Source organism: Falco biarmicus, chromosome 4 (genome assembly GCF_023638135.1).
Source record: "Falco biarmicus isolate bFalBia1 chromosome 4, bFalBia1.pri, whole genome shotgun sequence".
Taxonomy (NCBI): domain Eukaryota; kingdom Metazoa; phylum Chordata; class Aves; order Falconiformes; family Falconidae; genus Falco; species Falco biarmicus.
Window position 1 is genome coordinate 17,602,456 of NC_079291.1, and position 251,760 is coordinate 17,854,215.

Here is a 251,760-nt window from a genome sequence, read left to right on the forward strand (position 1 = left end):
GAGAGTCCCAGAAAATGCCTAGGGGAGACTGCAGCAGATAAGCAAGGTCTTAGCTACCCCTTTTGAGCCTGGAATTTTCCCTTGGCCACACTTGCCAGTTCAGGTCTCCCATTTGTGACCTTTTCCTCCCTTCCCCACACCCCCATGGTGGACAGCCCCAACCTGAGGAACATGGGTTCACAGCTGGGCTGCAGGGATTGCAAAGGAGGGAGCTGAGCACACCAGTTCCACACTCGTTGCACAAAGTCTGGTGGATCTGTTCAGTAAAGAAGTCTTCTGACCTGAGCTCACCACTGTACCTGGCTGGCTAGGAAAGGTGAGTAATACTTGTATCTGTTCACTGTATCCATCATACACATAACACTTATAATATGCTTGACTATATGTGATTATAACTAAAAATTGCCACTTTTTGTTTGATCTCCAACTGCCCTTGAAGGCATGCATCTCAGGCAGAAGATACTCCACCTTTTGATTACCATCAACTGGCATTTTAGATACTAACCACTACTCAACACCACGGTAAGAAATGTTTACGTTAGAATCATAGAATAGTTTGGGTTGGAAGGGACATGAAAGATCATTTAGTTCCAACGTGTCAGCCTCAAGCAGGTTGCACGCTGGCCTCCTGCAAGACGTGGAGGGAAGCTGCGATTCTCTAGCAAGACAAAAGTCCAGATGAGAGAGTCTGAACCCATCTGAGCCCTTGCACAGAGCAGCCTCCCTCAGCCCCTTGCTGCTTGTCTTGCCACTGCTACTACACCTTGCTGCTACTAGGGATTTTCTCTCTGCATTTCTCTTGTTGAAAACAAACCCAGTTATGATGACTGACTTTTTAACTCCAGTTAATTCAAGCCTCTCCCAGGATACTTTGTAGCACTGACAAAGCAGCTCCTGCCTCCCTGGCGCCTTTCAAGCCCGCCACCGAGAGCTGCCATTGCCTCTCCCTGACGGAGGGTTTCCTCTTGCACCCTTCCACTGCACAGCTCCCCTCCCCAGGCTAACCTTTTTTAAACCGAATTTACTTGGGGGAATCTACCCAATTAGACATTTAAGTCAATTAGGCTGATTGACAGCAGGATTATGTCTAGCATTTTCTGAATTGCGAATGCAAACACTCAGCTGGAGTAAATACCTGCCTCATAAGGACATGCTGAGGCTTAATTAGTTAATGTTTGTGAAGAGCTTTGAACACATGAAGTGCAGCACAAGCACGAAGTGCTATTCTCACCGCTCCTAGTAGCAGAGGCTTCAAAGTTGGATCTGGCAAAGACGAGGTAGAAGCATTTCAAGGACATAAGGTGACCCTGACCCGAGGCCGCCAGGGACCACAGCTGCAGGAGTGAGAGGACAGGCGGATGGCAGGCAGGGCTTTGCTCTAACTAAACGTTGCTGCTGTTCTGTGCTCACAAAGCCCCTCTAGTTCCTCAGCAGGATGGCAGCAGCCTCCGACCTCCAAACCTCCACACCAGCCCCTTTCGACACACCAGAGCCAGCCCAGGATCAGCTCGGCTGGCAGGGCAGGAGTGAATTTCTCCAGCATTCCTCCCAGGAAGACATTCAGGTTGCTGTGCTTTTATAGAAGGCCTATTGCAAAGCCATTCACTGAGGCATCAAGGCACTAATGCCTAACAAATAAACAAGAGCTAAAGTCCATTAAGGCCTCTGAAGATCCCCAGAAGCACCACTGTTATTATTACTAGCCAACAGATGTAAGAAAGCTTCACATTAATAAAAACCATCTATGTACCTCAGTCATACAAAAGATTTCTTTCCAAAGCAGCACATATAAAGCAAGCATCACCTTGAAACCCTAAATATCTGTGGTTATATGGGGTTAAATATAGACCCTCCTGCTTTGCAAGATGTATTTTTCAGCAAAAAAATCACACCTGAAAACCAGTAAAATAACTATAATAGCTAATTTACCAATGAAAATAAAGAATGCTTTTTCAGCCCACACGGAACTATCTTATTCAAAACTGCCAATGTGTATGCATACGTGCACTGAAAAGCTTCTGATTTGGGACTCACAAACATAGTTTGGTCTGGCATAAAAAAAAATAATAAATAATCCTCAGAATGCAAACCACTGTAGCCTGCCAATAAGGAGGCTTCCACTTAAAAAACAAAGCTGTCCCATCCTTACCCTTCTTCTGTCAGTCCATTTGACACTGAAAACAGATTGAACAACAGCAAATCCAGATTCCTGGTGATTTACTTTGCCAGAATGAAACTGCTGAATTCTTTGTCTATTCTCTTCCAGAATCCCTCATACAGGATCTGTCCAAGAGTTCATCCGAAGCATCCTCCTGGTAATGGCTGTTTAGTGGTTGGTACAATCCATAGCACTCCCAGCACCAATTCATTAAAACAACAATCTGATTACGCTATTTTTGAAAGCACGTTTTGAATAACATATTATTTTTTTCTGCTACCTGGAAAAGTAGTAACACTGGCAGGTGGTTCCAAGAACTAACAGCAAAGAAAAACCAGCACAGAACACAGCATTTATATCATTAAAAACACGGGCACCCCTCAGGGAAGCTGCTAACCTGGAAAGGCTCGAGCAAGAGTTATGTGCAACTAGGGGGCAAAAATCTCCATCAGCACACGCCCATTCAAATCCATAGAAACACCTGGGAATGCCCTCAGAAACACCAGTAGATCTTTTAATTTCAAAATATACATTCTGGGAGACAATCATGAAGGAACCTTTGTTGATGGCAAGTACACAGGAACCAAGTGACCAAGTGCAGTGTCATAGAAATCTTTCTGTTTTCCTTAAAACTGGATTAACAACCAGCAGAAAATATTTTAAATGGAGGGTGCGATTTTCAAAGCTACTTACTGCAAAAGCATAAATTGTGCCATTATTTTAAAGAAAGTGTTAATCTAAAATGTAACGTATTTTGTGGCTTTTAAGATCCCACCCTTGAAGCTTAAAATAAAGAAATTTTAAAATTTTTGAAAATAAAAACAATAATAAAAAATAAGCTTTAAAAAAAGTAAAATAAGTGAAAGAATTTCATGAGAAAAGAAACAAACAATCATTTTTTCAGTGACCATCACATTCAGTGGTCTGTTTTGGCAGTTAGAGAACTGATTCATTTTCCTGGTCATTAAGGGTCTTACTTGTATATCTTTGTTCAAGTTTTCCCCATATTTCCTGCAGCCTTTCTCCAGGTGAACTGTGTACATAAACACGGGGTTTGTAATATTCTGACTGTACAGCCTTCCCAGTCATTTGCCATTATTTCATCTGAGGCTTCATCTGTCAGGAGGGGTTTATTGCTGTCACATTCCAGCATCCAGTTCTGCCTATTTGTCACTTGAACATTAACTACCTGAGTTAAGAAAGCATTTAAAAATAAACTTCCATAAAACCCTGCATGGCTGAATAATTGCTGTTATTTACATGGTAGAGCAGTTTTGCTTTTGTTTCTTTTAAAGGGATTCTCCTCCTGTCCTGTTGTTAGGGAATTATGATCCAGGTGGGATAATGCCAGCAGTTGCTATAGTATCTGCTTGGAATCCGTTATCCCCAGACACACAGAAGTAACTGGGGAACCATCACGGGAATGTTACACACCAGTAAGGGAAAAGACATTTTATTTCACTCCTAAAGCTTTGTTACATTTGTCCACAGCATTGATTTGCTTTAAAAAATAAAACATTTGGGGAAGAGTTCAGTTTTTTTCAGCTTTTTCTCTTCTTGGTTTTTTCCCCCACTTTCTTCTTTCATATTGTTTCTTTCAAATGCTAAGGGGCTACTTCACATAGTCTCATTCTCTCTCTCTCTGTTTAAAGTACATAGAAATAATACCCTATCAGGACACATGCTGGCCTTCAGCCAAACAGCCAACACACTCGCATTTTTAAGGGCACAACATTACATTGCACTTGAAATACGAGTCAATAAATACAGTCACCATGTGAGCGTTATGTTGGCTGGTATGAATAAAATGTATTCAACCCATTCAGTTCCATCCTCACACTAGGCACACAGGGTTTTTTTCTGAGCCTGTTAAATAACAAGGTTATACGCTGAAGCATTACCATGTCATTAAAACTGTCAACATGGCAAGCTAGGTAGTTGCAAATGCTTGGGACCACAAAAACGCACTCTTTTTGAAAATCCAGCAATAAGGTTTGCTTGTCACCATAGCAGTGAATGATCATACACTTCCATTTTCTAGAAAAATTGTCTTCATTTCTGAAATCCTTGACATTAAACATAATCTAAAACGTTTCACGCTGAAATTCTTCATGAGAAATGCCTTCTTACAATACAGTGGTTGTCACTGAAATTTAGTGACTAACACTAAATTAACATGGCAACGACAATGCAGGAATAATCTGTTTTTAATGATACATTGCATTTTTCCCAATGACTAGTAGGAGCACCCCTTATTCAGTTCTGCACCCCTTATCCCATACAGCAATCTCCAACACTTTTGGAAGTTGATTGTTGCAGCAGTTACTTATCCCTAGCAATGTACTGCATGGCTTGGCTTTCTCACCAAGTCAAATATTCTTATTGCTTGAACTGCTGAAACACTTACTACAGGAATAATACTGCATTTCTCTAAATTTGTAGATGGTTCCAGCTCTTTGTTCAGCTTCTGAATTCAGAAAATAAAATATATTTCCAGTGATAGTTTATTAGCTTTACTTTTTCTGTTTTTCCAATTGCTACATTATCAAGGCAACTCTAATTTCAAAAGATAACATTCTGCAGGAATACATCATCTGTTTATAACTCAAGGCAACAGAACGAAACAGCAAATTGAATGATACAAGGAATCATCTTTTCCAAAGAAACAGCATCTACCAGTGACAACTTTAACGGACTATTTTTTTAAATAATACTGCTGGACCCTGATTTCAACTATTAGTGACATGGGAAACACAGCTGAATCCCACTCCGAAGAGCAAAGCATTAAATCAGATTTAATTAGCTGCCTATACATACCATTAAAATGCAGTGCAATCAATTTGTGTGATTATCATAAAAGTCTGCAATTCCTAACAGCCTATGGTGATTCTAAGAGTAATGAGGTGGCTGTGCTCTCTTCAAGTACCAATATGTGATAAATGAGATCCCGTACTGGTTCTCACTGGCAGCCACTGTATCACACGTGCTCACATCCAGGGAAGGCAGCTTCTACAAAAACACCATCAATATAGCATTTTTATTTCCACTGCTTCCGCTGATACTGCAGGCCTGCGGGAAAATACCATTTTTAATAACAGAACTGAAATATACAGGCTACTAAGAAACTGTGTCCTTTGAAAAAGCCACTTTTGCAATCAACTCAATTTCAACTAGAATGCCTGTTTCCACAAAGCAAATCTTTTTCTAAACAAACTTGAATTTTACAGACTGAGAACTAATGATGGGGGAATTCAGTTCTGTGTGCATTAAGCGTCAGTGAAGCTCTCCCTGCTTGTCATGATTGCTTTAACATCACAGCAGGCACGATTTATGCAGTACAGAGACAAAAACAGGTGTTAGAATGAATCTCAGCCCCAGTTTTGCAAAGAATTATATTGGTTTTAATGGATTACACGCAGCAGCAAAGAAGAACACATCTGTAAGTATTCAAAGGACTGCAGTACTAGAAGGAGTCCTTTAAGTGTAAATGAAGGTACACACAATACTTTTGTAATTGCAAACCTTTTAAAACAAGCATTTCCCAAATAAATTGTCAGAAGGAAAAAAAAAAAAAAGTGAAAATACTTGGCCACATGATTGTTTCCCAATTTACTGGAAAGAACATTGAAATGTAACATCCACTATGTGGTCTGCCTTCATCAGGGGGAGGGAACAACCACTATTCTGCTGAAGTCTACAATGTATTTTAATTTAGAAAATGACAACTTTAGCCTAGTTGCAAATAAAGCATACTGTAGAACAGTGCTAATATACACTGTCAGCTCAGTTAAAGTGCCCATATTCCTTTCAGGAGCAAGAATGTCAACAGTAAAGTATTTTACTGGTGGACTCAGAGAGGACAGAAAAACGCATGCCCAGCCACATAAAAAGCATTTTCTGTATGTTGTTTAATTTAAGAGAAATCTAGGCAAGAGAAGAAATGGTAGGAGAAAGGTTTCAGACTGATATTTACTTGTCTTTGGAAAGATCAGTTTATAAGAACAGCAAATTTATTACATTCTCAAGCAGACTTAACATTGCCCCAAATCTGGAGGAAAAGCAATCAGCCAACTCCAGAAATGTCACTTTCACAGTAGGACCATAACCCAAAAGCCCCAAGCTCTGAATAACATCCCGCTATTCCATTCACCCTACAGCTAAACACTGCAGTGACAGAGATATGGGAAACCCACTGATAATGCCAGTCAGAACAGAGATGGCAAAGTTAATCAATCTTAGATGAAGAAAAGAGGTCCCTGAATAAAAGAAGTTAAAGTGTCTGTGTCTCAGAGGAAAGAGTCTCTGCTGTACTGCCAAGTTTCAATGACAGGTCTCTTGGGCGCACTTTTTTAAATATTAGGTGACTACAGATACAAGCAAGGACCAAATTCCCATTGTTCATTTTAAGGCAGTTATGCACTATGCAGTATGAAATGCTAATACCTTTTGTACATTTTCAGATGCCTAAATACTTGCAAAAATTTTTGCTCATTTCCTGCACTGCCCCTATTCCTATGTCCTATTTCTAAGGCCAGAATTTCCTGCAGAAAAACATATTAAGAGTTGAAGATTTCACCATCTTTCAGTAATGGGAGTCACCTGAGGGGAGAAGCGAGGCAGAGGACAATAGGCAGATGATACGTGATAGAAAATAGGTGAGGTAGGTCTAGCACCAACAAAATGTAATAGACTAATAGCATATGTGAAAGTGAAGACATTGACCTTGGTGGACAAATAGCAAAGGACATCCAGGGACCACGTTATCTTTAGACAGTGGAAAATGTATCACTGGAGAGTTACAACTTAGTTTGTCAGTCACAAGCAGTCACTAAAAGCCTGGACTTTATGATCAGAAACTCCTAACACAGTCAAGGAAAGTTTATGATGCACAAAGCTAGCAACATTGGCTTTCAAGGATGCTCAAAACACTTTGTAGGACCCTTCAGCTGATGTCTGGAAGTAGCACATCCTTACATAGACCCCAGCTATCCTGCAGTGACCACTTTGGTCACTACTGTAATTGACACTTTTGACTGAGATTTTAAGTGCTGACCCAGTAATGAATAAAAAAAGAAAAAAAAAAAAAAAAAGCAAAAGCAACTCTGACTGTGAGGTATGTGTGTCACTAGGAAATGAAATATTGATGACCCAGTTCTATATGATTGGGTCTTTGTGCCTCAAAAGTCTGAGAAGTCTTAGAGTCAGGGCATGAAAATAGAAGCGTGTGCTTAAAAACTGCAACCAACTACAGAATAGCCAAGTCTATGCTTAAAGATAACGGAGAGTCGCAGTCTCTGGTTTCTGAAGAGAGAAAAAATTTGTAATAGTCTATACCAGGTAGTAAGGAAAAAACCCTGGGATAACCAGAACTTGGTCAGGATCTCTGGTTGTGAGATAGGAATCAACCAACACCTTTAAAGAGGCACGAAAGGATTCATACAGAGCTGATTCACAAAAGCTTGCAGGAAACAGACAGGTTCTTCCCTTCTGTTGCCTTAGACCTAGCAAATCCTCTCTAAGTGGAACTGTTCTATTGAGGTCTGCAATATGTATTCATACTTTGCACTTAGCTTTCTGGGGGTCTTCTTTGTTTTTCTTGGTGGTATATTCTGACTTTCTTCATTGTTAGTATCTAATGAGCTAGGGACGCAGTAACTTTGTTTTACTTCTAGTGGAATATAAGGCCATATGAGAGTCTAAATCACAAAGATTTAATGAAGGGCAAGGAGGGATATTTCTTCTTCCTAATGAATCAGCAAAAACTGACTCTCTGTGAGACTTCAATCTTCCCCAGCTTTGAGCTCCCACAGACTTCCTGTAGACAAAGGAACCAAACAAGAAATGCAAGCATAAGGGGAAGATGACTCCAGAGTCCAAGGAGACAGCAATCATAAGAAAAATCTCAGGAAAGGAAGTAAAAACAGCAGAAATCCTCTCCCCAAGAGTGGGAAATTGGCTCATGTATTATAACCTGTCTTAAAGAGAGTAAAGATCAGGTCTGTGCTGAAATGTCATACAGTGGGAAGAGAAAAGCTTGAGAAAAGGCAGTAGGAGACGCGGGGACACTGGAGATCTTTGAGACCAATAAGGGATTTTCACCTTTTTTGTCCGAGTCCTCTCTAATCTTATTAACTTCCAACGTCAGCAAGCAATGCTTGAGGCTGAGCTCTCCAAAACCCTACAGGTGTTCTCATTGCTTCAAGCCACTTAAACCATGATGACTGGGGACCTGGACTCCTTAAAGCAGCACAGATGCAGAGCCAGAATGCTGGAAACAACGGGAGAAAAAAGGAAAATCTACGTAGGAGAGAGAAAGATAGAGGCAAAAACCCTGAGAAGCAGCACCTGGAAGCTTTTTCAGCCTCCAACCTGAAGAAGGAGGGCTTAATGCCATGTCTACTAGCAACAGCAACAAACCAGTCCCGCAGCACTGCCTGTACTTAAAGATGCAATGCAGTGACAGTACTCAGCACAGCCCGTGTTTAGTCTGCCTGGGACCCAGAGAACTTGAGAGAAAAACAAAATATTTGAAAAAATAATTACTTTTATATTCATTACAAGCAAATTCTCTGTCTTCGGCGCTATGAATAAGGCTGTAGACAAGTTCTTAGAGGTGAAAAAGGCAACTTGTAACACAATCTCCGAACTGTCAGATTCACTACTGATAAAATATTATTTTTGTCACTTCAAACTTTATTCCTAAGTAACTATATTAAAAATATGATAATTACAAAATATAATATTGCAAGTCAGAAGCTATTTTACCACAGTTTCCTATCCAAAATAGACTTAAATTAACAGAGGAGAAGTTATTACTGGTACTCAAAGACCACATAACACTTTTAGAATACTAGGTTACACATAGTCTTAACTCAGGAAAGCACTTAAATCCATTCTTATTTTCAGGAAGAGGGGAAGTCTTCCTGACTTAGGGCCTCTAAATCAAAGGCATGACATACCGCATAGATACTACTTGGGCATACAGTAAAGATTTGACTGGTTCGTTTCACAGATGCTTGAACTCCATAGCAAGTCTTATTCCAATATCTATTAAAAACAAGCCAGTTCGACTGAAAGTGCAATTCTCCTTTAAAAGCCAAGTTGTCCCTAGTTTCATATATCATTCTTGCAGCAAAACAGTTACAAGTTGAAACAGAAACATGATGACAGTACCCCACACTTTTTGGTAATTCAGAAAGTCCACACAAAATATTAGCACTCACCAAAAATAATATTCTGGTTCATATAATTCTGAAAATGTTCTACTGATTCTGAAATGTTTCTGACATTTCTCATTATGAAATACATAGGCAGAGCAGCAGCTCTGCAATTTTAAAATACCCTCACTCATTTCTACAAGCTATGAATTCAATGCTAATACCACTGATATTTTAACGTCAATATTATTTGCTAGCACATGGAACTCATGGATAAAGAATTATAAAACAGAAAACTCAAGTGCTTTTTGGATTTGACTAGTTAACCAAAAATTCTGAGATTTAAAAGCTGTTCTAGGTCACGGCCTTTCTCAGGACTGTATTTCCCTCCCCCAGGATCTCTTTAATTTGCATCCAATCAAATTATAAAAAACACAGGCAATAAAGCATCTGACACTTCCCTTGGGAGACCCTTCCATAGCCAACAAGTTGTTGTTTTTCCCCAAGTTGAATTTTAATGTAATTTCAACCCATTGCCCATTCTCATGGAAGCAATGAGAAAGAGTCCCTAGGGAAGGCAACGGGGCGGGGGGGGCACGGGGAGGATCAAACAATTGCTAAACTACACTGAAAAAGTGTATAGAGGCAGTTCAGCTGTGAAGTGTGTTGATGAAAGGGGAACCATGAAGGCAAGGATAACTTAAGTCACAAAAACAGCTTCCCAGCTATCTCTTCTCCATCAGCATAGAAGAATCACAGATGCACGTGGATGGCCTCTAAGAAAAAAAATCAGCACGAAAAAAAAGCTTATCTTTTCATAAATACACCTTTGGGAAAAGAACCAAAGGTCCCTTAGAACTGCTTAACTTCCTGCTTCCCAGAGTAGGAAGAAAAGCTCTTTGAAAGTTATTGCAGTCTTGAAAAGATATCAGCCATGGTGTCTTCCCAGCTCTTCTCACAAACGAAACTGCCATATTACTTGGCACCACCATCATTTAACAGAAACATTGTACCACCTATTACCAGATGGCCCAGAGAACATCCCAAGAAAGATGTTGCCACATGAGATATCATAAAACAGCTGATTTAGTCTATAAGGATTTTTCTTCTTTCACAATTTAATAAATAGTATCTTGCTGCTTATTTAACGAACCCTACAGCTAAATAATATATTTACTTTTTTTTATTCTTTCACCTTCTCCATTGCTAGCAGGATATGGTGAAAAGACAGTTTAGTGAATTAGTTTAGGATGTGTATGCAGACAGCTATTTTGAAAACATTATAAACACAAAACATTATAAACACAAAACTCCTGGAAGATATCATATAAAAAAAGACAAGAGAAGAGTCCTCACTAGGGCCAGCCATAGAAGCAAACATTTCTCATCTAAAATAGATATACATTTCGTAATGTAACAGCCCAAGTCAATATTTAAAGAAAAATAATAGGGACCTTCCAGGAAATATCTATGCTGTCAACAGAGAGACTCCCAAGTAACATCAGAGGGAGGTGGATGCAAATTTAATCTCTGTCTTTCTTCAGAATCTCAGAACCAAACAACAACAACAAAAAAAGGTATGGCAATAGCCAGTAACAGCTATACACTAAAGGCCCAATTCATTTAGAAAAGAAAACATAAATAATTTGTTAATCAATAGATGATGACAAAACGAGCTTGAAGAGATTTCATGTGTCCTCATCAGCAACTTCCTTTCGGCGCTGGGCCCGGAAATGACGTTCAATATTTATTGTCACTTCCCGCTGTAAATTTCGGCTGTTATTTTTTCCAGCTGTTCTGATCCAAGGGTGCTGAAGTACTTGGCGTGCTGTGTAGCGCTTCTGGGGATCCACTATCAACAGCCTGGTTATGAGGTCTTTTGCTGCTATTGTGAAAGAAAGAAAAGGAGAAGAGGGAAAGGAACAGTGATGTGATGATGCTGACAGTTATACATACACAAAATGTCCTTCTTATTTTTTATTAGTTTTACCCTAGAGACTTTTGTGACTATACCCAGAAGATATTCTAACAACTGGATTTAGAACTAGTGACAAGAGATGTTAAATCTCCAGCATATCTTTTCCTGATATCATTCTCCCCTTCCTAAAGGGAGGAAAAAGTGAAAGGAATTTAATCTTGAAAGCATGCTAAAAGCATAAGGCTAAGTGTTCAGATTCATAGGAAATAGCATTGGCTATCTCACCCTACAAGGAGCATAAAAGTCGTAGATCACTGTTAAGCATGTTCTTTAAAAGAATGTATACGGAGAGAGGGTTTTTAGGGTTTCTGATTTTGAAGAGTTCACAAAAGACACTGTACTAGCCCGTGAGAAGGAAAAAAACCTACCACCCTATTGATCTCAATAGAAAATCCACACTGTGTTCTGCAGAGCAAGGGTTTCATTCTCAGTTTTGGACGTCTGTGTAGCATACTTCTTTACAATCTACCATAACCCTGGAGATTGTTTTGGTACCTTTTTCTACAGGGACAATTCACATAAGCAAGGTGAGGAAAACCCTTGCTCTTGCTTCAGAACGGGAGCAATCCACTAAATCAGTCAGACCCAATATGCTGACTCGCAGCCTTCGATACCACCAGAGGACTAAATTCACATTTAAAGCAAACACAGAATCGCCCAAAAGAGACCTGTGAGACACTCTCAACTTCATTGAGCTCACTGTCCTGAACAAAAGGGAGTTCTTCCCACCCTAAGGAAGAAGTCCGTCACTTCTCAGATCTGCTATATATGCTGAACCTTACCTGCAGAAATATTGTCCCAGTATGGGGAAAGGAACTCGTAGTGACCCAGCTGTATGATCTGAAACAGTTCTTCTTGATCACGGTCCTGACTGCGAAAAGGGGGAAATCCGCAGAGCAGAATGTAAAGGATCACACCAGCTGCCCACATATCTACTTCGAGCCCGTAGCCTAAGGAAGAAAAGACAAACCAAAAGTCCTCTTTCAGAAAGACAACTTACAACTGGTAGGGAGCTGTTTCCTTTTCATTCTGTTTTCCAAGGAACACAGCTCTGCTCAGTTTCTCAGAGAGAAGAGGTCAGCAGAAGAATAAGTGGCTGGTACACCACACTTACAAGCTGAACTGCTCTGCCTGGTAATAACCACAGCTCTCACAAGTGCCTCTCTTCAACATGTTTCACAAACACTGTCTCACAAGGCCAGTGTCAATTGCAGCCTAATCAAGAAAACACAGCGTGTTTTTCTAAAATAGTCCTCCTCAGATTCCCTTCAAAAAAGCACTAAGAAATTGCCAAGTTTCCATTGAAATTGGATATAACTGGAGACGTGCAACCCAGCTCCACAGAACCCAGAAATAGTTATACTTGAGTCATCAACAAAACTGACTCCTTTCCAGGTCTGAATCTTTTTGGCTACGAAATCTCCAAAATTTCTTCTCAGGCAAAACACGTTTTGGCCTGTTACTTCAGTTTAACATATATGTTCACAATGTTTCTGCATCATTAGGGGCCTTGGAAAGCCATTTGGGTTATGGTCATCAAATGGGGCTGACCACCCTCAGGTTGCAACATGAACTCTTGCTCATTTCCCCACACCAGCCATGACTATCTATGATATTTTTGGTTTGGCTGCTTGGAAATCATTGTTATATTACCATAGACATTAATAATGCAAACATGACTGATGTCATGCTTCTGTTTGTCAAAAGCTAAAAGGTTTCATTTCCTCTCACAGATTACGCTGCTAGCCAACCTCCTACCCTGCAAAGACGTATCAGGAGGTTGAAATGTTCTGGAATATTTCCATGATCAGAAAGTTCAGAGTAATTGTATGATTCACAACAAATTATGAATATATATGCTCACCTTTCTCAGCAAGTATTTCAGGGGCAACATACGTTGGTGTCCCACACACAGTAAATATGGGTTTCGTAACCTGCTTTGCAAGGCCAAAATCTGCTAGTTTCAGTGTAGTAGATTTATCTGCATTATGCTGAACCTACATGCAATGAAAAATACATATATTTAGTCCAGGTGCATTTTAAGACAGCAAAAGATAAAGGAAGTAGTTAATAATAAACAGTAAGACATTCTAATAATAGCACCTTCAAGTGAAGCAACATCAAATGGAAACAGTATTTTGATAAACAGTATTCAGAAAGTGGTTTTCCCCCCCCATATATTAAGAGGGTACATATAATTAAGAGGACAAGCAATAATGGGAAAAGAAACCTTTGCTTTACAAACTCTGGCACACTGTAATTTCCAAGAAATTAAAAGGAGGAAGACAAAAAATAACCAAGAGTCAATTAAATGCTATTATTTCCTCTTGGGAAAGTAAACTTTTCCTTCCCCCTGGGAAAGCAAAGAAGAATGCTGTGGGTATCTGTCCGCTTAAATGCGGTATTCCCAAGCAAGCTACTGACTTTACAGCGTCACTTGAAAAATATCTCCATCATACTGGTCTAACACAAAAAAAAACCCAAAACACAAAAACCCCCCCAACAAACCAAGGCTTTACTTTCTTTGCAAATTGCTCTGTTACCCTATCTGCTGCCACGCAAATAATAAATGAGTCACAGTCATCACACAGTAAGAGTTGGAGAAATGGAACCCTGCAGAACATCCTTCTAAATGGGTCTTTTCAGCAGTTCCCATCTCCTGCATCCACCTGGAAAGTAATCAAAACACTTCTCCCCATTCTAATTTTGTATGCATGAGTCTTTAGCATTAATTTCTAATGCAGTTAATGAAACATTATTTTAAGAAACAAAATATGTCAGTGACATAGTTGGATAGAGTACATCCTCAGCAAGTTTGCAGACAACACCAAGCTGGGGGGTGCAGCTGACATGCCTGAAGGACGAGATGCCATTCAGAGGGACCTGGACAAGCTCGAGAAGCAGGCCTGTGTGAACCTCATGAGGACAAGTGCAAGGTCCTCCACCTGGGTCAGGGCAACCCCCAGCATCAATACAGGTTGGGGGATGAAGGGATTGAGAGCAGCCCTGTGCAGAGGGACTCGGGGATACTGCTGGATGAAACAGTGGACATGACCTGGCAATGTGCACTTGCAGCCCAGAAAGCCAACCTTATCCTGGGCTGCATCAAGGGAGGTGTGGCCAGCAGGTCAGGGGAGGTGATGCTGCCCCTCTGCTCCGCTCTGGTGAGACCCCACCTGCAGCACTGAGTCTGGTGGTGGAGTCCTCAGAACAGGAAAGAGAGACATGGACCTGTTGGAGCGAGTCCAGAGGAGAGCCACAAAGATGATCAGAGGGATGGGACACCTCTCCTATGAGGAAAGGCTGAGAGACTTGGGATCGTTTAGCCTGGAGAAGGCTCCAGGGAAACCATACCATGGCCTTTCAGCACTTGAAGGGGGCTTATAAGAAAGATGGGGACAGCCTTTTAGTAGGGCCTGTTGTGACAGGACAAGATGTAATGGCTTTAAATTAAAGGAGGGTGGATTCAGACTAGATATAAGGCAGAATTTTTTTACGATAACGGTGGTGAAACACCAGAACAGGTTGCCCAGAGATGTGGTAGATCCCCCGTCCTTGGAAACATTCAAGGTCAGGTTGGACAGGGCTCTGAGCAACCTGATCTAGTTGAAGATGCTCACTGCAGGGGGCTTGGACTAGATGACCTTTAAAGGTCTCTTCCAACCCAAACCATTCTATGATTCTGTATTAAAAGGCCAAGTCATGAAGAATGTAGCAATATAATTAAACACATGAGTATTCATAACACTGGTGACTGATATTCAAATATCCTTTAAGAGATAAAAAGCGTTATGAATTTGCTTTAAATGAAAAATGGTCTGTCTCTGGGACTACGAGGAACAGATCAGCAGCTAAAATGTCTACAAGAAAGCCAAGGAAATCTTCACCCTGCTTTTGAATGGACAAAGTGGAGTATAATGCAACAGGTATATGCCGTGCATACTCATACGTTGCTATCCGACAGTGCTTTAGAAAGCCAAAAATTCAAGCTAGTCTCTATTACAAGACAACTAAGGGCACAGATGGGACAAAATTTCCTCCTATATTACAGGTGACTAATCCCCGTTTATCATCTTTCTAGTAACTGTAAGCACTCATGCAGTTTCCATTAAGCAAAAAGTCCGGGGTTTTGTCTCTCTTTTCTTTTTTTTTTAAAGAAAAAAGTATTACTTTATAATACATTACAGCCTGCTAATCCATTTTTATCTTCTTTATAGAAAATATAAGCACTCTTCTAGTTGTGATGAACCAAAACATTTTAGGTCTTTCTCTGGTTTTCTAAGAAAAAAATATTTTTCCTTATGAAACTTAGTTTACTACAATCATGTAGTCAAAACTTCTGCAGGAGAAAGCTAAAATGGCACAGCCATTTTCTCTGTTACACTAGTCGGCTTCATGATGGTGGGTTTTTTTGCCACAATGCACTGTGGACACAACAAGCTAACAAAAATGAAAAATAAATTACAAAGGTAACAGTTACTTCCTAGAGCAGCATGTATCCACAGGATTTATAATCTAACAATAGGGGTCAGTGGTAGAAAGCTACAAAGCCTCACACTTGAAATGCTCAATTTTATATGCACTATGAAAATATAAACCTGAATTTATTTTCCTATCGTATAAATAAAACTTTTAAGATGATATAAGAAAATGGAATTTCAACTAATACCCTGCATGCTACTGTATTCAGATAAATAACACTTAAACGTTTATATACATTTTTAGAAACCAGCAGTGGGGGTGGGGAGGGTGGAGAACACACTGCTCTTACTCCCAATCCTAAAATCAGCAGGAAATGTCTTGCTTTGTAAAAACACAGTGTTACACTTTTTCTTTTATCAGGACGCCAGACTCCTTATCTCTCACCACAGCACAAGGTGGCAACACTGCATCATCTGTTCTTCCAGGACAAACCCACTGAGCTTTCATTTTATTTAACAACTGAACAGGTAGGAACAGCATGCACCGTAGATATATTTTCACAGCTTTGTGACAATCATTTCAAAGACAGCATGTAACCTGTCAGCCCGCCTGAAAACCTCAACCCAGAACTCCTCAGCATCTTCACTAACACTCTGCTCAAAATAACTCAAAGTCAGCTCAGGCAGAGTAAGCATTCCCTTCATCCCCAACTTTGTACTCTCCAGTCTACCTTTCCATCACCTGGCATCACACTGAGCATGCAAATAAGCTTCACAGTAGAAACAAAAGCTTCTCAGGTTGCTTTTATTCCTTCCTGAGGCCACGGCTACTTACTCACAGCAGCATCACAGAAATGAACAACCTGCTCAAGAAAAATCTAGCCTCTGACATCTGCAGTATGCGCTCTGTAAAATGGTGAGAATAAAGCACATACGGTAACATTAAATGAACGTACTAGCCTTACAGTGACGCCTAAAAGACAGCTATTACTCTTTCTGCATTCAACACTACAAAGAATGGTTCCAAAAGTCCATTTAAGAGTGTTGCCTTGTCTTACATGCCTGTAGAGTTAATGAGATAAGAAAGACCTGTATTCAGTACACTTTCTATAGACGGTCAGTTTAGGTCATACAACTGCACTTACGTACTTCAACTGCAAGGGAAGCCAGTATCTGGTACTCTTGGACTAATGCAGACAGAATTGCTCGCTACCCTCTCAAATACAGATGCCAGAGCAGGATATTAGAATACTATCTGAGGATTTCTAGCTATCCCAGCCATACATCCAGAAAATTATAATACACTAATACAAAGCCAAGTTCACCGTCAAAGAAGGGATAAATTGATATCGTCCTTTTTGCCTGTCTGTTGATGACTCCCGCTACTTCATGCACTTGTTTCTTTTCATATCTACCTTGTGAAATCTATCAGGGTGTTTAAGATTATGATTTATAGATTAATATCTCTGTATGCACATATATGTGGTAGCACAGGTTCTTCTTCTAGACATCATGAAAGCAAGCTACCCCATGTCATGTTTTGTATATTTGAAACAGATAGAGCTGAAGAAAAAGCACTGCTTACGTGTTTTAAGTTTCAGACATCCCTGCTAGCTAGAAGATTCTCTATGAAAAACCTTACAGAAAATTCCCTATGTAGGATTATCATACTGAAAGCTCTTGACAGGTAACTGGTTAAACAGGATTTTAATTCAAATACACTCAGAAATCTCAGACAGTGCTTTGTGTACATGTAAATAGTATCACAAAAGCAAAGTTAAAGGACAGAAAGGCACTCAAAGTGCTCATGAAAACTTGACCGAAAGAGAAGAGAAAAAAGGAAAAGAGCTCAAATGAATAAAAAGCTATAACACTTATTTAGGAAGCTGAGTGTTGAACAATAACCACATTAGTAGGTTTGGGAAGCATAAAAAAAGATAAGCATACCATCACAAATACAATCCTTCCTCCTAAGGGGGACAAGGAGGTGACCTTGTGTCTTCCACAGCTATAGCCTGGAAGAACACCACATTTTGAAATTAATTTCTCATGCACAGGTCAAGAAAAGCCAGCAACTGCAGAATTAAACAGCCCCTTAGCTAAAGCCCTTGGCCATAAAATTCTGCTCCTTCAGCATTAAAAAACTGACTAGCTTCCTTTGTAGGACCAAACACACCACATTGCTCATCCTTGGTAGCAAAGGTTTTCCTGCTGAACACCTAGCCCTAAATGAGGTGATTCTGTTAGCAGATGGGAGGGAGTCAGAGCAGCTGTCTTCATACCAGCTGTCAAACAGATTTTGTTTTTGTAGCGCAAGTCACCACCCTTCTGCCTCACAGTTACGCTGCAAAGAGTCTCATCCTTGTGAGCAGACACAGTAGTGAAAGAGAGAGAGGGAAAACCAAAAAACAATGATGGTGGACTGTTACAGAAGTTTATAAGTAGGGAACAGTGCCATAAGAGGAACAGTAGTGCAGTGAACTAATAATTAAATCAAGTTTCCAACTCCCTCCTGTGTCAATAATTTTGCAATTCACTAGACATCAAAGTGTACTTCCACCTTTTCCTCTGTAGGGACAGAAAGGGGTTTCCTTCTTTCTCCAGCTGCTTGTTTTCGTGAAGATTATGGAAATATTTTCTTCCCCGCTTTGCTGCTGCTCTGTCAACTCCAATGAAACTTAGCCAGTATGTTCAGAAGTCATTAGGAACAGGACAAAGCAGGTTTACAGGAGACAAATGCATTTCCTTAGTAAAATAGACCAAAGATCTTTTCCCTTCCATTTCCCATTTGCTCTAAAGGGTTACAGAAAAACTGTTGACAAGAAAAAGGACAAGATCCACCTAACTAAAAGAAGACCCCAAAGTAGGACAAACAAGTCGACAACCTAAAAGCAGATATCTGTTTCTGTCCTCTGTGTACCAAGAAAGTCTAGGGAGAATAATTCAGACTTAAACATCCGTAGTCTAGGAATGTGAAGCGAGAGGTATACCACAATCAAGGACATCCCTGCAGGATCTTGCAGCACCGCGCTTCCTCTACAGAAGGCTGCCTCCAGCCCCTGAGCCACCAACAGCAGGTGAACCCATGAAATTTGATTCAATACCGTTTGTTACTGTTCAGTACTGGCTGACATCAAGACTAGTGGCAGTCTTCTTCGTGCTCTGCTGCTACTGCTCCAGTCCCTGAGGAGTCAGAGGCAGCATGTTAAAAAGTAAGAAAAGCCAGAATCTTGCTCAAATGGCCTGTATTTATAGGGATGCTTATACGATAGTATGTGGGCTATCCAACTACCCAACATGTCAACATATCAAGAGCTTACAAACTCATTTGGCTTGTTGACCAGACTAACTTTTCAAAAGGATGCCTCATGTAAATGATACCTAATATAGGTGTTCACAGCCAAGGAGCAGCAAAGTGAAACTGGAACAGGTACAAGTTTCTTTCCCACAGTGTTTGAGTAACACTTGTTCTTGTATGAGAAAATACCTACAGGCTGGGGGCCAGTCTGTCCCTGGAAAGTATTTTCTGACTGTCAGAATGGGCAATGTGATTATTTCAGTGCTACGTAACTTCGCCACTGCCCAGCAATCTGTTTTGCAGTGCTGTGAGCTAAATGTGAAAACAACCATAACAGACCTGTATCTTGCCTCTCTTGGTTTATCTTCATCACTGTGATGATTACATATTATAGAGGGAAATGGAGCATCTGGTCTCAGGTGTTCCACATGCACTGGTTTGTTTTTAGCAAACAGGAAAGACAGAGCTTGGTTCATAATGGAAAATTAGCTTCTGGGAAAAGCCCTGCAGTTTTAAGTGAAGTTTTTTTCTAATGGCAGAATGAGTCATGAAGGCTGGGCCTACAAGCCTACTTATTCCTGCAAACCAGGCACTTGCACTCGCCATCTTTTATTTACACACAGACCACATACCAAGGATTGTCATCAGACTAAGCAGGATGCATAGCAAGACCTAGTATAGATGATAGTGGTTAGTCAAAAAGTTTGGGAGCAAACCACTCAGGGCCAGCTTTGTTCAACCTCTGCATGTCCTACAGGCTACACTGCTGCTTTTCTCCAGAAATTCACACTGATGTCTTCCCAAAAGTAATTCCCTTAAAGAACTGAATGGCACATAGGACTAAATCATTCATTATATTTTTTTCTGGCTAACTATGATCTTTCACCAGCAGATCAAATCAGATTTCTTAGAGACTGGCAAATATTTGGTTTCTATCTATCAGGAAACTTGGAACACTAGTACAAGAGTGTGATACACGATTAGCAAGGGAGAATTGCCTACTGTTAGTGTTCTACAATGGGTGTCTTGTCAAGTATCAATACTGCAGACGTTTCTATGAATATCACACATGTGAGTAAGTCTATTGACTTCAGCACTGGATGCAAAGAATGTAGCCTCAGAAATGTGATGGAAAAAAGAACCTTCCTCTTTGGCATGAAGTTAGTATTTGAGCTGACTTTAGTGCTGTATTTCACCAAAACACTCAGATTTTACTGTCAGATTATTTCAATCAACTGCATCATACTTCTGCTCCCAAGAAAATAAATTGTCACAAGATAGAAATCGCTACAGTAGAGGACTAGCACAGCATTCTGCAAGATGTGTGACTGCAGTGGACAAAAATTCCACCAAATAAATAAGCTAAATTAGCAATTTTAATAAATTTTGGTCTGCAAGGAAGACGCCTTACGATTCAGTGCATGCCTCATACAAAAAAAATCATCTTTGCATACCTAAAAGTCAGATATTAAGTAACAGGCCTGATTTTCAAAAAAAATACAAATGTTCACTACCGGTGAAAGCCAGGTCATTTTTATCTGAATTTCTATCTGCAAGCACTGCTATCTGCAATGCACAGCAGTTCTACATGAAGTAAACTGATGGTAATTTCACTTCAAAATTGTATCCATTTTTCCAAGCAGTCCTGCCACAGCACATTATCTCTGCATAGTATTTGCTTAAAAATATTCAAAGATCCATAGCTAAAAGGAAAATAAATTCAGCTCCTGCAAACATGTAATTTGTTTGTCAATACTTACCAAAAGATTCTCTGGTTTGAGGTCCCTGTGGACAATGTTCTTACTGTGAATATAAACCAGTGCTTCACACAGGTCAGTGATCATGACAGCAGCATCATGCTCTGTGAACTTCACACTTTCTATGATTGCATCAAATAAGTCTCCTCCCGGGACATACTCTAGGATTAGGTAGATCTCAGCTTCTGTCTCATAGACTTCAATTAAGCTTACTATATTAGGATGAGAGAGACTCCTAATAATCAGAATTTCACTTTCCATCATGTCCTCTTTCCCCTTCAGCTTGGATTTATCAACAATTTTCATGGCATAGATCTGATTGGAGTCACAGTGGCGACATTCTTTCACCACTGCAAAGTTCCCATCCCCAATAGTTCTGCCGATCTCATAGTGTTTTTCCACATCAGTTCTGGTTTTAATGGCATGCCTCCGGCTTGTGTTTTCCAATCCCTGAGCCTTGTTTTCTTCTTTATTCAGTCTGCGGTCCCCTGTTTTTTCTCGCCGTGTCATGTCACTCTCTCTACGTATGATATTTCCCTCTCTTCTGGCACCCTCCTCTTTAGCTCTTTGTCCCTCTCTGCCATCCCTATGTGTTTTAGATGGTTTCTCAGCATCCCTCGGAGTATCTTTCTTTAGCCAACCACTTTGGCTCATTACACAGCTACTTCCATTCTCTTCCTTCACTTCACAAGTTAGCTGCAGCCCTTCTACAGCATTCTTCTTGATTTTTACTACTTCCTTCCCGTGGTTTTCATGTTTCTCCACACCCCTTTCCTTCTCAAGGCTCCTTTTTTGCTTCTCTAGCCCTTCGTTAACATTCCTATGTAGGGGCTTCCATGTCCTCCTACAGCCATTATCTTTCCAAACAACTTCCTCACCTTCCAGACAAGTTTCTGAAGATTTTCGGCAATTCCTGATTTTTGCATTTCTTTCTACGTGGTACCTCTGACATGCACCTGCATTCAGGTCTCTGTTTTCAAATGAGGCCTCAGCCCGCCTTTCCCTTTGTAACCTTTGTCTGGCCTGCCTTTCCTGTTCACACTTCTCACACCTCACCACCTCTTCTGAACTGTCTTCTAATCCCTCCTCAGGGCTCCTCTCGCGGTCAAGGTACCTTTCGCTTTCTCGGGCTTTTCTAGAAGGCTTCACTCCTTGCTCACCACCCCAGCTCTCTCTAGTCCACTTTTTTTTTATTCTCATTTTTTCCTCTTGCTTTGTCTTGGCTTGACTTTTTCCTTCACGCCCAGCTACCAGTTTGGGCGACATAGCATCGCTGCAGTTCTTGGTAATTTCTGTCTCATCAAAGCCACTGTCCACTTTCGAAGCCTTGTCATATAGCCTGCTCTTCAGTTTTTGGGACTGCTCCTCGTTCTGCTGAATGGCAGCACTGGCAGCATAAGGATTATCAGGATAAAGTTCTTGTAATACTACTTCCAGGTTCTTCAAAGTCAGGGGCTCCCTACCCATAGCTATGAATGCATCACCTTCCCTGAAGAAGTCCGAAACACTTCGGATTTCTCTACCTCTCAAATTGTAAAGCTTTCTCACACGGTCATTCTTCCAGCGTGGAAATCCCAGAGCTTCTGAAATGTCAGCCATCAGCTGTTCAAAGGTCTGGACTGATCTCCTGTTGAGAAGCAAGGTTATTCTTCTCAGTGTGTGTCCACCAGGTTTCACCACCGTAATAATCCTTGGCTTCACGGGACTGTGCTCTGAATGTATCGTGTGAAAACCATTATGGGGATTAAAAAATGGGGACCTATGACTGCTTTCACTCAAACACGGTTTTCCATAGTTTCCATGACCAACAGGAGGGCAAGACCCTTGAAGTTTCCTCTCTTTTACTTTTGAGCTTGCATTGTGGGACGAATGGCCAAAGAAGCCTCGGCGTCCTAAAGCAAATAAAGAGCAGGCATATTATTCAGTTTGCATCATCAGATCTTTCGAGTAATAGTTTTCTACATATCTGTGTTTGTGACCTCAAGAGTAAGAGTAGGAGCACTCAATGCTTATAAAGGACTTTAACTGCCAGTAAGGAGTAACTACATATATGTGCAACTACAAAAGTTTTCAAGTTTGTGAGAAAATGTAAATGCACTCGGTGCTATTAAAAAAACCAGTAATATTGGAAACAAATAGATCCTTCTCCTAAATCCTCCTATGTTCCAGAAATCCTCAAAAAAGCGGGGTTACTTGCACCAGGATTGCATCCAGATTGTTTAGCATTCTCTTATGACTCTGCCTACCATGAACTCACTTGATTCCCTTCTGAACCCAATTACAATTTTGGCCTCTGTAAACCCTGTGGCAACAAGTTCCACAATTACATTGCACGAAGTAAAAGAAACTAATTACTTCTGTCTTAAAATTGCTACCAGACAGCTATGTGTGTGCAACTTTATATTCTTATTAATCTCCTCTTCACTTTCCCTGGACCGTTCATTCTAGATTTCTACAACAAAATAACTAAATGATATTATTCCTAAAAAGCATTACTTCTGCTATAATTTTACCGCAAATTTTAATTACATTTAATAGTAATGTGATTTATTTTTTCCCTCAAAGAAAAGCCATCTTATTTTGTTTGATAATTGGAGTCCTGGTTTTCCAATATTTTGGTTTGACGTTTTTATTCTAAAAACTATGTCAAATCACACTGAGTCCTGACTGTCTTCTAGGGACATTAACAATTTTCCCTCTCATATTTCACCTTCGAACATCAACCAAAAAGAATACCACCATTCTTTACATGTAATTCTGAAAAGGAAGAACTGAAAAGAGAACACATGGCTATGGGCAAACCAAGTGATAATATAATTCACTGTCTATGAACACAACAATAAGCTAAGAATAAAAACACCTCCTTAAACTTCTCTGATTTCTTGTACTTAGTAAGATTAAAACTTCATTACAATGCAATTCTTTTCAGCCCCAAGTAATAAGCTTTCAGAATGAGATCAGATCACAGAGTGCTTCCAACTCCATTTAATAGTCCTGCAGTTCAGCTGAGAACAAACATTAGTATGTATAAACTAACAGGACCAAGCCAAAAGAAAGCACTCAGAATGCTTAGTGAACCATTACAAGGAAATTCCCATACACAAATGACTTATCTTCCAGAGAATCCCACCCATTTTCATACATTACTGTGATTACAGTGTCACAGTGCAGTGGGCAAATCCACAAAAGACAATGTGCGTGCATGAGCGTTCCTCTTGGTGCTAGGGTTATCTACATTTTGGTTTTCAACAGCTGAAAAGGCATTTTCAGTATTTCAAGCTATGTATTTTTATGTGTCCTTTTCATCAAGGCACAACAGAGTGGAGAGGAAATACGCCTCCTCACCTAGAACAACAAACAAAAGAAAAAACTACAAGTGCTGCCGCACTCGCTCTGCCTCAAAACCAGCATCTCTGAAAGGCCAGGAGTTGAGTCAGGAAAGCACATGAGACACTGCTGCTGACCTCCGCTCTGCTGGTGACTTTGATGTACAATGATGGACACTTCTCAGTTGCAATACTTCCACCAGCTAAGCGCTGCGTGCCCCCCAGCACGTCCCTTAACTCTTGGCTCCATTTTCTTCCTCTGCCAAATGAGACACATACTACTTCTCCAAATATATATTACAAAGAAGCGCAGCCGCCCCCCCAGCACATCCCTTAACTCTTGGCTCCATTTTCTTCCTCTGCCAAATGAGACAGATACTTCTTCTCCAAATAAATATTACAAAGAAGCACAGCCGCCAGCACACTGATTGAAGATGTAAGCATTATATAAGAGCTACGTGTGACTAATGCTTGGTGGTTGTACAAGTTATTTCTGTATTCATTCTGCTTTTTGAGGATGATCTCTTGTTATCAAAAGATGACTACATATGTGTTAGTGATTTTTCAGCAATCAGGTATTTACATTCCACCTAGAACAAAGCCTACTCTGAATGGGGGAGAATAAAAAAAAATCAAAAAAAATCTGATGTAATAATAATTCTCTGAAATCTAAATCAACTCCAGAACATGTTGGTTACCAGGAACTGCTGAAGCTCTGCATTTAATCAACATTTCCAGATTCTTGCGTACCCACTGTCATCAAAGCATTATCTTGCTTATGGGAACAGTGTGTGACATTGTTACTGCTTATAATCTTGGTACAATATAAAAACAATGTGGCACTAATAACAACTTTTCTCGCAGATTATGTTTCTCTCAGCTATGCTGCCATTATCACACCTTTCTATAAACCATTCATTTTAAGTGCCTTGGCTGCACTGGTGATTGTTTCAATTACCCAAATATCAATTATGTTTCCTTTCTTCACTAAATCGGCTGGCTTTAAACAGAAATAACAAGTTTATTTTTTAATTCTATAACTAACAGAATAAGAGCATTTTATGTAATTGCTAAGAACAACCCAGGAATGGGGTTTTGTGCTTTTTAAACTGGCTGAATCGCTAGCCAAAAACAGTTTGACACAAGCCACATGTAAGAATTTAATACTTTTAGGAACAAGAATAATGCTGCATGATTTTCTAAGATGAAAAAGGAAGTCACATGAATGCTTAAATCAATGCATAAAGGAATTAATTTCCCAATGTTTTCTGAGAAAAGGGAAATTGTCAAATTTTGTCAAAGGGCTGGTCACAATGACTATATATTACATAAAATAAAAAATTAAATTAAATTGGCTGTTACAGCTATTTCAGTCATAATTCCTGTTATTTTCCAGTTATGCTATATTTATTTGAACTGATACACATGAAGCTAGTCTCAATCTGTCACGAAAGTGCACACAAAGCAGTAACAAGCATTTCTAGAAAGCCTTCAAAGGTCACACACATATACAAATCCTACAGCTACAATTTATATTGCTTCCAAATCTTGTTTCCATATTTATATACAAGTGGGAGAGGAATGAAGAGGGAGGTGGTATCAGAAACACACTTCAGTGTGTCTGAGCACTGGCAAATTATACATCAGAGAATAAAATGCATCTTTTTCTTTTACTGTCTTACTGAGAGCTAATCGTTATCAAAAACACATATTTCTTCTAAATGTTAATATGGATGGATGCATGCATCTGTCTTTTTTTATCCATATACACATCTATCTATATATGCTCATGTATCACCAAGTATCAATATACAGGATGATGCAAAAGATTAAGGAAGCAGAAAATTGTAGAGGTGGCAGAATTGTACTCCAATCAATCCATCTATATCTTAATCCAATTAATCAATCTATATCTTAAGGAATTGCTTGGCCACACCCCTTACAACGGCAGAGTAACAGGGTTTGCCAGAGGTCAACCTATTCTTGCAATTAAAAATGTGCTGCTGCCATTTGTCCTTCAAAACTTATCCCTTCCTTTAACCAGTCTATAAGGTTTTGTTCATTAATTAAAATATTGCCATTCATCTTGCATCCTCTCTTGGCTCTCCTCCTTGAGCTCAGAGTTTCAGTAATTAACTGAATAGTTTACCCAGCAGCTAATTCTGCTATCAAGTCACAGGTTGCAGTGAAATTAAATTTTTACAAGGAGTATTACAACACAATTTAAAACAGAAGGCAACACTGAAATAGGATCTAGTTATGGCATTTCTTCCTGTGAATAAGATGGTGTTATTTAAGCCCTGCAATTTCTTCAGAGGGCCTTGGATCAATAGGAAAGCCTCCACTTACAAAAGCAACGGTGAAAATTCACTGAAACATTAGCAGCATTCTTCATGCAAGCGAAGTTGCACATGACAGAAACTATGTATCTGGTAGTCTTTTTGATATATTGGTCCCAACACAGGATAAACAAAACACTGTTTCAAATAGGAAGAGAAAGAACTGCACTAAAAATGTCCAGTTTTTCCCTTACCCCCTAGCAATGCCTGCTGAGGGCATGCAAAACAAAGACCATAGGGGAAAAAAATTAAGCTTAATTGGAACCCAAACCATTTAATTCATGTCAAAGTATCAAGTATCTTAAGAGTACTTGAGGGTGAACAATGCCTCTGGCCTCTAACTCGGAGCTGCCAAGCATGTAGTTCACACGGGTTACTGGTGTGCATCAGCAGCTGGCTCGGGGATGGAGCTGAGCCCTCCGGAGGCAGGCCATCTTGATCTCCTCTGCTTGTAAATGATTAAATTTTGCAACTTTCATGGCTAGCGCACACCATTAGTGCCCAAGACTGAGGTAGCTGCACGACAAGTCTCAATGTACTAAATTAGTTACACGGAAACAAAATATGATCACGGGCATCCTTTTACACCAAGTAAATTTTACATGAGCATTATTTACAGCCCTGCTGTTGGAAACACTGCTGGTGACTTTTTCTCTCAAGAGCCACAGCTGTAGCACCCTCTCTTTCCTTCCCTCCCGCTCATCCTTGCCTCCTTGCCACGCTTTACAGGATTTCAGTGCAGAGATTTTGAGTCAGGACTGGTGATGATTTCAGCAACAACAAAAAGGTAGTCACACTCTGTCAGTTTTGTCCAGATAAAATCCTCAGTAGAAAAAGAAACTCACATTTCACAAGGAATGGATTGAGACAGTGTCAAACGTGGCAGGACAGTCCCTGCTAGTTCCAGCCTGAGCAAGCTCCAAAGGCTCACACAGCTCAGAGGTGAACCCTGAGGACCCCAGTGTGATTCAAGCCAAGTCTGAAAAATGTTTTTTTCCCCCATAACAGCTATGTTAGAAACTGCTAGAGGAGACTCAAGCACCAGAACTGAGAAGACAGCTTGTCTCTCTGTCCTCTTGGCAATCCCACGGTGCTCCTCTGTGTAGGAGCTGTTTGATTCGGCCAAGAGCAGACAGAGCAGGTCACAAAGGAAAGGAACCTCTGGAAACGGGGCATTCAGAGGTATTGTACAAGCTATTTTGGTGGGAGGTCAGTGTCTGGTTGCTTTCAAAAACCCCATCAGCTATCAGGCCAAGACAGTAATGTTACTATGAAAAGTGGAAGCTGAGCAGTTGAATCAAAAGTTTGGGACTGTAGTAAAGGTGGCTGGGCTTCTCACACGGAGATGGAGAGTCAATAAGGAAAACCCAGAAGACCGGAAATGGCCTGTCAGAAGGGAGACTGGAAGAAAACATGGAGCATGGGGACTTTGGCACCAAAGAAAACTAAGACTATAGACAAACATGTACAGAGACAGACAAACAGGACTAGGGAGAAGGGGTCACTGTCCTCCCATGCGTTCTGGAAGACAACTGGCCCAGAAAAGAGACAGGACTAGACGTTTCTTCTAAAACAGGGTACGGCAAAAGGATTAAAAACAGTAGTTGGTTGGGGAAACGCCAAGGAGACACAATGCAGTATGAGCTGGGAGGGGGAGCTGGAACTTGCAGGGAGAGAAGATGAAGGGTGGGAGTAGGAGAGGGAACTGAAAGGGTCATTGCTTTTCTGGTATCACTGTCCAGAAGCCAGCCAGCATGTAGCAGGGCCAGACACTGAAACTGAAAAAGGAAACCTAGTGAAGAACTGGACTGGAAGGATATGAGAAACAAAGTTATAAAAGGAACTGTGACAGACTGCAGGGAATGGAGCAAATAGGGCCACAGTTAGAGTCAGTTCCTATGAACTCTGATATTGGCTGATAGCAATTTCTATGAACTTTGCTGACACAGTGGAAGCTGACAGAGACTGTAATAAGAAGCAGTAAAACGTGAAGGTGAGAATAAGTAAGAGTGGGTCAGGAAGTCAGGCTGGATGCTGAACTTCAGCAAAAGGACAGGATTGGGAGCCAACAACAGAACTGTCCTCACATGATCTGCTCCTTTCAGCTCTTCATAAAGAACATCTACCTGCTTTTGTTGTCACTTACCATATTAGTTCACCTTGACTTTTCTTTTTTAAAAACCAGGAAAACCTACATGCACACAAACAGGTGACTACATGAAGAGAGCATTAGCAAGGTCATCATTAAGACAGGACAAAATCAAGACTTCAGTATAACTTGAATTCACTTCCTCCTTGCAAACAAAATAGTTTAGAAGTGCCTCCAGTTTTTCCTATGTCTACTCCAGGGTACAGTGGACCCTTTTTTACAGATAAACTGGAATCAGGACTGTGCCATGTGAATAGTGAAAGAATACAGGAAGAATCGTTTCTCTGCGTAAGGCAGTGAGTGCACAACCCCAAAGAACTGAATTTTCTCTCAGCCAATTCCATAGAGTTTAAAGGCAATCAACTTAATCTAGATTTCTCGGAGGGGATTACGTTCTGGTGGCCAAAACAATATCCTGAGACCTGATCTGCAAACCTGCTCAGTGCTCAAGCTGCAAGAAAATATAGTGGAAAAGGTACTTCAGACACAAGGCAAGATAACACAACACATAGATAACACTAAATTGTCCCAAAATTTAGGACCTGGGCATCTCAAGCTGCATTCTTCCCCAAAGTAAAGTACTTTTGACTGGTTTTTGCACCTTGACTCCCACTGAATGCAGTCCATGCCATCTCTTTACAGGCATCACAGCGATGCTAATCTATGTTTGTTGCTGTAGCAATAACCATGACAGAGAAGCCCACAAGTTAATAAGCCTGTATTAACAGCAGGGTTCAAAAAGCATGCAGTGAAAGGCACAAACAGCCAGGGTAAACAGTAAGTAGATGCTCATTAAGTAAGCTTTGTCCATCATATGGACTGATGGAGCCAGAGACCCTGGGGGGGGGAAGCAGCATCTGATAGTGTAATTAATGTTTATATCTTAATGCACAGGAACATGGGTTGGGGGGATAGCACTGCTAATCAATAGTCATAAAGGCTTGACTTTGTAACCTGAAAAATGTTACATTATAAGTACCTGGCCTTGTAGAAGTTGTGGTTTTTTTAATACATTGAACAAATCTTACATGTTCAGAATATATTTGATGGTAAGGCAGTTATAAAAGACACTATGCAATAAAATATTACTGTAAATAATAAGGTATTAGAACCACGGTTTACTAAACCAAATAAAATATGCACAATCTAAGTGTTTTTAGAAGACTGAAGTGTACTTTATCCAATTACATAAAAAAAATAACTCATCATGATATTTGCACAAATTCTTATCTTCATTAGCCACTGGTGCATAAGGAAAACAAAACCATGTTCAATATTACAAATACCATTTATTACCTGGAATCTTTCAGGAACAGTTTTTTAAAAAAGGGAATCAGTTTGATTTCTGTGTTATTTCTGCTACCCTAATGGACATCTTCAGTCATACTCAGGTCAGGACATCCATGTCTGATTTGCACTAGTGTAATGGAGATCAGTTGCTGACCCAGTCTAACCCAATTTGCAGAAAATTAAAAATCACTCAGCAGCTCAGGCAGCACCCTTAAATTCACCAAAGATAAACTAATTCAGGCTCATTGACAAAAAAAAAAGAAAAAAACCCCAACAACAGAATAGCATCTGTATCTCACAAATATAAAGTTTTAGCCCTGAAAGATCGTATAAAATTAGTATGTTGGGATTCCAAGTTCATTATCTTTCACAATTTCACATGAAGCACGCTTAAATTCACATGTAATATTATTTTTCCTTTAACTGCCAGCCCTGCAAACTCAGCTATGTGTCAAGTTGGGTTCCTTCTGTTCCACACGTCACTAACAGAACTACAGTTTCTCCTCGCCAGATATGTCTGGTCCCATTAAATGAGTGCCAAAGTGTCAGCTGTGAGGAAAGAAAATGTCCTTAATGGCTCCTCTGAGAGTGCAAGAGTATGGGAGATGCACACCTTTGGACCTACTCCCTGCCCTCATAAGGGCAGGCAAGATGACTTCAAAACTTTGCATCATACACCATATCTTCAACATATCTGCTTTTTCTTTTAAGAATAAAAACTTTTTCTTTTAAGAATAAGCATCCATTATGTCATACAAACTGGAAAGTAGAGATCTCCAAATCTTTCAGTCCCATAAACACCATTCTTACGGAGGAAGGGACTCTACTCCCGTCTCCCTGCCCCTTTCTCTCACTCCCTTTTCACTGCCAGTTTTGGAACATAGACCTCTGAGTTTTTGGGAAATGCTAGACGGTAAAGACTACCAGAGCAGCCAAAAAGCATGAAAATGCTGCAGCAAAGGAGTTCCTAAGATGGGAAGGGCTGTCTGGAGGGACACCCTTGGTGGAAAACCTTGCAGCTGGCTGGACTTCAGCAGGGAGCGGGAGACTGAGCAATGGCAACATTGGATCTCTCACTATGGCTAGACAGGCTCTAGATTTTTCCATTCTGAAAATTGATGGTGCCTCTGTGTCTCCCCCAGCCCCACTGCGCGTGCCACCCCGCAGTGAAATGCATGTAGGAGGCTCAGCATGCAGCAACACGTGACCGTATTTACTGTTTGAGAACCATGAGAGATAGATGACATTTAGCAGCCACCTTTCCTTCTTTCTCCTCAAAGAAGATAAACTCAAGGGGTTCCTTGCCTTATTTGTTTTTTTCTCCTCCTTCCCCTTTCTCCTTTGCTAATGTTGAGCGCTCTTTTGCAGCTTTCCCTGGCCCTTCCCAGCCCAGCTCCCTGCAGGATGGAGCAGCAAGGTCCAGGACAGCCTGGCTTGCTCTCTCAGTGTTACACTCCCTTTCCAACCTGGCAACAGTGGTTGCCCAAAAATTACCTTCCCAGGTGTTCACTTCCTTCTCCTGCAGGCTCACAGTCACCCCACCGTACAGTTTAAGATTTTCTAAATCAAGCCATTTGTAATTAAAAAATAAAATATTTACAGCAAACACAGATGGCTATTGCCATGTGTTAGTGTTAAACTGCACTGAATCACCCCAGAGCAGCAGATGAAAGTAAAAGATTTCATGTAGTCTGTTAATGAGTCACAAGTACCATGATTTTTACTTTTTTTTTTTTTTTTTTTTTAGAGCAGAACCCCACTTTTATTATCTTCTTTCTGACATTTTAAGGGTAGCAAATCAAAAAGCAAGCATAAAGCCCTTTAAAGAAGTATACAGATGCATACTCTGTAAAGACTAAGTGAAACGTAAGACTGCACGTGAAATGAATCAGTGCCTTTGGAGGTGTGAGGATCAGTTTAAGTTGTTATCCTGCATAAAACCAAAAAAAGAATATTATGAAACTACTCATTTACTTCATTTCTTTCAAAGATGACAGGCAGTGTGTTTTACTGGGAACAGCCATGGCTGCTTTCTGCAGTTTGACAGCTTTAGGGTCTGCCCCAGTAACCAAAAGAAGTGAGGTCTGCAGTGCGAGGACCTTCCATCAAGAATGTTTCAGGAGAGGGACAGAACCGACAGAGGGAAACAAAAACATCTTACACAACTGTGATATTTGCCAGGATCCATCTGGCAAAGCCCTTCATGTGTTTCTCAAGGCTCACTGTACAGGGAGTTTCACTTTCATGTTGACGCTTCTGACTCCTGAACTACCATATATTTCAAATTAATTATTCAGTTTCACCACAAAGTAAGCTTTCACTGCTTTTTAATCCTACTAGCCAACGTTGCCTCAGTCAAAGGAGCAGGATTTTGTTTCTTCTTGTGGGAGATTTTATTTGCATAGCTTCCTAAATCTCAACTTGATGACTAATCAGTTGCAACTGAGCAAACCCAATGAAAATAAAGAGAGTTTGCAGAGGTGTCACTGTGGGTTTGATTAGGCTTCCAGATACTTTATTACCAATAATCTTATTGTATAACTAAAGGAAAGACCCAGCCAGAGCCTGATTCTCTATCTGGTTTGCAAAAGGGTTGATTACCTCAAAGTTTTCTTTGGAACTTAGTATGTTTAAGAGAGGTTAACTTGCATATCAATGTAGAATTTCCAACCCCGTTATCACAGAACCACTTTTCAGCAGAGGCTCATCTATTACAAAGTCATCAATGCAAAATAAAATGGGCTTCTCAGGGAAAACTCTAAGCAAACTAGACCTAAGAGCATGATGACAAGCAGAAAGATCAGGATTTTCACACCACCAGACATTTGTCAGCATTTCCATTAGCTACATTACTTGGGATGACAAGAAAACTAAAAAGTTGGAGTACATACACAGGCTAGCAATACTGATTGAGTGGGAGGTGGTGTTTTCAGAACGATTACTGAGTGCTTCTTCTAAGAATATGACATAAATAATTGTTTTGCATTCCTACAATAATTAGACTGAGTAAACTATACTAGCAACAGAGGGAAGATGGTAGATGTGCCAGACTTTCATTTGCAGTGAAGGCAAACTACTGCTAGGCAAGATAAACAATTTGCAAGCATTACCAAAACTCCAATTTATATTAGAACCTATCGAAGTAGTAGCTCCACCTTCTTTTTTCATTGTTTCCAATATGTGGTGAATATTCCAAAGGGACAGACCCCATACCCTGAAAATGAGAAAAACTTAGAAAATAGTATATGGTTAAGAAGTGTTACATTCACCTCATTAAACTACTACATTTTCAGCTCTGATCCAAGTTGCACCGAAGCCAATTAAAAGATTCACATTATCTTCAGTGAGATCTGGATCAGATCTGAGTCTGCTAAAGTCACCATAATGTTTTCGTGCTAATTATAAGAAAGTCTATATAATGCTGATTTCAAATATCGTTGAATGTTCAGAAATCACCAGGTCAAAGGAAAAGACAAAAAGCAGTGACAGGAACCAACTCAATTAGCCCTAGAGCTGTTGGAAGAGACAGGAGGACCATCGGCTTCCCCAATTTCTACGAAACTATAGATGTTTCTGCAGAAAACAAACTAAGCTAAGTAATCTTAGAAATGGGGAAATGAATCCCACACAACTTCCCTTAGTCACCACATGCTGAAAGTCCTGTAGATGCCAAAATTGTGAAGCTCCGCAGAACAAGACTAGAAAAAGCAGCAGTGCAGACAGATACAAAGCATATAGTGACACCACCAGATAAAGATACATTCCAAACTCAAGTTACCATGCCCAAGGTAATTAACTTGAGTATTAAAAAAAACAACAATAAAGACAAGGTAACTTTAGCACAGCTCAAATTCAGAGGCTTGAACAGCTGCCAATATCTTGAATTAAAACCAAGTTATCTTTGCTGACAGTTTAAGTCCAATTAACTAATTCAGGTTAATGAATCACAGATGGAGATTTACCAAGAAGCTAGCTCTTAGCTGATGTGTTCCCACAAAAATTTTCATGGAAAGAGTCATGCCATTTCAGGGAGATCCATGCCCATTACACTATAAGAAAGAAACTCTGCAGGATCAGTTTTATCCAGACAGCCACAGGATGGCTTCCTGAAATATAAAATGCAGCCACCTCTTGAGAAAACCACGACAGAGTTGCTGTAATAACAGCACTTCTACTACATAAAGTTGCAGTAATAGGTTTTGTAAGCTTGGTTCACTTGCTGACTGTTTTGGGACTCTGCCGGTTTTCAACATTTCTAAGAGTCACAACTGCCTTCAGACCGTACAAAAAATACAAGAAGCATCAAAAGGAAAAAGGGAGGGGGGGCTAAAGCAAAAGGAGACAAGGGGGTGGGAAGGCAGATTTGCATGCAAACATGCGTATAACATACATTTTCATTTCTACGTAAAGCTAGTAGCAAAACCATGCAGGATGAACAATCAGGTTTGGTGCTGAACTCTTAGATTATCCCCCTCCCTAAACACAGGCTGCAATCTAAACACTCAGAGGAAGAAGCCAGAATATTACTAGGGGTTGGTCGGTTTGTTTGTTTAAAAGGAAACCTATTCAGTGCAGCAAAAGTTTCAGTTTATGAGGTTCTGTCCGAAACGTGAAAATTGTTCCATTAGCTCATATCAGTGTCCCATCCAGTCCTGCTAACATTGTGTACTGAATGTTCCCTGAGGAAGGCAGAAGATAACGCTGCACAGTGAAAAGTGATGGAACAGTTTTCCTATAAATATCTGTTCTGTAATTCAATAGGAGAAAACTTAACCAATATAACTACAGAAGTCAGGGGATACGAGGGCACAACCGGCATTCTTCCCCAGAGGTTTGGCTACCGCATGTCAGAGCATCCCCACCTGACACAAACAGCCCTTGCCACCCTTTGTGCCTGCACCTGTAATCCACTTAGCTCCACCTGCAGGGAAAATTCACCACCCTTAACTACGCTTTAACACACAGCTGTGCAACAGCTTAAAATCTTTCCATGGCCCCCTGAGCAGCCCACGAGCGCTCACTCCACACAAACCGGGCTCACACCGTCTATGGAGAGTGCAAGTTACTTGTAATCTTCAATCTTTTTATTGCAGTATAGCCGACACTGTGCGTGCCTTTCAAAGCAGTAACACAGTGACTTCGCGCTCAGGGCTTCGAGGCTTGCCGCTGTACCTCGGCCGGCTGCTGGGGTGGTCTCCCGGCCTGGGAAGGAAGCGCAGACCGCCCGGCCCCCCGGCCCCCTGCGGGAAGCCACAGGGACTGGCTCTCCACCTGGTAGCAGCCTTTCGCTCCGCTACCCAAGGGCTGGGCCACTTCGTTAGTTTCCGCTACGAGGGAAGGGGATGGGGAAGGGGAGCTTCGCTTTAGTCGAAATTACAAGTAACTGAAGGAGCACGGTGGAATGACCACTCCAAATTCACACCTTCGGAGACCTCCTTTTTTTTAAAAGCCTTCCCTCCTTCCCAAAGCCCTCGCCTCAACCCCACCGCCGAGCGGGAATCGCCCCTTCCCCCTCGAGCCCCCGCTTCAAGCCCCAACGCCACCGAAAGCTCCCCCAGCTCGCCGCGACCCCACAGGCGCGCAAGGACCCGCGGAGGAAGTTTGGCCGCCGCCTCACGCCCCCCGCAGCCCGCCCCGATCCTCCCAGCGTGACCCGCCGCAAGGCGCGCTGCCGGGCCGGGGGCCGGCGATGTGCCCCGGGAGGGCCGAGGGAAGGGGGCACTCACCCGCGCAGTGGCCGTAGGGGCAGCAGGAGCCCGCCGCGGGCTGGAGCGGGGGCGGCGCGGCGGCCGGCATGGCTCAGCTCGGCAGGGCGGCTCGGCTGGGCCGGAGCTGGGGCCGGAGCTGGGGCCGGGGGCTGCGCGCACCGCACCGTGCCCCGCCGCACGCCCGGTCCCTCCGCGCCGCCTCCCGGCTGCCGGGGCAGTGAGAGGGAGGGGAGCCGGCGGGGAGGCGGCGCCGCGTAACGGTCACACCAGCGGTCACACCTCCGCACCCCTCCCCGGCGCAGGCGGGAGCGGAGCGGGGAGCGGTCCGCCCTCCGGGCACCCCCGCGGGACGGCGCCGAGCCGCCGCCATCCCCTCGGGCGGGCCCGCCCGCTCTCCTCCCGCTCTCCTCCCGCTCTCCTCCCGCTCTCCTCCCGCTTCCCGCCTTTCCCCGGGCCTCCGCGCCGCCAGCTGTCGGCTGAGGCGTCGTGTGCTCGGCCCCTGCCACCCAGACGTCCCCGTGTTCCCCTCAGCCGGACACCCACCCGCCCCGCACGGGGGGCTGCACCGTGGTGGGGCTCCACGCACCCCCGTGCCATGCCCGGGCTGGTGGGACACGAGGCGCAGCCGTGCGGGCACCCACACTTGTGTCACAGCCCTTGAGTGCCATGTAGGCTGGGCTTGGGTTAAAAAGGCCAAGCGCTAAGGGACCTAAATGGAGCGGATGTTGGATGTGTGGACAACTGGCTGCCCGACGTCTTTACCATAAAGTGTGAGAAGGAGCGAGGAGTTAATTTCATCTGCCCGTGGGGATGCTGGCTACACATCTGGCACACAGGGTCACAGGGGCACGTTCAAAAGATATGCGGGAGTGCAGTGACGAGGCACAAAACTGATACAAGGATTGTATAAAAAGAAGTTGGACCACTTACCGTACTGAGAGGGAGACGCAATTGGTAACAGCACATTCATACCTTTGCAGGGGCAAATACCAGGAATTAAAAGGCCCTTTAATCTTGTAGAGGAAAAGACCAGTCAACACCTGGAAGCTGAAGTCGGACAAGTTCAAATTAGAAATGTTATCAAGGGGAGCGAGTAATCATTGGCACAAGTTACGGAGGGAAGCTGTGGTTTATTCTCTGGAAATCTCCAAATAAAACAAGACGACTGTGTGGGAAACATACTGTATCCAAAGAGAAGCAGTTAGACTTGGCGCAGTTATAACTGTGGTCCAGGGATATCTAGTAGGTCAGGCTAAATGACTTAGTGTTCCATCATTCTGCCCTTAAACGGTATGAACAGGGCAAAGCAGAAGATGCTAAACATATCCCCTATACTCTGATTTCTGTCACGTACTGGAAGTCTTATCCAGCTGCCCTGTTTAACTTGTCCTCCTGATTTTACTTCCAGAGTATTTAATCATTTTTGAGTCAACACAGACTAAACCAAACACTTTGAAAAAGTAGATCTTGATCAATATTTATCCTGAAATGTAACTCACTGTGCTCTTTGAATGTAAAGACATGGATAGAAAGCTCAAATATCTTTGACACAGAGCATTTCTATTTTGCTAGACTATCTGGTGAATGAAACCATCTAAAATAAAAGCATAGACAAAAGCTGTCACGTAAACTAGTCAAACCCCAGGTTGTCAAAACCTGCAACACATTATAATACCAAGTTAGCAAGTTGCTGTCTAAAAATTTAGCATCATTTCACTTTCATTTGAAATCTCCCAGCTTGTTTAAAATCTCAAAAACTCTCCAAGTCTTTTTAATTTTTTTTTTTAATTTTGCCCTTTGTCTAGAGATTGTTAATCCTACAGTCATCATTATTTGTTTGCCACAAGTATCAAGGTTATTTTCAAATAATATGCCTGGAGGAGCATAATTAGAGTGTTGTTTTTCAGTCATTTTTCACACATGCAGCTTGTGTGGTGTAACAGGTTATCTCTTCTACCCCACTCAGTGCCCATGTGAAATCCTGGCTTCACTAGAGTCAATGGGAGGTGTCTTCTGCTATTCCCCATCTTTCACATGGTTCTTTAAACAATACTACAACTAATTTCTGCAGTTCTTGTCATCGCAATGGCTTAAGAACGTCTTAAGAATTCAGGGACTGTATTTGGCTCTGAAACTCCTCTGTCAGGTTTTTCCACATTGCCGTGGATGACCTTTTCTAGCTGTAAAACGGGGATAATGACAGCAGTTGAAGGGATTTGCTGTCTATAGATGCAAAATCCTTAGAAGAGCTAAGTATCAGTCCTAATTATCTGGTATTACTCCCTGCCATTTGTTTCTGAAATAAGAATGTAACATGATATAGAAGTCAACACTAAATTGGTAGTACTCGCATCTCTCATCATAGAATGAAAAACAGATGAAGACTGAATACTGACTTCTGAAGACATGTCGTTCTAACTTGCCTCTGGAAATTTGTCACCCTTCTTCAATAGTCAGTGCAGCTGATTTCCCTTTAATCCATCATTTAACCAGCCGTTGATTTCAATCATCCCATTTCTCTACTAAACCATCTGCAACTTCCTTAGTGTTTATTAGTAAGCACAAACAAGAACCACAAGATTTGCTTCTCAATAACAGCCTTTTAACCTGTAAGGGTGCTTAATTTCACAGACTGAAATTGCAGGCTAATGACTAATTAGCTGGAAGTTGTCAAATATACATCTCTCTGTGTGTTGCACACCCAGGCCATAGATAGTACCTACGTATGCCTATGGCTGACCACAGGCATGTTGGTACACCCTTGGAAATGGATGTTCAGTCTCTTTTAGGAAGAAATCCTGCTTTATTTTGACCTTGTCCTAAACTCAATGATTTCATTCTGCCTTAAAAATCACCTGTTCTTTCTCTCCCTTTTCCCCTCCCTTGAGACCCAGGATTCTGCTGCACCTGTTCTGGTTCAAGGGCTGTACTTAAATTAAAGGGAACCTGTAAAACAGAAGATCTTACCGATTCCCTTGAAGAATTATTTTCTCTAGATGATCATGCTCAGAGATTGCATTTTGCATGTTTCTCACCACATTCCTAAGAAAATACCATTAAAATAAAATCCACACTTTTTCATGGTGGAACTATAAATTTGTACCTCAGATATGATCATCCCTTCCAATATCACAATGTATTGTTTTGAAAATGACAAATCACCTGTACACACTTACCACATCAGGTGAGGAAAAAGCAGCAAGAGCAGAGGAAAACTAAATATATTTCTTTGCCTCTGTTTTACGTAAATTGAAAGACATTAAAATTGCCTGTTGACAAGAAAAAAGCAGCTACTTTAAGCTTAATCAGTTTATTCACCAAGTCTGATGAGAGCTGTCTTCTTGAATGTCTAGAAATCTAATCTAGAATATTGAAGAAATCAACATAAAAGTAGCAGTTTCATGGTGTGGTTTCAACAACAAAAATGTTATCTTGTCATTGGTATCTGAAAGTCATTCATATGCAGTGGTTTTCCATCTTCCTAGTAATCCTTGAGGAGGCAAACTAGGTTTGACGTCTCAAAGCATAGCGCTATAATGTAATCTGTCCTTAGTCTGTAAAGAAAAGTGTGCATATCCTTTTCAGATGAACCTGAATACCCCTCATCGCTGGGATATTCCAAACACCCAGGAGCTGATGGTTGCTTTGGGCATATTAAACTTTGTCACATCATGTGGTGTGGAGTAGCTCTCGCCGACACAGAGCTTGAAATACAGACATGTGTGATAGGCGTCCTGACACTGCTGCTACTGGCAGAACTAACAGGGATGATTTCATATTTTCAAAAATATCTACATTGTAAGTAAGACAGCAGTTAATATGGCTCCCTTTAAAAAAAGAAACCCAATCCATTTAATGTAAAAATAAAGACAAAAAGCCTGACCTTTACAGAGGACTAAAAATAAGACTGAATTCTCTCCGAATCATGTTTCTATCTCATGTTCTATGGCTTGAGTATATGAAATACAAGGGGCAAAAGATGAAGGAATTAATCTGAATAAAGGTGATAGTAGCTAACAGTCAGCTGCAGTTAGAAATCCAGAAGCAAAATTTTCAGACCTTCTCAATAAGAAATCAAAAGCCATCAGTAAAATAACAAAAGAGGCAGGCATTATTCAAACTGCAAAAAACAAATGCTGAACTACATGTGAGCAATACAGGTTTTACCCTCCACCTTCAAAAATACGTTAAATAAAAAAATAATCCAAGAAATTACATCCATGCTAGTCATTAAGATGTATGCTAAACGTAATGAAGAAAATAGCTCCCAATAGAAACTAAGTCCTAATATCTGAGTGGAACCTGGACAATGTATCTATCATTTTGCCAGAACAGTGATATTAGAGTCATTTACACAGCAGCACTGAACAAATTCACAAGATCAGGAAAAAAGATTGGGATCCAAAACCTCCTCAGCCTCAGCCAGCAGATCAGCAGGTAGTCAAAGCAAAAACCAGACTTTGGCAACTATTACCAAACCAAGAATAGTGATATAAACATAATTCTGTACTTCTTTCCAGAAGTAACTTTTTGTTTAAAGGGTACATTTAGAAAAAAAGCACTGCAGTTTCACCAAAGTAAGTTGTGTTATCTTCCTGTAACATCCGGCCTTATTTCAGTTTCTAAGTCATGAATATACTTAATCAGTGTCAAATTCAGATAATTAGAAGCTACAATGGAAAAGGGCATTGATAATAGGTGTATTATAAATGGCAATGCTTTGACCGTGTAGGATAATTGTCAATGACTTGCTTTAGAAACTGCTAATGTGTGATTTTAAGAAAGACTCATTGGTATCAAATAAGTAGAAACTGTGACCATCTGACATCCCCTGACACCCGAGATTTGTGCTTTACCCGTATGCTAAAGTAATTCATACAGGATTACGACTCTTGCCTTCTGGGAAGACTCACAGAATGGCATGTTCCTCGTTAACACACTTCTCAAAGGAGACATTTTATATACTGATAATGTCTTTCATTCGAGCATCTCAAAGCTCATCAACATTCAGTGAAATCTCGCAAAATGATGTAAGGCACATAAGAACTTCATTAATACGTGACCTGATCAAAACCTAGAGCTGGAGAAAAACAGTTACGGTACATAAACTTTATTGTGTTATCTCAAATGAATATTACAAGTGAGGAGATCGAGGCACAAAGAGATTCAATGAGGGTCACATAACAAGTCACAGAAATAGAACTAGAAACAGAACCCAAACTGCCTGACTTTGCCTCAATATTTACCGTTATTATTACAATAATTGATGCTGGATGCATTTCTTGAAAATACCCTGGGTACTTAGACACCTACATGCACACATAAGCTCCTTGTGGATTTTTAAGAAGCCAAATTCCCTGGTTGACAGCATAGCTTTAAAAATACCCGCCATTCTTTGCTTAGAAGTTTTGAACGTTCTCCCTGCTGTGAACACCTCTAGCTGCTATGTATCAGCTTATTTCATGCCTCATGTAAAGTGAACAGGAACTTTAGCTTATGGGAGACACTGATTTTCATTGCTGCTAATTGCTTCAGCAGAGAATTTAGTTGCAAACAGTGTGAGACAGTGTTTGTACAGATACATTTTTAAATTACACGATTCATGTTTGGAAGCAGACAGTTCATTCTTACTAATCATATCTGTAGTCTTACTGTAGAAATGGAATACTACCAGGAAAATAAAAATGGATGAGGAAAACAGATCAGTAAACCAGAAATAACAGTGCCAGTCTGACACAGTCTTTTACCTCAAGGTCATTTAATTTAACACAGGTCAGTACTGATGAACATCTGACTTCTGAGTGCCACCAGAGCAAGGCAGCCGCTACTGACAAGGCAAGAGAGGCATCGCTGATTTTCTGGGTACCTCTTCAGGTAACTTGATGGGCTGTATGTTTCTCTCTCCATGTTCAGCAGCTGGGCTTGATGAGTAAGTGCAATTCCTCACTTCCGTATTGAATGAAAAGGCTGGAACAAGGGAAGTACTTCTGTTTCCAGGAGCGGGTGAACAGGACTCAAATTGCCAGACCTCTGCTGCATCTTTCGAAAATATGGCCACAGCCTGTCACGTACAGACATGCACAAGGGAGGGGGTCACTGAGGTGCCGCAGTCAGTCTTCTGTGTAACACAGCTGTAGATATTTCTTAAATTAATTCTCACTTAAAGTTCATCTTTTGAAATAAGGACTTGTCACACAAACAATGCCTTGGCCTATGGTTGGTGAGAAAAACAATAATTTGAAAACTGCAGATTTGATCTGGGGATCCTCTCAAATAATACAAAATTGGGCTTTAGCATAATCATAAGAAACATCCCAACTTCTGTGCCTTCATTAAGAACACTCAAAAACTGTCTTTTGCTCAAGATCCAGTCTAACTAATAACATTAATGATTCTTAGGAAAGACGGGTAAGGAATCCCTATTTTTCTTATCACTCTTGAATACACTTCACTGCAGTTAAAATTCGGACGGCAAACGGGGAACTATCACTGTTGCTTCCTGCTTGCTTTCAGTTTCACTTTTCCATTTCTTCCCCAGGACAGAACTTGTTGCTTCCCCATCCTTTTGCAGTGCTGACCACAGCAGAGTTCCTGGTGGCCTTCTCAGCCTTTCCATAAGAACCATGCGTGACATGGGGGGAGTTCAGGCACACAGGGATTCAGCATTGCACCACCTCTCCCCAAGGAGAGCTCATGGGGTAAGCCTGCACAGGTGGTGACCTCATGGACACAGACCTCAGTGGGACTTCTCAGCAATCACATCAGGCAGGTCATGAGAGCTGAAAAGAGTCAAACTTCTTTCTGTACAGAAATGTCAAGCCCCCACAGCAGGAGGTGATCTGTTGCTTTGTACCCAACAGGGAGAATTCAGAGCATGTAACTTACCTTCACTTGTACTACCCTAACCCCCAAAAGATTGCCTTGCAATCCCAGTTATTCAATCCATCATCATCATAGTACAGCAATACTGAGAGGCGATGATGTGAAGTGGCATGTCTTTTTGCACCTGGAATTATATGAATGTGGTGCGACATACAGGTCTAACAGTCTGATGAGCTGGGTCCAAAATTACACTTTAGTTAATCGTGGTTTGCCAGTTATAATAGGAAAAAAGAACAAGGTTAAACCACATAGAATAAGAATGTTTCTAATGGATTACAACCCACACAAGGAGAAGTTAACATTTTTGTTTGTATGACTCATAACCCCTTTCATATCCAGAAGAACTTGCATTTAGCTATTTAGTTCAGAAGAATAGGGAAATAAAGACCATTTGTGATCGAAGACAGTAACAAAGAAAGAAAAGTCCTACAAGAGAGAAAAGTATATTAAAGAAAATAATGTGGTGGGGGGAAAAATTGTATCGCTTTGACAAGGCTGAGAGACAAGACAAGCCTGCGCATGGTAAATGCATCGAGTGTTCACGCATTTATGCTAATGTGAACACAAATATACTTAACAGGAATATAATTCTCATGAGAGGTCACAGCAGCATGACGATTCATGAGTGTCTGAAAAGCATGTGATGAAGCAGAATCCTTGAAACCAAATTACTTTTTCCCCCTTTTTTCCCTTTGTCTCAATATTTTCACAACTTTGCATAAAAATGAAGTAATACTGCTCAGCCATATCCCAAGACACAGTGTGTTTCAAGTGTTTTGCAGTTTTCTATATTTATGAAGTATTTGTAATGTTTCCTTAAAACCTTGAGTTTTGTAACACCATATTAAAAATGCAACATTTTATTTGGGATCTTGCAATGCAGCAGGGGTGTCCAGGGAAGAGGTTCCAATGGGAAGGCAGGAGACTGAGCTCTATTCTCAGCACAGACAGCACTGATCTGCTCTGGAGCCACGCACAAGTCTCCTCATTTTGTGGTGCCTCTCTTTCCTGTTCCACTCTTTGCCTAATTAGCTATGATATTTTTGTGGAAAGGGATAGAGGGGAACTGAGGACAGGATTATCTCCTACAGCATGTAGATTAAAAAAAAATAGTACCTTCAGGCTCCACTTTCAGCTAGAACTTCTTAGTATTACTGAAGTATAAATAACAATATTGCATTGCAAAGCACCCCTCTAATATTTAGAGGAAGATGGTGTACAAAAACAGTCACCAGCTGTTCCTTTTCTGCATGCTTAGGATGACTGGTGCCACCCTGTAACTTTTGGGAGCCCTGGCTAGAATTAGCTACTTATACTGGACTTTGATGGACAAGACACTGAATAAGCAAGAGAACCAAAACAGGAGAAATTGTTCTGGCAAGTTTTTTAATTTATTTATTTAAATTAATCTCACAATATAACAATGATTTTTTGAAGACTCAGCTAGTTCTATGAGAATGTGTATTACCATAAAGAAATGCTCAGCCTCCTGATTGAGAAAGAGTATCTTAGAAAATAACAACCTTGGAGGCAGAAGAAGGAGCAGACAAATATGCATTAACTGTTTCAAGCCTGAATTCCCAAGGAAGAAAGACTTTTGAGGCTGTGATTTTCTCTCCAGTTTATTTGTCACTTTCCTTGCCCAATGATTTTGAAACCACTGACTAATTTCTACCACAATTGACAAGAGGATAGACATCTGAAATATAACGTACTATATACATTTTGTGAAAACTTAAAAGCTGACTAGCACACAACAATCCAAATTATTTTCCCTCAAAGCAACTAGGATGTAGCTGCTCTTCCCATATGCAGCTGCTGACAACCAACGGGCAGTTGAACAGGGGTAATCATCCATGGGTAGCCCTGGCCATGTTTTTCAGGGCTATTATCGACAGCTGCTGCATCAACAGCACATGGTGTCGAGCTGACACTATTCAAACTGGAGGAAAGCATGAGGGAGATGAAAGACTGGAGGCAAAGGACAATTCACAAGAAACTTGCTCCCAGAACAACTTGCTTAAATCTCACTGATTCTAAGACAGGGTCCACAGCACAGACACTCTGTCAGTTTTAGGAGAACACAGCAGAATGAGCACATAGCATTAATGTTGACCCCCCAGAAAAGCACTTAAAAAGACTTGCCACTTTGTTTGATATCACTTTCCTTTGTTTCTGTGTGAATATGCAGTATTGCATTATTTGCAAGCTTTTGAGCTCTTTATGCATTAGTTTCATTGTTTTCCTGACTTAACCCTGCAAGAGTGCAGGAGATGCACGTAACTGGACAAGGTAAAAAATCATGAGAAAGTGTGTGGTTTTCCACTGGCCCTGATGAACTTTGCTCAACCCCAGAGAACACAGGGGAAGCTGAGATACTGAAAGCGCTTCTATATAGCTGCCAATCTACCCATACCCAAGTAAAGGAGAAAGATGTAAAAGGCAAGAGCAGACAGTTAAGTGCTTTATTAGGATTTTGATGGAGAAGGCGTGTTAGCCCACAGCCACATGGCAGCAAGCCATTTGTTTTCTGGTTTTGCCCTTCTTCTTGTGGTGCAGTGAAATAAAGTGGAGAAGTTGTTGAGAGACCTCCCAAACTATGGCTACTCAGCCAAGAGGACTGCACTTAGTATAGCTTTTTCTCTGCCATGTGTCCTTCAGACACAGTAGTAAGCTCCTTTAGAGGGAAAGGGAAACAGTCTACTTTCCCTGTTTCTACCCATATACGTTGCACATCAAATGGTATGGGCACAATCCTCCATCCCCTGTCCCAGCTCAGTCACATCAGAGCTGCCCCATTTCAGAGACATCTTGTTGGAACAGAACTTGGCATAAAATACTCTGGTTAAGAAGTTTTCTGTCCTTCCTTCCCCAGCACAGATTTGTGGTCCCAGCTTATTCTCTAGTGCTCTATCCAATGCTATTTGTAAAGTCTTATTTTCACAGGAGGTTCAAACTGAAACAGTTACTGTAGGTGCATCATAGCAGATATGGTGAAGAACACCCTTCTACCAGACTTCCCCTCGAATTTCATTCCTAAACAGCTATACTAAGGCCTTAAGCTGCTTTGAACTGAGACCTAAGACTAGCCCGATTTTCATCCTGCTAAAAATGATGAAATTTTTCTGTACATGTTGAATAATGAGGAATAGTGCATTGACGTTAATGCTTTTTCAGTCTCCTAAGGCAGAAGACATGGATGAAGTGTTAAGTTTACACTTACATTACAGAAAAATGCTATTTATTCTTATGGCTACAGATGGCTACAACCTTTTATTTATACTTTTCTCATTTGCCAGTGTTCCTCTCAGTCTCTGTCTAAACTAAGGAAATCTAGACTTGATATTTCAGTGGTGAAAAGGTGAGAAAAGAAAAATGGGTGGAAATTTCCTTCCCTATGAGAAAATTCAGTCTCTTCAAAGCCATTTTAAATCCATTGCAGATCACTTCACAAATCCCATGTGGCACCTCACTTCACACAAAGGCACCACAAAGAAGCGAGGGCCAGCTTGCCTGCGTCACCTCATCTAGTCAAGCAGTAGTTTGCCTACAAAACATACAGTCACCCAAATATTTAAGTTCACTTCAAAAATGTCCCCTGCAAATACCACATTTCCCTCCTTTAAATGATCCATAAACTCTTCTCAAGCAAGGAAGCAGGAGCAAAACAGTTCAAAGTAAGCAAATGGTTTCTAATCCCTCTATACTTGTTAGGAATGGGTCTGCGGTGGAGTATTTGCTCACAGCCTGGGAGCCTGGGGACCATATTTTGCTACCCAGGCAACTTATTCACATCATCAGTAAAGCCCTGTGGATAGTATCTGCAAACTAATGCGCATGAAAAATCCTGCATCTCACCAGCTATGTCTTTAATTTACTTAACAAGATACAAATACAGCATCTGCCTGATGTTTTTTGTAAAGAAAGGAGTGGTTCCCAATGAAGACTTCATCAGAGTTGTTAGACAATGCTTTATCCTCCCGTGCCTGTGCTGAAGATCACCATAAGACTATCAAACATACTCCAAGGATGCATTTCCTTTATATGAAGCTGGTGCTCAAATGTGGCACAGTTTAGACCTCCGTGTGAAACTGAAGATGTGATTCAAAACACCATCTTTGTATCAGAGAGTAATTAGAATTATCTGATGAGTTTTGCCATCAAAGATGATAAAAGAGCGAGAGTCAGCCTTAACTAAAGATGCAAAAACTCCTAGCCTGTTCGCTGAAACCAAGCAGATGTGATGCTTTTATGGATTACTTTGCTCATTTTAGGGACAAAAGTAGAGATTCTCCCCTTTAAAGAGCAAACAGATGTTCTCTGTTTAAATCTTACCTACTTCAAGTAATTGATTGTGGCTATCTAGAGTTTCAGGTATTTTTAAATTCTGAATGTATTAAACACATAGGTTATCCATGGGCCAATGCACATGTTGGTCATACGCCAACATTGTCCAATGTGTGACAAATTCCCAAGCATCAGAGCTGAGGAAATTATTTCAGTCTGTGCAGAACTGTCTTTGACCTGTTTTGAAAAGAGTGCAGGCTAGCTGCTGCCCTGCCCTTTCCACGGGAAGATTTAAGGAGGCTACACCCATTATTTCACTCAGTGCTTCAGGCCCTGTGGTGAGTGTGAACTGCACTTGAAAATCAAGGCTGTAACAAAAAATAGCCTCTCCAGCAAGTTGATACGGGAAAGAAGAGCACCATGTGAACAAATTCTTGCTTTATGTTTTTAACTACTTTTTTCAAGGCAGGAATGTAAATTCATTTATTTTAGACATTTGCAAAAAATAAATGTTTAAGTCCAATTTCTGTGTTACAGTAATACCTGCACTTACATTGCAAGGGCATAGAAAATATCTGGAGGCAAGATTACCAGCTTATCAGTTTCAAACACTCAGTGAGCGCTCCAAAGGAGGACAATTTGGAGAGAATCATGCTGTGGTAAATACTGAAAGTTTTCAATAAGAATTCTTTCAGAACAGAGGCTATCTGAGCATGAGTTTTTTAATGACCACATTTCCAGATGAGAATTTAAAGGAAAGATGAATGTCTCTGTTAGAAAGTCAACGAGTGGGTGCTGTTAATAACTCCAGTAGGTTGGGGATGATTGCACATGACTTACAGCTTTGTTTACTCACTGCATTATTTTTTTTATAAATGACATGGCATAAATCCAAAGGGAAATAATTAGTATCTATGTGCTGAGAAACAAAGCAGTGCTGGCTCTTTTACTCCTAAACTCTCAGAGGAGTAACCAAGAACCAGATTTAAGAAAGAGCTGAAAGTCACAGAAGTGAGACCTAAGTTCACCAAACCAAACCCATATTTTTTAGCATCTCCCCTTGCCCTTAGCCGGTTTCATTGTGGAGCCAGGCACCAAGTATTTGAGTGCCTTACACATTCACTGGACACATAGGCTTTAATGTGCTTTCACTAAGTAGAAAAAAGAGAGAGAAAGATGTACACTTGAGGTTACCACATCATTTGAGGTCGTCTATTAATTGTTCATTACTCAACTGATAACAGCAAGAAAACCTAAAAAAAATTAAATTCACAAACGCAGCTATCATCAAATGCACACAGAGCCTACAAGAGCTCAAAAAGAAAGGTAACATATGGGTAAGGCTGAAAAAGCTAATTTTAACATGATTTAGTTCAGCAAAGAACACATCCTGATTCAAAATGTGGCTTTATTCTTAACTCAGATTTGTTATACTTAGTTATTTTTCTGAAGATTGATTCTCACTTTTAGCAATTATTAAGACATGCTGTTTTGCAAGTAAGTGAGGTCGTTTTACTAAATCTGGTACTTTTTCTTTGGTAACTAGAAGAATGTATAATTAGGCAACTTAATTTTTAGACTGTATTCTATTAGAAAAAGGCAGATAATGCTTCCTATTTCTAAGGGGATTCCTTTTTATTCATGATTTGAGTTAAGCTAATTTGGATGGAAATTTCAATTACATATAAAAGGAAAAACTTTATATGCTTTAATCAATTAAATATAATTACATGGAGTACTATGGATAATAACAAAACATTTATTGAATTATATTTTGAAGTTAAAGCTCTTTGAGTAAGGAATTCTTTGTGGCTATCTGTCCTTCAAGATATCTAGAAGCAGAGGAGGTTAACTTCTCCTCTTCAAGGTTTTGTCATTAGGTTGTAAATTTTCTTCACAGAGGTCTCAACTCCCAACCAATTTGTCAAGTTCTAATGGTCCTTGTACTGAATTTAGTTTTTCATGCAGCAATATAATTTATTACTTCAGCAAATGTTACACACAAACACTAGAGGTGATTTCACCTATTTCATTGACTGGAGTTTTGTGACTGACAAAATAATACTGATTTTTTTCCTGAGTGTAATTTACAAGGATTTAATAAATAAATCTAATCCACGATACACATTTTCATAGCAATATTCAGGTCATAAGTGGTAAACATATTTTAGTAGAAAATCTTCATCACAGTGGGCCCAGTTGCATGTCTTTTTTTGAAGCCACCATTGTTTTATTCTGTCTTTTCACACCAAGACAAAAAAACAAACCACCAAACTAACATGTTAGTTTCTTTGTTAATCTACTCCTAAGTTAGTTTGGAAATGGGTCAGTTAATGCTCTGTCATTCTGCTTAAGATATTTTTCTTATAAATGAAGCAAAAGAATTCTTTATCTTTGTTTATAAACTGTTTTTCCTCAAGGCTTTTTATCTCTTCATATCAATCAGCCAAGACTAATATATGTGACAGAAAGTAGGACAGAGATCCCTAAAGAGGGACAAAAAAATGAAATGACAAATAAGCTGGAAAAGATGCAGGGTCATTTCCCTTTCAGCTTCAGTGAAATACCTTGCTTCATGAATCAGCATTGAAGACACAAATAGTTCGCAATTATAAAAAAAGTAAGATGATGAATGCCAGACATTTGCAGAATGTGTTTTGCTACCCTGGTTTAGCAAGGCAGGAACAAACGGGAGTGATTAGTCTGAGATACCATAGTTAAAAAGCATAAACCCAGGAGATGAATCTATGTTTTGTATATCTAATCAAGCAGCCGGAACGCCAGCCCTTGTGCGACACAGGCAGAACCATCTCACAGACAAAAATGGGCAAGAAGTCCAACACTTCAGAAGCTTAGCTGAGGAAATCCCCAAACGCACAGATACACACCCTCCTAGCCACAGAAATAAACACTCCCTAGAACCTGAGAAAGCAAGCAGGAGGTTCACTACCCTGTAACGTTCATCAGCAGTTCAATACCATTGACATCCAGTTGAACTGCCACGAGAACATCTCTTTTTGGTTTCTGGCTGGCTGAACAGGTCAGAGTAGTTCAGGAGGTCCACCTCAGCTTGCACATTGAGAGCTGACTGCCCTGCAGCAAGGCTTGAACAATCTGACTGGTTTTGCTTGTTTCCCTTTTATACCAATGAAATTAATCCAGTTTTTACCAGATTTACTCCACTTTTGCCTAAGTATAAATAAGATTAAAATGTGTCTGGAAGTGTTTATGCTGGGTGCAAATATACTCACATAGTTACTTCCAGTGCATGGACAGCAGAGCTTACCGATCTCTCTGAGCTCATGTTTAAACATTTCACCCAAATACATATCTTCATGCAACCACGATTTTTTTAAAAAAGCAGCCCTTTTCTGAGGAAATGTGGAAAGGTAATTAATTTCTATTGCAACAAAACATCAGAGATGCTTTTTTTCCCCATTTAAAACAAATGTTGAGGAGGAATAAGTAAAATTTTGCAGATGGAAACAGTACAGATGCTCTCACTTTGTGTTTCTCTCCCTGCCATTCTCAGATGAGAAAATTTATTTTCCAGGAGAGCTTTAAAGTCATCAGTTCTAATCAAAGTGACAGGTAAATTAAGCCTGATCAAGGAAAGTAAATGACAGTGTATTCCAGGGGAAGGCTGGGTCAGGCACGTACAGAACTACCCATGTTAATGCCAGGCAGCTACTCTAAGTCTGAACAACACATACAGGGAGTGAGGTCCTGTACTGGGACCAGAAGATGCTCGTAGCACGAGGTCCAGCCCTACAAATCAATATTCTTTTGCACGTAAATCTTGTCATATACTCTCCATTCCTGAATTTCTCCATCTCTAAATAGGAATGATCGATACATGTCCACTGCGATATCATACAGCTCAGCTGCCTAATGTTTGTAAAGCATTTTGACAGGCCCAGATGGAAGCTGCTCCATGGAGAGTTGCCTCTACCTCCTTGGTGCTGCTGCACTTTTTAATCCACCCTTTTATCGGCTGGTATTTCATGCGCCCTCCCTTGCAGCTGAAGCAGTGAGCGAACAGAAATGACAAAGTGCGCTTCCAAACTTCCCTCCCACTCACCTCTCCTCCATCTGTTGGAGAGAGAGATTTTATTTGCTGCAGAAGTGCTGTCTGGCTAAAAATGTGAGCACTTTTTACAGCATGATCCCACTCTCTCCTCCACACACACCCACTGCCCAAGTGCTTCATTTTGAAATATGACATTGCTTCTTAGCTAACACCCTATGTACGAAGAGGCTTCTACTGTAGGTTTTATTAGGTGCTGACTAAAAAGCTGCTACAAAATCCTACATGGTGTTCACTGCTGATCATCTCCGCCCTGCCTCTTAGGAACAGAAAGGAACAGAGGATATCTGACAATAAAGACTATTTTCCTTTCGCTTTTCCCTGTCACAAACGATCCAATTCAGTCATATGCCTCACTGTTTCCAAATGTTGAGGTTTAATCCTGAGTCTCATGACCAATGGTATTTCCCTTTAATACCTGGCTCCTGGAAGGAAGTACTCACTTCAGATTTTCTGTTTCTTTAAAGCAAGCAGTAAGTCAAGCACTCCTGGCTGGGGTGGAAAATTAGTTTTGGCTGAAGACACTTTAAAAGAATCAGGAAATAAAGGTCTAAGAAAGCATCTAACCACACAACGCAATCCTTTACACAGTGCAACGCTTCTACATCTGTGGAACTGGTACTACGAGGAGTGGGGAGAGCTTGTGGTCATGAATACAAGATTGTCCACCATGTGTAACTAAAAGGCATATAAAACCTGTGTTCAGAGAGTATTCCAGTCCAGATCTCAAGGTCTGGCCTTGAGATAGTTTAAAGAGGAAAGCACAAAAGCAATTTGGTGAAAAAGGGAGATGTTGCCTCATTTATCATTCAGTTAAAACCTCCCAACTTCAAAAAACTCCCAGCTTCATTCTTATTCTGAATATTGCAGCTTTCATAAAGAGAAAGGTTTGCACATTTTGGGACTTCTTTGAGTCTGAAAGGCCAAAGGAAGTGTCTTTCCCAAGTGTGTGTAATGCTTTATCTATCAATTGAACTAAGTAGATCATGTTACTCCACATTTTCAGCTAATTTTTTAGTAATCTTTGCAGAATGAGTACAAAACGGGGATGGTTGGAAGATGAGTATTGGACAAGAAGTGGTATTTTCTCTTCTCACCCCAATTTTGGTTAGCAGGTATATGGGGATGGAGGTCCACACTACAGCTTTGAACTGGGAAAGATTGTGTCCTTTGTTCCATAAGGATGCAACTTCTTCAGATTGTGCTCTAACAATTCCTACCAAAAGACTTCAACCAGAAAAGCGGTTGCATCACTGGTGCCAATTAAAGGCCCAGGCTATGTTATCAGGTGATTACAGTTCAGATTAAAAGCTCATAACTCCTAGAAGGAAATATTTTCCAGCTGGGGAATGGTGACCTGTCCCAAGTGGTCAAGTGACAAGCTTCAGTCAACGCTGACAGCTGCTCAGGAGAGTTACAGCTCCTCCTAGCCAAAGGCGGTTGTCTAACTTAGGTCCCCAAAAGACTACTTACTGAGGATTCAGCATCTTTATCTTCATGATTCACAAGCCACAATAGCTTCAAATGATCCTCCAGCAAAACCAGCAATTTCTGAACTAGACAACACAAAGTGGGCAAGGTGAGGGGATGAAGGACTTACATCCTTAGGGCTGGTGGCAGAAATAGGCACCCATATTCACGGTTCAGTAGCAGATCTAATTTTAATTCCCAACACAAAACACATTCCACACAACCACCAAAGTCTTTTCTTCCCCCCCTACAACAAGACTGCCACAGAGCATCGAGCTATACACACTCCAGCTCACAGGTACGGTTCTTTGTACTACAAGTTTATTCCTTTTTTAAACATCAGCCTCCTCCAGCCCGAGTAAAGAGTGGTGAGAAACTGTGAATGTAACATTGGGAAATTCCTTCCCATGAGCTGGTGTCTGACCTTTTCTGAACAGCATCGGATTGAACAGCAGACACATTTGAAGCAACAGGGTCAGGAAGAAGGGAGAGTTGGCCAGGCACGTTATTTACAGAGAGAAGTAGAGCAACTTGGAAGCTGACAGTTATTTCATTACTTACTCACTCCAGCTTGATCCCTCTGTTCTTTATGCAGGTCTTCAGCCAAGAGTTCCGTGTCAACAGCTCCAGCTGCATGTTTAAGGAAACATGACCAGGTTTTATCTAGGAACTGTGAAAAATGTGGGTCTGCATGATTTGTTAAAGCATTTAAATACTTTATATCTGCCTGATAATAATGGTTCAAATAAGTACAGCAAGACCGTTAACTTACTCCAGCACTTTTCAGTGAAAAATGAGCGTATATAGGTTGTAAAGTGCCAGTGGTCCCCAAATCTCCCAACTCTAAAATTTGATGGAGTTATGTAAGCAATATTAATATCTGTATTTAATAGACCCAAGGGCAGAAGTAGCCTCATCAGTGTGGGGATGGGCTGTGAAACAGCATTCCTTGCCTTGAAGGTAATGTCACTTTGAACTTGACCCTGTAAAGGGGCACACCAACTGGGGGAAGGGAAAGGGCTTCAGAAGAAAATGGGTGGGATTGGCAACTGGCCAGTGCCAAACCCCAGGTATCGATCAGGCTGCACCACCCTTGGTCTGATCCAGTACCTCTATTATACGCTCAGAGCTGCTGTATTTTGGCAAAGCTGAACAGCTCAGTGTGTTACCTACCTGTAAGTCCAACCAGGATCCAGAAAATAGGCAGCTCTTTCTCATCTGCTACCTCAGTCCAGGTTCTTGCACACCACGAGCATCCCTGTAGAACATGGAATGGTCACTACTGACTACCCTCTGCATCACAGCGTTCTCCCAGGGAACAGGAGATCCAGGTTCAACCCCACCTCACCTGTAGCTTAGCAGAGGATGAGCCTGGCTACCCAGCTGCTGGCATTTCTACCTCTCCTGCTGAAGCTGTTTCACTGTGCAATGAGCCCAGCAGTCACTTACCAGAGCAAGGGGGCTCAACCCTGCCCTGGCAACTAAGCACCGCTAACACTGCAGCTATAGGTCCCCTTCCGAAGGCTGTTTTCGACAAGTAGGACTACAGCGTTGACACCTGCAGCTGCAATGCATGTCTTCCCTTCCTGAATGGGTCCCTCTCCCACCCTCTCTCTGGCCCAGAAAAGCCCTGAATTAAGTCACCTTCAGCAGCAGCTGCAGTGAATGCTCCTCTAGACAAACCAGCACATGTCTCAAGAGCATCCTCCTGGGAGGGCCGAGTTTGAAACCTGGCCGACTCAGCAGCCTAGAGGAGCACTCCAGCCACTCAGCTGTTACGTCAGTACTCATCATCACATCCTCTTCCAAGTAAACTTTCTTCTGGCTGTCTCCTGGTGAAAACAAAGAACTCCAATCTGTTCTTTTGACAGAGAGACTACTGAAGGTTCCCATGCTGCACACTTCAGACATGTTCCTACTCCCAGGCTCCCCCAGGTGAAGCTCTGAAAATCACCTGTATTCAGTGTTTTCCTTTCTGCATGTCTTCTAACACCTGGAACACCGTTTCAGATCACCGGTGCCTCTCAGCTCAGTGCTCTTTTGCTCCGCATCCCATACCGAGGTACCCAACTTTCTCCAGAGGAAATCGGGCACCTCACCTACCTCTTCTTCAGAGTCCTCTTAAGCAACATTTCGTTCAAGGTTTGGGAACCCTGCCCAAAACTACTAGAAATGTAAAGTTCCTAAGAGAAAGGCTCTATAATGCATGTAGAGTGCTCCAAACTACATCGATACCGACTTTGACTGGGACATGACTAATACTGGAGTAACTCAAAGCTCAGCATATGTAAGCTGACAAGGCGAGTCAGCAGCAGATTTCCTTGTAGTGTTTTGCTCTAACTTATTTCTAGAGAAGCAGCCAACTTTCAAACAGCTCAAATGTTCTGTCCCTGATTGTTTGAAGGTAAAATCCTCATCCCATGATTTCATAAAGTATGTCTAGCACAAGACAAGCAAATGTTACAATTAATAGTTTGCAGAGGGGCATACAGCACTGAACTGGTGTAATGGAGCTCCACTAAAGACCTAGTCACTCCTTCACAAAAGGGAATTACAAGGATTTACTTCTATAGTATTTAAAGAAAACTACTTTCTGGCATCACTACTACTTATTTGCCTACAGAATGTCTTACAGGTGACCTAATTCTGTCAGTTTTTTGCTAAAATTTCAGCACTGGCTTATAAAGGACAATTTAGAAACCAGTGGATCGGAAGCCAAATTAAAGTAACTTATAAATGCCTGGAGCATCGCTATTATTTAAATCACTAGCAACTGCATATCTAAACCATAAAACCTTGTGTGCAGACTAAAGGGAAGATGGGCTGTAGGTAGGTGAAAGTCTTCTACCATTTTCTTTCCAAACACTATCACCACAGATCAAGCAGCACGGAATTGTAACACTTCAGAGAGACTGCACCCATCCTCTTGCAACACAGCAGGATCGACACAGCAGAGATGACAATATGAATACACACCACTCATGCACATACACGTACCGGGCTCAGATCACAGGCCGAAAACAGTATCAGAAGTCCACATCAGAAAACGGAAATAAAAGCTCTAATTCTCACAGAGTATTTAATGGCTATTAATTGGAAAAATCCACTGCTTTGGTGTTTAAGTACCCGACTCTTAAGTGTTTCACATTGACTTTGAGCGTATGTGTAGTCAGAAATCTTGGCATATGAATGTAGTCATGAAAACTACAAAATAAACCACGAAAACTCTTCCACCCCCTGCCACACCAGCTCTTATAAAAGGGCATTAGGGAAGACACTCAAAACTTCTGACAACTACTACACCAAGATAAACGAGTAAAGAGTACGAGTGTTGCCTGGTACTTTGCTAATAGATTTCTGAGTTACATGCTCACTGAAAGCCTGAATGGCAGATCTGTCATCAATCTAATACTGAAGCCTCTCCGGGTCTTGCTGTGTAAGTGCAGGTGTGAAGGTTTTCATGCAAACTGAATGCTCCAACTAAGATAGAAGCGGAGCAGCAGTGGCTGTGGTCCCCCTTCATACAAGGAAGGGTGCTTCATAATTGGTTTTCAGCAAATAATGTCACAGGGATTGCTGGCAGGAAAATATTTTATATTACATATACTGAGGTAAGACAGTTTCTTCCCTCCTACATTTTCAGTGAGCATAAAGGCAAAAGGTTTCCCTTTAGGAATGAAAGTAAATAAAAACCAGCGAGCGCTTAAATGTTTTGCTAAGTCAGAGTCTGTAACAGCTAATTGTTAGGAAAGTGTTTTAGAATAAAACTGTGGGCAGTATTACAAAACAATGCTTTTAAGAGGAACTGAGGAAAAAGGTGTAAAGTACCCATCACTTACCACACGGTCCTTTGTATTAGTATGAGGTTCAAGCAAGCAAGAATTATTTTTCTTGAGAAGTCTGGAATCTGGAGAACTGTTACCTTTCAGACCACACCTCTGTCTTCCAAGTACAGTAAATAGTTTGTTCTTTTTTGTTCATTTTTGTATCACCAGGAAAAGAGATTTTTAAGTCACCAGTTTCTCTGCATTTGAAGCCTTTTCTAAATTCTTTTCAACTCAACATGGCTTAGGCAGAAGTGGGTGGACTAGCTTGACAGCCTGCATCCACTACTCTGTTCCAAGGTTTCAGTGCAATATGCATCTCACACGTACCAAGGCACCTGTCGTGGCTCTTAAGCCCTTTGAGTCAAAGGCATTAGCTGGTGCCAGAAACCGTGGGCTTCCACCACGGGTGAGAAAGATTTTTAAATAAACAAAGAAAAACCCCAAGGGTCTATCTGGAGAGCCCCTTTTTTCCAATTAAACATTCAAACAGGATTAATGCAAACAGGTCATTATTATCTGAAGAGAATGCTATGGAAAAGCAAGGTTTATCTTTATTTATGTATACCATTATAAGGGAAAAAACCCCTTCAGGTACTGATATCAGACTGGAGAACCAACCAGATTTTCCATCTCTGCTTAAACATTACTGAAATCTTGGCGTAATAGAGCTCTGAAACCACGAGCCCCGAAATTTGCATTGCCATTGATTTTGGCTAGTGATCAGTCCTTTGCATGCTATTTGAAACAAGTTCCATCTGGGAGCACTGATTCAGTCACAGAATGACCACTGGTTTGTACAGAACCATAGCAAGGACCATAGGTCTCTGCACCAAGGAGATGTACCTGAGGTGAAGTTCCTGATGTAATATAACTTCTGTTCTTACTCCTTTGTTTTGTCCTTCTCTTTGCTTGGTGTTTTGCAATAATGTTTTCAAAGCTTCTTTTTCTCCCATAAAGAGAAAGAAAAAGCATGATCCCTAGATCTTTAAACTGTGGCCAGCAAGGATTTTTAAATGGTAACTGTTCTTATAAAGTTTAGGCAGTATTCACTGCCACAAATGTAGACACTCAAGCTGAGAAAGTAATGAGGAAAGTTACTCGGAGTAACCTCAAATGCAAAAAACATCACTATAAAAAACAAGGCCAAAGTAGTTACATTAAGGATCCAACTTTCTGAATTCTAGATTTCTATGTGAGTGACCAGTCTTACATTTCATCAATAGATGTTTTTAAACTATCTTCTAGACACTTGCTTAAGCCACAAGGCTTCTTTAAGAAGCACTTTGTAAAGTCTTCTGGCAGACAACAGCAACTACAATGCAATAGGTAACTATTACTGCTGCCCACGCTGCTCCATTCTACACTAACATTTCATTTTCACCCATGTAAAATGTCCCACTTCCATGGCATTGAGCATAATAGCCAGTTACTAAGATTTTGGCAAAAGGTAATTATTGAAACAATTTGTTACATATACAAAGTAGCTCCCTTTTCAAGGCAAAGTATTTCAACAACTAATATTCTAATTACGTTAACATTTAAAATGCTGCTAAAGGAGATTACAGTATGTTGGAGACATTGAAATCCCAGAAGTAAAACACTACCAGTATGAACCCATTTTGGACCCAACTTGTAAATGTCACTCATGCAGTCAGTCACACATGGCTTTCAGAAAGTATTCAAAAAATAAGACAAAATCAAGTGATTTTAAAAATCTTACAGGTTTTATAAAAATGTTATTATACATTACAATAATCCCTGTATCAATTAAAAATTACAAAACACTTAAAATGTGTAATACTCTTTTACAAGATTATCTATATTTCAATATTTACAGGTAAGTTTATATCAAAACTTGATTCAATAGAAGACAATCCATAACTTCTATACCTGTCTAATTAGAGGTACAGTTAAAAACGAATGTGTTTAGAAATTACTGTCCTTGTCATAAAAATAGAAAAGAGAGATACTGTAAGTATCGCACCTGAAGACTCAAGAATTTCCATATATAAGACTCAGAATACAGCAGGTTTACAATGGTAACCTAAAAACAATTAAAACCTCTTAAAATCAGAGAAAGTATCCTTACATTTTTCTGAGTATTCTAGCTCAGAAGAATGATGATGTAAAGTAACAGGGAAAAAGAAAAAGACGACTGAGTGGAAAAATACCCCTGAGATAAGGCAGAAACATTATTGGTTTTTACTACTTGTTTGGGTCTCTGTCTCTCTTTTTGTTATTTTCAAGCTACCACATAGGTTTGAAAGGAAATGTGCCCTATCGTAGGTTTTAACAATTACATTGTCACCACACAGGCAATTATTCTGACACAAGTGATACAAAACCCAATAGCATAAATAATTATTTTTCTTCAGAATCTTCCTATTTCTGACCCCATCCCTCTATTTTTCTTTTTAACAACATTTTTTTGTTCTAAAATTAGATTAAAAGCATAGAATAGCCACCTGCGTATTTTTTCTAATTAACATTTCCCGTATCTTCCTTTTTTTCTTGAAGGTTTTTTATAGGCAAGTTCTTCAAAAGCCATGCTTTCATCTTCTACTTCATTTTCCAAGTCTTTATCATGCACAAAGCCTGTATTTAAAAAAAAAATAATTAACACAGAATGGAAAACCCCAACACCTTTTACTCTTATCACAAGCTATGTCATTGCTATTTTATGTCAGCAATATACCTTTGTATGTATATAATCACGTTTAAGAAGTACTGAGCTTAACATGACAATACACTTCAGAGTTCTGCTAGAGACTGCTAAGCCACTTGCTGCACTAGTAATTAATTTTTACACTGAAGATCTCTGCTCCTATTGTTACTGCTTTTGACTTTTTGTAAGATGTATGACTCCTCTCTCAAGGTTCAGTTTCAGCAGACAATACAATTGCTTACTGACTTCATAAAACAGACTACAATGTTCCTTGTGAGACTATGGGAGCCCTCCCATGTAGTTTTATTAAGTATATCTTTCTCAGAATGGGAAAGTGTTACACAAGGCTTTATCGCAATCAGATTTTCTAAACCAGAACTACTTTAATACTTTACATATAGTGCAATTTGTAAGCCTGATCACTGCTGTCTTTTTGTGCAATTGTTGCAATCTCACCACCTAAATATTTGCTTAAACCTGGACATACAGGTAGGCACAATGTAGTCTTAAACTTGTCCTCAGAGGTCTGTGAAGCAATAGACTGCATCAATGTATGTTACTTCTGGTGTGAAACCAAGTGAAATGGAAGTGAAAGCAAAAGAAAGCCAACTGCATATATAATGTTTTTCCACAGAACTCTTAAAAGCTAGCTAAGGATCAGTTTTGTTAGGAAGCTGCTTTCCAAGAACTTGGATCCCCACTGCTCATAAACACACTGCTGCAGCAGAGTTAAGAAACAGCGCTATCTTACTGATGAAGGTGAAGATAGCTTGTCTTCTGTTCCCCCCACCCAAGTTTCTGTCCTGAAGGCTGCATCTGAGCCACAGTTATGTGTGCATCTGCGTGTGCCTGTGTGCACACACACACACGTACGTTACGCAGGCTGGAATCCACTGAGTGCTGGGGAGGAGGCCTGCTCCATCCTGGCTACTCCGTAACCAGCTGCGAGGCTCATGCTCTTTTAAAGAGCCATTGAGGAAAGACTGGTACGCCAATTTCTTGTTGCCTCGAGGGTAAGTGAATATCCACAACACGGGTGACTTGGAGACTAAATTGATGCTAAGAGACCATTACTGAACAGTGCCCTCTAGAGGGCACAGAAACCCGTGCAATTTGAAAACGTACCTTCTTTCATCCTAGGAGAATCCGTTTTCTTCAGCCACTTACGAGCCTCATCAACGGTGGCAACCAATTTGTTGGCATGTTTGGTTATTATTTCTTCAGCTGAAAAGAAGCACAATTAACATTCTGTAAGAACACTAGCTGAAAGATGGACAGCAGCTAAAAGCCAAGCACCAAACAAAGTTACACTGAGCTGCCAAGCAAGAAGTCTCAGTCACCAGTGATTTCACGTGCAGGTAAATTCACTACTGAGGTTGAAGATGCTGCATGTATTACTCCCCATTCCAATCAACATTACTAGCACTGTCAGAGAAGCAGCTCTCCATCCTTGTGCTGTCCTTTTTAAGGTGCACTTGAAACTTCTGAAAACGTTCCGGTTTATCTATTTTGGGGTATTAAAGTTCCTGGCTTTCATTATCCCTCTGAAATTATACAGGTCAAAGTAAAACATGGACCCGAGATGTTGCAGCCTTTGCTTAACTGCACCACTAAGGACTTGAAAAATGCTTGTTATAAAGTGAGGGAAAAGTAATTTCAAAGGCAAATAATTTCGGAAAATATATTTTTACTGAGTGGAAGAACAAGGTAACAGTCATCAAGCAACTGTCATAACAAAATCAACTATTACCTAATTGAGCCTACTACATCTATCATATTGATCACTATCATGGTTCATTGAGCAGACAGCCAAATAAATAACAAGCAAAACTTCATGGATTTCATCCATAAGTAAACGCTTTCCACTAAGAGTAAAGATAAAGCTTACAAATGAAGACCACTACCTAACATTTAGTTAAGAGATTTAACGAATTTCACTGATCAGAGCTGATGAACATATCAAATATTACAGTTTTTCACTACTGTCAAGACATCCCAAGCAAAGTGACAGCTTGACAGGGTTGGTGGATTCCTACAACTAAAGCCAGTTAACAATGTTTTGACTTAAGATGTCACTTTCCCACAGCAAGTAGCCCAAACAATTTTGCTCCTAGGACAACTCATTCAGTGGTTCAATTTTGCTTGCAAAAATCAACACAGTATAATGCTTTAAACATATGGGGGGGGGGGAGGACAAATATCAAAATACATATGCCTTAAGTACATAATTTACTGGACTTTATAATAGCAGGGTTGCCTTTGAGTGTCTGATACCCCAGAGATTTGTAGTTAAGTATCCACTTTTGTTCATCCCTAGGAAAACTACAAGTTCAAGGGCAGACTAGTCAGAGGTATCCTTAACCAAGACTCCAAGTACTCCTAACACTCTACTCCTGCGAATCCCAATTACTATGGCTAGCAGAACTAAGTAAGTAGGAAACAGCAGAAATATTAGCGAAGTTTACCTGGTCTAATGTAACAGGCTGCTGTAAGACTATAAATTCAGCACTTGATCGTGCAGTTAAAATTCACTTTACCTGTACTATTTGATGTCTTATTTTGTGTTTGGAAGAGGTGAAAATATGTTTTTTAATATTTTCAGCTGTCTCTGTTCTTCTTTTCCTCAGCTACCTGAAATACCCGGAAATATCTTTCTCTTGACCGCACTGAGATTTTCAAATGGAGCTTTGTCAGGTCTAGAAGTTTGGCCACAAATGACATATTGTTTAAAAGAAAACTGGAAAGGTCCTACCTTTAGCCCAGGCTTTTCTCTCGTAGATTTCCTCTACTGCATCTGAAATCTTCTTAATATTCTCTTTGATTTTTCTCTGGCTTAAGTTGGAACCTTCTTTATATGCTAAATGGTCTTGGGTATAAGTCTTCTGTGTAATGGCGTCCACTACCTCCAGTCCATCCTGTATTACTGGATCTACCTTTCTTCTGAAAAAGTCGACATAGGATGTGTAGACAGCATTATTCTTTCTGTGTTCATCTGTGTTTTGGTGCTCTATGTAAGCCTCGCTGGCCACAGAAATTGCATTTCCTTCCCCACTGATCTCTGTTGGTGTCACAGTTTCAGAAGTGTCGGCCTCCATGTTTTCTGCTCGGCTGAAATAGTTCTCAGAGCTCTGGATAAATCTGACTCCACAGAGGTCACACTGTGTTTGGTCAATATCTGCTTTTTTGAAGATCTCTGATACAAATTCCTCTCCTTCCATCGCAACAGACTCAGCTTTGGAGCAGGCCTTCCTTTTCCATTTCATGCACAGAGAAACAAAATGAAAGACACGACGCAGGTGGCGTTGGGCAGATGCTTTCTGCTCTTGCCTCTGTTGCTTGCTGAGTGCAATGACTTCCAGGGGATCTTTTTGGTCCTCTAAGCAATGAACCCTTTCAAGTTCCTTTTCTAGCTCATCAGCATATTCTGTCTTATCCAAAGAGGTCGTAAACCTGTCAAGGTTTATGGGTTCGTACAGGATGCCCCGTATGGGTGGGTGCCCCTGAGTGTAGGCAGAGTCCCACTTCCACCGGCAGTCAACCAAGTGCTCTGCATCTCGCTCTGTCAGCAGCTCCTGCAGGCCTGCAGCAATCTCTCTTACACGTGTAGCATCACTCACTTGTTCCACAACCCTTAGCAATCTTGCAGGCACTTTAGAGGGAGAGTCTTTCTGCATTGATTTCAGCATTGTCTTGATTTCAGGAAAGTGGTGGCATAAGTGGGATCGATATTTAGAATTCTGCACCTGGTCAGCATTCAGTAACATCACTAGGCACAGCACTACAGTCCGCTCAGCCTCCCCTGAAGTTATGCAGTCAGGATCCCCAAAAGCATCCAGAATGACATTGAACCTTCCATGAATACCACACAAAACTTCAGCCAGATAACAGAGATGAGATCTGAAATTCTGTACAGCTACGTATGCGTCCTTTGGTCTATACTCTTGTATAATAGAAAATGAGTCTCTAGGTTCTTTGTTATGGCCCTTGCTTCTGAACAAAAACTCCCAGTAATGAATGAGAGCAATGTAACTTTTTGGAAAGCAGAGTGTGATGTTCTTGGAGAGACGCATCAAGACAGCACAACAGAGAATATACTGGAATTCCAACAACATCACCGTATTTCCTATGCTTGGAATCAGGTATCTCGTGCATTTCTTAACCAGGACATTCATAAAACGGAAAAAAAACCTTTTACAGTTTTCTGGGTTTTTATGAACATAGAATTGCTCAAGTGAATTTTGAAGGAGTCTAATGAAGCACAAGTGTGTTCTTCCTGCGTTTTCAGTATTTTTGTCAGGTAGCAACATACCATGTCTGCCCTCTATTCCTTTGGCCTTTCCTCCCTGGCCTTTAGTCTTTGGTAAGTTTTTTGCCTTTAACAAGGCAAAGTTAAGCTCTTTGTTATAATCATCCTCCTCCTTAAAAAGAAGTTTCTCAAATTCTTCAGGATATCCCGAAGATAAGATGAAAACTTGCATGGCACTTAGCCACAAGTCAGTTGATTCTCTTCTGGCTGCAGTGTCCTCCTTTTTAAACTTGAATGTGATATACTCCTTCAACGCCGCCCTACAGGGTTTGGAAATAACGTCACTGAATTCCAGTATTTCTTTGCATGCCTTTGGGTTCTCAGACAGTATTCTCAAATGAAAATGATTAGGAAAAAACATCTCTAGGAGGGCTTTACATGATGCATATCTGTGAGCACTCAAAATATCATCAAAGCTTTTGCACTGATTCAGCAGCTCTTTAGGGAAAATGCACCTGGCTTCCAACAGCAGTCCACTTACTGCCACCAAATGCATTTTACACTGAAATATTGTCTTTGCTTCATGGCGCAACAAGGGCTTATGGTAACCCTCACAGGTTTTGTCTTCACAGTTCAAGCCAGCAATGAACTTCATACAAGTATCAGGGTAATGCTTGTTCAGTAATTCATGGGTGATAGAGCACAACCTGCTTAACAAGTGCTGCTTCAAAGCCGATTTTACCTCCTCTGTGCTTACTGAGAAATCACCTTTTGTCTTCCTCTCTTTCAGGCTTGGCTTGTCTGACAAAAACTTGAGAATAGGTTCAGCTTCATTTTGAGACACCTGGCAACTGTCACCTGTTGGGACAATCCCAAAATAGGCAAAACATGACTTCACCATATCTTTCTCTGCATTGGTGGCTGCTTTCTTCAAACCCCTAACCAGACTCAGAAGAGCCATTAAGCCACGCATTGCCATAAAGAGGATATTCTGGTTAGGAGTGCTGCAGCGAGATAATGCAAAGAGAGCTTCAACTGCACCAGCAGAATGATTCAGAGAGAGGAACTGACTGTATGCACTGCTCAGCTTTGTGCAGTCTCCTGTCAGAGCTCCCTGCAAAAACACAGCCTCAGCAATGCCAGACTTCTGCTCGGTTTGTTCACAAAGTTCAAGGGCTTCCTTTAGGATGACTTCCATGTTCACCAGGTCTGATTCTGAGCAGCAAGTCACACCAGCACGTGCTGCAGCAAGCAAACACAATGCACGGAACTCTTTTATAGCTGTGAGGTTGGCGGCTTCCAGAGCAAACCCATGTTGTTTCATTAACTTTGCAGCTTCTTCCTCTCGACCTTCCCTTTTCAGTAAGTCTGCTGTTTGGTGCAAGCATCCACGAGACTTCAGAAACTCAAGCTGATCTTCTATATCAAGTTTTGAAAGGACTCGCATCATTTCCTCAGTTCTGTTCATACTCAGGTACTTTGCAGCTGCTTCCAAATACAACTGATTTGCTGTACACGAGAGTTTGGAAACCATCTGTCCTTTTGTATTTAACATCTCTTCGTATCTGAAATAACAGATCAACTTACTACCACAGATGACTAACCTAGACAAAAAACCACTGCGTTTCTAAAAAGCCCCTAAGACATTAAACAAATAGCTGCCCCCAGAAGCCTTCAAAAAGGCCAACTACTGCAAGTTATATGTCCGTCACGCAAAAAAACCCCAACAATCACGTGATTTTAAAAGATCTACAGAAAGAACTTAGTTACAACATAAGGTTGTCTGAAGCAAGACCATTAAAACTTCTGCTACCAATTAAGATCATGAGGTTTACAGCATTAGTGGATCTTTCCCCATGCTGTCAAATCACTGTACAGATTATTTTTATCATGTTTTGTCAGCGATAATCTTCTGTTTATTAAAGTAAACCTCAATACAAAATGGTTGTTAACATGAACAGAAGCCAGAATGAAATAAACACGAATTTCAGTGAATTCTCCACAAGTCAATATAGATAATATTCTGAAAAATTTACATAAACTGGTCAGTTTAGACAACTCTTTCAATTCTGTTGTATGTACTTCTATATACTTTGCTCCTTATTAAGTGCCTAAGCACCTTAACTTAGTTGGCAAGATGACTTGAATGCTTGAACTTTTGATCAAACTATCTCTATGTATTAAACAAGCTTAAAAACCCCAACTGTCATTATTAAGGTACATCACAAAGGATTTCAGTGAAGGTGTGTAACTGTAGGCTTGCTAGAATTTTAACTGCTGTACACCTTCTTCAAAAGTAATCAATTAATTTAGGTGTAATGAAAAGTGTGGCCAATAAATGAACTGTTTACGCAGTACAAGAATGTGCAAATGAGGTCACAGGGGTGGTGCCAGAGGCAAAGTTTTGTCAAAAAGATACTAATAAGATCAGTTTATGAAGCACAGTCTGAAGCAGTTCTTAACTGCTCTGAGCCAGCACAGCAGAGACGGTGTGGAAAAGTTAATCTCAGAGACTGGGACCAAGAATCTGTCAGAGAGGCAGTGCAAGCTGCTCATTTAAATAACTATTCTTTGCTCTTAAGTTAGAGATTTTGAAGAGGCAAATAGTTTATTTGCCACAACAACTGCTGCATTACATATACATCTAATGGTATAACTCCTACAGAAGTCAGTGACTAAGCGGCTAAATCCATTACTATTTAAGTCTTAAAAGAGAAGTATTTAATACTTCTATTAAATATTTTTGTCATATTTACTGGCTGAAGGAGAATTACATGACTAGTAATAAAGACTGGGAAAAATTCCCAGGAAAATGAAGCTAAGTCACTGCTCCAGCTGTGAATGCAGTAGGATGCTTTCACCATGTTATCATTACCAAAGTGAGAATTCTGACAAAGTTAATTTAACTTGATATAAAACAAAGCCACCATCCAAAACTCGTGAAAATTTGATGGCAAACCAGCAGTATTATTGTGAATTTGGAAATGGAAAGGAGAATTATATTCCAATACCATCTTGGAAGACATACCTTTCAACTGCCTTTGCTGCTTCTTCATAGAGTTCTTCTTGACAATACATTTTAATTGCCAGATCAAACTCCTCAATTTGTTCATAACATTCAGATGCTTCTTTGTAGCACTGGCTTTTCTGATAGTAAACTGCAGCATCTCTCATCTGCAATGCAGAAATCAGTAATGAAACTGAAGTGCTCTAAACAGTCAAAACTACATAAATAGAATTCAGTAACTCCATCAGGTAGGCATCTCACAGATAAGCACATTTTAATAAATGTATCTGAATGTAATCAAATACATACTGAAGTAATCATCATTAAAATCGAAAAAATTTTAAAAAATCCTTAAAAACGTGTGTCCAAAAAACTGGAATGCAAAATTAAAGGTATTATACAGGATTTCCAAAGCACTTTTTATTCACCCAGCTCTGCCTGTTAAAAAACACCATACACACTTCTGTTGACTTGCAAATTTCTCAGAATCAACAGAATTAGATTAAAATAGTTATGGATGCAGAATGGGAACCCTAACCTTGTATCCTAAACTTTAAATATTTGGGAACAACACCTTTACCTTCTTTCTAGGATGGAAATTAACTCTATCCCAGCCGAAACCAGGACACAGTGGAAACACTGCAAACAAAAAATGTTCAATATCCTCATACACTTAGAAAATTATTGTTGGCACATTACTTAACCCTTACAAGTTTCAAGGTTCCACTTAGATGGTGTAATCAGTGACATTTCAGTATCATCAGAGTATCGAATGAAATAACAGCTTAAGTTTCATTAAACTGGTCATTAATTAACTTCCGACTGCAAAGCAGAAATAAGTTTCATTAAACTGGTCATTAATTAACTTTCGACTGCAAAGCATAAATGACTGATGGTGACATTCGAGGAAAGCCAAAGAAATAAACCTAGACTGCATAACTGCATCACTGTCCTCTTCATTTCCCTTCTGGCTATTCTGTGACAAATGCTTCCTCTTGAATGGCCCAGCTTAAAGAGCTGTTTCAGTTCAGTTACTAATATGTCACAGAAGAATACTATCACCTTATGAGTAATATGAGGGGAAAAAAGCTGTAGGAAAAGGAAAGTGATAAGGAGAGGATAGTTTAGAGGATTTAATACCTTTCCTAACTTTTTACACAGTTCTGCACAGAGCCGGAACTCCTTTGATTGAAACAGACATTTTAATGATAGTTTTGGTTCTCCACATTCCAAATAAGTTTTAGCCAATGTCATGTATTCCATCTGTTTCTCCCTGTAGAAAGTAAGAGAAAATTACCGCCTACATACAAATTCAATTTAGGATCATGTGATCTGCCACTGAATCCAACCAACACTGATATCATGTGTTCTTTTTCATATATAACCTGATAAGGTATTACCTTACAATTAGTTATATGTTGGGGTGACACATTTCTGTCCAGAAGTCTATTCCAGAATCTCACTGCTCTGGCAGCAAGAAGCTTTTTTTTTTCTTTTTTTTAAAAATAAAATTCTCAAACTAAAGTGTACTAGTGTGGTTTTGTGCTGCTCCTCCTTTCTAGCTTAACTTGCTCCTCCCTTCCTTTCTGCTGTTTAGCCCCAATGCCATTAAAGACAACAGTCAAATTTGTTCTCAGCCTTTGCTCTGTATAACCAAACAAGCCCAGCCTTTCTGGTTTCCTTGCAGCATGTCTTATTTTCTTCCCAGATCTAGTCTGAGTTCATCATTCTTGAACCTGGAGGATCAGAAGCATACAGAGCATTCCCTATTATATAGCACACAGTATCTTATTTATGCTTTGTACACTACCATTAATACCGCTACTAAAAAAAAAAAATAAAATGCCACTTTCACAGCTTCATTATTGCACGTTTTGTCAACTTAATATGTCCTAATATACCCAATTTCTTCTCAGGCTTTACGCAGTTGACAAGCACCACAGCTCACAACCAACTGAAAAAACATTTTTTCAGTCCCATCAACAAATTCTCTATGATTACAAAATGTTATGAGTATCTTTATACTTCTAGCCAGGGCCACTAATATAAAACAGGTGATTTTAAAAGGTAAAATCTTGACTAACTCCAGCAATAACATTTCTCTAGACCTTCCCCCTCCTCCCTTCAGTGCTAGCCTCCTCTGTTCTAGTCATTCCTTACCCACTCTGCTATGACTAGTAGTTTTCAGCCTCCCCAGAACGAGCAGGAATTAATTCACTGAGGTCTAGAATCCTCCTCATGAAGTTTTTCCTGTCTTATTTAAGACAAGTCCCAAGCAGTTTTTCAACCACTTCATGAAACTGCAAACTTTCCTCCCTGTCAAACCCTTGAGCTGTTTTGCCCAGCTGACGGCACGAACTAAATGATTTATCTCAAAATCTGTCCCTTTAAAAACACCCTTTGGTTGACATCTACTTCTGCTTGTTTAGATTGACTCTAATTTCACCCCAAAGCTCACTTTTTGTTAGCAGCTTTTCTTTCCCAATATGTACCACCATTCCGTCTTCTTTGTTAGGTGAACCTGCAGTGGGATTAACTGGAGTTGAGCACTGCTGATGGTGTATGTTCTGTCTACATCTAAGAACATAAAGCCTTTTGAGGTAATGCAAATCCTGTTGCTTTTCTCTCACATAACCAGTAAGCCCCTTCAATGGCCACATTTGGTCTGGACAGCCTACAGCATACAAGTGCTCCCTCTGCTCCCCAAAGTGCCCAGATCCTGTTGGAGCTGTGCTAGACTTTCCAATTTTTTAAATCTCTTTTACCACCCACAGACAAAGAAAGATGTGCAGACACCTAACCTAGCCTGCATGGTTCTCTGGTGCCTCCAGTCCAGTCCCACAACTGTGACAGGAATGTCCCCCTGCACACACCCTGTGAGGTCCGGCACTGCAGAATGACACCTGCCCATCTGTGTTCACACTTACTTGGGGCTGCTTTTCTTTGAGTGCACTTTGAGAACAGCATCGTGTGCCAGGGCCAGTTTTGACTTCTCAGCTGCTCCTCCCTTTTGGTAACATTTGGCTGCAACCTGGGGTGAAATCATACACAGCATTCACACACGTGCATGGCTTAGCACATAAAAGCAATACTTAATTTTACAGTCACTGTAATGGAAAACAGAAAGACTGGCAGGGTGCCTGGGAGAAGGAAAAGGCAAAACATTGCAGTATATTTTTAGGGCAAAAAGAAAAGCTTTAAAGTCGGTCTACAAGTGACTATCACAGTTAGAATTTTAATAACAAAGTTTTACATGGAAGTAGTGAAAGCAACATTTCTGGTAGGCCAATAGAACAAACAGCACACACAATCTGAATGATGGTCTAAACCATTAATGGACCAGTCACCAGGCATCTACCACAAATTCCATTAATAAAAGTTAGGAAAAACAATGTGGGTAAAGTTAAATCAAAAAGCATGGAGCTTTTATTAATGGTTTTACCATACCAGGTCCTTTCTGTGATAAGCTAAAGAGCAACAGCATGAGTTACCATGCTCCTAGCAATGTTTGCTTCATTACCACCTTGCTCATTCTGCAACACCATTATTTCTTTATTCTATCCATTAATTTAGTATTTTCTTCTGTTTAGAAATTGCACGTTGCAAGCTACTCTTAGAACTGCCAAATTCACCAGATAATTTCTTCTTAATGTGGCAATGATAAACAAAGAACAGGATTATAAAGAAAGAAGCAGATAATATAGCTAATACATTTCAGATTTCAAGATGAATTTTTTTCAGCTGTGTATTTTTTATCTAAACAATTTTCTGACCATTTAGGAAATTGCCCTTTGTTTTCAAGGGTAGATAAAGACTGTCTGTACAGTGGCAGCCGATTGTTTTGATTTTTGCCTTGTTATAGATATCTATTTTCCATATAAAAATTGTACGTTACTATCAGCAAAAAATGGCAGCTTTCCTTCTGCCATGATAAAAAAAAAACCCACAATTTTATTTCATAGAATCATAGAATATTTGAAGTTGGAAGGGACTCGTCAGGATCATTGAGTCCAACTTCTGCTCCTTGCAGGACTACCTAAAACTAAACCACACGACTAAGAGCATTGTCGATGCTCCTTGAATTCTGACAGGCTTGGTGCCGTGACCACTTTCCTGCGGAGCCTCTCCCAGTGACCAACCACCCTCTTTTTGAAGAACCTTTTCCTCACATCATCTGAGCTTCCCCTGATGCAGCTTCCTTCCATTTCCTTGTGTCCTATTGCTGGTCACCAGAGAGAGGAGACCAGCACCTCCCCCTCCATTGCCTCTCTGGAGGAAGTTGTAGACTGCGATGCGGTCACCCCTCAGCCTTCTCTTCTCCAAGCAGAACAAGCCAAGTGACTTCAGTTGACCCTCGTAACTCCTGCCTTTGAGACCGTTCACCATCTTGGTAGCCTTCCTCTGGACCCACTCTAACAGTTTGATGCCCTTCTTGTATTGAGGCACCCAAAACTGCACACGGTACTTGAGGTGGGGCTGCAACAGTGCAGCATAAAGTGGGACCGCCACTTCCCTTGACTGGCTAGCTATGCTGCTGTTGATGCACCCCAGGACACAGCTGGCCCTTTTTGCTGTCAAAGCACACTGTTGACTCATATTCAACTTGCCATCAACCCAGACCCTCAGATCTCTTTCCACAGAGCTGCTCTCCAGCCTCTTATCCCCTAATTTGTGTGTATAACCAGGATTACCCCATCCCAGATACAGAATCCAGCACTTGCTCTTGTTAAATTTGACACAGTTGGTAATTGCGCAGCTCTCTATCCAGATCCCTCTGTAAGGTCTTTCTATCCTCCAGAGAGTTCACAGCTCCTCCTGATTTAGAATCATTGGCAAACTTACTTCATATACATTCACTTCCTGCATCCAGTTCATTTATAAAATCATTAAAGAGCACTGGGCCTAACACTGAGCCCTGGTGTCTGGCCACCAGCCTGTTACAACCCCATTCGCTAGAACTCTTTGAGTCCAGTCAGTTGCTCACCCAACGTGTTATGGGCTTGTCTAGCTGTGCTGGACATCTTGCCCAGAAGGACAGTGTGAGAAACAGTGTCAAAAGCTTTGCTAAAATCCAAACCCACCACATCTACTCACTTCCCTTGGCCAACTCGATGGGTGATGCTGTCATAAAAGGAAATTAAGTTGGTTAAGTAGGAGTTTCCCCTTGTGAACATGTGCTGGCTACGACCAATGACTGCATTGTCTCTCAAGTGTTTTTCAGGAACAGCCAGAATAACCTTCTCCATTATCTTACCAGGCACTGCAGTGAGACAGAAAGGCCTAAAATTACCAGGGTCTTCCTTCTTACCCTTCTTGAAAATTGGGACATTTGCCAGCTTCCAGTCAACTGGGACCTCTCCAGACTCCCAAGACCAATGAAAAATAATGGAGAGAGGTCTCGCAGTAAAATCCATCAGCTCTTTCAGTACCCTGTAATGAATCCCTTTGGGCCCCACAGACTTATGTGCATCCACCTGGAGCAGCAAGTCTCAAACAAGTTCAGAGTTGGCTGGGAGTTTATCATCCCCCCAGCCATGGCCTTCCAACACTGGGCTCTGGGGGTCCCAAGGTCCATAATCAGTTTTAAAGAGAGGCACAGAAGGCATTAACTGTCTCTGCTTTGTCTATGTCCCTATCTGTGAGGGGACTGACTTCATCAAGTAATGGACCAGTGCTGTCTCTGATCCTCCTTTTGCTGTTGATGTATTTAAAAAAGGCCTTTTTGCTGTCCTTCGCAGTGCTGGCCAGCTTGAACTCTGATCAAGCTTCGGCTACACGAATTTTCTCCCTACGGTGTCAAACGGCATCCCTATAGTCCTCTCACGTCACCTGTCCTTGCTTCCGATGTCCACAGACTTTCCTTTTTCGCCTAAGTTCTAGAAGATCCCTGCTCATCCAAGTCAGCCTTTTGCCCCACTTGCTTGACTTCTGACACTTTGGAATTGCCTGCTCCTGCACTTTTAAGATGTTCTTAAAAAGTGACCTTCATTCATGGACCCCAAGATCTTCAAAAGCAGATTCCCAAGGGACCTTTCTAACTAGCTCCCTCAGCAGCCCAAAGCCTGCTCTCCCCATATCCAGGGTCAAAGTTTTGCTGGCAGTTTTTCTCCTGCCACCAACGATTTGAAACTGAACTACTTCGTGGTCACTGTGATCAAGACAGCCGCCAATCAACAATTTGCCCATTAGTCCCTCTGTTTACAAACAATAAATCTAGCAGCACATCTTTCCTAGTCGGCTCCCTTTGTACCTGCACCAAGAAGTTATCTTCAACATGCTCCAGAAATTTCCTGGACCTGTTTGTGTCTGCTGTATGATATTCCCAGTTGATGTCTAGAAAGTTAAAATTGCCTGTAAAGGCAAGGGCAGTTGATCTAGAGATATCTCTGAATTCCTTGTAAAATAATTCATTGGTGTTGTCATCCTGGCTGGGTTTTTCTTCCATTCCATTAACTGTCATCTCATATCTGAATTGTATTAACTATCAGCTTAGGAAATAAAAGGTTGTAAAATCTCCATGTTCTTTAAATAGCAAGGGAATGAAAGCATCATTTTGCTACTCTTTCTGCAGTTCTCTTAGTGCTCCCTTCATTCTTACGTGCCGTGCCTCAACACATGTTTTGTATCTGTATCCTGCCCCAAAAAACATAAAAGGGCTCAGAGATCATCACCCAAATCAATATACTTCCAAGAAATGTTTTCATTTTCCTACAGTAATGTGTAATTATATTGTCAAGCATGTGGTTTAGATTCACAGATTCCAGTCAATTCCAGTTGTTGCTAGTAATTGTTTTTTCCAACGATCTTTTGTTTGTGCACATTAAAATGTATTTCCCTCACTGGACTGCAAATTTCATAGTATTGCATTTGAGATTACAGACAATAGGCTTGCTCTCCCTGCTTACTTCTTGCAAGATGTTTACAAGTACACTGTAGACACCTACGCAACTACAAACCACAAACTCAAATACACAGCTACAGAGCAACTGAAGGTTTATAGATAATTTTATAGATGTAAATAAAAAAAAATGGTTCCAAAATAGACAAGAATCCTTATTTCAGTTAAACACATGCTCCTACCGCCCAGAACTGATGTTTAGCATAATAGTCTCCCTGTGCAATCCATTCTTCTGGAGTTGATGTTTTAGCAAACATGCTGTCATCTAAATCTAGAAGGTCAGAGGTAAACATTTCATGTTAGAATGGATAAACCACAGAAACCACTTATCATGTACCAAAACTAAGCATTAACATCTCATAATGTTCCAAATTCTTTATGATCTGTGCTCACATCAGTAACGGTAACTACGAATTAAATACATTTTATCCCTCTCAATCAGCGCTGAAAAATCAACAAGTTGGGTTTGGTTTTGAAAGACCTTTAAAAATCATACTTGTTTTTTGGACAAAACTTTGAGTAAATCCACTGTCTTTATAGAAACCAAATTTTCTCCTTTGATAAATTGCTTTTAGCTGGGATGGTCTTCCATGAACATCCTTCATTACTGTGCAGGTGTGACGGATGCAGCCCTTCTGTTTGAACTAACTGATCCTTGGTCCAGGCAGATGCTCAGCAAGTAGACCTAACCAAAGTTAATACTATTGTGTGAGTCTACCAGCGAGAACACAGCACCAAAACCAAAAAAATCCAGTCTGGCTGGAGATTGGGCTGGTAAGCAGCTGAAACCATATAAACACAGCAGAAAATCTGAGTACAAATCAACTGCTTTACACCATAAATATCTGCAGCCATCAGGGTGCATTGAGTTCTCCAGCCATAGCAGCTGACTGAGCGGTGGTGATCTGGTGATCTCCCCTTCAGTAGGGACGCCTCTCAAGGTTACCCCTTGAGGCTGAGAGATCCCTTATCTGACACCAGATATCAATGGGTTGGTGACATTTCTGCATGCGTATAACAGTTACGATATGTATAGTAAGCTTACATGATAATCTTTGTATCCCATTCGATCTTTAAATGTAGTATTGACCACCAATCCATCCGTACTTACTAAATATTTTACATATCTACGTTTACTGGTTAGAATTCAATAAACTAACTACTAGATCAGATCTGAGTGATCTCTGACTTCTGCAACAGCAAACTTAACACTAATAAATTAGCAGTGAAATTATGTATTAACATACACATCTGATCTTTAGAGCCAAAAGAAATAAGACCTACTGAAAACAGTGGGAATTTGCAAGGGCATTTATCAAGGCATACTGTTAAGAGTGACCAAGAGTGACTTCTTTATTACACAGCCTAAAAGCAACAAAGCATGAGTAGGCTGTCCTGTTTGACAGTCTTTTAAGAAAGCTTTAGGATAACTTTACCTTTCTTTTCATCTGTTTTGACAACCCGAACAAATTCTCTTTTGATGAAATACTTAAAAGCTGGAGCTCGTTTATCACTGTCTTCATCAAAGATCCAAAGATTTACTCTGGCTCTTGTAATGGCAGTATATAATTGCTTTAGTTCTCCATTCAGCATCTGAAGTGGAAGCAAAAAAACCCCACACAAAAACAACACAATAAAATAAAATAAATGAAATGAGCTAAGTTGTTAGAAACAGCCTAACACAATTCGTGGTTATAAGAAAACAGTGAATATATACAGAATGAATAACAAAGTATCTTTAAGTAAGCAAGTCAAAATATTAAACATATGATTTGTCAATTACATAAGCCATTTCCCAGCTAATTTGCATGCAACTACTGCTACCGCAAATCTAGCTGCTCCAGCTGTGACAGTCCATTTTCCTTCTAATCACTTGCACATATAATCATTCATTTTTTACCATACAATCCTGAAAATAACCCACTCACTAGATTCTAAGAAGTTTCCTTAATTTTAAGGTAGTGACACTGACCTGAAACCAGACCAAAGCAATAATATTTACATGCTCATTTGCTATTTGCTTTAACTGCAGCTATTCTGTAAATATACCTAAAAGTCTATTACATGTAGTTTTTTGTTCTCTTATCAAATTACATACACAAAGAACCTCTTATCTTTCAAAATCAAGATTACACTATACAAATGCGATCAACTACTAAAAAGATAAAGCAACCTCAACAAGCATGGAACTACAGGATGAAAGGATTTCTTGACAAAATTCCCCTACTTCTAAGATTTAAGAATTTAATTTAGCCTTCCTATTCCTAATGTTACAAAAAACTCACCTTGTACATTTCCACATTAAAGGAAGTTCTTTTCTGCATACCAGTAGCATCCTCTAAAGGCATTTCGATTAGCAATTTGCTTCCTACTTGCACGTCTGAATCAGGAGTATAAGAAGTAATTATCTTCCATTCTTTGCTAGCCTAAAATGTCAAAAGAATGAGGTTTACTTGTATGCAGCAATCACTACTGTCCACATATGCAAAAGATAAGGTCATATGTTGTGATTGACCAAAGCACTCTCACAACTGAAGAAGGCTCAGAGGAGACGAGTAGAAAAAAAAAAAAAATCTCAGGGAAGAATGTAAAGAATAATGAGCAATTTTCATCAAGAAAGCTGAACTTCATCACAACGCACGTGGGGTTGAAGGGTAACCTTTGTTTGAGATACATGTCTGTACCAGGTGGCCATCAAGTCGAATACAAATCTTTCCCTAAAACAGTAATCTCCTATTGTGCCACCCAGACCAACATGGGGGAAAGTGAGTATGTGGCTCAGTCCAACAGAGCGGGTAAAAACTGAGCAACAAACAAAACAACCCTGGAAGAATGCAACTGGCTTGAGCTGGCTTCAAGGTACATATTACTTTAATTACTTTTTTAGAGGACTGGGGATGCTGAGCATCATGATGGTGGAGCATATAAGCATCACTAATGGGAATCACGTTTGTGTTGTGATTCCACTGTGTATTGATTGCCATTGTTATATTATGCTTGCTTTGTGATTTCAGGATACTGCTGTATCTTCAGGATACTTCTAAATCCAAACCATATGCACTGCCTAATATATCAAATAAGTACATTTGATATTAAACATTAAAACCTCCTTGGGTGAACTATAAATTTTCAGCTAAACTTGAAGGTACACCCCTACAATGGATGGCCCATCCATGGGGGAAAGGAAGAAATCAGGTTACCCTCATCATGGATGAGGCTCAAGGTTTATTCCTAGGGCCAGGGACTCTGCAACAAATCCCAATACTGCAAATCACTGAGGCAGACTCACAGTGGGGGTGTGCTGACTACTGGGCCAGACTCCCTGCCAGCTTGGGGCAGGATGAAAGGTAAACAGTGGTGGGATAATGCTCCTGAGTTACAATCCATCATGCTAAAATCTGCTAAGACATGTTGGATCAATCTCAGCCTGTAGGTGAGGATGGGCAGCTGTCTCTGGTCAGAGAATATTTAACTCTGACACAGCGACAAGTGAGAAATCCTACAAATCTGCAGAGACACAAATGTATGTTAAGTGTGGCAGCAGATTGGTGTGGCGCACTCTCTTGCCATGTAACAAATACCAGCTCCTGATTACACTGTTCTGCAGGTTCCTGATCCCACACAAAACTAACAACCCATAAAATCGTAAGCATATTTTAAGTTATGTTCATTTCCCACCCTTTTTGGTATTTAATTGAAAACTGATTACATACTGCCAAATTTCTGGCACAAAAAAAATACACTTAGTAAGGATGAAACAGCATTTTTTTATATATATACGGTTTGGAGCTTTAAGCAACCTGATACAGGTGAACTGTCTTCCTAAGGGAAAAAAATGCAGAAAGTTTCTCTTGCAAAATGTATTTTGAATTTAATCATCAATCAAAACATTCCTAAACCCATCACGGATTACAAAATGACAACCAGCTAACGGTATCAGTTTGGTCAACAGCTGCTGGTTTTGGGGGGTTTGGTTTTTTTTCCTTTTAGATTCTTCATTCAAATCTGCTTCTTGAAACAAGACATCTCAAATACCATTTTCAAGCCCAATAAAAAGAAGACCCAACACATTACAAACAGCACGCAGCCACATTTGCTGTGTTTACAAACAGTTCACAGAATCAGCTTTACAAAACTAGAAAACCTCAGAGTGAGCTGCTTCCTTGCCTGCTTGTTTAGCTGCTCAAATCAACTCAATTACTCATGACTCGCAGGAAAACGAAAGAATTGTATGAAAACAGCTCTCCAGGCCTGACATATGCTAGCCTAAGTTAAAATGCTCTACACAACTCAACTCTGTTAAACTTATCCTGCTATATTCTGATGAATGGTTCATTGTTTTTCTGAGCACAACTTGCATCACCAAAACCAAATCATCTTTGAAAAATCTACCATGGCAGCCAGCGCTGTACTGTCCCCGAATCTCAGTAAGCCAGACACAAGGTCATTTACCTCAGGCTCCTTTCTTCTGCCCTCACATGTCTACTAACCTCTATGATGAGCCACCAGTAAGCTGCCCTCAGTTTTCCTGTGGCTTTCCTGTGCTGAAAACCACATCTGAGAGACCCTGTTTTGAAGGCTGGAGGCAGAGGGCATCTGCAACAGAGATGTTCACACTGAATGTTTAATTGCAGAGAAACTCAGCCGTGGGCATTCTCAAGTCTCTGCAGGCATGTTCAATAAGGATGCTGCCTACTGCTTGGCTGGAGGCAGGCTGAGGGAGGGCTTGGCGATGCTCCAGCAACAACAGCGAGGCTGCTGCGGGTTCACAGCTTTTCGCAAGGAGCCTTGAGGACTGCACCCCTGCCAGGTCTGGAGCTACAGGAAACCCTGGAGAGACAGGGTCTGAGCTCCCCAGACCACTAGAAAGGGAGAAAAGGCAGTACCTAAGAAATAAGAAATACAAAACACAAAACACCTCCAGGAAAGAACGTCTTTATCAAAGGCCATTCTGTGGCCGATGGTCTCCACTATAGACTGTGAGACCTTCCCAAGTTTCCTGACAGCTCCTGAGCTAGACTAGAATGAGTTTTCTGGAGCTAAGCTGTGGATGGCTACCCCACCCCACCTCCCCCAAACACATACACATACTATTTGATTCTAAACATAATTGGTTTACTAAGCTTCTAATTTTAAAAAATCATTCTGTTTCATTTTGCCTGGGGCTGAGAAATGATTTCAAGTCCAGCACAACCTTTTTGGTGTGCTAGCTCATGAACCAGAATGAGTTTTCTGGAGCTAAGCTGTGGAGGGCTACAGAACACGCTCCTCACTGCCACCCCACAAAACACATACACACACGATTTGATTCTAAACATAATTGTTTTACGATTTTGTGGTGATGCAAAGCAGGGGGTCTAAGGTGCTTTTCTGGGACCTGGAACTCCAGTGTAAGATAAAGAGTATGAGAGGGTGATGGATTGTCCCTCCACCAGTTGCTCTGACCTGAACCAAGCTAGCAGAGTAGTCTTGATATGCAGCAGCAGAGTGTGTGTGTGCATGCACGCATGCATGCACTGTTGTGTGAACCCCAAGGCTCTCCCTTATATTGAAGGAAAACACAGCACAAATGGAAGATGGTCTCACGACATAGAACTATGAGCCCTGTTTTCTATTGTGATGAAATCACCCATCTTCAGAGGAAACGGGGAATCCTTCTCCAGCTGGAAAGCCAGTTAGACTACATATAAAATTAAGACTTAGGGAAAAATGCAGAAAATGGGTGAAAATTAAATACCTCTGAGTCTGTGAAAAAGTTGTAAAGGAGTACATCATCAAATTCCAAGCCTTTTGCTTCATAAACTGTCAGTACAAGTGCTAAACTAAGTTCCTCCGGTATCTTCTCCTTTGCAGTTTCATTTGCCACTAATACCACCTGTCATAAAATACATTAATAAAAAAGAACATATTAGGGGTGGTGAGGGAGGTAACGGCTACATGGAGAAAGCATACCAACATGTCACGATAATGCAATAGCCTTTGCAAAACCAGACAACACTTAACACAGACATTCCACAACTCTCTGCAAAAGTCACAAAGCTGCCACTAGAAGACTGACAAATGCACAGTTGATCTGCAGTTGCAGACCTGGTCTAAGAAAATTTGGAGTTATAAAGGAATGGGACAGGCAACACCTGATGTAAAAGAACAGAAAGAGCCAGACACGTATTAAGAAAATAGAGAAACCAACACAATAAAGGTTTCTAAGTTTAAAAAGCATAAATTACCAGTAAGATACAAGGGCTTAAAAAAGAAAGTTGTGGGCAGTCCACACAAAATGATTTAGCAACAGAGCTGGAAGAATCTGCAGAAAGCCGTATACCTAAGAAAAGCAAACCTGATGTGCTCCAAATTCAATGGGTTGTGTTTTCCTTTTGTTGCCCCTCAGCAGAATTGCTAGGTCACTAACACTGCAGGACTCCAAGACCGTAGGTTTTGGTCCATCAAAAAGACCACAGTCCTTAGGAAGCCGATCAAAAGATTCTGGGAAATAATGCTGAAGCAAATCAACCACTCCAGATGCTAAACGGAGAATACCTGTAATAAGAAAAATACAGATTTTAAACTTCAGTCTTACTGTCCCATACTCTCTTGCAAACACACTTATAAAAGTTTTTGTCAGAATTTTGAAATCAAGAAACATCATGACAAAAACACTAGGCAGAGAAGAGAGAACTTGTAAGGTCTGTTTCATGTTTCTGCCATTTTGAGTGGACCTCATTCTTGGGCCTGTAAAGATCAGCAAGCATGCTACAAAGGGTTAGCAGCATTCTCACAAAATGAAGGTGAGAAACATGTAAGAAAAGCAGAAGCCGCACACCAATGCTGCAAAGTCTAGTGACTTGGGATGGGACAACAGAAATAGATGTGATTATTTGTTAAAATTTTCCTTCAAACAAATACAGTCAAAACATGCAATAAGCACGAGTGTTCAAAAAAAATGATAATTTTTAAAAACATTCATTCTTGGTTTTCCTGTTGACAAAATACAGAATTTGCATGTCAGAAAAAGCTGGCCATCTGATCTCTTAAAAGGACAGGTCACTTAAAGATGCTTCAAATTGACCAGTAGAAAACTTAGACCATTAGTAACATCTGAAGAGCACAGGCTCATATCATAAATAGATTTGTTACTCTACCTGAATGGGACCTGTAGTTCTGGTACAGCTGATATATTCTTCTTGGTTTTCTAACACGCTGCTTCTTGTTCATGGAGTTCTTGCTCGCGTAATGAAACAGTGACCTCAGATCACTGAAACGAAAAGCAACTCCTTTCATTATGCTCTGGGCAGTGTCACCAGTTAGAAACATGGCATTCGGGTCATTGATGCATTTCATTAACAGTGCTAGCTCAGCTTGGGTGAAATCCTGTATCTCATCACCATAGAACTCATGGATGGACCATGGCAGCTCCCTGAGCTTTGAGAGTCTTTGAGATAAGTTATAGAGCAAATCTTCTTCATCAAAGTAACCTCTCTGTGACCGTATCTGCTGATAAAGACAAAAGAGGTGATAGATTTCACTCCTGTCTTCTGTGAAGTTTGGTGATCTCTTTCGGCCTAACTTTTTGTACTGCTCCTCAGTAAGTTTACCTCCAAAGCAACTCAGTGCCTCAAAAGAGCCTTTTAGAAACGATTTTATTTCTTTCCAAACCAGTGCTGGATTGTACAAGCTTTTACCTTTTATCATTTTTGGCCATATTTCATTTGCAAATACATCGTAAGTCACAAAAGTCCGAGGATCACTTTCCCTAGAGTATGCATCTGCATCTCCTTCATCATCACTATGTTCTGCTTCAGTGTTACCTTCTTCATCCTCATCTTGCCAATTTGGTACAACTATGTCCTCTTGAGGACTCCAGCCCACAATGATTCTTTTAAGGCTTCCATCTTCATTTCTTGGAAAAAATGGGTCAGGTATGGATGCATCCAGTAACAGCAACAACTGCTTGGAGGTGACAAACAATGGAAAATTTTCATCTTTAATATCTTGTAGCTTGTGGACATTTGGCTCCAGAGGCTTGAAGTGACTGGTCACCTTGGAAGATTTGCTAAGTTCAATGAAATTCTTCTGAACTTCTTGGCACAAGACAGGATTTTTTGTCACAAAGATCTGGTGCAGGTGCTCCAACCTGTTTGATGCTTCTGCGCTACACATTTGGTCTTCTTCACAGTCATCACATGAATTCATTTCCGCACCAGCTGTGCCCACAGGAACCTTTTCATCCTCGCTGTCCTGGTCTTGCTCGTCACTCACCTGCTCCTCGCTCGAATCATCACTGTCTTGTTTCAGTTCACTCTCTTCATTCCCTAACCTAGCTTTTTCAGCCTCACTGCACTGTCTTTGCTGCCACGTTTGCCTCTCCAGCAGAGGACCATTTGCTGAGGTAGATTTTTCCCAGTACGAATAGAATTTCTTCCAAAGCCTATACAAGCAGCAAGTTGTCTTTCCTGTCCCACTTCGCCCAATTAAAATGATTGGTTCCATGGGCTTTGGATTGAGATCAATTACTGCGTACTCCAATTCCCCAACTCGGAAAGGGTATTCAACAGAAGAATGTACATCATTTATAATGTTAAGCGCCATGTTAGTACTGAAGCTGTGAAATTTCATTATATTGAATTCCAATTCTGCTGCACTGGCTGGGGGGAAATACTCAGGTATGGTAGTTTTTTTTGATTTTTCTGCCTCTGGGTCTTCAACATAACAACGTGGAACACGCTTCTGGTTGTGGTTCTGATGACCTTCGTTTATGCCCTTGAGCTTTTTCCTCAAGATGCAGGATAAACCACGATTGTAGGAAATACATATATTATCCAAGACACGGTTCAGCTTGCAGTGATCGAGAACAATGGCCCAAATTCTGATTATTTCCGTGTAAACTCTACCTGATTTTTCTGGAAGACTTTCTGTCTGTTCTGTCTCCATGATCTTTTCCGCACTCTCGCTGCAACGAGGAGAAAAGTCAATTGCAAGTTCCCATAGCATTCTTGCACCTTTGTCCAATTTGGCTTCATACAGCTGGATATCAGCTTTCAAGTGTTTCAGTGGCTTCCAAAGGCCCCTAGTCCATTCCCCATTGCCAAGCTGCTTAATTGTCATTATAGTTTTAGTTTTGAGATAATGAGGTACAGCTTTGCTGCTCAACGTCTTCAGCATTTCAGGAGTGCACTCTATTTCCCAGGTCATGTTATCAAACTCCTGCACATATGCCTCAATATCCAGAATCTTGCCTTTCTCTTCCTCTGGTTCTTCCTTCTCTCTATTAGGCAGGGCCATATTAAATTCCCCTTCTCCCTTCGTTTTCTCCCAGTTATCCCCTTCTCCTTCAGGATAAGCTACGCTTCCACAAGGTTGTGAGGACTCGCTTTTTCCCACTTCCAAATTAGTCTGGGCCGAAGATGGCTTTTGTACCAGAGGATGATCCTTTCTCAGGGTGTCACTCAATTTCAATTGCTGAATTAAAGCTGTGATTGCCTGCAGTAGACTCTCCTGCAGTGTTAAGGGGCTATTTGTTCTTTCTGTCTCCTGCTTTGCCAACTGATCTTTTTTTGTCTTTACAGAACGTGGGGTTTTTAAATCATTATGCGCTGCGTTGCCAGATGGTGCCTTTAATGAGGACCCAGATGAAGAACGCCCTGTGCTCTTTGGCTGTGAAATCTCAGAGGCTGGAATGGGCTTAGATGTTTTAACTGACTGCCCTGCGGTATCCTGCCGGTACTTCTTTTTCTCCAGTGCAGCATTATTCCAGGCAAGCAGCAGTGGGTCATTTTTTTTAATTCTATGTCTCACATCTCTTCCTAATTTGTTTTTTATATTAAAATTAACATCAAATTTTGCCAATGACTCCATTACTCTCTTAGCCTGTTTTGAAAATCCTCTCTGAAAAACAACATGCATCACTGTATTTCCGTTCTCATCTTGTATGTTTGGATTAAGATACGGAAAGTCAGAAGGTCTTGAAGCAAAGAGATCAAGTAGATAGTTCAAGATGTCTAAACCGGTGCCATCTGAAAGCAAGAAAACAAACAAAATTTAACTTGCTTTACAAGGCTGCTTTGTAGGCCAAAAATTTTTAATACTTTTTTTTCTGCAGCTATTAAATGAAATTTGCTTTCAAAAGAAAAAAATAATCTACATTTCATGTTTTACAAACATGCTTATTTGAAATGGCTTAAAACTGAGCTTTTCTAATATTCAAGGAAAATAACACAACAGCAGCAAAGCTTTAGAAATCTCTAGTGCTGCAATTGTTCCTGTAGTGTCAGTCAATTCCTTTGTTTTTTTAACCTCTGGATACAGACAGATTAGTTCATCTTCCAACATCAGTCCTGACTGCTACACAAGGGAGGGTCATGACTGGTCATCTGGGCAAGCATCAGCTTCTGGGTACTGCTCTGGGGTCATTTGGTTCGCTTTACTATGCCACCGAGAAGTAATGTGCTGAAGATAACTTTGGTTTACTAAAATAACCTGTGGCAAATCCTCATTATTTTCTGACATCTGAAGTCCCTATAGCAACTTCCTACAAATTAATATCAGTCCAATACCTCCCTGGGGTAAAAAAAAAAAAAAGAAAAGAGATATTCTACAGTTTTCTGGATTTAATCCACATCATATATGTGGATTTAAATCACATAATATATGTGAAACATTTCCTTCCTAACTGTAAAATAGTGACACATCAAAATAATCGTAAAGAAATTCCACCTCAAAAAATTTACACAGCGAAAAATACTTAAGAGAAGATATTGTCATTAGACTTCTTAATCTTTTGATTAAAAAATTACAACTGGTAGTATCTATGTTGTTAATCTCTCTAAAGCTATCAAGTGAAATGTTTGTGCTTTAAAAATTAATAAATTCATTATTTATCCTTCAACTCAAAAATGCATTCTTTCTTAGTTTAAAATCAAACCTTACTGTGGGGTTTAACTTGATAGTTTATCTTTATTTCTTACATTTTTATGTAAGGCCTACAGTCCTCTCACTCACTCCTCCTCTGAACAAAACTTTGCTCGATTTATGACTGAACAAAAACTGGGAAACAGATTTCAGATGTAGGATTTCCTTCAAAGTCCGCTGCTGTTGCTCTGCCTTTACCTTTGTTTCTTCCTAGATCCTTCCCATTTACTTTATTCCCACCTAGTACACATATTACAGGGCTTCAGAGAGGAGCCTTCCTTTCTGAATCAGCTTGATTAAATAAGAATATATTCACAAAACAGTAACTGACGGAGACACTACAGGTACTTGATTCCTCCTGGTCACCTGAGCTACCATTAACCTTCCTTATAGTCCCAGCCGCTGCAACCAGAGAGCAGAACACATCAACTCAAAGACTGGAAGACTGGGGTATATGCTCTGGCTTGCAGACTTTAGAGGCTGAGACACAGTCAGACATCCTGACCTGCTGCCTCTGCTATCGCATCAGTGAACAGCAGCAGAAGGGGTAGTGGGCTGCACAGGTAAGAAACAGGGATGTTTTCAACAGCTGCTGTGAAAACAAATGGTGGACATCTGACAGAGCTGTGTCCCCTAGCCCCGGGCACACACAAGCCTTACCTCTATTATTTAAACAGATGGAAACAGCAGCATGCAAGGGAGTATCTCCTTGTGCAATGGAAACATTCCGAGGATCTGCACCTTTGCTCAGCAGCAAATACACTAGTTCAAAATAACTCTTTTTGAGGCATATTTGCAGTGGTATCTCAGAGTTGGTTCCAATCCCATCTGGCAGAGCTGGTGTAAAGGACACAAAAATATCAAGGGTTAAACCAGATATGCCAGATCTGCAAACTACAGAAAGTTCTAAACAGATGAAGGTAGATGCTGATTGCTGTGCAGGGGACTTTTTTTTTTTTTTTTTTGACCGCTTTTTACATGTATCCATTAAAAGAGTTTCTAAGACAATCTTCAGAATCTCCTCTTACCTCCCATTAAGCTAAGCAACCAGTCTTCCCGTTGCGATAGGAAGACAGAAAAGCCAGGTCTATCTTCTTCAAGTCAGTCAGTCACTGACCAAAAGAAGCCTCCTTGCATTCACAAGGCTGCAACAGGACTGTGTGCCCATAATTCATAGCTAACAGCAAGTTATAAGATGAAATGAAAAATGCCAGAGTAATTCTAGGAATAAACCTCATGCTAAAGAAAAGAAATTACGTCTACACTAGCTAAAAAGAGACAGACATCTGGTCATGCCTTTGAAACCACTGAAGTTGTCAATTACTTGTAACACAACAACAGACTGAACCCAAAGACCGTGGCTTATAGTTTCTGTCAGGATAATACTGTGGCTGCAGACAGAGAAATTAAAAACCAAAGAAACTACAAGCAAAGGAGCAACAATAATCTTTGGCCTTTGACCTTTTACCAACCTGACAGCCAGATTTCATTTGAAAAACATCTTCCATCCCATGTAGCCTTACTAGCTTCCCCATGTCGCACACAGCAGATGCAGCCAATGGACTGCATTCCAACAAGCTCCTGCACTTATACAGAGCCACAAAAAACAAGCACTGGTATTTCTGAAACTATGTTGCTCCAACCATGCCAAGTAAAATACTGGATCTTTTATAACACATGAATATTGCAGAATTTTTCACCTCCTCGTTCAATCAAGCATCTTATGAGGTGCACTTGCTCATCCGATCTGTCACACCGTTGGATAATGTTGCAAATGTCAACATCTGAAAGACTGCAGTTTTTGAAGAGTCCTCCACCTGATGGCTCTTCCCCACTGGCCTTCCCTGTTAGCAGCAGCAAAACTTTATGCCACATTTGCTTCTCCAGCAACTGTTTTATGAAGCTGTTAGCACAGGCATGGGAGATGTTGCAAACCACCCCTTCAGGGATTTCTGCAAGACAGTCAAGACAACGTAACTCACTCAAAGTCACATAATAAAATCCATCTCACTGTGAACTGATTTCAGAATAATGAACTCATTAAATTCAAAGTACAGAACAGCAAAATGCAACACTTGCATCTTCCCATCCTTATACTGACAGCCAAGTAAGTTTGAACCGTTTGATTCATCATACTGAATTTTTGTGCAGATTCTGGCAGTTCTAAGTGCAAAACACAACAGTAAAAATAAGTATGTTGTTCCAGTAATATACATTGCAGAAACAAGGAAGAGAAGGAAGGATAAAAGAGCAAGAACTGTATGTTAGCATCAAACACATTTTTCACAGCAATTAGGTTTTGTGAAGGGGAGAAATAAGAACTCGCTGTACCTTTCAGAGAAGACAGCTGTTTCAGAAATCGCTTAACTGCATCTTCCTTCAATACATTTTTATGATGTGCTCCATTTTCAAACCTGTAGAACTGGACAAACTGTTCAAGAACATCCAGGAGAGAATCCGTACCAGCTACAGCTCTGCTTTCATTCCTCCCTGCAAAACATTACAGAAGCTGAAAATCCCGATCCTTGCTGTCATGTTTTCAGGGCAGGACTGTAGGCTGTAATATGTTACATTTCAGGACTCTTAAGAAATGTGTAGTGGCAGGTTAAAATCAGATGGCTGAAACTTACTGCAAAAGCCAGTCCTGTGATGGATTTCGTATCCCAAAGGGTATTTGACACACTCATCAAACACACTTTACCATAATACACTAGGTTGAAACCTGTAGTAGTTCACAAATTGGTCTGCATGCAGGCAGGACACTGCTGCCTCACAGTGGTATCATTGTTTAGAATTTTTAGAGATGACTAAAAGCAGTCATGTTTCTTTTCAGTATACAGTTTTAATCAGACGTGCTGAGCTTGTCTGCTTCCTCAGTGTCGTTTAAGAAATACAGCCATGAAATAATATGTCCTTTTAAAAGGAAGAAACAAAACAAACAAAAAAACCCCTACCACACCAAAACGATACCTACAAGTTTAACAGATACTTAGGTAATGGGCAATGAGAGATTTTAAATTGTGACCCAATAAATGCCCTTAAATAAAAACTGAAAGACTTGGCCTGACTTTCCTAAAAGCTTTGAGGAATTCGGGTACATCAAAGACCAAACAAAACAGCAGCTTTACCTCTTAGGACAAAGAGACAGACAAGGTTGGTCATCTTTTTAGCAGCAAGGACTAACCTCAGACTGTTACCTGTAAAGCAGTGGCTTATTCTACAACCCTTCACTTTGCACGAAGCCTAAAAAAGTCTTGTGGCCTGTGCATTGCCAATAAATAAAGACCACAAAAGACAGGCTGAGCTACCTGGAACACCAACCAAAGCAATTACCACCACAGGGGTACTGGTGATAACCTCATAACTGAGAGCCACTGGGCTAAGACCTTCACCAGAGCAGAGATCCCTACAGTAAAGAAAAAGAAACTGGGAATCTGCTTGCCAGGAGCCGTAAGATGCAAATGCAATGAAACCAAGTGCTTTCTGGTAAACTTCTATGCAATACACACACGCAAATAGAGATGTAGCCTAAAAACTTTGGGTTTTGCCAAATTTGATCTGCCTGTGCAACCTTTTGCTCCATCTGTGCTTTGAGATTTGCATGACATAAGCAAGTTCTGGTTTGAAAAGGTATGCTTTGGGTTAATACAGTAATACTCCTGATCGAGGTGTTACCTTAAAAGTCCTGCCTGGTTAGTGCCAACGAAAACAAGCAGATTAGGCACCAAGCCATCTCAGAAAGACTGTACTGAAGAAACGCTTTCAAGATGAACAATGTCCATGCTCGGGACCTATTTTTAAACAGCAGTCTAAACCACGGCTTGAAAAGATCAGCTGCAGGATATACCTCCTCAGTTTCTGAACCTCAAAGTCCTGCAGAAGCGTCTTGCCTCCCAGCCAATCTGTCAGTTCTCAAGTGGATACTCACAAGAGCTTCTCTGAATGGCCTCCTACGACTGGATCCTCTGCTGGACATGTCTTGTGGCCCACTACAGTCTCTTTAAAAACTGGGATTTAAGTAACAACCAAGCTGTAGTGCCAATGCTGCCTATAAGGTGCATCCTGCAGGGACCCTCTAGTCCTGAGGGTATACAGCTTCCCACCTCGTGCCCCAGCTAGCATCTCTCTGACCATACTACAGTACAGGCAGCTCAGGCATGCTCCATTTGTTAGGGCAGACAGGAAACTATGTAAGGGTTAGCCAGACTCAATACTGTCACACTGGGGTGGTATTGTAAAATTTGTATTGTTTTCTCATTCTCTTTTATTGGTGTGGAAGAGGAAATTCCCATTATGTGGGCAATTGCACCTGATACGTTAATTTCCAGAGCAGAAAATTATAAAAAACCATACATGTCAGAATCCTTTTCAGAACTGACAGACTATTATAAAAAAGCAGACTGGCAACAGTTTATTATCCCTGTTCATGAAATTTCATGTTAACACAGGTCCTTTGCAAACTGCCTAGAAATATCATTAATAATTTTTAAAATGCACTTCAAAGTTTCCCCATACTTCAAATTTGTAATTAAATTTTAACTCCCCTGTTTTGGTTATAAGAGACTCTTGTAGTTTTAGTTTGACAGTCTGCTCTGCTACTCTCTTCCTTTACCGTGTGCAGAAGTTAAAATTTTCCAAGTAATACAGGAGTTTTAGCTGCGTATCACTGACATAGCCCAACAAAGATGGCTAAAACTTTGTGAACAAAGAGCTCTTACTAAAATGTTATTTTGTTTTTTAAAAATACTGGCAACTTTTCACTTACATTTTCATCATTTCAGAATTTCTCTTTTTTTGCCAGTATTTTTTGTTATTAAAAGCATTTTAAATATGCCACCAATATTTCAACAAAATGTTTCATTTTCCCAAAAATAAAGTGAAGGTAAAAGATCAAAACTGAAGAAGCACCAAAAAGAAGCAGTTTCTATTGCAAGGGGAGTCTCAAGTTAAGGATGAGGGGGGGAAAAACAGTGGCTTACAGTAACAGAACAACTTGTAGTTACTTATTGCATGATATACTAAGAACATCTGTTGCACAGCAGTCACCTTCAGGCAAGAACAAAACATTCATCACTGACTGACAGGAGATCAGGGTGACAACTCATAGGAAAAGTTACCTAAAAGCCACCTACTACTACCAATTACAAATAAAACAGTTTTGTACCTAAAGGATATAATTCTAAAACAGGAAAAACACACAGTCCACGTAGTACCTGTCTCTTTCTCAGAAGAAGTATGTCTCTCAATGTGATCACTGACTGCTTTTACAGCATCAAAGTTTTTGTTCTTTTTCAACATATCTATGACATATCTTGACCGTCCATCTGGAACAGTGGGATCAACCCCAAAATTCAGGAGCATGATCACATCTTCTGTTTGGCCTAAAACATTACAGTAATAAACATTAGAGGAAAAATATGAGAAAAAAATCTCATTTTTCAGGGGTTTTGCCTGGCCCAATTTCTAGCATAATTTTGTAAAAACCCCCAAAAATCTATGTTTTCCCAATGTCATAAGAATGAGGCATTGTTAGGCATCTTTCCCCAAAAGAAACCCCTTAAAAAAAATTAAAACTCCGTCTTCTGTCTTCATTACTAGTAATTGGGAAACAGCAGCACAGAAACACAAAGTGACTGGATGCCTCATGAGCATCTCACTGGCCAGAGGCAGCATGTAGAATTCACCTCCTCCCTTATGCCCCAACCCTGTTCTCCAGGCTCTAGGCAAACTACTCTGTACATAAAGAAAAAGCAAAACAATGGATTTTGCTACTGTTTGGAAGGTGACCCAATAAACCAGAATATATCACATACTCATGCATGAATATACACAGCTGGGCACTGAGTTTCTTCTTTCTATGTAGCATAAAACACATCATTGTCTTGGTAATAAGCCTTATAACAAAGATGTCTAATTTGACCAACAGTACCACTAATTTCAACAGATACTACGATCCTCTATAGCATTTCACAAGTATTACAGATTACACATAAACACAAAAAATATAATGGTGATTTAAAGCCTTGACACAGTATCTAATATTCTGGAAGATGACATGCTCATTTCTTAGTGTGTCACACGGCACTACCAGGGGAAACTTCACAGCCCTGCAAGCAGCTGCCTGTACTCCTCGTGCCTCAAAGAGACATATTTGCTATAAGCCATGCTCTTGGAACAGCTGGAAGGGCGCAGGAGCACCAAATCACCAAGTCACACAGGAGAAGACCGAGTGACTGTGAGCAAGTAAGTGTTAGACCACCACACGTCCCCTAGGCACACCACCACAGCACACAGCCTCTGTTACTGCACGTCCCAAAGGCAAAGCCTAGATGAGGAAAAAATGATGCAGGCTAACACAAATGTCTTGCTTTGTTTGTCTAAGCCTTACTGTTCAAGCTATTTTAGGGATTATTTTTTGTTAACAGATAGGTGGTAGGGTTTATTTTTATATTTATAAATATATTCTCTAGATAATATACACTATATAAATATAAAGAATTAAACTGTAATAAAGATATACAACTATATGCTCGCTCTATAATATGTAATATACAAATAATCTTTAGTAAGTACATATTAAAATATATACTTTATATAATATATATACCCTATATAAATGTAATTATAAATAAATAAATATATATACGGTATCTTCTGGAAATCCAGACGTCATTTAGCAACAGATGGAACTGCTGCAAGAGACATGTTACACCTTCCCATAAACTGAAATTATTTAGTATAGGTTGCGCACATGTCATTCATGCTAATAAGGAGAACCGCCAGAATATCATCACATTTCACGGCCTAGAAGTCTGGTGTTACCTCGGCATAGATGCTTATTTCCTGTTGCCACCTGGTGGGCAGAGGAAAAAATACAAGAAAAAAAAGCCAGGCTACATTAACATAAAAGGATTCCCACGGAAAATGTGAAGGAAAGCATTTCATTTGTCTCCTCTGACAAGATAAACTGCTACAGAGGTTTCAAATCTTCATCTATTGAAAAGAAAAGGATAGGTCCCCAGGTGGTCTAATACGATCTTAAGGGCACATCAGACTTCAAAATGAAACTTCTAGGATTCAAAAAACTGCAGCACACTTGTGGGAAAATCATAATCAGTCAAACCAAAGAGCAAATCAAATGGTCACAAATCAGGTATAAAATTTTAAAAGGGAATTGTTGGAAAGTTTAAATATTAGTTACCATTACAAAGTCTACATTTAGATAAAAGGACTTTCTCATTTTCTTCCTTAGAACGAAATAGTAAACACCGGGCTCTGAAATGTTCTTCCATTATTCATTTTTCCATATGAAAACAAAACACCACACACAAAATAACTATATTTACTGCGTTTCTGGGAATATTCAGTGGAAGATGCCACAATATGCAGGAGGTTGCATCCATCTCTGTCTTGCTGGTTGATCTTATCCTTCAAGTCTGGCCTCTGAGTCAGTAACCACCTGAAGAGATGGTTCTTTCCTGAAATGATTAAGAAAACCCACTTGTTATAAATGGTAAAGAGAGATACAACAGAAACAGATCCTGGTTTTTCCCCTATAGATTGCCAAGATGCAACTATATGAAACCTTTTCTCAAAGACAGGGAGTATGCTAGGGAAGAAATACGTGAACGAAATGATGGTAAGAGCCAGCTGCATTGTGGGAGACATGATGCTACATTCTTGCTGACTTGCATAAAGTGTGAACCTCACGGCTCTTTAGCACATACAGAAACTGTTGCTCCACACCAAGGTGGCAGGAAGAAATACTGTATTTTTGTCAAAGCTAATATATTCACATTATCAAAGACCCATACCAATCACCCTTCTGCTTCAAACCACAGAAGAGAACCGCCATATCATGCTTGTACTACTATCAGGCACAGAGAATGCTTAGAACATTTTCAAAAATAGTGCCTTATTGGCACATGCCAGGTTATATACACCTAGATGATCTGATCTCATTAGCTTTTTAAATAAAAAATTTAAAAGCTCTAGCTGTCAGTTCTCTGATGAAGGCCACCATTGTTTTATTTTAGCTACAGATGTCACTCACTCGCTTTGATACACAGCCTGATAACAGCATGAAGCAGATACACTCCAATGGTTTCAGCTTTCGCCCCGATGGAAATTAGCCACTTGACTAACTCTGCTACTTCTTGCATCTTCTCACCGCACCCATACAACTCAGAAGTCTGATAACAAAGAGAACAATTACAACATGTTACTTTTTACATACACAAAAGGCTTTTTAAAATCTGGTTTCCCTGGGGTTTTATTATAAGAATCAGTGAAACAGTAACAATCAAGCCATAGCCACTGTAAAATGAAACCTCTATTATATATGTAACAACTCTAGTAGAAGCTACTACAAGATGTTAATCTTAAAGGAATCTTGTCCTGCTCTGAAGAGCACTGAACCTAAAGTCTATTTTATAATACGTATTTCTGTATTTCTTCTCTGTAATTGACTGCAACTTTTGGCCTTACACTTGTCTATTCAATGTTACGGACTCTCAGTGCACGTACTGCTGTAACTGGATATTGTGCCTTTTAAGCTTGGATGAGGCAGCTTCTGCAGGCAGCTACCCCAAAGCAAGAATAGGCTGGAGAAACACTTGTAACTGGGAAAAGGGAGTTAGAGACTGCAGGAAGGAGGTTTAGGGAACTCAAGCAACCAGTCCTTTTACAGCTCAGGAACCCCATGGATGGAGAGCAGGGCAAAGCCCTACTCTCATCCACTTCAGGAAGCATCTGGTGTTACTAAGACAACAATGATAACATGACTGCTCATACAAAGAAAAAATGTTAAGCCTTAGGAGACGTTTTTGGCCAGATAAATTCCTAGAAAGTGATCTGATAAAAGCATGGAATTTACAGGGAAGGTTACAGACCAAGATTGAAAGCACACAGCCTGAACAGAAGGCAGCTGAACTGAAAAAGGATGTTCTAGCAGCTACTTAATGAACGTGAAGCACAGTCTACAAGGGGTACAGCAACAGGGGGAACTCTGGAGGTGGGCAGAGGAAGCTCAGATGGAAATTAAGACACTATGCCAGAAGGATCAGGACATGAGGGGGTGGTCGGAAACAGTGTTCAGACATAATTTCTCCATTTGTGCCAGTCATCTTTTTAAATAGCAGTCTTCACACATGCTTCCAACATCCACAAATAAATCTTTTTTTCTAACACCTCATGCCAAATTTTGACTGGCGAGAATTACTGTTTGCGCACAGTTACAAAATCAAAATACCACAAATTACAGGGATAATGTAGTGGCAGCAGGGGAAGCTCGAGTTGTCAGAAAGCCACGTTTTCTAATTTTTGCAAAAGAGAAGCAGTGCTTAGGGAATTTTTCATCTTGATTCTTTCAGTCTTCCACATGCACCACAAACCCCTAGAATAGCTAAGACTGGCGAAGCCAATTCAGCAATGAAGGACACAGTATTTTGCAAAGGCAACCGATTTTTACCTTCCTCTCTCAAGGAGGCATTTCGATTTGCTTGCCCAGGAAGGAAGGTTCTTTGCTAAGACACTACATGTGTCCTCTACTGCAACGCCATGCCTTACTGTCAGTGTGAGGAGCTCATTCACCCCTTGTAGGACTGTTCTGCTGCAATGTCCCAGGTCACAGCACTGCTAAGAGCTGCAAACCAACGCAGTGGCAGTGGGCATCTCCACTTCGAAGCTGCTTTAAGCTGAGGCTCTCATGCCTTTGTCCTCACCACAACTATGCTGCTCTAGCACCACAGCCCTGCTCTGCTGGTCAGCCATGGACCTGGCTGATTCAGGACTGGACCTCAACTCACCCTCCCTTCCCACAAAAAATGAGTAAACATGAGGGATGATGGTGGGTAGCATGAAGTCCCATATCTGCTGGCACTAATCCAGCATACCTGCCTAATGATAGCTAACCAAGGCATGCTTGGTTATATATATATTCATCCACTAACTCTTCTGCTATGAACAGATGTCGATTTATTCCCTTTGCATTACCCTTCTTTTCCAGAATTGCTCCCACTTACTCTGTCAAGGAACCTACCTGATATACATTGATGGAAAAAGCACCAACTTGCAATTTTTATGACAAAAGTACCATAAGCACTGTAACAGCCAAGTGGCAAATTCTGGCATATTCCATAAACATACCCTAAACTGTTAATTTGCCAGCCAGTAAATGCCAAGCAAATGTACTGTGTCGTGTACAGTTAACATCTTCTACAGCTTCTGTCAGGAAAACCTCTGTGCTGTAAGAAATCTAGTATACTTCAGCATAAAGCCTAATGGAAGATCTCAATGAACCTGTAACCATATCTTTTTAAAGTAGGTTACATAGAGCAGAACTATAGTTAATTAATTTATACACACAAAGAAATGGAAGAATAATACAAAAAAATGCATACCAACAATATTTTTTTTTAATGGTACATATGAAATGCTTTACTTAACTGCAGTTGAAACAGCCTGGGCATCCCCTGTGTGGTAACAGACACATACACTGTGAGATGCCTTTAGAGAGTTGGTATGTTACTGCTACGGACACTGGCTGCTCCTGAGTTGCAGGGCTGGTGAACTGCCTCCATAGCCCTGAGCTGGGCTGGAAGCAATGGCTGCACACACCTTCATGCATTCAAAGCGTTTTGGCAGCATACCCATGTACAAAGGCAGGTGCAAGCAGCAGCAAGCCCTACAAGGCCACCTAGCTCACACAGCGACGAGGGCAGAGCCTCCGGGGTGTACCAGTGTGCATGGCACGGCACATGCACCAGGTAAGCACAACCAACAGCAGCAAAGGATGTGTAAGCATGGCAGTTTCTGACAGCTGGAAAATGTTATTTTCTCCTGCCAGCATAGAAAGCTTTGGAGGTTCCCAAGCGCTGCATAACATGAGGAACCACAAAATAAAGAAAAGAGCAAGTTTCAGATGAGCAACATAAAGATTAAATTCTGCTGCCTGCAGACGCCATCACCTCAGTGAAAGGCATGAGGAATTGTGGCTACTTTGTCTACAACTACATGTTTCCATCTTGCCAAAATCCTCTAAGTTATATGCAAACTGTCAGAGTCTTCAGGGAAAAAGTTTAGCAGGTGCTGCCTAGGTATAAAGCAACCTACTAAAATTTGGGGCGTTGAGGGAAGGGAAAATTCCAATACTGCACCCAGCTCAACTCTCTGTAATCATACTCAGCACCATGAAGCAGTTCAGAGACAGGCTAGCAAAGTAAAAAAAAAAAAATACCCTATCTCATGGATATCATAAGTTCTCATAGTTGGAAAACATATCCAACTTAACTGATGTCTGACATTTTTCAGCATTAAATTGTCAGGTTACAAGCCTGACATGAATGGCTTGCTGTACTTGAGAGGAAGATGTCTTCTTTTGATCAAATAAAATATTAAATTACACACAGAAATTATGCAAAATAAAGATTTTTTAATTTTCAAGTGAAAAGGGGCAAAATAGATCATTTAACATAAATACAAAGTCCATGTATTATTTTCCATCTTATTTTTCTTTGATGTTTTAACCTTGCACACAAGGTGGAAAATCTCTCACTAAAGTCAACAGGAAAAAAAGAAATAGACATAAGAAAAAAAAAATGTTTAGTTTACCTCAAAGAGATTCTTCAGTGATAACTGGTTTACTCTGAGATTGGGGGGCAACTCTTTCTTATCGGACAACAACAACAAACAAGACTGTTAAAAAAAAAAAAAAAGACAAAACATTGGTGATCTAATAAGCACAGTTCGAAACTTTGTTTTTCACTGCCTCATCAGATCTTGTAGGAAGGCAAACAAGGGCTAACAACAATTCAGATTTTTTTTTAAGATTGCAGTACATTACTGAATCTCTGTTTTTCAACTGAATTAATGTAATACACAGTGGACTGTGGTAAGTTATGACTGATTAAAGTTTCCTCAGAAATTAAAACCATGTAAGAAAGGTCAAGCCCTAAAAATCTCTCCAATATGCCTTGGAAGTGGCCCCTCACTTTAGGAGCAGACCTTTACATTCATGGGGATGAGACTCCCCAGCCACAACAACATTCTCAGCAGAAAGCAAGAAGTGTTTACTGTATCTTTTTCCTTTTTCTCAGTTTCCCTAAAAACTTCACCTTGCTCCTTGAAAACCCATCTACTTTCACCAGAGGGCAATGGAAGAACTATGTCATCTACCTGGACTTCTGTAAGGCCTTTGATATAGTCCCCCACAACATTCGTAGCTCTAAACTGTAGAGGTACGGATTTGATGGATAGACTGTTGGATGGGTAAGGAATTGGCCAGATGGCTGCATCCAAGGAGTTACAGTCAATGGCTCAGGGTCCAAGTGGAAACCAGTAACAAGCTGTGTCCCTGAAGGGTCCGTACTGGGACCACTACTATTTAGTATCTTCATCAATGACACAGTGGGACTGCGTGGTGCAATACTCACTCAGCAAGTTTGCAGGTGGCACCAAGCTCAGTGATGCAGTTGATACACTTGAGAGCAGGGATGCCATTCAGAGGCACCTTGACAGGCTCAAGGAGCAAGCCCGTGTGAACCTCATGAAGTTCAACAAGGCCAAGGTCCTCCACCTGCGTCAGGGCAATCCCTAGTATAAATACAGGCTGGGGGATGAATGGATTAAGAGGATTCCTGCAGAGGAGGACCTGGAGGTATTGGTACATGAGAAATTGCATATGAGCCATCAATGTGTGCTTCTAGCCCAGAAAGCCAACTGTATTCTGGTCTGCATCAAAAGAATCACTGCCAGCAGGTCGAGGGAGATGACTCTCCTCTCCTCTCCTCTGGTGAGACCCCACCTGCAGCCCTGCATTCAGCTCTGGGATCTCCAGCACAGGAAAAACATAGACCTGTTGGAGCAGGTCCAGAGGAGGGCCGCAAAAATGATCAGAGGGTTGGAACACCTCTCCTATGAGGAAAAGCTGAGAGAGCTGGGGTTCTTCAGCCTGGAGAAGAGAAGGTTCTGGGGAGACCATGTTACAGCCTTTCTATATATAAAGGGGGCTTATAAGAAAGGCTTTTTAACAAGGTCTGTAAGTGAAAGTGTTGCCTAAACTCCTGAATTATCAAACTATGATTTAGTGTTTGACTACAAGTTGAAGAAATATGGGCACAAAGTTTAGGCCAAGCTGACCCACCCTCTAAAGTTGTGTGAAAGGACTTGTAATCAAGGGAGTCAGCCTTGGGAAACCAAGAACAGATGGGGAAAAGAACACCATTATCTAAGTTATGTGGAAGGAAGCCTCCAAGTGAGAAAGTTCTGGCCACAAGAGGAGGCAAGCTGTTAAGGTGCTGCAATCCACAGAAAATTAGTTGAAAGTAGGACAAAAGTAGTTGTGGTAATGAGAGATTGTGACCTCCTACTCAAACAGCTCCCCCGAAAGACAGCAAACCCCCACTTGGGGAGCACACATCATTTGTGAAAAACTTCAGTAGTGCTATCTGAGGATGCGCACTAATTTGCATTAGAAGTGAGAAACTTGCAACCAGTCCTGTGCGTGAATGAAAATGGATACGTAATGTACTATGAATGTGCAGGTACCCTATCATATGTAACGTGTGCCCTCGAGTAACCTGGCGTGCACATCAGAAGGAAAAAAAAAACCCATGCACCCAGCGCTGCAATAAACCAGTGACAAGTTTCTGAACTACCATTTGGTTTGGAGAGTTTTCTTGGTTATGGTTTTTGGAAACAAAAGGGACAAGGGGCAACAGTTTTAACCTCAAAGGGGGTAGGTTTAAAATTGGACGTAAGGAAGAATTTTTTTATGGTACACTGGAAGAGGTTGCCCAGAGAAGATGTGGATGACCCACCACTGGAAGTGTTCAAGGTGAGGTTGGACAGGGCTTTCAGCAACCTGACCCGATTGATGTCCCTGCCCACAGCGGGGGGGTTGAATGGGCAATGTGGGGCTGCAGTCAGTGCATAGCAGTCCCTCTCTGTCACTCCCACCTCCTTAAGCTTCTCCCATGCTCCAGCACCATGGCTCCCGCCGAGAGCCTGCTCCTGCATGGCCTCTGCACAGGCTGCAAGGGAACCCCTGCTCCAGCCACAGCACCTCCCCACCTCCTTCCTCTCATCCTCCCACCCGCTGCTGCTCTTTCCTCCCCCCTCACTCTGCCAGGCAGGGTTCACCCTTTTTGAAACACCTTCCCATTAGCAGCCCACCTTGGCTGGGGGGCTCAGCTGTGCCCTGCGGCAGGGCTGCTGGAACCAGCCATGATGGCCCAGGGCAGCCCTGGCCTCTCCTCACAGGGGCCCGGCAGCCCCATGCCAGCACCTCGCCGCCCATGTTCAACACAGGCATATTCATGACAATGATCAATTTTTTTTTTTTTTTTTTTTACACAGCTACTATAGAAAAGAAGGTTAGAATAATTTCAGGTGATTCACCTTCGGATTTTTCTAAATGATCTCATTTTAACAACCACATATTTACTCTGAGCTCCTTTATTTGTGGGTCTTTCATAGACCGCTGTGAAAGTCCAGCTTGTCATACACCAAGTAAAAGGGACCACAAATAAACATGTATTTTTTCCCCCCTCATATTTCTTTCAAGAATAGCAACTCTAGATGGCACCGAAGTTATAAGAAACAACAGCAAGAGCAAAGCGGCATTTACAGTTCATCGTATGCCTTCAAGAAATGAGTTTCACAGGTTACCCCTAAAAGTATTTTTCAGTCTTAAAAATTCGAACCAGGGAACAATAAATATTCACTGGGATTTTAAGGGTGACGGGGCACAACAGCAGGTCAGGCAGTGACAGACTTACCCGCCACTTCCCCTTCTGGGCCAGCTTCTCTATCACCGCTTGCCAAATCAGCGCATCAAACCTCATGCTGAAAATATAATCATACGCAGGGGGAAAAGTCAATGGAGAGACCCGTTCGTCTGCAAGAACAAGCCATCGAGAAAACTGTTTAGTGTCGTGGCGCTGCATCTTACACCCTCCCTTCTGTTCCTCAGGAACCCCCTGAGCCCTCGTCCCCTGTGCAGTGAGCTGGGTGGTTAAGTGCCTCCCTTGACTGTGCCAGCAACTCTTGCATGGCTGAGGTGGGGAACGATGCTGACCACACCAGAAACATTCCTTATCTGAATCCTAACCTCCCTTGACAGCCTTGGAGCATTCCTTATCTGAATCCTAACCTCCCTTGACAGCCTTGGAACATTCCTTATCTGAATATGAGTGATAAGGTAACGCCTTCACTGGAATTGTGAAAAGTCCAGTAATTACCAACTTGGATTGTGGACAGAACAGCAATTTATTGCTGACTAAAGCCAATCATCTCCAAACCTAAAAACAGCAGTCTTAAGCAAGGTCCCTTTGAGCTCTCCTAGAACACAGCAGTCTGTGACAAGCACCTCCCTCTGGGCAGGACACTTCTCAGAGCTCGCTAGCTCCCAAGTTCACAAAGTTAGTACCACCATCACCAAAAGCTGATGATGGACCCTGGGCTCCCCACTCCTAGAGGCTCAACCTTTCACCCACTGAAAAATGCAAAGGCATTTAACATTAATATTTCAGCAAGGGGAAGTTTTAACAGTTATACCTTTGTACATTTTTAAAATATATATATATATATATACACAATAAATTTACTCCTTTGTGTCTGCGTGCATGCATGTGTGAATTCATTGAAGTACCTGATAACAAGTATAGAATGAATGTTACTGTCACGGATCCATAATTAAGTTACTGTTGTGATTGTAGTAAAACATTGATCCACTTTGTAAATGATAAATTAGTCAATGATTAAGTGCTGCTAAAATCTTGTGATCAACCTTAAACTGCAGATAAACCTTAGACATCCATTAGATATAAACCACTATCCAAGATGAGACTAAGATTGGATCTAGCCACACCAAAGCTCTATGAAGAGTTTAGAAAGCAAGGGGGTCGGGTCCACTCTGAACCTTGTGACTCAACTGATCTTCCTTACTCCTTATATTCCTTTAAATACAAACTGTTGCCCAAGTCTGAGACTAGGATTGGATCTAGCTGCACCTAAACTCTTATCAAGAGCTGAGAAAGCAAGAGGGTCCACTCTGAACCTCATAACTCAAGGAGACTCTCCCTTACTCTTCTACATCTTTAGTCTCTCTGTAAATCATTTCATTCCAGCTTATTTTTAATTTGATTCTTCTTTGTGTGATTTATCTATGCAATAAGTAATAGAATGAACCTTGCCATCGAACTTGGTGAAGTTGCACTCCCACAAATTCATATTAAAACTATTTTGCCAATACCTTTGATGGTGATTCTTTAAGCAACCTAAGCCACTCACTTGCAGCAAGTATACACAGTGCTTTTGAAGTTGGGGTCTCTAACTAAATTACTTCATTGCACAGGGACAATTTTAGCACCGATTAACACACAGGAGAATGCCAAATGGGGGCTTCAACATCCCTGGCCACCCAACTGATGAGGCACCTTGAATCAGCAGCCAATCTTCATCAAACAAGGAGGGGGAAAAAATTAATCCCTGTCCTCAAGAAACACTTCTAAGCCCCAAGACACTGCGAACCTCATGGCAGTTCTTCTGCTTGTGGGTGAGCCCAGCTACAGACAGTGCTAAAGCTAATCAAGGTCCTTAACATGGGGCTACAAGTTCAGGAAAATGCAGCAGGGGCACACCTGAAATCACCTGGCATGCCTGCAAGCCCCATCAGACAGAGCCTGTGAACCAGACAAAAAAGCAAGTAGAGGAAGAGAGACTGAGGAGAGGGCAGGAAGGCCCAGGGTAGACATTGCTCAAAAAACCCCCATGCAACGCCACAAAAAAGTCAAAATCCCTCTTTTCATCGCTGCCCATTACTAGCTGAATGTCCCCCACACTGGAGTACACTGCACTGTAAACTCAAGTTTAAGCTATCTTCTAATTATTTTCAAATCTACCTAGCTAAAAGAAAAGCAGAGCGGTTTGGACTAAAAACACTAAAGCCTCAGGGGTCTGGAGCTCCAAATCTCCATCTTTGCCTCCCTGACTCTGAATTCTGTCCTCTTCTAACTGGTCCAAAATTGATGCGTTCTTGTGAGACAACATCCTCCCCTGCACAGTGTTTTGGGATTGTTGGTATCTGCCATTTACAAACTAGACCAGGTTCACCACATCCTTTTGATAAGGCCACTCAACACATTCAAGATCCTCAAACAGACCTGAGCCACTAAGGACCAAATGAATGACCTCACAAAGGATGCCCTACCAAGGACTTGCGTTGTCATCACTACTGAAAGGCTCTTAGAAGAATTAAGTTCTTAATTTGAGTTTACCATTGACACTTATGAAGATTCCTGCTACAAAATCAGCAACTTGAGTTTGATCTGCAGAAGCATTCAGGAGAACCAAACCTTTATGAAACATTGAAATCGCCTCGTAAGAGTTTGATAACTTGATCAATGAGTGGCCAGCTCTATAATACGCCTGGGGGGGGGGGGGGGGGGGAAGGAAAAAAAAAAAGAGAACAAAAAAGACCATTGTTGGGAAAATATTCAGATCTTTACTACAAAACATTAACATTTTTTCCTAAATTCTCTGATTATGCTACAAAAATTACATGTAGTACTATTTTTACAGCTTCTTACACACAGATCAAAAAAGAACAGCGAAAAAACATCCCTTGAAATTCACAATATGCTACTGATGACATCACAGATCATAAAAGTGATAAATCCTGCACTGCAAAACTTGGAAAATAACTACAAGATGGAAGACATACTGTTAGCAGCTATATTTTAACATCCTCTGCACAGGATTTTTTTTTTTTGTCATAAGGTCCAGAATATATGTTTATGTCCCCATGCCACTGCATGCAGCAGTATTTACCACAATGCATATATCCTTCAGCCAAAGACACCTGAACATGTTTATGTTCACCACCAAACTAAGTTATATTGGTTCAGAGTCACAGTGAAATCAATTTATTCAAACCAGATAACTGACATGCTGTGATACAGCATAAATTAAACTGGTATTTGCATGCATGCAATTTTACCATACCCAAATCAGATACCTTCTACTAAAGTCTCTGGGAGTCTGCAGTGGTTACTCCAGAAGACCATTTATTGTACATAAAAGCCAATCCAAGTGTATGCCTCCACATCATAAATACTGTACAACTGCAACTTAACAGATGAGTACTTGCATCAATGTGTACTTAATCACTGTACTTAATCACACAAGCGTATGCGTAGCGTATTGTTCTGTCCACTGGAAACACAATATGACCTTGATCACCATGTACTGTTCCCAGGAACTTATTAACATGTAAAGAATATTAGGGCACACTGCCCAAGGGAACTTTCAAAGCTAAGTCCCCATCCCAGACCTGACAGTGGCTGATGAATCTGTACCACGAGCCAGGCTCTGTAAGACCGTAAGTGAACACTGAGCTGGTGAACCTCACCACAGATGGGATCCGGACAGTGTGCCATGACCTGACCAGAGACCTGGCCGGTGCTGTGTCATCCTCAGGTCTCCAACATCTTAAAGGCATGTAAGATTTTGTTACTTGCTGTTGCCTTGTCCAGGATATTAATAAAATAGTTATCTTTCTTGAAAGCATTGGTGCCTCTCTTGTTGGGACCCAGAAAGAACCAGCATCTTCTGGTGCAAAAGAGAGCTCCTTCATTTTAATAAAAGTACTGTTACAGTAGTCATTCTGATGCTCATGTAAGTGTCAGACACATTCCTAGAATTTTATGCTGTATTTGTTTATCACACCTCAAAACCAAAAGACAATAAAAAGCAGATATTGACATTTTTTTTAGTAAGTAAGGCATGCAAAAAACAGCCAGCTTAAACATCTGAATACCTTAACATACTCCGGATCCCACTGTAAACTCTGGTAGGCTGAAAACACTGCTTCTTTCCATTTACCAAGATGGTACAAGGCAGTTGACTTGTTACAGTGTAACACAGCTATGTCCTTCGAACACCTAAAAATAGGGGTTTAGCATATATTCACTTGAAAAAGGATGCATCATATTTCATGGTTAGCAACAAGAAAAAAAGAAGAGTCTATGTATCACCCATCTAACAAAATTACATGTAAAAATGGAGTTGCAGGAAATAAAGATCGCTTGAACATCTGCTATAAAATCTTTTAGTGACATCCTGAATGATACCTTAGTGATATCCTGGTCTCTCCTGAAGCAGAAAGCCAACCCACTGGAATAACGAAGTATGAGGATTTAGAAAGTTTAGACCACCTCAGCACACCTAGGTATGGCTCAGTAAAGCCAGAGGCCAAGAATGGGAAAAAACAGACCCACAAATAGAAGCTGCAAGATGGAAAGAATGCTAATAAAATGCTATATTTTGGTCACCAAAAAAACACCAAAACACATTTTACTGTATTACCATTTGAAGAAGTCAATAGAATTATCCACATTTACACTAGCTAAGAAATAGACATGTATTTTAGAGTACAGAATATACTAAAGTATATATACTTCATATATATATATATATACACACACGCTATATATATATATATATATATATTAAAAAAAATAACATGAGGATATAAAAGTATCCAAGAGTATACAAAAATCCAAGAGAGTTTCTGGAAAGAGCTGCACAAAATTTACAGGACTACAGCCCACCTATCTTGCCTGTGCTCAAACAAACAGTACACGCCACACAGCTGCATCCTTCATCTTATTCCTATCTGCTAACTTACACTCAAGAAAGTTGTTTCAACTACACTGAATGTGTTCAGACCACACTGTTGCCTGCAAGCAAATCCTGACAATGCAACCTATGGCAAGGGGAAAGGAGACACTCGGGATCAGGTCCCTACTTTGCTCTATCCTTGCTCAGTCCTAGTCCTTCCCTATGGTCCAAATTTATTTTACTACTTAATCTAAATGGCTAATAGTCAAAATAAATGAATGGCTGGTGTTAAATAAGGTAAACAGCGGTGTTAATACATGGCAGTAATGAATATTTAATAGTCAACATATTAGTTATTTAGTCATCAGTAACAGTAGCAACCGATGTTAACTGACAAAAACAAGCACAAGAAATACCCAAAGAACATTTCCACTGATTTCTTTTTAACAAATCTGAGAAAACTAAGAAACACCAAATAACAAGAACAAAGTAACTTAGATAAATCATTTTAAAGATAATCAGACGACCCATGTAACAAGCCATAGACATGACCAGTACATGGCAGAATAACAGCAAGATTAACCCACAGCACATCAGCTAAGTAACAGAAGTAGTTTAACAGAAACCAATACATTTTATGGAAAATTAATTTGAGCTTTAATTACACTTATTTACAACTGATGCTTATATGAAAACATTCAGATTACAGTCACTAACTAGTCTCCCACATATATGTCAGGAACAGTAATTCCTCTCTAATTATGACACTAGTACACTAAGATACACAAAGATACAAGAAAATCAGGTGTCAGGGCAAGAAATACAGTTCTGAGTTAACTGTAGTACTGTACAAATTTCAGACTTGTCTTATGATTTATATCTTGTAATTCAAGAATACTTACGGGACCCATTGCATTAAACAAGCAAGCGTATGCAGAGCTTGATCATACTTTCTGATGGCCAAAGAGTAATTTCCATTTTTAAAATCCTGGTTCCCAGTTTGTTTCATTAACTGTGCATATTCCATAGCATCCATGCTAATTAAAAGCACAAAAAAAAAAGAAAAAAACTTCAGTCAAAGAAAAGCTTTGATTTATAAAACACTTCTTTCCCAAAAATCCACTTAATTTTTCACCTTAGTTTTTGCGTATTTGAAAAGTACAAAAGACCACTTTTTTCTTCTTTACTGCAGTTGCAATAGTAAAATATAACTCATGTGATAGCATTGTCTTTGCTGCTGATGCCTCAACTTCCATCTATTTCTTAATCAACCTCAGCTAACCAAATCTACCATTGGTATGCATTTTTTTCCAGATTTTCTCCTCAAATCTTAAACTGTGTTTTTTAAATTAAGATTCCGAATTTTTTAAATGTGTGCACACACACTCAACACAGGAGGAAACATACACGAGAAAAAACAGAGTTCATATGCTTAAGAAATACATGAAACTATACTTCTCAATTAGTTAAACACAAAACTAATTTACTTGCTTTTTATTTATTTTTATGCCTTTTTTTTTTGTCCAGCCTTTATGGATAGATACTGTACACAAAACTGCATTGAAATTTGATTACTACTTGGAAATACTGTAATGTAAGTAGATTCATACTACATAAGGACCTTGAATCAGATTTAAAAGTTATTAAAATGTATGTAGCAAACACTAAAAGAAAACAAAGCTTAAAACAGGCATCAACTGCAACTGATTGGTAAAATATTTTATTATTAAAATTGTAAAATCAGGTTCAGAGAGGTCAACCCAGAGGGGTGTGAATTGGAAAGGAATGTAAAACTCAAGGGTTAAGATAAGAACCGTTTAATTACTGAAATAAAACCAAAACAAAAGAAAAATAATAATAACAACAACGTTATAATGAAAAGGAGGGAGAAGGGGAGAGGAATGAAATCCAAGGGGAAAGGAGAAAAGAAAACAAGTGATGCACAGTACAGCTGCTCACCACCCGCTGACCGATGCCCAGCCAGCCCCTGAGCAACGGTCCCCCCACCCTGGCCAACATCCCCCCTCCACACCATATACCGAGCATGACATCCCATGGTATGGAATACCCCTTTGGCTAGTTCGGGCCAGCTGACCCGGCTGTGTCCCCTCCGGCCCTCCCGCCAGCAAGGCCTGAGAAACCAAAAAGTCCCCAACCCGGTACAAACACCAACCCAGCAACAACCAAAAACAGCAGCGTGCCATCAACACTGGTTTTACACCAAGTCCCAAACACAGCGCTGCACCAGCTGCTAAGAAGAAAATTAAGTCTATCCTAGCCAAAACCAGGATATAATCACATGGTCAAGCAGCTAGATGAACAAAACAAACACAAGAGGGAAAACAGGTACGTGTCTGCTGAGAAACCGCACATCAGAATCACAGACAAAAGAAAAATCCAGTGCTAAAGTCTTCCATAGAATCATTCTTCACAATGGATTTTATGAATAAAAGCCATTTCCATCACCTGCAAAAACCTGTATGAATCTTACAAATATCAGCACTCTTAAATAAGATTAATTCACCAAAAAGGAATGCAGAGATTTATGTTATTATCCAGGTATTAGCAGGCCTGGAACAAAACCAGTAACAACCTGTAAACCTCACAACCTGCTATCATAATATTGTGGTTTAAACTGGCAGGCAGCTAAACACTACCCAGCCACATGCTCACTCCACCCCCTGACAATGGGATGGGAGAGAGGATCTGAAAAAAAACAAAAGTAGAATTTGTGAGTTGAGATAAAGACAGTTTAATAGGACAGAAAAGTAAGGGAAATAATAATAATAGTATTAATAATAACAGTAAAAAAATTAGAATAGACAAAACAAATGATGCACAAAGCAACTGCTCACCACCCACCAACCAATGCCCAGCCAGCCTTCCCTCTAATTTATATACCAGGCGCGATGTCATATGGTATGGAAAAACCCTCTGGCCAGCTGGGGTCAGCTGTCCAGGCTGTGTCCCATCCCAGCTTCTTGTGCTCCCCCCAGCCTCCTCACTGGCAGGGCAGAATGAGAAGCTGGATGGTCCTTGATGTAAATGTAAACACTGCTTAGCAACCATCAAAGTGTTATCAACATTATTCTCATCCTAAATCTAAACCACAACACTGTACCAGGTACTTGGAAGAAAACTAATTATATCCCAGCTAAAACCAGAACATTCACCCCTTATTCCATACCATTTACATTATGCCCAGGTCCCCACACTTTCCAATACATCAAAAAATGCTTTGAAGTACGTGGCAGTGCCTTAACCATATGCGTGAGGCCACCAGGGTCTGTTCCATCCTCATCAAGGAGAGCACTAACCTCTTCCATCACCATTAATCACCAGCATCTTTCCTGTCTTTGATATATACACACAGGTATCATACTCATTTTAGTCCGTGCCTTCGGGCTCCGTCTGTCATAGCAGTCCTTCAGGAAAGGAGAGATGGTGTGTGGTGTTGGATTGCTGCAGGCTGAAGCCGGTTCTGGTTCCACCACCACAGCACTTGCCTAGTTCTATCACCTTGGCCAGCTATTAGTTTGCCCATTTTTATCAAAATTCATTCTTCACCAATCTAGATTATTTTTACTGTAATACTGTTGATACAGCATATAGCAACCATAGTAATGATGACACAGTATTATACAGCAATTAACATCATACAATTCAAATCACTGGCTATTCTCACCTAGGATCAAATCACCCCAAGGCACACATCAGACCTCCCCACCCTTCTGCACTATCCACCAAGTGCACCCTGTTCCTTGAGCAAAACCAGTCCCACAAATGGGTTTGCCATTGCCTGAGGCAGGAATAACCCAGACTGTCTTCCCCAGCATATTTATGTGTGCTACAGGGATTTTATCCCCTTCTCTAGCGTATAGAACTTTTGACTGCGCAGGGCCAGCTCAACTGGCAGATCTCCTAGCGTTGACTAACCAGATGGCTTTTGCTAAATGCGTATTCCAGTGTTTGAATGTCCCAGCACCCATTGCTTGCAGTGTAGTCTGTGACTGTCCATTGTACTGTACAGTTTTCCCAGAGGCTAGTGCGTGATGGGGGATGCGATATACCCACTCAATGCCATGGCCTTTGGCCTGGGTGTCTATGAGGTTGTTTTGGAAATTAGACTATTTTGTGTTGACCCGGCTCTTTCTGGGGCACCATGCCACCATAAGACTTGTTTTTCAAGGCCCAGGATAGTATTCCAGGTGGTGGCATGGGGCACAGGACATATTTCTAACCACCCAGTGGTTGCTTCCACCACTGTAAGCACACAGCACTTGCTTTGGTGGGTTTGTGAAAGTGTCATATAATCAATCTGCCAGGCCTCCCCATATTTATATTTCAGCCATTGTCCTCCATACCAGAGAGGCTTTAACCACATGACTCGCTTCATTGCAGCACATTTCACATTCATGGGTAACCTGTGCAATAGTGTCCATGGTCAAGCGCACCCCTTGATCCCGAGCCCATCTATATGTTGCATCTCTTTCTTGATGGCCTGAGGTGTTGTGGGCCCATCATGCTCTAACTCACTCATCCTTAAGCTGCCAGTCCAGATCTGCCTGAGTCACTTCAGTCTTAACAGCCTGTTCCACCTGCTGGTTGTTTTAACATTCTTCAGTGGCCTAACTCTTGGGTACCTACATGACATACTTTTACAACCAGGATCTCTACCCCAGCAGCAGTATCTTGCCCTAGTTCAGCAGGCCAGATGGGTTTACCCGTGCACTGCCAGTTGCTCTGCCTCCATTGCTGTACTCACCCCCACAAAGCATTTGCCACCATCCATGAGTTAATACAAAATACTGGCCATTTTTCTCATTCAGCAATATCTAAACCCAGCTGGATGGCTTTCACCTTGATACACCTTGCCTTTCAACAGTTTCTGCAACTTGTGTAGGATTCCACATAGCAGCTTTCCACCTTCCATGTTTTCCTACAGTACAACAGGACCAGGTAAGGCCATTCTCCCTGGCTGAGATGTAGAGTACATTTTTTACATCTTGTTCAGCCCAGACTGGTCCAAGGGCTGCTGCATGAACTACCTCCTGTTTAATTTGTTCAAAGGCTTGTTGCTCAGGGCCCCATTTGAAATTGTTCTTCTTCTGGGCCACTTGATAGAGAAGGCTTACAATCAGACAGTCAGTTGGAACGTGCATTCTCCAAAACCCACAAAGCCTAAGAAAGCTTGTGTTGCCTTTTTGCTAGTTGATAGAGACATAGCTGTTACTTTGTTGACCACATGCATTGGGATCTAACAATGTCCATCTTGCCTTTCACTTCTAAAAAGTGGATCTTCTACGCAGGTCCCTTGACCTTACTTTGTTTTGTAACAGAACTGGCTTTCTGAAGGATTTGGACTATTTTCTTCCCTTTCTCAAAAACTTCCTTCTGCTGTACAGCTCCACACGATGATGTCATTGATGTACTGCAGGTGTTCTGGAGCATCACCCTGTTTCAGTGCTGCCTGGATCAGTCCATGGGTAGAGCTGTGCTTCCACCCCTGGGGCAGTCGATTCCAGGTGTGCTCGATGCCCCTCTACATGAAAGTGAACCACAGCCTGCATTCTGCTGCCAGAGAGACTGAGAAAAATGCGTTAGCAGGATCACTGGTGGCATACCACTTGGCTGCCTTTGACTCCAGTTCACACTGAAGTTCTAGCATGTCTGGCATGGCAGCACTCAATGGCATGACTTCATTCTGGCCACAACAGTTTACTGTTAGTCTCCACTCTCCATTAGGCTTTTGCACTGGCCATATGAGGCTATTAAAGGGTGAGTGGGTCCTGCTGATCACTCCTTTGCTCTCCAGTTGACAAATCACTTTATGGATGGGAACTGGGGAGTCTCAGTTGCTGCAATACTGCCTCCGGTGTGCCATGGTGGCAGTGATCAGCACCTGTTGCTCTTCAACCCTCAGCAACCCCACAACAGAAGGGTCCTCGAAGAAACTGGGCAAGGTAGACAGCTGTGTAATTTCTTCTATTTCCAAGTCAGCTATACCTAAAGACTACCAGTACCCTTTTGGGTCCTTGAAATACCCTCTCCCGAGACAGTCTATACAAAGAACGCATGGAGCCTCTGCACGGGTCACAACGGGGTGCTTTTGCCACTCATTCTCATTTAGGTGTAGCCTCCAAGACAGTGAGCAGTGGGGATCCCCCTGTCACTCCAGAAATCCAGATGGGTTCTGCCCCCTTATAGCTTGACAGTATTAGGGTACACTGTGCACTGATGTCCACTAGAGCATTACACTCCCGTGGGTCTGATGTGCCAGGCCATCGAACCCCCACAGTCCAGTAAACCTGGTTGTCCCTTTCCTCTACCTGGCTGGAGGCAGGGCCCTCCTACTTGTGGTCATAGTATTCATTACTCATTTCTTGTAAATACAAATCAGAAGTCCCTTGATTATAATCAGAAGTAAGATCAGCCCTTCTACTTTGTCTAGGAACCTGTCCATTGGAAACTGGAGCAGCAATTCCCCTGAAAGAACCCGCTTTTGTGATTATTTTTTCTTGTAACTCACATACCTGTGCCTCTAGGGTCAAGGTAGATTTTCCATCCCACTTCCTCATGACCTCTTCGTGGTCATACAGATGAAGCCAGAGTAGCCCGTGGTGTGTACCCACCAAATCCTCTGTTGAGCAGAGGAACACTTACTCCTAACAGCTGAGATACTGGTCCACACAGGTGGGGAGTAGGACCCATCTTCCTTGAATTGTTAGAACTCCCAGGACAGTGTTTTGGACAGTGTCTTGGATTCAGCTGGGATAGAGTTAATTTTCTTCTTAGTTGCTGCAGTGCTATGTTTTGGGTTTGGTGTGAAAACAATGTTGATACCACACGGATGTTTTTAGTTGTTGCTAGGTAATGTTCATACAAAGCCAAGGACTTTTCAGTTTCTCAGGCCCTGCCAGTGAGAAGGTTGGAGGGGTGTTGATGCAGAAAGCTCGGACACAACTTATACAATCAATGTGATCAAGTTAGTGCCACTTTATTAAAAGACTTACAGCAATTTATAGTCTCAGCAAAAGATAAACATGCTATGTAGGCTTTGTTATGTAAAAAGTGATAGGTTAAAACTACTCACTCCACACTTCCACCTCCCTTATGATTGGTCCCAGTGTGGTGCCCACACGCTGCTCCCCCCCTTGTGCAGGCATCCTGTTTTTTCTCATCTTTCCATCCAACTCCCCCATCTCTCCACAAACACACAGCCTCCCTATCTCCCCTGGCCTTGTACATGTCCTTCACAACACCTGCAGCTTGTTAGGGCTGCGGCCTGTTATTACAACCAAGTTATTCAGTCTGGATTGCTCATAATACGTCCGTTGTCTTCCAGCCACTCCACAGAGGTGCACAAGAAATTGGAGGGGGCACAGCCAGGACAGCTGACCCAAACTAGCCAAAGGGATATTCAACACCACAGAACATCATGCTAAATGTACAAACCGGGAAGAGCTGGCCAGGGCTGGCCAACTGCTCCTCAGGAACTGGCTGGGCATCAGTCAGCAGGTGGTATGTAATTTTATTGTGCATCACTTGTTTTTTCCCTTCCCTTTGGATTTTACGCCTCTCCCCTGTTCATCATTATTATTTTATTTCAATTATTAAATTGTTCTTATCTCAACCTTCAGGTTTTACCTTCTTCCCAATTCTCCTCCCCATCCCACTAGTAAAGCATGGTACTTAGTTGTCAGCTGGGGTTAAACCACGACAGTTTCTCCACAGCTGAGATGCAAGCCCATAAGGAAGAAGAGAGACTTTGTATTGCCAGAGTTGGCTAGCCAATTCATCCACCATTTGTCTCTCTCCATCTTTCCAGGTCATTACTGCCATTGAGTTGGCATATGGCAACGGTGCACCCCATACAAACTTCTACCACATGGGTCAGTGCACTCTACTTCATCTGGGTCTTTAGATAACTGATCATTGTTCAGGTCATCACAAATCACCTCCTGCACAGCTAATTCCCTCAGGTACTGCATACCCTTCTCACAGTGGTCCACTTGCCTGGGTGACACTTAAGGAAATCCTTGATATCTGACAGGAGTCACCTCCAGAGGCTCAGCACTTGTGCCCCTTTCCATTTGTCAATGTCCCCTTCCCTAGAAAGGGATCACAGCTGCTTGGCTTCTCTACCCTGTAATTCCAGGGTACTGGCCCCATTACCCCACCATCGGAGCAGCCAAGTGACAGTGTGCTCACCCAGATGACAGCTGAAATCTTTTCACATATCTCTCAGCTCATTCAGGGATAGGGATCAGGTGGTTACTGTCTCGTTCATGAGCTCAGTCTCTGCCTCTTCCTCCTCCTGCTCTCATGATGGCCCTGCTTTGCAGTAGTCTGCCTCATCCCCTTCTTCACTTAGTAAGGGAAGAGTTTCTTCCTTTACTAGATGAGCTGACTTTTGCTTCCATTATTTCTTCTTGTGCACAGGGGCAACTGATACCAGCACAGGCTGGTTCTCTGGTCCATCTGCAGAGGGCTGGAGCAGCTGCAGTGCCCACCACTTTGTTGTCACATCTAGAGACCTTCTCTTCCCCTTGAGGATACTGAATAGGTTGAACAGGGCTCAGTAGGCATGGGCCAGGTCCCACCATATTGCAGTGATTTATGTCACTCTGGAATGGCCAGGGTGACAGCATACTTTTTCCAAATAGTTTATTTGTTTTTCAGAATTCTGCACTTGTTCAGGGGTGAAGTTCCACAACATTGGAGGTGCCCAACTGCCCTAGGTACTTGCCCATACTATCCCACACACCCTGACACTCATAACTATCCAGCCTCAGGGCAGATCTCTGGGTGGTATTCTTAAATAGCTGTTGAACTTTAAACAAGACCTGAAACCCATTCAGGAGTAGAAGATACATCAATAGGAACGTGCCAGTTTGAACACTCCAATGACATTCAAAATTCTCAAGAGCTATTGTAATTAGCCTGGAGGAGAAGAGAAGGTGAAGGAGATGGGGAAAATGTCCCCCCTTGCCTCCCCCATAGGTCAGCTCTCCAAGGAGAAAAGGTAAAAAATGTAATGATTAATAGCTTCCGAGAGATGGCCCCTGAAGTACAGAGATAATGGCAATGCTGAGCACAAATACCAGGTCAGTCTCATGACCAGCATCACATCATAATTTGTATTACAGAGTACAATATCATAACCTTAACCCAGCCCCCAGGGGTGATAAACAGCACAACATATACAGCAAGTAATGCACAGAATGCAACTCTGAGAACAAGAGTTCTGGAAGCAAAGAAATCAACATTGTGACTATGACTATTAAATTTGTTTTAAGCATTCATTGTATTAATTTGTTTTAACATTCTCTGGTCATATCTGTTGTTATCTCAACCCTCTGAGCCCCACACTGGGTGCCAGAAAGGACTGTTGTAGTTTAACCCAGCAGGCAGCTAAACACCGCACAGACACTTATTTACTCCCCTCCCCTCCTACCCCCAGCAGGATGGGGGAGAGAATGGGATTAAAAAAAAGTAAAACTGTGGGTTGAGATAAAGACAGTTTAACAGGACAAAAAAGAAGGGGAAATAATAATTAGAATATGCAAAACAAGTGATGCACAATGCAACTGCTCACCACCCACTGACCAATGCCCAGCCAGTTCCTGAGCAGCAGCCTCTGGCCAGCCTTCCCTCTAATTTATATACTGAGCATGATGTTGTATGGTATGGAATATCCCTCTGGCCAGCTGGGGTCAGCTGTCCCAGCTGTGTCCCATCCCAGCTTCCTGTGCTTCCCCCAGCCCCCACCCCCAGCCTCCTTGCTGGTAGGACAGCACGAGAAGCTGAAAAGTCCTTGATTTAGTGTAAACACTGCTTAGCAACATCTAAAACATATGTGTGTTATCAACATTATTCTAGTCTGAAATCCTAAATGCAGCACTTATTACTAGGAAGAAAATTAACTCTTTCCCAGCCAAAACCAGTCCACCATTTGCAAGATCTCTTCACATCCAAGCAAGCTAGGCATTGTTAAGTATATGGACCTACAGACCAACCAAGAAATACTACCAACATATTTTCTCTATAGTACTCCTCATTATGAACCTGAAATGTTCAGAATTAGTACCGTATTGTGAACACAGAGGCATGAAGAGGCACACTATGGATGACACTGTGCCTCCCTCATTTATCCGAGTGCAAGAGGTGTTTGGTAGGTTGACACCTGCAGCCCACACCTCTGAAGAGCCAACAGCAGAAGAACCAGGTGCAACCGCAAAGCTCAGATCCAGACTGCTTCAGGCTGGCTGGGAAAAGGCCTGTCAATAGTTTTGTCTTAATTAAGCAAATAAACACTCTGTGATGATGTCTGCAATCCAAACATCACCTTCCTAATTCCAGCAAAGCACCAAGAACAGATAATTTCTGGCTATAAACTAAACTAACAAAAAATAGGTCCCATCTCCATGAGGGAGGTACAATGACCAGTCATGTTAGAGGAGTAATGATGATAGCTACCCTCAGCAAATTCATTCATCACTTCATTAAGCAACATGCACACAGTAAACAATTTAAAAATATGTTGTGGTTTAACCCCAGCCTGTAATTAAGTACCATGCAGCCATTCACTCACTCCCCCCACACCCAGAGGAATGGGGAATAGAATTGGAAAGGAATGTAAAACTCAAGGGTTAAGATAAGAACCGTTTAATTATGAAATAAAACCAAAACAAAAGAAAAATAATAATAACAACAACGTTATAATGAAAAGGAGGGAGAAGGGGAGAGGAATGAAATCCAAGGGGAAAGGAGAAAAGAAAACAAGTGATGCACAGTGCAGCTGCTCACCACCCGCTGACCGATGCCCAGCCAGCCCCTGAGCAACGGTCCCCCCACCCTGGCCAACATCCCCCCTCCACACCATATACCGAGCATGACATCCCATGGTATGGAATACCCCTTTGGCTAGTTCGGGCCAGCTGACCCGGCTGTGTCCCCTCCGGCCCTCCCGCCAGCAAGGCCTGAGAAACCAAAAAGTCCCCAACCCGGTACAAACACCAACCCAGCAACAACCAAAAACAGCAGCGTGCCATCAACACTGGTTTTACACCAAGTCCCAAACACAGCGCTGCACCAGATACTAACAAAATTAACTCTATCCCAGCTGAAACTTGGACAAAACACTACTTATGAGTTACACTTGTTCACTGTCTGGATAGCAGAAGCAGGACTTTTTTTTTTTTTTTTTTACACTGCACAGTACGAGCACTACCAAGGTGAAGAAAAGGAGAACAGAACAGTGCAAAGAATAAAAAGCTAGTGCTAAAAGATGGTTCTACCTCATTTTTGCAATTCAACTTTTTAGCATCAGAAGGTTAGATAAATTAGTATCACCAAGAATAATACCAAAACAGCTCAGCTATACAGGAGCTTATTCACGTAGGAACACACATGAACCTGTGGTTTTCTAAATCATAGCTGAATTTCAATAGATTTTTTTTTTTTTTAAAGGCAGCTATATTTCTACTTAGGATGAAATTTTTACCCAGACTTATATTTACATTACTTTTCCTTGGAATGCACTTAAAGCACAATTACAAATAAAAGGTATTTACAAGGCTTTTAAAGGACTGTTCTTCCCACAATACAGCAAGAGATCATCAATTGAAACAAACATTTTAAAAGGACTTTCAAATGTGTCCCATGCTGAGAAATTCTGGAACTGGGCTCCCTGCTTCAGATCTGAAGGTGGTAGCCCCTCCCCACTCCAGGCAGCAGGATTTCCAACAGAACACAAATTCCCATTCTTTCCCAGCACTGAAGCTTCCCAGCCAAAACTTCAAACCGTAGGTCATTTGAATAACTGGGATATCTGCTGCAGGCTTTAGCAACTACATCCAAGTTTGCAGCCCCAAGAGATACACAGGCATGCAAATCTGACATCCAAATTAATGATCCAAAAGAATCGCTGTGCTGGCTAGCACAGCATGGCTTGCTATTGCCCAACATCTTCCTGAAGCATAAATAATTTTAACTCAAAATCAGTTGACCTATTATATAAAGTCTACCAAGCGTGGCAAGCAATAAACAAAAATGTTGCTTGTTACTCTGACTTAACTGTCACAGGTAAAGGTCACAGCTGCATCTGAATATGTATCTAAAGAAAGATTTTTGTCATGCCAAGGGTTAACCGCAGCTGGCTGCCAAGCACTCGCTTCCCCCCCTCACCCTCAGTGGGATGGGGAAAGATTAAAAGACAGGTAAAAGCAAGAAAACTGATGGGTCAAGATAAAAATTGTTTAATAAGCAAAAGTGGAAGAAGAGAGAAAGAAAACAAGTGACACAAAGGCAGTCATTCACCACCTCCCACATACAGACCAATGCCCAGCCAGTTCCCGAGCTAAGGACAGCTGATCTCCCTAAGCCCCCTCCTCTCCCTTCTTATTGCTCAGCATGATGTTTCATGGCATGGATTATCCCTTCAGTCAGTTTGGGTCATCTGCCCAGTTATGTCCCCTCCCAACCTCTTGTGCACCCCCAATCTATTTGCTGGGGGGGCAGCGTGAGAAATTGAGGAGACCCCAATGCTATGCAATCACTGCTCAGCAACAGCTAGAAGATTACTGTGTCATCAGTGTTGTTTTGGTCACAAATTTAAGACACAGCACCATATCAAGCTACTATGAAGACAATTCCTCCATTCCTGCCAGCCACAGTAGAGTAAGCCAGGTTCCCCTTGTAAAGCAGGTATTTCTCCTAAGCTATAGAGTCCATGAAATACATAAATGTGCAGGGACACCCTAAAGTCTGGGAGACCCCTCACAGTGCATTGCTGAGACCTTGTCTTTCAAAGAAAAATACAAACAAAAAAAGACCAGACAAGATGGTGTGTTCTGTTCAGGTTTTTTATGGCTCCTGAGGCCACCAGCATGGCTGTGACAGCAAAATGAAACTGATTTTTACTCAAAGTAGTAAAACAAAAGATTACACAGTTAAGTCAGAAACTATCAGCTCCAACCCCTACTGCTGCCAGTGGGCAAAATTCCCATTTACTTCACGTTGCCAAGTCTTACGTTACTGTGATGGTCAGTGTCCCACTGAACTGCTGCAGTCAGGCTTATCCTCAGAAGCAGGGCAGCTCTGGGGGTTTACAAGGCCGAGTTTTGACTCCTCTCACTTCAGCAGATAAGCTTGAAAGCACAGAGACTGCCCAGAAAACCCATTTGTCATTCTTGAAAAAGGCTGCATTCCTTACACCAGCTATCAGTCTCAAGACGCCAGCTTGTGCTTTCTAAACATCCGAAGTTGGCAATACTATAAACTTTATAAATCTCAGCGCAAACCCAAGCGGTATGTTCTGTCTGCATCTGGTTTACATGGTTTAAAAGAGAAACTGTGTGACACTGCTTATTCACAGAGAAAAAGTGGAAGGTCAACACAGCCGTGCTTTTAATTATTGTTGATACTGAAAGTTAAGCTTTGAAGTTCTGTCCCTATAGCATTACTCAGTGGTAGAGTAACATTTTTATTCTGGAGGCACAGTAGCTTTCTATGATGCAAGCAACAAGTGAAGTATAGCAAACTGGGTAGCTCTGCATCTGAATTAAAATAGTGGTGAAAAATTAGCATCTCCTTATTTCCAGGAAATATGACTTCTAAAGACCATACATTCTTCATTCCTGTTAATCAGAGGAATAAATCTTTTTTTCTTTCTTCCCCCTTAACCTAATAGGCAGACATTACCAACTGGCACCAACAGGTAGGGAGAGAAAAAGCCCAACACCCCATCTAAACTGTAGTCAAGTGACAACTAAATACTTTGCATCAGCATTTGATTAATTCATGTTTTCTCATCAGGAAACCTCCAGGCTCTCAATAGCTCTTGCCCAACAAAAGTATGCTGGCTCCAAGTGCCAGCCAAAAGGAACTGCCGTGTCACCCTGACCTGCTACATCAAGAGTGACCCCTCCAGCCCCGTGCCCACCACTGGTACCGTCCATCCAGGCAGTCCTTGCAGGGCTATGTATGCAAGGACACTGCATATAGTTCTTCCAAATGCCATGTTCAGTATGTCCTGGTACAGATGTACGTGAATGTCAGGGCAGGCCCAAGAAGAGAGGGGAAAATAGAGGATGAGACAGCTCTAGCAGGTTTGAAGAGGCAATGCTCTGCCTGCTAGCTAGTTTTATATGCTTTCCCAGCAACAGCACCTAACAAAGAACAAAACACAGCAGCCTCCTTTGAATGCGTTGTCCTGGTTTCAGCTGGGATAGAGTTAATTTTCTTTTTAGTAGCTGGTACAGTGCTGCATTTTGGATTTAGGATGAGAATAATGTTGCTAACACACTGATGGTTTAGTTGTTACAAAGTAGCTCTTACCCTAAGCCAAGGACTGTTCAGTATCCCATGCTCTGCCAGTGTGCAGGTGGGCGAGACCACCGGAGGGAGCAGAGCCAGGACAGCTGACCTGAACTAGCCAAAGGGATATTCCACACCACAGAACATGATGCTCAGTATATGAAGTGGGGGGGAGTTTGGCTGGGACCTGCCAATCATTGCTGGGGGACTGGCTGGGCATCGGTCAGCAGGAGGTAAGCAACTGTACTGTGCATCACTTGTTTTTCTTGAGTTTTATTCCTCCCTCTTTCTGCTATCTCCCTTTTCATTACAATTATTATGTTTTACTTCAGTTATTAAGCTCTTCTTATCCCAGCTCACTGGTTTTACCTTTTTCCAAGTCTCTTCCTCCCCATCCCACCAGCCGGAGGTAGGGGGGAGTGGAGAGCAGCTGCATAGTACTTAGTTGCCAGTTGGAGTTAAACCACAACATTGCATATAAACATAACCATGACAGTGAAAAGCAGAAAAAAAACGTACTTTTTTCAGGAGCTTTGTTTTTCCAATGAATGCTGAAATGGTGCGCAAAAAAACCCCCAACAACCCACACCTGTATTTTCAGAGGTGGCCTTGGAGAAATAGCAGAGACAAAAATACAAGTTTTGCAATCAGGATGAACAGGTTTTAACTGAACAGGCCATAATAAGATACATTAGAAAATCTCACACAGAAAAGGGGAAAGAAGCTGGGATTTAGACATGGCCACCCTCATGGATCTGTTCAGTCTGGGAAGAGTTGCTGTGGTATTTGTGATTATCTGAAAATTTTAATTGAATGTCCAGCCAGTATCTCATGAAAAGCACGTTCAGCCCTTGTAAAATACGTCAGCTCATCTTGGAGAAGCTGGTCAACTCAAATGAAAAGTATACCACTTAGAAAGCTTCTTATTAGACATCCCTGTCGTTAGGGATATATTCAGATAGCTAGGGATAGACTATCATTACATAAGATTCTCACTCTGCCTTATGAAACAAAAGAAACATTTCTTTCACAAGTCACCTTGCCAGATTTCTATAAGAGCTTGGAAATGCCAGAGGACCCCTTGCTCCCAGTAAAAGCCAGCACCACTTTGAAAACAAAGAATGAGATTCCAGAGTAAATCTGAAACATCAGGGCAATCAGAGCAGCATAGCGATAGCTTCTGATCAGGGCACATCGCCCTGACCTTAGCACAAATTGGACCAAATGGAGTATCTTTGCTGTTCCTGGGCCCTATGGGCAGCCACCATCCTACGCACTGCAGTACTCCTGAGGTGAAGACCACCGTCTCTGTAGCTGCGTTTGCCTCCAAAAGGACAAAGAAAACAATTGCCTAGGTAAACAAATAGAGAAAAAACTATCAGGTTGTTTCAGTCTGAACTGGAGACCTGAACACGATCCCCCGTAACAGAAAACAAACAACCCTAAATACCACTTAGAGAGTTTTGCTTCTGCAGACACCCTTCCCTCCTAAGTGTTCAGCCAGTACTCGGGGAACTCAGCTGACCTTTCTGTAGCTCCACCAGTGCAGTAGCACCCTGAAGCAGTGCATCTTGCCAGGACAAAGCACATCTCACTCTTGAGACAGGATCTGTACCTGCATTGGATCTAGCGTGCAAGTGCTACATCTGTATTTTGAAAGTCAGCTGTGAGACTTCTCAGTTCAGGCTGTGCTTTCAAAAGAAATTAAATGGCTGCTGGCACACCAAGTGAGACAGAACACCCCAGGCTGCTCTTCATTTCACTCCAAGCTTTCCCCTGGAAACACACTCTGTAGTAAATTAACGATGGTACAGCACAGACATTGTCAGAAACAAGACATACATCCTTATCAATATTTGGCAAATTCACCCCAGGATATCATTAGCACAGACATCTCAAAGGCCTGCTAATACCTAAAATGCTACATACAGACCAGATAAGGAAGAGATGTGTGCAAGGTCTGCATGAAATAAGCAGGGCAAGTGGAACAGAAACACAAGAAAACTCAAGCTCTGGCCTAGGACCCTATTCTGGACAGGGCTGGCCTGAATGACCTCCCAGGGTCCTCCTCCTCCACTGTACATTGGTTTCCATTTAAGCAAACTGTTATAAAGCAGTTATTACTGTTACTGAAATCTCAGAATAAAGAACTTATCAACACCAATGTGATGCAGATAAGCAGACACTTCTTTATTAATAACCAGGTGCGTGAGTCAGTCCTCTCACGATCAACGCACACCAAGTTTCAAAATCACACACCTTATATAGAACTTATTCATACATATTCATTAAGTATTCATGTATAAACATAATATTTCCCAAAATTCATTAACATACTCTCCTCCCATATCCGATTCTGCGCAGTAAAGGTTAAAAAGGTCTGGAAGTGGGTCTGGGGTATTATTCGGGTAGGTGGTACATGAGTCTGTGGTCACGCTACCCCCTGCCAGAATTACCTTTTACCTACATTTACTTGTTTCTTGGCAGGTAACTACAAGCTGTTCCAGTCGACTCTCCCCAGTTCCCATTAATTCTACATTTTGACATCTCAATGCTTTCTCCTAGTCTACACATAAATACTGTATCCAATCATCTTTAATCTTAAGTCTGTTATCTAAGTTCTAATAACTCCTACTAGGTGATTCTGACCTGTTCTTTCAGCCTTGGTACGGGGCTGTACAAAGGATTTCATAGTAGCTGTCTGTTGCTATGCAAACACAAACTCCACTAAAATATTTCTTATAACTATATTCCTAATCAAATGTGGTTAATTAATTCTAACTAATAGCAGATATGTAACATTAATAACTAAGCCCAGCTGCCCAACATCTCCAGCCAGCCACATAACACACTTGTATAGCTGACACCGGTTAGCAGCTCTGTTCCTCTGCAGACACATAACAAGCAAACAAGACCACAGAAACAGGACCCAAAGACCACCAGAAGTACTGGGCCAGCCCTGCCGTCTCACAGCAATCCAAGCAAAACCTCAATACAAGGACGCTACTGAAATGTTACAAGTAAGTCCTCTAGAATAGGGATGTGTGGTTGACTTGCACACAGGAAAGGTTCTAGGGCTAGGAAACAACATAGCAAGGAAATGCAAATCAAAAGCACATCACCAAGAACAAGACAATACTTTCCACAAAACAAGATGGGTGCATACAACCATGACACCAGCTCTGTACCTGCTTTACACCATGAGTGCTCCCTGTAGAATGAATGAAACCCATGAAGAGGGAAACAAACTTGACAGACTGGCACTTACAGACTACCTGGCATGTCCTGAGCCCATCCATAAGGTATCTTCATGTCACTAAAATTACACGACATTTTGAAAGCCCCCTAGAGAAATTACAAGGAAAAATAACACCACTGAAAGACAACAACAAAAAAAAAATAAAATCACAGGTCTTCCAATTTATAGGCAAGACCTCAACATGCTGCTGATTAATTTGGCAACAAAGGTCCTCCCACAAAGGCATGACACATTATCCTGGATTTTAGGTGGTGTTGTGATTTAACCCAGCAGGCAGTTAAATACCACACAGCCACTCACCCACACCCCCCTGCCCTGCAGCAGGATGAGGGAGAGAAATTAATTTTAAGAAGTAGTAAAATTTGTGGGTTGAGATAAAGACAGTTTAGTAGAACAGAAAAGGAAACGAAAATAGTCATCATCACAGAATTAGAATTCGCAAAACAAGTGATGCACAATGCAACTGCTCATCACCCACTGACCAATACCCAGCCAGTTCCTGAGCAGTAGCCTCAGGCCACCTTTCCCCTTAATTTATATACCAAGCATGACACATTGTATGGTATGGAATATCCCTCTGGCCAGTTGGGGTCAACTGTCCCGGCTGTGTCTCCTTCCAGCCTCCTCACTGGCAGGGCAGAAGAAGAAGCTGAGAAGTCCTTGACTTCGCGTAAACACCTCTTTGCCATAACTAAAACATCAGTGTGTTAGCAACATTAGTCTCATCCTAAATCCAAAACAGCACTGTACCAGCAGCTAGGAAGAAAATTAACTCTTTCCCAGCCAAAACCAGGACAGGTGACATCTCTGAACATCCTCCCTCTGTTCCTCCTAAGCTGAACTCACACCAAGCACATATGGACTAGCTTTCGCTGAAGGCTGCTTTGCGGTTTGCACCAGTGACAGGTCTGGCCTTCTTCCCCAGCACATCCTGTTTTGTAAAGTCAAACAAAACAGGGCTTTTTTGCTTTCAGTTTCAAATGATCTTCCCCTCTTTGTAACTCAACCAGTAACAAGTTATACCAAAGAAACCATACGGTTAAAGCAAGTGTGGAGTTGTGTTTTCAAGAAAAAAAAACAACTGTGTGTACATACTTATGACTTCCAGTAAACGAAGAAAGGACTTGAATCTTCCACTTTACATACGGAAAAACCAATGCCAAAGCACGTTCAGTATTCTGTCTACACAGCGGCATCACTTTTGTACAACACAAAAACACCCAAAACCTCACAAAACAGTGGAAAAAGTTAACCCTGCTTCTATCCTCCGAAACAACAACAGTCTTGAAATCCCTGATCTAGCTCAGCCATACAAGACCTAACTCAGTCCAGGAGGGAGGCGTTGACCCTGCTGCAGTTGTTTGCTCAGCCTAGCAATGTTCCTGTCATCAAACAGAGCTGATCGGGTCAGAAAGCAACAGCAACAAACAGCCTCAGTATTTCCTTTGTATACATTAGCTCAAGATGGTGTTGCATCTGGAATGAAAAACAAACAAAACCAACAAACAAACCCCAAACAGGAAGATTCCCCTAACAGCGAGGTTTTCCATTCACAGCCAACGCCTGAGAAGTTTAACTGCGTGTTGGTAAAAACACTGGCAGGAAACACTCCCTCCTGCGTGTTTTCATGGGAAAGCAAAGCCTCTTCCCATTTGCAGCAAAGTCACTCTATCAACATCATGCTATTCTTCTGTAAATTGTGTAAAAAAACCCACAGAGAATGATGAGAGATCTTTTGGGGTTTGGTGGTTGGGTTTGGGGTGGTGTTTTTTTTGAAGCGTGCGCTGTGCCCAAACTCCTTTCCAAATGCAAAAGCCTGTTCTGTCCGGTGACCGCTCCACGACCTCGTACACGACTTTTGCTTTTCAGGGAATGGCTCCAAGCCCATCGAAGGCAATGCCCAGCTCAGGGCTGTGCCGAACGGGCTCCCTCTTTTCTCTCCAGGCACGGCCACTCCACCACACCTCCCCCCAGCTCCTCGGTGCAAGCCGTACCTGGCTAACACCCCCCACACACAGATGCCCTGCAGCAGCAGGAACGCGCGCTTCCCTCCTTCAAGCTCCCCACACATTCCCTGGCGGGGCTCCCAGCCGGCACAGCCCCCCCGCGCCCGGGAAGCACGGCCCCGCTCCCGGGCTGCGAGCACCCCCGCTCCGCGGCAGCGCGGGTTCCGCCGGCCCCGCCGAGCTGGGGCGCCGGCCCGAGGGGCCACGGCTCCCGCAGCGCCGCCCACGGGCCCCGCGGTGCGCGAAGAACCGCGCGGTGCGGAGGGGCGCGGGGGGGGCAGCCCGGCGGCGGCGCTCCATCACACGCACCCCCCAAAACCCCGCACGCTGCGGCCGCAGACACGCGGCGGCGTCGCCGTGCTGGCGGGAGCGGGGCAGCCGCTGCGCCCCCCGCGCACAAACCCCGGGAGGGGGGAGGACCGAGGACGGGGGTCGCAGCGCACGGACGCACGTACCTGCCGGCCGCCGCGTGCCGAGAGCCCCGGGCCGCGGGTACCGGCCACCGCCTCTAAACACGGGCGCCCCCGCGCCCCGCCCCCGCCCCGCCCTCGCCCCGCCCCCGCCGCTCGCGCCGCGCCGCGCGGGGAATCGAAACCGCGAAGGCGCCGCCCCGCGGGGCGGGGGTCACGGGCGCGGGGCGGCACCGCGCCGCCATCTCAGGGTGCTTCTGTAAAAAGTGACGTAGCGGCGCCTCGGGCACACGCGGAAAGCGGGGAGAGCCACCCCCACCCCCCGCCCCGCCCCGCCACCGGCCGCCCCGCCAGGCAGCCCCTGCCCGGGGGACCGGCCCCGCCTCGGTGCGCGGCGGTGCGCCGCCAGCCCCGGGAGCGAGGGCTCCGCTTGGCCGGGCAGCACCCCCAGCGCCCCGCGCGGCAGCCTCACCCTCCCGTGGGCCGCGGTCCTCGTGGCGTGGTTCTCGGCCACCGGGCACGGCCGTCCGCCCGTCTCCCCTGCGCCGGCCCCGGGATGGGGTTAACACACACGCACCGCCCCCCTCCAGCAGCCCCCCCAGCACCGTGTGCTCTACCGGTACTGAGAAGGTGCTGGTTGCACACCGGTGCTGGGCACAGCCCCCACGCTCCCTCCCGCCTCCCCCAGCCGGCGCTGGGGTGGGCAGGTCCTGGCAGGGGACCCCCGCCGATCCAAGGGGTATTCCGTACCGTACGGCGTCAGCTGTGCAATAAAAGCCAAGAGAAAGGAGGAGGGCAGGGGGGCATCCCTTAATACAGCAGCTGCCTTCCCCGGCAGCCGCCCCGCACCCTGTAGCCCATCTTGCCGGGAACATCTTCCCGAACATCGCCTGCTGATGGGCCATAGAGAACACCTTTTGTTTCCCCTCACTTCCCCGCACAGCCTTTGCTTTTGCTCTATTAAACTGCCTTTATCTTGACCCACGAGGGTTTTTCCATCTTATTTTCTCCCCCTCCTGTCCTGCTGAGGAGGAGCAGGGGTAGAGCAGCTCGGTGGGCATCCAGCCAAGGTCAACCCACCACATTCTGATACAAAAATGAATTTCTCCTAATCATCTGTCCTCCATGCTGAGTTTTCACATAAATCGTCCTGCTACCCGTTTAGGGACTGGAGAAATGAAGTAATGCTAACCTTAGAGTGGTTGTTTTTATCAGTTTGCTGCAAGCAGAGTGCATCAAAATAAGGGGGCAAAGGCACTTTCAAAACAAAACAACAAACCCCCCCCCCAAAACAACAAAAAAAACCCAATCAAAAGTACAGCCACAACACAACTGTTGTTTTGGAGCTGCCATCCATAAGAAGTGGGAAAACTGCATGCTCCCCAGTGTGATCTTGTTTGCTTAAGACTTAAAGAAATCAAAGTCCACGGGTGGGATTTTGCAGTTCTTACTCCAGTAAAAGCGCTTGTGTGAATCAACAGAATATAGAAGTTGAGAGTAACGGGTGGCTGATGCGAACTGATGTGGCTGGCATTTCATGTAACCTCTGAACTTCCTATCATTGTTATTTAGGGGTGTTTCACATCAGCGCAGAGAAACCAAGGACCATCCCACTCCAATTCTGATGCAGAAAGCGGAAGGCACTGCTTTGTGGCTTGCAAGGGACTCTGACCTGAACATTGGCAGAACAGTCTTTGCTACTACATCTGTTTGTCGACCATGGGTGTGTCTGTCCAGCCAGTCACAGACTGAAAATGAAACTGTTTTTTTAAACTCCATTGTAAAAATGATACTTGGCAGCGTCTAAGCCTTTTGCTGGTGTGCAGCGGGGCATTTCCTTCTCGCGTCGTGCATCCCTGCCACGCACGCACATTGCCAGTGAATTACTGAGTCTGCAAATTAATTGTTTCCTGGTTCTAAACAAGAGGAGAAGGAACAGAAACTGGAAATGGTGACTTCAGGAGGCAGTACTGCGTGTCTGAGTGCACAGGCACTCCAACAAGTAACTAGTTAGACATGCTGGGTGATGCAGCGTGCTTTGGTGCAGAAGGAGCACTGGTGGGAGGTGCTCGTGAAGTCCCACAAGGCAGCATAAAATTATGTATAAAGCCCTTTCTACCTAGCTCCTACATCCCTTTTGTGGCAGCTGTAGAGTAGAGGCGTTGGTGTGGGGCCATTTCCAAGGGAAAACATTTATTTTGGATGGGAGAGTGAGTAACAGATCCTTCCACATCCTTGTCACTCCACACATAAACCCGTGCATCAGAGTTCATGATGGAGGTGCACAGAAGGGATGGGCCTTGGCACAAGGCTGATGCTAGAAACCATGTTTTTTAGCTCTGCTCCTTTCACAGTGATGGGAAAACCTCACTTTGAGGGGAAGAACACCCTTCGTAACACATCCAGGAAAGAGAGTTGCAGCCTGTGTCGCAAGCCCTCAGCTGTGCTGAGCTTGGGGGAGCTACTCCACCGGCAGCTCTTGCTTTCCTGAGCAGGCAGCACCTCCTGGCTCCTGAGAGTACAGCACTGAGCCTGGCTCAGATATTACTGCATCGTACCACAGGCCTGCATCTGGTGGGATGCACAACTGGCTCCCAACTGAAGGTCTGCATCTATTGTAGCGGCAACATGCACCCGACACTGACGCAACCTGAAATGGTAAACAGACATTGTTCTCTCTCCAAGGTCTTACTTACAAGGACCCAAGTAAACTATCCCATACGTCAGGGCCCTGGGGTCACCCCTGACCAACCTCACCTGGCTGTCCCCCCCAGCCCATAGGCCCAGCAATCACGGGGCTGTGTCTGACATTATGTATATTCCCTCCCCAAGCCTGATCTTGACTCCCACCCACAGGCTGATGTCCCATCCTGGTCTCAGCTTGTCCCCACGGAGCTGCCCAATGCCCTGGGCTGGGGGCTGCACCCAGCTGCTCCCCAGCCTGCCCAGCTCCCTCACTGGGGGTTCATGGATGGACCCTGGCTGGGGAAGCCCCTGCCCAGCTGGTCCCCTGGGGATCCCCGCATCTCCTCATCCCTTGGGGAGCAGCTGGCCCTTGCTGCTGCCTGACACCATACATGGAAAAACATGTTTTTCCTGGTATAACTGGCCCACACGAGAGAGTCAACAAAAATGCACTGGCCATAAACAGCGTCTTTTTACAGCTATAAGGGCAAGAGCTTGTGGTGTAAGTGTGGTTTCATGGACATATCCAAGTCACAGCTTCTACCAGGATGACTAATTCAGAATGTTTCCTTGACTTTCTATCTCCAAACTGACATAGTAATACCACTGATGAACTTCTGTTTACTCTAGTTTATTTTTGAGGTCGAGAAAAAGGTCTCAGAGAAATCAGGTGCTTCAGAATAATAGTTTTAAAACAACTTTTAGTGGAATCTTAAGCACATAATAAGTAAAGGATAATGCAACACAACTAATGGCAAATGCATGCCTGTTTTATTATTTTGCTTCTAGTTGCCCAAATGCTGAAAAAAAACCCTCTGCCTAATGTTTCTTGCCTGATATCCCTTCCTGGTACTCCTTTTCCTTAAAGCCTGACTGCTTAACCTTGCCTGTGTCAGCATCATACAGGCTAGTATACTTGTAAACCACCTGAGTGCCTATTAAGGCATTTTACAGGCCTCTTAGAAGAGGTCTGTATGGTTGTACAAGCAGTTGTCAGTGATCCACACACAATTTCTGGTGCTCTTTCCAAGACAAAGTTTTTTGTTCCTCTTGTGTTTGCTACCAGCACAGCCATTTTTCAGTGTTATTCTTTCTACACTCAAAACATTTGTGGCACAGTATGTCCTGAGTGGGGACCTGGAGTCCTGTGACAGCAAGCATTGTGTATCTTCTTAGGAAAGCAATATATTCTTCTACATCACAAGGCCTGTTGTGCATGGAGAGACTGGTCTAGGGATGACTCTTAGCTAGACTTTAACCCAGCTATTTATAGCAGCATTAAAGCTGAAGAAGCATAAACCTCATTTAGTACCACACCAATATTGACCTTCCTTTACTACTTCCTTTTATGGCTGTGAAACAATTTGGAATAACCCAGCCAGCTCAAGACTGTGTACATGAAGTGTGGTCACTCCTGCGAGAGCAGTTCAAGTACTGTTACAAGAGGCAGAAACTGAGCCAAGCGAGCAATAGAGAGTGGGTAGGGAGAGCAATAGGTGTGACCAGGGTAAAAAAATGTGTTCCTTCTGCACCTGTCGTCTCAACCTATTTGTTTTGGAGACAAAATAGCTGAGCAAGGAGGAGTGGGGTCAAAGGAGGAAAGAGGAAGGTGGAGAACAGAGATGATGATGAAGGTTTGGGGAAACGGACTACTTGAAGCTCACTGGTGCAGGCTGGGACTGCTCAGTGTCCCCAGCAGCAGAACCTAAAGGAATCTGGAGAAAGAGCAACCAACAGCTGGTGGCAACAGAACAAATGAAAACATGGGGTTTGTTGTCAGAGATGAGTTATCCTGGGAGAAACCCATAATAATGCTAAAACAAAGATACATCCTTTTGTATTCTTTTGAAGTAAATCCATAAATCTGCCCCAGCTCTGGTTCAGGTAATTTTGAGCCAACAACTTCAGATCCATGTCCCTATGCTTCCATACCAGTATGTCCTAATGGGGTGCAGCCCGCCTGCAGATGGTATGATATGGGAATGCCAAAACCCCTGTGATAACTGAGATGCATGAAGCCAATCATGAAAATAACAGTAGCAATGGGCCATCAGCTGCTTTGGAGCATGAAGGCAAAGCTATGATCAGCAAAAAACGTGTTCATGTACAACACCGAGGATGGGATGGGATTTTAGCAAGAGTGGCACTGAGCCTTACTTCATGAGAAACAGAGGTGACAGGCTTGGTGACAGAGAGGAAGACGAATGCTCCTAGGAAGAGATGCCCAAAGGCCAGGAGACGTTTGTACTTCAGGAGAGCGGACAAGAATCTGTGCAGGCTGACCAGGACACCTAACTAAAATACGTTCTCATCCAGGTTTCAGCACCAGCAGACTGCTAGCTGCACACCAAAAGAGATTGGCAGGATTTTCTGTGTTTGTTTGTGTAATGAGTCCATGCCAAGTTTTAAGCAGGAGGTATTTATTTTTACTGCCAACAGCGGGCATGGCTGTCATGGGTGCAGAGGGGCAAAAAGCTTTTCCAAATTATTCTTCTCCCCTTATGTGACACAACCTCTCAAAACCAACTCATGACAGTGGTTACTAAAAAGGACACTTTCTGCTGCCCCATCCTCCAGGAACTTCCAAGGGAGCCAGTGTGATCCCCTCCCTCCCAGGGGTACAGCACGGCTGGCATGGCCACTCCTGTCCAGGACTGAGCATCCAGCCACCACACCTTGGTGTCCGTCCATCCATGCAGGACGTTTCCTCCGGCTGCACGACTGCTTGCTTGCTTTGCATCTAGGCTTTTGCCTTTTTCCAGAGTCGCTGACAGAATTTCTCTTCTTGAATTACTTACTCTTTACCAAGTGCTATACCCAACCCCAGTCACTTAGAAGTGGTGGAAAACAGATTGCCCTTGTGTCCATTCCAGTTTGTCGAGAAAACAGTCTTATCTCCAAAAAGGCACATTTGTTTTACATATTTACTGTCATACTACTAGAGGAAGACAGTATAGCTGTGATATATTCCAATTACCTTCAAAAGCAGAGGGGATCTCTTTAATTTAATGTCTGAATGCTACTTATTCAAATATCTCAGCAAGCTTTCCACAGCACTCTCACAGGCTTATGAATCTATTTATTTATAGCACAAGCAGGCAACAGAATCCAAATTCCATGCTGCAGATCACACTATCTAAAAACCCCAGAATACTCTGCAGAATGTGATACAAATTTTATGCAATTCTGCAGGTCACCATGCTCTTCTGGTTACGTGGCTCCTCTAAACAACAGCCACGTATCGTTGCACAGGTTCTCTCCCTGACTGGGCACGTAGCTATCTGCTTTAGACTTCCTTGTCATTGGGAGCAAGGTCTCTCTGCAGAAGTGAAACTCAAAAGTGAAAATTCAGCAAAGCTTCCACAGCCCACTTGCCCTCCACTGACACAAAAACCTCTTTTCACCTCTTATGATTTCCCCTTCCTTCCCTTCTTCCCCCATCCCAGTGGCAGCCATGGCAAAGAGGGCAAACCACATGCAAACCACATTTTTATTCAGTTATTATTCAGATTTTATTCAGTTTTTATTCAGTTTTGGGTTGTTTTTTTGTTTGGTTTTTTTTTTTCATTTTTATTCAGTTACTGATGTCAGTGCAGTTGCCACAGTGGTGCAAACCTCTGTGCATCCAAAACCCTGTGTGTATTCTCAGTTGAGTGAAGTCCATGGTGCTTTCGCTACTCTTGATGTTCATGGAAGAGAAACTAAAGACCCTGAGAACAGTGGTGGTAAAAATTCCCCAGATACCACCCAGCAACAGAATAGTTGTATATTTACTAAATAAAATGTCCCTCCTAAATTTTAGAGCATGCAGGTCACTGACTGGAGCTGAGAGGGTATGGTTTATCCCCTGCATCACTTCTTTCTGGAAATAAACCCTTATGATTTTTTATTTTTTCATTTTTTTTCACCTTAGAAAGTTCAGAATGCAGGAGTCATCAGAAAGCTCATGGCCCGAGACTCAGGCATCCCTCAGGAGCTATTAATCTACTAAAGGAAAGGCTACAGTACTGAAACTTAAGCATAGGTATTTCCTTCATTCTTATAAGTTGTTTAAGGTAAAGAGCAAAACCAAAATGGGGATTTTTCACTTTTTAGTCGTCACAATAACGATTAAGTTGAAACACCCCCAGCATTTACTGCCAATGAGGGTATTAGAAAACAATTATTTTTCCCTGCAGTCCAATCATGCAATAATAATAAAAATAATAAAATAAATATTAAAATGAATAAAATAAAATAAAAATAAAATTTAAAAAAAAAGAGCCCAGGCTGGAAGGGGTCTTCAAAGTTCATCTCATCCAGCCTTTGGTGGGAGAGGGAGCCTAGATGAGGTTATCTAGCACCCTGCCGAGTAGCATTTTGGAAACCTCCAGCAATGCAGGTTCTGCTGCATCCCTGGGGAGGTTGTTCCAGGGACTGATTGTTCACACTGTAAAAAATTTCTTTCTTATACCTTAAGATGAGGAGACCTGTAAAAAATTTAAAATATGTTTATTCTTCAATTTACTTCCATTAATATATAATAATTCTATATATTAAGATAGCCCTTTAAATTTCATCTTAATCTTCCTCTAGCTGAAACTATGCCAAAGGAACAGAGCTTTCATAACATACTAAATCCTAGAGGAAAAGAAAACCCAGTGACAATACATACAATGTTATGCAGTAATATTACACCATTGTACAGAAGTTACCATCCAGAGCTCACAAAACCTTTTATAAAGATAAGTCTTAAATTCTGCAGAACACACAGTTCCACAGAAAATAGGTTACAAAAATGAAGGAAAAAACCTAGGAGGCTAGTTTCATACTTCCTGACTGGCCTGGAAGATATTTTGTTTCACAGGAAAAGATGAGTAGAATATCAGAAAAAATAGCAGCATTGTGAACAGTACCTTGGAAAAATCTAAACGCTATGGAATGTTGCGGTTACTGTAAAAGAAAAGAAAGGCATAAATTTGGTCTCGCAAATTCCATTTTAATGCCATTTTAGGAACATGGAAAACACTGCCTCCCTACCAATGTGTGATTAATTTACATAAGCATTCTGCTTGTGACAGTTTTTAATGTCAGATAAAAAGAAGAGATAGGAAGTCATGTTCTGGTATGTTTGCAGAGGACAATTACAGAATGCCTCGCCTACAGCAGTGCCTTCCCTAAGCGTCAGGATTTAATCTGCAGCCAAGTAAATACCATTTGTGCTGTTACAAGTGAAAGGTTGCAGGATCTGCACCACCTTGACAGGGCAGGGTCTTAGCACGTGGCTGGGTTAAGTTGGCCTAGGCTGACTTTGCCTTATTTTAGCAGACAGCAATTACCTAGTGGTCAGGTTAGGTTTAGACTAGCTTCAGTTTGTTGTGACAATGTGTAGCTATTTCTTGTTGACTGTGTCATCTGTTAACCTAGAACAAAATGGAAGGCCCAAGAATCAAAAATGGGATGGTACCAGAGGTCCCAAACTATGAACACAAACCACAATGTCATCACGGGAGGGTCATCTTGTCAAACCGGTTCAGATTTAAAAGAAAGAACAGTTAACTGAACAATTGAGAACCGATGAAGAGCAAATTCACATACGCAGACTGCATGAAGAGAATATGTAAGAATAAAAGCAGGCAGTCTCCAAGACCAAGGAGGAAAGTACCTCCACCCCAGCATCCTCCTCCTCCTGAGGAAGAACCCGGGATGTTGGTCTGTCGGTACCACCCACTGCAGCCCCTCTGCCCGCTGCTGGCTGGGGCTGCCCGCAGGGATGCTGGAAGAGGGGCATGACCAGAGAAAGGGGCTACGTATCTGGAAGATTTTTGTGTGTAACTATTTTAATTCTACTAGTGAGACTTCCCCGTATTAATCTGGACTACAAACAGTAGTAGTATTGTGACTGGGCTAACGATAATGCTGTGTTGGATATTGGTTGGAATGTCAAATTAGACTAACAATAAATGCTCAGCTCCATTTATACAGTGTGTCCCGTTTTACCTGTAAGACTTGGAGTGTAACAAGTCTTCAGCTTGCACAGCAAATAACTTTTATTCTAGGAAATGCAACGATGGATGTCTTAAGGTCCAATAAATGCACACCCATATTCTAGGTAGAGAAGCGATACTATGGTTTCCATACTGACAAAAAGAATGAACTCTGATTCCAAATTCTGTCAGACATGTCCTATAGGGCCTTGCACAAGTCATCTTGCTCATCTGGGTGCTCTGTGAAGTGGACTTAATAATAATTCCTTACCTGACAGGACTGTACACACAGGGTATGATGAGGGGATATAAATATACAGCATAAGGACTTCAAAGTTCTTTTCTCACCATGAGCTTCCAGAATCTGCTTTCCTTCAGAACTCATAAAAATGCACTATAAACCAGGGTGAAAAATCTTAATTGGGGCAATATTTTCTAGCAAACCCCCCTATTGTAATGTGTAAATGCCTGAGGCTATGTATAAAGGCATGTGGCATGTATTCTTGAGCGGCTCTTCTACTCATTAAAGCACATTTTCACCTAGCCCTGGACCATGAGATTCCAACCCAGAATATAATTACTGCAGCTTAACAAGCGATCCTGTGTCAGGCGAGCAACAGTAACTGTCTTCAATTATATATGGAACAATTTGATTTCACTGGAACATGAGTCCAATGCTTTTTTCTGTCTTGGGATGGAGGATTTTGCGTGTGGGTTCTTTAGGCAGGCACTGCATTAACTTGGAGCACCTCCTTCTCTGTAAATAGGTTTAGTAATATATCAGTACCCGCAGTGCTATTGCTTCTGCTGTTGATATATAGCCAACCACTGTAGCACAAATTTTGTGTTAATATTGTATTTGGCATCCTAAAGCTGCAGAAAATCCGCTGCAAGACGAGTGGGTCTGTATTCAGCAATGAGAAGGGTTGAAAGAACTGTGTGGACACTCTGGGTGTGGGAAAGGAGGATAGAGAATGTCTGAAGAGAGATGCGTGAGGGGGGTATGGAGGATGTCTGACATTACTGATGGGAGACGAGAGAAAGGAGGACAGAGAATGTCTGGGGAGAGATATATGAGAAGAGGATGGAGAACGTCTGATCTGGCAGGAGATGAGAGCTGGGTATTGTGAAGGAGAGTAAGAAAGATGAATATGGTTATCCAGTAGCAAATAGGTGTCTGCATGCTTGTAGTGATATCTAGCTGTGTACCTGCATGAATGATTTCTGCCCTGAGCCTGGTGGTACATGCAGCTGCAACTTGTATCCGGGCTCAGAGATATAAATATGAGCTTCTCTGTACAATAAAGTATCTCTGGTTGCACCACAACTGGAGTCCATGCCTTCATATCCCACATCTGGGTGCTTGTCAAGACAAGCTGAAAAGCAGCAGAGGGAGTTATCGGAAAATGGGTTGAACAAACTTTCTAAGACTTGTTTTGGAGTTCAGAAGGCAGACATTCTTTATTTATGGCGCTGGGAGCATGGGGGATGTCTCCACCTAATGTGCTCACCTTGTCCTCAAATACACATCCCTTATATTCTGTATAATCATACATATGTGTTCCATTTCCCCGAAATTCCATACATACTTGATTATTTCCCTTCCATTTACATTAGTCCCTCCTTCTTTTGCACATGTGTAGTTTCTTCTTATTTGAGTCAGAAGGCTGCTTTTGTGACCACCGAGACGCTGTTGATTTCTAAATACTTCATGACCCCATCACCTTGGTTCTTTTAAAACGTTTTCTTGGCAAAACTTGCTAGGTTCCCATGAGATTCAATCAGTTCTTTTCTTTCATCCTAGATGTTCCTTTCAAGTTGGATCATAAATTTCATTGACACAATACAAGGTCTTCTTGATCACAACCTAATAATTATACTAATACAAGGACTTCCCAATTGCAATCTAATAATTATACTAAGGTTATACATATACTGAGGTTATACATTAAACTTCTGGCATCAGTGTCCGTGAATCAAGGTTATTTGATTTGCATTATTTCAGTGATCTCTTCCTAGCCAGCTGGAGACAGTTTTAAGAAACTGTCATGAACTTTGCTGCTGTTTGGCAGTAAAAACTGTAAGAAGTGTGAAAGGTACCATTTACCATTAACATGCACATCAAGGAAAATTATTGAAGGGCAAATGAGAAGACATTGCCAGAGACTTGAGTATTACCTATGAAAAAATTCGTTTCTTACAAGGAATTCTAATAGTGCAGAAAAAAACCTGTTACTTAGTGGAATGCTGCTCAACTCTCTTCAAAAACAAACAGGAAAAAAATCAGGCTTTTTTGCTCAAGCAATCATCATCCTTCAACCTCCTTTCTGCTTGAGCTGCAGTCTAAAATGCTAATAATTTTAACCTTTGAAGTTGATATCTTCACTGCTCAGTCTTTTCTCCAGGGTAGCAGGTCTCTGCCTTTCTGTAGCCTTGCCTCATGTTACAGGGTCTTGGGTTTTGTTTTGTAAAGAAGATAGTGCTGTGGCAACCCGGATTTACTTGTTTTCCATGTGCTACAAGCCCATGCTCCAATTCTTTCTTAAACCTTCTTTACTATTTCTTAATACCCACTGCTCAAGCCAAATAAAGCAATGTTGACTTTGAATGGGTCAGTAACACGTTATAAGTTAAAAAACAGTTTTCTGAGTTTCTGAATACATTTGAGTTGGAATAGTAAGTACATGCTGCTGATAATGAGTGGGTAGGACTTGAAAATTGTATACAATACAGTAGATTAAGATTACCAGACCCAAAACTAGACAGAAGTTTGTATTTTTTAAAAAATGAAATAGATTTTATAATAAACAGCAAAAAATTCAAAATTCATGAACTGGCTCTTGGGCCACCTCTCCTCAGCAATGAGAAAGATTTTGGTAAGACTGCAGTTCTTCCATTGCATCTTTTTTTTTTGTTTTCCTTTTTTTTTTTTTTTTCTTTTTAATTAAATGATCATCTATGTCTCCAAGGGAAAAACTTAGTACATTTCTCTAGTGACTGTGGGGCTGTTTCAGTATTGTGTGTTTCTATGAAACTGATTCATGCCTTCTGAAATTTCTTAGCATTGATTGCTAAATATATCAGCTTTCCTCTTTGGGATCACTTCTGAGCCCTGGCATCAAAATACACTGGTTATATCTTCCTAAATTATTCAAAATGGCATATAGATCATGTTTTCAATTTGCTTTAATACAAACAAATCAATATATTCTTTATCTTCTCAGTAAAAATATTTGAAAATCAAAGAAGTATTTTACCACAACACATATGTCTCTACCAGGCTTCTCTGATGAATTATTTTTAGCGATTGTTACCGATGTTTCCCTTCTTTGACAGATTGTGACACAAAACAACAGTTTAAACTCGGATGTGTCAGAGCAAAGCTTGTAGGGCACGAACAGGCAGGGCTGACCTGCACCGGCACGTGTCGTGATGCAAATATGAAAAAGTCTTTTGATGGCTGCTTGCAGCCAGACAGAGAGACAGACTTACTCAATGTGGAAGCTGGGAGTTTGGCACACACCACACAAGGTTTTAAAGCTTCACGCAAGCAACATCCAGTAAAATGAACTGCATCTCTATCGTACAAACTGTAACACGGGTACAAGTAGTAAAAGGTGTATATTTTTCTCCTGGCCTTTTTCTCTTTTTAGGGCAGATAGTGACAGCACAAATAGCTCTCAGCAGCAACGTGGACATGGAAGAGTTTGAGTAAATGCGTCCTCTCCCAGATTGTGCACCCAGATCCAGCAGATGCCTTCTGCTTTCCCACTCCCATTACCTGCTGCTTTGGTTAAGGCTCGTGGCAGGCTGCCTGAGGCCACTGAAACCAGATTCCTTCCCTGGATTCAGATCCTGGAGTACAGCCAGATTCATCTGCTCTGAAGCTCCCCCCCCCCCCACCCCCCCATGCCCCTGATGCTCCCCAGCTCCCCGCACAGACAAGGCTGGTGCAGTTGTCACCCTCTCTTTGTGACCATTAACCCTTTGCCACCTGCCCCGTTCATGCTAACAGGGGGGCTTGTACCAAGGTCCCAAACTTTTTCCTGCGAGTCAAAGCAAAAGTGCCCCATGGCCCAGGTAATTGTCACTGCAACGGGAAGGTTCAGGAAGCCACGGCCAGGGAGGTGGCAGGGCAGTACTGCTGGCCTCCACCCGGATAGTTTTGCCAAGGACAACAAGTGGGGAACCTGCAGGCAGCCTCAAAGGTGCCTTCTGTGGAGATCTTCCATGCCTGGGGGCACTGCAGGCACCTGTCCATATAGACAACCATCACACAGCAACCATCCCGGACAGTGCTGAGAACAAAAACATCCTCACAAGGCAACACACCTTATAGCAAAGTACTTCCAGCCCATGTTTCACACACTTAAGCCTTAACACTCACAAAGGAAATGGTTTTGCTTCATGCTTCACACATTCCTTGCAGGGCTTGTGTCTTCTTCATGCCCTTGGACAGGGCACGGCCACAGCTATGAGCCTCTTGTTTAAAGCAACACCCTGAAGGTGTGCTTCTCAGGATGTTGTCTTGTTTCTTTTCCCTCTGCAAAATGAAAAACGCTTTATTGATTGCCGTCAACATTTTGCAATTAATGTGTGATCCCAAACATGCAGACGTGAAGAGGTTGAGAGGTAATCGGAGTTACATTACAGTAGCTTAAGAGATGCCAGTAGCAGAGCATCTTCATCTGGAAGGTTGAAGGCACCCTTGGCATTGCAGCTACAAACAGCTCATAAACAATATGAATATACCATAGCATTTTGCACAGCGACGCGCCAACTTCACCACGCTGACATGGCTCTGCAGTGCCACTGCCCTCCCGGAGAAGCTTTTGCTTCTCTCAAGCCTCATTTGCAGCTTGCCCGGGAGAAGCAGCGTTTACAGTGCGCAGGGAAATGCAGTGGGCAAGCTGTTCTGCACCGGGGGATGCCGGTGTGTTAAGATCCCAGTCAGAGATGGCCCTGGAAAGGAAGAAACGTTACGTATAGCCTTACATCCCTTGGGATGCTGGAGACCTCCACTGTGCGGCCGGGGTCACTGCAGGAGCCGGCGCTGCGACCCCGCGTTGCAGAGCCGCCTCCTGCCGCCAGGTGACGCGCTCCTCCCCCGCCAAGGCTCCAGCCCCCGTCGGCGCCCCCGCCCCACCCACGCTGCGCCGCTCAGCCAATCGCAGCGGGGCCCCGTCTTCCCCCCGTCTTCCGGTGCCCGCTCCGTGTTTGTTTTTGCCGCGGGAAGGGAAGAGGCCGCGTGATGGGCACTTGCGTGGCCCAATGGGGGGGCGGCCTGCTCAGGGAGGGGGACGGACGGGCGGGCCGGGCAAGCGGCGTGCGGCGCGGGCGGCGCGAGCCGTGAGGCCTTTTCGTTCCCCGGCCCCCGGCCGCCTCCCCTCGCCCCCCCGCCGCATCGCCGGCTCCTTCCCCTGGGCCCTTCCCCCGGTCCCCGCTCGGTGCCACGGGGGCCCTCTGGTGCCTCTCCCGCCTCCTCTCCCCTCGGAGACCTGTTCGCCGGGACTAGCCGAGCAGCCGGCCTCCCCGCTTCCCGCCCGCGGGCCCCTGTCGGCACCGATGGCCGGCGTGATCCGGCGGCTGGATGAAGCCGTGGTGAACCGCATCGCGGCCGGGGAGGTCATCCAGCGGCCGGCGAACGCCATCAAGGAGATGATAGAAAACTGGTAACGCGGGGGCCGAGGGAGCCGGGGCGGGGGCCGGGGGGGCTGAGAGGGGCGGGCCGAGGTGCCGGCAGCTCCCGGTGGGGTCCGGGGGTGCGTTGGGTGCTGAGGGGCGGGCAGAGCGCGCCCGGGGCCGCCCGCCGTCACGGAGGCTGCCTGGGGTTGCGCTGGGTTGGTTCTGCAGTTTGACGGGCCTCATTTGCTTTCAGTGTCGAGTGATCATTGGGTTATTTGTTTTGAAGATGAAGCCTGGGATTAAAATTGCTGCCGTTTCACTAGTAGCGACCTGTCGTCAGCTGCGTTAAACCCTGCGGCAGTCTGCAGCAGGTTTCGGTAACGGGAGGGAAGGCCAATTTACTTGTCGGACTGGACACCTACCTAATTGTTAAATTTCTGAAAGTTCTTCATAATTGTTATGGATGGCAGATTTAGAATATCACCGTAGTTAAAAGAAAAGGGAAGGAGACAGTAAAAGCTAATTTGAAACAGAATGGATTCCAGTATCGGTGATGAGTTGAGTAGAAACAAATTATCGCTTGTGTGAGGAAGAACTTTAAATCAGTTGTGTCGTCCTTTATTCCCTAGAATTGTTGTTCTCTAGAATGCTTTCTTTGTTTCTGCAGTTTGGATGCGAAAGCTACAAGTATCCAGGTAGTAGTTAAGGAAGGTGGTCTGAAGCTCATCCAGGTCCAAGATAATGGCTGTGGTATCAGAGTGAGTAAACAAAGCTGACAGCTGTATGCTGATGTTTAATGCTACCTTTTAAAAATGTTTCTGTTCTTGAAAAATGTTGGAAACAGAAAGTGACTATTACTTGTCCCTTTCACATAGAAAGAAGATCTGGACATTGTGTGTGAGAGATTTACTACAAGTAAACTGCAAAAATTTGAAGACTTGGCTAGTATTTCTACGTATGGTTTTAGGGGTGAGGTAAGCCCTTCATCAGGGTTTTGAAAATGTGCGTTGCTTGTTGTTACCCTGTTGTAGAGGAGTTTGCATACTGTCTCCTTCCCAGTACTCTTTTCAGAAACTTCTGTTTTCTGAAAGAGCTTGCCATGTAAATACAGGTCAAAATACATTCCTATGTCTTTCAAGATTAGATGGATGCCTAGGAAGAGGTATATATTCTTTTTGCTTTCTGGAGGAAGTTTATTTCTTTTTTTAAAGTAAAACAAGGCCTGTCTTCTCAAATGCTGCTTAAGGAACCTACAGGTAAAAGACAAAGATTTTAGTGGAAGGTGAATCTTTGATGTCAGACGTTTGTCTAAATACCGTACTTAAAACTAAATGTTTGAAATGCACATTTGTTTTCCTTTGCTTTTGCTTTTAGTCAAGAGTTAGTATCTCTGACCCCTCAGATAGAGCCTGTGAGAACATGGAGAACTACTGTATGTAAGCTTGTCTGAAAGAACAGTCTAGGATGAGTTCTACTTTGCCCTCCAGATGGACAGCAAGATATATAAGTACGTTGCCTGTGCTCAGGTACATAGAGCCTTGCATTACTCCACAGAGTAGACCGAGGCCTCTCCTCGCACACTTTCAATTTAATCAGCTCCATGGCCAGTGGAGTTTGGTCCCGAGGACGGTTTCAGTAGGCATTGAGTTTTCCATGAAAAACATTGTGACCTAACTTTGTAAGAGAAGAACTTGGGCAGGGATGAGAAAGTAATGTCTAAAACTTTCCAGCTGCTTTTTGTTAATGTGAAAGAAAGAAAAAGGCACAGGTGTAATAGATTTGCAAATTTCTTTTAGTTAATGTTACATGGTTAGCTGCTTGCATTGTCAGAGATAATGAAGTGTTAGAAAAGCTAAAAGATGATCCTGAATAGAAGTCAGTGTTATAGGTACTAAAATTTATTAAAGCTTTATTGACCTGCAGTTTTCTTGTGAGGGTTTTTTTTACTTGCAAGTGCTCTATCAAAATTTAGTGATGCTTTTTAAAGTGTGGACACTCCTCAGTGGTCTCCAGAGCAAGGTTTACAAAGATGCTTTCTCTTTCTCTAGGCATTGGCTAGCATCAGTCATGTTGCCCATGTTACAGTAACGACTAAAACAGCTGACGGGAAGTGTGCATACAGGTATGCAGCCTGTTATCCAAGTGACTTCTGCTGCATGTAATAATGAACAGATGTATTTAATGCTCTTTGCTGTGCTCTTGTTAAGGAGGAGGGTGGGGTAAGGAGTTAAGTGTTTCTGGGGTAGTTAACAAGAATGACCCAGAATGTAAGAAAACATAGTTGGAATGATTTTTAATTCCAGATTGTAAAGGTAAGCTTTAGCTAAACAATGTGTTTTAGAAGTTGGGGGGAGGGGAATGGGGAATCTTAAAGGGAATTCTACTTCCAACAGCCAGTGTAGGATAAACTTTTGCCTTTTTCTCCATTTCAGGATAAAATGATGTATATACACAGCCAGCATGTCTTGCAAATTTTGTAAGACTCTTGAGCACAGTAACTTAGAACTTTGTTTGCTTTCTGCATGGTTCCTAATCTTATGCAAAAAAGGTTTTGAATATTCTTCTGAAAACTTAAAACTTTAAATATAAGCAAGCCTATCCATTAAATTTCTCCACTACTTTTAAGAGAAAGGGGGAGGGAAGAAGCTTTGCATCTTGGTTTTTCCAAAGACTCTATGAATATGGTCTGTCTTGCATTAATTATGTGGGCTATGTGAGAGGGCAAAAAAAGTATGCCCTTTGAAATTATGCATCTGTGTAACTTGCTGAAAGACCTACGTGGGTCAGAAATCTCTTATGCTCAAAATCTTGTTACAATCAAAAAGGAAACGCCTTACATGTAAAGTCATTAATTTCTTGCTAGTATAACTGAAGCATAAAGTCTAGTGGAAGAATGATTATCAGTCTAGGTCTAGCTATTAAAGAAAGGTAAAATACAATAATGCAGCCTTTACAGGAAATGTCTCAGTAATACAGTTTCAAAACACATATCCTGTTGTTTTTCCCCGTTTTCTCTGCTGTTATTCCCACTCTCCCATTGCCCCTCTGGGTCCTAGGGTCAGTTAAGGCAGTTTTCCTCTAGTAGAAAGGTGGTGTGTGTGTCTTGCAGCTAGTTGTCAGTGTTCCAGGTTCTTTGTTGGGAGGGATGTAGTGATGATACGGAATTGCTTTTGTCTCCTCCCTTTTGTCATCATCTGTCTGTCTGCACCCCTGTAAATCTAGATATCTAGTAACTTTTTTATTTTCTGCCTAGAGCTACTTACAGTGATGGAAAAATTAAAGCCCCTCCTAAACCCTGTGCTGGAAACCAAGGAACTCAGATCACGGTAGGTTTTTGTGCTTGCTCTCTCTTGTCCCTTTTCTGTTCCCTGGTCATTATGCTCGCACCACTTATTGATGTGTATTAACATTGTAAGGTACATGACAGTATCACCTTGTAGAATATATTCCAAACGATGATGATGTGTGGGTTTGTTGGCTTCTTTTGTTGGTTGAGTGTGGTTTTTTTCCCTTCCTTCTGAGGATAGCACAGTCATTTACTATCAGAAATATTTCAGAATCCTTTTGGATTGCGGAAGGTATCAATGGACAGGATTACAAGAAGCTCAGAATATGGAGGAGTGGTCTACACTATAGGAGCTAGAGTGGGAGGATGAGGCCTGGCACAGGAAACTGCAGAACTGCTGTTTGTTTTTCAGTCATATCTTTTATATATCATACCAAGATTCAGATCTGGGTTGGGATTGGGACTGGCATTAGGATTATGAAGAATAAGGAGCTCACAGTGGGAAGGCGTGTGCATGTTGCACAGTGTAGGATGGAAAGTGGAAGCCTGGCCTAGGAGGCTGCAGGTGTGCGTTTGTCTTGCTGTGGGAGCATACACCCTGCAAGCTTCCCATGTCGGTGTTTAAGATAATGTGTCCTAAAAAAGAAGCTGAACTTTAAATTTCTGCCTTTCTCAATATAACAGAAAAATAATTTGCATATTGTTTAAATATATAGTGAAAATGAAGTTTAAGATGCCATTTTAATTACATTAACAGCCTTGATTGCAGCAACTGGTTTAACGTTTATTTGCTTTGCATTCAAACAGTGTAATCGGCGAATCCACTGTCATCTGCAGTGGAAGGTACATAACTTGCACTGAAAAGTGAGCTGTAGAGTTTTTGTTATTATTGGTAAAAATACTGATGTAAAATTATTGGTAAAAATACCAATTTTTACCTATTGGTAAAAATACTGGTACTTGAAAACACACATTTCTCTGGAGTTCAATTTGTTAGGTGAACCTAAGCAGGTAAAGAATAAATTGAATGTTGATCTTTCATAAGCTAAAGTATTCTCAGAAATTTTTGTAGTACCTATTAAGATGCATTTAGATTAACTATATAGTAAGAGGAGATTTTAAAAATTACTTTTAATTTTGAACCTTTTCTCTATAGGTTGAAGATCTCTTTTACAATGTAAACACAAGGAGGAAAGCTTTAAAAAATCCAAATGAAGAATATGCAAAAATACTAGAAGTCGTTAGCAGGTAGACTGAAATAGGAGGCTCCAATTTCTTATACTGCCATGAGGATTACTGTTTTTTTTCAGAGCAACCGGCATGTGTGTGTTTGGTGTCATTCTTTTTGTTATTGCTTTTGGGTTTTTTAACTATTTGTCAGTGTACTGACAAATCATTTGTCCAGCTTGATAAGGAAAATCCAGAGGGGAAACAGTGTATTCAGTCTGACAACTATTAGTAAGAATTGCAGCAAACAAATGCTGATAGACTTGAATGAGTAAACTCTCAATGCACTTGGGCTGGATGGAATCAAAGTAAAAACTGTGCAGGAGCATTGAGATTTGGCTGAATATGAAAAAGCTGAATAGCGATTTCAAGTCCTTGGGAGGGGGAAATAAATCCCTTTAGTTACCAGATGTTCCCTTCCAGGATCCCTTTGTTGCATCTTGTGCGATGTGCAGAGCCTTTGCAAGCAGGATCTACACAGTTTAACCAAAATAACTGCTTTACGCTTTCAGTAAACACAAAAACTAGCAAGGAGTAGCGAGACTGTATGCTAAGTGTTAGTCTGCCCCCAAAACGAGCTACTTAAGGGTCTTTACTGGCCAAGCAGACTTCAGCCAGGACGTGAAGGGTCAGGTCCCCCTGCTCTGTGGAACAGGCTGATCCAAAGTCTTAACAAGTTACAGGCTTCCAACACTGGTGTTTGGTTAAACGGCATTAGGATTTTACATATTTTCATTTTGGTTCTTTTTCTTCTTGAATTTTTGAGTTACTAACCATCCTGGCTACAACAGTCTAACCTCTCTGCATTTTCAAGTTTCTCATCTTGCAAGGTTCTATGGTACGTTCTTTCTCACAACTTAGCAACTTCCCTAGAAGTTTGAGCCAAGATTAAGCAGCTGTAGTGTATCAAATGTGGTGCTGGGATCACAGACAGCTGAGCTGTCTGCGCAGGGGGAGTTAAAAGGGAGAGCCAGCTGTTCTTCCGATCCTTCCCCACAGTAGCTGAGACTTTATTCTGTTACACTGAGGAGGTTTTGCTCTTGTTCTAGTTAAACCTATGCAGTGACACAGAACTAACCAGGTCCGCAGAAGCTGATCAGTTGTGGATTTTTTTGAGAAATAAGCTAAGCTGATCCTTGAATTTCATATGGTTACAGGCGAGTTATAAATAGAAATCACTTATTTTTATAGCTGTTTAGTCTACAAAAGCCCAATTTGGCTCAAATCATGTTTTTGTGTAATAGGAAATGAAATTGTTTGCCCCTGTTACTAGCTGCTTTTCAGCATTCAGGGAAAGTAACCTTTTCTTTTACATACTGCAGCCGTATATTTACCTGTTTTTCAGGTATGCCATCCATAATTCAGGCATCAGCTTTTCAGTTAAAAAGGTATGTAAATAAAATTTTTATAACTTCACTGTGTGTCTATATATGTGTGTGTGTATATAATGTGTGTATCTGCAAATGCCAGACGACTTGCGCTGCGCCTTCTGCAGTGGGAATAGTGTATACAGCCTTCCATTGTACTGAAATGTTGAAGGGTACGTTGATGCAGTTTGGATAGAAAACATATTACTTAAAAGTGAGCAAGACAAAAATATATTTGTCGGGAGTTTGGAGTTTTCTGTGGGGTCAATGTTTTATTTTGTTCTAGCTTTATGAGCTGTTGCAGCTTCTTTTGGGAGTCTGGTTACTGCATGAAGGAGGACGGGATAGACCACCTTCGTTCTCTGGCATTCTTGAAAATTTATTGAACTACTTACGTTCCTTACTTTCAAAGATGGATTTACTAGCCTGAATGGGTCTAACGTGATTAGCAAATCTTGTAATCCTGTGCCATTTACTATCTATTGTTTTTCTGAACACAAATAAGTAAATAATAATACAAAACACTGTAATGCTGTTATGTCCCATGCCTTTGTGTTAGAAACGTTAAGCTGAACGTATTGCTAACATTTCAGCCAGAACTGTGAATTGATGAATACTCCTTTCTGCTCTCTTTAGCAAGGTGACACAGTGTCAGATGTTAGAACCTTATCAAATGCCTCAACGGTGGACAACATTAGGTCCATCTTTGGAAATGCTGTTAGCAGGTAGGTTGATGTCAGTTTCCCGTTGACAGGAAGTTTTCCAGTAAATCTCCCTCCCCTTTCTCTTTTAAAGAACACAGGCTGTGCTAACTTTTCCTGCTTCCTTCAAGGTGAATTACAGGGAAGAGGGAGTGTTGCAATAATAGAGCTGTCCCTTGTCTTGCAGAATGTGTGACTTTTTTTTAATATATCAAAGGAAAGAGGGAAGTTGCAGAGCTGTTCCTTTAATGCACTAAAAGGGAACGATCTGCTTGTAACTTTCTCTGTGCTCATTTAAATAGAGCAAGCTGTACCTGTGTTCTCCACGAGTTCCTAGCCTCTTCCTATGCCGTGAAAATCTACCACTTCTTACTGCAGTCTGCTGTCTGATACATTTCGAAGTCTCCTCAAATTCATTTTTCTAAAATCTTATGGTTTAGTATCTGGACAAAAGCTGCGTTAGTTGAGGCTGAGTAAACCAGGCAGGAAAGTTAAACGCAAATAAAACCAATCATTTTTTGAAAATGATCTGCCACTTATAGGAAAAATCTGTCATTATAAGACATTCAGCTGTAAAGAAGTCATTGAATGGAATTGTGAAATGGGTTTGCCCCACCAGTACTTGGGTGTCAATTTGATTCTGTTACTAAAGTCACACTTCACATGTAAGGAGTGTAACTTTTAATACATGGAAACACCTTTATGAATCACAGCGAACTACAGAGGCTTTTTAGTGATAAGGTTTGCAGTCATGTTTGTATTTCTGTAACGCGTTTGGTTTTGTCCACTACTATGCTTGTTTGGTGTTTTTTCCATTGTACAGTTCTGAATAAATTGTCCATTTCAACCTAAATGCTCTGATCATGTTTTTAAGCAAAACTTTTTTTTACCCAATTTAAGATGGTGGTTAGTCTAGCTTGTTATTTTGACTTAAAAAATTAACACAAATAAAAATGGCATTCAGTATATATTGAGGTTGAATTGGAAATAAATAGCCTATAAGCCTTTTCGATGTTAACTTTAGTTGGTGCAATGCCTTGCTAGAGAGCTGTGCTCACAAACTACCAGAGCAGGTTTCCTTGACTAATGGATCATGAAAGTTGTAAAAACTATTACGAAAATTGTTAATCTTAGGATCTGTATGAGTGATCAAAAATTTTTTATATATTTTTATGACTTCATGATAGCCCACCAGTAAATATTAGACTGCAAAAATGGACAGAGTAGTTCAAGAAAAAGAATGTTCATCCCTAGATGCTGACAATTTTGAAGTGTCCTTGTCTATCACCATCAATGACTTAGTGAATGTGTATTAGAATTATCAATAGATGTTTATAATATTATGCATAGTGTGATATGTTAAGGTACTAAAAAGATAATCGTATTATTAGTTTATGCTTACTCAGAAGAAACAATGCAATTCAGGATAAAGAATTTTGTGGTTCAGCAATGAATATTTGAACTCTTAAATAATTCTGATGTTTTAATTAACTGTGTTATAAATAGAATATAGAATAGTATATTGCTACTCGTGGGTACTGTTTGGAATTTGTGTCAACAGAAGAATTCATTTTTTCTCTGTGTTTCTGTCAAACTGTCAATAGGGAACTCATAGAAGTGGGCTGTGAAGAACCAAGTCTGGCTTTTAAAATGAAAGGCTACATCACAAATGCAAACTACTCTGTGAAGAAATGTATTTTTTTACTCTTCATAAACCGTAAGTTTTTTTTTAAAAAGCAGCATTTTGTACAGTCATGTGTTGCTTACATAATCAGAAGAACAGAACTTTCTGAAGAATTAAAAAATGTGTCAGTGTTCTTAAATACATTGAAGAATAAGTATTAAAGTTAATTGTAGAACTTAAGGTGGTTTTCTATTTGTAATGTGCATTATGCTTTGCACTCTAAATAGTGGAAAGCAGCCAAGGCTGGGCCTAAAGAAACTGAACTTGTGCAGCATCAAGGTTGTGATTGTGTCCTGCCAACTTACAGACTGGTCTCTCCATTCTGTAGCAATGTTGGCAACAGACCTTGACCAGATGAAATAAAGAAAAGTAGTCTAGTTATTTCAGTATCTGTAGAAAAAAATACTTCTAAATACAAAACACACTCTGAAGATATTGCCTGTTCCTGGTTTTATATGGAGAACGAATAGGTCTCGGGGAGGCGGGGTGGGAAACAGGTCTAACAGGTGCCCTTTGAAGATACGAAGCATGAAGGTGTTGGTCTGGAGGAGGAGTTGGGCACTGTGCAGTGTATTCCAGTGGGGCTCTGAAAATTGCGTTTTGTTCTGTTTCAGATCGATTGGTAGAGTCAGCCGCTTTGCGGAAAGCCATAGAAACTGTGTATGCTGCTTATTTGCCAAAAAGTACGCATCCATTCCTATACTTAAGGTAAAGTAATAGGAAGAAGTAGCCTTTTAATACTATCTTGTAGAAAATAGCTAGGGTGAGTAGGTTCAGAAGGACATTTGTGTTCCTTATAGTAGTGTTAAGCATTGCACTGAAGTAATTAATTTCCAGACGGTAGAATTCTTAAGACAGGCCTTATTTTCAGAAGTAGTGAGTGTCTATAATTTCAGCTTAAGTCCTTTCATGTGAACTCAGGAGACACTGCAAGTAAAAGATATTTCTAAAACCTGGTTTCTGTAGTAGTACAGTGGAGCGGTTGGTTTATGTTTATCTATGTAAGCTCATTTTGGCAAGTTTGTAATAGAGTTCTTCAGATGATTTTTTTTTTTAATACACCAAACAAATACCAAACCAAAAATAGCAGGTTTCAGGACCATTTGGACTTCTTTGCGTAAAGTAATGGCCCCGAGCCTGACAAATTTTGAACTGAATCAATTTGTGCCTTCTCTTCCATCCCTGGGAAATTTCAGGTTAAATTCTAAATTTTTTTCCAGCCTGGAAATAGCCCCTGAGAACGTAGATGTGAATGTGCACCCTACAAAACATGAGGTCCACTTCCTTCATGAAGACAGTATTCTAGAGCGTGTGCAACAACACATAGAGAGCAAGTTACTGGGCTCCAATTCTTCAAGGATGTATTTCACTCAGGTGAGAACATGTTTGAAGTGACGGCAGCATTTTAACTGTTGTGGATATGTTTACTCCGTTCAGTAGTACAATCTGTGCCGTGATGAATAGTCATCGGTGTGACGCTGGTAGCTTGAGATCTTTGCTTTATGTTTCAGGGATGAAATTGCTTTAATATGCCAATGTTAACAATGTGGCAAAAGAGACAAAAAGTGTATTGAAGACATTTTAAATACAGTTCTGTCGAGTATCTGATTAGCCTTTTTTGATTTTATAAATATGTTAGCTTTCACACATGGTAAATGTTTTTTTATTCTGCCCCAGTTTATGTGATTGAGGAAACTGTTCTATTTCAGACAACACTCTGGATTTAATCTAACCAGAAAGAGAATCAAGAAGACTTCCTAATCTCTTTTATGTAGAGCATAATGTAAGAATTATAACTAAAAAAAATCTTTAAAAAAACCCCCAAACCCCACGTTTTGTGATTTTTAATTTTTACATTAAAGATTTCCCCTTTGAAACAAAGGAATGCTAAGTAATGATTTTGTTAAGTGCCAAGATGATGACATGGGTGCTATTTGGATAGCAAGTGCAAAGCTCGTGGCCTGTTTGAGTAGTTGATGCTGTGTTTGTGGAGCTTGAAAATGACTTGCCTCTGAGCAGTAAGATGCTGTGAGAAGTGTGACTGATCTTTGTTTTCTTGCTGAATCTCTTCTCTTTGCTTCCCTACATCTGAATGAAGACATTGCTGCCAGGAGCCGACTGTTCTTCCAATGAGGTGGTAAAATCAGCAGCAAACCCTTCTGTGGCTACCAAAGGAACTGGTGATAAAGTTTATGCGCACCAGATGGTCCGCACTGATTCCCGAGAGCAGAAACTGGATGCTTTTCTTCAGCCAGTGAACAACCGCCCAAGTACAGGCCCCACTGAAGCTGCGACAGAGGTTAACGCAGGACCTGCGGTGGCTGTGGTCAGGTCACAGGATGCTGAAATGGAAGATGTCAGTGATCTAGTTGAAATGGCTGATGTTCAGGAGGATGCAGCGCTGTGTGGGGGGCCAAGTGAGAGCGGCCATTTGTCTCCCAAGGCAGCGCCTCCTCGGTAAGACTCATCTTTCCTACGGTCATGCAAAGCTACCTATGTATTTCATGGCATGGCCCTGCAACTGAAGATTTTTCAGATCTCTTCTGACTTCCGCTTTTTCAGAAGGAAAAACTTTCCTAGAATAACCTTCCATGGCATTTTTTTGAGAAACTAATTTCGTCTGTGAACTGTATATTACATAACTTGTGGTAAACTGTGTAACTGGAATGGGATTTCCATGCATACTGAAAGGCAGGCAGCAGTATAAAAAATTACATTAGCTTTAGTTTTGGGAGGTCAGGCTGATTTGCCTCTTTGGAGGCCCTCCTTTTGTGGGGGGATAGAAACTACATCACTGAAGTTTGCAGGCATTATGCTGCTAAAGAGAAAAGTGCTATAATCTTTTTATAGCTCCTGCAGGAGCCATTATTAGAGGCCAAAGCCTTCTGAATCCTACCCCCACCCCCTCACCTCCTGCCCAGTATTACAGAAAAAATGGTTATGAAAAAAATACTTAGAAATATCAACATTTTTTGTTGTGTCCTTTACAGCCCGTTGCTTGGTGCTTAAACAACAGATGTCTGATGTGATCGGTATTAGGGAGTTGTAAGTTCTCTTATGAACTACCTTTTCCTAACAAATTAGGCTTCTAGAAGTCAAATAAAACAGCCTGTCTTTCTAGGAAGTTTTGGGAAACTTTCTACATTTCCTGTGTTAACATACAGCATGTGAACTGAGCATCCCATCTGTTGGTGTGTTTTGCCCAAGTATCGAATTTAACGTAATTTCTTTTGGTTTGGTACCGCAGAAAGAGACCACGGGAAGATGCGGACATAGACATGGAGAAGGATGACACCAGGAAGGACATGACTGCTGCCTGCACCCCTAGAAGAAGAATTATCAACTTGACCAGTGTATTGACTCTCCAGGAGGAAATCAGTAACCAGGCCCATGCAAGTAAGCAAGCCTTTTGCTTCTTGAGATTGTTGTTACTCCACCAACTAAATATGATTGTTTGAACTGCTGAGGAAAAAGTGAATTAAAAGGTGGCCCAGTCACAGACACCTCACTGTGCTGTTAAGTGAGTTTTTAACAGAAACATTTGTTAAGTGTCAAGGGCCAAACTTTGACTGGGCAGCTCCTGTACTGAGCCACACTGGAGGACTGTTTTAAACACTTTCCTGTACCTTGTGACTTGATCAACGTTTTATGCATCCTAAATCTCTTGCAAACCTTAACTTGCATCATAATTAATAACATATAAAATCACAGCTTGAAAAGCTACGTTATTTTCTAATTTTCAAACAAAAATGGCAGCTACGATGTGGTCATTACAGAAACCTTGCTTAGTCACACGACTGCAAAGTAGACTGGGATAGGCTTGACGGTCATAGTTTTTATTTACTACTTTTGCTTTTCATTTCCATTTCTGTCTGTCCCACTTCACGAAATGATGATGAGCCTGGTAAAATACAATTTTCTCTTCTGGTAAGAGTTGTTTTAGAAAAAGATAAAAGGCTTGCAATTTTTCCTAGGGTTGCTTCCTTCTTAACTTGTATAGTCGACTTTAGTCATACTGAGTCACATGAATTATTCAGTTAGTCTAAATGTTGGGAACCTTGTGTTCTGGGGGTTTTGTTGAATTTATTTCTATTTTTCTGGTAGTAAGAATTGGGGATGCTCCACAGCTAAAAAGGCTAGAGTAACAGACATCTGTAATAAATAACTTTTATCAATTACTAAAAATCTTGATCTTTAAAAAACATGTGCTTACACTTTACTTGTGCTGCACAAAACGTCCTGCATTAGACTGGTAATTCTGTATCTGACTGTCACCATTTAAATACTAAAATCAGTTGTCCCTGAGCCATAAAATGTCCAAGTGTGCCTCAAAAGACACAGTAGAACTTGTGCAGCAGCTTGAGGTTGTGTCTTGTCTTCACGTGTGTAAGAAATACATACAAGAGACCTCTGCAAGAAAGAAAAGACTTTTCTCGCGATACTGTGTTCCTTTGGGAAAGGTAACAGTGGAATTTGGGTAGTGTAGTGCTTTGTACGTGTGGTGACTGCAGCTCCAAGCTCCTGTTAAGGAAGCTGCTCCCAAGGACTGCAGCTAGTGACTTTTGTTGTGGAGTGTCTAAAACGAACTCTGATTTTGGAACCTGACTTCCCATACTTTTTAATATACGTAAGTGAGAAAGCCAGAAACTTAGTTTGGGAGAGAAATAAATTACGGGCCTGTTCTATCCCACTTCCAGAATTTAGTCTGACAGTGCTGGGTTTTGGTGCAAAGTTGTTTTACATCTGCAGTTTTCTTTGAAGTGTGTCTGTGCTCCCTTACTAATCTCCTGTGGCTGGAAATGAATTCTGAAAGGCTATTGAGGTCAAAATAGAGGTGATTGATTGGGTGTTTTTCTTTTTTTTTTTTCATTGTTTGCATTTTAACTGTTACATAACTATTCTCACTTCTGGTTTGATATATCTGTATGTGAGCACACAAATGATTGGCATTTCAAAATGTGGGTAAGGAGCAGCATCGGTGTAGTAGTGACTGAACAATCATCTGAGACTTTGATGCTGAAAAGACACAAACCATTCGACTAAATAAATTAGGGCAGGCTTGCAGATATGAAATTATATCCTTCTGTTTCTTCCCCACCCCTTCAATTGTTCCAGATCTTCAGGAGATGCTACGTGATCACTCTTTTGTTGGCTGTGTCAGTCCTCAGTGGGCTCTGGTCCAGTATCAGACAAAACTCTATCTTCTCAATACCACAAAACTCAGGTAAAGCAGCTGTTAAACTTGTTGGCAGTTGAAGTAAGTATCAATTACCAAGCTAATTAGAAGAAGGAAAGAAATGACAGGAAAACCAACATCGGTTCTAGTCACCTGTTTGAGTAGTCATGAGGCTAAAGATGAAGCAATCGGTTCAGAACAGCAGAAACAAGCCTGGCACGCTTGGGCAGAGTCCTAGGGAATCACTGTAATTAAAATGCCAGCGACTGTATTGTGTGCTGGCAGGCTGGGGGAAGGGAAGGGAGAGGTTTATTTGCTTCCCGATTGTCTACAGCAGCAGCACAGGGTATAAAGATGAGCAAGCAGCCCCTTCCAAAAAGTTCCATAAAACGCTGTATCCAGTTAAGAGAAGCTGCAGGACATGGTTGTAACACAAAGTGTCTGGTTTTGCATAGGTGGACTTACAGGACCAGCTACATAAATTTTGTAACAAGTAAGAGAATATACGCGAGGTAGACATATTGTATCAATTCCCAGGCTCCTGGGCACCTCCTGCAGTGCTGCAAAGGAGTGAAGAGCTTATCTGGGAATAAACTGATAGCAGCTGCAGGCTTGAGCATGTAACATTTCTGCACCCATGTGGCTGATGATGTCAGAAACCAAGAAATAGACTTAATTGTAAACATCTAGATAGTGCATGTGAATCTTAAACTGTTTAGTTAAAGACCTTTGCTAATACGGATATGTATGCCTGACGTTTCCAAGATAAGCCTTACTTACCCCTCTGAAATTACTGTAACTTGGAGATACATGATCCTGTCCATATAACTAATTTTTGTACTTCAATTTAGCCAAGAACTCTTCTACCAAATACTTATTTATGACTTTGCAAACTTTGGAGTCTTAAGGTTGTCTGTAAGTATAATTTTACATTATATCCTCTACAAAAAGTGGTTTTTTAAATTTATTTACAATAAGCCTGTCCTTTCAGACAAATGCATAGTTGTACAGGTTGGGTTTTGTCCACTGCAAAAGTGGTGTTTCATTTCTTTTACAGTGAGAATAGAACGTACAAAACTGTTAGTAATTTTGTAGTTGCTACTCTAAGTTGTCCTCCTGACTACTTGTTAGTCGTGTCACTTCTAGATATTCACCAAGCTTTGCTGTGGCTTTTTACATTGGGACAGATAATTCATTTGAATACAGAATTTATCAGTAATAGTGTTGATTGCTACATTTATCTTGTGAATATCACAGTACTTTGCAGGGATGTAATCCTGTGCAGTTCACATCAGAAAGAAATTCATACTTTTTAGACTGTGATAAGCAGAACTGTTTGCTCTACAGGCCAGAAACAGTCTATTACAATTAGTTCATACGTGAAGGAAGAAGCTATAGATTTTCAGTAGTGTGTTGATCATTAACAACAGTTTTGCCGCCTCCGTTTCTAGGAGCCAGCTCCTTTGTATGAGCTCTCAATGCTTGCTTTAGAGGATCCTGAAAGCGGCTGGACAGAAGAAGATGGCCCAAAAGAAGGGCTTGCTGAGTACATCGTGGAGTTCCTGAAAAAGAAGACTGAAATGCTGAAAGATTATTTTTCTTTTGAAATTGATGAGGTGACTGCTGCTGTTACTTCTGACAGTAAATGACTGGTGGACTTAGGTTATGGTTGGACTTGACCTTAAGGTCTTTTCAGACCTAAATGATTCCACATTTTGGTAACAGATAACTGTAGTACTCTGCTTACAGTGCTGACTATCACCAGGAACTAGCTCCAGTAAGATTTAGGTGGCTTACCCCTTTCATTAAAAATACTCAGGACTTACGCTGTTTTAGAAGGCATAATTCAGGCATTGCTTCCAGAACTAGAGTGCAGATCTCTTATCCAACAAGATGCAGCTTAACCAGCTCTCTGGAGCAGCACCATTGTTCTCCATGTCTGGGGTTGGTTTTGTGTGGCCCGACGAATCCCTTAATCTATACAAAACCAAACAGCTTCAAGTGTCATAGAACCCAGACAGTTGACTCTGATCTTTTCTTGTGAAGTGGGATCGGAGTGGTCAGTGGCTGGAGGTAGAGGAGGCAGCTGAATTCAGGTCTTTGAGCTGAGCGGCTTAAATCCAGGCCTCACCACCACTAACCCTCTTCCTGCAATGTCTGCCTGGCATCAGGCTTTAAAAACTTTTAACTTCAGGTACTCCAAAGGCTCACTATGTTTGGCAAGAATCGGTCGTACAATAAGTAACAGTTTTGGTGCATTTACTGCCACAAAGAACATGCTGGGTTTTGTTTTGTTGTGTTTTGTTTGTGTGTGGTGTGGTTTTTTATGTTGGTTTTTTTTTACTGAAGCAGCAGCATTGCCTTGCAGGAAGGAAACCTTATGGGGTTACCGCTGCTTATAGACAACTATGTTCCGCTGCTGGAAGGACTGCCTATGTTCATCCTTCGTTTGGCCACAGAGGTATAGTCTCTGAATGATTTTTATTAATTCACAAATGACTCTGTTTAGGAAAGAATGAGGTGAATCAAATTATTCATCAGAAGCTGCAAAGCAAAGGCTGGATTTGGTTAAATGCACTGCTACATGCTCCGGCCACTTTTGCTGTGGTGGCTGATTAGTGCTTTGCCTCTGCATTCATAACTGCTGACTGAATGAACGTGTATTTTGATTTGAAAGCCTGCATTTCTGCTGTGGTCGTGGTTGTTCTGTGCCTTTACCTTATCAGCACAAAACCAGCCAAGACCTTATTTATTATGATTTTTCCATATTAAGAATCTCTGTCAAGTCTCTGCCTTCTCTTTTTTCTAACAGGTAAACTGGGATGAAGAAAAGGAATGCTTTGAAAGCCTGAGTAAAGAATTAGCTATGTTCTACTCCATTAGAAAGCAATATATAATAGATGAAGCCAACCCAACAAACTCTCAGGTACAAGAACATCTGACTAATCACATGAACAAACAACTAACATCACTTAGGAAACTTCTTTCAACTACAGACTTCTAGTCCCAGCTCTGCTTTCAGTGAGTCAAAGTAGCAGTGTGGCAAGATTCTGAAAGAACGCGGCCTAAGTTTTCTGAAGTTTATATGTACTAAGAGAAGCTTTTAACTTTGGGTATCATGGTGTTCTGAATATTACAACAGTCCTCGGCCTCCGAGTTTGGGATGTATTTTTTTAACCTGCTGAGTTAGGACAGATAGCTGTAGAAGAACAGGGATGCATGTAAATTAAAACAGTTTGCTTAATCATTCAGTTAAGGTAGCCCATTCTGTAAGTGACTTCCCAGAGCTTAAAATTAGCTTGACTGTATAGAACAGCCATCTCTAATACTAGCAGCATTTTAGTATCACTGCAGTCTTACATAATAAAGTTTCTTAAGGCACACTCTCCTCCAGTAAAAGAGAATGTCAGTTTAATTTTGTCCTTTTGTTCCCCACCCCGCTCTGTATTTCAGAATGAAGATTCTGACTCTGGTTCATCAACATGGAAATGGACTGTGGAACATGTACTTTACAAAGCTTTCAGGACTCATCTTCTACCTCCTAAACATTTCACAGAAGATGGGAACATTTTGCAGCTTGCTAACCTGCCTGACCTGTATAAAGTTTTTGAGAGATGTTGAGCAAGAGGTTATTACAGACTGGTGCATATTTAAAAAAACATTCATGCTACTTTCTGTTTTACTTAGCAGAGGATAAAGCTGGAATCTTGACGGAGCAAAGAAAAAGAGGGTATTTAATGTCATACTAACATGACAGCAAATGGTCTATTTTCCTTGTTGATCAAAGAATAAAAAAAAATTGGTTTAGCTATTTTACCCACATATGAAACAGGGCATCTCATTTACCTCGATATACAGAGAACCTAAAGCATGCACCACAGAAAGAAAACATGCAGATTTAGGAGAGGCTTGCAAAATTTTTACCTTACATTTGCTATATTCATGGTTGCTATAACAAAACATACCTACCTGCCCCACCAAGGATTGGCTGTCACTAGTGCAGGTGGCTCGTTGTGCTTTATAGCTCATGGTTTTGGATTAATTCCCCTTTCCTAATTTTTCTGAGTACTAAACTGCAAGAGGAACTGCAAGAGGAAGAGGTGGCATTTCTTAGATTTCCAGAGGAACTCCATGTTGCAGCTGGAGGAAGGTGTTCAAATCAAGTCTGAACTCGGATCATCCCAGTTGTGTTTTTCTCATTGAGTTTAATATTTGGTTAGGCACATTCCAGCACTGTTAAATGACAGTTTGTTCTAATGATTTATTCTTACCTGCATAGTCTGAAACAGGTCTTGAATATTCTGAAGTAATGTAAGTGGTAGACTTGATTTTGGCTTATTTTTTTCATCTAGCAGCCACAGAAGAGAATTTTAAAAATAGCAGGCTAGAGGCAATGTAACCACTTGCTGCCTTTGCTGTCTATTGGTCTTTGATGGAGAGTACCTTATCTTTTAGTCATACACTTACTTACAGAACGTTCCTTGGAGCAAAAGGTAGGTGATTTTACTGTAAGGCTTGATAGCAACTGAAGTGAAATAAGATAGCTAGTGCCAGAACATCTTGCAGACTTCAACAGTAGCACTTTCACCTCCCTCTCCTCCTCTCCTTTCCCCTTGTACTGCCCCCTGAAGGGTCTTTATTCAGTACTGCAGCCTCTGCTCCAACAGGACAACTGCAACTGCGCAGGACCCTGTCCGTGACAAGCCTGCTTTTAATAAACGATCTCCCAGCCCACCTGCAGCGTCTCATACCCAAAGCTGAAGAGAGAAAGAAATCCTGCACGGAGCCCTAAGCCGTGCTGAACAGCGGCATCCAGCTGCAGCTTCTGGGGCACACCAAGGTCACAGCTGTGCGTTTGGCAGCTGCAGGGGCTTCCGAGCCCTGCACGTAGCTGACAGATTTGTTGCGACCAAGTAAGGGGAGCCAATGCATGGCTTAATGGTTTGTGCTTTTAGTGGAAGCATCCTGTAAGTTGCAACGGGCACGACTGCTTCAAGGAGAAGCTGCAACTGGAAGAGAGCACAACCCATCCTATCTGCTACGCAGCGTGCTTCTGTTCCACAGCACTGGGAGCATCGCAGAGCCGCACAGCACCCATGTGTGAGTTAACACTTGAAGAATACGCTGGTACTCAGGATTTGCTCTGTGGGTTGCTAATAAAACCTACTGGCTATATAAGGAAAGGGACAACACTTGCATTCCTCTTTAGGTAGGAATTAGGTGTTACACTAAAACTTTTTTGATCAAGCATTGGTTAACACTTAAGATCTCTACCTGAGAATACATATCTTATACTTGCACACGTAAATTGAATGACTGACTGCCTTCCTTTCACTACAGGGGTAATACTGGGGTTTGCAAAGGCTTGCTCCCATTTCCTCCTTGAACCTGAAGAACATCCACCACCAGTACAGGAGTGGGAACTAAGTTACTTAATTTCAGAAATTTCATCCTTTTGATCCCACGTATGCAACAAAGAAATGATGTTCTGCTGCATTGCTGCAGGCAGCCACACAGTACTACACCACATTCTGCACAAAATCTGTGCAAACTGGAATCTTTGCTGCCCCAAAGTGGTACATGCGTATTTCCAGCTGAAAAAGCAACAACATCCTATAATGCATTACCCATATTTTAACATTTTTATTTTAGAAAGTGAACATATCCATTACAAAAGAAAATGCATGGAGTTAAAAAAGTAAACGTAAAACTAACGACAAATTTGCAATAACATAAAATAATTTTTCCTAGTGAGTCCCAACAATCATTAAATATACTTCCACCACAGAGAAGTTTTACTTCATTATATTATCAATCTCTTGATTAGGTACACAAAACAACACTTCCCAGTAATTATCTAGTCATTAGAAGATCAACTTCAGGAATCACTGAATAATAAAATACATTATGGACAAATATTTTCATACCACCTGGGAGGCAACCTAATATACATATGTGAACAAGGTACATCTTTGTGAGGTATTACAGTACGTGGGAACTGTTCCCTTTGCTTTCTAGCGACTAAACTCTCCTGTCAGCAGCTCCACCAGCAAGTCAGCCACAGACTCTGTTGCCAGTTTCCAAACCCCAACAACTCCCCTCAGAGATTTTCTTTCTGTAACAGATTACACGAGTCAGGATGCATCAAGGTGTGAGTCAAGAAAACAGATACTGAAAACAGGAGGCAGAAAAGAAAAGCTCACCGACCCTTCCAGACTAGCGCTAGAAGACTTCAAATCTGAAGCTTCAGCTTCTCAAGAACATTTAATACCCCCCATAGCTTGAGCTTTGCCAGGTGTGGTGAAGTGAAAGCATAGGGCAAGATAATTCCTAAAGTAAATCAAGTAATTTCCAAAATAAGGAAATAATCTCTTATATTTAACCAAAATACATTACGAAAATGTTTAAGACGCAGTGGCTCCACTGTAACCCATTTGTAGTACTAACCAGACTGAGGAGGGGAAGTACCGAAGTAGTTTTGCCCATGCAGTCTTCGAGATGTGTCTACTTGTCCTAGACCTAAACTACAGGAACATCTCTTCCTAGCACTCCTGCCCTGCCATCTCCAAAGGAATAATGCTCCTTTTTTCAGAAACGAGGAGAGATTACACAACTGGCCCGCCACTCCCCTTTCCAGGACAGCCAACAAATACATGGTGGAGGTGTTATGTTCCCAGGCTGCAGCCTCTCCCGCTACACTCCAAAACAGCGCACTCAGCCCCCTGGGCTCTGGTTAGGCAGAGCTGGGGAGCAGAGGACCCCAACTACAGGCTCTCGACAGCCTGGCAGGATTTCCTGCCGCAAGGTTGCTAAGGCAGACATGCTGCATTCAAAGATGGTGAGCTCCTAAGAGTTAGCCCACCATTCAAATTAGTTGGGAAGGAACGAAGAAGAAAAAAGGATTTTTAGAAATATTCAGGTGCTGTGCAAAGGAACTTACCTGCTTTTTTGTATTTGCTATACGACGGGTTTTTCACTGTCTTGTTTTTCTTCTGAGTCTTCATCGGATCCTGAAAAGGAAGACAAGAATGCCATTAGATCAGTTGAGAGAAGAATAAAAGAAAAAAAAAACAAACCACAAAGCAGCACACCACCGCTATAACAGCTTATCAAAAGGCAATTCAAAGCAACTATTTCCTGTAAAAGTATTTACTTTTTATTTTAAATTTCTTATCTTTTTAGATGTTTCACACTGAAGGGTTGTTTTTTTTAAACAGTTACCAAACCCAAACCCCAGCACTGGGATCATTCTTGAATACCTACCCTGTCAAGGAATTCAGGTAGCAAGTGCTTCAAGTTGTCACTACAACACACTCTGGACAATCAACTCCACATTTGCTCCCTGACAAACAGATTTTCCCACTTGCCACATCCTGCTCTTTAGAAAACAACTTCAGAAGACACTTCCAAAGCAGCCAGGAATACAGACATCAATTTGTAAACCAGCATCTAGTGTTCTGGCAAGACACTGTCTCACTAAGCCAGAAACCTAACAGCTCCCTCTGCCTCCCGCTGCCCAGTTCTCTTCTCCTCATCCCCTGCCTGCTCTCAGCTCTCCACCTTGCCAAAGCCCTGGAAGACCCCAAAAAAGACCCAGCTGGTCACAGGGCTGCGACCCTGGAGCAGCTCCTGCCGGAGGCAGCTCCTGCTGGAGGCACTGCTTGGCAGGAAAGTGGCTTAATGGAGCAGTTGTTTCAGAGAGAGCACGAAGATACCAAGCAAACAGGGTGATCAGTGCTGAGCCGCAGTTCGGGAGACCCAGCCCAAGCCACAGATGCCTCTGCCCACACCTGAGGCAGCTGTCAGTCCCTGCAGCAGTCAGCCCTTGTCAGGGACCGCTGAAGAAATTACCAGTCCGTGCACTTTGCCATACTGGTCTTGGGAAGTTTAAATGAAACTCGCACACAGGGAAAAAAAAAAACAGGTGAGTACATGTCTTGGGTTTTTGCTATCAATTTAGGGATGAACTATGGATGCACGTTCTCTTTGACAAGGAAGTAAAAAAAGAAAGAAGTGTTAATCCTTTTTTTTGGCCAAACTACTCTAAAGTCTTCTCTTCTTGGAATAGCATACCTGCCTTTCATCTTGAAGCTTATATTGTACAGAAACTGAAGAAATCTCTTTCCAGACTGGTTTTCCGCTTGCTACCTCCTACTTGGCAACCAAGTCTAATGTTGAAGGTGAAGGGGTCAACCCCTATAAAGAAGTGGATGGAAAAGGGTATGACAGTGGACACGTGCACCTTCAAGGAAGACAAAAAGATAAATACGCTGAAAATTCCAGCAGAGCCTGTTTTAAAGGTCACCTCCTGACAGCAAAGACTTGTTTTTGGACATGTTGCCATGTCTGCAGAGGGTTTATTCCCTTCTGCACGGTCATGTGGAATAGTTTATCTCTAAACATTTTCCCAATCAATATGTCAGGCAAATTGACCAAAAATTGTTCTATTAGAACAATCCATAGTTGTGTTGTCTGAAAGAAATGCAGAATTTTGCAGCACATATTTTTAATGGTGAGCTATTTTTACTGCACAACATTAACAGTTTCAGAATACTCTATGACTACCAGTGTGTGCGTTTTAGTTCAGATATATTCACTTGACTGTTTCTTTTGTTTCTCATACCCATAAAGGGTGCTTAAATTTACTCGGCAGTTAGGGCAGACTAGGAGAACGAACGTGCACTGTTACTGAAACCCAGGTTACATGCAGCCATTCCCTGCAGCCACCACCCACGTGCTGAGGCACGATAGCTCACACTGACCTAGCCAAACTACCAAGGAAAACCTGCGAGCTCCACTGACACTTCCTCTCACACTGTATATGCTATTGCCAAAAAAATCCCAGGCTGAATCCAGTATACTACTTCCAACCGTTATTCCTCAAGATAGACTCACCGCTTTAACTAAAATGTATTTTCACTTTGAATCGTTATTTATACTTGACATTGTCTTAATGCTTTGTCAGCCCTAGATGGAGCTCTAAGACATTCATTACGCCAAGATGCTCGGCAACCACAGAGACAGCCATTAAACTGAAAAATATCAGCAACATGTGTAACTCTATAATGCACGACAGGCAAACATAGTTGTAGCAACTAGCAGATATTAATATTTGAAATATATTGCATAACACAGCATAGCTTTACATAAGAGATTTACATTTTAGTGTAAAAAGCCTGACATAGGATTTGGGGGTTCACACCGAGTCCTCAAGTAACTTAAATTTACTCAACCCATGAAGAAATTACTCATTTCCTTGAAATGCCTGCAAACACATTTGGAAGTCCTGCAGTATTTACTACTTTTTTTTTTTTTTTTTTTTTTGATTACTTGGCTCATACCTCAAGTCGAACAAAGAACATGATATGCGCAGGTAAAGTGTAATTAACACTTACCCCCAAGTTAATACACCTACACCGTTAGCCTTTTTAGACAGAGAGGGCTTTTTCTTTTAGTTACGCGAAAAGAAAAGAGCCTCTGACCGACATTGCAGTTTGCTTTAGAGCAGCTTCAGGTCCCCTATCCCAAGATACTATAAAGCTCCAAATTTAGGCTGGATTAAATAGTGCATTCCTGCATAAACACTACTGCTAGCAAATAAAAGATCACAGAATATCTCAAGTTGGAAGGGACCCACAAAAATCATCAATGGCAGAAACAAACAATAACCGCCTCCTTTCAGCAGCGGTACCATTTTCTTTAAGATTTACCTTGTTTTTAACAACTTTAGGTCATGTCAGAAGTTCCATTAACTACACGTATTGTAATTCAGCTGATAGGTAGTAACTAAACTGAATGACTAAATAAAAAAGAATCTGTCATTTTAGGACTGCAAAGTACGCTTTTCATTTAAAAAGGAAATTAATTTTTTTCCCTTCACCCTTGCCCTGCCTTACCCACTGAAGGGGTGAAATATGCAGGACTTTAATGTCAATACCAAAAAGACATTCGCTATGCAAATGTAATTACCTGCCACAGATTCAGGAGGAGAATAGAACTGCCCGTCAGAGAGGACTCCTGGGTGAAGAAGAGCTGCTCGTTCAGAAGCATCCTGTGCTATCAAAAATCCTAAAAGGGAAACACAAAACAAATCAAAAAACAATCCTCAGTGCTATCACACAGCATTTTAAAGATCAAGTACCAATGAAGAATCTTGTATAACTTCAGGCAGATAAGGAGACACACTAGCAAAAACCAGAGATACTATACACACGAATTAAGGAACCCTTCCTTCTGCTATGTGCAACTGTATGATTAGCATGCCATATGTAAATTCATCAATATTCACTGGGTAACTAAAACTCTAAAATACATTTTTAATGATCAGTGAGCTGCCATGCAAAACCAAATAAACTATTTTCTCACTTTGCCACTGTAAGACTCCTCATTAATGACCTGCTTTCACCTGCCCGTCTCAACATACCTAGTTACTTCAAGCTCCAACTCATTTTGGCTCAATTTCATCTAACATCAGGAAAATTACTTGGAAATAACACAGGGCTATTCTAGTGTTTAATGACAAAGACAAAAACCAAAAGAGGTTGGAAGAGAACTAATTAATCTCATCCTTACTGCCATCAACAAATCTTCTAATAATAACAGGCCAAGATGGCATTTCAGGTCAACCTAAGGCTACTGAGCATCCTTTGCTCTTTGCCACATGAAGACGGATGGGGGAAAAAAGAGCCCCAAACCTTGATGTTTACCTGAATCAGGACAGCTATCTGAGGTAGCAGCAGTTATTTAAAAATAAAAAACCAAACCTCTATTCAACTCAAGCTACTATTTTTACATACCAATTTATCTTATTGACCAGTTCAAAGTCTCCAAAGGAGACATCTCTTTTACTTCTATATCCACCCTGTCCAAAAGATGAAGGTTAGTCTCCATACTTAATAATGAGTCACAGGATACTAGAAGACACATACTGGTTGGATTTTAGCTTTAAATCCTGATCACAGAAGGAAACTTTTAGAGCTTGAAGTCTCCTCCAGTGGAAAGACAGTTTTGCCCTTTTTTCTTTGTCTTTCTTTTTTATTATTATTTTTATAGTTACAGGCAAAACCTCTCCAAATTATGAGCACTGTTGCATTGGGCAAAAAAATTGCTGTGGTGGGTTTTCTTTGTTTGGTCGGGTTTTTTTTAATAAAACAGAACAGTAAGGTGGAAAAAAGTCAGCTTTCACTCCCATCAGACACAGGAGAGAAAACCCACCTGTTCAAAAAGCAAAACCTATTAAAATCTGTTTTCATTGTCTGTCTCATTTAAAAGCAAATATGGCACTATATAAGTATCACCATGCAACCCAATTCAAACATACCTATCATTTGTCTGACTTAATTGCTTGAAATCAGCATTTTCCAGTATAACCGCACCTTTTTTGGGAAATATGCAGAGTTTAACTAAAAAGCATGTCTTTCTAAATACACACCATCTATTTCAAGCTCAGTAGAAATGAAGAAAGCGTCACTAAATCACACCCACAAGGATTTAGCAATAATATCTCGATTTCATGAATATAATCATCAGGTATTTACACGTGTATGTATCAAAATATGAGTATGTATTCTAAAAAATGCACAAGTCTCTGAACCAGATTTCTTATCTATTGAGACAGAAGTGTGATGCAGCTGTATTTCCACACACCCCTCAAAAGAGAGGGGAGGATAAAAAGTTACCCTAGGTTTCCATTTCTCTAGGAAAAAAAAACACTTACTTAACCAACTTCTTCTTTCTTGGAGTGGTGGAAAAGAGGGAAGGGATCAAAGTAGAAAGATTGCATTTCAGAGCACTAAAAAAAATGGAGGCATCTATGCCCATGTACAGTTTTCCTTTTTACCTAATAACAGGCAAACATGCCCTTCCAACAGTGTTTCGTCCTGTTTTTCAGGTAATGATGCACAAACAACAGGTTCACTGTACAGTTACTCTCCTGCTCACAACAGGTTAACTGTACAATTACTGTCCTGCTGTTGAAACTCACAAAACATCTGTAGCAGAAATCTATGCTTTCTTTTCCTCACCACTCAAGCAATACTCTCTTTCAACTAAATCAATGGGATTCCCGCATTTAGTTGAACACAGCGAGTGTCAGATGACCCGCTGCCTCATCTCAAAGAGGCTGAAATTCACATTTGCTCTGGTCTCATTCTGTCTGTGCATGAAGCAGACACTCCACAATACTTCTCTGCTTCCCCTTTTCCACCTCAAAAGAAGTTAGTGACATTGAGTTAGTTATTGTGTCTACTCTTCCTAAAAGATACCTACTCAATGCATTACCCAGAAAATAAATTTTTACAAGCTCCAGACAGTTAAATCTTCTTAAATATCTTAAGCATACAGAATATGTACGTTCCCAAGTGCCTGACAATTTGCTGATCTGGCCCTTGCAACTTTCAACTTTGCCTCCCTCAATTAATTAAACCTCCACTTCTCTGAAGGCGTATGTTCCTTTCCAGAAAAGGAATTACTATTTAATTTTTCCCACAGCCTTTCAGATTTTGAGAAGCTGAAAGCAGCATTCTTCAGCCAGATAACATAGGATTGAATGTTGCCAACTGCTGCAGCGGCTGAGGGGAAATATCAAAAGCTTACTGTTTTCTTCTTCAGCTTCTTGCGGTAACACTTTAAAGTCCAAGAACCAAGTTTCAATCCAGGCAAGTATGAAGGATATGATGGGCAGCACATAGCCAAATGCACCCTGTGAGAACAGCTTGAAGGAAACAAAACCACACAACATTACAGAAATTACCCTGAAGAATCTTGGTTTCAAGAAAACAACAAAGTAAAACAAACATTTGATTAGAATATATACCTGTGAAATAATTACTTTTGCTAATAAAAAGGCACTGGTCACTGCTGTTGTAAACTGAAAGAGATAGGGTAAGAATAGTTAAGACTAATAAATGGATTTACTTTCTTATTTCTGCCATTATCTATCAGTTGTAACTTTAAATATTTACCAAATTTACCAACAACAGCAAGATCATAGATTAATAAAAAAAAAAAATGTAACAAGTATGGTACACTTAAAAGTGTTATTAAAATAACCCCCATATAAAAGTAACTTTTAATACAGACATCTCCAAATCCTGATTTCCATACAGCAAATAGGCGGTTTAGATGCTACACATATGCTCAGTTATATAAACTGTGATCTTGCTGTATAATGAAGATCCAGTATTGCATTCTCCAAGTCCCTTAAAAAAAATAATAAATCTATCTATGTGTTTGGGAAAAAGCAAACAAATTGCTCCAAATGCCTTTCACTGCCATACAAATAAAAGATTCATTTCAAATGCCAAATCATCTTTGTAGAAGTAAATTTGAATTAATATTTTAATTCACACACTGATATTGTGAAAAATTAATCACTTTGAAGACCTGATACTCCCTGACATATTTTAAAAAAATGGAAGGCTGCATAAAATGTCTGAAAAAAACCCCAGAAAAAAAGCAGGGCAGAGTACTGTTCACTTAAGGAAGGCTCCCACATCTAGTAGCGCATTCAAGTCCAGCAATTCTTTAAATAATAGCAGAACCTAACTAGCTTCTGGTAAGCACAGGTGGGATTTTAAGATTAACGGCTTCTGCAAAACCTTCAGTGAAGCTTTATATATCTAATTGCTTACTACCACGATGGCTTCAGTCTCACCACCTCACAAACAACTGCATCAAGTTGGAGGATGTCATTGGAAGAAAGACTCTAAAGCTACACAGCTAAGAGTAAGGGATTTCGCAAGGCACGCACTTAAAAACCCCACTATCAGAACAGCAGTTACTATTATGTATGTGTTTGTGCCATGCTAATACCACCATTTAAAAAGCAATCATGGCGTGTGATTGCACATGAACACGTTCCACATGCACCTACCACAGTCTAAGGGAAAAAGTCTAAGATTTATAGCACAGTAAGCCAGCAATACGCCCACTGTATTCTAATCTATAGTACTGACTGGTGGAAGTACGAACATCATCAGGTTTGGCTTCTTTCTCATCCACACAGTACAACTGCATTACAGGTATTTTCTCAAAGCCACTGTGATTGCCTACAGTTCTCAAGAATTTTATGAAGCAATACAGGTGCTAGTGCTCAACGGCTGGCACCTAAGCGTGTGGGAGTTAACGGACAGCTGGTTCTCTGGTACAGTAACGCTAATTCTTTTTGAATACTGTTCACTATCTCAAATGCAAATATATTTCAAATATTCATTAACAAGTCAGAGGTAACAAGCAGACTAGCCAGCCATACTGGATTCAAAATAAGTCTTCAATTTGTATTAACATGATACCTAATAAGGACCACACCCACTGTGCTATTAACTTCTTGTCTTTAGGCTGAAAATCTTCCAGAACAGAAGTTTTTCATCTGTTACTGTACAGTGAATTTTTATATATAGCATCAAGATGATTCTTAACATACAAGCGTTAAGAGGCATCTAAAATTTTGTGTTTGATCCATTCTAGTTAAAACTCCGTTATGCTTGGCTACTACTCACAGCTATTGCCCACCAATGGCGCAGTCTGCACATTGCATATGCAAGTATTAACACCTTAAATCGAAAGACTGCCAGTAGCTATAGAGAAAGGAAAAAAATATTTGTTGGTTAATTCAGAACATAGAAGAACCACAAGATTCTCAGCTCACTGAACATAGTAACTGCTTACAAAACAACTTAAACAGGACAATCAGAGTTCTGTTATCAAGAAACAAATTTGAGTGTGTGCTTATAAAACACACATAGAATGTAATTTCCCACTTGTAAAGCAAACAGCACCACTCACATGCCTACACAGGCTCAAATATGCAAGTATGTGCAATTCCAAAAATAAGTTAAAAACGTAAGAAAGCTAAACAAAGTAAGTGCATGATCACTTTAACTAACTGGAATCTACGCATCTATAAATCTAGATGTAGTTAATCCAGCAAATTCCTTGAGCATCACGGTGAATCTCACTGATCTTACTAGCGTGCTAATGTGCAAGAATATCATTAAAACCTATAAAGATTTCACAAACACCTTTTTTTGACACAAAATGGGAATAATTTTGAAAACCAATTTTCTACGTACTACATTTTTTTTATTTATTGAAATATTAACTTTGCAGCAATCAATTATTCTTTATGGACATGTCTGCAATAGCAGGCCGGTCCAAATATTTTGCAGTAAAGTTACACAATTTCTAGGCCAGAAAATTAAATCAATAGCAGACAGATGAGATTTCTGAATCAGGGACCCTAACCCTCAATTCCCCTGTTTATTTTTTGCTATAGATTGCCTCCAACTTGTTTTAAAAGGTGTGTTCAGAATCTAAGAAATGTGAAACAAATGCATAAAAATTAAGAGAAGTCAAGGACGGACATGGCCAGAGGTATAATGAACTCATTTAATCTTACACAAATATAGATGTTTCAGAAACAGAAGAAAACCTGTATAAACCCACAAATTATTTTGCAGAATTCAATGACCTAGTTCCTTCCCAGGAAATAAAAATCTATTATTATACATTACACGTTTTTAACCTTTGGTTCAACTACAGGGCAAAATGATTTGCAAAGCATCAACATTTACAGGTAACACTTTTTTGCTTTCTGCAGTAAGGTATATCATGGAGAACCTGCCAGCAAAATAATGAGAGAGAAAGGGAGAAGTAGCTTAGTTTGCTAGCTTAAGAAATTTTTGTAGCTGGTACCTCATTCTATTTGATACAGCAAATGGTCCGGTCCAATGCAGAAGCAAGGATGGGGTTTTTTTATCATTTCTGAATATAGTCATCACTATAAAATGACTGATACCAAACCAACTCATCTCTGCCAGGCAAGACATGGTAAAATTAATGATCTTGCAAAAACATGGAGCCCTTTAGAAGAACTGTAAAGAAACAGCTTTTACTTTGAGATCAGTAACTTGGCCCATGCAGTGCAAAATGCATTGCAACTACAGAGCTACAGCGCTGCTGAAAGACACTCTCCTCACTGCAACTGACATTTCTCTCCATGGACAAAAACATCGATTTAAACAAAATGATGTTACAGCTGGAGGACTACTGGTCTTGTTCCCTTAACAAACTATCTTTATGCCACATCAATCTTCCATTCTGGACTGAGTTTTTCATCTCCTCTTCCGTGACCCCAAAGCAGAAGATGCAATTTAAGTGTCCCTAAGCATCTCTATCCACAGGCTCCACGAGCCTGCTGCCAAAACAGGACTGGGCAATCCCTAGGTGGGTGAAATTTGGCACAAGTCCTTCTGGTTTAAATTATCAAGAAAAAAATCAAGCCTTTCACAAGACTCAAACTAGGGAATATCTGTGGAAGGAAGAACATGGGAAAACTACACTTTCGCTGCTTTTTTTCTTTTTTTAAAGAACACTTACAAATATATCAAAATATGAAGAAGAGTAGTCATACTGTAGGACTTCTTTCTCTAAGGTAGTCTCAATGCCTCCTTTCACCTACAAAGACACAACAACACACACACAGCTTTAGAACAGAAGTTACTGAAGGCAAAATACACACGAATCTGATAGGCGAAATTAACAGCTCCCCACTGATGTACAAGAAGATCACTAAACTAAGTACAGAGGTCATATATGCTAAAATTGTCAATTTCAAGATTAGTCCTTATTTGGTTTTCATGATTATATACAATTTCCAAAGTGAAAACACCTAGGACTATGACCTGGCCTATGCAAGCTACATTTCAGACTGTCCCAAAATAAAAGCAAACAAGTTGTTGAGGGAAGAAGAAATTATTAACTGTAAGGTATTAAACAAAATTCACAGAGCATTTTATGCCTCGTAAGTAGGATCCAAACAGCTGATCAAAAAGACACCTAGAAACTACCTCCAAGTTAGTCACATTAGCAAACAGAAAATAAAAGTAACTGAATTCATACTGCAGATCATCTCCTCTCAGCATACATCTATTTGTTTAAAGAGAGCTGAGAAAAAAATCCCGCTGTAAAAAACACAGAAGCTACAACTGTTAGACCATTCTGCCACAAATAACTAACACCCAAGTTTAATTCTTTCATTGCTTGAGAAGATTCAAAACTACATCTTTAGCCAGTGTTTCCTTCCAGTGGAAAGATTTATCACTTTTCTGTTCAAACTGGGTCAGTAAGAAAATAATTACGGATGTACTGGGTCAGAGGGTGAGAGGAGTATGTATCTTAGTTGGGAGTGAAAAACCTTAGTGTTCACATCCCATTGTTTTCAATATTAAATTCAGTAATTAAGCACTGCATGAAATAGTTCTGTAAAGCACTGGGAAACTATGAGCAGAAGGCTTTAGTATTGAATTTGACTACTGTCATCCTTTTAAAGAAAGGAGCTACCAAAGCATGCCAACAACATACGCTCACCATCTCAAAGCACTACAGTCTAGACACTTGCACACTTTTTCCAACGATACTGCTGGACAGTGTTTTTCTGAGACTAATTCCAACTCCAAATTTCCTCTATTTCTTCTCCTCTCCCTCCTCTCTATGGCTACCTGACAAATAACTTTCTAAATATAGCTTCCCCTAGGTCGCTTTACTGCATCAGATGTGATCATCTGTTTCCAGCATAAATAAGGAAAACCAACACACCCCCCTCCAAGCTGTTCACTGCGTGGCTGCATGCGCACCATGTTAACATAAAGATGAACAGAAATCCATCACAGCCTTGAGTTAGGGTTTGCTCAAACTACCATGGAGCTAATCCCTGAAGAGTTTAAAAAACAAATTACACCTAAGCACACTGGATAAGAGTGACAAAGGGAAAACAATACTTACAGGAACTCTGGCAGCAGTTCTGGTCCCATTACTTATGCAGCAGTGATGAACAGCCCTAATGCAGTGCTATTTGACTTCCCAATGAACAAAACAATTCAAAAAACAGAGCAAAACACCCCTAACCTGTGTCAGATCCCAGGTATCAAAAGATAGCTTCTAATATGACTTCTGAAGACAAAAAAAACACCTGTTTTTCATCCCTGCTGACATTTGGCAGTACAGGACTCCAGTATGTTCTCCTTAAAACAAAGCTTTTCACAAAGAAAACTGCTAGAATCTTGAAGTCCCTTAATGCTGTGGCATTCAAAACGGAACATCATGAGCTGGTAGCATTTTCTATACATATATATTCATATATATTCTATAAATATACTGAGAGCACTAATATGAAAATCTGTACTCTGAATCCTCGACAAGAGATACAAACCCAGACTCTGCTCCTCTTAGTCGAACAAGCTGCTGAGAAACTGGCCAAAAAAAAAAAAAAAAAGAAATGCATCAGAACACTATGCTGCTTTTCTGAGACAGCTTTATGCACTGGATACAACAGTCTTTCCACCTAGAGGGGCAACAGTCACAAAATTACAGCATTCAGGCAAGCACAGTGTGCTTTCTCAAATTAAACTGAAAAGTGTATTTTTCACTACAGCAGTGAACTACTTGAACAGTCAGCTCCCAAAACTTTGCAATGTCAGATCAATAACCAAGGTTATTTATCTTGTAAAGGAATGCTGACAAAAAATGTTTACTCAAGATCTTTCTTGTCTAGGAAACTTCATTCCTCCAATTTTTCCTGTATGCCCTTTCTTAAATGAATACCTGAGATTATAGCTTAAAACCCATCTCAAGAACTGGGATGCTACTTATGAAATAATGACAAATCAGCTATCCTACTGCTTTCTGGAAATTTCAGGAAAACCGCCTTGTTTTGAAAATTACAAATGCTGGAGTTTAAAGGTGGCAACTGTGGGAGTTTATGTTGTTTAAATGCACACAGCCATACATGACACAATGTATAGTATACTAATTTTACCTCAAAGAAAATACATCACAGCAAAAGAAAGGGTCTGGCCATTAGAAGTCTTTCCAGGGACTAACACCTCAGTGAAATATCGCTGACTTTGAGTTACTCAGAAAGCAAACTCTTGAATACTGTTAACATTCACACATATTGCCAAATTCAGACACACAGTACTTGCTGCTTGAAAAGTTCACTGGATTTCTAATGATTTCTTCAGCACAGGTCATAGACTACAGGAACATCAAAATGTTTAATGATAAGAAGATAATAAATCATGTATCCTAATGACTAAAAGTAGATGCAGTTGAGTCAATCATATGTTATTGAAAGCTTAACAGTAAGAAGCTGTTTTAATTTAAATAGATTCATGGCATATAATTTGGGATAGAAAAGAGCAACTTAATAACCACTCCTGAAGTGAACAAATAAATTGAAATCTAAGGGTACTGAAAAGACAACTCACATTTAATTCTATTATCCACAGCAAGGTTATGAATAAGAGATCAAATGTAACAAACAAACAGAAAGTCCTTCTGACATCCGATATGCCTTTCTTCTCTCTGCCTTCATATGACTCAATCCTTGCCATCAGCTGCGCTGGGTTGATGGAGTGGACATCCCGCAAGGAAGGACAGGATTCCACATGGCTACTGTGAGCATTTTCTGCATCACCTGGCACCCGATTCATCCTGGGTTTGCTTAGAGTGGTGGTCTTCCAGTTTCACCATCACTAGAAGGCTGATCCATACAGGAAGAATTTCTAAAGAAAGAAAGAAAAGCAAAACACATTAGTTACCAAACCCCCCAGAATTCCAGCAGGTATTTTCATCTTACTATGGCAGTTCTCTTTTTGCTAAACTGATGTGACAAGTAGGTTTTACAAATTGTTTCTAAAATAGGATCTATCTAGGCTCTCTTCATGTCTCGGAGGATTTATGAAACATGAGGATTAATGTTCAATTAGACTGGTGGGAATAAGGGAGTGCTGTCCAGATTTAGAAGGCTCCATTCTCCACATTGTTAGAGTGAGACCATTAAACATGAATGAATACAGAGCATGATGCTGTGCATCTTCAAGGTTTCCAATTCTGATTTAAATGCTCTCAACAGGAAGCTTAACTTAGAGGAAGTTCCACACACCATTCCTGAAAAATGGCAGTGTTAGCTCCCAGCACAACCAAAGCTGACACAACCGAAAGATTAAAAGTACATTAAACCCCCTGTATACTATATTAATCATTCTATAAAGCAAATACACTGCTATTTGCTCTATAGATAAATTCAGCTGCTATGACAAGTTACATTGTCAGATGGGGTGTCACTGAAAAATCTGTATGCAACCCAGTGGTTAAAGGTAATGCAATTATCATAAGACTGTTCTGACTACAAGGCTTTTAAAAAAACCCAAAAAACAACACAGGTTAAATTTCTTATAAAACTGGAGCAGTTTGATGTGTGATTCACTCCATTACTCCATGAGAACCTTTTTTCCAATTAAAGCTTCTAGAAAGAGTTGACTAAGAAGGTCACAAAAGCTTCAAGGAAACATAAAGAAAAAAATAAAAGATTAAGCTATACATCCCACAACACAGATCACATCAGACAACCTCCAGTAACACTGAGGGAATAGCTTTTTGAAATTCAAGACCAAAAGTTTGTCTCTTGCTGTGTGGGCTGTCTTTCAGTAAACTGCAGAACAAAAAGAGGAACCTTTGCCTCTTCTATTCCAACAGTGTTTCAGATCCACGTCTGCAAGAACAGTCAGTCGAAGCACAACAGGAAAAGCAGACAGGGCATCTGTAACACACCACTAAGCAAACGCAAGGACACAGGGGGAAAAGAAAGGTGGAGCAGGGAGCAGGGAGCTGCCAGTGCACACTCATCACAGCCAAGGAAGAGGCGGGCCAGCCAGGGACACCCAATGTCCTGGTCAAGTCACACATAACAGCCTTTAGGTAGTTCAAAGTCTGCTTTTCGTAGGCTGTGTCATGAGAATGGTAACAAACCCGCACCGAAACTGAAACGACCTTGCCTGCATAAACAAGCAGTCGGAGGCACACCAAGCCAGTTATCCATCACCATCGCACTGTGGTAGCTGGCTGTGGGTCAAACCAAGCACAAGGCCAAGCGCAAGCACAGGCAGGCTACTGCCACTCTGCTCCTACCCGGCAGTCAGCCCCAGGATGCTCCTGCCCATGGCTTTCCAAAGCCAACCCGAGGTGTATGTCTTGTGGTTCTCAGCCATAAATCACGGGACCAGGAAAGCTGACTGACAGGCCTTTCACTGGACCTATCTCCTTTAAAGAGGTATGAGCAGAGCACATGACAACAGAAATTAGGAAGTGGGAATATGAGACTGAGATAATCAGTTTCATCATTAATCAGAAGAAAATAAAGACAGAAATTGTTGTATGGCACTCACTCCTGTTTCAAGATCTTTTCAAGCAGATTTACAACTGACCAACTCCATTATTTCTCATTGCCGTCCTCTTGTTTACCTGACTTCAGGATTTGTGCAATGACTTTTCCCAGTAAGTACTAGCCTCAGCTCTGTTAACACATGCTCCCTCCCTTCCCCCAAGTCATGCACAAATTAGAATTTATAAACACCGTTAGGCAAGTGGACAAACTTTGAAGCTAAACAGAACTTGTATCAGGTTTCTACCTTAAAAAAAAAAAACAACAAACCACACAAAAACACCCTAACAAAACTAACCACACTTGTACAGTTATAGTACTGAAAGGACCAAGTTTTACAGTACAAACATGAACGCAGATTTACTCCACATTAAGAATTCCAGTGAACCTGCTTCTCTCCAACTATCCCATGTTAATATACATTTTAAGTCAGAAATTGTTCTGCAATTATTCTATACCTCTGTTTCAAATACCAGCCACCAAACCTTATTCTACAAATCACGTTTATCTGTTATTTTGATATTATTCACGTTATCTCAAACACCTGTCTACTCAAAACAGAACATATCATTTAACTATTTACTATGCAAAAACATATTTCAGTACAGTACACAACAAAGTTGAGTAGAAACATGGTTATCTCATAATGTTCCCTAGTACAACTAGTCCATACCCAAGGATTCATGTTGCTTGACAGAAAAAACATTTTGAAAAGTAAGTAAAACTTCTGAAGAACTACCATTTATGCTGCCCTATCTTCCCCTGAACACAAAACACCATTAATTTCATTAGTACCATCAGACTCACAATTCTATAGAATACAAAAGAAAATGAAATGGTTCAGTTCAGCTGAAAGGGACCCACAATGATCACCTGGTCCAAGTACCTGACTGCTTCAGGGCTGACCAGAAGCTAAATCATGGTTTTAAGGGCATTGTCCAAATGCCTCTTAAACACTGACAGGTTTGGGGCATTGACCTCCTCTCCAGGAAGCCTTGATGGGAAAAGGCTTTAACTTTGAACAGAACAGAGCTATAAATAACCAGTATTTTCTTAGAAGATCTCAAAGTGAAGCTCACATGGTACTGCACACCAGAAAACAAGATGATGCTGTGCCTGCCACAGGACCCTCATAGGGCTCTACATGGAGCCAACATTTCACTTTCTGCCTGCAAATGCTATTTAGCTTTATGCTTGCAGCAGAGGAGGTAAATCCTAAATGAAAGGAGACGTCCTAATTTTGGAGTATTGTTTAGGTTTGTGTTGTTACGCATCCTGGCACCAGGTAGCTGCAGGGCACCAGATTCCAATGGCAAAGGAGATCACTGACACTGTTATATTCCTAATGAGAGAAGACACATAACCATCTTTGGCTGCCCTTCTCAGCCTGTTTTATGGGTTTGTAGAAAAGACACGGGGGACCAAATCCAGGTGTAAAGGTTCCTAAACACCCACATTTCTTCTCAGGCAATGCAAATCCCTGAAACACCTGCCCAGCCTGACTCGGTACCCGTGGGGTTTGCTCATGCAGGCGCTGCTCACTCGGAGCCCAACAGCCCCGTGGGGACCAGCCTCCATCTCCTCCGTGGCAAGGAGGCCTTGGGTAGATTTGACCTTTCAGGCTCACTTCAAGGAAGCACCGGACATTTGCACCTCCTGCTGAAGCGGCCAGACTGAGCACAAAACCATCTCTAGGTGCTGGAAATCAACAGTCAGCGCTTATGACCCTGTCCTCTCCTTTCCAAGAAAAGTTTCTTAGTTAACTGAGCTGCTGAATTTGGACAGGGAAAGCGCCTAACTCCCTTCCATTTAATTTCCACCTTGTGCTAGCGCACGCTGCCAAAATGATATTGCCCTTAGGATTATTTCTTCCAACAGTCTCACTCCTACAGATGTGGATGAAAAGGACAGATGGTCCCCGTGGGAGACATTAGCAGAAATCATCAGAGGGAGAAGGCCAGAACAAAGCAAGGCAGGACACGTTCCCGTGCACCTGCTGCCTCTCCCATCGCACCAGCCACCCGAGCTGGACTTGTGAAACGGGCAATGGCAACAGCTAAGCCACGGGAAGGCAAAGTGCTGTTGTGCTTCAAAGAGTGGCGCCAGTATGGCCCGTGTTAGAGCAGCGCTCGTATGATGCCAGGCGCTGCTTGCAAATGAAATCTGCCTCCCCGGAGGATCTTTTCTAAGAGCAGAAGGAAATGTTGGATGTTGCCTCCCTGCAAGTCATGTCCCAGGCAGCCAAAAGCACCAGGCAAGGCTGGCCAAGCACAATACATCTTTCAAGCTTCCTCCTTTATTTCTACAGCAGCTGCTTGAAACACAGCTGTCAAAGGGCTTTCTTTACAGCAGGAAGACGTATGTGGCATGTGTTTGGTCAGGTGTCTCAAGCGCTACAATGAACTTTGGGCCACCTGAACCCGAGGGTGTGAGCACAATCCCCACACTCGAGCGCTGTAAACAGCACTTGCGTTGTACCGATAACGCTCACGCTCAAGTGCCCTGCTGCGTAACAGCGGTTCATAGGAAACTGTTTGGGATGAGATATGAACCCAAGATGTGGCCGACAGTGGCCATAGTTAAAACAGAAAAGCCAAGAAACTGTGAACAAACGAGAAAAGCCAAGTAACACCTGCACTTCCAAAAAAATTTCCATCTACATTGGCTAAAAGGAGTGACCTTTGGTTTTTTGATGTGGCAGTCAGTGCCAATTATATAGGAAATTGTTACTTCCAGTCTGGATTGTTGCTAGATACAGCACAGTACAGGAATGCAATTAGTACAGCTAGAGCTAATTCTTTTGGGATGTGCTCCTTCAGCATCCCTTTGCCCCACAGGGCCCTCTGAAAAGAGGAAGCATGGTCTTAGAATGCACTGGCTACTGGTTAATTTTCCAGCATCACTCAAAACATTGCGTTTAGCTTTAAAAGTCCATATAGTCTGAATTCCTTCCTACTGACAGTCTGCCTTTTGCCTCAGAGCTGTCTGGACAGGGGGCTCTCGCGGCAAGGGAATTAATCTCCAGCCTCCCTCTGATGGCTGATCCATCAGACACCCATCTGGACACATGCGAGGGCCTCTCGTCACACTGAGCTGTCACCAAAACGTTGAGATCCTTTAACAGAATAAACATAGCCTGGCAGCTTTCTGCACACTGATTAGCACCACAAAATGTGTGTTAGAAGACTGTTTTCCATAGTGTCTTTCATTAATTACAAAACCAGTCTTAAGTACGTTCCTTTGTAACCAAGTAACATAATCAGTCATTTAATCACACCAGCATTCTCAGGTGGTTTCAGGCAGGTGTATAAAAAGCAAAATCTTCAGTCCTTCTTTGCAGCTATCTTACAGGTGCGGAGAGGCGCTGGCCTTTTAGTGTTGGATGGCCAGCTAGCCAGCCACCTCCATACCCATCTCAGCATGACCAGCAACAACCTTCCTCTTCACTAAATCACTGCAGGATTCATTTAAAAAATCATCAGCCACCTTTATGCACACAGCTGGAGAGTAAAGCATATCCTTGCAGACAGCTGTGCCACTAACTGCATCACACTGACCCACCAGTGCTTGAACTCTTGTCGCTTTTCCACTCTCGGGGCTGATGGGGCGCTTTCTCCAATGGAACTTCCACAGGGGAAGCTCCGTTAACATCAGCTGTGGCTATTTTCTTCCCTAAGAAGCAGACATCCATTTGGAAAGTGACTGGACTGACACCACCAGCTCCACGTCCAGAGCCCACCCACACGGCCCGTCTGCTGCTCAGCCGGCAGCTGCAGGGCTGGATCTGCTGGTCATGGCTGCATGGAGCTGGACACCACCAGGCTACTGATGGGTGAAAGCCCCCTTAACACAGCTCTCAGGCTCCACCATTCATGCCTGGACATCATCAGATCTATGAAGCAGCGAGGTTCATGCTCAAGTCTTTCAAATTTAGATTGCAGAAAAACATCATTCAGGATCGGTAGGCTTCCTGCCTTCTCCAAAGATACATTTATTGCACACATCCTAGTCTCCATTTCATGCCACCCACAAACCAGAACAAGATGTACCTCACGGTAGAGTTCTGCAGCCCCCACCCTCGCTACCAGCTGAAGCTCGCGCGGAAGAGATACCCCCTACATCAACCCACCACGCATGAAGGACTGCGGGGCAGGAACAGGTAACACAACGTCAGGTGGAGCGCCGTCGGTTTCTGCTACAATTTGAAAAGACAGGAGTAGGCAAATGTTCCTGGAGGCACAAGTAAGTCACAGGGTGACTATAAGCCACAGATGTGATCCTGGCAAACGCATTCTTGTGTGACAGGCAAGGTATCTGTATCGGAAGGACAAGCATTGTGCAAAGCCCTGGGGAGCACCCACCTGCACCACTATGGACATTTCTCATTCCTTGGGCTCAAGAAAGGTATGTTCCATCTGGGATGAAGGCAGGCAAAGACAAAGGCGGTTGATTAGGAGCATGGAGGACCTACAGAAGACGACAACTACAAGAAGCCAGACAAAGGCTGAAAGGGCTGCCATCGCTCCCAAGAAAGGTATCAAGGAGGAAGCCTAAAGCGGGAAAAGAGCTACTGAAAAAGAACACAAAGCAACCCAGGACTTCTTTCCCAGACGAAGACCTCACCATAACAAGTGTTGTAACACATGGCATTTTGTGCATTGGTAAGGAATGATGAGGAAGTCATGCATGCCGTCTGTCTCTGCAAAATTTACACAGAGGGAACAACCCCCCTTTCTTCCGTCTCCGGCATCATGACAACCAAAGAAATGTATATGGTATAAAACCGACTCCCCCTTTGGGTTTTTTATATAACCTCAATGTACATATGACTTCTGGCACACACGTACAAAACAAGAACAAAGTACTTGTGTTAATCCTTCAGTACTCAAAATACTAAATCGTAAAGGAAAAGGAGATTTGCCAGGGGTTTAGGTAAGCTCTGAACATCTTCTCACAAATCAAGGTATGTAAACAGCGCTCATAAAGGTGGAAGTCACAAATGAACTGTGGAAGTTTTACCCCACAAATGAAGCATATTTTGTACCCCATATAACCACGGCCAGCTGCGTAGCTTGGATTCAGTGGGAGAAGATGTGATGGCAATAGCAGCAATGGGCTATACTTGCTGTTAGAAAGAGTTGTCTGGCTGTGCTTTGGGCATGGACCCAAGTGTTCTAGGTCTGAAAATGACCAGCCTTTCCGCCACACCAGCAAAACCTCTGCTCACTTGGTTTTCTAAGCCTGTGCCATTTCCATGGCATCTGTGGCACCGACCATCCCTGCCTACAGCTCTGGCTACGCTTTTGGCTTTGCTCCAGGCTGCAGCTACCAACACCATCCTGTCATCCCCTCGCAAAAGAGTTTGTGTCCCTGGTCCTCCTTGTTGTGTGGCCTCATGGACATCAGCTCTGGCGCAGAGAGGGGACGGTGACAGGGCTGGGCTCTGGGCTGCAGGGATGGTCCCTGCCACAGCCTGAGAGAGGAGGAACAGCCCGGGGTTTGTCCTCGGGAGCTGAGTGGCAGAGGAGGCGTCAGGGACACCCATCAGCTGTGCCCCGTGCATGGCCACCGAGGGCAGGGACAGCCCCCTGGGCCCTTCCTCCCAAGGGTGCTGGGCGGGGGTGGGGCTGCGCATGGGGCAATGTGTCACCCCCGTGTTAGCCCATGTCACAGTGCCGTCACCCGGCAACGCGCTGTCACAGTGCCCCGGGGGAGTATAAAAGGGGCATCGACCCGTGTCGCCCTGCCAGAGCTGGCCTGGCACCGGCCTGAAGACACCCGAGAGGGAGCCCTCGAGGGAATCATGGAATTCCCTGGGGGCTGGGGGAGGGAGCCTGGAGCCTGGACGAGGCTGCTGGAGCTTCTCCGCTGCAAGGGCAGCTCCCGGCAGGGCCACGGCCAAAGCCCATCTGACGGGTGGAGATGTTTCAGCCTTCGGGGAACAGACACCAGCCCCTCAGGAGAGGAGAAGAACCACCCACCCCTGGGGGTGCCCGAGGCTGTCGGGCCTTCTCAGCTGGACAGCGGAGGCAACACCACGGGAACGCCTTCTTGAGGAGCGCCGCAGGGCTCGCCGTCCTCATCCCCGTGGAGCCAGGGGCAACAGCCGTAAGAAACAAGATGCAGAGGTATTGCCAGGGGTCCCGGAGCTTTGGAGCACCCACTGGTGTCCCATCAGGTGCCAGCAGGAGTCTTGCCCCCTAAGTAGATCGGGCCGGGGGCATTTGGTCACTCTTGGAAGCCCCTGCGATGGCTCCAGGTCAGAGGGAGAGGCTTGGCATCTCCCGGGAGGCGTGCCCAGCCCGTGGGACGAGGAGGCCGGTCCCGCTCACATGCTCAGGGAACAGCCGATCGCCAGCGCTGCCTGGGGTCAGGAAGGAATTTTCCCCCGGGGCACATTGGCACTGGCCCCCGGGGGTTTTTCGCCTTCCTCTGCAGCACTGAGCGTGACCACTTGTCAGGGCTCCTCGGGTCCCTCGGGCCAGGTCACCGCCTGCTGCTGGTGCACCGCGAAGGTGGCCTCTCGTGCCCTGCAGCTGGGGGGAGGAAGGCTTTTTTTCCCCCGCGGTGGGCTACCAAGCATCCTGCCCCGGGGGTTTTTTGCCTTTCTCTGCAGCACCGCGCAGGGCCCCTGGCCAGGGCTCCTTTGGGCCATTCTGGCTGGGTGCCCGCTGCTCGTGCTCCACGAAGGTGGCCCTCGTGCCCCGCACCCGGGGGGAGGAAGCTTTCGGGGCTCCCGGGGAGGGGGGCCCCAGTCTGGCCCCCGCAGGTTGCTTCTTGTCCTCTGTCGCACCGAGCACAGCCCCTTGTCAGGGCTCCTCCGAGCCCTTTCGGCCAGGTTCTCGCCTGCTGCTCTCGCACCCCCGAGGCACCGCTCGTGCCCCGGCTCTCTCGGACTCTCTCGCCCATTGCCGCTTTGTACCATGGGCCAGCTCTGCTCTGCCCTTGGCACTATCTCCCCAAGGGTTCTCGCTTGTGCAAAACAGCCTCTGCTTGGCAGGGCTCCAGGCTCATTGCCCCATCAGGACCTGCCACTTTCCAGCTCTCCCTGTGTGCAGTGGAAGCACACGGCAGGCACAAGAGCGCTTTCCATGCATCCCTGGCCAAGAAGCACAGCGAAGCAAGTTTCTGAAGGCAGAAGAGTATACCTGTCATCACTGCGTGCCATGCTTTTGGAAATACCATGCACTTCATCCTCACTCTCCAGGGAACAGCGGCTGCTTGGCCTCTATTCATGCTGCCATATTATCCAAGCTTTGGCATCCTCAGTGATTCAGGACATTAGATATAGTCCTTTCTTGTCAAAAGCTAAAAGAACAAGATAATTTAGAAATCAAAGAGAGAATCTAATTACAAACTAGGTGTGGGATTCTTTGGGATTTGGATTTCTTCAAGCTAAAATACATGTCAAAGAATTTTACTACAAAAGAAGAGAGAAAATGACATTCTTGCTGTTTCTGAGCTCTTTCCTGAAAGAGCTGTCTTGTGCAACAGTTATCTGCTTTCCTCTTTCTGCCAAAGGTGAGTATTTTATACTTATTTTCTGTTTTTTCAGTATCAGATATATATTGTCAGGACTGTTGTATCAGCTGTGGGTTGACACAGTGCCTGCCCCTGATTTGAAGGAGGCTGGGTTCAGCTGGCACCCTTTCTTTTGGCTCCAGGCAGTCCCATTGTCTGGGGTCTTCTCTATGTCAGGCTTCAGCAAGGATGTGTGGTCAAAAGAGCATCCTAGGAAGGAATGATGTTTACAGACCGGCAAGTTCATTCCCTGCTGCTCCTGGATGAAGGACATTCACCAGGAAGATAAAACAGCCTGTCATTCATGACACTGCAAGAAACTCCATGTGAAAACTTGCCTGGAGAGGTGGAGATCCTAGCAACTGTGCTGGGTACCAGCTGTGCTGTTAACTCCTCCTCACAAGAGACATGGGAGCGAGACAGAAATCGGTATTCCCCAGGCAGCCTCAAGAGCACACGGCTCTCCACAAGGCATAGGGCATTCGTGCCTTTCTATAGCTCTCTGACTTTCCTTTGCCAGACTTCATGTGATGATTTTTCAAGCTAAAGCGAGGATTGCATCAGCCTGCTCCTGGCTACACTTGTGCATTCTGTTAATGCTTGTGAACATCGGCCCTGAAACACAGTCAGAGAACAAAAATCCTGTTTCCACTTGCATCCATTGTGTTATGTGTCCTTGAGAGTGGTTTTGTAGCTGAAAAACCCTGGCATTTCAGGTAAATAGCAGTCTCATTGTTATTCGACTCATCACGAGTGCAGGAGAAGAGAATCGAATAGTTCAGGTGGATGAGACCTATAATCACCTGGTCCAAATGCCTGACTGCTTCAGGGCTGACCAAAAGTTAAAGCATGGTATTAAGAGCATTGCCCAAATAAATGCCTCTTCGACACTGACAGGTACAGGGGGGCATCGACCACCTCTCCGGGAAGCCTGTCCCAGGGTCTGACCACCCTCATGCCAAGTCCAAAGCTCCCCTGGCAGACGCAGCTTTGAGCTGCTCCCACACGCCCTGGCACTGGGTTCCAGGGAGCAGAGCTCAGCTTGTCCCTCTCCACCTCCCTCCTCAGGCAGCTGTAGAGAGCAGCGAGGTCACCCCTCAGCCTCCTTCCCTCCAAACTAGACAAACCCCGTGTCCTCAGCTGCCCCTCAGCCACCACGCCTCCCAGCCCCTTCACCAGCTTGGTTGCCCTCCTCTGGATGCAGCCAAGGACCTTCACAGCCTTTTTTAAGTGGTGGGGCCCAGAAGTGCACACAGTGCTCCTGCGCATTAACATGAATAGCATGAGCAGACTAAAAAGAGAAACTCATATCTGGCCGACACAAAACAGGTACAGAGTTATAGAAAATGGAGAGAACGAAAACTCAGTAATTTGTGTCACCAGAGAAATGTTGGTTGGAAGAGATCTTTGGAGGTCATGTAGTCCAAGCTCCTCCTCAAAGCAGGACCAGCACTGGACTTGACCAGTGCTAACACTGGTTGAGTTGAGGCTCTCAACAGCTGAGTCTTGAAAACCTCTAACAGTTTCTCTGGTGAACATTAGTAGAGAATTTTTTCTACGGTTCTACCCAAGTCTCCCAAGCTGCCCCTTGTTAGATGCTACCTGCTGTGACTGAGATGAGTTTATCAGTCACTGCTTTAAAACTCAAGCTCAGCTGCATGTGTTGGTTAGCCAAAATTCAGGCATGAGAGGAAGCCATTAAAAATAAAATAAAATACTCGCCATAGCAAAAATTAACCTGTAACAATTTTAAGGCAACTCCTGCCTTTCCTGAACTTTCAGAACACTAGTTAAGCCTTGTTGGGAGATGTTACTATAACTCCGATATCCAGCAATACTCAGAGGTTTATAGGACCACCTAAAAACACCTGCCCTACACATAGTAGTAGCCTTTATAGTAATGAGAATTTGCCTAATGAGTGATGGATGCATCATGTAATTTATAACCCTTACCTCTTGACATGTTAGATCAGAGACACAGCATCTGAATCTTGAATCAAATGAAACAAAAATATTTCTTATTCAAATTCTTATTCTGTACTTATTCGAATTAACCCAATTGATCTGTTTTCCTATTAGTTACTTCACAGCATATCTGGGAATTTTAAGACTAGTCTGCATCCTTTCTCTACAGATGTTCTTATTCCAGTTAAAGCACAAAGTACACAAGAATACTTTGGTTTTACAATCTCTAGTTTTAAAATAGGGAGGCAGAAATTCTTAACTATATAAATAGGTACACCATGGCACATGCCTATTCAGAACTAAAATCTACTATTTTAGACTACTGTAGGGGACTACAAAATAACCAACTACAAGCTAAAAGAACAGCAGTTAACATTTGGAAAGGAGACTTAAAATAGTAAAGATATGTCATTTCCATTGGCATGTGACATTCTACTTAGCATTCCAGTCACATTATATCATCAAAAGGCCCAAATGCAGAGCCACCATCTACAGAATTAAAAGCAATTGCTTCAAATCAATATTAAGTGTCTAAGGAGCAGGCAGAACTTACAACTCATGGCTGCACACTGCATGAAGAGGTCCAGGCTCTCAACAGTGAGCCTGAGTAGTATGAACCAGCATGAAGGTATTAAAGACCACCTGAAAAAGCCCAATGCTAAAAAAAAAACCAAAAATACATGGTACCACAGATACCACTTCCCATAACTGTTCAGTGCAAACGAAGTTTTCCCTCAATCAAAACATCTGTCCTTTGCTGTTCCTGACTTACATGGGATTGTATTTCCTTTACATTTTTGTCTTCTGCGGCTCCCTTCCTCTTCAGCTTTATTCTAATGAAATTCCTGCAAACTAGTAAAGCATACCTTCCTACTCTGCCTGTAGGATATGGTACATCAGCTCCACACATACAGCCTACTCCAACATTCACAACGACAGAGGCTTCATCTAGTTCCATAGTTAAAGATAGACCTTATCTTACAGTCTAACCTCTAGACTGAGTCGCCAGCTAGTTATTTGCTGAAAAAAACCATTTAGACAGTGTTGCATTCAACAGGCACTAGAGACTTTAATCAAAATAACACTGGAAAATTCAAACTGATGCACGCCCACAAAATTCCCTGCATAGAATAAGCACAAGATACTCTGTGTAACTTTTTGGCAATACTCTAGATTTTCAATTAAGCAACACAGCAGGAATTACAAGTTACAAATATGCAACCCATTTAAAGGCTGGGAAGACTTCCCGTCAGAGGGGCAGGGCAAGACTTACCAGCATACAGAACAGAACTCCTTACAAAGAGTTTGGCTTTATCTGAGCATTCAGAATTCCAGTAGCTCTGCTTAACCCTGAAGCAGCAGCTCTCACCTCAGGCCAAAAGAACATTTTTCATCCAACACGTGAGATGAATACTCAAAATATACTTGAGTATAGCTTATATGGCATACATATCACTCCTGTTTATCATGCACATCTGGTTTCATACCAGTGAGCCCTGAAACTTACCACCTAGATTTTGAAAGACAGATCACCAGGCAGATGGCTAGATGTCAGACTAAAAGAAAGCAAGGGCAGCAATTAACTTGTCTTGATTAGAAAGTGAGTAGAAACACAAGTATTTGTGCCTTTGCTAGCAAATTTATGTTATTTTGTCTTGTCTACTTCCCATTAATTCTTTCACATGGGGTTTAAGTCTTATTCTTTACAAAACAATTACATAACATAATTCTAAAGGTGTGCTGCTATTCACTTGACTAAAAATTTTATCTGGAAAAAAAAAAAAAAAATCTCCCTGTAAAGGAAACAACCCACCACTTGGGGTTTTTTTATTTAAGTTTCCCTGTGAAAGGTGTTTCTCCAATTTCTTATGCTCTAATGGTGACCTAACAGAAGAAACAAGGCAGCTGCACACATCCCACATTTGTGCTGAACAATTATTTTTCTTAGAACACTGGAAGAAGGTGCTGAAGAGTGCAGGACAAAGTTTGCAGGCTAAAATGAGAAAGAAAAAAAGTCAATCTTTTGGGTCAGCAGGACATCTGAGGAAACAGCAACGTCACCTCCTCCCATCCCAAGAGTGGGTCTCACAGATTTAGAAAGTCAAATCAAAGTGCTCCAACCTTGGACTAATTTTTCCCCGCAACTGAAGAAGCCCTGCTACTGAGCAGTGTCCTGCACAACACTACTGTCCTTTCACAATGACTTCACTTCTTGTTCGACAAGAGCTGAGAAAATGGCAGTAAACAGTTTGTAAATTTGGTATTGGCATTGCCTTAATTTCTATTGCTGCTTTCCCCTCTGGGTTCCTTCTTAACAGCATATCCCAGATGTTTTACTTCTAAAATGAGCAAGTGAGACTTAGTGCCTGCATACAAGTATGCTCAAACCAGATGTGGGAAACAGCATATGAAAAACAGTTCTTCAGCACCAAAGTGACTGTGAAAGTATACTCCATGCTGAATTTATGACACACTTGAAAACACCCTTGCGAGAACTCAAAATGTGCAGAGTTTAGCATTTGCGAAGATTGAGTGTGATCTTAAAATATGCAACTATAATTCATTTTAAGAAAAATACAAAAAACTAAAATACAAAAAGGGTGCATGATAACACATCCCAGAGAGCCTCAGCTTTCATCTGTACCCAACACATTTAACCACTGCAAACTACAAAACTGAAGTGTGTATTTTATCACTGTTACATCCTTAGAGCATACAAAGAACAAGTGTTTCTGTTACAGAATTGATGAGACATCATCCCATTTGAAACCAGTATGTTCTGATTAATAGTATTCCCTTCATTAATTACCAAAACTAAGTTACTGTTTTCTTAAAAATAAAACTTCACCCATTTTAGACTAGTCTTGCCAAAGACCTGAAACCATACCAGGATTTTAGAGGTTAAATCCAATCAGCTCCCCAAAGTTATATTAATATATAAAACATACAAAAATACAGTATACATACATATATATACACACAGACCAGCAACATGCAGTAGCTGCACGCAATTAAAAAAAAAAAAAAAGAGGGAAAAAAAGAAAAAAGCATACACTGATTTCTTACAAAAGCAGGGAGAGGGGAGAAGTGGGCATAAAGGGGAAGTGGTACAAAGAGAAAACACAAAAACGTCTGGCAAATCTGGTCTTAACTCTTCTTCACATATATTACCTGCTCTCTGAAGCCGACTTGGTAGCCCACCCAAGATCAGCTCACAAAAAGCTTTCACTGCAAATTGTACTCCACTAAGCACTGAATACTAAGCAACAAGGGCTTATAACCCACCTGGTTTCCCAGAGTTAAAACAACTGTAGGCCAAATAAATATGGCTTTGACACCCAAAAGATTTATTTTATCATGACAGCATCTCTCGATACAAAATACAATTCTTTAAAGAGACCAAACATCTTACTGATTGCCTCCAACATCAAGCATGATACTGGTTTATTACATAGAATACTCGCATTGTTTTGTTTCTTGTCTTCTCCAATTCAACAAACATGTGCCCCAAGACTGCTAGCCTGATACTACTTGGACAAGAAAAGCTCTTCTTTTGCTAGCACAGAACTGCACAACTCTTACTGAAATACGTCAATCATTTTACATATTAGTGGGAAACACTCAGGATCTTGCCAGCCCCTCAAAAACTATTCAACAAAATGGTGCAAAAGTTTTCTTCAGGCAAACTCAAGCCCTGGAAATTCCTTAGAGCTCTTAAGAAATACAGTACTTTAGGAAACTGACATCCATTTTAGAATATGGGATAAACTTCTGTAAGCTTTTTCACTCTTAACTCCTATTTTAGAACTCCTGGAGATGCTTCAAAACAAAAGTATCAGTTTTTACTTGTTATTGCCATTTTTCTCCCTACATGGCTTAAAGGACATTAAGGAAATAATGACCAAGTCCAAGCAGCAGCAAATTCTAGCAAACATCTACATCTGAACCTTCGGTATAAAATACTTATTCTAACACACTTCCACAAAATTCTTCAAGTTTTTCTGTCAGTGCTAGAGAGAAATTAACTCCTGATGTGTGAAGTGATGCTCTTTCAGGGCTTCAGCTGATGACTGAGTAGCTGATCTAAATATGAAAAGCGTGATGTCATTACAAGATATTTGTTTGGTTCTTTACCAAGATTCTTTTTTTTCAACTGCCCATTTTTAATCTTAATCCTAGCTGAATTTAACACAGTGAGGCAGAAAGGTAATACACAATTTATCTTTTAACACAATCACTAAAGATTTTAAATTAGGAACAGATTTTTAGCAGATACAGTTAAATTACATAACATTTAACAAGCAATACATCTGTGATCCTTTAAAGTGACTCAGCTGAGCTGCCAGATGCTGCTGGCTAACCATGCAAAATCACAGTTTCTGCTATCACAAGTGTGATTTACCATCACCATGTCACCGATCTTTTCTGCAAAAGCACTGGCAATATTGTGTAGGCTGACATCATTCACCAAGTTAAACCCATTAATCCTCCTTACTAGAAATCAGGTTTCAAATACAGTTATTAAAACACATGTCTAACCAGGATGGTCTGATGAATTTTAAAATGTTACTGCCTAAATACATTCTTTTGCATGAAGGAAGGCAGAGAACAATTGTGCTAAACTCATTTTGAAAAACCCATGGCTAAATATTTGAGAATTTATGAAAATTAGAATGTCTCATGTCAAGAAAACCACATTTTGGCCTGAATGCACCAAAAAGAATGTCTAATCCATCTGAACTGAGTTTAGTAATTCACAAATCTCAGCATCATTTCAAAGGTCAAGTATTTCTTTCTCAACATACCATGTCTATAAAGAACAACATTTATCCTGAAAAAAGTCTAATATGCAAATAATGGTAAAATACTTAAGGATCTGTGTCATAACAAGAGGACCACTGCTGCATTTTATCTGAAATGTCTGGCCCCGAACACTATCAACAGACTGACAAAACCCCAAACACTCTGCATCTGGCCTACTTCAACTGCAAAGCTGATGAAAAAAATCTACTAAAAATAAAAATAACCCTATTATCTTATAAATAGAAATGAGCCTTCTTGCTATGTTGGATTGACTAACAATCCCCCAAAAAATTAGCATTTGCAGAACAAACTGACAGCTCTCATGGCAATTAATGCTTAACACAACCCTACATCACATTATAAAAGCCAAGATGACAAACAACGCATAATAAAACGTACTGACAATGCTGTGCTAAAATACTGCTATGGCCTTATACCTCCAAACCAGGCAACTCCTCCTTCACGTTTAGTATTTTGTGGTGAATATTTTCCATGCTGAAGTCAATCAGTGTATCTACTTGCACCTGACTAGCACGACATTGGGAACTGACTCAGTGTTAGCACTTCATCAAGGAGTAACTTTAACTGCTAATGCAGATCCAACTGCTGTAAGATTCAACAGTTTGCCCTGCAGATGTACCAGTGTCACCCTTCACACAGATGCAAAACGTCACATTTCAAGAATGAATAACTCGCTTTTCATTCGGATGCTGAAATCGGGCAGTGCCTCTTCCCAACGTTGCCTAAATTCAGTACGACGCTAAAATTAAGCCTCAGCTTCCCACCTGCCCGTGATGGAACCCAGGCGGTTCACACCGTTATCAGCAGGACAAGCGGGTCACCGTTCCGCCGGTGAAGGTGCATTGGCTGAACCGGGATCTCAGGGAGAGGGACAAAGCCACCCTCCCGCAGCCTCCGGGGCCACCGGCCGCAGCAGAGGCGCGGGGCGTGCGGGAGGCCGGCCCGCAGGGCGGGCTGTACGCAGCCGCCGCAGCGCCCCCTCCCAGGAGGGAGGACCCCCGCCCCGCCACCGCCTCCCGGCACATGACCTCCTTCCTCCTCCTCCTCCTCCTCCTCCGCCCGCCCCGGCCCTGCGCCGTTCCCACCGCCGCCGCCCCCGCAGGACAGCGGGCGCCGCACCAGCAGGACAAAGCCGCCCTGACGCAGCGGGCCGCCCCTTCCCCAGGGAGGGCGGCGGCACCGGCGGGGCGAGGCTGCGAGGGAGGTCGGCCGAGGTGGAGGCCGCATACGGCGGCGGCACCGCGCGCTGGCCCCCGCCCGCGCCGCCCTCGCGCCTCTCCCCTCAGCCGCGGCCTCCCCGCCGGAGCGCCGGCTCCCGCCGGAGGCGCGGCCGGGCCACCCCCCAGCCACCGACAGCCCCGTGTCCCCCTCGGCACTTTCCCTCCCCTCGCCCCTTCCCCCCGGCCCCCCGCTGCTGGCCGAGGGACGGCAGCGACACTTACCCCCGACGCGCCGCTCCGGCCCGAGGGAAAAGGAGAGGTCCCGCAACGCGGCCCGGTACCGCCGCAGGCCCTGGGGACGACAGGGGCGGGGCTCGGCGCGGAAGGGGGCGGGGCGGGCGCCGGAGGGGGCGGGGCTCAGCTCACTGCACGCGCGGGGCCGCGGCGGCGCCTCAGTTTGAATTTCATCGAGGGCCCCCTGCCCCCCGGCGCCGCGGCTCCCGGTCCCCGGCACCCGCAGCCTCCTGCCCCTACGACTCCTGGCTCCCGGCCTCCCCGGGCCCGCGGCTCCTGGCCCCCGCGACCCCTGGCTCTCTGCCCTCCCGGCCCCCGGCCGTGGTGCGAGGGCTCGGGGGACAAGCGGCGCTGGGGACAGAGGCCGGGCAGAGCGCAGCGGGCCCACGCGTGGCCCAGGGTGGGGGCCCTGCCCTTGATACTTGGACGCCCCCAAGCTGTCACGGTGAGACCGATTATCTGCCGTTGGCCTGAATCCCGCTTAAGCTCCTGCGTCCCCGGCATAGCGCAGCGCTTACATCTGCAGGGATGAGCAGCAGAACATCCCAGCGTGATGGGCAGCTGCTGTGAACACACGGCAGAAACTCCGCCAAGCAGCCATTCCAGAAAGCCGCCCTTTCCTTTCGGGAAGCATGCTCTCGATCCTTACCAAAGCCCAAAGCTTGTCAAATGCTTGCGTATGTCATAAGGTTTGTCCGCGGTTCAGTGTCACCGGCTAGAGCCACGTTACATCTCTCCTAACAGAAGTACGGAGGTGATGTGCTCTGCCTACGTATCCGGTCATTCAGAGAAAAGAAGAGCAAAATAAAATTCATCAGCTATTGCATGACAGCAGGGAAGTGCAGGAAGAAGGATTTAAGGAGAGGTTTAGGAAAAAAGGCTGCATGTCTCCAGCTAGTGGTTGCCCACCTGGTGCTGCCTGGCTCTGCCAGGCCCCACACGTCTGCTGGGAGAGCAATGCCCAGCAGCTGCGGCCAGGCAATGGTGGCTGCTGGCAGGAGCCAGAACACATCTGGAAGCAAGTCCCCTAAGCATTTACGATAAAGAACATTATGGTGAATGATAGCTGAGGTGAATCACTTCATCCTTCCACAAACCCAGAACTTGCAATAAAATGCCCTGTCCACTACTGCCCCTTGCTCATGGGAAGGGAGAGGGGTTCCTTTAGCTGAGAGGAAAATCTTGCAAGATCTTTTTTTTGCTAATCATTTTTTCTTAAAGCCTGTAAACACACAACCATTGCATGCACTTTTATGCTTTTTACCCATTAGTTGAATTTGATCATCTATCTTTTTTTTTTTTTCCTCCCAGAGTTACCGTACTAAAAAATCACCTCAGGCTTTCAGGCAAGTAGCTGTATTTAGGCATTATTTTTATTTTTCACACAAATGCCAAGATTAAGACTTTTGAACTTCAGTGGCAGCATGTATTTGAATGACCTGTCACAAAACAGTTTTGATGCAAGTTGTTTAACACATTGCGAAAGAAAAGCAGCAGTCTGCTGTCACTGCGTACATTGAAATAAGCGTATCTTGAAATAAAGTGTGCTTGACATTTAGCTGCCCAGATTAGGAGCATAATTTGTGAAAATGCGTTATCCAGGCCTCATGAGCAGTTACCACATGATAAAAAATCCCAGTGTTACATCTTGAAAATATAGCCAAGCTCAATAAATAGAGGCTAGCTTTCAGCTAAGTAAAGCCTATGTAAGGCTGTATGTAACCATTAACATCACAAATAAAGCAAAACTCTCAGTCTTCCTGTACATTCCTGATGGAATGAATTGTCACATAGCAATAAAGAAATATGGGAGTTACAAGCAGCTGAGACTCAGGCCTGATAGCTGCACATGTTCACAGCACCACCCAGCCCGCTAGTTAATGGTATGAAGGAGATTTGGCTGCAAGTAAAGGATTAAGTAGAAGCTGTAGCTTCTGGATTGTAGCTCTAGAACAGCTCTTCTCTTTTGTAGTTAAACTCAATATAGGATTAGAAGAATAGGAAAAAAATGCAAACCTAAATTCCTGAAAATGTAGAAGAAATGTAAAGTAGCACTGAGATCAATAGAGAAAACGTCTTTTTTAAAATATTTGTATCAGCTAGTAAGACGTGTCTCTTTCCTCAAGCTTCTTGTTCTGTTGACAGCTCTTCTAGAGTACTAGTGAGAACTGGGAGATGTTAAGCTATAGAGAGGTGGAGAGCTAGAGAAAGGGGTTGCTTGCTTTAAGGGAAAGGTATGAGGCAACTATGGAAGGGAAGGGAAAAGGAGATCCTGCATCAGATCTGGGGCCTTAAGGTAACCACTTGACATCTGAATACCTGTTGGATTAATGTTTGAGTCTCTTCCTCCTTCTGGGTGGCCTATCTCCTCTCTTCTGCTAGCTTTGTCAAAATGCTACCTTACAGAATCTCACTGGGGGGCTGGTGGGGGTGGAAACAGTGTTTGCTCTGCTTTTCCTGTTCTCCAGGGTGCGTGGGGGGATCCTGATGGGTGAAGAGCTGTATCAGTTCCTACTGCAAGGAGTCAATGACATCACACCTTGCATTATTAAAGGAAATTCAAGTAAGGTTTGTTGAGAAGACTTTACTAAGCTTTACCAAAAGAGTTAGTAATTAGAGTGCTTAGCACAGTATGTTATGGCTATATTTTCAAATCTGCTTAAATTCTGAGAACCAAAGTACCTTCTTGTGTATCACACACGGTATTATTACTGGATGCCTTAATTTCAGATCATCTTAGTGAGCTAAATGATACCTTAATTTTGGGACCTGATAATCAACTTCTGCTTTTGGATAAGTAATTGAGAGATTTACGAATTTGCATTCAGTACATAACTTTAGACAGATTAAATGACATAGAAGTTGGCTTTGAAAGTCCTTATGAAGAAATTTAACCAAGCAATCTTGTGAATGCAATGCTGTCCAAAGAGAGGACAATTAGCAGTGCAGATGTGGAAAAATGAGCTGAGCATGGGCTAATGGGCTAGGTTTTCCAGCTTGTGCAGAAGTAATTTTCTAACCTTTGGTGGATCTGAACATAGAGAAGGACAGACAGCATTAGATCACGTAAGGAAAGACACTGCGGTTTCTTCAATACTGCTTTACTAAGAGGTCTGTCTCTCTGTCCTGACACTGGAGTTTGCATGTGAGCAACTGAATTTTGTGTGCAGATAATGGAATGCCTGCTCCACCTTCCAAAGGAGTGGAGCAGGTTGTACATAGATCTCAGGCAGCATTCCACTTAAATTGTTAGCTTGGTTTGTGTTTGTGTGTGCCTATTACAGGGTATGAAAGAAAGAGTGTCTGTAATCTTCTGGAGCAAGGGAAATCGAAAGAGCAGCACAGGGTCAGGATGCATAATTTACATCCTAAAGCCTTCCTCATTTGGTTTTCCTCTGCTTCTATTTAAGTTCCTATTTTCAGTCTTTAGGTGTGCTCCCACTGTAAAAAGTTTGTGGTAATAATAGGTTCTTTGACAGAACAAGTAACCAGTTACCAGGACAGGTTAATATTTATATGTTGTTCTCAATATGCTTGTTCTCAGCTTTATATTCTTTCATTCTGGGGAAAGACCATCAGGGTTCAGTAGTTCTTTGAGGTCTGAAGAAATCCTAATGACATATTCAAAAGTGCTATCGCTACTTGACAGCTAATAGGTAAAACCTGATTAAAGCCACTGGCTGTAAATTGCTTTCTAAAGATTCCTCAGCCTTCATCTGTGGCAGGGGTAGGGCAAGAGGGACGCCAATGGAGGCAAATATGCCCAAGCTTTTCCTGATGCTGCTCTTCAGCAAGAGGATACGTCAGTCTGCAATACTGGTGGAGGGGAGTTTGGGAGGGAGCAAGAAGGCCTTCTTGTCACTTGGCTTTCCCAGCGGGTGGGCTGCGGTATGGAGCTTCCTAGCCTATGCTGGAACTGAAATATGGGTTGTCATTTCAGCATGATCCCTCACCCAGGGCAATTAGCAGGTCTAAAGGCAGAGTGTCTCAGTTAGGGCAGGACACCACTGCCCACGCTGGCTTTGGGATTTCAGTTAATTGCTCTCGCAACAGCCAATGCTCTAAGGTGAAGTCTGCGTGCTGGAACAGTTATCTCTAATATGCCTTATTACATCAAGCAGATGGATGTAAGGTGAGCCACTTCCTGATGGAAAAGTCTCAAGTATTTCTTCCTGCTCTTTCATGCTGTGGTTAACAGCCAAAATGAGGCAGTTGGTTCCCGCAACAAAACGTACACAAGTAAACCTGTAGTTAAATGTAGTGTCTGAAGATAGACACTGAGATGTACAAAGTCATTACACCCCCAAATCTCTTTTGAAATCGAAGGAACTGATCTGCTTAAGTACATTTAAGGATGTGACGGGAGGTTCATATTGCTGTGCGTGACTGCTTCTCAAACCGCAAGCCCACCACCAAAGACATCACTGGCTAGCTGAGTTAACACCTCTGCTTCTCTAGCTGGTGAGCTCTTCACGTCTGTTTCTCCTTCAAGAAAAGTATGTTGCATCAGAGGTGATCAGATCGCCTCCCAAACAGATAATACAGGTAGGATGTGATTGAGTATTTCTACAACAGAGCAGGAAGAAAAAAATTTCCCAAGACATTCCAAAGCGAGTATGGAGTTACACAACTTAGATAACTCATATAACTTATCTATTACACTTCAATGTTAAAGCTATATTAATAAAGATATTAATGCTTTCTTCCATGATGTAGTTCAGTTTACGTGAATGAACTGCCCAGTGTAGGAACTACAAGAAAATGACTAAGTGAAACCAAGAGCCAAACTCCAACCATTTGTCAGGCACTGAATTAAAACAAGTTCTTTTTTAGATCTTCTTTTTCAGGATGACGTGATGATACTAGTACAAGCAGTAATTGCTGCTTAATATTCAGTGCAGTAGCTGAGAAGCACTGTTCAGCGTATTTCGTAACAATGCCATATGAAAAGGCTGACATGCCACTTCTGCAGGCACATTTTGCATGCCATGAAATGAGAGAACTCCCACCTACACTTGTTTTCTCAAATGCTCAAATGCTAAGACCCCCCAGATTTCTAACATGCACATTAAACTTCATAACCCTGTGCTGTGAAGAGAACGTCTCCTTCCCTGGAAAAAAAACAACCCAAACATCCTGCTGTCTCTGACGTCAGTGGGAACTTTATGAGACTGAAACCCACAGCAGTTTGCTAGTCAGCTCAGTGACAGAAATGTTCTCTGAGTTCTTGCCTGTCATCAAAGCAAGACAAATCCTAGCTTAAAGATAAGAGCTCACTCACTTGGGTGAAAGAAAGAAATAATTGTACTTTCCTTTTAAACAAAAGATAATTTTGAATTTCTCTTGTCTTTTGGAAAGTGCTTGGAGCATGCAGAATGGCGCCGGGCCATTTCATAACTGATTTCTCATTTTTTGGCCATGCACACTCATGTTCTATCTCTCTGCAAACACTTTGTCTTTTCTACTTCTACTGACTTATCTTTCTAATGTGTATTGTTACTTTCTATTACTTTTCCCTCATAAATTCCTCTCTGTTCCATCTATAGACGCCCTGTTCCTATAAATGACTTTTTCAGATTGTGCTTCCTTTTTCTTTCATATCGAGGTCCTCTGCCCCAGAAAAGTGCATTTACCCACAGTTAGGATTTATGAGTTTGACGAGAGCAAAGATGAGCCATTTCAAATATAAAACGATCTTGTTATCTTTATCAAAAACCTTCTATATGCAAACCTTATATACAGCAATAATTATCCCAATTTTAGCTATGTTTCTGTGCATAAACTACTATATATACACCTGCCTTTCAATCTGCTTAATGTTCTTTTATCATTTTTTATGTATTTCTGGATTCAACTGTCCATGGCTTCCCCCTAAACAAGTTTCCTTATGCATAGAAACATATGTAGTAATATTAACCTTAGGAATATGTGTATATGCTTGTAGAACCAAATAAGCATATGGTAGTTTCATGAAACTTTAAAAGAAAGGCATTCTTTTTGTCATTCTTGTGGCCAGACTTACTGAAACTAAAGCATTTAGGTGAAAAATGAGAAGTAAAAATTAGAAAAACAAACAAACACCCCCCCCACCACCACCACCAGGGCCAGAGATTTCAAGTGTGACCCTTTGATACATTTTCTTCTGTTAAAAGAGGAAGTATTTCTGGATTACTGTACAGAAACTGCCTTGTAAGCAGTCAGGGGTTTTCACCAAACTGAACTTTACCCAAGAAGTATTTATAATGCTTATTCTGTAAAGCCTGAGACAGCAGACCAACAGAGTTAAGTGCAGTTGCAGCCATCAACAAACAAATTTACAGTTACTGTGTTATCAGTATGACTACCATAACCTCAGCAGACAGTCAATACCCCTCAGATTTTAGACTTACGTGGTTCACAATCTAGTACTAACAAGACAGTAATTGCTTCCCGAATAATCTGGATGTGTGCAAAGTCCTTTGCCCCCAGTTATGTTCAATGTTATTTTCTGAACGTGACGATACTGAATTCCAAGGAAATAATGTATATTTAAAGCACCATCAGTTTTAGAAAGGTTGAAAATGCTGATGTTTCTTCAGCAAAAGAGTCACTTAAAAGGATGTTTTGACAAAAGCTGCTCAAAATCATTTGAATGGGGTGCTGAAATAGCTACTGTCCCATTTTTTCATCTTAAATCACTGTAGAGTTACTAGGTTCCTCCAGTCCTTGCTTCCTCCTGCCTCTTCCTCCTCTCTGTTTTGCTCTAAGGATGTTCTAAGAACACCACCAACATCCAATACATTGTTCCTGTTTGAATGACAAATATTTTTCCAAGCAAAACAATTGTGGGGAATTCTGAGCAAGTGGATGAAAAAGTACTACATCATGCAAATAAAAAATGAGAAAAGCACAATTATGCAAGTGGCAAGGAAACTTGAAAAACTGAAATTACTTATACTTCGGGGGTTTTTTTCTCCATGCTTTAACATGATCACATAAGTGGTCATCAGATTTTAATATGCCTGCAGTCCTTTCTCCCAAAATAATACACACAAAACCAGCAGAATAAATTGAGGAACCCATCTTTTAATTTTCTGTAATCAAATTTAATGAAGCTTGTCTATTCTGTTCTCACTCCTAGATGAAAGATGCCATCCATCTCTTTCACTGCTCCCACAACTGCAGTTTTGTATGAAACTCCCATGCAGTTTAGGTTTGTTTTCTTCAACAATATACATGGACCTCATGCAACGTCCTGGGTGTGTTTTCTGTTGACTCTAATTAGGCGAGTCATTTCAGACTGAGATGCTCTTTTTGAAGCTGTTGGTCAGGACCCATGCTGGCATGGCATATCATTCCTCATGTTAGTGCCTTGCAAAGCCCGTTTTGGCTTGAGGGGGATGCCAAGCCCATCAGAGCCACACTCAGGGTGCGCAGTAAGGATCTTCCAAGACGCTCAGCACCTTGGTGTTCTCTCTGCCTGTATGGGTACCACCGGCACCCTGCTCCTTTGCAGTTGTCCTACCCACAAACTTGGGGGCGATGCTTTGCTTTTTTTGGTTTGGGTTTTTTTTTTTGTTGTTTTTGGTTTTCTTTCTTTTTTTCTTGGCTGTCAGCCAACTTCTGGAGAGGGCAGCCCAGAGACCGGTGATGGGCAGGGGGTGGTGGGAGCCTGACAACGGGTGCCGGAGGGTGCCGGGGAGTGCAGGGGGTGTGCGGCTGGTGGCGGGGCTCCCGGGGTCGCAGTGCTTTGGGGCGGGAGGGCAGCCTCCCATCCTGGGCAGCCAGCATGCTGCACCGCTGCTGCAGCCAGCACAGCCCAGCAGGGCCGGCTGGGGGTCTGCTGGGCCCCAGGCCACGGCTTTGCCCGTGTTTGGTCTCCCTGCAGGGTGACATTACTCTCATCCGTGGCTGGAAGGGACCACAAAAGTCATCTGTGGCTCAGCACAGCAATAAACACTATCTTGCAAGAAAAATCAGCCTCTCTCATCAAGCAAAAGCCTGGAAAGGATGAATGTCAGACATGCAGCCCTGAAAATATAGAAGCTGGATGCTGGAGATGAGCTGAAGATGCCACAGAACCAACTGCATATGCTGAGAAAAGGCCTTTAGACGCCTGCAATAGCTTGTCAGTGCTCATTTGGTTGTCAGCCAAGCTCAAACACTGCACTGTTTTTGTCCTTAGAGCTCAGTCTAGCAACCCTGAACCATTGCATGATAAAAAGAAGGAAAAATAAATCAACTAAAGTTTTAAAAACAGCATCTGACACACTATGGCTGCATTTGACCCACCTCTTTTAGAGGCTTTAAAAAAGAACAAGAAACAGTATGTCCAGGTTTTTGTCCTGGCATGTTTCCTTCTTTACAGGAAATAATGTGCTGCAGGGGGAAAGTCCTTGGTTTGGGTAGCCGTGTTTTTATCAAAGGCACTTTTGTCATCTCTAGAGCAGTGGACTGCAGCTTCCATAAAACAGGGCTGGATGCAATAGGTTAAGTTCATGCGCATTACAGACATCAAAGGATTCTTCAGTTAGGAAAATATAGATACAGAGTGTATTGTGTTTCATAATAATTTTTACCCATGTAGACTAATTTGGTTGAAGAAATTAATTCAGAAGGCATCGAGAGCATTATCTTTCTTCACTTGCATATTAGAGAAAGGTACTTCATATGGAAAAGCAGAGACCACATTTCATTCCCTTTTGTGCTGAGGTTGCATTTGGCTGTAATTTATTTGCAATACATGGTTCTGTAGCTTCAAAATCATACAGATTTTTATAGCAACGTGTTTGATATATTCTTATACTGGTACATATTGATACTAATGCAAGTGAGAGAACACTACTTATATAATAGGCACTATATACATAAGAGGAGGTAAGAAAATCAGCAGCTTCAAAAGCCTAACCTTAGCTTTATAAAATGAGGTTTTTCTATAGCTTAAGCAAATGCTGATAATAATTTGTATTTTTAACTAAGAATTCTTAAACCTGGTGAATAAAATTCCTAAAGGAAATTACTTTGAGTCTAAAGAGAGTGTAAACATGAAGTGTTGACACTTTGAGACACTTTATATTAAAACTAATAATTTCATTTGCAAAATTATGTGCTTGGTAGAGCTACTTAGAAAGGCAGAGAGGCTGCCATTCTAATTCTGTATTGAAGTCTGCCCTGCACTACAGAAATTGGGAAGGAAATGATCATGTTTTTTGGTCTGTGATACAGAAGCCTAAAACCATCCCTTGTTAGGGTGGGAAATCCCATCCATTATGCAGGGTGCATAGAGCGGTGCAGGCAGCTGTGGGCTGCAACCTCTGTCACCGACTCTGTGGGAGCTGGATTTGATTTTTGAGGTATGTTTTGACTGGTAGTCCATTTAGGTAACACAGCCAATTCCTTTTGCCTCACACAGGAGAAACTCTTGAATCGTCATCTCACGGCACTGAGCCCACAAAACTGTGTCCCCTGTGGGGACAGGCTTTGATTTTGAACTTGCACCTTATTAACGATTGGCGTTGTTGCCAGGGCTATGACTTCATTCACACCAGCTTCTTTTGCTCAGGAATACCTCATCGAACTTCTCTTAAAACCCTCCTGCCCTGGGCAGTGTTACGTCTTGCTGCACGCCACGAGGCCAGGGGCGATGTGGTAGGTGCGTCGCTCCCAGAGCGAGGGCTGATGGAAAAGATCGCTTCCTCCTGGCTCTGCTGACTTCTTTCCTTTTGTTTATGGTAGGATCATGCTGCAATTAGCATGCATTTCCCCAGTGCATTCATAGTTACGCATTGTTACTTCCTTGCTGGGAAATACTGTCTTGTTCTCTTTCTGTGATTGCCCTCGAGGGGGAGAAGCATGCACACAATTAATGGGTGGTTATTCTGCTCCAAGCCGGCACCTGTTGCTGCACTATGGCATTGACAAGCTTAATCCTTTCCTACACTGGGCAGCAGCTCTGCCAAAAGCTGGTGTCTGACCACATGCGGCAGCAGATGCTGTCTGTAGGCATGGTGGGGTCGGCACCCGGGCACGTTACCATCAAGCCTTTGGGGTTCTGCAGATGCATTAAACAGCAAAGGGATACAGAGGGTCATTCATCCTGGGCTCATTTCAGGTCTTGGGAAGCTTTGGAAACCGTTTCCACCTCTGTTTCGTTAATCACTGTGTTGGCAGGGAACACTCCTAGGACCTTCTTCAGGGACACAGGATTTAAAAGCCTCTCTGTTGAGCCGTTAATGGTGCAGACAAAGTTATTGTTTTTGAGGATGGTAGCTAGATTTCACAGGGGCTGGAGTAGGGACTCTAAAAGAAAATTTTTCCTGGAATGACAATTTAGCAAGTGAGGCATCAGATGAAAAGCAGAATAAACTTACTTTTGTACCAAAAAAAATATTCAGTTTGAAGACTACCAATGAAGACTGCGAAGTTGATAGGTCACAATTTATACGGTTCTGGGACAGAGACTGAGAGGTGGGGGCAGAAAGGCAGTTCAAGGAGATTAATGCAAAAAGGGGGCTGGGGATTAGGCAAATTAATAGACCACAGGTCTGTATACAAATAGTAAGTAATACCTAGAGACCAAATTTTATTCCCTTTCATGCAGAAGCTGCATTCAGCTGTAATATATTTGCAATAAATAATACCGCAATTTTAAATATCTTACAGATTTTATAGTGAGGATGCATAAGGATCTGTGAATGGAGAGGTGCAGAGACACACATACTCCTCTACTCTAAATGCTTTCATAGATACCTGGAGATGTACTCCCATTCCAAAGGTGGCAAAAGAGCTCCAGGAAGCAGCAGGTTGTGTCTCAAGCACCAGCTTACAGCCTTCAAAGGGAAGATCTTGGCTATCAAAGGAGAAAGTCTTTCTCAGACAAATGTTTGTTTTAAAAGTATTATCTGCCTAAGCCTCTATGAAGAAGAACTAGGGTGAGTTGGTTTGTTTTCCTCCCAGCCTTTGGGATCTATGCCTAGATTTTTTTTTAGCATGGTACAGGGGATGGGAGCAGTTCTGCTGTTGTTAAAGCTAGTGTTTGCCTTTAGAAAGAGATTTCAAATGAAGCAAACGGTAACAATTGCTAAAATGAGTGGATGTATCAGGGCCAAAGTAAGCTTACTTAATGTCCCTGTGACCTAAGCCATAATTGCAACCAGAACTTTTCCTAATTTTTTGATAGCATAACTTGTGACCCATTTAGGGCTGATTAGAGAAATGTTTTAAGGTATTGCACTGGTGGTGAATTGTGAACTAGTTCCCTTGCATTTTGAATTATGTTAGTTAATTCTGAAAGTCAATGAGAAAAGCTCACTCAGCATGAACATGGTAATGCTATTGCTTTTTGAATGGGGATCAGATTGCATCAGGTGTGTGGCAACACACTTGGAAGAGGAGAACGGTAGCTATGAAATTTCAGGTGAGGTACAGAGTGTGGAAAAGAAGATGAATCTCAAAGAAGTGCTGCTACTGCAAGAGCAAGGTACTAAACCAATACCTCAAAATCAGTTCGTAACTGACTTACTGACTTGTGACTTGTATGCAGATCTTCCACAGATTATTGTTAGGATCATTCTGATACTAAGAATGAAAGCATCACAGCAATATGGCAAATTTGTTGTCTGTGCCCTAAATTCACAAGGTTAACAAATACAGCTGAGGGACTGTTTAGGGATGGCAAGTTGCCAGAAGAACAGATAACAAAGCAGAAAATCAGTGGAGAAAGAAATGATAGAATGGGTAAATGGAAGTGTGTCAGAAACTGTTTAATAGGTGCCTTTAGTAAAGAGGAATTCAGCTAAACATGTTTCATCAGACAGGTGCCATGCAAAAAGACAATTGGGAAAGGAAGCTTTAAAAGTGATGGCCAAGTCAGAAAAGTATGTTCTTTTTGTGTATTAGTAGTTTCTACTAACAAAGCACACTAAGTGAAGCAAACCATGTGTTGGTAGAATTATGTTGCTCTAGACTGTCCTGCTTACAACCTAAAAATAAAAGCAATAAGGACTCGAAAACAGTTGTTTTTACTGATTGAAGATCCTGTGTATTGGGCACTAGTGCAGAGTTACGGTAAGCCTGAACTTTTCACATCTCATTCACAAGTGATGGAGCAGGATAGAAAGCTGATGTTTCAGTTGTGGCTTGGTTCTACTCTATTGTATTTTATTATAATTACACTGGTTTGAGAGTGAAATTACTGATGAAGTGGCGCATGATTCCTATGTCAACATAAAACCTCTACAAACAAGGATTTGGTCTCTAAAATACACACATCACAACACACTATCCTATCATTTACATCTGACAAGACATATCCAGTGTTTTGGTTGGCCACCAAATGCAAGGGAATAGCCAAGTTTCCAATAGCTTCACTTTCCAAACTTTAAATGAGACTTCAAAAGCTGTAGAAAGTCAATATGGGACTATGTAGTCCTATACATACAACATCAAATCTTTTGAGAAGGAAGAACTGTGGGTGCAATTATTGTTATGCTAACTGACATAGTTTCTGGAAATTGCTTGGGATTTGTTGAAAAGACTTTAAAAATCTTTTCCATCTGTTCTTTCTCTGGGTTATTTTAGGGTGAATTTATAGAAATATATCCACAATAAATTGTGGCCACAATACACAGATAATACTTGAAATATGCATTTCCACTATAAAGCCATGTTTAAAGTATGAATACTGATTTCCCTAAAGAGGCATCCAAAGTAATGCTAAGGCTGAGAGTGACTGAAGGCTCAGACTGATAGTCTTGGCTCAATAATAGTCTGAGGAAAGAAAAATTCACTTGGTCATTAGTCTCAGAAGAGTGAACATTGTCTTCCTGTTCAGTGCAGATCTCAAGCCTGGGAAAGGACTGAGCTTTTCTTCACACGGGCATACTTCAGCAAAACAGGATCCAATGGACGGAAATACCCATCCTGCGAAAACTGATCATCTCTCCCGCAAAAATTAGGAGTCTGCACATCCTGTGGTGAGAACAGGATAGTTATTACAGGTTAGTTATTAGCCAGCCAAGATGCTGACACTATGCAAAACACTCTCACTGCAGTAAGTCTTCGGCTGTGGACCAGTTAAGTACATGTTTTCCTCATGCCAACTTGGTTATCTGAGAGATCAGACACATCACACTTTTTCTTCAGCTGCTTTTCAGGACAGAAGTGCTTATAATGCCAATATGTAAGTGAGATGTAGTGGTTCAAGTTGCAGATGAACGAAGTTCCCAGAGGACCAGGGCTCCAAGTCATGGTTTAGGCAGTAGGAGTGTGAGACACCTGGGCTGTAACCAGAGATGTTGTCTTTAAGTGGAAGCCGTAGACCTCCTTCTGGAACAGCTATTGCACGTTAGGCACTGAATTTTGCAAGCATTGCTAACCCCTTTGACAAAAACTGTACAGCAGGCTGAGGGCTGGTGCAGTCTCTAAAGTGCTATAGCCTTATCACCAGGAAATTAACTTTGTGAGCGAGCGGTGGAGGAGTCAAACACAGAGACACTCAGCTGACAACTCTGGATAGATTTGTTTGTTTGTTTGGATGCCATCCATAAATACTGCTAAGTTTCCATCACAGAAGAGGGAAAAGCAGAGGAGCATGTAGCTGTTTGTTTTTTTCATGATTAACGTCATTTGTGCACTTCTGAAGAGAGAGAGGATTTTTTCCTCCTGGGTATGCCTAAAGTCTTAAAGAACGTTAATGTTCCCGTGCACTGCTGAAGCTCCTGCAGAGCCATGCTACCAAGAGACCATCTCCATACCCTCAAGAAATTTTCAGAGTAGGAGTAGCAAGTTGGCACAAATCTGCCTTAGTCTGTGGAGGATGAACACTGCTCCACCTGTCTGCAGGACTTCAACAGGCAAAGCAATCATAAAATATAATTAGAAGCTGGCAGGATCTTGAAAAAAATCACATTCTAGTCTATCATAGTTTGCTTTTACAAGGATGTGTATGCAAGGAAAAAATTGCATTCCCTGGCCCCTGCTCTTAGGCACAGGACTAACATCTTCAAACTATGGGTAGGATGTGTGTGGCTACTCAGTTCCGTGACAATGGCTGAGTTTCTTAGCCTCAGCTTCTTCTTGTCCTCTGTCATCTCTGAACATAGAGTTGAAGCAAATTGTTATTTTTCTTTTTAGACACCAGATGCAAATCTCAGCATGCAGCCAACTTCATGTATCCTTGAACAGAAATAATAAGACAGACCTTCTGGGAAGCGCAAGCGAGGAGTTCAAAGGGCAGATATGCTTCCAGCTGCATTTATGTTATTCTTACACAAGCCTCAGCACCCACAGCAAAACTAACAAAACACTGAAAAGTAAAGTTAAGCCCAACTGCAGGTAGTTAGGGAGCAAACTGTTATCAATGAATTAATTTCCAAAGAAATCCCAGCAGCCATTATCTTTTGCTAGTCATGCTAATCACAGTGTTAAGTGCAGCATCACGTAGAGTAGATGGTGACATGTCATCCCCAGAGAGTGTGCAAGAAACATCCAGGCCTAGCAAATGCCCTTGGGCTGCTGAATTCACTCCACCCCAATAAACTGCGAGTAGAGGTGCCAGCCCCTCCGATTTCCCACTGCTAGCAATGTAGCACTGCCTGACACAGTCTGTCACCTTCGACAATCTCCCTCCGTGCAGGCTCAGCTGATGTGTCTCAGCAAGGTAGGGGGAAAATATATTTTTTTCCACTTTCTACACGGAGGACTTGATACGGGTTGTTCTTGTCATTGTCAGAAAGAAGGCCAAGTTTACATCAATGTGGTACCATCCATGTCCACCCATACACTGGACTGTTTGGTCTCTTACCATCTGGTGGTTACAGGCTATGAATCCTCCCCTTTTTTCTACTCTTTCTCCTTCTTGGTTGTCAGTTCCTTCCCTTAGCAGTGGTAGTATGCTTCAAAGTTGAATCTCACACTTGGGCTCCCTGACGCTTTGCAGTGGCAGTGCTTATTCTTTCAGATTACTGGGGTTTAGTAGGAGAACACTTTGAATAAAGGAAGCGCCTTCTGGCAGCAAAGAAAAGATGGCAAATTCACCGCGTGACATAAACACTGTATACCACGCTGCTGATTACAAGACTACCCAAGCAAGTTCGCAAACACCCTTTTCAAATTCCTTGTCAGCAAAGCTCTTTTGTCAGACCATTGGCTTGGAGGTCTAATTTCATGGAACCTCAGCAATCGCTTCCTTAGCAAATCACTCAGGATGGTCAAAGATGGCAAAGGCCAACATCCAGTCCACTGAACATACGTCATGAATAAGTATCAGATGAAGAGGCAAGGAAATAAGAGGTGAGCTTTATTTGCTCATGTGTAGGCTGAGAGGAAAAGCAGATTTCTACTCTCTCTGCCTGTAAGAGAAGCCCTGAGGGAGAGATGTGGACTAGAGACTGCTGCTACCAGCCTCTCTGAAGAAATGAAGTGCACAGAATTTTGTTAATAATTGCTGTTGATTTGAATTGCTGAAACCGATGATGATAAAAGTACTTTTTCTGAAGAATGTAGCAACCAAAATAAGGCTTTTCTTCTTTTTGTGCCAGTCTGGGAACTTTCTAGTGGAATTTCCTAATGCATTTCCTAATCCTTATTTATTTCTCCTTCTGGCACTTCTATCAGGGTAGTTGGTAGAATTTAGGGGTATCTGTGGGTGCTGAAGGGTTGAAGCAGATGTTCCTTGATGTGACTGTGACTGCTAACAAAGAAATGCTGAGAAAGAAAGGCTGGAAACCAAACTTTATCTCTACAGAGCTCTGGTATTGACAGCCCTCAGTGTTGCCTGTTGTCTGTTGCCTGAGCTGGAGTTGTGCTACAGTATAAGTCTGGATGGGTGGGAGCAAAGAACATGGATCTGCAGATGAATAAGGTGGTGACCAAACAGTTACGGAGTGCTGGATAGCAATGGGATAGTGACTGTATCTGCATGGTCAGTGACAGACTGAGAAGACAGTGTAGGTACACAGTCACATGGGGGGTTTGACAAGCACCAAGTAGTGGCTTTTATAAGTGTTAGTATTAGTAGAGGGGTGCAGAGGTAGCTAAGTCCCCATTGCAACAGCAAAAGTGGTTTTGATAGTGATTTGAAAGAGCTTTTTGGTCCCCCCGTTGCTGACCCTTCTCACTGCACCAAAAGGAATAGTTCTGATGTTCTCCTGGCCCACACCTTTGCCAGCACTTTACTGGCTGATACATTCAGTTGGGCCTCAGAAGGGAAATACACTTGGAGGACCACAAAGAAATATAGCATATGCTACTGTCTGTGAGTCTGCTTAGTAGGAAGAGAAATGTCAACCAGTTGTGATGCACATGGAATTAAATGACTAGAACAACACCCAACAGCAATCTTGTTGTACACCAAACAGACACTTGCATCCTGCAGCATTGCTCTGCCCTACTCTGAAAGTAAAAGGATTATGAGTAGTGAGGCAATATTTGGCCACCAGAAAAAAAAGGTGACCTTTAGGGAAGTCAACTAGATTGATCAAACTTGTAGCAGCTTGTTTTGCACTATGAAAACCTCCATGATCACAAAACTATGTCTTTTAAGACTCTGAACCAAAGAATAACTTCATTGTTGCAATACCACTCTAAAAGCAAGGGTGTTGTTGTTGGTGTTCCATCCTGGAAGACCTACTGACACATAGCTGAATGACATCAGACAAAAAAACACAAACCCATGAGCAGTACTTATTCAATGTTAGATGTACACCAAGTGGTTGTCACTGAATACAGCACTTGCTTTGCCTCTATTTTATGAGCACAGAGTAAATATATTTAGGAGGGTCTGTTGACATAATTTAATTTGGATAGAATCTGTTGGGAAATTGAACCTCTCTTCATGATTACCCTTATTTATCATCATGGAAGTCAACTGTTCTTTAAGCATCCACACTATTACTGAGACCCATTTAAAGTAAGTGAAAACAAAATGATGTTCATTTGCACCGAAGGGTAACATTTACTGAAATGACACCTGTTAGATTATTTGATGTTTCTCACTTGCAAAGCTTTGATTGATGGATTGAACTCCAGACAGAATTTATATCTACAACTCAGTGAATCTGGTGAAGGTTTAGTGAATATGGATTGAACAAGGTGTGTTTAGGTTCACAAGCATGGTTGAGGCACCCCAAGGCTGACCACCCACTGTGGGGAGCAGATGTCTTTCTCTCTGTCTCTGGACAGGCTCCTCAGTCGCACAGAAAGAGGACAGACTTGCAAGAAGAGTTTTGTGCCTCCCCAGGTCCTGAGGTCTTCTGGATCTGTCTGAGGTTTGGCAACTCCTGCTGCCATTCAGTGAAAGGATTAGGGGGCAGAGCAAGGTTTCAGATTAGTAGCCTAAAAGGAGGTCACAAATATCAGTCTTTGTTTTTTGGAAGCCCAGGTCTGTAGCATCAGTTGTCCTTGATTGTTGTAAGGTTGTATTATGGGTTTCACTGACTGAATGGAGTAAGCCCATGAATGGTTTCAGGCTCAGTGAGTTTATTTTGACCCTCCATGTCCAATTTGAGAATATTTGTCCATAACATAAGCAACTGGACCAAAGAGTCCTCACTGGTGATGAATACTGAGGACTTTAATCCCTTCAAACCTTATTCTTCTTGTTACATCTCTGGGGCTGAAGGGGCTGAATAACGTATTTTTAGCAGCCACTACTGACTAGCCTTTAGAAACACATGGGTTCAGATTTGTCAGTATTTTGATGGCATGGTTGTCTTTAGGGAGTTCTGGCACCAATCCATTTCACAGAAGTTGATCAAACCATATCAGTTTTTTTCAGGCTCTTCTGTGCTTCAGATTCCTACATAAATTTTGGCAGGACTCAGATATATGAGATCTGAATTCTGATGTGGTGTTTTGATTTTGTCTCTAAATCTTGTCCAACCCTTTCACTGCTGAAGCTTTCAAGACAGTTCTCCAGATCTGGTTTTCTTTGTCCTTCGAGGCTAAGGGTGCTGAAGTTGTCCACTGCCTCCACAATTTGTTTGCTCTTTTGAATGTCTTACATCTTCATGGTTTGGTCAAGTAATCTGAGTTTTCCTCTTTGCTCAAGAAACCCATAGGGTAAGGACTACTGTAAGGTAAGGAAGCTTGTTGGTACTCTTTTGAGATTTGTCCTGGATGAAAAGGACTTAATCAGTTTTGTTATAAAAGTATTTTAGATGCAAATCTATTTTTAGTCTTTTTTTTTAAGGCATATGCTAAAGAACCTAAAATCGTTTCAATAATGGGAATGTAATGCACAGATTTATGTAAACATATGATAAAGTTGGGGACTATAACATGGGAAATGTTGCAATGAGACCAACAGGGGTTTTCCTTTAGCTTTTTAAATAAGGGGTTTGGGTTATGAATCTGAACTGTATGCTTATAACTTCCATGAAGTCTAATTAACCAGCCACTTGTAAACTTTAACCCTTTCTAAATTAACTGTACTTCATTCCACCATTTGTTCTGGAGGAAACCAGAACAAAATGTCACAGTGTGGACATAGGGTCTTGTTACAATGATTAGGCATAAAATACATGTGTTTGTTTTCTAGTGGTTGAAGTGGGGCTTGAAACTTTATATTACTTGTGGCTGAGAAATATTTCTGAGAGGACTTTTGGTCACAAAGGGAGACTATGTACTCACAAGGTTGGTATGGCCTGTATATACAATAGAATGTGTAATAGAAGCTTTTCCCTAGCTTTTTCAAAATTCTCATGGATAAAACACGTTTTTTTATTTTGTTTCATAAAATTAAAAAAAAAAAAAGTAACTAAGTATTACATAGTCATTTTCTTGTTAAAGGGCATAAAATGAATTATTTTAGTACCTTTTTTCTAAAAAAATGTATGCCAGTAATGAAATAATGTATTATGGAATTAATATAAAAGGGTTGTTTAACATTACAAAACCAATGAGAATCATTCAGATATTATGTTAAACTCTATACAACAGGAATTATTGTATAATAAAATGCAGAAATAACAAAGGTCTTTAATGGATTTATAGATTATACCTGTGCAATTGACCCATTACAATCTGTGTTATGTTTGTTTGATAGACAGGCAGCTGCTCCTTTAGTTAGGCATAAATCAGTACACCAGACAATTGCAGGGGAATTTTCTGAAATGACTCACTGGGAGAGCAGGATGTTGAAGGATGAGGTGGGAAGAGACAGCAGAGACAACATTAAATTTTAAGCAAAAGGCAGATAAAAATCCATGAAACTGCTGGTCTTCAGAAATAGACCATAACCCAGACAATAGAATAATTTGTTCTAATTAAAATAGACAACTCCATTTCCCCTGGAATCAACAATATGAATTGTCAGGCCAGGAATTTAGACTGAATTTTGGCGTGAGCTGAAGGGAGACTTGAAACTCACTGAAGTAAAATTCCGTAGGCAAGCACAGCTAGAATGAAAATCCTGAAAAAATGAAAACATTAAAGTAACTAATTAGTTATGATTAACTTTAAAAAAATTTCTATATTGTGTGTCTTCAATGTACTGGATGTTGGCCTTTGCCATCTTTGACCATCCTGAGTGATTTGCTAAGGAAGCGATTGCTGAGGTTCCATGAAATTAGACCTCCAAGCCAATGGTCTGACAAAAGAGCTTTGCTGACAAGGAATTTGAAAAGGGTGTTTGCGAACTTGCTTGGGTAGTCTTGTAACCAGCAGCGTGGTATACAGTGTTTATGTCACGCGGTGAATTTGCCATCTTTTCTTTGCTGCCAGAAGGCGCTTCCTTTATTCAAAGTGTTCTCCTACTAAACCCCAGTAATCTGAAAGAATAAGCACTGCCACTGCAAAGCGTCAGGGAGCCCAAGTGTGAGATTCAACTTTGAAGTGACTGTCCTCCAGCAGGGTACATCCTGCCCTGTCTGTCATTCCCTCCAGTGAAGGTTGGTTGTTGAGCACATATGGCTGTAAAATGTTCTTTTTTTAACTCTAAGGTACTGCAGTGGGGCAGAAAGTGATCACACACCAGTAAGACCTGCTGATACTATGCTTTTCTATCGCAAAATTCCCTGCTGGCTACTGCCTTTCACCACAAATGCCCACTTTGCCTGTTAAGCACCTTTGCAGCTGGCTGGCTTGCTTGCTCTGCCCTCCTCTAGTCATTTCCTATAGCCATCCTGGTTGGGGTGGACCTTCTAGCAGACTATTTCAGTAACTGATTTCTTTAAAGAGGGTGCAGTGGCATGCAGGATCCACACAGAGTCCTTGCCACATAAAAAATGAAGGCTTCCTAAAAGGATTCTTTTCCTTTCTTAAAAAACCCTCTTTGCCCAACATTTTGCTAGTCTATGGCTTTAGCCTCTAATTAGGGTGGCCATTCACTCCAGGCATGGTGTACACAGCGGAGTTGCCTATGGTTTTCCCTGCAGGGTAGTAAATGTCTGAGTTCCCCCACCTTTAGGAACTCGGGGATTTTTAAGTGAAATATCCCACAATATGGCAACAAGGGACATGAATTAGATCTGTGTAGGGCTACCCACCAGTCCATGTGCATCAGCTCTCTGAAGCTCTCCTGCGAGCCAGCCAGGGCTTGGATGGAAGTAGCTGCCAGCCACCCTGGGCTCTCAGAGGGGAGTTGCTTTTGCCCCAGGCCATCAGCCAGACCTCTGCAAGGCAAAGGGTGATTGCTTAAGCCAGAAGTTCTGAAAATGACATGCTGGTGCTAGATGCTGAGTTTAAAAATATATAGCTATATATTATTTCTTTTTGCAAAATTTACAACCATTGTCAAGCTAAATTTCATGTAATGAAAGCAACAGTTCATGTCACTGCATGTTAATTAAAAGGAATAATTTCACCTTTTGGTATATTAAGGGAAATTTTTGAAGAACACTGACACATTCTATCTGAAGTCCCACTGTTTTTTCTTCTGTTGTTTCTGGGGGTTATATGATAACCAACCATAAAGTCTTCCACAAGTGATGTTTCTTTAATGAGTATTATCATAGCACCTTTAAGGCTATTTTCAGCATATGAGCCTGCACAGTGCTTTGCAATCCCCCCCCCAAATCTCAGGGATGATTTTAAGTGTACTCACAGCTTATGAAAGAATGTTTTTCTAGTCTCCTGTTCTTACATATTGGCTGTGCTATCCACACACAGGACCCTTAGATACACATCTGCATACACACACATAAACACACTCATATTTTATATATATATATATGCATATCTATATGCAGACATGCGAAGACACACACATTAACTTGGTTTCTAAGAAAATAATGTATAACCAGGATATGTTTGGCTTTATTATTCTCTACTTTTTTGTTGCATAATATTCTTCAATACAAGTCTGAATGCAAAACCACTTCATGATAAAGGCAAAGGAAGGGGCAGAGCAATGCACGCCTTGGGCAGCTGTCTGATCTACAGGAATTGCTCTTCTGAAGCCAACAACAAGGTGCGAAGACTGTGGAAGACTTAATATCACGGTTTACTGCACTTGGTGAAAATAACATGGGGACAGGGAAATCACAGGATCCATTACTTCACTCTGATAAATATGCAGTCACAGAAAATGGCCATATAGATGATTGTATTGGGGGTAAAGAGTAAAAACGCTCCTTTTGCACAGCAGAATTAAAAGTAAAAACTTCAACCTTTAATCTAAATCTTTGTTTTATGGGCTTTAGTCATAAACACAGACACCCTAATGGTTACTATGATTTTCCTTTTGGGAGGTGTGAGAGGGTGCATGTATTTAGAGAATTTTGAGCCTAATCTTAGAAATGCTTATTGTCTTAGTGACCAGCGTGACTGCTTTTTTGCTGTGTTTTTTGTTTTTGTAGAAGCTAAAAATAATTTAATTGGTTTGTGTTAGCAAGAAATGCTTGGTTTTTCTTCTGTGCTGCCATGTGGCATAGTCTGGGATGTGGGTTTTTAATGGCCAGAGTAGTTTGTGCTTTGTCCCCACAGAATCATCAACACCACATGCTCCAATGTACCCTTATGTTTGTATAAGAAAACGAAACCCTCAGGCACTGCAGCCTTTCTTTTAATAACTCTTCCACCTGCCGGACCCGAGTCAAAGTTAGACTGTACAGCTTTCTAGTGTTGTATAATGCTTTAGCAGAAAGCAGAGTTTAAAAACAACAGGGCTTGTTCACAGGTGCCTTTGGTACTTGCAATACCCTCTTGTGATTCTGTTTTTTATTAATATTTCAATACTCCTCACACTGGACCTCAGGGGTACCACCTTCAGATATTTTAAAAAGTATTAAAAGACATTGAGGTGGAGGGCAAGGCTTCCAAGGTCTGAGTCTAAGCAGATTTATGGAAAAAAGGAGCTGCATGACCCTGGTGCTGAGTTATTGATCATTGCAAATAATGAGCCTGAGAAATATAACAAGAGTTGCTAGCTTACACCACCATCTGTAAATCTTTTAACTTCTTGTAGTAACGGTTGAAATGATATACTTGATGCTACAGGTCCCTAATCAGCTAGCCTCTTGGATGTGGGAGGGAAGAAAGGCAAGGATGAGGAGGAAAGATGAAAGATCGCTCACTGGTAGTCATATATTACCTGGCACTTTTATTCTAGTTAGTATGAATCATCCCATGGCAGCATGTCAAAGTTTGGAGGTTATGGCAGGATGTGTCTTATCCCAGAATATATGCAGATCCTTAAGCTACACCACTGGTTCATGTTTCTCTTGATCAGGCCCAGAGTGCTTTCATGTTTTAGTCTGTAAAACTCTGGCTTCCAGTCTTGTTCAAGGAGCAGATTTCAGCTCAGGAAGAAACCAGCCAGTGTGGCAGAGCCAGTTGTGTTACTCAGCCCATTAGTGTGATGGTCTCTAGTATCAGGGAACTATAGAAAAGTCTTTTTTGCAAGAAAAGCACAGCTAATGACATATAGCAAAAAATCCCTCTTCAGCTGTATTGTCTATATATGTTATGGATAATCTGGATCTACAGAGTTTCTGAGCAGGAACTTTTCATGAAGATGAGAGTAACTTTCTCCATTCTGTTGGTGCATATTCTTTCCCTCTCCAGCTCACAGTAAAACTCCCTTAGCAGAAAGAGATTTTCTATTGCCTAGGACTCTTAAAAGAGCCTCTGCCTGATGCAGTTTAAGTTTTATGTCAAGATTCATGCTGCTTACAGGCTTCCATTGTGCTCCAAATGAATAGACAGCAAAGCTTTTATTATGGCTGGTCCAACCATGTGAAGTTTGGTTGCTCTAATATCAAAGTCCTTTCATGTTTTTCACTTAAAACTGAAAAATCTCTAGCCATGTCTTTTCAAGGAGCATTTTAAATTATGTACCACTGATTTTATTTGCTATGTGCATTTAATTTGTCAATAATTTAAATTTTTTCTTTACCATGGTATTTTCCATTGATCAAAATAGAAGTATCCCCATAAAAATATCTCAATTTATTGTTCATTAAATGAAAATGGCAATTATATCAAATGAATGATAGAAAAGTAATCCAATCTCTATCTTCTCTGAATGTAATAAAGCACAGTTTTATGTGTGGATGCTCAAGAGCGCAAGGAAGGTTTTGCCTTCCCCTTTGCCCATCAGCATCATTTTTTGTCACTGGGGAGGGACAGTGATGGAGCTCCGCTACCACCTCCATGGCCAGACCACCTCTGCTAAGAAAAAAATGTGTGGATATTTAACAAACTGTCCCACTGGCCTCCTGTGATTTCCCTGCAAGGTGGTTATTGTTGTACTCTATCAAACACTTTAAAAGTTCGTCTAATAACATTCTTAATCAAAGCACATGTTTCTTTTAAATCAGTCATTCACTAGTATCTATGCTGAGTTTTCTCTGTGCTTATTCTAACTTTTTAAAAAACTTTTTGGGATATGTATGCAGTAACTGCGAGCAGGCAGAGTTGGCAAGGTACAGTACAGCTAGAGCAAACATTAATCTACCACGATAAGACATGAACTATGGATCTGAGTCAGGGACCAAATTTATGAGTGAATGTTAGAATGTGGCTAGAAACCGGGGTATAAAAGCCACCGTAACCAGCCAGTTAATGCCACTGAATGATGAAAACCATGATAATAATATGGTTGTGTTTGCCTTTACAGCCATAGGAAATTTGTGGTGAGCAGAAACTGAAAAGCCAGCACAAAAACACTATCAGTATCTCCAAATGGGTGTCAGATTTTTACAAGAACATAAAGAAGTCATTTTTTAAACCTCTTTTGTTATCTGCTTTGGTGACCTAAAAAAATAAGAAGGCCAAAAGCTGTAGTTGATAAGTTTGTGAGCAGCCCCTAAGATGCAATCCATATTGCCCTGCCTTGAGAGGAGATGGAGAACTGGTGTCTGAACTGCTAATAGGGAACAAATAGTTCCTGAAAGTGCATCCTGGGGTGCTCCCCGGGAGCCCCGCTGAAACCTGAAGAGCATCAGTGTCAGCAGGAGCAGAGGGAGAGGGCAGCAGCCACATGTCCTGTAGGTAGCCCTGGAAGCAGGAGTTAGCCTGCTCAGCCTATCAAGGCAGCATGCTAAGGCATGGCATGGTCCTTGTGTTGTCCTAAAACCTTGACTCCCTCTCCAAAGTTTCTGAAGTCAGACCATTTTGCATGTTTAGACAGCAAGAAGCGGGGTTACATAGTGCTCCTCGGATTTTTTACAACCTTCCAGCTATACTCTCAGCTACATCGTGGTTTCTAGGAAAGAAATGGAAGAGGAGAGGGTAAAAATTTTGCTAAATAACCTGGGCTTTGTCTGCAGATTGTTTTGGGGGTAGTCTTTGGCCTTTTGCCTAGAGGTCAGTCCTTTTCAATAAATCAGCAAAGGTTTGGGACATCTCTATGACTCCTTTCTTAAAATCTCCAACTTGATGTGAGCCCTGTTGTTTCAGAAGGTGCACCTTGGGAAGAAGGTGCAGCTGGGGTGGGAGGGGGTGAAAGGTGAGCGCACTTGCCCTGCTCCCTGTCAGCCCTGACTGTGTAGATCCAAAAGAAACTGTTGTACTGAGCAGGAAAACTCCCTAAAATACCAGTGGTTTTTGCAGACAGACTGTTACCTTTACAGCAGGCTGGGATCCTTCCCATAACATAATTGGATGCTTTTATAGGAGCTGTCTCCCTTCAGCTCTCTGGGCTGGACGTTGATGTCTCATGAAGCTCCTCGCAGTGTTTTGTTTAGTTACTGGGAGTTTGAAGCTTGGGGTGTGAAGACTGTGACCAGCGGCCCGAGGGATTCCCCAGGCTGCAGCCGCAGCAGCAACCATTTGTTTTCTTTTGACAGCCTGCGGGGGCCCTGAAGGCAGCTCAAATCCACCAGTTGACTACAAGCTACAAACCACAACCCCTCTCCACTGTTTTAGAGCATGTACCTGACGGGAATACAAGCCCTGGAGGCCCGAGCTGTGCTTTCCCAATGGTTCTCTTGCATTTCACAGTTGTGGTTTTCTTTTTTTGGGGTTTTTTTTTTTTTGTTTGTTTGTTTTTTACCTAGGATTTGCCCAAAGGAGCTTGCTTGTATTTTGGCATCCCTAGAGGTGATGGCAGCAGCTCCAGCTGCAGCCCTCCCCTCTGGTGGTACCTAGAGGAAGAGGTTTTCAGACGGGTAGGAGGTCTTTCATACTCCTTTAAAGGTCTGCATAAAATATATTGTCAAGAAACAGTGTCAAGAAAAGAGTGTGTGAACCAGGTTAGGAAGTTATAGAAAGGATGTTTCATCCCTGAAGTTGCCTGTGAGATTGCTGTTTTCACCTCTGATAGTACTTCCTAAAAAGCACAGCTAGAAGGAATTTTAGGTAAATTTGAACTGGAAGAAGGCCATTTCTTCACTTCATTCAGTAAAAAATACTGGACCCCTGGCCCATTCTCTCATCCCAGTAGGTTCAAGCCAAGCAAAGCTGAGCAAGTTGCTAGCACAGAGCCCATTGCCATGTTACTGCTAAAAACTTATTTTTCCAAAACAGGTAGGAAATGTCTTGAAGCTCCTGTGAGAGGCAGATAACTGTTATGGACATGTTTTCTTGCAGTATTAGTGGATAGATGCTGTAAATGATGGACCTTGCCTCCCCCACCCCCCAGTTTTAGGTCGATTCAAAACTTGTTGAAGAATAGTTAAACCCCCCTCAACCATACATGCCACATATGAAGGTGGTTTGTAAAGCCCAACAATTATTTATGGATATGGCCAGACTCTATGGATCCAGCTTGTCTGATGTCTGACCTCTGAATCTCTGTGGAAGATTGGGAGTTTTCTGTAGGCTGTCTGGTAGACAGTAATCTTCCCCAGACTCAGCAGTCCAAGACCTCGGTCAGCAACAGTTTGCCTGCTCTACCAAAGGCTCTACTTAACCTAAACAACCAGGCTGGAAGGACAGTTATTATTGCACTGTGGTAGCTAGTAGGATGTCTTTTCAATCTGTTCCATGGTAAATTTACACAGGGGACTGATGACCCCTGCTTCAGCTGTGGTGTATGGTGCCTTTTACTCTAAAACACTTACAAAACTACTGAAGAGATCTAAACACAGCTGAATGTCTCAAATGAATGGTGTGTCTCGCACTCAATCTGTTGTGTGTTATAGTTAAGCATCACCAAGGTCATTAGAAGATGTATCGTGTGAAGGAACAGAGGAACAAAAAGTGACATAGCCCTTCCTGAGGGATTAAGCATGTCGATTTTAGCAGGAGAAAAGAAAAATTGCTTGCTTATTGCTTGGAGCTTTATCATAAACAGGTAGGTCTGAAAACCATTTTCTAGCAGTGCACAGCTACAAACACAATATTATTTCTAGAAACCACCCATGGCCTCAGTGCTGAAAGATGCAGAGGGGCCTCAGCATGAGGAACGTCAAGTTCTCGTGTTCCAGACTGCGGTTTCCTTACACCTTTCCATTTTGGCATAAGTTTGCAAAGCCACTCTCCATTTTTAATATTTAAAGGTTAGCTGACGCACCAAGCATGTTCTTGGGAAATGGTGTAGCTGCAATTCCAGTAGGCATAGCTCAAAGTGAGGGAAGTAATGCAGTTGTGTATCTCACAACAAATGGGGTGACAAGCTGCATGAACCAGGAAATCCATTTTTGCCTCACCTAGGGAGTAAGTCTTACTTTTTGCTTCAAACTATAAAGATGATGGTTAAAATTAGATGATTCATGTTGATTCACTACAGGTTTAAAAACAAAAAGCCTCTCTGACCAAATTCTTTAGTGGGCAGAAGAGCCTTCTTTGTTAAAAACAAAAAAACCTAAAAACAAAAAGTACAACACACATACACATTCACACATGCTTAAAAGTTACTGTTTTTTCCCTGGAAAATGTGGTTTCTCTAATTGACGGTTGTAAAAAAGAAAAAAACCTTTTCAAGCATCCCACTCGATTAGTCATGCCAGGGTGGGTCAGTCTTATCATATCACGTGATGTCCAGTAACGGTGATGCAATAAAACAGATGCTGTCCGAATTTCGTGCCACCAGTCAGCAGCAAAACTATGAAAATCAAACCACTGTCCTTTTCCAGAAATTCCAAAATATCCCATTTCTTCCAGGCCCTGTACTTAATAGTCTCTGCCTTCCCAGACAGACTAAATACATGATAATTTCTACTTCAGCAGCACATGACAAGAACGAGGCCCAAACTACTGGGAATGCAGCTGGGTTGAAATCCAACTTATGTACAGAGGGGTACTCTACCTTTTTGGAAGAAGAGGTGGGAAAAAATAAAATTTCCATAAATCGATTACAGTCTGACAATCTATACTGTCTGGCAACCAGTATGGTACATAAAATCTCTTACTAAGGCAGGATCAACCCACTTAGTCCTTCCAAGAGACTGTACCTGGCAGTTTTTATCCAAGGAAGGAATGATGACAAAGTGGTATTAATTCTGATTCTATTTTCTGTATTTCTCATCTACCTGATTTGTGGATACATAGAAAGCAAAGGTAATGTGCTGTACTGTCAAAGTTAATTGCTAATTTATTTAAACACATTTCTACTAAGTAGCCCTCCATGACAGAGAATGTCTTTTACCCAGTAAATGAGGGAAAGCCTTAAAAGTGTTACACACCCAAGATGCTACTGCCACAAAGTGAGATAATGTTAGCAACATATGAAGAAGTACAAGGATGAATGACTAGCACCAAGCACAGCAGTCCCTATAGACTGACTGAATAAGTGATAAGGTATGATTTTTATGACAGATCTGGTTTTACTTGAAAAGGTGGCATTACTTCTGCTAGAACCTGAAGCCTGGAAGTTATTTATGACCAAAACTTTTCTTCATTCTCCAGCTGCCAACAAAAAAATCTACAGCAACACTATACCTCCCTTTAAACACTTTCTTGAGATACCTGTCCTGCCAAGTTGTGGATGAGTTTTCTACCTTCTAAGTAAAGTTCTTTAAAAACTTCTGAAGCTACTTTGGGTATACAAGTAAACCTTAATGGGATTTTACTAGTGGGAAATTGTGCTCCATCTCCAATTGCACTTCTGAAATTTGGTTTTTACATGCTTTGTATACATAAAGTAGTGGTACCAGAGATTAATGAAATTGAGTAATTAATGCCTGAAGAATGAAATACAGGGTTTTCAAAATATGAGCCCAGCTGTAGCGAAAAGACAGGATCTGATGGCAGCAGCCACATGGCAAGCACAGTTGGGCAAAAAGCCTGTTACCATCAGCTTGCTGCTGATCAGAACTGGCCAGAGTACCAGAGAAGAGGCAACCAGGGTCAATAGGTGCCTTCCTAAACAAAGCTGTGGAAAGGTGTGTTGCTATTAACACCAGAAGTTTGCTCAACCACCATAGCATGTACACATCAGAGGAGTCAACCAAGCTGAACACACGGGTGTGGCAGACCCAAAATCCTCCGGGGAGTTACCCTCCATGCTTGAGTGGCTTCATAGTCTTTTTGCTGTGGGCAGCGATGGTGACCCTGAGAGGCTGAGGCACCAGAAGCTCACTGCAAGACAGCCCTGTGCCCTCCGGCATCCAATGAAGCCAGCATGTGGTTTGTGGGAAACAATTCAGGAACAGAAGACATTTTGGAGGGTCTCCAAGTGCTGGCCCAGGAGGAGGGCTTGGGACCTTAGGCTGGAAAAGGCCTGTGGTAAAATCCAGCAGTGACTGGTAGAGTTAACTGTTTGGAGAATTGAGATTGGGGTAATATAGTATTTGGCCTGAGTACGGGAAATAGGAAAATAGACTTCTGGCAGGTTTTCAGTGGAGGATTAGTTGAGGAAGCCTAATTTCCAACAGACTGACAGCAAAGTGTGCTTAAAGGACTGAGGGCTGGTGAAGGAAACCGTAACAAAACCATTGCTTTTCACAGGACAACACCTTTCCAAGGTGTGGAGGTTTCCACAGATCAAATCTTCAAACAGGCTTCAGTAGGGCTTGCAAAAGACCTGCAATGTGGCCACCTGTACCCTGCTGTTGGGTTTTATGTTCAGTCCTTCCTCCACTAGCACAGTGTAGAGCAGCTGATGTGTGAAGGCTGAGTCTGACCTAGTTACAGACTTGAGGGGATTTGAGAGGTGTGCCCAGACTGGATACCTGGGAAAGGGCTGCCAATACTGGGTCTCCTTGGCCAACACCTCAAACCAGAAAATATCCTTCAGTCCCTGCAACCATGTGCTCCCAGATCCTCCTTAAAAGACACTCCCCATCCCCTGTGTGATGCATGATCCTCTGGCATGGAAACTTGGAGCAACTGAGCAGAAAACAGCAGTTTTCTGAGCTAGGATGCAGGGATGCAAATGGCATTTAGAAGAGGAGAGGAAGAGCAGGAACCGAGATGTGTCAAAGGAAGACTGAGAGAGAATGGAAATATAAGGATCATTTCCCTCCAAACAAGAACTTTGAACCAAATATTTCAATACCTCTTACCCAACAAACTGAGGTAACATTGCAGTCGGAAATGAATATGCGTTTTTTGAGCATTCACAGGAATGTGAGAAGCCTAAAAGCTCCATCATGCTATAGTCTACAGCCTTTACTGGAGACAGCAAAGACATGTGATGATGTGATGTTTAATTTGGGAAGGGAACATATTTTCTCAATATTTTTTATTTTTTCTTTGCATGTTGTTTGAGAGAAAGAGTCTAGCTTCATTGACTATTTATGCCTCATGAATTTACCCAGGCAAATTTTATGAAACCAACACAGAAAAGACATCACCCATTCTGTTTGGAAGAGGCATTAGCATGAGAGTTTTCGAACAAACTGAAGCAGTGTTGCAAGTGCACTGTGTTGTAGTGACGTGCATTGTCTTTTACCAGTATGCTGCGTGTTTAAGCAAGGGCCACTATAGAGGCATCCTGCTGGGCTTTGTTTTCTGATTGCAAGACTGAATACAATGAAGGAATAATTCTGGAGTAATTTATTTTAAATGTCACTGTGTCAAAATGATTAGATATATTATCAGCTTCAGAACTGACCATGTTACATGTGAGGTCAGCAATAGCAACACTGGTTTTACTTGCTTCTCTGTGATATTTAGTAATTTTTGAACTTTCCTGCCTGCAACATTATGAGTGCAAAGAACTTTTTGGAGAAGTCCTGGAATGTAGAAACATTCTGTTGGGTAATTTGGCAGAGAACAATAGTACAGCGAGGAAATAAAATGCTTTTCTAGGCTTAAAAATAGCCAGTGTTAACAGGTCTCTAATCTTGCACAGATCTGTCACTTGGGCAATGTAGTCATGAAATTGAGTACTGAACACTTGCATTCTGATGTTTCCATTTCTTAATAATTCAAAGTGTTTGCCAAACATAAGGAAACTGAAATTCCAAAGATGCTCTGATGCTGTGTCGAAGAGGAATCAATCATTTTTCAGTAAATGATGTCCAGGAACAATGCCTGCCAGACTCTCAGTGGGAGGCTCTGAAGGCATATTTGCTATAACTGGAGGCAAAGGCCAGTTTATTTCACACAGCTCTTCAGCATGATAAAGTTTTCCAATGCTGGTACCTACTTCGAAGTAACCATGGCTGTTTCATCTTGCTTTCTGTATTTCCAGTGTTGGATTATTTACCTTCCTTCATCTCCAGTTGTCAGTTACAGGGCTTGTTAGTAGGTGATGCTTGGTGATTTGCATGAGTGAAGGATGTTAGCCACTGAGCTGGTCATGGATTAAATCACCTGTCTGTGTCTTCTGTGTGTGCAGACTCACAGGGTCCCTCAGGCAGGAAAGAGACCTCAGGAGGTCTCTGCTCCAAGGATTAGAGCCGAGTTCAGACCATGTTGCACAAGACTATGTCCACCTGGGCCTTGAAAACCTCCAAGGTGATGACCTCTTCTTGATAACTTCCTCCTGCACCTCAGAAGGCTACACTGAGGTCCCACACCAGATGATCCTGTCAGGTTAGTTCAGCCTGAGGAGCCTCATACAACTGAATGCTTGGGCAGTGTTAGAGCCCATGCAAAGACTTACCCTACCTTTGGGTCATGCCTTCCCCTGGTCTCTAGCGTTACTGTTCACTGCCCTGGGGAAGGCTGTCTTGAGGAAGGATAGCAGAGACCTATGGATTCTCTCTATTGACCTAAGGAGGTGCATTTAAGATGGGAAAGGCATAGGATGGCGCTAACACACGTGGTCATGATAGTAGCATAGCACTTGAACACTGTGTGTGAGAAAAAAGGGCCAGAATATATATACATACACACACACTATATATATACACACACATGCATACATATATAAATATACATATTTATATTTATTACATACATATTTATATATACATATATAAATACAACTTCTCTTATCCATCTGTTAAAAGTAACTTGTCCTTATGTTTTCCACTCTTAGAGCTGTGGACTTGGACAGGCAACGGAGGAAAACTTCTTTCCCAGAATTTTTAACCAAGCTGGATGAATTTCTGGGAGAGAGCTTAAGTGGCTGACACTGATGGGAAAGATAATCTGTGCTAGGGTGAATGCTTTGCTTCACTGACTCAGACATTGCTCAGTTAATGTTACATTCAGTACTTGCAAGATCCCAGCACAACCCTTGTGGCTTTACCCATTGGTTTACTTCACCAAGTATCAGTTCCTAGTAGGGCCAAAGTGGAAGCAGGAGAACAGAGGCATGCACCAACAGACACAAGTAATATGGGCCCCCACAAATGAGCTAGTGCTCTGTGACAAAACAGAGCAAAGGAGTATAAAGTAGGCATGAATACATTCAAGCTGGAAAGTAGAAGGCTTCTAACTATTAAAGTAGCAATGTCTTGCAAAATCCTATTCATAGGAGCAGCAGGAGGCAAAACAACAGGGTTATTTTTAAGATGGAGCAACCCTGTGCTTGTGAAAGGCAAGTGTGGTAATAAAAGGACCTGGCCTTGGTGCTTCAAAAAATCCTAGTGCTCCCGTGATCCATAGGAAAGGTGAATTTAAGAAGGCTGCTAATTGATATAGGGCAAAACAAATTCATTTTTCTGTATTCTGGAGATGTGTTATAATGGATGCCTGTAACGTGAGTGAGTGAGGAAACACTCATAGCTTCAAATGCAGAGTACTCCATCAAAACAAGGAATGCAGTCTCTTTATTTTTTAATTTGGCTTGTGGTTAATGAAGCCCTGGGAACATTTTCCTTGCCCAATTAAGCATCAGTTATAACCAAATATTTGAAAAGAAGTGTCATGTTTCTGGGTTCTTTCTTTTTTATGAAAAATCCCAACAATAAAGCCTTTCAAAACCAGATGTGTTGCCCTTATCTGCTATTGGGTAAACAAGTCTTGGATTTGGGGGTTTGGGGTGTCGTGACCTGTTTGTGCCACAACAGCTAGTAGCATCTAAGACACATAAAGTGCTTTCAGTTTGGCTTATGCACACGTATAAAACCCACAAATGTTAAAAATGTGACTGCTAGAGCACTTACCCTCTCCTCTCCCACTGCCAGCCCTGGCCCACTTTAAGATGTGCTGCAATAACCACCCTGTACTTCTGTGTGAGTGTTCAACAAAACCTTCCTTATGTCTGGCTGACCTTCCACTGAGGGTGGTCTTCTGCAGCCGCCGAGCTAAAATTTGGTGTTACGCTGTTACTGCTAGGGTACACTTTTGGGAATTAAATTTATTTCTGATATGAAATACTGGTCCAGATAGTCATTCTACAGAAGATCTAACTGGTTACTGTTCACCACAGCTATTAGTTACCTTTCTCTGCTCTTAGTTGTCTGTCAAGCCAATTTAATTTCCTTTTGTCATAGACTTTGTGGGCAAAGCAAAAGCAGTAGACGTCACATAGCTTAACCATGTTTCATACAACACTCATAAATAAGCTAGGCAAGCATGGTCAAGATAAAACGAATGTTCTGTGGTGGCAAAGATTCTAGAAAACCATATAATCTGTGAAGTCAGAGACATGCAGTGAGTAGGGTTTCACAGGGGCTTAATCTGATACTATGCAACATTTTCATGAGTGCCGTGATGATAGAATAAAGTATTGTACTGAATTTGCAAATGACACCAAGCTGGGAAGGAGGGCAAGGTTAGAGCTTACAGAAATCTTGCCAAATTAGAAAAATATTACAGAAACAAAATGAAACAAAACACTTTTCAACAGGGACAAGTGTGGGGTTACTGAAGAGTAACAACTGGCTAGGCAGCACATCAGTAGGAAAGGGGTTACAAGCTGAATGTGAATCAACAAAGTTGTAGAGCTGCAAGAAAAACAAAACCTGACCTGCATAAACAAGAAGATGACCTATAAGATACACAGATGGAAAAACCCAACCATTGTGTTAAAGCACAGCCACAGCTGAAGCTCTGTGTTTAGCTGGGGGGACTGCACATTAAGAAGGACACAACTACTTGGAAAAAGTCCAGAGAAGAGTAGTGACAAAGAGCAGAAACCTAGAAAACACAGTCTTTGAAGAAAGATTGAATTTACTTGTGTTTCTCCTGAAGAAGGGGCACCTAAGCAGGGACGTTACAGGTTTTTAAATCATGAAGAAAGGGAACAATCATATTTCAACATCTATAGCGTAAGACTGTGGGCTAAACACCAGCTAGGACATTCCTAGGAGTATGGGAAGCACAGCATGAGATAAATGGTCAGAGGAGGCAGTGAGTTCAGTTTTGAAGGCTGCTAGAAGCAGACTGGTTAAACACTGATCAGGAATGATGCAAGTAAAGCTGACCCAGCCGTGGGGCAGCAGAGATGGGCTAGACAGCCTGCTGAGGTACCATCCAGCCCTTGAAGATGGATATCACTGACCTGGTAAAACAAGTGGGAAATATGGATGAGGGCTCAAGGCTCTTTTAAAAATGAGCCTGTACCACTTCAGAGAAACTATACAGCTTCACAGCTCTTTTTCATGCCTGCCTGGAAACACTGAGCAGTTCAGCTATGGGGAAATGGGACTGTACAATACCACTTGAAAGCAATTGCCAGAAAGCAAAGGTTTAATGCTTACCATCCAATGGTGGCAATAAAAAGTTTCTGCATTAGTGTCTGGTTTAGTCTCCCTCTTCTCACCATTGCAACATAACAAGGAAAGCATTTATCCCACATGTCTTAGGTTGCAGCATTTGACCTTAAGATAGAAACAAGCAGTAAAAAAGAGGTATGACGCTTAATTTGGGTTGGCTTCTGTTACCAAGTACATATGAAAAAGGTATCTATGCTACAAAGGCCCTGAACTACCTGTATATCAGGCCTTTAGATAACTTCAGAGGCTGTCATCAAGCATTGCCACCACATAGGATATGTTCAGTGCGCTTGAGCTCCTTTCAGGCACTGTTCAGGCCTCTCCTAACAACTGCATCAGTCTAGGGGTTATGGGGAAAAAAAAAGCAGGATCAAAACCATACCTGTGGATCCTTCGTTCAAATGATCCAGGTACCCATAGCTAGAGCTTGTTGCGGCACCACTTTCAGAAGTGGAGGGAGAGCTGCTGTTTCTAAAGGTTTTGTTAGACAGAGCTGCCTCATGATGTGAAAGGACTGAGAGGGGGACATTTTGAGTAAGTCCCAGTAATATAGAATCATAGAATCACAGAATGGTCAGGGTCAGAAGGGGCCTCTGGAGACCATCTAGTCCAACCCCTGCTAAGGCAGGTTCTCCCAGAGCAGGTTGCAGAGTCACGTCCAGGCGGGTTTTGGATGTCTCCAGAGAAGGAGACCCCACGGCCTCTCTGGGCAGCCTGTGCCAGGGCTCGGTCACCCTCAAGGCACAGAGGGTTTCCCTCACGTTCAGACGGAACTGCCTGTGCTGCAGTTTGTGCCCGTTGCCCCTTGCCCTGTGGCTGGCACCACCGAACAGAGCCCGGCCCCGGCCCCCTGGCACCCGCCCTTAGGACATTTGCAGACACCGATAAGATCCGCTCCCAGCCTTCCCTTCCCCGGGCTGAACAGCCCCAGCTCCCTCAGCCCTTCCTCACAGGGGAGATGCTCCAGCCCCTCATCTCTTCGTAGCCTCCGCTGGGCCCTCCCCAGCAGTTCCCCGTCTCTCTCAAACCGGGGAGCCCAGCACTGGGCCCAGCACCCCAGACGTGCCTCACCAGGGCCGAGCAGAGGGGCAGGATCCCCTCCCTCGCCCTGCTGGCCACACTCCTCCTGAGGCACCCCAGGGTCCCACCCGCCTTCCTGGCCACAGGGCACACTGCTGGCCCACGGGCAACTTGCCGCCCCCCGGCCCCCCCGGGCCCTTCCCCGCAGAGCTGCCCCCCAGCGGGTCAGCCCCAGCCCGTGCTGCTGCGGGGCTTGTTCCTCCCTGGCGCAGGACCCGGCACGGGCCTCTGTTGGGCTCCATGAGGTCCCTCTGCCCAGCTCTCCGGCCTGCCCAGGCCTCGCTGAGCGCAGCGCAGCCCCTGGGGCAGCAGCCGCCCCTCAAACACTCACTGCTTCTGGGCCGTGCTTATGTGATACATGATATGTGACATGCACTGAAACACTGACTCTTGAAAGAGCAAATATGCACTAGTACGTAACAGTGTCTAGTACTTCTGGTGAAACAGCTTTTGATAATGCCTTGAGATAAAAGGCAATGCCTACAGACTGTGAGGCCTTGATGTGAAGAATAACACATCTGATACCTTTAGATTAAAAATACTCTGGTGCTATGAATACCTGTTATTTTTTATACTATTTTGATGATTTGATACACATGAGATGTCTCACTGAGGACTGGAATTGCACCTTAGTTGAAAATTTACTATGAGCATTTACTTATCAAGGTCTTACAAGGAATACCTCTGAAGTTTAGCCTCTGTAATGCCTATGAAAAGCCCTGAAAAGACAGAACCCAGTCTGAGTGTCATCAAAAATTGCTCAAATATACGAAAGGGGTGGAGGTTAGTCACAGAATTATATTGTCTCAGGGTCCTCCTCATCCCTTATACCACAGCAGGCTGCAACAACATACATGAAAGAAATTTCCTAACTTGTATTAGTTTCAGTCTCAGCAAAATCAGCAAATAAAATCCTGCAGGAGAAGGTATTGCTGAAGTGGTCAAGATACTAAAGATCTAACGGATTTATAGAGCTGCATAAGCAGGTTTTTACATAAGATTTTTGGGCTGAGAAGTCATGAAAACCCCTGGAATGCTTTCATTGCAACCAGATGGTACGCAAGACAGGGAAATGTCAAGTGGGAAACCATTCAGAGAAGGAGGTCAAATATCAGCCACTGAGATGGTAACATCTGGATGTTTAGTAAGCCTGTGTAGGAAGAAATTCAGAAGTCTCTTAGAAGGAGAGCTTCATTTTCAAGTTAAAGAAGTGCATAGATGATGGAAAAACTCCTTCACTTCTTAACTAGCAAAATCAAGCAAGTTTTTGTCTGAATAACAGTTCTTGTAATGATCAGAACCTTCTATATTTGAGTGTTGAAATTTTCCATCTCTTTGATGATTAACAGGGTGAGGCTGACAAGTCTGTCTTTCAGCTCCATTACACACTGTATCTCCTAGACCTCAGTGTGGTGTGGTGATCTCTTCTTTTCCCGCTGCTTCCTTTTAGAACAGTGAAAGCAGAAAACAGTGTTAGCCATAGTGCCAGAACCGAGTTTAATTAATTTACAACTGCTAATGGAAATAAACATTATTTCACAGGTTTCTGTGATCAGAAATATAAGGTGATGTGACTAATTCTGGTTGTGCATTTGCCCCAACTTACATTGCTGCTGACAGTAACAACACCTTGAGGTCCCTCACTCAGTGCTTGGAACTTGAGAACATTTTCACTTGTTACGTGACAATTGCTGTCGACTTTATTCTTGTAACATCAAGTCATAATGAAAATTATTTTATCAGCTTGAAGTTTGACAATGATTAGTCGGAGTGTAAGACCAACAAAAACTGGAAATGTGATGATCAGAAGTATGTAGTTTTCCAGGCACATCTGGCACACTTCTATTTCATGTAACTTTTTGAACTTGGTGCAATGCAGTTCCTATGTGGAGCTCTTGATGTATGAAAGACATACTACTTTTTTTTTTTCCTTTTATCTTGAAATAATAATTTAAAAAAACTTTGCAAAGAATATTGTCTTTTTTACAAATGGGATGCTAAACCAGAGATCACTCACCTAATCTGTCATGGTAGATTTGGGAAGCCAAGAGAAGCCTGAGTCAGCCAGGTCTCTGAGGTCCCAAACTGTACTTAGTTTCCTAATTTCATGCTGAGCTCAATAGGAAATTAGTTGCCTAAATAATTGTTCCTAATTTTTTTTGTATAAACTCCAGACTTTTTAACAATCACATTCTAGATAATGGAAGAATCACAAAAACATCCTTTTATATGAACATGTAAAACCATCTGCAGATAGCCTGCTCCTAATTATTTGGATAGTGGTAACACTACCAGACAACAAATCCTCTACTGCAATCCCAGTTGAAATAACCCACCTCTCCCAACCAGTGCACATGGACTGTTCAAAAGAAAGAAGTATGTATCTGAGGGACAATTTTCATGCCTCGCTTGGGTATGCTGCATTTCTCGGTAGGTATCTGAAGGTGAAGTCCTTACATGTAATAGGTAATAGGTGGAAACTAATAGAAAGAAACAGAAAGAGACAGAACAATAGAAGGAGACAAGTTTCTTTAAGTAACTGGGAAGAGAAGGGTCAAGGGAGGAAACATGTTTTTGTCTTGAAGTTGGTTTAAAGCAGTTTTTAAAATGTTTTATGCTTTAATAATATGGCTGGGGGAGTGGGGAGTTTTTGCCTAGAATAAAACTGGAAGAATGATTCACTGCATGTCTGCAACTGTTCCTTGATCCCAGTTAAGTTTGACACCACTAACACCTATGAGTCAGCGGAGGCTCCTTGGGATGGGCTTTGCCTGCTCTGTTTTGAGCCTGTTAGAGTAGGATCTTTACCCAAGGCTGGAACTTGGCTTCCAGCATTGCCTGTGTCAGTTTTTCCTACCCACTACCAAATACCACCAGCCTCCACTAAGAGCAGGGATCTATTGCTATATCCCATGATCTCTGTGATACAGCTGTAATACTCTATACTGTTTATGTCCAGGACCTCAACACTATTTATCATGCCTCTGTAGCCAGGATAACAGATGTTTCAATAGGGACTTTGTGACACAATGATGAAGATGAACATTTAGGTCAACATAGCCTAAAAAAGGACAGCTGTCATAAACAGCAGCCAAACCATGGGAAGGATTTTCATGTCATGCTTGAGGATCCCTTACTCTCCTTGAATTTTCATGTACTCTGTGCTTAGGTTTAGAAAACAACTCTGCTTCTAAAAAGATATGATGTAATTTTGGGATTTGACAAAATAGAAAATAAAGGAGCTTTTCCATATATGATGCCATGTTTTTCACATCTTACAATATGCCTTTGTCTTGTTCGGTTCCAGGATTGCTCAGCCCCTGAGCTGCTTCAGCTTTCTATCTTGACTTGGCCTACAAATCCCTAGAAAACTGTTACAACATTTAAGTTTTTGGATAATGAACAGGCTTCTATCTTCTGGAGCCATTTTCCAAAAAATGTGATGAACAAACGGTAATGGAAATACTTGGAAGCACATTTGATTGATGTGTTCACTACGTTTATCCAGAATTAGAATATTTTACAGTAGTTCTTATGATTTCATTTAGTTCTATACCTAAACCTAGTTGTTGAGTGGGTTTTTTTGGGGAGTGTGTGTGTCTGTGTGTGAAGTGGTGTTGTTAACGACCATCTTACTGAACAGTCTTCTCTATACTACACTAGGATGTACGGCTGGCTGTTAAGCAAAACAAAGTAATTTCTGAGACCCATTTTTTTTTTCCAGATTCAAGTATCAGCCACCACCTCCCATCAAACATATTTTATATACACAGCACATGGAATCCTTCTTTAAAGATAAAGATTAGTGAAGAATATTAACAAATAATTCAATAAATGTGGATGCAAGATCAGTTTAAGCTATTTGGCAGTAGTCACAGCAAGTCAGCAACAGGTCTGGAACAGAAGATAGTTTTTTTTATGTGTATTATTAAAGCAAGTGTAGATGTATCTTCCAGATTTCACTTCAAAGTATTCATTGCAATGTGAATGTCTGGACAGTGTTAATGGATAGTCCAGATAAGAAAAACAAGTTTTCAAATAAATCCCCTGGCTGTAGTGCTTGCTCTGCACATATTGATTGCAACAAATTGACACTTAAACTAAGACCAGCTTTGGGAATACAGAGTAAGGTGGTTGGGAGGCATTTGGCAGATGCTTAAACAACTCTGCAAAACTCTTCAGAGGGAAGATTATCTGCTATATTTTTCACTTTGCAAAAGGTGATGAGTAGTTTTCCATGTCAATCAGTCTGAGTAAGCAATCTCCACCGTGATATCACCTGAAAAAGCAATGATTAAGGGGTTAGTTAACATCCATGTCAATCATACAATATATAAACAGCAATCATCACTGCTACTGGTGATCACAGGTTTCTGGTATAGAGGAATGGTTTTGTTTCTCATCTCTTAGCTTTGGAATGAATTACTACAATATACTTCACTTACACCTGATGCTTTTCCTGAAGTGGAAAGCAGCATAGGATGCAGGTCACAGCTTGGTACCCAAAGCTACATCTTTCCATGGTACATCACACCCATATGCTGGAAACTGAAACACTCATGTGTTGAAAGCTGAGTAGAGTTTTGTAATATTGGGGTTTGTTCATAAAGCCTTTAATGGGGTTGTAATTATTTATCTTGGTCTCTGTCTCTTCCTGTGGCATGCGGTTTAAACTCACGGTCAGAGCTGGATTCTTGTTCACTGATAGATGATACAGTTTTCTTTTGGAGACAGGGAAAAATATCCACTGGTATTTGGCTTTCTGGCTTTCCTGAAGTAATTCTGTTGCATCTGACTTCAGGCTGTGCACTAATTTTTTAACTGCTGTTTCTTTGATTTATTATTGACTGGTCAAAACCAAAGTTTCTAGAATGGATTATTTATTTTTTAAAACAGTTTCAGCACAAAGAAGTGTGGTTTTGAAATGCTTATGTAAAAGCTTTATATTTGCCTTTGTTTCTTTTAAGTGGCTTGAAAATTTGCAATCTCAAAGACTGACATTGAGCACATCCTGCCTGAGCTTACAATGCCCTTGAACTTCCATCATGTCTTCAAAAACGAGGGAAAAAGTACATCAGTTCCTACAGTCATGCTCCAATATGAGTCATTCAACAACTCAAACATATTTATTTTTTTTAAATGACAAATATATTTTTATTTTAAAAATACGTACAGGAACCGTTCCCATCTTGTCTGCTTACCACTTGTAGATGTAACACTCTCAGCTTAAATTGTCTTTACAAGCCCCCAGAATTCTAACTATAAAATGTTATATCTTTACCATAGCATGGCCTTACGAGAAAAACTGAGGTCAAATTAAAAAAAAAAAAAAAGCAACAGTTTCTGCACTGTAGTCTGGGGATTTTTAGAGTTCTTTAACCCTGCCCACCCATCTTTCTACTCCTCTAGAGCTTTGAGAGTAAAAGATTGGAGCACACTGAGCTATTACCTTGGGGTAAGGTCCTTTGACCTTTAAGGTAACTTTGCCAGTGTTGTAATTACTATTCTTCAAGGTTGCACTATGTGGTGATTTATTTGCAGGAAGTTTTGGATGCCTCCATGTTAAAATATTGGTTTTGTTACAACAAAAGACCTCATATGATTGTTAAATTTGCAGAGAAAAAAGATTTAACAAACTGGTTTGTTTTCAAAGAGTATGTAAAAATAAAGTTAAAATATTATCAAAGGGCTATTTGGGAGGAATTTAAAAATACTTCTTCCAAGAAAAATACTTTTCGAAGCTGATGGCAAGGTCAACATTTGAAGTTTTTATTCTTTAGCTTTCTTAACAAAGTCTTTTCAGTACAAACAAAGATACCCTATCATTAGCCATCCACTCGGACAGTCCTGCTGGATTTTCTCTCATAACTTTGAAGAGTAGTCATAAGTCTTCGTGAAGGAAGGCAAAATTTTAATATGCCCAAAATGATATAAGTGAGCTGGAGGTGAAACATTTATTCCATTAGAGGGTCCTGTATTTTAAAAGTAAATGGCCTTTTAAATGACGCACAAGAATATCCCTCCAGACTGGTCTTGTGAAATGTAGTGGCTTTGTCTCTGTTGTGGTTTGAGTTGGAGGCTTTTTGGTAAATAATAGGTGTTTTTAGTTCTTATCCAATTATTCCTTTAGATGCAGTCTAATATCTGTCTAGGTTTCCCTTAGGAGCAATAATATTATTACAGTAAGTGCTCTATCTTCAGTGCAGAAGAAAGAAAGGGATTTTAGGAAAGGACATTCAGCTACACCTAACTTTTGTTGTCAGCTAATCTACAACTATTTTTCCCTTCACAGTGGGCCAGCAAAAAAACTTGTATTTCGTCAGTCAGTAAATCTCCTGTTAATTCTGTTGGCAGGTACAGTCCTTGAAGGCATCTCCAGAGGGCTGAGGGCATGCACATCATTGCCAGCCCTTTGTGGCCAGGGTACAGGCCAGCAGAGGAGAGGAAAAAGCAGTCCTTCACGGGGTCATTAGAAAGTGCATGTTGTCAGGGCTGCTCAGCACCTCCCTTTTCCTTCAGAATGGTGTGTTAATGAAATAGTTGCGGTACTGGCAGGATGGGCGCTTTCTGCAAGGACCAGTGTCATTCTTCATATCAGTATGGACTTTCTCCACCTAGGTCTTTTAAAAGGATGCTAACAACCCAAAAGTTTTATTTCAAATTTGTAAAGAACTATCTGTAGCCACAGCACAAAGCTGCATAAATATTGCTGTTGTACTGAAGGATTTAAGTGCTCGTTAAAAAATATAAGTGCTTATTTTAAACACAAGGACAAAGATTCAGAGAAAGCCTAAGCATAAGCCTGAAGGTGCTGATAAGTAGTTCTTGATTTCTTGCCTGCCTGGGGATGACTGATCTACCCTGGCCAGGAAAATTAAGGCTAGAATTTATTGCCTTGTATTGTACAGTATGGCAATTTGCGTCTGGAAACTTCTTAGGTCGTTGGAGGAAGTGAAAAATAAATGTGAGGAGAATGCTTGGTCTCCCTAATTATATACCCAGGTGCTTTACTTAGTTCAGAGGTGGGTGAAGACTCCACTTCAGCTAGAGCAAAATACTTCCATATTAAATTATTGGTTATGAATTCAGAATGTAAATTTACATCAGCCACTGAAGTTATGTTTGAAGAAATCGTTTAGGTTTAAAATTATAATTTGCCTGCCTTTTCCACATCTCTGTTCTTTATACTCCTGGGATTTATACTGTGTTCTTTTTTGTTTGTTTATTTGTTTGTTTTTTAAGTTATTAATCAATTTTGATTGTTTGAATAATTAGCTAATAGCAGCTTTTACAGATTTGAATTAGGCAATACTCTCAGTTGATTAAGGAAAATCTATAGAGGTGCTGAGAAGCAGAACAGTTAATGCTTGTGTATCAACCTCAGTATTATTTTTTCTGTAACTGCTATTATCATTAAAGAAGTAAATTTCTTTCTCCAGTCTAAGCCACAAACTTTTCTGCCTCACTGCATCAGAAATTGGAGTATTTGCCACAAAAAGTTGAAATCTCAGTTCTAGAGGATGTTGCTCAGTCTAAATGGCAGTGAAAACAAGTCAAGTAAATTGAAGCTATTTCCCTCTGTGGTCTGAAGGTGATCAACTCTGATGACTGCATTTGTGTGTGATATTTTTAAAATGTCATTTGAAGTTAGAGGACCTGGCTTTTTATTGATATTTCCAAAAATGTAGCTGGTGCTATTCAAAGTTGTTTCCAGGATGGTAGTATTAGTAAGATACTCTAATAAGAGACCATAAATTACTCTTAATTTTACAATATAGATCTCTCTACATATATGGCTGACCATGCCACGTCTGCAGATTTCATCTTTTGAAGATGCCTCTTCATTCTTCTATGTGTCAAAAATATGGGTTCCCTTTGATAATAGATCAGTATTTCATTCCTAAATTCACTTCAAGATCAGAAAGCTTAGTTTCAAAAGGAAAATGGCAAATGTTGCAAAATACTGATGAACATATCGAAAAAGTCTTCAACTCTTCAGATTTTCTGGAATTAATTTGCCATCTCCTCTGTTCTTCTTACTACCTCTTTACACACACTTAGGGGAAACAGTGAAGGGGACCAAGGAGCAGGAATCGATAGCCCAGACTTTGGAAGCCTCTGCAGATCACACAGCAAGGGTGACAGAGACCAACATTTCAGTACCCATACACCCTTGGAGTCAGGAAGAGGAAGGTGCTTCCCAGGATCCTGAGCTCTAGGAACTTTTGATGCATACCAGAACCAGAGGCTCCTTGGGATGCCTGAGATGGAGAGCGACCCGGGAGAAGGGGGGCATTGATACCACAGACCCACCAAAGTGATGATAACATGTCTGAGCTGGGCACACAGAGCAGGCAAAGGGGAAAGATAGTTGCTGTCCTTCATCTCCTCAGGTCTGGCTGGAGAGTGGATGGAGCCAGGCTCTCTGAGGTGCCATGGGGAAGGCCAGAAGGCAAGAGCTGGGATTTGCAGCAAGGGAAATGCTGGTTGGACATAAGAGGAAAAAAATGCACTGGGGGAGTGGATCAGCACTTGGAGAGGGAGAGCTCCATCCTTGGAGATGGATTCTTTGGAGAAGCTCAAGACACAGCTGGGCACGGTCCTGAGCAACCTAACTTCTCTTTGGAGATAGCCCTGCATTGAGCAGGGTCAGACTTGGGGGCCACCAGCAGTCACTTCCAGCCTCAGCTATCCCATGGGTCAATGACTGTCATGTAAGATATCCAGATGTGTGAAGACTGAATAAAATATTCTCACACCCTTCAGAGGGATAAGGTGAAAGAAGATAAATGGCTCCAGAAGAAGGTTTAGAATAGAAACCTTGTTCAAATTCACAGGTTATAGAAAAGACTCTGTAAAGTTCTCTCATGGATGCACTTTTTGCAATATACAATGAGAAATCAGTTGTTTTCTGAAAGGACTTAGTTCAAACCCTTCAGTCAGCAGCAAGCATGACAATAGCCAGCATTAAGCAGCTGAAAGCTTTGGCTATCTAGGCATTACAGATTCTGGAAGCTAACTCTTCTTCCAATTGCTTATGGTATTGCGGGTTTCATTTTCATTTCAGAGAAAGTTCTTGCTAGAAAACATTCACCATGTCTGTAACAATGATATTATAATAAGTTTAAATGAGTGCAATTTTCTAAAATCCTCAAAAATGTTCTACCATTTTTTTTCTGTGCAAACTTTTACCCTGAGGAAAAGCTAATTGTAGTGAGACAGGAGGAAGTAAAGACATTCATAAGTCAAGTGATGAACTTCTCAAATCTGAAAATACTCTGAAAAAACGACAGGTAAATCCCTTTCTAAACTGTCGTATAAACAAAATGACCTCAGTCTTTAAATCTCACTTTAACATAAGGTTTTATGAACTTGAATTGAGGCTTTCTACTCCTCTGCTAGACACACAAACATAAATTATCAGTTTTCTGAAGTTGAAGTCCCACCTAGAAAGGAAGATTGTGTTTGGTAAAATGACAATTTAAATGCAAATTAAAAATCTGACTTTATGAAGGAGTCCATGAGTAATGATTTTTTATACTGCTTAGGTTTAAAATTCCTCAGTAACAGTGGTTAAAATGTTTTAAGTGCTAAATTACAAGTTAGCTTCCCAAACTAATTCAAGTGGATGGTACAGTAGATTGCAAACCGAAGTTTGCATCTTTTCCTTGAGAGACTGGTCCAAAGCCAGTTGAAGCTATAACTGGAATCTTTTCAGAGAATTAACTTTGGCCTTTGGAAAATAAACAGTATGTAAGTGCTTATGTCTTTTTAATCCCCTTTTGTTCCCATGCAGGATATGCAAAGAAAGAGGAAACCAATGAGTGGGTACAAGCTTCTGAGTGTTGGGTCTGAGGTGGTGCAGTGACATGCTAAATATCCCATTTCAGTGCTGTGGCAAACAGTCCACACAATCTGTAGACAAGCACTGACAGCCACCTTTGTTACTGAATGCACAGTTCACCATTTCAGGCCACAGGTCTTACAGGGGCACTGGGTCATCCTCTACAGGAGCAAAAGTCCTTGGATTTGTCCCAAGGTTCCTGAAACCCCCTTATCCCCTTGATTAACATACCTGCAGGAGAGACACATCTGTGATGTGCCCAGTGTTTAGCTGCTGTTACTGATAGCTCTAGGTGTCCACGTACTGAGTCTGAGCTCTTTGCTTGGCCTGATCCCACTGCTAAGCCTGATATCAGTATTTCAAAGTACATAAAATATACTCTTACAAGCATGAGATTCTTAGCTGCATCTCATTCATCAACCTTGCAATGTGCTTTGAAGTCAAAAGGCTACATGAAACTAAAAGATATTTTCGGTGCTCACCTGTCTCATAGGTACTGGTATCATATGGCAATCCGGCAGTTTCACATTTCTTTCCTTTTTGCATCAATGCAAATCAATTTTACACAGGCAAAACCCAAAAGCATAAAGGGAAGCAGAACAGAAGCTCTAGAGAAGCCAGCTTATTCATCCTGCTGCTGCTGGAACCAGGGAGGAGAGGCAGAAGTGGGATCTGTCACTATTGGGAGGCATCATCCCATTACCACCGTCCACAGCCCAAGCACTGCAACCCTCATCCCCTGCTCAGCCCTTTGTATTTACACAGCATTTGTATTTACACAGCATGGAGCAGGGTTGTGTGTTCTTTAGGTGCCAGGGGCTGAACTTGGTGAAATGAAGAATTTGTGTTGTCTCCTGCCAAAACTGCTGCATCCACTAATTACTACAGCCCCATAGTGTTTAAAAATGCACTAAATTTGTAAGTGTTTTTGCAGGGCTGAGGCTACCAGATCCCAAGCATTTCATTAAAAAAAAAAAAAAGAAAAAGAAAAAGAAAAAAAAAGGGGGAAAGAAATTGTGTTCTACAATGCTGGACATCTGCATCCTATAATGGCAAAAAAGCAAGTTTAAAACTGTGCTCCTGTCTGCTCTAGTTCCAAGTAATGATGCACAGACCTGTAACAATGAGAGTGTTTCCCAACAGATTTCTGGGGATTTAGATGAAGTTCAGTGGCAGACTTGGCGATAGATGCTCTGACGTAGTTGAATAATTGATGAAAATGTCTGCTGTGAAACGATTAGCTAGGCACCAAAACACACCGCCCGATAGTGCTTCTTTCATTAGAAACACTTGAACAGTCAAAGCCTGAGCCCTCCCTGCCGCGCGGTGCTGAGCTAATTGCTGCTTGCCTTGCATGACAAACTTCTCCCCTCTTAATGCAAAACTGCTGATTTGGCTCCTTTTCCCCACTTCGTTCTTAAGTTTAAACCAAGGACTGGGTACAATTCTTTCAAATTCCCCAGTGTGCACACTCACTTTAAGCAAGATTTTGGTATAGTACCAGCTGATTTTTATGCATAATCTCCAGATATTAAATGCGAGTCCTAGCTTATTCTGAGATCTTCTGCTACCACAGTTAACATTTTATTGTAGGAAGCCTGAGCCTAGTACCTTAGATGCAATGCAATGGATGGTTATGCCCCAGCCCCCAGACTTACCCACACCCCTAAAAAGCCCAGACCTTTACAGACCAATGCTTGTGGGTAGACCTGGACAAAAACTGTCTGAGTGTACAGCAACATACACTATGAAAAATATGTAGCTTACAGGGTGAAACTATAATTATGTTGCTTCAAACAATTATTTTCTACCTTAGCTGCTGGAGAAGTAAAGGTGCTAAAACTAGCTACAGCCTAGTTTTGCCTAATATAAGGGGTTAAGGCACGGGACAGACGCAAGGCTAATGTGGAAAAGTGGGGCTGTAACTTTACTGGGACTGGAAAGCTGGCCATAACCAATATGCTCTCTGGGCAAATGCCTCTTGTGAATTTCCTGTCCTTGGATAAAACACCCAATCTAGATTAAAAGCTCCTCCCTGCTTCAGAATGCCTGCCTGTTAGCCCGCAGAGGTTAGGCTGGGTGTCAGGACCTACTCCCAGCTGCTCATGCTGCTTGAGAGAGCCATGTGGCAAATGCCCTGCTGCTGCAGGGCAGGACCCAGACCTTGCCGTGCAATGACAGCTCCCTGGCAGTGCTTCCTTGCTTAAATATCAGCTACCTGTCAGTCATAGCCTTTGGAGCTGGCTTTCCAGGAAGATAAAATTGCTCTATGCACAAAAGAAAAATCTACAATCATCGACACTGGGCACACAGACAGAGGAATGCTGTCTGGGCAAAATACAAAAGGCAGCAATAAAACATTCTGCTGCTGTGAGCTGTTCCCATCCAGCTTCATGGAAACCAGCCTAGAGCCGGAGAAGCCTGTCTGTGAAGAAGGTGGAAAATTTCACAAAGTGAGAAAAGCTTGAATCTATGCAAAGAATCTGGGTTCCCCCTCCCAAGCACCATGATAGGCGATAGCCCTGCCCATGGCGTGGGGCCTCACCTTGTCCCACTGGTGGGGACCATGGGGTGTCTTGCAGCATCTTCACCACCCCACTACACTCAGGCAAGCCTAGTGAAAGCAAACTCCCTCCGGGAAACTTTGTCCCTGTTGGCATGTAGGAGTGTCCAACCATGAGTTGCAAAGAAACAATCGCACATCTGCTGGCAAACTCACACACTTCAATTTTGGGGGGTTTAAGCCAGTCTCATTATACGTGGGAGCATTTCTTTTAACGCTTGAATGCTTGGGGCTGGCAAAACAGCCTCAGTGGATGATATTTGGTGCTTCATATATTTTCCATGCAAGGTGAGCCAACAAGCCCAAGGTGGCTGGGGCTGGCCAAGCCCTCCTCCCTGTCGTGCAGACTCCTGATGTGCCAAGGAAGCCCCACGAGTGGCTGCATGAAGGTGGGAAGGCAGCTGGGGGAGAAGAAACCTTGGCTGCTAATTTCACCACTCTTCAAATGGCTCCTAACATCCAGGAGGAGAAACTACATAGGAAACCTCTCCCTGCATCTGCAGCCTGGCTAACAGGAGACCTTTCTACTCCAGCCCAGCACGTGATGGTCCTTTATTTGGATGCAGCTTCTCTCCCACCCCCTCACCAACAGTTATGAAAACCCCCAAATTTGTCCCAGAAGCAGTGTACCTGACTGCATGGAAAAGGACAACTGTCTGCTGTGGAAAGAGCCCTAGATTGGGCTGTGGTTACTGACCCTGTCTGCGGCTGAGGGCTCTGCCGATGGAGGAGCCTAGTCCAGCCCTCGGCGATGCTCCTGCCTTCCAGAGGTGGCTGGCTGATGTTGCTGATGTCTTTGGCTGCCCCAAGTGTCCCTCGTTCAAGGCCCTGCACAGAATTCTCTCCTCTGCCAAGAGGTTGAGAAGAAAAAAAAAAAAAGAAAAAAAAAAAAAAGAAGAAAAAAAAAGAAGGAAAAAAAGAAAAAGAATTAGACTTACATTTTTAAAAAAGGTTTGGAAAATATGTAGCTTAAAATCAACCCCCATTTAAAAAAATTAGTTCAAGATGTTGTCACTTCCCGAGCCAGGAGACATTGGGAGCACAATGCAGGAAGCCTGTCCAGCCCCTGCACTCCCGTCAGATGGGGACAAGTTATGGTAGCGTGGGTGAGATAAAGAATGGTTTTGAGCACCCAGACAAAATTTTCCTTTGACTCTGTGCAGTGTACGTGTCACCCAGTCTGTGACCTGCACTGACCAGGGGGATGGAAAAGAGGTTCACAGACCTTTTTCAGTTATACCTCTATGGACTCACTTGTTTTGGACAAATAACAAGCAGCAGTATGCACCCATGCTGCGGTCAAGCCTACTTCTGCCATATTGCCATCGGGATGTGGCTTAAAGAGGGCTGCTACAGATGTCCTGCACCCCCTCCCAGCCTACCCTCAGCTCAGGGCTGGGCATGCTCCAGGCCAGTCCCCAGTGCACCAGCCACGAGTGACACCCTGCAGTAGCATTACACCTGCCTGCGTGGCAAATCGAGTGCTGCAAAAGAGCTGTCAGTGTTTGAGGCTCCTGTCAGCGTCTGAATTACAAAGAATGGCTGAAAAAGTCGGTGTAGAAACACAGCAGCACAGTGCAAAGAGGAGATCAAACCGTAAAACTGTCGGGTAAAGATGCATCAGGATGCTGACGCCAAGTAATGCAAAAGGACAGTGAGCCAGCCATGGGAGACATAGGAGTAATTAAATCTTTCAAGTGAGCAAGAATACTGCTCCGTGTGTGTTTGTTAGGGTGTAATACACTCGCTTAGAGTGCTAAGGCATAAGGATGCCTATTTGTTATCTGCTACTCTGTCACCACAGTATCTGTCTTCCAGCATGACCGTGCAATTGCATTCCCAGTTTATTTTAGAAGGGGTGGACAGAAGGAATACCTTTTTTCCTGTACCACTTCAGGAACAGATCCAAATCTCTTTAAAGTCAATGGACATATTTCCAGTGCCACCTTTTGTTAGGTTTCAGCACATATCCTGATGGCAGTGGAACAAACCACCATTATTATATAGGCAGATAAACCTCCTATCACCTTTAATAAACAGTAAGTTTCAGTGTGAGTGAGACAAAACTCATATCTGGGAGTCAATATATTGCTTACTAACTCTCTGGCAACGCTGGAAGGTTTGTGCTTTTGGAAGACTCCCTTGAACTTGACATCCTGAAGAGAGGAAAAATGTAACTGGGATCTTCAGTGTGTGTCACTTCCAAGGGAATCTTTCTTCTCGCTTCTTTCTTTCCTTGTTCCTTATTTCCATAGCCTGTCCAACCTCCCCTGTCTTTCTTTTATCCTAAGGTTTTTATTTCAGTGAGCCAATGCTCAGTGTGTAAAATATGGACTCCAAGGTGAATTTTTTGGTAACATGGTTTTAAGGCAACTAAAATTTGAACTTTCTCCATTTTTTAGCATTGCAGATGTTTTCAGTGTCTTGTAAGTTAAAATATATGCTATTGCAGTGTGAAATAAAGGCTTATAAGACACAGTACAAGTTCCATTCTCAACAGATATTTTAGCAGACAGAACCATCTGTTCATTAACATAAGGAATTGTATAATTTAATAAGAAATTGTGATTGTCTGTATCTGTAAATAGAACTTAGAATTGTTTATTTTCAATATGATCTGTGTACATTTCTGAAGAATAACAAAAATGTAGTTTAAAAGGCCTAAAATATATTCTAAAATAATTTTCAGATAGAGAATATTATAGCATTAAAGCTTGATGTCCCAGGATCCTCTGTGGAAATGACTGTCTCCTACTTTCAGTGCTATCAAAGTCTTGACTCTAATTTTAGAAAGTGAACGTCAGAAGTTAGGTTTCAAGTGAATTTACTGCCATTTTAAATATTAATCTTTTGGGTTTTTTTCAGGGGTGAACATTTAACAAACCACAGTCTTTGATATTATCTTAGAAGTGCTTAATATGAATTTAAGAAACTGAATTTTAAGAAAGTTGAATGTCCTCTCTTTGGTTTCACTTAATTTTTTTAAAAGATTGCTGCCTGTAAACTAAACTTAAGATCCATACTTATACACTCACAAGGTTTAATTTCATCAAGCGATTCGAACAGACAGATATTTTCCCCTTTCACTTAAAGACAATACACTGTAAATTAGTAAATACACGATATATTCCTCCTCAGATTCTGGTAGAAGAGAAAACAGTCGTTTTCTCATTGAAGTAAAAAAAGTTCCATTTTATCCTCAGCTGCAAGAGTATTTGATCTATATTTAAGTAAATGAAAAGCCTGGCTACAGACTAAAAGTTTGAATTTCAGATCAGGTAATAATGATAATAATACCCCAAGAAATCAGTTATATGATAAAAGAGGATGAAAAAAAAAAAAAAAGATCTAGAAAATTAATCACTACACAGTGTAAAATTTCTAGCACTATCCGAAGGGAAAATTATAACACCTCCTGTTAAAATACACAGTATGAGACAATAATACTCGCACAAAAAAATTATGAGTTTGAGTGCCTAAATCTGGGAACTTTGGATGATCTCCTTCAACAATATTGAAAAAAAAAGACAAGCTTCATGTAGTCCAAGACAGGTGTTAACAAAGTTACCTGTGTTGCAGATAGGTGAAAAGATTATTGTTTAGTCAACAAAGGTTATAAATAGGCATTTTGAGAGACTGATTTGTCTCCTAAAGCAGATCTCTCACTCAGGTCACACAGCTCACTCCATAAAGTACCTGTTTTGCCTCTAAGGGGAACGTAGATTTCTCAGCCAGGTGTAGAGCTTCCCATACTGGTGTCCAAGGTTGAGTACAATGAATCCCACCAAAACTGTCCAGATTGCACATGTAGCTTTGAAAATATCAGAGTGATTTTTAATTAAGAAGCCTAAACCTATGACTTTTTTGTTGTTTTTTTACAAATACTGAGCTTAAAAATTCCTGCTTAACTGAAAGACTTTGTTTATTTCCATTAGAGAGCTATGAAATGAGTCATGAAGTCTTTGACCTAAATGCCTGTTTGCTTGCATAGGTTTTCTGCAGAAGGCAGAACTAAACATTATTACGCTTTAGGTTATTTTTCAACATATGTACTACTTTCCAAATTAAGTATAAAAAAGAATTTCTACCCAGTTATATATGTCTGCTACCTGTGGCTGCTTTGCCCTCTCTTTCATAGGCACATCTGCGCTGTGCATTTCTTTCATGGAAATAGAAATGTCCTATCCAAAGTTTCTTCCTAAATTGAAAATTCAAGCAAAAAAGGTCAGAAAAGGAGAGGTTAAGCATAATTTCTAACACTACAAATTCATTCAGGCCATAAATAGCAGGGTGATTTGGTTTCCTAATGCTTACCATGACTTTGAAACTAGTAGTAAGGAGTCTCCAATGCTGGACAGTTGAAGGTTATTAAAGGGTTGTGAATATCAACCAGAACTTAGATGTTAACAATGGGGATATAAAACAGGCCAAATCTGGGCTGGCTCTGAAGAAGTAAGGGTAGGAGCAAGACTTGCTGAGTTTATGCCAGAGAAATTCTCGTTTGAAGAAATCATTCCACAAAATCCACTGTACCTTGTCTGTGTGCCAGCAGCTTTCACAAAGGCAAGGCATTGCAGTGGGACATTTTCCTGCTCGCCCCATGCAGTTTGGTGCTGAGCACCGAGTAAGAGCAAACATGCCACATTTCAGACCTCCAGTTCAGGCTGAGATCTTGCATGCTGGGTGCCACAATTGAAAAAAAAATGGACAGTTCTTGCCCAGGAGAACAAAACTTGCTCTGGAATTAGCTTGATGGCCACCTTGGGTTAACCCTTGGGCTTACTTTGAAGGTGCCCATTCACAGTCCTCTGGTTAGGGTTTGGGTCTTGTTTTGAGTTCATTCACTGTGAACAGACATGTAGCTCAGTATTATGATGTCCTAGTGTTAGTACAGCATTATGCACTGGATTTTTCAATAGGTTATCTCAGTTTTGCTGTTCTGGTTCACGTGTTTCCTTGGCATCCTTACAGATGTCTCTGTGGCCTAAGCTTGGGTCTTGTCAAGGTATTTGATCCAAGTGAAGAACTGGTTATCCAAATTATTAACAGAGGATGCCACAAACTACATTGTATGGAAGCCTCAAGCAACAAGGACCTCTTGGACTCACACGCGTGCCTGTATGTGCACTGCAACTTGGGAGGCCAAACATTACCTTTTGTGTTTGTTGGGTTGGGACTACCTTTTGTTGTGCTCCAGGTGCACCGAGATTAGACCCATGGGGTCTGTGCACCAAACAGGACACCCAGGCAACGTCATGGAACCCACGAGTGATGCTGATGAGCACAAGTAAAGAAAATCCAATTTGTGCAGAGCACCAGTTTGCACAGCTCCCAAGTCCTGACCTTATGAAATGCACTTACTGGCAGAAGGCTGCTGTTTGCTTCCGCTTTCTTTTTCGCTGGAGCCATGTCTTTAATCGCAGCGAGTGCCACCCCTGCGCGGTCTGGCATGCACTCGTTAGGGGATGCTGAGCTCCCGGCAGCCTCCTGCCAGGAGTTCATTAATTACAAGAACAGAAGTGCCGCCTGTGTGCTGTGCCAGCGTGTGGCTTCCAGGTCTTTGATGGCGTGTGTTTATGCAACTGCAGACAGTGCTGGCGTCTGCTATGCCTTGCAGGGTGACAAGGAAATGACAGTAAATTCAAGGGTGTGCTCGTCCACCGCTTACGTGAAAACATCCTGCTTTCCTCACACCAGAGAGGGGCCAATGCCAGCACTCAGTGCTATGAGGTCACTTCACCAGTGTCATGTCACGCGTCCCCTGGGGTAGTTGCAAGGACAGCTCAGCCAAGTTGAGGGGATTCACAGTTTGTTTCAGAGGTAGTTGACCAACATGCCACTGCTGAGGTCAGTGAAAACGGAGATAAAACAGCCATACTGTGTAACGCTCTAACGTGGCTCTCAGAGCTCCCCAGACTCCCCAGCCCCAAATGGGTTGTTTGCCTGGATTTCACGGATAGCAAATGGTAGGTAAGAGTCAGTGGGTCATTCCGCACCAGCCAGTGTAGCTCCACTGGATGCTGTGAACTGACACTGGTTTGCACCATGCAAGGGTCTGGCGCACGGTCGTTTGGGCCTCCTGATTGCTGTGAGTCATCCACATTCCAACTGAAAAGTAAACCCATTTTAAGACAGTTTAAAAATGTAAAATTAGTGCTTAGTTTCTTGACTGCTAGCATCAAACCCGGCCAAGGCAGCTATCTGTAATTTTAGAATGTCTCAAGAAGATTTATAGATCTCATGAAAACATTCTTTTCCATCTCCCTGGTGATGATTAAGCCTTCCACTTGCTTTTAAACTTCAGTCCATCTTTAGATCCTGTGGAAACAACACTAAAGCTAAACACAGAATAAGAATGAGCTCACACCATCTGCAAAGACTTCTCTCCTGCAGATGCTGTGCTTAACTTAGGAAAACCCCTACCAGGGCAGCAGGAGTCCAAATGAACAGCTTTCTGTAATAAATGTATTTTAAGGGTGTATACAGTGATACAGAGCATCATACTTGCTGATATCCTTGCCAGAATTTGCTACAAAGGAGCATCAAAATAGAAATGAGCTTCATGAGTAGATGTCAACCTTTTTTATTGTTAGACCGAAACAAACTTTATAGGAAAAGAAAAACAGAGGAATAAGGTTGGAAAAACTTAATCTAATGATCATAGCAGTGGTGGGAACTTCCAGACATGGTGTTATGATCATTGCATGTAAGACGAACAATCTTCTTAACAATAGTTTCCATGTAAATAACCACAGTAATAATGATCAGTGCTTTCATACTTGGCAATTACATGTTAACCTTGTACGTACATGTGTTACATGCATACATGTACTGTAATATAATACGCTGTTAAGAGTGAAGGGTGAGGTGTTCTCAACTGCCATCTGAAAAGGGATCAAGTATTTTAGTATCATAAAAGGAATGTTTACAATATGCTTGTGAGTGTTTTACAGTACTCAAAAAATGGAAGCAGTGGGATGGAGTAACTGGAAAAACAAAGTGGGAGCTTGGAGCAGAGGCAAGCCATAGGTTGTGTAGGGAAGGAAGGACTTTTGAAGGAAAGTATAAGCTTAAACTTCAGTGGGTGGCAGCTGAGCTCTGCAGCTACTGCATCTAACTTGCAATAAAATGTTGGGATCTATAGAGCCAACAGGCTTGTGCTCTTCCGAGAACTGCATAAATTTAGGACACCAGTTTTTCGTCTTAAAGAGTTTTCCAGTCTTCCAGAAAGATATTTCACAATGGAAAATAAAAAACTGCAATGAACAATGAACAAATAAAGGGCCCAGTTCATTGCCGTATTGGGCCTGGAACTAAAGATATTTGATAGACTCTTTCATGGTGCTTCTTCACGTCCATCTGCAGATTACAGAGCCCTTGAGGCTCCTGCTACTGAGCGTTGCGTTGTCAAGTTTGAATTGTTTGTTGGGATGTCTGCTTTCCTATCGTACTTGCCAGGAAAACATGTGGCTGAAAGCGTGATTGGAAACCAAATACTTTATTTCTGTTATCTGATGCTACGCAATGGGTGAGACTAACTTCTTACTGTCTCTCAATGAAATAAAAAAATGCACTCCCTGGATTAATCTCCCAAGATCTATCTGGTATGAGGAAGATTTGAAAGGCCAACAAATTGTCCTTGGCTCCATACTTGCATAAACTCACAGAAAATTTAGGCTTTGACTTTTCTAAAAAATTAGATAATGCAGTAGTCCAGGTATTCTTCACAGAAGAGTATTACAAGCATTACAAGTACATTACCGTTACAATTAATGAACAAGAGCTGTATTCTTGAAGGCATTCCCAACTCCCTTTTTGTAGCCCAGTTAGCCAATTATGCTACTCCAGCAAACATGGTGATGGAACCAGGTGCTTTTATGCAATAGAGGTCCCCCCAAGTGGAAATTATCCAATGTTATTTGAGTTTACAAGAAGGGCATAAGGGAAGACCCAGGAAACTACAGCCTTTAGGGAAGACCCAGGAAACTACAGCCTTTAGTCCAACCTCAGTACTTGGAAAAATTATGCAGAATGTTATACTGGGTGTTAGTGAAAGACATTTAAAGTAGAATACAGTCATCAGGCACAGCCAACATGGATTCACAAAGGGAAAGTCCCGTTTAACTAATTTAATATTTTTCTACAATAAGGTCACCTGCATACTGGATGAAGGGAAGGTGGTGGGTGTAGTTTGTCTGGATTTTAGTAAGGTTTTTGATACCGTCCCTCACAGCATCCTTCTGGACAAGTTGTCCAGCTGAGAGATGAACAGGTAGGTGAAGAGCTGGCTGAAGGGCAGGGCTGAAATGGTTGTGGTGAACACGGCTACATCTGGCTGGAGAGCAGTCACCAGCTTCGTACTTCGGGGTTCAGTTACAGGGCCAGGTCTGTTCAATATTTTTATCAATGATCTGGATTGCAGGAGTTGAACGGGCTGTTAGTAAGTCTGCTGACAATACTAAATTGAGAGGTGTTGTTGACTCTGCCAAGGGACAGGAGGCCTTGCAGAGGGATCTGGATAGACTGAACATTGGGCAGTCATCAATGGCACGACATTTAACAAGAACAAATGCTGGATTATGCCTCTGGGATGGGGTAATGCTGGATGCAGGAGTAATTGGGAGAGGAGTGGCTGGAGAGCAGCCCCGCAGAAAGGGGTCTGGGGGTGCTGGTTGCCAGGAGGCTCAGCAGCAGCCAGCAGTGTGCCCGGACAGCCAAGGGGGCAAACCCCACCCTGGGGTGCACCAAACACAGCACAACCAGCCGGCCAAAAGGGGTGATTATCCCGCTGTATTTAGCGCTGGGGTGGCCTCACCTGGAGCACTGTGTGCACTTCTGGGCCCCACCACTTAAAAAGGCTGTGAAGGTCCTTGGCTGCATCCAGAGGAGGGCAACCAAGCTGGTGAAGGGGCTGGGAGGCGTGGTGGCTGAGGGGCAGCTGAGGACACGGGGTTTGTCTAGTTTGGAGGGAAGGAGGCTGAGGGGCGACCTCGCTGCTCTCTACAGCTGCCTGAGGAGGGAGGTGGAGAGGGACGTGCTCAGCTCTGCTCCCTGGAACCCAGTGCCAGGGCGTGTGGGAGCAGCTCAAAGCTGCGTCTGCCAGGGGAGGTTTGGACTTGGCATGAGGGTGGTCAGACCCTGGGACAGGCTTCCCGGAGAGGTGGCCAATGTCCCATGCCTGTCAGTGTTGAAGAGGCATTTATTTGGGCAATGCTCTTAATACCATGCTTTAACTTTTGGTCAGCCCTGAAGCAGTCAGGCATTTGGACCAGGTGATTATAGGTCTCATCCACCTGAACTATTCGATTCTCTTCTCCTGCACTCGTGATGAGTCGAACAACAATGAGACTGCTATTTACCTGAAATGCCAGGGTTTTTCAGCTACAAAACCACTTTCAAGGACACATAACACAATGGATGCAAGTGGAAACAGGATTTTTGTTCTCTGACTGTGTTTCAGGGCCGATGTTCACAAGCATTAACAGAATGCACAAGTGTAGCCAGGAGCAGGCTGATGCAATCCTCGCTTTAACTTGAAAAATCATCACATGAAGTCTGGCAAAGGAAAGTCAGAGAGCTATAGAAAGGCACGAATGCCCTATGCCTTGTGGAGAGCCGTGTGCTCTTGAGGCTGCCTGGGGAATACCGATTTCTGTCTCGCTCCCATGTCTCTTGTGAGGAGGAGTTAACAGCACAGCTGGTACCCAGCACAGTTGCTAGGATCTCCACCTCTCCAGGCAAGTTTTCACACGGAGTTTCTTGCAGTGTCATGAATGACAGGCTGTTTTATCTTCCTGGTGAATGTCCTTCATCCAGGAGCAGCAGGGAATGAACTTGCCGGTCTGTAAACATCATTCCTTCCTAGGATGCTCTTTTGACCACACATCCTTGCTGAAGCCTGACATAGAGAAGACCCCAGACAATGGGACTGCCTGGAGCCAAAAGAAAGGGTGCCAGCTGAACCCAGCCTCCTTCAAATCAGGGGCAGGCACTGTGTCAACCCGCAGCTGATACAACAGTCCTGACAATATATATCTGATACTGAAAAAACAGAAAATAAGTATAAAATACTCACCTTTGGCAGAAAGAGGAAAGCAGATAACTGTTGCACAAGACAGCTCTTTCAGGAAAGAGCTCAGAAACAGCAAGAATGTCATTTTCTCTCTTCTTTTGTAGTAAAATTCTTTGACATGTATTTTAGCTTGAAGAAATCCAAATCCCAAAGAATCCCACACCTAGTTTGTAATTAGATTCTCTCTTTGATTTCTAAATTATCTTGTTCTTTTAGCTTTTGACAAGAAAGGACTATATCTAATGTCCTGAATCACTGAGGATGCCAAAGCTTGGATAATATGGCAGCATGAATAGAGGCCAAGCAGCCGCTGTTTCCTGGAGAGTGAGGATGAAGTGCATGGTATTTCCAAAAGCATGGCACGCAGTGATGACAGGTATACTCTTCTGCCTTCAGAAACTTGCTTCGCTGTGCTTCTTGGCCAGGGATGCATGGAAAGCGCTCTTGTGCCTGCCGTGTGCTTCCACTGCACACAGGGAGAGCTGGAAAGTGGCAGGTCCTGATGGGGCAATGAGCCTGGAGCCCTGCCAAGCAGAGGCTGTTTTGCACAAGCGAGAACCCTTGGGGAGATAGTGCCAAGGGCAGAGCAGAGCTGGCCCATGGTACAAAGCGGCAATGGGCGAGAGAGTCCGAGAGAGCCGGGGCACGAGCGGTGCCTCGGGGGTGCGAGAGCAGCAGGTGAGAACCTGGCCGAAAGGGCTCGGAGGAGCCCTGACAAGGGGCTGTGCTCGGTGCGACAGAGGACAAGAAGCAACCTGCGGGGGCCAGACTGGGGCCCCCCCAGGAGCCTCAAAAGCTTCCTCCCCCCGGGTGCGGGGCACGAGGGCCACCTTCGTGGAGCACGAGCAGCGGGCACCCAGCCAGAATGGCCCAAAGGAGCCCTGGCCAGGGGCCCTGCGCGGTGCTGCAGAGAAAGGCAAAAAACCCCCGGGGCGGGACGCTTGGTAGCCCACCGCGGGGGAAAAAAAGCCTTCCTCCCCCCAGCTGCAGGGCACGAGAGGCCACCTTCGTGGTGCACCAGCAGCAGGCGGTGACCTGGCCCGAGGGACCCGAGGAGCCCTGACAAGTGGTCGCGCTCAGTGCTGCAGAGGAAGGCGAAAAACCCCCGGGGGCCAGTGCCAATGTGCCCCGGGGGAAAATTCCTTCCTGACCCCAGGCAGCGCTGGCGATCGGCTGTTCCCTGAGCATGTGAGCGGGACCTGCTTCCTCGTCCCACGGGCTGGGCACGCCTCCCGGGAGATGCCAAGCCTCTCCCTCTGACCTGGAGCCATCGCAGGGGCTTCCAAGAGTGACCAAATGCCCCCGGCCCGATCTACTTAGGGGGCAAGACTCCTGCTGGCACCTGATGGGACACCAGTGGGTGCTCCAAAGCTCCGGGACCCCTGGCAATACCTCTGCATCTTGTTTCTTACGGCTGCTGCCCCTGGCTCCACGGGGATGAGGACGGCGAGCCCTGCGGCGCTCCTCAAGAAGGCGTTCCCGTGGTGTTGCCTCCGCTGTCCAGCTGAGAAGGCCCGACAGCCTCGGGCACCCCCAGGGGTGGGTGGTTCTTCTCCTCTCCTGAGGGGCTGCTGTCTGTTCCCCGAAGGCTGAAACAACATCTCCACCCATCGGATGGGCTTTGGCCGTGGCCCTGCCGGGAGCTGCCCTTGCAGCAGAGAAGCTCCAGCAGCCTTGTCCAGGCTCCAGGCTCCCTCCCTCAGCCCCCAGGGAATTCCATGATTCCCTCGAGGGCTCCCTCTCGGGTGTCTTCAGGCCGGTGCCAGGCCAGCTCTGGCAGGGGGACCCGGGACGATGCCCCTTTTATACTCCCCCGGGGCACTGTGACAGCGCGTTGCCGGGTGATGGCACTGTGACATGGGGTAACACGGGGGTGACACATTGCCCCATGCGCAGCCCCACCCCCACCCAGCACCCTTGGGAGGAAGGGCCCAGGGGGCTGTCCCTGCCCTCGGTGGCCATGCACGGGGCACAGCTGATGGGTGTCCCTGACGCCTCCTCTGCCACTCAGCTCCCGAGGACAAACCCCGGGCTGTTCCTCCTCTCTCAGGCTGTGGCAGGGACCATCCCTGCAGCCCAGAGCCCAGCCCTGTCACCGTCCCCTCTCTGCGCCAGAGCTGATGTCCATGAGGCCACACAACAAGGAGGACCAGGGACACAAACTCTTTTTGCGAGGGGATGACAGGATGGTGTTGGTAGCTGCAGCCTGGAGCAAAGCCAAAAGCGTAGCCAGAGCTGTAGGCAGGGATGGTCGGTGCCACAGATGCCATGGAAATGGCACAGGCTTAGAAAACCAAGTGAGCAGAGGTTTTGCTGGTGTGGCGGAAAGGCTGGTCATTTTCAGACCTAGAACACTTGGGTCCATGCCCAAAGCACAGCCAGACAACTCTTTCTAACAGCAAGTATAGCCCATTGCTGCTATTGCCATCACATCTTCTCCCACTGAATCCAAGCTACGCAGCTGGCCGTGGTTATATGGGGTACAAAATATGCTTCATTTGTGGGGTAAAACTTCCACAGTTCATTTGTGACTTCCACCTTTATGAGCGCTGTTTACATACCTTGATTTGTGAGATGTTCAGAGCTTACCTAAACCCCTGGCAAATCTCCTTTTCCTTTACGATTTAGTATTTTGAGTACTGAAGGATTAACACAAGTACTTTGTTCTTGTTTTGTACGTGTGTGCCAGAAGTCATATGTACATTGAGGTTATATAAAAAACCCAAAGGGGGAGTCGGTTTTATACCATATACATTTCTTTGGTTGTCATGATGCCGGAGACGGAAGAAAGGGGGGTTGTTCCCTCTGTGTAAATTTTGCAGAGACAGACGGCATGCATGACTTCCTCATCATTCCTTACCAATGCACAAAATGCCATGTGTTACAACACTTGTTATGGTGAGGTCTTCGTCTGGGAAAGAAGTCCTGGGTTGCTTTGTGTTCTTTTTCAGTAGCTCTTTTCCCGCTTTAGGCTTCCTCCTTGATACCTTTCTTGGGAGCGATGGCAGCCCTTTCAGCCTTTGTCTGGCTTCTTGTAGTTGTCGTCTTCTGTAGGTCCTCCATGCTCCTAATCAACCGCCTTTGTCTTTGCCTGCCTTCATCCCAGATGGAACATACCTTTCTTGAGCCCAAGGAATGAGAAATGTCCATAGTGGTGCAGGTGGGTGCTCCCCAGGGCTTTGCACAATGCTTGTCCTTCCGATACAGATACCTTGCCTGTCACACAAGAATGCGTTTGCCAGGATCACATCTGTGGCTTATAGTCACCCTGTGACTTACTTGTGCCTCCAGGAACATTTGCCTACTCCTGTCTTTTCAAATTGTAGCAGAAACCGACGGCGCTCCACCTGACGTTGTGTTACCTGTTCCTGCCCCGCAGTCCTTCATGCGTGGTGGGTTGATGTAGGGGGTATCTCTTCCGCACGAGCTTCAGCCGGTAGCGAGGGTGGGGGCTGCAGAACTCTACCGTGAGGTACATCTTGTTCTGGTTTGTGGGTGGCATGAAATGGAGACTAGGATGTGTGCAATAAACGTATCTTTGGAGAAGGCAGGAAGCCTACCGATCCTGAATGATGTTTTTCTGCAATCTAAATTTGAAAGACTTGAGCATGAACCTCGCTGCTTCATAGATCTGATGATGTCCAGGCATGAATGGTGGAGCCTGAGAGCTGTGTTAAGGGGGCTTTCACCCATCAGTAGCCTGGTGGTGTCCAGCTCCATGCAGCCATGACCAGCAGATCCAGCCCTGCACCTGCCGGCTGAGCAGCAGACGGGCCGTGTGGGTGGGCTCTGGACGTGGAGCTGGTGGTGTCAGTCCAGTCACTTTCCAAATGGATGTCTGCTTCTTAGGGAAGAAAATAGCCACAGCTGATGTTAACGGAGCTTCCCCTGTGGAAGTTCCATTGGAGAAAGCGCCCCATCAGCCCCGAGAGTGGAAAAGCGACAAGAGTTCAAGCACTGGTGGGTCAGTGTGATGCAGTTAGTGGCACAGCTGTCTGCAAGGATATGCTTTACTCTCCAGCTGTGTGCATAAAGGTGGCTGATGATTTTTTAAATGAATCCTGCAGTGATTTAGTGAAGAGGAAGGTTGTTGCTGGTCATGCTGAGATGGGTATGGAGGTGGCTTGCTACCTGGCCATCCAACACTAAAAGGCCAGCGCCTCTCCGCACCTGTAAGATAGCTGCAAAGAAGGACTGAAGATTTTGCTTTTTATACACCTGCCTGAAACCACCTGAGAATGCTGGTGTGATTAAATGACTGATTATGTTACTTGGTTACAAAGGAACGTACTTAAGACTGGTTTTGTAATTAATGAAAGACACTATGGAAAACAGTCTTCTAACACACATTTTGTGGTGCTAATCAGTGTGCAGAAAGCTGCCAGGCTATGTTTATTCTGTTAAAGGATCTCAACGTTTTGGTGACAGCTCAGTGTGACGAGAGGCCCTCGCATGTGTCCAGATGGGTGTCTGATGGATCAGCCATCAGAGGGAGGCTGGAGATTAATTCCCTTGCCGCGAGAGCCCCCTGTCCAGACAGCTCTGAGGCAAAAGGCAGACTGTCAGTAGGAAGGAATTCAGACTATATGGACTTTTAAAGCTAAACGCAATGTTTTGAGTGATGCTGGAAAATTAACCAGTAGCCAGTGCATTCTAAGACCATGCTTCCTCTTTTCAGAGGGCCCTGTGGGGCAAAGGGATGCTGAAGGAGCACATCCCAAAAGAATTAGCTCTAGCTGTACTAATTGCATTCCTGTACTGTGCTGTATCTAGCAACAATCCAGACTGGAAGTAACAATTTCCTATATAATTGGCACTGACTGCCACATCAAAAAACCAAAGGTCACTCCTTTTAGCCAATGTAGATGGAAATTTTTTTGGAAGTGCAGGTGTTACTTGGCTTTTCTCGTTTGTTCACAGTTTCTTGGCTTTTCTGTTTTAACTATGGCCACTGTCGGCCACATCTTGGGTTCATATCTCATCCCAAACAGTTTCCTATGAACCGCTGTTACGCAGCAGGGCACTTGAGCGTGAGCGTTATCGGTACAACGCAAGTGCTGTTTACAGCGCTCGAGTGTGGGGATTGTGCTCACACCCTCGGGTTCAGGTGGCCCAAAGTTCATTGTAGCGCTTGAGACACCTGACCAAACACATGCCACATACGTCTTCCTGCTGTAAAGAAAGCCCTTTGACAGCTGTGTTTCAAGCAGCTGCTGTAGAAATAAAGGAGGAAGCTTGAAAGATGTATTGTGCTTGGCCAGCCTTGCCTGGTGCTTTTGGCTGCCTGGGACATGACTTGCAGGGAGGCAACATCCAACATTTCCTTCTGCTCTTAGAAAAGATCCTCCGGGGAGGCAGATTTCATTTGCAAGCAGCGCCTGGCATCATACGAGCGCTGCTCTAACACGGGCCATACTGGCGCCACTCTTTGAAGCACAACAGCACTTTGCCTTCCCGTGGCTTAGTTGTTGCCATTGCCCGTTTCACAAGTCCAGCTCGGGCGGCTGGTGCGATGGGAGAGGCAGCAGGTGCACGGGAACGTGTCCTGCCTTGCTTTGTTCTGGCCTTCTCCCTCTGATGATTTCTGCTAATGTCTCCCACGGGGACCATCTGTCCTTTTCATCCACATCTGTAGGAGTGAGACTGTTGGAAGAAATAATCCTAAGGGCAATA

At 42.2% G+C, this 251,760-nt stretch overlaps 4 protein-coding genes across 13 annotated transcripts; 1 reads left to right on the forward strand and 3 right to left on the reverse strand.

Annotated features, from left to right (window-relative positions):
- Positions 1-8,684: 8,684 nt before the first annotated feature.
- On the reverse strand, positions 8,685-35,838 carry DCLK3 (doublecortin like kinase 3). 2 transcript variants are annotated; one of them, XM_056337711.1, is made up of 5 exons: positions 35,600-35,838; positions 20,773-22,661; positions 13,158-13,290; positions 12,076-12,243; positions 8,685-11,197 (listed from the first exon to the last, which is right to left on the reverse strand). In XM_056337711.1, the coding sequence occupies exons 1-5, from the start codon at positions 35,667-35,669 to the stop codon at positions 11,004-11,006; spliced, it is 2,454 nt and encodes an 817-aa protein (XP_056193686.1). In that variant the 5' UTR covers positions 35,670-35,838; the 3' UTR covers positions 8,685-11,003. The 2 variants fall into 2 exon arrangements, with proteins under 2 accessions (XP_056193686.1, XP_056193685.1); XM_056337710.1 differs by having other exon boundaries at positions 8,685-11,200; positions 35,600-35,812.
- A 21,998-nt stretch (positions 35,839-57,836) lies between these two features.
- On the reverse strand, positions 57,837-123,603 carry TRANK1 (tetratricopeptide repeat and ankyrin repeat containing 1). 3 transcript variants are annotated; one of them, XM_056334909.1, is made up of 24 exons: positions 123,515-123,603; positions 104,378-104,512; positions 102,673-102,796; positions 101,132-101,282; positions 98,633-98,751; positions 95,466-95,549; positions 91,909-92,047; positions 91,202-91,333; positions 89,069-89,236; positions 86,187-86,345; positions 85,556-85,807; positions 84,516-84,692; positions 80,090-82,960; positions 79,288-79,487; positions 78,688-78,825; positions 75,236-75,376; positions 74,387-74,543; positions 73,133-73,221; positions 68,980-69,083; positions 67,193-67,325; positions 66,074-66,219; positions 61,552-64,610; positions 59,925-60,023; positions 57,837-58,729 (listed from the first exon to the last, which is right to left on the reverse strand). In XM_056334909.1, the coding sequence occupies exons 2-24, from the start codon at positions 104,509-104,511 to the stop codon at positions 58,617-58,619; spliced, it is 8,889 nt and encodes a 2,962-aa protein (XP_056190884.1). In that variant the 5' UTR covers position 104,512; positions 123,515-123,603; the 3' UTR covers positions 57,837-58,616. The 3 variants fall into 3 exon arrangements, with proteins under 3 accessions (XP_056190884.1, XP_056190883.1, XP_056190885.1); XM_056334908.1 differs by lacking the exon at positions 123,515-123,603 and adding an exon at positions 121,063-121,139; XM_056334910.1 differs by lacking the exons at positions 101,132-101,282; positions 104,378-104,512; positions 123,515-123,603.
- Positions 123,604-137,371: 13,768 nt separating this feature from the next.
- On the forward strand, positions 137,372-155,002 carry MLH1 (mutL homolog 1). Of its 3 annotated transcripts, XM_056334918.1 has the most exons (19): positions 137,372-137,792; positions 138,413-138,503; positions 138,621-138,719; positions 139,794-139,867; positions 140,999-141,071; positions 142,188-142,279; positions 143,604-143,646; positions 144,262-144,350; positions 145,931-146,043; positions 146,625-146,718; positions 147,231-147,384; positions 148,109-148,467; positions 149,258-149,406; positions 151,126-151,234; positions 152,038-152,101; positions 152,638-152,802; positions 153,555-153,647; positions 153,999-154,112; positions 154,640-155,002. In XM_056334918.1, exons 1-19 carry the CDS (start codon positions 137,392-137,394, stop codon positions 154,805-154,807), a joined length of 2,544 nt encoding a protein of 847 aa, XP_056190893.1. In that variant the 5' UTR covers positions 137,372-137,391; the 3' UTR covers positions 154,808-155,002. The 3 variants fall into 3 exon arrangements, with proteins under 3 accessions (XP_056190893.1, XP_056190895.1, XP_056190896.1); XM_056334920.1 differs by lacking the exons at positions 137,372-137,792; positions 138,413-138,503; positions 142,188-142,279 and having other exon boundaries at positions 138,654-138,719; XM_056334921.1 differs by lacking the exons at positions 137,372-137,792; positions 138,413-138,503; positions 138,621-138,719; ... (3 more) ...; positions 143,604-143,646; positions 146,625-146,718.
- Positions 155,003-158,126: 3,124 nt separating this feature from the next.
- Positions 158,127-188,396, reverse strand: STARD3NL (STARD3 N-terminal like). Of its 5 annotated transcripts, XM_056334922.1 has the most exons (9): positions 188,159-188,393; positions 179,555-179,714; positions 170,452-170,748; positions 167,564-167,641; positions 165,685-165,762; positions 164,001-164,054; positions 163,781-163,898; positions 161,156-161,254; positions 158,127-158,196 (listed from the first exon to the last, which is right to left on the reverse strand). In XM_056334922.1, the coding sequence occupies exons 3-9, from the start codon at positions 170,674-170,676 to the stop codon at positions 158,144-158,146; spliced, it is 705 nt and encodes a 234-aa protein (XP_056190897.1). In that variant the 5' UTR covers positions 170,677-170,748; positions 179,555-179,714; positions 188,159-188,393; the 3' UTR covers positions 158,127-158,143. The 5 variants fall into 5 exon arrangements, with proteins under 5 accessions (XP_056190897.1, XP_056190898.1, XP_056190899.1 ...); XM_056334923.1 differs by lacking the exon at positions 179,555-179,714 and having other exon boundaries at positions 188,159-188,396; XM_056334924.1 differs by lacking the exons at positions 164,001-164,054; positions 179,555-179,714 and having other exon boundaries at positions 188,159-188,389.
- Positions 188,397-251,760: the final 63,364 nt, after the last annotated feature.

Coding starts and splice junctions, on each gene's coding strand:
- DCLK3 (XM_056337710.1), bottom strand. CDS start 35,669: ATGCCGGCCGCCGCGCCGCCCCCGCTCCAGCCCGCGGCGGGCTCCTGC. Junction 12,244..13,157: donor TGAAATACTTGCTGAGAAAG/GTGAGCATATAT, acceptor TTTCTTCCTTAG/GCTACGGGCTCGAAGTAGAT. Junction 11,201..12,075: donor CTGGGACAATATTTCTGCAG/GTAAGGTTCAGC, acceptor CTTTCACAATAG/CAGCAAAAGACCTCATAACC.
- MLH1 (XM_056334918.1), top strand. CDS start 137,392: ATGGGGGGGCGGCCTGCTCAGGGAGGGGGACGGACGGGCGGGCCGGGC. Junction 146,044..146,624: donor TTTTTTACTCTTCATAAACC/GTAAGTTTTTTT, acceptor GTTCTGTTTCAG/ATCGATTGGTAGAGTCAGCC. Junction 148,468..149,257: donor CCCAAGGCAGCGCCTCCTCG/GTAAGACTCATC, acceptor TTGGTACCGCAG/AAAGAGACCACGGGAAGATG.
- STARD3NL (XM_056334923.1), bottom strand. CDS start 170,676: ATGAATCGGGTGCCAGGTGATGCAGAAAATGCTCACAGTAGCCATGTG. Junction 167,642..170,451: donor TGTGGATAATAGAATTAAAT/GTGAGTTGTCTT, acceptor GTGTCTTTGTAG/GTGAAAGGAGGCATTGAGAC. Junction 158,197..161,155: donor TCCTCCTGAATCTGTGGCAG/GTAATTACATTT, acceptor CTTCCTTTTCAG/GATCCGATGAAGACTCAGAA.
- TRANK1 (XM_056334908.1), bottom strand. CDS start 121,127: ATGTCGTGTAATTTTAGTGACATGAAGATACCTTATGGATGGGCTCAG. Junction 91,334..91,908: donor CAGGCTGTGTATCAAAGCGA/GTGAGTGACATC, acceptor TAATCATTTCAG/GAAAGAACCATCTCTTCAGG. Junction 74,544..75,235: donor TTAATGTGGAAATGTACAAG/GTGAGTTTTTTG, acceptor CTTCCACTTCAG/ATGCTGAATGGAGAACTAAA.